The sequence below is a fragment of the Delphinus delphis genome, chromosome 10 (genome assembly GCF_949987515.2).
Source record: "Delphinus delphis chromosome 10, mDelDel1.2, whole genome shotgun sequence".
NCBI lineage: Eukaryota > Metazoa > Chordata > Mammalia > Artiodactyla > Delphinidae > Delphinus > Delphinus delphis.
The window spans coordinates 89,398,397-89,686,754 of NC_082692.2; the positions used below are offsets into that span (position 1 = coordinate 89,398,397).

The 288,358-nt window shown below is 36.5% G+C and overlaps 1 protein-coding gene and 1 non-coding gene across 2 annotated transcripts; one reads left to right on the forward strand and one right to left on the reverse strand.

The window, feature by feature from the left end:
- Window positions 1-3,535: 3,535 nt before the first annotated feature.
- Window positions 3,536-236,467, forward strand: CNTN6 (contactin 6). Its single transcript, XM_060021501.1, has 22 exons — window positions 3,536-3,615; window positions 86,401-86,527; window positions 92,436-92,611; window positions 127,009-127,104; window positions 142,024-142,227; window positions 144,493-144,595; window positions 162,544-162,728; window positions 165,724-165,860; window positions 167,378-167,507; window positions 169,429-169,579; window positions 193,042-193,169; window positions 209,938-210,113; window positions 210,485-210,602; window positions 211,243-211,401; window positions 211,523-211,672; window positions 214,460-214,530; window positions 222,093-222,327; window positions 222,439-222,554; window positions 224,146-224,332; window positions 233,606-233,718; window positions 234,482-234,650; window positions 235,509-236,467. Exons 1-22 carry the CDS (start codon window positions 3,561-3,563, stop codon window positions 235,607-235,609), a joined length of 3,087 nt encoding a protein of 1,028 aa, XP_059877484.1. The 5' UTR covers window positions 3,536-3,560; the 3' UTR covers window positions 235,610-236,467.
- LOC132432981 (U6 spliceosomal RNA) lies at window positions 54,601-54,705 on the reverse strand. The gene has a single exon (XR_009521035.1). It is a non-coding gene; the product is annotated as a U6 spliceosomal RNA (small nuclear RNA).
- Window positions 236,468-288,358: the final 51,891 nt, after the last annotated feature.

A 288,358-nucleotide genomic window follows, 5' to 3' on the forward strand; every position in this document is an offset into this window, starting at 1 on the left:
TTATACAGCACTGCAAAATAAAATATCTCTTGGACTTGGCCCTCATTAGAGGATGTTGATAAGCAATCAGATGATAAAGGAAAAAATGTGCTATGAAGTTAGATACCTGGTTGAATCAAACAATCTTCGATTATCAGAGCTGGAAGAAATCTAAGGGTGATCTCTAGGTCAAACCCTTCCTTTTTCATAGGAGGAAGCTGACAATCATTGTGATTATAAATGAAACACCCAATATTAATAAGCTGGTTAAGAGAAAGACAGTAGTAGAAGCAAAGTCTCTAGATTCCCAGTTTAGTCTTTTTCTTGATAATACTAGATTGGTTGGTTGTCAAATACAAACCAGACACTTACTTACTGAATACCTATGAGCTCTACATTACATGCCATACCATGTATTAGGAGCAAGCATTACATACAGCTTTATCTTCAAGATAATGTACAACAATGCTGGCAATATAATGGAGTCTTTGATAAATACGAGGCTCAAGGGGTATATATCATGTCAGTTTGCACTGGAGTCTTTAAGAAAAACTTTATATAAATTCAGGCTGAAAAATGAATACACTAGTCAGATGATTTTGTTTGCAAGAGACAAAAAAAATTACAACCCAAACTGGATCGGGCAAAGAGTTTGTCTTATTCACTCACATCTGGGAATTCCAGATCTTAAGCATGGCATTTCATAATGTCATGATATCAGCTATGACTACAGGTTCTTTAGATGGAGGAACACAACATAATAACACTCAGATATGTGAAACTGGGATATAGGAAGCAAAACTCTTGTTTCCTACAGATCCAAATGAGAGAAGGGGTATTCACAGAAGTATACCCAGGGACAGGATAATAGCAAGCTGGGACTTATGTATGACAAGTATGTATGGACAGGATAAGAGCAGCTAATGTATGGCAAGTGAGGTAGTGTTAGCTAAGTTTCGAGGGCATCCTTGAGATTGAGTATTTTGAATAATTCTGTCAGCCCTAGGAAGAAGGGCCATTCCTGGTTGTTAGGTAACTGGAGGCCTCTGGAAATTGCTTTGTGTGCATTATAACCCAGAAGTGTCAGGGCCTGATAAGGGAAGAAGTTGGGGTGGGGACTCAGCAAACTATCTGCTAAGGGGAGTTGAGAGTTTTTAGCCATGCTTTCAAAATTGGGTCAAGACAGGACTTGCAAAATTTTGTATTACATTGGATCAACAGATTATATCTTAACAACTTTACTGTCTTAGTATTATTGACAAATGTCTTGGCTTTGTTGTCACTGGTTTGGCTTAGGCTACATGCCCATCCTTTTACAAAACATTGTAGCCAGGGGAATGAATTCCTGATTGACATAGCCCTGGTCACATCCTCATCCCTGGAGCTAGGAGGTGAAAGAAATCTCACTCTCATTATATGGACTGAGGGTGTTTAGGGAGATGGTTCCTAAAAAAACAAAAACAAAGACAAAAACAAAAAAAAAACACAGAGCTTTTATCAGAAGAAGGGGGAAGAATTGTTTGGTCGGAAAAAATAATGAATGCCCATCAGATAAATGGGTAATTATAAGTTTTTACTTTTTACTCTACCCCTTCCATTCTCCACATCAGCTAGTGATGTCTGTACAATGTATATTAAATTCAGTCTGTCCTGCTTAAAAATCCTCATTATAATGTGGAAGTACAACATCCATACTCGTCAACATGGCCCACAGTTTAACCTATTTGTCCTTCTCCAACCTTGTCCTTCTGAATAGCAAACTGGATCTTTGTCAGGTCTTTGAAAATGCAAACTCAGGCCTGCTTCAGGACCTTGTCACGCTCTCTCCCTTTTGCTTAGACAGCTAGTAGTCTCCTTCTACATCTTACCTATCTTAATCCCTGCTCTCCTATGCTCCCTACCTCATGTACATGTACTCTTTGCCTGGCTAAAGCATACTCATTTTTCAAGCCTCCGTTCAAAAATACTACTTGAACCCCACCTCATAGATCTCATTTGCACTTGTTTTCTTCAAAGTATTACCATATTTACCACACCTAACTATTTATCAGTGTGTGTGTGTGTGTGTGTGTGTGTGTGTGTGTGTTTGATTTTGCTGTTTTTCTTAAAAGTCTGTGTCTCTTAAAAGATGGCAAGACCTCAAGGGTAGAAATGAAGGGTTTTAGATTCACTACTAACACCAAAGTACCTAATGTCTGGCAGAGAATAAGTATAAATAAATAAATATTTCTTGAAAAAATATAAATTAATGAATGGATATAGTGTATAATTTCACTTAAATATAAGGGGTTAAGAGCTTAGAACCTGTGGTGTCAAAGAGAATGCAAAGATGATGTAAGATATGACAGAATTTCTGGTAGGACACTGTCAAATCAGCATAGCATATTGACCTGAATATTGTTTATTTTCTTTTTGATTTTTATTCCTAGATTAAATTTGAAAGCATTTAACTTGGATTTTATAAAGACTTAAATTTGAATATGGTCCCTGGGGTTTAAGTTGAAGTAACTAGTAACAGAAAGAAATTAAAGATTTTTACAATTTAAAAATATATCAGGAAATGATCAAAAAAAAATTTTTTTTACTAGACTTACACTTAAAATCCACATGCTTCCAAGAGATATTTGAAGTTGCAAGACAATATATTTACACTAAGTTAAAAGTTTCCAAAGGGTCCTATCATTTGATATAAAATAATTTTATCAAATGTGACCTACGTGAGTTTATTCTATACTTTTTTGAGATTATGAGCTTTATGAGCTGCTTACTAGATTTCACTTTTGGAGTAAAGGCTGAACAAACACTTTATCTTGATTTCATTTATCACTGGAAAGCTTAAATGTCAAAATAAATTAGAGAAAATTGTGATGTGATCACAAAGGAAATGTATGTCTCATACTTGAAAGATAATACTTCCAGAAATTGAGTTCCAGCAGAAATTTTATACCACAATATTAATTTTAGTTCTAGTAACAATAGGAAAATAATGTTTCCCAATGAATATATTCTCAAGATATTGAGAATAATACTGATTAAAAAAAAACACTTAAAAATCCATGAAATGTATAAAATCACTGTTAATATATATAAGAGTAATATTTTACCTTTTTCCTAATGGTGTAAAATCAAAAATAAAAGTCACCAACAGAATTGTGGGAGTTGATTTAACATGTTTTTAAACCTCTCTAACATTTCAAAAAGAACTGAATTTAAAATTATACTCATGAAAGTTTTAATCCACATAGAATACATTCAATTGAATTGTACTCCAGCCCATAAACTACTACAGCAAATGACATGTATTTCTGAGGTATGAATTGAAATTATGGAAATATGAGCTGAAATTATGGAAATTTACAAACTACACATATATATATATAAAGTAGACCTTTAGGTTGCTTTATTTAGGTTAATATTTTAATATCAACTTGAATGAATATGCAACAATTCATACATACTTTACAATATGCATGTTTGTATATCTGTCATTTCATGACATTTTTTTTTTCTTTCAGACTGGAAGATAGACATTTTCTTTCCGGCTGATTGTATGGGAGAAATTTTGACCTCAGAAAGTGGAAATGAGGTTGCTTTGGAAATTGGTAATTCTGCTGACACTCATAAATACTTATGCAGGTAAAGTGTTCTATTATTATGAGTTTTGTTCGATAATCTATTGGCATTTTATTTTTTTCTGCAGGGGAAGCAATTTTCAAATACAAAATACTTATGTTATTTAAATGACTAAAATGATAAAACTTTGAAGGTAATCTCTATGGCTAATATAGAGAGTTTAATCCTTAAAAAATAAATCAAGTGCCACTTTTAACAGAACTAAGATTATTTCAATTATAAATTGTCACATGAAATTTTTATAGTAAAAAATGTGATTAAGTAATTTTCTTATCAATAAACAATGAAGAATATTTCTTTTTTATTTCCTTTAGAGTGGTCTTTAAAAATTAAAATAGAAATGTATATTTCCCCTCAAATTTAGAATTCGGTATGGATAAAAAAAAGCTATATTGGTATAGAAGAAAAAGTAATATAGAATTTCACATCAGAAGTAGAATAACTTTAGAAATATTTTTCTTTGCATTTCAATGATATATCCTTTCACTCAACTAAAATATATTAAGTCTGTGTATCAGTTAGCTTTTGCCATGTAATAAACCATCCCACATCTGAATGGATTAAAATAACAAATTACCATGTATTTAGTTAAGTCTGTAGGTTGGCAATTTTAAATGCGATCAACTAAGCTATTCTTTTGATTTTGCCTGAGTACTTTACATCTGTGGTTAGCTACTGGGTCACATCTGGGATCTGGCTAGTCTAGGATATTCTCAGCTGAGACCACTGGGCTGTCTCTGCTCTGGGCCAAAGGTTCTTTCATCCTTTGTGAGTCTGGCCTCCTTCACATAGTGCCTGCTCAGAGTTCCAAGAGAAATCAGAAGTATGCAAGTTTTTTTAATGTCAAGGCTTGTTAACTAACACAATGTCATTTCTGCTGCATTCTTTTAACAATTCCAAGTCACATAATCAGTCCAGATTCAAGAGATATGAAAATATCCTGCATCTCTTGATAGAAAAGCCACAAAGTTACACTGTAAAGGGGCATGGAAACAGTAAAGGGGATACTAGTAGCTGTATTTGTACATAATCAACCATAGTCTATTAAGAACACAGAATTCTGTTCTGAATTTTCAAGCTTACCTATGTGAGTTGCCACAGAGCATGGATATTGTCCGGGTCATTTGATTGCCAGAGCAGCTCTTCTATTACAACACACTGCTTCCCATCAACTGTGGTAGTGGATACTATTGAAGTTTCCAATGTTCATGACAAAGCCCTAATATATTGGGAGAAACACAGGAACAAACATAGTAACTTACAAGCCAGAAACACAGTAATTGTAAGAGACAAATATTTAATGACAATTCTAAGAAGTGGAAAGATTTCTAATCTTAAAAGCTATGAGAAGGCTAAAATATGCAGAAAACAACTATTAGAATCAGAAAACCATTTAAATAAAAGTATTTTTACTACTAGAGAATCTAGTGGCTAGAAGTGCTACAGCCATATCATGTTTATTCAAAGTTATAACATTATTTTGATTCATGTCACTTCTAACTCTCTGTAACAAAGAATTAGAGTTAAATAACAATATTTTTTTTGTAATAGATGAAAAAAAAAGGCTGCATCAAGGTGCCCCCAAATTATACATATGTGAATAAAAATTATATTTCTACCCTCAAGTTTCAGCTTCCCGTCAAAATTTAATATTAACAGTTTGCCCTTTAAATATCTATATTGAATCAACACAGTATCTCTAGAAGAACTTTTATGGTAAAAAAAATAAATTATCATTTTCAGAGCACATATCAGATCTGAAAAATCCTCCAGTTCTTCTGTTAACTTTTATTTATTGAAACCGTATGTGATTCAACATGTCTTTTTGCTTTATCCTAAAGGGAAAAATAATCATATATCCTTGGTGTACAATTTTCTTGTGAAAGAACAGATTGGATCTTTTTTTGTAAGCCATAGCTATTTAAATAAGATAATCTGAGCTAAACATTGCCCCAGAGGTAAGGATGCTGATAATGATATACACAAGAGAGTATTACTTTAAATCTGCTTGGTTTTTTTAGAGATTTCATGGTATGTCTCCCTACTTGCAGATACTATGCTAGTTTAGAAAATTAGATTCTCTAATGATATACTACTCTTTCTATGTGTATATGTAATATCTTCTTTGTTTTTCTAAAACTTGCCTTTGATTCATTCTGAAAGGCCAGCAAATCTTTCACAATTATGTGCTTTTTCCTTCCTATTTTTACGGTTACAGTCTTTTCAAAATGTTAACATTTTAAATCTCTCCACGCTCTAAATTAAAATTTAAAATTTTGCCCCCAATCTCTTCTGTTTTTCTTCTTCTTCTTTTTTTTTTTTAAATTAACTTTACTTCATCTAACTCCTTTACTATGAACATTGGCCTTTAGGCTTTTACCATGAACCATAATCTACCCAGGCACACTTTATGGTTCTGGAACATTTTTGAAGTTATGGGTATTTAAAAGTTCTATTGTTCTATTTTAATATTTTTAAAATATTATGAGAAAACCATTTAATTAAGAAACATGATTGCTAATTATATACCTTTTTTTTTTTTTTTTTTTTCTTTTGTGGTACGCGGGCCTCTAACTGCTGTGGCCTCTCCTGTTGCGGAGCACAGGCTCCGGACACGCAGGCCCAGCAGCCATGGCTCACGGGCCCAGCCGCTCCGCGGCATGTGGGATCCTCCCGGACCGGGGCACGAACCCGTGTCCTCTGCATCAGCAGGCGGACTCTCAACCACTGAGCCACCAGGGAAGCCCACTAATTAAATACTTTTTAATTATTTCATTAATGTGTGTGGTAGGCTAAATAACTGCCCCCAAGGATCTAGGACCTAATGTCTGGATCTTGTGACTTTTACATTAAGTAGCAAAATGGATTTTGCAGATGTGACTAAGTTAAAGATATTGAGATGGATAGTTTATCCTGGAATAACTGAGTGGGAAATCACAAACGCCCTTGTAAGAAGGTGGCAAAGGGGGATTTGTCACAGAGCAGAAGGCAATGTGATAAAAGAGGAGAGAGAGATTTGAAGATACTATGCTGCTGGCCTTAAGTATATAGGAAGGGACCATAAGCCAAGAAATGAGAGAAATGAAGCTCTAGAAGCTGGAAAAGACAAGGAAACAGATGTTTTCTCTTTTGGAGGGAGTATGGCCCTGTGGATACATTGGTTTCCACCCTGTGAAACTCATTTTGGACTTGGGACTGCCAGAACTGTGAGAAAATAAATGCGTGTTGTTCTAAGCCACCAAGTTGTAATTTTTAGAGAAGCCATAGGAAACTAACGCAACGTGTTTTTTCCTCACTAACCTTTAAGTTCCAGGAGAGCTGGGCCTCTATCTTCCCGGCACTTGGTAGGGATTCCGTAAATACTTGTGGAATGAACGAATGAATGAATTAGTTCCAATGCATTGGTCCTATTTGGATTATCATCAAGTAGAAAAGGTTTAGTCATATAATTTCCTCTGAGGAATAATTGTTCCGGTGTATCCCTGTACGACTGCCCCTATGTTATGTTATTATCATAGAATTTTAGAGATGAAACTCTAGTAACATTTGAAAGTTTCGAACTATGTCCTATTTGAAAGTAAATTTCAGGAGAGCAGAGATTTCCATCTGTTTTATTCTCTGCTGTTTCTCCATTGCCTAGTATATGGTTTGTAGATATTTATCAAATTAATTAAATAAAGCAATTCCATTCAATTCAACAGATAGTTTTAGTACCTTAGATGTGCCGGGCACTGAGCTAGATATTGACCTTCACCAATAAGAGGGCTATGGTCCCTGTCCTCTTCAGCCTAAAAATGGAAACAAACAAGTAAGTCAACAATTGCAATAGAGAAAGTACAACTTGCTATTTGAAAAACATAGTAGGGAGCATATAACATGGAAATGTTCTAAGAGGACATCTGCTGTTTTTGTCAACCCTCAATCCATTTCTGCTTCCTCTGATAAAGAATATTTGACTTTTATTGGGAAACCAATCTTTCCTATCAGTCTCTGTAGTTTGAATGAGATTGGTATAACCTCATGATCAGCCAATTGGCATATTCCATCCTCCCTCACCATACTATTTGGTTCAGGATATATTATATCCAAACAAATCCCTGGGCTTTTGCTAAATTAAAATGACAGAAAGACATTGCATCTGTGCTGTTCTAGTTAGTATAAAGATGTACCAAGGACTGCTATGAAGGAAGAGTTGGCCTGGAAATGAAATTCACACAGAGGCAGAACAATCCAAGGGAAGAAAGGCACAATTTCTTAACTTTATCTTTTGAACTTTAAGCAATATAAACCAATAAGGTGCCCTTTTCCTATTTTAGGCCAATTTCCATTGAAATTCTGTCCCTTGTGATGGAAAGAATCTTGTCTAATACAGGTTTAAAAATTGTTTTTAACGTATGTTAGTGAACATTAGTGAAGGAGTTAGATTAGAAATAGAATTCCACTTGAGATAGATATCTACTCCCTGCTGGGAATGAGGAATAGAGAAAATAAAGGAATGGAGAAAAGGCACAATATTGCCTGGAAGGATAAAAAGCATCAAGAGGCTTAATATAGACTCAGAAGGTTGATTTTCAGCCCCCAAATTACTGAACCATCTATGTCTCAGGGTTGGAAAAAACATAACATTAATGGGGTAATTGGAGACCACATTGATCAATGGAGGAAAACCGACAACTCTGTTTTCTTTTCTTGTAGCCAAGAAAGTTTTCATGAAGTACGGTAAGTTTTCATGAAAAAATATTTTATGCTTAAGTAAATAGTAAATGAAGTGGCTGGAACAAATCTGTAGGGTATAGCAGAAGCTAAAAAAATCATGTAGGATCAGATTTTGTTGATGTTAGAATGTCACATGCGTAGGAAACCCAAGGTTTACCGATGTGGTTAAGTGTTAAATTTTCCAATGGTGAAAAAAAGGCTCAGAATGTACTATATGTTATTATTCATTTAAGTCTTTCATCTCACTATGATTTTCATATAATATTTGATAAATTATAGACAGATTTCACAATTTAAGTCCAAATCTTTAAAAATTTGATATTTTTTTTAAATACTAAATACTTGATTAGCAAGGTAAAAGTAATAATCAGCTAAATCTTGTGCTATATATGTTATGAGTTATCCAGGCTTAGAGATGGCACAAGTTTAAACCCAGAACCTCATAAAAACTCTGCTGTCCTTAAGAGTAGTGTTAATGAAGGTCAAATGGCTGGTATTTTAGACTCAAACCTAATAGGAAATAGCAAACATCACTAGTTATAAGGGATTTAATAATATCATCTTAAGAATTTCCGCCTAATAAATTCTCTTTTAACTTTGTTCCTTTAAGAAAATATTAAAGCTTAAATGGTAGTTTTTTAAACAACACATTTGGTTCATAAATATATGTGGCTCATTTGTGTGCCATTTGTATTTCTTTTCCTATGGCCAAACACTTTTGTCCATATCTTGTAAAACTATGACTGAACATCTCTTTGGTTAGTCCTGAAGAAGTACTGCTTATGCAGTATGAGACTCAGTTTTTCCAGAGAGAAACTGAATAATTCAAGGACGTGAACAGGAAGCTAGTCACATTTATTGGCAAAGCAGGATTAAAGGCCTCCTGTAGGCATGTAACTATTGTATTATGTCATCAGGCCCTAATGAGCCACTTTCTCTCACTGTATTAATTACTCTTGAGGAACAAACTGAGACTAAAATTATAAGATGTTGTTCCTGCCACTATTTTTATGTAATATCTACTGATAAATGTAGTTATATTATTTTCAAAACTACTCCAGAGTAAATGATTCTTAAAACTTGAATCAATTTGTTTCTAGGGATTATAACAATGAAGAAAAAAAAAAAAAAAAAACTGTTTTGTTAGTGTTTTTGCACAGCATCCCATTTTACAAATGGAGTAGCCTTAACGTGAATCTGGAGAAAATGTACCTTCTTCTAAATACTCACAATCAGCGGTCTGTGATAAGGGGACATTGAAAAGTATGTATGACTGCTTGAATTTTACTCTATTTCAAACATAGTTTCTATTGAACTGAGAACCAGAGTAATTGAACTAGCTGACAAAGAAAGCCACAAGAATGGAAACATGCACTGTGACCAAGATTTCTTCAAAGAAGACGATGTTTCACACAGCAAATCCATGAAAATTGGCAGGTGTAATAAACCTGCTTTACTTAAGGATCCCAGAAGCACATAATGGATATTCCTTTGGGTCAGAGTGTGATAAATATTGAGTACATCACAACCCACACTCTGCCTACAGTCTTGTTCAGATTTATTGTTAGCATAATAGCGCCTTTAGGAATGGAACACCAGGCTATATTCTTAAGTCAAGTCACGTCTTTGCAATTTCTACTGGAGACGGTCCAATTAACAAATGCTGAAAATCCATTTTTATGCAATGCCTACTAATAAAGGTAGCTATATGATAATCAAATCTTTTTCAAAAGTAATTGATTCTTTAAAAAAATATTTTTAAACATCTTTATTGCAGTATAATTGCTTTGCAATGGTGTGTTAGTTTCTGCTTTATAACAAAGTGAAACAGTTATACATATACAGATGTCCCCATATCTCTTCCCTCTTGCATCTCCCTCCCTCCCACCCTCCCTATCCCACCCCTCTAGGTGGTCTCAAAGCACCGAGCTGATCTCCCTGTGCTGTGCGGCTGCTTCTCACTAGCTGTCTATTTTATGTTTGGTAGTGTATATATGTCCACGCCACTCTCTCACTTTGTCCCAGTATATCCTTCCCCCTCCCCGTATCCTCAAGTCCATTCTCTAGTAGGTCTGCGTCTTTATTCCCGTCTTGCCGCTAGGTTCTTCACAACTTTTTACTTTATTTTTTTTTGGTTCCATATATATGTGTTAGCGTACAGTATTTGTTTTTCTATTTCTGACTTACTTCACTCTGTATGACAGACTTTAGGTCCATCCACCTCACTACAAATAACTCAATTTTGTTTCTTTTTATGGCTGAGTAATATTCCATTGTATATATGTGCCACAGCTTCTTTATCCATTCATCTGTTGATGGACACTTAGGTTGCTTCCATGTGCTGGCTATTGTAAATAGAGCTGCAATGAACATTTTGGTACATGACTCTTTTAGAATTATGGTTTTCTCAGGGTACATGCCCAGTAGTGGGATTGCTGGGTCGTATGGTAGAGCTATTTTTAGTTTTTTAAGGAACCTCCATACTGTTCTCTATAGTGGCTATACCATTTCCGCTAACAGTGCAAGAGGGTTCCCTTTTCCCCACACCCTCTCCAGCACTTATTGTTGTAGATTTTTTGATGACGGCCATTGTGACCAGTGTGAGAGGATATCTCATTGTAGTTTTGATTTGCATTTCTCTAATGATTAATGATGTTGACATTATTTCATATGTTTGTTGGCAATCTGTATATCTTCTTTGGAGAAATGTCTATTTAGCACTTCTGCCCATTTTTGGATTGGGTTGTTTGCTTTTTGATATTGATCTGCATGAGCTGCTTCTATATTTTGGAGATTAATCCTTTGTTGGTTGCTTCATTTGCAAATATTTTCTCCCACTCTGAGGGTTGTCTTTTTGTCTTGTTTATGGTTTCCATTGCTGTGCAAAAGCTTTTAAGATTCATTAGGTCCCATTTGTTTATTTTTGTTTTTATTTCCATTTCTCTAGGAGGTGGGTCAAAAAGGATCTTGCTGTGATTTATGTCATAGAGTGTTCTGCCTATGTTTTCCTCTAAGAGTTTGATAGTGTCTGGCCTTACATTTAAGTCTTTAATCCATTTTGAGTTTATTTTTGTGTATGGTGTTAGGGAGTGTTCTAATTTCATTCTTTTACATGTAGCTGTCCAGTTTTCCCAGCACCACTTATTGAAGAGGCTGTCTTTTCTCCACTATAGATTCTTGCCTCCTTTATCAAAGATAAGCTGGCCATATGTGCATGAGTTTATCTAGGGGCTTTCTGTCCTGTTCCATTGACCTATATTGCTGTTTTTCTGCCAGTACCATACTGTCTTGATTACTGTAGCTTTGGAGTATACTCTGAAGTCAGGGAACCTGATTCCTCCAGGTCCGTTTTTCTTTCTCAAGAATGCTTTGGGGCTTCCCTGGTGGCACAGTGGTTGAGAATCTGCCTGCTAATGAAGGGGACAAGGGTTCAAGCCCTGGTCTGGGAAGATCCCACGTGCCGCGGAGCAACTAGGCCTTGAGCCAAACTACTGAGCCTGCGTGTCTGGAGCCTGTGCTCTGCAACAACAGAGGCCATGATAGTGAGAGGCCCCCACTTGCCACAACTAGAGAAAGCCCTTGTACAGAAATGAAGACCCAACATAGCCATAAATAAATAAATAAATAAACAAATAAATAAGCCAAGCATTTGAAGCCCTTTAAAAAAAAAAAAAAAAAGAATGCTTTGGCTATTCGGGGTCTTTTCTGTTTCCATACAAATTATGAAATTTTTTGTTCTAGTTCTGTGAAAAATGTTAGTGGTAGCTTGATAGGGATTGCATTGAATCTGTAGATTGCCTGGGGTGGTAGAGTCATTTTCACTATGTTGAGTCTTCCAATCCAAGAACATGGTATATCTCTCCATTTATTTGTATCATCTTTAATTTCTTTCATCAGTGTCTTATAATTTTCTGCATACAGGTCTTTTGTCTCCTTAGGTGCGTTTATTCCTAGATATTTTATTCTTTTCGTTGCAATGGTAAATGGGAGTGTTTTCTTAATTTCACTTTCAGATTTTTCATCATTAGTGTACAGGAATGCAAGAGGCTTCTGTGCATTACTTTTGTATCCTGCAACTTTACCAAATTCATTGATTAGCTCTAGTAGTTTTCTGGTTGCATCTTTAGGATTCTCTATGTATAGTATCATGTCATCTGCAAACAGTGACAGCTTTACTTCTTCTTTTCCGATTTGGATTCCTTATATTTCTTTTTCTTCTCTGACTGCTGTGGCTAAACATTCTAAGACTATGTTGAATAATAGTGGTGAGAGTGGATAACCTTATCTTGTTCCTGATCTTAGTGGAAATGGTTTCAGTATTTCACCATTAAGGACGATGTTGGCTGTCGGTTTGTCATATATGGCCTTTATTAGGTTGAGGAAAGTTCCCTCTATGTGTACTTTCTGGTGGGTTTTTATCATAAATGGGTGTTGAATATTGTGAAAACCTTTCTCTGCATCTATTGAGATGATCATATGGTTTTTATCCTTCAGTTTGTTAATATGGTGTATCACATTGATTGATTTGCATATATTGAAGAATCCTTGCATTCCTGGGATGAACCCCACTTGATCATGCTGTATGATCCTTTTAATGTGCTGTTGGATTCTGTTTGCTAGTATATTGTTGAGGATTTTTGCATCTATGTTCATCAGTATATTGGCCTGTAGTTTTCTTTCTTTGTTACATCTTTGTCTGGTTTTGCTATAAGGATGATGGTGGCCTCGTAGAATGAGTTTGGGAGTGTTCCTCCCTCTGCTATATTTTGGAAGAGTTTGAGAAGGGTGTTAGCCCTCCTCTAAATGTTAGTTTGCCTGTGAAGCCATCTGGTCCTGGGCTTTTCTTTGTTGGAAGATTTTAAATCACAGTTTCAATTTCAGTGCTTCTGATTTGTCTGTTCATATTTTCTATTTCTTCGTGGTTCAGTCTCAGAAGGCTGTGCATTTCTAAGAATTTGTCCATTTCTTCCAGGTTGTCCATTTTATTGGCATATAGTTGCTTGTAGTAATCTCTCATGATCCTTTGTATCTCTGCACTGTCAGTTGTTACTTCTCCTTTTTCATTTCTAATTCTATTGATTTGAGTCTCCTCCCTTTTATTCTTGATGAGTCTGGCTAATGGCTTATCAATTTTGTTTATCTTCTCAAAGAACCAGCTTTTAGTTTTATTGATCTTTGCTATCATTTCCTTCATTGCTTTTTCATTTATTTCTGCTTTGATCTTTATGATTTCTTTCCTTATGCTAACTTTGGGGGTTTTTTGTTCTTCTTTCTCTAATTGCTTCAGGTGCAAGGTTAGGTTGTTTATTTGAGATGTTTCTTGTTTCTTAAGGTAGGATTGCATTGCTAAAGCCTTCCCTCTTAGAACTGCTTTTGGTGCATCCCGTAGGTTTTGGGTCATGTTTTTATTGTCATTTGTTTCTAGGTATTTTTTGATTTCCTCTTTGATTTCTTCAGTGATCTCTTGGTTATTAAGTAGTGTATTATTTAGCCTCCATGTGTTTGTATTTTTTACAGATTTTTTTCCTGTAATTTATATCTAGTCTCATAGCCTTGTGGTCGCAAAAGATACTTTATATGATTTCAGTTTTCTTAAATTCCCAAAACTTGATTTGTGACCCAAGATATGGTCTATCCTGGAGAATGTTCCATGAGCACTTTAGAAGAAAGTGTATTCTGTTGTTTTTGGATGGAATGTCCTATAAATATCAATTAAATCCATCTTGTTTAATGTATCATTTAAAGCTTGTGCTTCCTTATTTATTTTCATGTTGGCTGATCTGTCCATTGATGAAAGTGGGGTGTTAAAGTCCCCTACTATGACTGTGTTACTGTCGATTTCCCCTTTTATGGCTGTTAGTATTTGTCTTATGTATTGAGTAGCTCCTATGTTGGGTGCATAAATATTTACAATTGTTATATCTTCTTCTTGGATTGATCCCTTCATCATTATGTAGTGTCCTTCTTTGTCTCTTGTAATAGTCTTTGTTTTAAAGTCTATTTTGTCTGATATGAGAATTGCTACTCCAGCTTTCTTTTGATTTCCATTTGCATGGAATATCTTTTTCAATCCCCTCACTTTCAGTCTGTATGTGTACCTAGGTCTGAAGTGGGTCTCTTGTGGACAGCATATATACAGGTCTTGTTGCTGTATCCATTCAGCTAATCTGTGTCTTTTGGTGGGAGCATTTAGTCCATTTACATTTAAGGTAATTATCGATATGTATGTTCCTATTCCCATTTTCTTAATTGTTTTGGGTTTGTTATTGTAGGTCTTTTCCTTCTCTTGTGTTTCCTGCCTAGAGAAGTTCCTTTAGCATTTGTTGTAAAGCTGGTTTGGTGGTGCTGAATTCTCTTAGCTTTTGGTTTTCTTAAAGATTTTAATTTTCCTGTCTAATCTGAATGAGATCCTTGCTGGGTAATGTAATCTTGGTTGTAGGTTTTTCTCCTTTATCACTTTAAATATGTCCTGCCACTCCCTTCTGGCTTGCAGAGTTTCTGCTAAGAGATCAGCTATTAACCTTATGGGGATTCCCTTGTGTGTTATTTGTTGTTTTTCCCTTGTTGCTTTTAATATTTTTTCTTTGTATTCAATTTTTGATAGTTTGATTAATATGTGTCTTGGCATGTTTCTCCTTGGATTTATCCTGTATGGGACTCTTTGTGCTTCCTGGAGTTGAGTAACTATTTCCTTTCCCGTATTAGGGAAATTTTCAACTATAATCTCTTCATATTTTCTCAGTCCCTTTCTTTTTCTGTTCTTCTTCTGGGACCCCGATAATTCAAATGTTGGTGCATTTAATGTTGTCCCAGAGGTCTCTCAGACTGTCCTCAATTCTTTTCATTCTTCTTTCTTTATTCTGCTCTGCAGTAGTTATTTCCACTATTTTATCTTCCGGGTCACTTGCCTGTTCTTCTGACTCAGTTATTCTGCTATTGATTCCTTCTAGAGAATTTTAAATTTCATTTAGTTTGTTGTTCATCACTGTTTGTTTGCTCTTTAGTTCTTCTAGGTCCTTGTTAAACGTTTCTTGTATTTTCTCCATTCTATTTCCAAGATTTTGGATCATCTTTAGTATCACTATTCTGAATTCTTTTTCAGGTAGACTGCCTATTTCCTCTTCATTTGTTAGGTCTGGCGGGTTTTTCCTTGCTTCTTCATCTGCTGTTTCTCTGTCTTCTCATTTTGCGTAACTTACTGTGTTTGGGGTCTCCTTTTCGCAGGCTGCAGGTTCGTAGTTTCCGTTGGTTTTGGTGTCTGTTCCCAGTGGCTAAAGTTGGTTCAGTGGGTTGTGTAGGCTTCCTGGTGGAGGGGACTAGTTCCTGTGTTCTGGTGGATGAGGCTGGATCTTGTCTTTCTGGTGGGCAGGTCCACGTCTGGTGGTGTGTTTTGGGGTGTCTGTGGCCTTATTATGATTTTAGGCAGCCTCTCTGCTAATGGATGGGCTTGTGTTCCTGTCTTGCTAGTTGTTTTGCATAGGGTGTCCAAGAGTGTAGCTTGCTGGTCATTGAGTGGAGCTGGGTCTTGGCCTTGAGATGGAGATCTCTGGGAGATTTTTGCCATTTAATATTTCTGGAGCTGGGAGGTCTCTTGTGGACCAGTTTCCTGAACTTGGCTCTCCCAACTGAGAGGCACAGCCCTGATGCCTGGCTGGAGCATCAAGAGCCTGTCATCCACATGGCTTAGAATGAAAGGGAGGGAATAAAAAAAGAAAAAATAAAAGAAGATAAAATAAAATAAAATAACATAAAATAAAGTAAAATAAAATAAAGTTATTAAAATAAAAAGTAATTTAAAAAAATTAATAAAAAGAAAAGAAGAAGAGAGCAACCATACCAAAAAACAAATCCACCAATGATAACAAGTGCTAAAAAATACAAAAAAAACAAAAAACAAAAAACAAAACCAGACAGAGAGAACCCTAGGACAAATGGTAAAAGCAAAGCTATACCTACAAAATCACACACAGAAGCATACACATACACACTCATAAAAAGCAAAAAAACGAAAAAAAAAAATATATTGTTGCTCCCAAAGTCCACGTCCTCAATTTGGGATGATTTGGTGTCTATTCAGGTATCCCACAGATGCAGGGTACATCAAGTTGATTGTGGAGATTTAACCCGCTGCTCCTGAGGCTGCTGGCAGAGATTTCCCTTTTATACTTTGTTCACACAGCTCCTGGGGTTCAGCTTTGGATTTGGCCCCACCTCTGCGTGTAGGTTGCCTGAGGGCGTCTGTTCTTCGCTCAAACAGGACGGGGTTAAAGGAGCAGCTGATTCGAGGGCTCTCGCTCACTCAGGCCAGGGGGAGGGAGGGGTACAGAGTGTGGGGCAAGCCTGCGGTGGCAGAGGCCGGCGTGACGTTGCACCAACCTGAGGCGCGCGGTGCGTTCTCCCAGGGAAGTTGTCCCTGGATCACGGGACCCTGGCCTTCGCGGGCTGCACAGGCTCCCGGGAGGGGAGGTGTGGATAGTGACCTGTGTTTGCACACAGGCTTCTTGGTGGTGGCAGCAGCAGCCTTAGCATCTAATGCCCGTCTCTGGTGTCTGCGCTGATAGCCGTGGCTCGCGCCCGTCTCTGGAGCTCCTTTAAGCAGCACTCTGAATCACCTCTCCTCGCGCACCAGGAAACAAAGAGGCAAGAAAAAGTGTCCGGTCCAGACTTTTTCCCGGACTCCCTCCCAGCCAGCTGTGGCGCACCAGCCTCCTTCAGGCTGTGTTCACGCAGCCAACCCCAGTCCTCTCCCTGGGATCCGACCTCCAAAGCCAGAGCCTCAGCTCCCAGCCCCTGCCCGTCCCAGCGGGTGAGCAGACAAGCCACTCGGGCTGGTGAGTGCTGGTTGGCCCCAATCCTCCGTGCAGGAATCTCTCCGCTTTGCCCTCTGCACCCCTGTTGCTGCGCTCTCCTCCGTGGCTCTGAAGCTCCCCCACTCCGCCACCCGCAGTCTCCGCCCGTGAAGGGACTTCCTAGTGTGTGGAAACCTTTCCTCCTTCACAGCTCCCTCCCACTGGTGCAGGTCCCGTCCCTATTCTTTGTCTCTCTCTGTTTTTCCTTTTTTCTTTTGCCCTACCGAGGTGCATGGGGAGTTTCTTGCCTTTTGGGAGGTCTGAGGTCTTCTGCCAGCATTCAGTAGGTGTTCTGTATGAGCTGTTCCACATGTAGATGTATTTCTGATGTACTTGTGGGGAGGAATGTGATCTGTGCCTCTTAGTCTTCAGCCATCTTGAAGCTCCTGCAAAAATAATTGATTCTTAAACCCTAAATGAAATTGCTTTTTAAGAATGATAACAAAATGTAGAAAAAAAATTGTTTTGTCAGCATTGGAAGGAAATGACTGTTATGTAGACAAGATATTGTATAGGGAATGTAGACCCCTTAGTAGAAAGGAATGTGAGGAATTGCATTTTTACCCTGAAGTCTTTGAAGAAAAGGGTCAAGGATTCTATGGAGGTGATAACATCAGGTAATTTTTTTAATTTTAGGGGTACCATAAATAGTTATTCCACAAATTGAAAATAACATGGGGGATTGATAGTTTTTTTTTTTCCACTTAAATCTCTCCTGAGATTTAAAATCAAACTTCTTACCATGACACTAGACAATCTGACTTTCATCAACCCCTTCCATCTCAACTTATACTAAACTCCCCTTTTTCCATTATATTAGAGCCATTATTCTTTCTTAGGCTCCCAGAAGTTTCAAAATTGTTCCTTAGGGTCCTGCAGTTGCTGTTCAGTTGCCCAAAACAGTGTTCTCCAAATCTTTCTCCAAATCTTCTCTTTCCATTACACCCACCTCAGATCAATCACCTCCATAGAATAACCTTCCCTTAGAACACTGTGGAGGAAGTCAGCACCTAGTCCCATCACTGGCCCTACTCTCATCAATCTTATTTTACTGTCTTCAGTGCACTTTTTACTGTCTGAAATTAGCTTATTTATTACTTGTCCATTTTCTTTCTACATCTTGTGGAATATAAGCTCTGCATAGATAAAACTATTTCCAGTCGTATATATGACTGCATCTTTCATGCCTAGAACACTGCCTGATGCATAGTAAGCAATCAATAAATATTTTGAAATAAGTGAATAAATGACTGACGTCTCAAAGTAAGCCCCTATGACTACTTAGGTGTAATCCAATATTCCCAAACAGTTATAGAATTTTATTGGATATTATTAGAATCCACTCTTAGGCATAAGTGTTTTAATCACAACACATAATTTGGTCTCAGATAGGTACTTTTTTGCTTTTAAAACAAATCATGATATACAATGAACACATAAAGCTACCCCTAATTTGTAAAGCTAATACAGTTTGCTCAGACACACTTGACCTACTCAGGCATAATGTTAGTGTTGTTTGTTCAGGAAGTAGCATATTGAACACACAGCCAGTGCTATTTTAATATTATTGTGTAGCAGATGCCCATTGATATTGTGTCATAAATAATATAAACGTTTAAAACCTTTGTGCTGTATTTTACCTCAGGATACATTTGTTCATTCCTTTTCCAGTTTGAGGGTCATCAGTCAAGCCAACCCCCCATTACTCTGCCCAAGACTTTTATAGTGGTCTCCTAAGACTTCTCCCTATTTCAAGACATCCTCTACATCCTTTCCAAGACATAGCTTATTGACACAGACTCCTGTGCAGACAAATCATAAAGCACAGCTGATTTTGTCATTACTCTGTGTCAAGACCTTCACAGATCCCACTTCCTATGAAGTTCAAACTGTCTAATCAAGCATTTAAATGCAATTTCCTTCAACAAATATTGAAAGTTCTCCAGTTAATTCAATTCCACCTGTGTCATGAGCCATGTCTTCCCTTACTCTCCTTCATGTATCCTTCATTTAAGTCAGACTGTACTACTAGTACGAGCTCTGCAGTTTTTTTTTTATTCCCAAGTCTCTCCTCATATGATTGTCTCCACTTGCATTGTCTTTCTTCAGATCGATTTCCCCCCAACTGAAGGCAAATCCAATCTTTCTCAGCCAAGTTCAAATGTGACCTCCACTCTGAATAATCCTCCAAGGAACCAATAATTTCCCTTTCTCCTTAACTCTTAAGAGGAATTTTATCATTTCCACACACTTTGCTTAAAAGATGTCATTTTTCTCAAATATATACTCATTCTGAGATATATATATATATATATATATATATATATATACACATATATAATTTTGCTCTTGTTGAAAATAAGTTAATAATCATGGAATGTCCAGTTCTAAAGGGAAAAGAAAGACTAACCTTTGATATTTGATTAGTTATATCTTTTACCTAGTGTTTTATAGTTTATAAAGTGTTTTACATGCAGTGTTTCATCTGTGCTTAAAAGTAGGCAGAGGAAGTATTATTCTTTCTTCTATAGCTGGAGAAACTGAAATTCAGAGGTACAAGACTCATCAAGGACCATAGGACTAGAAAATAGCCGAGTTTATGAAAATAATCCAATACTCAGATGAAAATTTTGTTCAGTATTTATTCAAGACTTTGCTTCTCAACATAAATTCAAATTTATGTAACAGTTGGCTTTTTCAGGTTGGTGTTCATTGTGTAAAGAAGCTAGCTTCTGTTCAAACTGTAATATGATTTAAAGAGATAGGCACCAAAATTCTATGACCAGAAAATAAAATAGTAGTTATAAACATATAAACCCAACAAATCTAAATTTATATTATAAAACACACAAAAATCAAAGTTAAGGAAAGTATTAGATAAAATAGACAGGTATAGAATGCCTAACATTTTCTTCCCTCACCATCAATGGTTCATTTTGTACACTCTATAGGTGCAAACCACCTCACTTTGGAGACTATGTATTTTAAATATATGAAAGGATGTGTCCTAAGTGGAGAGGTTGACAGGGAAAGAGAAAACTATCTGTATTTACAGAAATTCTCCTCAACTCACCAGAATAAAAGAGGAATTGGAGGTAGAAATGCAGTCACATTTTTAAAACCATTGTTAATGCAAAAGCAGGTAAAATTGGGAAAAAAATAGATTTAATGTACCTCCTTTCATTAAAATATATGCAAACCTTAAGAACACCTTTGCAATCCTACAGATATTGTTTAAAACTGTAGGTATATGTATCAGTTGCCTATAGCTGTCTATATACCTACCCCAAAATTAGTGCTTTAAAACAACAATTCACTATTTTTTTTTGTTGTGATTCTGCAGGTTGTCTGGATATTTTCTCTGATGGTTTCACTTTGTTTGGCTTATGTGGCTTCACTAAATTCGAATCAGAGAAAACTAGAAGGCTGGACAGAGAGAGAGAGAGAGAGAGAGAGAGAGGCTAAACTGCCCAGGGCCTCCTAAGTCATGATAGGGAGCTACATTTTGTTCAAAATACCTCCTAATTATATGATTTTTTTGCAACTCTATTATCTTTAATATAATCTTTTTCTTTTTTTTAAGTGAACACATTAGTATATTTTAAACTACTGTGAGTTGACAGATCACTTAAACTATGTGGAAAAATTCTGGTTCTCAAACTTCACACTGGAATCACGTGAGGACCTTTCAGAATACTATGCCAAAGTCCCACCCTTAGCAATTCAGATTTAATCATGCTCAGTTTGGTTATTGAGATTGAGTATGAATATCAGCTCAATGAATTTTCACAAATTGAACCCACCTAATGTAACCAGTACTCAAGTCAGGATGCAGACCTAGGCTGTCATCCTAGAAGACCCACCAATCACAGCTGAGAAAAGGATAACCACTATCTGACTTCTAATCACATAGATTAGGTTTACATTTTATATATAAATTATATGTAATACAAAACATCTATATCATATATGTATATTAATAATTTATTTAGCCAGGGATGTGCAGGAAGTGACTTGTGGCAGCTCTTGAGAGCTGAGTGCTACTTTCAGGAATTTTGTAAGCAAGTTTTTAAACACAGCCATTATTCAAAGTTAAATTATGTCATCTTAAAAGTAAAATAATTATATTAAAAAGTAATAAATATTCAAAACTCACTACTTCCTAATTGCTTTACTACATTTTATTATTATTTATGGTCTTGAAGTGGTTTATATGTATAGTACCTGTATGGTGGAAATACTGTATAATGAAGAACTACTGTATCTCTCTTCCCAAATCCTCATTCATGGTGATGTCATGTTAGCTTGAAATCAGCCACAGGAGTATTTATAACATAGAAAGTGGCAAATGCTACAAATCAGGGCTTGATTGAGTGCTGATGCTGAAAGAGTTTTCAGTAATTAAATAATTTGTAAAAGGGTGAGAAATTGTTTAAGATTATATAACATATCAGATTTAATGACAATAACCTGGAATAGACTTAGTGGATTGGAATGCAACTCCAACTGTCAAATCATTGTTGAACTGAAACAAGTGATTAGCTAGGAGTATATACATTCAGTAAAACTTAACAGAAGCCTTCTGTGAGAATAAATTGACTTTATGGAATTTATAACAAAGAGTATTGTACATTTTATTATTATATTTAAATTGCTAACATTCATTGTATTAATATTATTGATAATAAACATATATATACATACATGCGCACACATATATAGGTATACAAACACATATATATGTGTACACAAATTTTTTTTCAGAGAGGTGGTTGTTAAACATCTGCTAGTGTGCTGCTTCATTTAACCATTATAAAAATTTTTAGCCTTTTTATTAGTGGAAGTATATCATGTTTATAGATTTATTAGAGACCCAGATCATGGTGACCTTAGGAATATATATAATATATCCAGAATATATATATATATATATATATATTAATATATTAAATATCAACTTTCTACAGAGAGGGAGAGAGTTGATATTATAATTGTTTTTGTTTCTTTTAGCATTAATTTAGATTTTGATATTTTGTTTACTCTACAGAATTAGTGCTAATTTCAGGAACAAAAATAGATTTTGACTCTGTTAAAAAAAAACTCAATCTGAAAATATACCTATTAGGTTACCAGAAAAACAGATGAAGAGAGTTTCTTTCCCTCCCTGTAATTAAAAAAAAAAAAATCAAACTTGCATTTCCTAAAACTTGCAGCTAACAATAGGTGTTGTCTGCTCACTTTGCCAGAAACTCACAACGAAGAAATCTGGTATATACAGAATTCAATCAACATTTGAATGAAGAACAAACTCTCCCTGAATGCTCTGACCACCTTTATAATCAGTTTTCAACCCTGAGCCCGGAAACAATGTCAATTTATTTCAAAAAAGAGCAGGAAGCTTTGTTTATTTTAGTTTGTGTGGTTTACCTGTATTTGTATGCATGGAAATTAATAGAAAGCACTTATATCAAAGAACACAGAAGTGCTACATTTGTGATAAGAGCTTTACAGAGCCACAATAGTACAGCTGGAAAGGGGAGAGGTGCAACCGCTCATCCTCTACACAGAAGTCTTATTCAAAATCACCAATAATTGAAGGAAGAGTGTTTTCTGGGAGCAAATTATCAAAATCTACTGGGTGGTCACAGCATCTCTTAATAACTGTCAATTGTCCTTTTACTTTGCACTCTTTATGTAGCAATGCTAAACTGAATCGAAGGCCACGGGTATAATTTAGTATACCTAAATTCATGGCGATACACTTATCTTGCTTACCCAGACTCAGAGTCTCTCTTAAGTAGAAGTTGACAATTTGCCAAATGATTTGTTGTTGTGTGATAAAATATTTGTGGAAGCTGGATCATGCTTTGTGTTTGAGAACACATTTCCAGAGTCCAAAGCATGTGAGGATTGATGATGCTGATGGGCTGTTCAGAGAACTGGTTCCAGAAAAATCATCTTCTATTCAACTGCCAGGTTTTTCTGTTTACTTCCTGGCTGGACATTCTGCCCCTTTGCACCTGCCCATTGCCTATATTTTTACTACATCAAAATCACTCCAAATGAGGGTGTAGGAATAGAAAAGAAATGAGATGCTGAAGAAAAATGAGACCAGGGACAATAATCTATGCCTGGGGACTAGCCTCTCAGCTTATTTCTGATTTGGCCCTTGAAAATATTAGAGTTTATAATCTCTGTACCAGCAGACCTTTCCAGCCCTGATATTCAATGATTTTAAGATGAAAAGTATTACACAATTTTACTATTTTTTGACATATCAAACAACGACAGCATCACTTCTTTCAGCTAAAAGGCACTTGGGAACACATCTCTGAATTGTATTTATCCATTTTATGCTATAGAGTGAATTGCTCTGTGCTGTTCTTTCATCAGACATTTTCTGATTGTTATTTTGAAATTATTTTCAAGAGCATCACTGATGGAATTTAGTCACAGATGGGTAATGGTTTTTAAACTCTACTGTTGTTGTCAAGTTGTTGAATGCTACAATTCCATGGCTAAGGTTGTGCTATACCCAAGTTCCAGCTTTGAAAGCTCATGGATTAGCCTGCCTGTCTGTCAGTGTGGTCAAATTGGTTAATTCAGTGAGACACTCAGACACTCCAGACAAACTATGAATGTAAAGAGATAGCGTGAAACACATGTTTAGCAGCTGATGTGTTAAGAAGGTAAACATTTTGCCAATATATAGTCGTTGAATTCTTGCTTATTTTCATTAGAAAACTGAGTGATGATCAGGGGAAATCTGAATCCAGAGATAAGAAGGACCAACAAACTTGGCTTAGCTAAAACTAAATTTCCCAAATTTCCTTTCCCTGTATGGTTCTGGGTTGGAGTTGATTAAAAAGGAAATTGAGTGAAATTCGGAAAGTGGAAATGACAAGTTTCTCTGAAAGCCACATGTAAGTAACTGTGGTGAGAGAGAGATGTTGATAAGCTGAAGAGTGTGTCCCTGTCTCCTTCCTCATAACCAGCTTTTGTCTCAACTGCTGGCACTGATGACCAACAGCGACCCCAGACCCACTCCCAGTTTCAGAGATGACAGTCTATACCAAGGTCTCCTCATGTCCACTCTGGCAGCTGGACTTGCAACCCTTCCAGATCCACTTGTAAGATCTGACTTATCCACCTGCTCCAGTGCCCAAGAGGGCTTGTTTATAACATTACTGCGATCCTTCAGCTTCCACTTTTGGACCCTTAGTACTCCAGTTTCTCTTATAATTGTACAAGATCTTCATCCTGAAATAAATCTGCTATACTCTATTATTCATAGTGAGTTTGCTTTCCTGACTGAACCCCGGACTAATACAGTTCAAATTTGTCATGCTTGATGGGGGAAAAATATCCAAATCACTATAATGTGGTTTCCCCTGTGATGTCTGATGAGTGTTGAGGTTCTCAGGGAACTTAAATTTTCCATGTACAGTGTGACTGGTACAGTGAATAAATCCTTTGCAAATAGTATGAAAGCATAATACTCAGAGTATTGATATTTTTATCTCAGCTTCTTTGTATAGAAGCTCCCATACCATTTAGTTCTCAGGTAGCAGTCCCTACTTAACTGCCCTAACCTCTTTTAAACCTTTCTCTATCGCAGAAGCCAGCCTTGGCCCTATTTCCCCAAGTTCCATGCTTTAGAATGAGAGAGCATGCTGTTTCACACTCAGGAACAAAGGGCTGAGAGTATTTTAAATCACTGTGCCTCTGGGTTGCCTTACTGTTGATTTGACCATGATTTTTAGTGCTTTCACCCAAAGAAAGAAAAATGCAAAATAGTGTGGGAGGGTATCAAGCTGTAATTGGGTTACAGGGATGTCACTTTTTAATGGCAACATGAACAGTGCTATGCAGAATATAGGATATTTTCACACATCATCTTCTTTACTGCTCATGATTCCTCCTAAGGTTATTGGAAGGGCAGAGGTACATGCTCGCCCATGATTATCTGTGGCATGAAGGAACTGAACACAAACAGGTACTCATACTCTAGTGTTGCACTGAAACATGCTGCTACTCTAATGAGATGAGGTCATTGGTTCCCCCATTTCCACTCTTATTACTCTGTTTTCCATTCTCTTTACCTCTCACCTTGGCTGCTGCAGGGGTCTCTGCAATCACCCTGTCTTCACTGTCAACCACACCCTGCTCCTCGTATGCCAATAAGAGATGTTTCACAATAGTTTCATGTTTTCCATTTTGAAATAGAGTTCCAATAGTCCATCTGCTCTGATCAGACCTCACGTGCTGTCCCTTTGCTGCAGAACCAAGTAGGTTCTTCTTAACTTCATATTGAAGCCTCTTCAAGACCCCAGTAAACCTCTTAGAACTTTTTTCCCTACGTTTCTTCTTTAAGGATGCTTTGTGTTGGTCAAATTGAGCTCAAGTCTCACAAACACTCACGTCTGCAAGGACACACTAATAATAATATTTGTAAACGGTATTTGTATTGAGCATTTGTAAGATGCCAAATATCCTACTAGTTCTTTACCTATTACCCATACAATAAGGTATGTATTATTATTCCCATTCTGGAGATGAGGAAATCAAAATTGTAGAAGCTAAATGACTTGCTCAAGGAAACATGGCAGATAAATAAAAGAAGTTATATTTTAGCATAGATTGAATTTAGAAATCACACTCTCAACTCACTGTATTCTGTCCACGTCCAGCATTAATCCTCAGTGCTTATGTGATGATCCAGATTTTGACTGGATATTTAGCTCTTCAGGGATGCTGCAGATAATGATGAGAATTATTCATATTTCTTTAGCATACACCATATTTAACAAGAGGCTAAAAATAATATAAAGAAACTGTATGGTCAAGTTTCAGAGCTGAATTGGAAAAGTAACTCTGAGTAGTAGGATTTCAGTGAATTTTATTTCCTCTTTGTAATTTTCTAAATTTTTAAGTGGGTTTACATTATTTTTGAAATAAAATATTAATAGATTTAAGAAGTTTTGCTAGTTAAATAGATGACTTGAGAAGCTGAGGCATTTTCCCCACTGAACTAATCAGACAATTGACCCAACCTTTCCACTTTATTTGATAAACCTTGACCATTCTAAATTTCCAAACACCACCAAGGATTTTGACTTTGATAAATAATCAAATACTTAACTCTTTGGTGTATTTTCTTAGAACTCTTGGGTTACATATATGACATAGGTTATAGTCATTGTAAGTTTTAGTAGAAAAAGTACTTGTAATATTCACATATACTGTTCGAAGTTCTTTAATTTTACTATCACAATTAATCATTAAAAAATTATGAGGTAGAAAGGAATGGATATTCTCTCCATTATATAGACAAAAAAAGGGTAAAGCCGTCTTAACACCAGAAATACCAAAAGTAGCAAAACTGCCTCTAAAACCCAGAATGTCTATTTAAATCGCAAACTTCTTTGGGAGTGGAAGCACTTGATCTCTAGAGCCCTTTGATTTCAAGAATTTGATACCCCAGGAAGATACAAATTGAGATCTTAGCACAGATCATAATAACCAAAGTGAAACTTAAAACATTTTTATAAAACTCAAAATGTTTCCTTTCTGTATTACTTGTGTTATCCAAGTCTTAGCTCAAGGAACACAGAGAATCAAACAGTGTCAAAACTTACATACCCTAGGACTTTTCCAATGCTTTTCTCCTTACCTTAGTCCTTCCTCAGGTACACTGCCGTGTTCTTAACATCTAACAACATGGGCTTTGGAGAAGGACATACCTGTGTACCAACCCTATCTCTGCCCTTTAAGTGGATGAGTTACTCCTGGCAAGTTTCATACTTTTCTCAGCGCTCTCTTCACTTTACAGTGAGTTTTACATTTCACTATTCATTTGTATAGATATGCAGAAATGCAAAGTGACTAGCACAGTGTTCAACAAATGATAGCTAGTGGGATCATGCTAAGAACAGTGCTAAGATTTGGGTTAATACTAACAGCTGAAGTAGCATCAATAGCCAACACCACTCGCTGCTAGATTGTATTTGTAACTCTAAGGATCAGATTTTAAAACTCAGTCACCTGGGAAATGTACTTTGTCTTTCTTTGATCCCTGGGCTTTGGATGGCTACTTCCTAATGCTCTGAATCGAATATTCAAAGTGAAAATGAACAGGGGGTCATGCTCCATCTCAATTACCCTAAGTGAATAACTGGGTTATTATGGCCACAGATTAAACCCTAAATTTAAATGAAGGAACAATTACAGGTGCCAGAAAGACATGGGAGGAACTGTGAAAATACAGATAAAATAACCTAAAATTTTTCTTCAAAATTCTGCCTACAAAATCACTTAATTTCCTATTTGGGAACTTTGCAAACCAGTGTTTCTCATCTTCAACCTACTGACCTACAAAATCACTTAATTTCCTATTTGGGAACTTTGCAACCAGTGTTTCTCATCTTCAACCTACTGACCTTCAACCTACAGATTTGGGGCCAGATAATTCTTTGCTGTACAGAACTGTCCTGTGCAATGTAGAATGTTTACTGGCATCCCTGTCCTCTACCCGCTAGATGTCAGCAACAACACCCACCCAAGTCATGACAATCGAGAAATGTCTCCAGACTCAAAAAGTCCACTGGGGAGGAAAAGTGCCCCCAATTGGGAATGACTTCTGTATACTCTTAAGAATGCTCCTAAAGTTAAGCAACAATTAGTTATACTCTGCCTTCCAACAAAGCGTCAACCTCTGATTTCACACCAAACCTACTACAGCTGTTGAGTCTGCTGACATGGAGACTCTTACCATCGCCTACTGGACCATCTCTCCATGGAGGTTGACAGCTGCTTCAGGATTCCTCTCATGAAACCCACTCCCCTCATGTGCTCTGTGAAGAGTAACTACACAAACTTCATACTTCTCTCTCTTCCAACTATGTACCTACTTTCTCAGAGGTGCCTAAAAAGATAGTATTTTTCACTATTCTGAACCCACATTAACTCTTCCATCAGTTTCTGAGGGTCTCCAAAAACAGCAGGAGTATATTGGCTTCTGCAGATATTACTGGTTATAAAAAATTAAAAACCAAAAGAGGCTTTTAACATAAAAGCAATGTGTTAGGAAGGAAGAAGATAAGAAAGAAGGGAACTAACAATGATTAAGCCACCATGTGTCAGCTTCTAGATTACTTAGTATCTCATTTAATGCTTACAGTAAAAGTTTTAGATGAAGAAACTGAGACTTAGGTAGGTTGTTTCCAACATTGTACTGTAAGTAAATGGCCATTCCAGATTGTTCTGCCTTACTCAGTACCCTGTGCCCACTTTAGTGTACCATTTCTAACAGTGTCCAGGAATTCTTGTGAAAAGCGGGGACAGCCTGTGATGCTCATATTTATGTGTGTATATGTGTGTGTGTGCTATGTGTATCTCACAACTTAACCCATACTTTTGAAATATTAAGCATCTCACTAAAACCCGGAATCAACTATGTCCCAGAGGATCGAAGAGAACAGTCAGATTTCTCGAAAAGCAACCTTTACACGTTGGAGAGAAGGCAAGTTTCTATCTACAGATCTCTCATGAGGCAAGCTGTCTCTTTTTTAAAATGATTTAGAGGCATCTGGCCTCCAGTCTGCTAGTCCCTTAGTGTCTTACTTGGCTGTTCACCATCAGAGGCAGGAATCTCTGCCCATTTCACATAAGGTACATGTCTTCCTACTGGAAGATCTTTCTCCAGAAGCGGATGGGTTCAGGCCAAGGTCTCTGCTTACAAAACTGAGACAGAACTCAGCACTATTTATATCACACTTGAGCTGACTCAGTGCCATTGCTCATTTAACCTACTTGTCTTCCTATCTGGAGATGTTGTTTTCCTTCTGGCCTTCCTGCCAGCTGTGACATCTCCCAGGCAAACCTTAAAGAGAGGACATTTTTAAGGATTACTCTCTTTCATTCTGGAAACAGAGGATGTTTAACATCCTAACTATACTTACAGACTGTGGTTATATATATTATCATCTTACTTCTTTTCAGTAGGAGTTAATCAGTCCAGTTCTGTTTATTACTGTCTCATTTCTGGCTTCTTCTTTTGGAAATCCATCCCTTATGCTAAATGCTCTTAAATCATCTGGCAGTTTGCATAGACTTTAGTGTGAATGCTCCAGTAAAAATAACTCCCTTTATTAAGCTTGCCAACATGTGCCCAATATTGTGCTAAGAGCTTTACATGAATGATTTCATTTAATTCTCAGAAAACTCTAAAGGGAAATAGGTATTATTATCCCCATTTTAGATAAAGGAAACTAATGAAGAGAAGGTAAATAACTGTCCAATTTCACATAGCTAGTATATGACAGAGTTGGGATTTGAACACAGATCTATCCAATCCCCAAACCCAAGGTTGTTCATTTTATCACACTGTCTTCATGTGAGTTTCTGTTGAGATTATCTTTTATTGCTTGACCTATAATGTTATTTTCACCTTCATTTTACTTTGTAGTTGACAAAAATAATGCATTTGTAGAATCTGAAAAGACATGGAAATTGGATTACGAGCAAAAAACTCTCCAGAAGTGCCAATTTCCTAGTATTTTTCTTGTAGAAGGAACCTAGAATAACAGATTCGATCAGTATTCTAATCTCAGATATGCCACTAATGGCCAACACCAGAAGAATCATGTTACTATTATAGACTTCAGTTTCTTTATTTATAAATTGATGGAATTGGACTGATGAATTATTAATTCCTTTCTATCTATGATATTCTATGATTTTCTGATGCATAGGATATTTCTGCCTCACAAAGGGCTTACAAAGTTCACTGGAGAAAACACCAGTAATAGGAAATTCTACATTCACTGCTACTTAACTTTGTGCTCATTCAAATATCGCCATAGTGCCTCTCCCTAGAGATACCAAATACTTATTTAATTTAATATAGCCCTGTATAAAATGGGTCTTCTCTGCAAATCTCAGCTTGAGGCATTTCTCTGTTACCCACACAATACATCCATTTTTGCAAAGGCTTTATTTTTTCCTCTAAGAATTTCCTGTTCATTTAGCTACAGCCAGAGGTAAAACTAACAAATCTGTACATCTCTTCAGAAGCACCCAATTTACTAAATGTCTCTTAATTGGCATGGGAGCCTGCAGAATACCCTCTGAGAGGCAATGAGAAGAATTATTTCTTTATTTTTTTTCCTATTTATTTGTTATTCAGCTGGTTCTTATTAGTTATCCATTTTATACATATTAGTGTATATATGTCATTCCCAATCTCCCAATTCATCCCACTACCACCACCACCACCCCTGTCACTTTCCTCCCTTGGTGTCCGTACTTTTGTTCTCTACATTTGGGTCTCTATTTCTGCCTTGCAAACCGGTTCATCTCTAACGTTTTTCTAGATTCCACATATATGCGTTAATATACAATATTTGTTTTTCTCTGTCTTACTTACTTCACTCTGTATGACAGTCTCTAGGTCCATCCACGTCTCTACAAATGACCCAATTTTGCTCCTTTTTATGGCTGAGTAATATTCCATTGTATATATGTACCACTTCTTCTTTATCCATTCCTCTGTCGATGGGCATTTAGGTTGCTTCCATGACCTGGCTATTGTAAATAGTGCTGCAATGAACATTGGGGTGCACGTGTCTTTTTGAATTATGGTTTTCTCAGGGTATATGCCCAGTAGTGGGATTGCTGGGTCGTATGGTAGTGCTATTTTTAGTTTTTTAAGGAATGTCCATACTGTTTCCCATAGTGGCTGTATCAATTTACATTCCCACCAACAGTGCAAGAGGGTTCCCATTTCTCCATACCCTCTCCAGCATTTGTTGTTTATAGATTTTCTGATGATGCCCATTCTAACTCGTGTGAGGTGACACCTCATTGTAGTTTTGATTTGCATTTCTCCAATGATTAGTGATGCTGAGCAGCTTTTCATATGCTTCTGTATGTCCTCTTTGGAGAAATGTCTATTTAGGTCTTCTGCCCATCTTTGGATTGGGTTGTTTGTTTTTTTATATTAAGCTGCATGAGCTGTTTATATATTTTGGATATTAATCCTTTGTCCGTTGATTCATTTGCAATTTTTTCTCCCGTTCTGAGGGTTATCTTTTTGTCTCCTTTATAGTTTCCTTTGCTGTGAAAAAGCTTTTAAGTTTCATTAGGTCCCATTTGTTTATTTTTGTTTTTATTTCCATTACTCTAGGAGGTGGGTCAAGAAAGATCTTGCTGTTATTATGTCAAAGAGTGTTCTATGTTTTCCTCTAAGAGTTTTATAGTGTCTGGTCTTACATTTAGGTCTTTAATCCATTTTGAATTTATTTTTATATATGGTGTTATGGAGTGTTCTAATTTCATTCTTTTACAAGTAGCTGTCCAGTTTTCCCAGCACCATTTATTGAAGAGACTGTCTTTGTCATACATTAGCTGACCATAGGTGTGTGGGTTTATCTGTGGCTTTCTATCCTGTTCCACTCATCTATATTTCTGTTTTTGGGCCAGTACCATATTGTCTTGATTACTGTAGCTTGTAGTATAGTATGAAGTCGGGGAGCCTGATTCCTCCAGCTCCATTTTTCTTTCTCAAGATTTCCTTTGCTATTCGGGGTCTTTTGTGTTTCCATATAAATTGTGCAATTTTTTGTTTTAATTCTGTGAAAAATGCCATTGGTGGTTTGATAGGGATTGTATTGAATCTGTAGGTTGCTTTGGGTAGTAGAGTCATTTTCACAATGTTGATTCTTCCAATCCAAGAACATGGTATATCTCTCCATCTGTTTGTATCATCTTTAATTTCTTTCATCCATGTCTTATAGTTTTCTGCATACAGGTCTTTTGTCTCCTTAGGTAGGTTTATTCCTAGGTATTTTACTCTTTTTGTTGCAGTGGTAAATGGGAGTGTTTCCTTAATTTCTCTTTCAGATTTTTCATCATAAGTATATAGGTATGCAAGAGATTTCTGTGCATTAATTTTGTATCCTGGTACTTTACCAAATTCATTGATTAGCTCTAGTAGTTTTCTGGTTGCATCTTTAGGATTCTCTATGTATAGTATCATGTCTTCTGCAAACAGTGACAGTTTTACTTGTTCTTTTCTGATTTGGATTCCTTTTATTTCTTTTTCTTCTCTGATTGCTGTGGCTAAACATTCTAAGACTATGTTGAATAATAGTGGTGAGAGTGGACAACCTTGTCTTGTTCCTGATCTTAGAGGAAATGGTTTCAGTTTTTCACCATTGGGAATGATGTTGGCTGTGGTTTTGTCATATATGGCCTTTATTATGTTGAGGTAAGGTCCCTCTATGCCTACTTTCTGGAGGATTTTTATCATAACTAGGTGTTGAATTTTGTCAAAATCTTTGTCTGCATCTACTGAGATGATCATATGGTTTTTCTCCTTTAGTTTAATAAGGTTTGTCACACTGATTGATTTGCGTATATTGAAGAGTCCTTGCATTCCTGGGGTAAACCTCACTTTGTCTTATAGTTTTCTGAGTACAGGTGTTTTACCTCTTTAGGTAGGTTTATTCCTAGGTATTTTATTCTTTTTGTTGCAATGTTGAATGGGATTGTTTCCTTAATTTCTCTTTCTGTTCTTTCATCCTTAGTGTATAGGAATGCAAGAGATTTCTGTGCATTAATTTTGTACCCTGCAACTTTTTATTTCTTTAAATACAAAGATATAGAGGACACATTTTTCAGACTGAATCTTTTCATATGCAGTAGAATGGACTCTACCCCAAACTAAATTATTTAGCTGTATCCCGTGAACTTTCCAGATTTCCCATCACAAACGTTTTTCTGTCAGGTTTTCTGTCATAAATGTGACCTGTGGTTTGAGCAATGGTAATGACAGCCACTAAATCCTTCTCTCTTTTTTCTTTCCAGATTGTAATTGTGGTAGGAAGTATAATTAGAAACTATCTGTGTTGATTTTGGAGTCCACAGTAATCTCATAAAATCACAGTCAACCATTTAACAACTATTAGTAACATGTCTTCTACTCTTCACTTCTATATCCCCAAAGCCTCAATCAGTGAGAAACATATAGGAGGAACACAATGAATAAAACTGAGTTAAGATACCAAGCTCCGTGCTGTAGGTAAAGTACTGAGCAAAACTGACATGGACCAATCCTTATAAAGCTTGTAGTCCAATGATTGTTTATTCTTACACACACACACACACAAACACATCTGTGATTAGTGCCCTAAAAGACAAATGACTTTAAGAGCCTGTAACAGGAAATCTCACTTGGTTTGGGGAATTCAAAAAAGACTACCTTCAGGGGCCCCCACAGGACCTCATGGTGTAATGGTAGCACATCTGACTCCAAAGAAGACTACCTTGAGGAACTGACTGTCTAAAATATGAATAGTAATTGACCATTAGTTATATACAGTGGAGAAGAGGCATTTGTTGTGACATAAGCAAAAATAAACTCCAAGGAAAACTAGGTGGGAGGAAACACAAGTAGTTCAAGGCCAATAGAAGGGTAGAGCAGATAGTAAAAACGGGAAGAGCAGATGAAGCAACAGGGAGAGGCAGGACCAAACCAAATAGGAATTTGTAGGTCTTTTTATAAATTATTAAGGGTTTTCTCTTTGTCCCAAAAGAATGTAGTCATTTAAGATTTTCTAGCTGGAAGGAAGACGTAGGATAGGGAAGAGGAACAAGAAAGAAATGATCAAATTTGTAAACTGAAAAGATTACATTGGCTCCTCAATGGTGAATATATTGAAAGAATAAAAAGAGTGAGAGTTAAAAGGCAGTTAAAAGGCAATCACCGTAATCAAGGCTAAAAAACACAATGGTTTGGTGTAAGGATCTGGGTGTAGCAGTAGAACTATTTAAGTAGAATTAGGACTGAATTGAAGGGCTAACAATTGGACTTGGCATTGTGTTATGTAGAGAGGTGAGAGGAAGATGTTAAGGAGGACTCCCAGGTGTCTAATGAACAATCATGATGCCATTTCTGAAGGAAAGAGGGAAGATAACCAGATCTGGGTTTTGACCAGATGATGTTAAGGAGGACTCCCAGGTGTCTAATGAACAATCATGATGCCATTTCTGAAGGAAAGAGGGAAGATAACCAGATCTGGGTTTTGACCATGAGTTCCTTCTTCTTTGTAAGTTTATTATTCCTGTAGAAGTGTTCAGTACAAAAATAAATATCCATGGAACAAAAAGAATAAGGATAAGTTACAGCCAGGGTGAATTTGGCAATCATCATGCCATAAGTATGAATAAAATATGGTAAGCATAGATGAGAGCAGAGACACTATGACCAAACTAGAGACAACTTTATTCAAGCTGGTTATCAAAAGAGTGGCTGATAGAGAATATTTACCATGCAAAGGTGAAGAAGTAGTAACCACAAAGATATGAAGCAAACTAGAGAGTGTTTTATCACAAAAAGCAAAGAAAAAGAGTGTTTTCAGGGGAGACAACCACATATGACCATTGAGTGGTCAAGTAAATGGATAATTAAAAAATATATAAATCTATAGATGTGATGACAAGTATGTCATGTGATACATTAATTGAGCTAACCTGTTTATTTATGAGATAAAGAGTAAAACTGAATTCAGTGAACAAGGAGTGTGGAAATAGAAGCAATGAGTATAGAAGCAAATTTATAGATGTTTAGCTTTGATGGGAGTTAGAATGTTTATAATTTATTAGAGAATAAAATGTACTATGCATGATCTCAAATTATCAGTACACAGATTACTTCTTCATTACAGAGAAAGAGACTTCCACAGTGGCAAGATGTGCACAATCCACTCTAGCCAAGTGATCAAACAGCGTCACTAATAAAGAGACTAACTGATATAACAGGCTCCCTCATACAATAGGAAGTAGAGAACATCACACATGTGATAGTCTTGTCAACAATATTTTACCTGAATCTAATCTTGTGGAAACCACCATACAGTTTAGATTGGGCAACTGTCTCCACAGCCCAGGATCTTCAAAAACATCAATGTGATAAAAGTAAACTTTGGAGAACTGTTCCAGATTAAAAAACTAAAGAGATTATATTGAAAACGCAGTCTTGCTTTGATCCTGGGAAACAAAAGCAGATACAAAGGATATATGTTTTTGGCCAGTTGGATAAATTTTAATATAGGCTATAATGAAATGTTGTATCTATATTAAATTTCTCAATTGTGCTAATATTATCATGATTATTGAAGGATAATATCCTTTTCTTTGGAAATAAATGCTGAGGTATTTAGAGATGAAATGTGATATTTTGCAACTTACTGTCAAAGCAATTTTAAAAAACTGAATTGTACATTTACCTTTGTTTATTCTATTTTTAGCACACAATTTTCCTGTCTAGATTCTGTCTAGCATCACATTCCTTCTGCCTGAAGAGCTTTCTTTAATATATCTTTTACTGCAGGTCTGCTGACAATATACTCTGTATTTTGTTTGTCTAAAGAAAATCTTAACATCTCCTTCATTTGTGAAAGATATTTTCACTGGGTATACAATTATGGGCAGACAGATTTTTTTTTTCAGTGCTTTAAAGATATCACTCCATTTTCTTCTCACCTGCATGACTTCTGAAGGGACGTTTCTGTAATTTTTGTATTTGTTTTCCTGTGTCCTTTCTCTTTGTTTGTCTTTCAGATTTTCTGTTTGTCTTGATTTTCTGTTTGATTATAACTTACCTGCATATTTTTAATCTTGATTGATGTTCCTTCTTCCCTGGTCTCATGTTCTTCTTCCGGAATTCCAATTACACATGTGTTAGACAGTTTGATATTGTATGACAGCTCCTGGAGCCTCTGTTCTGCTTTGTTCACTCATTTTTCTCTTTGTATTTTAGTTTAAATATTCCTATTGACTTATCTTCAATTCCACTGGACTTTGAATGCCATGGACAGTGTCTCTAAACATATATCACATCTACTTAGCTCACACCCCTGTTCCTGCCACAATTGGAGCCTTTCTAATGGGTTTATTAACTTCAGTTTCTCTGAGGCTGCATGTTTTCCTCAGTGTGACTGAGGAGACCCCAGTCCAAACACATATAGATGAAAACAATTATAAGGTCTATTCAGCCACCTCTTATTTTAGTCTATGCTTCTCTTGCTTTCCAGCTAACATTTTACTCACTTGGGTCTGTGGACTCTCTGGTTTACTAAAACTTTTTAAATCCAAAAAAAAAGAAAAATAAGCTCTTCAGTGGAATTCAGATACACCTACTTTGGGTGCGTGATCCGCAAGATTTCTCTGCAGAGTCAACCAATAAATGTTATGGACTTGTCCACAGGGGTACACTTTGGTATTGGAATATGAGTGGACTGGTACATATGGACTGGTACATACTTTGCCAGTTTTGAATCTTTGTTCTTAAGAAGTTTTTACACTCTTGTTCCACATTGTAATTTATAATACGAGATACTTCTTCCTGCCAAATCTTCAGACCGTAAATGGTGACATAGTCCTGAATGTATTCAAAAGAACGATGCAACCCATCCATGGTAGTTCCCAGCTCTTTCAGCTTTCTTTCTTCAGGTGTGTCGAGTCTGCCAGAGACTGTTGAAGGCTTTCTTCATCACTGCTGCTGTATTTTCCATGGCTAACATATCCAATTGATTTTCTCCATCCATCTGTAGAAAGCACCCTGCTGATGTTGCATATAATGTTTTCCATTAGAGCTTTAATATATTAATCATAGTTATTTTAAGTTCTCTTTGTGATAGTTTCAATATCTGTATCATATCTGATCCTGGTTCTGTTGACTGCCTTGTCCCTTGGTTGTACAGGTAACCCCCACTTCTAGGAAGTTCACTTTATGCCGCTTGAATTTTACAAAAAACCTACATTAGTGCCTGTTTTCACTAACTGAAAGAAATCAGAACCGGATTTTTGCTTTTATCAAAAAAAAAAAAAAAAGTGAAAAGCAAAAACAGAGTTCGGCTTTATAGAGGCAGGGTGCACCCCAAGCAGTGAGAGTGGCACCATCAACCTCATCTCCTGGGGACTACACTCAGAATCTCAGCATCAAGCCACCACAGAGTTGAACTGTGTTGGTGAACATCTGTGCTCTATATCAATTTATTTCATGCATGTGTTAGCAAGATGTGTTCTAAGGTAATTGCTTCTTCACTTTATACCATTTTAGCTTATGAAAGGTTTCATAAGAACACTCTTCTTCTGCATCGAGGGGGAAGCCTATGTTTTTTTGTGTGTTTTCTCACACACTTTATAATTTTTTTTGTTGAAAGCTGGACATCTCAGGTAGAAAAACAGAAACTATATAGTATCTATATCTGGAAGCGGCATGCTTTTACTTCTGGTAGGCCATTAGTGTGGGAATTTGAGTCAATCTAGTTAGGAGTAGTGCTGGTTTAGATTTGCTGTGATGACCATCAGTGTACCACTGGCTTCAAATCCTTTTGGGGATAACTGTGTTTAGGGTGAGGATTGGTTTGTCACTGGGTTTTTCTCAATGTCTGTTCCATCCTCATCTTTGGGGTCTTCTCTTTGCACTGTACCTCAGAGAGTCTCTACCCACATGTTTTTTGAAACTCCCAAAGTTGAATCCCACTGTTAGACTTCACTGAACTCCTTGCAGCTTTGGGATACAGTGGTTGGAGGGTCATTCCTGTTCTGATTAAGTCTCTGTTTTAGGCAAACACTATGTCCCTGGATTTCAGGGGTGTGGCTGTCTCAGTCTTCCTGCCCTCCTCCAAGCTATAACTCTGGGAAAGGTATAGAGGTTTGGTTTTGTTTGTTTCCTATCCCCAGCTGCAATGGGTTTTCATCCCTTCCTGAAGGCACTTCTCCCTACAGTTTAAAGCTTTGCTTCTATAGGAGAGATAGGGGAAGGGAATGTGAGTGTGTGAGTGAGATTTCTTGCCTTTGCTATGGTGGCTGCTGTTCCCTTGTATCTCTGGCCTCAAGTTTCTACAACAAGGGCCTGAAAGTGAGAGAATTTCTATTCTATCTGCAGCCGCCAGGCCCACGTGCTTCCTTACCAATCTGTTACCAAGCAAACAAATGCTAGCTTATCCTATCTCCTTATAGGCACATCTTTCTTTAGATTTTAGGCTAGGTGGTATTCCTGCAATCTCAGCTTCCTGGTTCAAGAAAAGTTGTGAATTTGTAATTTGTCTAGTTATTTTTCATTGAGTTGGCATACTTTCCAGCTTTGTACATGCTGGGCACAAACTGGAGGTCCCAAACATGATTTCAAATGGTTTAGCAAAAAAAAAAAAAAAAAAAGGAAAGAAAGACACAGAGAGAACATGCAAAAAAGAGAGCAAGAAAGCACAAATGTGACAAAACATTAATAGTTGGTACAACTAGGAGAAGTGACTATGGATATGTATAATACTTATCTTTCCATTTCTCTGTGTTAACTCATAAGAAGTGCTCAAATCTTTTACATGTAATTAAGACATAATCTGTTGAGTGATAGTATTATGGTATTCTTATTAGTCCCAGTCAAAATAGGTGAATCCGCAATAAGAAGCCTGTGCACCGCAACGAAGAGTAGCCCCCGCTCGCCACAACTAGAGAAAGCCCGCGCGCAGCAACAAAGACCCAACACAGCCAAAACAAGAAGAAAAACAAACCAAAAAAAATAAGTGAATCGATTTTTTTCCATCCTGGTTTGACACTGTCATCCTAAGATACTACTCCTGTTTATTCTATTTTAAAAACAGACTCCTCATAAATATTTCATTTACTTCTCTCTCAGTAATGTTTCAAATAAAATAGAAATGGTTTTGCATAAATTCATCACTTATTAAGGAAGTCAGCTGACTGGAAAGAACATTAGATTTGGAATTAGGAAAAACAGGCTTAAATGCAAGCTTATTCATTTAACAAATATTTATGGAGATTTTACAGTGTTCTATTGGTCGTTTTTAGAGACATGGAAGAAAACAGTAGCCTGCTGCCTACTAGTTCTTTGAACTTGCACAAATTTATAACTATCTTCAACTTCATCTCCATCTCAGTGAAGTATTGGTAACAATTCTTTCCTCACTTGTGAGGGTTAAATTCCCTGGTATATGCTAAAGCATTTTGTGAATCATACATAAATTACCAAAAAGCATATTATTATAATTCTCGTCTAGTTGTTTATTTTTTCCACTTGTTAGAAGTATTTTTTTGATGCTTTCCTCCATGTTTCTGTAATGTCCTTGGCCTTTGTTTCCTACTTTATTTTATTACAACTGCTTACAATGTTATAGCCATATACAACTTCATGTTAATCAAAATCATGAATTTCAGCAAAGGCAGCAATCCCTGACTAGTCTGTGACATTTTTCCCTTTGATCCTGGCATCTGAAAGCTTTTTATACATTTTAATTCTCTTCCATTTTAATAGCTCTGTGAAGCAGTCCTATTTTCTTTGACTGATAAGATCATTGAAGGTGACCTGATTTTCTCCAGAGATGCACAATGAATAAAACACACGCACTCACTTACCCATATCCTACAAAAGGGGAGAAAAACTTGGAGTTGCTATTTCTATATGGAGGTCATATTAAGAGGAACTGACTTCTCAAATACCGTGATTATATGTGCATCATCAAATCATGCAAGGTGCTTTATTAATCATTCCAAATCTTTGTTTTCTTGAGATTTCATCTTGTTTTACAAAAAAAAAAAAATCAATGTAAACAAAAAAGTTTTACGACAAGCAATATAGAGTTTATTTTTGTTTTGTGTTTTTTTTTAAGTTCTCTGTTAATACAAACATCTAAACTTTTGGGCTACATCTTTTTGAGACACAAAGTTATACATGCAGTTTTAAGCATTTGTGTATATGTGTGTCTCCAGGTATTATGTTTATGCAGTTTTGAGTTTACAAGATGACATTTCTTGCTAGGTGTGTGCCTTGCACATAGGGTGCTCTATCCTTGTGATTTGTTTGTGTCAATGTTAATGCCTCATGACTTAAACAGCTAGGCTATTCATGGGTGTGGAAAATTGATATTTGAGAGCATTTTATTCTGCTCAGTCAGGCTTATACTGTATAAAGAATCCAAACAGTAATAACATTTACAAAAGACTACTGAATAGAATATTTGATGTGTATGTATTCCACATATTTGTGCCCTTCCAAACACTCCAGAGCAAAACACCCCTTCTGCTCACCATCAGCCGTCACCCTGACAATCCTACCAATATCACTCCTATCACCATGGCTGTCTCTCCAGAAGATCTTTTCCTTCTGCTTTTCAAAGCTTTAAACTTTTGACACACTCAGTATACAGTGTATTATTTCAAGACATTTTAATATTCATCCTTTCTACTAATATCTCATCAACCATTTCCAGCTACTCTTCTAAGACCTTTGTTCAGGAATGGTAGAAGAATTAACTCATTGTTTTATCCCAATATCCCAGAGAGACAAAACTAACTTAGCATTCCTATGTATGAAATTTTAGTAATTATATTTCACCTATCAGGGTTAGAGTCTGACAATGACCATCTTCCTTCTCCAGTTTTCAAAGAGGTACTTCAGTTAATGGACTTTCCCTATAGTTTGTTTCCACAGTCCTAGATCAGTCAGTCATGGAAGACAGGGTGTTCTGTTTTCTGAAGTCACTATAGAACCACAGTTACTTGGTAGTTCATTTTGAGCAAGTCTTGATAATGTTTTTCGAATTCAAAATAGTATCATCAGCCTGAGCAAGGATGGCAAATATGTAGTTATAGTGAATATTCTCTTAGTTTAAAACACAGCATTAAGATAAAGGCAAGCATCTTCTATTGACATTTTCTCTGGCTTTTTTTGTTTTTAGCCTTCAAAAATGTAACTCCTATACAAAGTGTGTGTATATTTATATCATATATCACACATTTCATATGGGTAAAAGAACATAAAATTGATAAAATGTGCTTGAATGCTTGTGACATAAAATTATATTTCAGTTCTAGCTATAAAAGTGTAATCCAATTAAAATGTTTATCATGCATCTATGAATATTTTTTCTTATATACATAATGGTGTTGCATGGAAAATTTAATTTCTTCCTTTAAAAGTAATCCTGGAGGAATTCATTCTATAGCTTTTCACAAGATACACCTAAAGATCAGCTCTGTAGAAGTCCAAGTTTAATGCATAAAATGTATTGTCTCAAATAATTATTTTATTTTATTTTATTTTAATTCTATTGTTGACTTATTGTGCTGAAAAGCATTGGTATAATTTTCATGGGCATGGTCTCTCTTTTTCCTTCATGTGTGAGCTAAAGTAGTGATTTTTTAAAAGGCCAAGATGAAATCCTCTATATACATAGGCATAGAATTTAAAAGGCAACATATAATGCTGCTAACTTCACACTGAAACTTATAGTTCTCAGAAAAATATAACCATTCTAACATCAAGATTATCATCAGAAAAAAAGCAACAGTGAAATAAAAATCAGCATAGACAAAGTAAAGGTAGCTGTGAATCTGAAGATAAAATGTGACAAATTCTTCTATTAAGACAATTTCACTTATTCAAAGAGGAACCATGGATTAATATTTTTTATTGGTCAATTGGAAACTTTAAATGTATGAAAAATATATAAGTGAAGATTTAAATTAAAAAAGAAATGGGTTCATAAGAGGCTGATATAACCAGGCTCTTGGTCATGATCATAAATATTTTTTCCACATTAGTTAAGTATGAAACTGTTTTGCAAGGGCCAGTATTCTACTCATTGTACAGTATACAACTGGATTTCATATTTTTGTAATCCTCAGTGCCACTTATTTTCTCGGCATTCTAGGTTCATTCCTATATTTTCATATAATTTAGTTATTTTTTTTACTTTTAAGAAGAGGAGCATCTCTAGGAATCAAAGCCCTAATTCTGTTTCTGGCTTCAAAGAGAACAGGTGCCTGAGTTACTATATTAATTTTCTGATGCTGCATTATAACACTGGTATAATAATATTATGGTACAATAATACCATTAAATTAGAGGCTTAAAACAGCACCCATCTATTATGTCACAGTTTCTGTGGGTCAGTAGTCTGGCTACAGCTCATTTGGGTTCTTTGCTTTGAGGTCTCATCTGAAAGTGGCAAACAAGGTGCTGGCCATGACTGGGTTTTTATCTGAAAACACAACTGGGAAAGGATCTGCTTTCATAGTCATATGCTTGTTGACAGAATTCAGTTTATTGAATATTGTTAGATTGAGAGCTTCAGCCACTTGCTGGCTATTGGCCAAAGGATGCCCTCGATTCATTATCACATGGGTATCTACACACAGCTGCTTACTTTGTTAAACTGTGCAAATTGACTATGCAAGTGAGACAATTTTCTAGCAAAAGGGAAGTTATAATCTTATGTACCTAATCATGGAAATGACATTTCATCCCCTCTGCTGTGTTCTACTGGTTAGAAGCAAGTCACAGGTCAAACCTACACTCAAGGGCAGGGGATTACACAAAGATGCCCAATACCAGGAGGCAGGGTCACTGGGGGTCATTTTTAGAGTCTTCCCACCACACTTTTTCTATTCTGTAATTGGCAGATAATTTTGCCTAAGGAATATTATAGAAGTGTAATAGAAGAGACAGTATATGTCAATGAATCTAGGTCTAACCCAGAAATTTCAAGGAAGGTGATGCTTATACAGTAGATTAAAAAGTTTTATTATTAATTATTTGCTTTGTTATCAAAAATTCTAATTATGTTTAATTGAGAAGAATATGCTTTGAGATTAGTATATATCATAAAGATGCCACCCTTTAACTTAATGGTGGATAGATGTCTACAAAGTCTGATGTTTATGTGTAGGATAGTTACATATAGTACATGTAATAGTAATACCATATCTGAAGGACACAAACTTATTCATGTTAAAAATAAAAAACCAGAGCCCAAATTTGGAACTAGTTATAAGATAACTAATATACTGATTGCAATGGACTATAATGATGCCTCTCTGTATGAATATCTTAAAATAAGTAATGACTTTTATACTGGTCCTAGGAAACGATTAAACAGCTAACTGCAGACTGAAAAAAACTTACATAGCCTAGGAATTAAGCATTTGTGTGAACGGCAAAGCTTATGGAATTATGTATTTTTTATTAGAACATTTTCATTCCTGGTATTTCTCACTAGAAGTTCAATTAGGGAATCACATGGGGATGTAAAATTAATATATAAGAATTTGTTGGTTGTCTTTATAGAATTAGGAATAACTAGTGCTTATTTTAGCATTACCTTAACATAACTTTGGTATGGATTAGAGGAAAGAGCAGCTTTACTGGAAATGGTAAAATGTACATACACTAAAGTATTGGCATCCCATTAACAGAAGTTAGAGAGTAAAGAATCATTCTTAAAATTTGTGGAATAATCATCACTTGTTACATCTTTAATAAGGAACTTAAGATGGTTCAGTAGTTAATAGATCCAGTTCGGTGGGATATGGGTGACCTCAAAACCCCTTCTCCTTAAAATTAATGGATTTAAGGAGCAGATGCATGATTTATTTTCTTAATTAGCTATCTAGTTTACATATTAGTAAAATAGATACATATACATGTTAGTGTATAGATGTCAATCCCAATCTCCCAATTCATCCCACCACTCCCCACCCACCGCTTTCCCCCTTTGGTATCCATATGTTTGTTCTCTACATCTGTGTCTCTATTTCTGCCTTGCAAACCACTTTATCTGTACCATTTTTCTAGACTCCACATATATGTGTTAGTATACGATATTTCTTTTTCTCTTTCTGACTTACTTCACTCTGTATGACAGTTCCTAAGTCCATCCATATCTCTACAAATGACCCAATTTTGTTCCTTTTTATGGCTGAGTAATATTCCATTGTGTATATGTACCACTTCTTCTTTATCCATTCCTCTATCAATGGGCATTTAGGTTGCCTCCATAACCTGGCTATTGTAAATAGTCCTGCAATGAATATAGAGGTGCATGTGTCTTTTTGAATTATGGTTTTCTCTGGGTATATGTCCAGTAGTGGGATTGCTGGATCATATGATAATCCTATTTTTAGTTTTTTAAGGAACCTCCATACTGTTCTCCATAGTGGCTGTATCAAATTACATTCCCACCAACAGTGCAAGAGGGTTCCCTTTTCTCCACATCCTCTCCGGCATTTGTTGTTTGTAGATTTTCTGATGATGCCCATTCTAACTGGTGCGAGGTGATAACTCAATGTAGTTTTGACTTGCATTTCTCTAATAATTAGTGATGTTGAGCAGCTTTTCATGTGCCTCTTGGCCGTCTGCATGTCTTCTTTGGAGAAATGTCTATTTAGGTCTCCTGCCCATTTTTGGATTGGGTTGACTGGTTTTTTTAATATTGACCTGCATGAGCTGTTTAGACATTTTGGAGATTAATCCTTTGTCAGTTGCTTCATTTGCAAATATTTTCTCCCATTCTGAGGGTTGTCTTTTCATCTTGTTTACAGTTTCCTTTGCTGTGCAAAAGCTTTTTCGTTTCATTAGGCTCCATTTCTTTATTTTTGTTTTTATTTCCATTATTCTAGGAGGTGGATCAAAAGGATCTTACTGTGATTTATTTCAAAGAATGTTCTTCCTATGTTTTCCTCTAAGAGTTTTATAGTGGCTGTTCTTACATTTAGGTCTTTAATCCATTTTGAGTTTATTTTTCTGTATGGTGTTAGGGAGTGTTCTAATTTTATTCTTTAACATGTAGCTGTTCAGTTTGCCCAGCACCACTTAATGCAGAGATGTCTTTTCTCCATTCCATATCGTGCCTCCTTTGTCATAGATTACTTGACCATAGGTGCATGGGTTTATCTCTGGGCTTTCTAACCTGTTCCATTGATCTATATTTCTGTTTTTGTACCAGTACCATATTGTCTTGATTACTGTAGCTTTGTAGTATAGTCTAAAGTCAGGGAGTCGGATTCCTCCAGCTCCATTCTTTTCCCTCAAGATTGCTTTGGCTATGCGGGATCTCTTGTGTCTCCATACAAATTTTAAGATTTTTTGTTCTAGTTCTGTAAAAAAAATGCCATTGGTAATTTGATAGGGATTTCATTGAATCTGTAGATTGCTTTGGGTAGTAGAGTCATTTTCACAATATTGATTCCTCCCATCCAAGAACTTGTATATCTCTCCATCGGTTTGTGTCATCATTGATGTGTTTCATCAGTATCTTTTAGTTTTCTGAGTACAGGTCTTTTATCTCCTTAGGCAGGTTTATTCCTAGGTATTTTATTCTTTTTGTTACAATGGTGATTGGGACTCTTGCCTTAATTTCTCTTTCTGATCTTTCATTGTTAGTGTATAGGAATGCAAGAGATTTCTATGCATTAATTTTGTATCCTGCTACTTTACCAAATTCATTGATTAGCTCTAGTAGTTTTCTGGTGGCATCTTTAAGATTCTCTATGTATAGAATCAAGTCATCTGCAAACAGTGGCAGTTTTACGTCTTCTTTTATTTCTTTTTATTCTCTGATCGCTGTGGCGAGAGGGCACATCCTTGTCTTGTTCATCTTAGAGGAAATGCTTTCAGTTTTTCACCATTGAGAATGATGTTTGCTGTGGGTATGTTGTATATGGCCTTTTTTATGTTGAGGGGGCTTCCCTCTATGTCCATTTCCTGGAGAGTTTTTTTAATCATAAATGGGTGTTGAATTTTGTCAAACGCTTTTTCTGCATCTACTGAGATGATCATATTTGTTCATATAGTGTATCACACTGATTGATTTGTGTATATTGAAGAATCCTTACATCCCTGGGATAAATCCCACTTGATCATAGTGTATGATCCTTCTAATGTGTTGTTGGATTCTGTTTGCTAGTATTTTGTTGAGGATTTTTGCATCTATATTAATCAGTGATATTGGTATGTAATTTTCTTTTTTCTAGTATCTATGTCTGGTTTTGAAATCAGGGTGATGGGGGTCTCGTAGAATGAGTTTGGGAGCGTGACTTCCTCTGCAATTTTTTGGAAGAGTTAGAGAAGGCTGGTTGTTACCTCTTCTCTAAATGTTGATAACATTCACCTGTGAAGCCATGTGGGCCTAGAGTTTTGTTTGTTGGAAGATTTTTAATCACAGTTTGAATTTCATTACTTGTGATTGGTTTGTTCATATTTTCTATTTCTTCCTGGTTCAGTCTTGGAAGCTTATACCATTCTAAGAATTTGTCTTTTCTTCCAGGTTGTCTATTTTATTGGCATAGAGTTTCTTGTAGTAGTTTCTTATCATGCTTTCTATTTCTGCAGTGTCTGTTGTAACTTCTCGTTTTTCATTTCTAATTTTATTGATTTGAGTGTTCGCTCTCTTTTTCTTGATGTGTCTGGCTGAAGGTTTATCAATTTTGTTATATTCTCAAAGAACCAGCTTCTAGTTTTATTGATCTTTGCTATTGTCTTCTTTGTTTCTATTTCATTTGTTTCTGCTCTGATCTTTACGATTTCTTTCCTTCTACTAACTTTGGGTTTTGCTTGTTCTTCTTTCTCTAGTTCCTTTAGGTTTAAGGTTAGAGTGTTTATTTGAGATTTTTCCTGTTTCTTGAGGTAGGCTTGTATAGCTATAAACTTCCCTCTTAGAACTGCTTTTGCTGCATCCCATAGGTTTTGGATCATCATGTTTTCATTGTCATTTGTCTCTAGGTATTTTTTTATTTCCTCTTCGATTTCTTCAGTGATCTCTTTGTTAGCCTCCATGTGTTTGTGTTTTTTTATATTTTCTTCCCTGTAATTGATTTCTAATGTTATAGCGTTGTGGTCAGAAGATGCTTGATATTTCAATTTTCTTCAATTTACCGAGGCTTGATTTGTGACTCAAGATGTGATCTATCCTGGAGAATGTTCTGTTTGCATTTGAGAAGAAAGTGTAATCTGCTGTTTTTGGATGGAATGTCCTATAAATATCAATTAAATCTATCTGGTCTATTGTGTCATTTAAAGCTTGTGTTTCCTTATTAATTTGCTGTCTGCATGATCTGTCCATTGGTGTAAGTGAGGTGTCAGTCCCCCTCTATTATTGTGTTACTGTCGATTTCCTCTTTTATAGGTGTTAACATTTGCCTTATATATTGAGGTGTTCCTACGTTGGGTACATATATATTTATAATTGTTATATCTTTTTCTTGGACTGATCCCTTGATCATTATGTAGTATCCTTCCTTGTCTCTTATAACATTCTTTATTTTAAAGTCTATTTTATCTGATTTGAGTATTGCTACTCCAGCTTTCTTTTGATTTCCACTTGCATGGTACATCATTTTCCATCCCCTCACTTTCAGTCTGTATGTTACCCTAGGTCTGAAGTGGGTCTCTTGTAGACAGCATATATATGGGTCTTGTTTTTGTATCCATTCTGTGAACTTGTGTCTTTTGGTTGGAGCATTTAATCCATTCACATTTAAGGTAATTATCAATATGTATGCTTCTATTACCATTTCTTAATTGTTTTGGGTTTGTTTTTGTATGTCTTTTTCTTCTCTTGTGTTTCCCACTTAGAGAAGTTCCTTTAGCATTTGTTGTAAAGCTGGTTTGGTGGTACTGAATTCTCTTAACTTTTGCTTGTCTGTAAAGCTTTTGATTTCTCCATCGAATCTGAATGAGTTCCTTGCTGGCAGAGTAATCTTGGTTGTAGTTTCTTCCCTCTCATCACTTTATGATAATCGTTCCACTCCCTTCTGGCTTGTAGAGTTTCTGCTGAGAAATGAGCTGTTAACCTTATGGGAGTTCCCTTGTATGTTATTTGTTCTTCTCTTGTTGCTTTTAATAATTTTTCTTTATCTTTAATTTTTCTCAATTTGATTACTATGTATCTTGGCGTGTTTCTCCTTGGGTTTACCCTGCCTGGGACTCTCTGTGCTTCCTGGACTTGGGTGGCCATTTCCTTTCCCATATTAGAGAAGTTTTCAAATATAATCTCTTGAAATATTTTCTCAGGTCCTTTCTCTCTCTCTTCTCTTTCTGGGACCCCTATAATGCGGATGTTGGTGCGTTTAATGTTGTCCCAGAGGTCTTTAAGGCTGTCTTCATTTCTTTTCTTGCTTTATTCTGTTCTGTGGCAGTGAATTCCACCATTCTGTCTTCCAGGTCACTTATCCGTTCTTCTGCCTCAGTTATTCTATTGATTCCTTCTAGTGTATTTTTCACTTCAGTTATTGTATTGTTCACCCTGTTTGTTTGTTCTTTAATTCTTCTAGGTGCTTCTTCTTTAATTCTTCTAGGTCTTTGTTAAACATTTCTTGCATCTTCTCGACCTTTGCATGCATTCTTTTTCTGAGGTCCTGGATCGTCTTCACTATCATTATTCTGAATTCTGTTCCTGGCATGTTGCCTATCTCCACTTCATTTAGTTGTGTTTCTGGGGTTTTATCTTCTTTCCCTCATCTGGTACATAGTCCTCTGACTTTGCATTTTGTCTATCTTTCTGTGAATGTGGTTTTCATTCCACAGGCTGCAGAACTGTAGTTCTTTTTTCTTCTGCTGTCTGCCCTCTTGTGGATGAGGCTATCTCAGAGCCTTGTGCAAACTTCCTGATGGGAGGGATTGGTGGTGGGTAGAGCTGGGTGTTGCTCTGGTGGGCAGAGCTCAGTAAAACTTTAATCTGCTTGTCTGCTGATGGGTGGGGCAGAGTTCCCTCCCTGTTGGTTGTTTGGCCTGAGGCGACCCACAACTGGAGACTACTGGCTCTTTGGTGGGGCTTACGGTGGACTCTGGGAGGTTCAGGCCAAGGAGTACTTCCCAGAACTTCTGCTGCCACTGTCCTTGTCCCTGCAGTGAGCCACAGGCATGCCCCACCTCTGCAGGAGACCCTCCAAGACTAGCAGGCAAGTCTGGTTCAGCCTCCTATGGGGTCACTGCTTCCTCCTGGTTCCTGCTGCACACACTACTTTGTGTGTGCCCTCCGAGAGTGGAGTCTCTGTTTCCCCCAATCCTGTAGACATCCTGCAATCAAATTCCACTAGGCTTCAAAGTCTGATTCTTTGGGAATTCCTCCTCCCATTGCTGGGCCCCCAGTTTGGGAAACCTGACGTGTGGCTCAGAACCTTTACTCCAGTGGGTGTACTTCTGTGTTATAATTGTTCTCTAGCTTGTGAGTCGCCCACCCAGCCATTATCGGATTTGAGTTTATTGTGATTGGCCCCTCTACCGTCTAATTGTGGCTTCTCCTTTGTCTTTGGATGTGGGGTAATTTTTTGGTGAGTTCCAGTGTCTTCCTGTCAATGACAGTTAGTTGTGATTCCGGTGCTCTCACAAGAGGGAGTGAGCACACGTCCTTCTACCCTGCCAATGTGAACCAATCCCAAGTCCATGATTTCTTTTAAAATTTTCCATTTATTTGCTGTAGTTTTTACACTCAGGGTTTCTTATCTCTTCCACAATGAATACCGCATGTTTTAAAAAATTTTATAAAATATGTGAAGAGAAAAAGAACAAAAAAATTACGAAACACTTTCTTTGGTATCTAGAAGAGCTTTGACTATGCAAATGGATGAGCTAAAAGGATACTGGGGACCCCTGGTTTTCCAATCCACATTTTTATAACCACTGCATTAGAATAAAACAACAGAAGTATGAAATCCTCAGCCTATGTTTGGTATTGTTAAAGGCCAATGAAAGTGCTAATATAACCCATCATGGCTTACAGCCAGCTTCTGTAAATAGAATTCATGGTACAAATGAATTAGTGCATGTAAAGCACTTGCAACAGACATAATAAATATAGTCTGTCAGGAAAGCTATATATAGCATAGTAATTAAGAGCACAGCCTGAAGGCTGCATTGGTTCAAATCCTTGCTCTGCCACTGTCAACTTGAATACATTACATCTCTGCATCTCACTGTTCTTATCTGTGACACTGAGATATTAATAATGACATCTCATGAAGTTTTATGAGGATTATATAAATTAATAAAACAGAGTCTTGTACAGATTATGAACTATGAAATGTTTATTCTTAATTATTGCTATTTTTTAGTTCCTAGAGACAGATGTAATCTTATCAATAAATTTTAGGGCTTTGTTACTTTCATTCATTTAATAAATATTCATTGATTCATGTACCAACATCAAGGCACTGCCCAAATAATAAGATCACTAAAAAAGGAAACAGGGGCTTCCCTGGTGGCGCAGTGGTTGAGAGTCTGCCTGCCGGCGCGAAGGACACAGGTTCGTGCCCCGGTCCGAGAGGATCCCGCGTGCCACGGAGCGGCTGGGCCCGTGGGCCGTGGCCACTGGGCCTGCGCGTCCGGAGCCTGTGCCCCGCAACGCGAGAGGCCACAACAGTGAAAGGTCCACGTGCCGCAAAAAAAAAAAAAGGAAACAGGATGTGACTTTTGTGATGGAAATGTTAATTGTGTAATGTAAAAGATAAGATTTTGCATGTATGTTAGTAGTATATTGAAGAAAATGAAAGCTAGTACAAGATAGTAAAATCTCAAAATAAAAGAGTTATTTCCATGAATTTTTGAAAGACGTCATTTTGAGCCGTACCCAGAAGGGTGTCAGCATTGAACCACAGAGATGGCTGATGTTACTAAAGGGTTACCTATCCTTTGAAAAGAGATTTGTAGATCTATGTTTATATATGAGAACATCACATACCTGCAGATATTCATGCGAATGTAAACGCGATTTTCACACATGGGTTAACAAATTCCAACCAGTCTCCCAAAATTACCTAAGAGAGAAAAAGACCTGTTTCATTTTAACCATTTTGGGAAATTTTCACAAAAATATGTTTAATTTAGAATGAATTTAAAATGAACGAAATATTGAGTCCTGTGACCTGACCAGCAAAATAAAACCCAAATGCAAGTCATTTAGCTACTCTGCTTTCCGCCTAGGTGTTTTTCTTTCTTTAATATTTCCTGTAAGTTAGGGCTCTTTCATCTTTTATTTGCAGCATAAAAGCCTACGTGGGCATCTCTTAACTCCTAATTTAGCTGTCTGTTTGGAAAAGACAACCTGAACGTGGCTGTGGTGAGAAGTGCTGCTCCATCTAGTTGGCTGGAGACCCTTTACAGCTGGAGCCCCTTTTACAGTGCTGAAGTGGCTGCCACACTCAGCAGAAGTCCCTCAGTTGTACTCTTATTTTTTTTAATAAACAGGGGGAAAAAAGAGGTATGATAAGTTGCCCTTTTCAGTATGACTTCTCCCCATTCTCCCTGTCCAGATAGAAATATAAAAGAAATCTTGTAATGTATAAAGGTCTATTTCACATTGCCTAAGAGGAAAAGAGAAGAAGTTGAGGAGTGAAGCCAATTAGGGGAAATGGGAGGTAAAGAGGTAAGGCCAGTGGGTCCTCATAAATGCCCCCAATGTGAGGATTTTTACCTATTTTATCCACATAGAATGACTTGCAAAAGCCTTTGTTGTTTTTTTTTTTTTTACAATTCATAGGCTTCCCACTGATCATTTCCTATGGTCAATTGCCCCCTACAGTGAAAACCTTCCATCAGGAACTAAGCAAGCTCAAAAAACTGCCTGATGTGTAATAAAGCACTTTTTGGCTAACATCAGTTCCATCTATACATACCACTTTTTTTCTTTCCTACACCTTCACCCCCTTCCTTACATTCCTTTGAGCTGTATAGAAGCCAATGAGGATGAAATAATTAGAATGTGTGTCTGCTGCACAAAAGTCCTTCTCCATGGGCACAGTTTTCACCTGATCTTTTATAGAAAGCATAATGTGTTTACATACACATCCATAGGCCGGTACTAGATATACAGAATTTGCCATCCCATTGTACACTTAGTTTTTCTATAGTCTCTAAGGACTTGATTTTGGTTAAAAAAACAAACTATTAGAAGTTTTTAAAATGCTTTTTATTTCAAAAAAAACAAAAATACAAAATGAGAAATGACTATACACTATAACCTCAAAAATGAATATTGTCAAGGACCAAGATAAATAATAGCCCAAAAATATAGTGAAAAAATTCTCAATTGAAATATAGAAAATGGGAACATTCAATTACCTCCTGGAGAACAGTGGGTTTCCTCCCAAGCCTCCACTGAAAAATATGATGTGAAACTGTTTCCACTGTTTTTCTATTAAAAATCTTCCAATGGACTTCTGTGGTGGCACAGTGGTTAAGAATCCTCCTGCCAATGCAGGGGACACGAGTTCGAGCCCTAGTGTGGGAAGATCCCACATGCCGCGGAGCAACTAAGCCCGTGCGCCACAACTACTGAGCCTGTGCTCTAGAGACCGCGAGCCACAACTACTGAGCTCATGTGCCACAACTACTGAAGCCCACATGCCTAGAGCCCGTGCCTCACAACAAAAGAAGCCACTGCAATGAGAAGCCGGTACAATGCAACGAAGAGTAACCCCCGCTCACGGCAACTATAGAAAGCCTGCGTGAAGCAACGAAGATCCAACACAGCCAAAAATAAATAAATAAATAAATTTATATTAAAAAAAAAAAAAATCTTCCAGTTCAGTTTTCCTGTACTGACCCAGTTCCCTGGTACTTAGGGCGAGGCTGTTTTTTGGTTTGGGCTTTTTCTTTTTTTTTTCTTCTATACATGTGTGATTGCTTATCTGTCTAGAATAGTCTTAGTTGCGTCCCAAATAACTCTTCAATCTACAACCTCCTTTTGATACGTTCAGATTAGGCCCCCATTACCCTTTTTTTTAATCTCATATTTTCATAATGGACAAACTCATCTAAAAGATCCTTATAGGATAATATCCAAAATCCGTGCATGGCCAAAAAGCCTTCCGTGATTCATTCCCCTAGGGTACTAGAAATTCCCACTTTTACCAAACTATTTATGCTTTAAGAAGACACCGTGTTTTTTGATTTCTCTATACCTGTTTTAGTTGCTAGTGCCTCTTCCGAAAATATTTATACTTATCTTGTCTTCTTGGAAAACTACTACTATCTTTCAAAACCTAAAATAAATATTTTTTGCCCAGGAAGCTTTTCTCTGTCCAGCATTCTGGTTGTAGGAAACTGTTGCCTATATGGATCATAATACATGTCATTTGCAACATTGGAGGCAAATGTCCCTTGTTTGCTGCATATTAGTTTCAGAATAGGTTTTACTCTTCTGGAGGTAGAAAGATTTGGCTTAAGTCCAAAAGGATTCCTTTTTGTCACAGATCCACACATGCTGTTGAGTTTTATGTGTGCATCAGTAACAACAATGACATCGATTTTATATATATATATATATATATAGATAGATAGATAGATATATATACACACACACATACACACACACACACACAAACAAATATTCACACACACAACCAGTGTAAAGGAAGCTTCAAAACTTCCCTCAAATAATTTTTTTTTTTTTTCCTCTCTCTCTACCCTCACTTAGACAGCTTGGAACCTTCTCTTTTCAATGTGTTCATTGGAATCTTCTCTTTTCAATGTGTTCATTATTGCTTCCTCTGCTTAGCTCACCTATAATGCAATTAAATTAGCACAGGTATGCAAACTACTCACAAATTATGTATACCCGACAAGCCAAGTGCATAAAAATCTAGGGTCAAGATCACAAGAATGACTCAGTAAACTCAATCAGCTCCTCCCGTCTTTTTTGCAGCTCTGTATTTTATATGTACATTAATTTGCCTGAAGTTGCTGTATTGACTTAATGGAATGCTGCTGACCATATTGAGACATTAAAATTCTGCCATTTAACCGAATTAAAGAGATTAAAATAATCAGGTTTGGCTGTGCTATTGTTATAGCACATATTTATACTTTTACATATTTAAAAGTAGAGTGGCCAATGTGATTCAAGTTGCCATTTAATGGCTCATCATGCATAATTAAACTAGCCTAAGCTAACCTTCAATGACTGAATGGAAGTAATATGCCTTGGTTGTCAAGAGTACAGACTTTGACATCAGAAATAGAGCCTCAAGATTTAGCTTTACCATTTTTAGCTTTGTAACCTTGGGTAGGTCACTTAACCTGTCATTGTTCAAAAGGTAAAAATGGATTTTTAGCAGTGACTTCTTCATAGGGTTGGTATAAACAATCAATGAAATAAGGAATTTGAAATGTCAGTACAGTACCTAGCATGCGGTAAGCAATCTGGGCATGTTCTTGGATACTTTTCCCTCTAGTGCTGCTCTTCTTCCAGCTGCAATATTTGTAAAGTCAGTTTTATCTGTGGGCCTCCATTTTCTCATGAACTCTTCAATTTATAAATATGTGATTTTCCAATGCAGTTTCATCTGTTATATAAAGTACAATAAGCTTATGCTTAGTGCTCTATTTGTTCAACCTTAGTTATATATAAGGCAGTCAACCCTGCAAACTCCAGAGTTAAATCATTGTTTCAGTCTTCTCACAGCACTCATTTTAAAAATTAAAGCATGTTTAATATTCAATAAAATACAATGATCTTGTGTTCAGTTTAATAAGTTTTTATAGTTGTAGCCACTCAAAACAAGATATAAAACATTTCCATTATCCCAGGTAGTTTCTCATATCTTTTTTTCAATAAAAAAAGAAGAAAAAATGGAATGTCTCAAAAACATTTGTGTCATCCTTATGCAAGTCCTATGCTAATCTTCTTTGTATCAGGCCAATTTTACTTCATTTTGCCAAAGTGGGCACTACCCATTGCATTTCTGATTACCTCCCTTATTCTCTCAGATGCAGCAGAAATTATAAAAAAGAGAAAGAACAATTAACCCAGAAATACTCGAGCCAATCTAAGATCAGCAAACTCTTGGTGAGTATAGAGCTGCTCCTCCACCCCCAGACACTTAAAAGCACAAATCTCTGTTTTACAAGATGTCTTTATAACATTAATGATATTTTAGAGGGAGAAGATAGGAAATCTTTTAGAGAAATGGTGGTGCCCAAGCAGAGAATAGTGGAGTTTCACTCCACTCATCACCCTTCAGAGTCTGATTCTCAGTTCTGTGGTGTTGGAGACTAGGTTTTCTTGGCACAGAGTTGATCAGGTCTTATGGACAAACACTTGCTGAGCAAATTTATATGATTTTATATATAAATCAGAAAAAAATTATATTAATTAATATTAGTACATTAATAATATATTATTATAATGGATTGTTTTTCACTTAACAGAATATTTACATTCATTATCTAGGATACTTTATTCCAGTTTTTCTCAAGTTTTATTTTATTTTCACTCTCCTTTTGCCAGAAAGGGGTGCACTCAGTCCCCCACCCATGAAGCTTTAATACCATATATATTCTGTATATTTATTCACATACGTAGTCCTGTGCTTTATACATAAAAAGTAACATTTTTTTCACCATCCTCTCCACTCCTTGGAACTAATTTTCACTTCCTTGGGGGTGATATTGACTCATTGTGGGTGTATACCCTATTTCTTGTTTCCTGCTACCTGGCAGTATGGATTATTGAATAATCATGTCATCTCATTTTCTGTATTTCTGTTACTTTGCCATCTGGGGCCTTGCTGACCCTGGAGGGTCTGCCCCTCCCAGGGCTAGCCAGTTTCTAGAGACACCATTGAGCTGTCTTTCATATGCACACCAACCTATTGGAGTCCATACCCAAACCACCTCCTTTATTGGGATCTTACACTCTGGGCCACTATTCCCCAGCCCTAATCACCTCAGGGGCAGTTATCAGACAACTAGAGACAGACCCTAGACCCCAGAGGCTGCTGAAAGTATTCAAACTAGTCAATCCTAAACCTTCTTAGCCTGCCTTCCCTGTTTCTTCCTATGGAAATCACAATACAAGCTCTCGCCTCCACTTCCTCTGCCTCTTGACTGACACTGGTGCTTCCCTGCGTAGCCTTGCATGGCATGGAATCTCCCCTGCTTTTGGGAACTGTAACAAACTTTTTTTTTTTTTTAACATCTTTATTGGAGTATAATTGCTTTACAATGGTGTGTTAGTTGCTGCTGTATAACAAAGTGAATCAGTTATACATATACATATGTCCCCCTATCTCTTCCCTCTTGCATCTCCCTCCCTCCCACCCTCCCTATCCCACCCCTCTAGGTGGTCACAAAGCACCGAGCTGATCTCCCTGTGCTATGTGGCTGCTTCCCACTACCTATTGTACATTTGGTAGTGTATATATGTCCATGCCACTCTCTCACTTCGTCCCAGCTTACCCTTCCCACTCCCCGTGTCCTCAAGTCCATTCTCTACATCTGTGTCTTTATTCCCATCCTGCCCCTAGGTTCTTCAGAACCATTTTTGTTTTTAGAGTCCATATATATGTGTTAGCATACGGTATTGCGGTAGATGGACGTAGAGTCTGTCATACAGGGTGAAGTAATTCAGAAGGAGAAAAACAAATACTGAACTATCTTTTTAATGGCAGTCATCTCCTAAATCTGTTGTCCTTACTATACCTGAATAATAATAAAACCTACATTTTAAAACAATTAGATATCAAGAAGTTGGTTGGCCAGCATAAAAAATGGATAGTCTTGAGACTATGTGTTAGAGTTATGGTGAAGTCTTATAAATCCTCCCTGTCCCTTACAGAGTACCATCCTTATTGATTTCTACACTACTGTGAGAACTGAAAAGTGATTAATGTATGACTTTAGCAGTCAGGCTTTTGGGTTTCAAGCCTTAAATTGGCCACTTCTTAGCTATGTAATCTTTTTCTCTTTTTCTTTTTAAATTGAAGTGTAGTTGATTTACAATGTTGTGTTAACTTCAGGTATACAGCAAAGTGTTTCACATATATACACATATATATGTATATACATTCTTTTTCAGATTATTTTCCATTATAGCTTATTATAAGATATTGAATATAGTTCCTTATGCTATACAGTAAATCCTTATTGTTTATCTATTTTATATATAGTAGTATATACCTGCAAGTCCCATACTGCTGATTTATCCCTCCCCCCACCTTTCCCCTTTGATAACCATAATATTGTTTTCTAAGTCTGTAAGTCTGGTTCTATTTTGTATATAGCTTTGTTTGTATTATTTTTTAGATTCCACATATAAGTGTTACATAATATTTGTCTTTGTCTGATGTACTTCACTTAGTATGATAATCTCTAGGTCCATCCATATTGCTGCAAATGGCAATATTTCATTCTTTTTTATGCCTGAGTTATATTCCATTTTATATAAATATAGCACATCTTCTTTATCCATTCATCTGTGCATGGACACTTAGGTTGCTTCCATGTCTTGGCTATTGTAAACAGTGCTGCAACGAACATTAGGGTGCATGTATCCTTTTGGTTTTTTTAATATAAATTTATTTATTTATTTTATTTTTGGCTGAGTTGGGTCTTCGTTGACACACATGAGCTTTCTCCAGTTGTGGTGAGCAGGGGCTACTCTTCATTGCAGTGTGTGGGCTTCTCATTGCAGTGGCTTCTCCTGTTGCAGAGCATGGGCCCTAGGCATGTGGGCTTCAGTAGTTGTGGCACATGGGCTCAGTAGCTGTGGCTTGTGGGGTCTAGAGCACAGGCTTAGTAGTTGTGGCACATGGGCTTTGTTGCTCCACGGCACGTGGGATCTTCCCGGACCAGGGATCGAACCAGTTACCCCTGCATTGGCAGGCAGATTCTTAACCACTGCTCCACCAGGAAAGCCCAAGGGTGCACTTATACTTTCGAGTTAGAGTTTTTATTTTTTCCGGATATACGCTCAGGAGTGGGATTCCTGGGTCATATGGTAACAATATTTTTACTTTTTTAAAAGAATCCCCATACTGTTTTTCATAGTGGCTGCACCAGTTTACATTCACACCAACAGCTTAGGAGGGTTCCTTTTTCTCCATACCCTCTCCAGCATTTATTATTTGTAGACTTTTTGATGATAGCCATTCTGACTGGTGTGAGGAGGTACCTCATTGTAGTTTCGATTTGCATTTCTCTAATAATTAGTGACATTGAGCATCTTTCATGTGCCTGATAACCATCTGGATGTCTTCTTTGGAGAAATGTCTATTTAGGTCTTCTGCCCATTTTTTGATTGTTTTTTTGATATTGAGTTGTATGAGCTGTTTGTATATTTTGGAAATTAAGCACTTCTCGGTCACATCATTTGCTAATATATTCTCCCAGTCCATAGGTCATCTTTTGATTTTGTTACAGTTTTCTTTGCTGTGCAAAAGCTCGTAAGTTTGATTGAGTCTCATTTGTTTATTTTCGCTGGTATGTCTTTTGCCTTTGGAAACTGATCTAAGAAAATACTGTTAAGATTTATGTCAGAAAATATTTTGTTTATGTTCTCTTCTCAGCCATGTGATCTTAAACCTCATTAGTTTGCTGTGAGGATTAAATAATATGTCTGCAAAGTTCTGGAGTTGCCAAGATCACCCTCACTTCTGGTACTAACTGCAAATTCAGGAGGTCCCAAGATCACCTCATGGGAATTCCCTGGCAGTCCAGTGGTTAGGAATCCTGACCCCATGCTTCCACTGCAGGGGGCCCAGTTTCGATCCCTGGGTGGGGAACTAGCATCCCACAAGTTGCATGGTGCAGCCAAAAAGAAAAGTAAAAGCTCAATCCAAGATCACTCTTAAGCTTGATAATTCCCTTAAAGGACTCACAGAAATCTGCAAAGCCACTATACTGACTGGTACAGTTTATTACAATGAAAACATACTGATTCAAATTAGCCCAGGGAAGAGACACATAGGGCAGAGTCCAGAAGAGTTCCATGTGCACAGCCTTCAGGTGTGCTCTCCTAGTGGAACCGTGCAGAGTGCTTATTTCTAGGAAAGATGCATTACCATATGCAGGGAAGCACTCAGTCTTGATGTGGAGTCTTTACTGGGGCTCAGTCATGTAGACTAGTTGACTGCCCGTGTGCCTTACCTTAGGCTAAAGCCCTTCCAGAGGTCAAGCTGATACTGCAGGGCCCAGTCTTGCTTTACCTCCCACCCTCTGCACCACTAATCACATTGTTAGCCTAGACTATCCAGCATGGCCTAGGCCCTAAGTAAACAGACATTCTTACCAGGTCTGACAGCCCAAGGGCTTAGAGATTACCTCTAGGGCAAAGAGCTGAACATCCCTTTGGGCAAGTCTAATCTTTACTGAATGTACACAAGTTGATACACTCATTAAATGCACATAACCATTAATATTTTATTGTTTTAGTGGCCATGCTAGAGTCTCTCCTGCCGAAAGAGTACTATAAAAACACTTCCAGGGGCTTCCAGTGGTTGAGAGTCCACCTGCCGATGCAGGGGACACGGGTTCGTGCCCTGGTCCGGGAAGATCCCACATGCTGCGGAGGGGCTGAGCCCGTGAGCCATGGCCGCTGAGCTTGCGCGTCTGGAGCCTGTGCTCCGCAACGGAAGAGGCCGCAGCAGTGAGAGGCCTGTGTACCGCAAAAAAAAAACCACAAAAAACAAAAAAAACACTTCCAAATACTTACTCCTTTTGTTCTTCTTTTCTGGGTCTAAGCAGACACTTCTGTGTTGTTAAGAGGCTTTTTAGTTATTCATAGTTACATGTACCAGATTAAAACTCATAGCTTTGGTTAGACCCACCCTAGTTTTGTCTTGTTACTTTACCCCTTGAATGACCTGGGTGTTACCAGACCTTTTCAGGTATATATTTATAGACAACCCATGGGGCTATTTTGATGATTGATCTCATTCATTATATATTGGCTCTTACTAATCTCACCTTTAGTGTAATCTTATTTCCATGTTGCTTAGGGATTTATCACTTTAACTTCCTATATTCCACACAAGAACCTATACCCACTATTTCAGCAGCCAAAGATTTTTTTCATGAGCAGCACTAAAAGCTCACACAAAACTCAGCAGCAAGTAATATCTTTTTAGGCAGCTTGAAAAGGTGCTCTCTTTGTCATAAAGCAAAAAGAAACAATGAAAGGTTAGGTTCTTACTGCCCCATCTCATTATTGTTAATGAAAAACTCCAAATTAATTTGCTTCTGCTTATGGAAATATCTCCCTTAACCTTGGTGATTCAATGAGAAAGAATTTGTTTTAGAGATAGGCATTGCTTAACAGCATTTGGCATCTGCTCAGGCTGAACAATCATCCAGAGAGCATGTATCTTCTTTCTTTCTTTAGTGTAGTGATCACCACAAAAATAGTACATGGAGTATGGCACAGAAAACCTTTAGCATGGTGGTTGGTGTAGAGGCTTTTATTAGCGGTAGGGGCTCTTTAGTTAAGTACCTAGGTTTACCCTGGAACAAGTCTACTTCTGACTTCAGACAAATAGTAATATCACTTTCTTCTTTTCAGATCCAAAAGAAAAAAGGGTTTCTTTATCTGTTTTGTTTTCTGCTGTTTGCTGTACCTCTAAAAGTGACTGGCCCAGAGGAAGCACAAAATAAATATGTGTTGTTGAATGAACAAAGGGTTGTGATAAGGGTAAACTGCTATCATGTATGCAAAGCCCTTAGACCAGGGCCTGGCACATAGTAAGCTCTCAGTAGATATTCATTTAAAAAACATACAGTTAAGACAAATACAGATTAAATCCTTTATACTTAATAAAGAGTTCAGTGATGGGTTTATAGGAAATCAATTAATTATAATATTAGATTCCTATTTTTATTGTCCATTTATTTATTTATTCACCAAGTAAGTATCCAGCAATGATCATATGCACTATAACAGGTCCTGAGGATTCAGAGGTAAACAAAAATAGCCAAAAATAAAGCACGTCCATGAAACATTCTGCCCAGCCCAGGGCAGTTCCTATATGTCTATCAATAACCAATCCCTGAGGAAGAAGAAACCTATAGGACAGTGATGAAAACAGAGTATTCAAATTATTAACTTTATTATTAATCTTTTGGCATTTCTGTATCCATCAGATTCTCTAAAACTCTTGAGATACAAAAGCACTGTCTCTGAGACAAGAGATTATTCAGAGACTCTCCTCTTTACTGCCAACGTTTGCCCTAGAGAATTTCTCAACTAGTTCTTTCAGGTTATAGACATAATTGGCTATTAGTTATTTTAGTGCCATTGTTCTTGATATACATCTAAGCATCATCTCTGGGCCCTCTGAAAAGCAAGGTGTCTGTTTCTGATTAATCTGTGGCTGGTCACTGAGGATACTGAAGCAGCTCCTGGTTAATTAGACCATTTTATCTCTAACCTCATCTATTTTCTGAATGTAATAGTGATAGAGGTGCCAGCAGTTCCAAGCACAGCCCTGAAACCTTGCTAATCAGCATCTGTGATTTGCTAGTGGTACCACTGTTTGAATTGTTAAAGCCAAATTGTTATGAGAGGTTATGCATAAGTGGACATTTTTATCTCCAAGTCAATTATGCATTTAATGAAACTTAAGGAGCTTATAAAGTTAAATAAGTAAATAAATAGAAAGCAGCACCTACAGCACTTAGTGATGCAAGTCAGGTGCACCCTCCCCACCCCCACTCCCAGGACACACGCACAACATGATAAAATAGAGAAATGTGTACTTACATGGAAAGGAAGCACACATAGTGACAAAGAGTGTAGGCTCCTTATATTATCAGCTGTGTGAACATGGGCAAGTCACAGTCCTCTGAATGTCATCCTTCTTATCTGTCAAATGGACATAATATTAATAACTACAGGGTTGTTATAGGGTTGTATAAGGATTAAAATGCATTAAATACTATTTTATAAAATATTTCATATAGTGTCTGCTCTGTAATGTGTGCCGATTATAAGTTAGTTTTTATTATTCTAGGAAATGATTCCATCCTCCCAGAATAGGCCAGAATACAAAGAGAAACTGAAAGGCAGAGGAAGAAATGAGTTTTATATGAAGTATATGAAGCTCGTCTTCCCCAACATTTCCAAAAAACTGTCCATAAAAAACAAAGAAACAAAGAAACAAACTTATATCATAAGCTGCTATTTAAAAAGAAAAAATCTGCCTTCAATAAGTTTGGGAAACATTGAATATAGATTGCCTCTTTTTTTTAATAAATTTATTTATTTATTTTTGGCTGCATTGGGTCTCTGTTGCTGTGTGCGGGCTTTCTCTAGTTGCAGTGAGCAGGGGCTACTCTTTGTTATGGTGTGCTGGCTTCTCATTACGGTGGCTTCTCTTGCTGCGGAGAACGGCTCTAGGCCCGCGGGCTTCAGTAGTTCTGCCATGCGGGCTCAGTAGTTGTGGCTCACGGGCTCTAGAGTGCAGCCTCAGTAGTTGTGGTGCACAGGCTTAGCTGCTCCACGGCATGTGGGATCTTCCCAGACCAGGGCTCGAACCTATGTCCCCTGCATTAGCAGGAGGATTCTTTGTTTAAAAAAATAAATTTATTTATTTATTTATATTTTTAATTTTTGGCTGCGTTAGGTCTTCATTGCTGCGCGCAGGCTTTTCTAGTTGCAGCGAGTGGGGGCTACTCTTTGTTGTGGTGCGTGGGCTTCTCATTGCGGTGGCTTCTCTTGTTGAGGAGCGTGGGCTCTACATGCACGGGCTTCAGCAGTTGTGGCTCGTGAGCTGTAGAGTGCAAGCTCAGTAGTTGTGGCACACAGCTTTAGTTGTTCTGCGGCACGTGGAATCTTCCCGGGCCAGGGCTCGAACCCATGTCCCCTGCATTGGCAGGCGGATTCTTAACCACTACGCCACCAGGGAAGTCCTAGATTGCCTCTTGCACCTTAAAGAATAACAATTCTTATTTTAGTGTTGAAAGTGTCTGAGAAATCTGGAACAGCTCTAATAAAAGAAAGAATTCAAAAAAATGCTGAGCTAAGTGTTGTGGGTTCAACAGTGTCCTCCACAACATTTATGTCCACCTACAAACTAAGAATGAGATTATATCTGGCAATAGGGTCTTCGAAAATGTAATTAATTAAGATAAAATCTTAACAGATTTTGATTGGGACCTAAATCCAATGACTGGAGTACTTTTAGAAGAAAACACACAGAGAAACAGAAGGTGGTGATGTGAAGATGGATGCAGAGATTGAAGTGATGTGTCTATGAGCCAAGTAAAACCAAGGATGGCCAACAACCACTAGACCCTAGGATGGAGGCATTGGAAGATTTCTGGAAGCCTCAGACCCTCCAGAAAGAATCAACCCTGACGACAGTTTCATTTTAGACTTTAAGCCTTTTGGAACTGTGAGAGAACACATTTGTTGGTTTGAGCCTCTCAGTTATCGGTAATTTGTTATGGCGGCCCTTGGAAACATGTACATGGTATTACAAAATGGCCATTTGAAATGTGGAAAATGCCAATAATATAGCTCAATAAAAGCTTTTTCTCTCTGTTTCCCATTTGTTTTTGTTCCAATTTTTGGTGATGGGGGGGATGACAAATTGTACAGAGTGGGTGGAGAAAACACTGCAAAACATTGTGATTGAGTTAAATTATGACTCAAAAGTGAGCTCTCCATTATTTTTTCTGTTATCACTTGTGCTCTTGTCAACAAAAGTCCTTGGCATTTGTGAATTATTGGTGTTTGTGAAAAGTTTACAAAACAGTCAGCTTCTTCTATGCTACCTCTAGAAGAAACAAATAAAAGAAAGGATAAAATAGGTAATAGCCAATATACCATAGCAATGTTTGCTAAATGTCAGTTAGTCTCTCTGCTAGAATTCTGTTTTTATTTGTCTAGAAAATAAAGCACATATTTTGTTTGTTTGTTTGTTTGTTTGCGGTACGCGGGCCTCTCCCGTTGCGGAGCACAGGCTCTGGACGCGCAGGCCCAGTGGCCATGGCTCACGGGCCTAGCCGCTCCGCAGCATGTGGGATCTTCCCGGACTGGGGCACGAACCCGTGTCCCCTGCATCGGCAGGCGGACTCTCAACCACTGCACCACCAGGGAAGCCCTAAAGCCCATATTTTTAATCCAGTCCTTTCTGGAGCAGCATCCAGTGATTACTATGTGAACTGAGTCTAACAGTATATGTGACACTTGCTCGGTCACTGGACAGCAAAGATACCTCCAAAGAAGCAAAAGAGACAGCCAAGATCATGGCATCAGAAGAAGCCAGAGACATTTGGACCCTTTGTGGACAGATAGGCAAATAAAGAAAAACAGTAGATTTGCCCTAAGTCTAGTTCCTTCTTATAATGAAAAATGTTGCCTACCATATCAGTAAACAAAGGATGTTGCAGCAGCCATCAAGCCACTACAGCCACCCTGACGGTGAGCCCTGAAGAAACTCAGGATGGAGACAAATGGGCTGCCCACCAAGCCCTCAGCCACTGCAGCCACCCACAGCAGTGCACCCTGAGGGGACTCTGGATACTGGCCCTAGGTAAGCTAAGGTGCATATCAAAGGAATGGTTTCAATGCGTCCAAACTTTTGCATGTTCCCATACAGAGAAAAGTGCTTAATTCATTAACGGTAATCTTTTGATGTTCTGACTACCTGGTCTTTGTTGCAAACACCCCTATGTATCCTGGCTCTTCCCTTACTTCTTTGGAGCAGTCCCTCAGAGCGATCTGAGAATCTGTCTCCTGTACTTGAAGTCCTCAGAAAATCTGATGAATAAAACATAACTCTCAACTTTTAGGTTGTGCATTTTTTTTCAGTAGACCTTCTTATCTGGAGAGCACTTCATATCTGGGCTCTCTGTTAAGCTCCTTAAATACAAGCATGGCAGCTACTGCTTCCTGGCAAATTTGCATGAGAATTTGGACATGTTTTTCCAACTGAAAAATGTAATCACAAACTTAAATCATGTTTATGGCTCCCCAAAGACCTCCGGATTAATTTCTTATTCTTTAAGGTGGCTAAAATTTCCTTCTTGATGTTACTTTGGATATCTATCTGTCTAGCCTCATCTCTTGTCAACTCTTTCCTTAGCAAGGATTATGTGAGTTCTCCAAATTCTCCTTAATTTCTCTCAACTCAGGGCATTTGCATTTACTTACTCTTTCTTCTTTCTAAATAATCTCTCTATTCCTAATTCCTGTATCTTCATGAGTTGTTAAGATCATGGCTTCTGATGTGAGACATACTAGCGTCAAAATTCTACCCTGTGTAAAATGGGGGAGAGTTAGGGGAAAAAAATCAATAGGAAAGAGAAGAAGAAAAAGCCTGACGCATATTCATCTTTGTAAAATGTTTACAAAAGTCAATGTAGCATCACAGGATAAACTGTTTATGTTCAAACACTGAAGTGAAAAAAAGAAAAAGGCAAAATTCAGAACTAGCTGAACCTTGAAAGAATAAACAGAAAATGTCAAGTGCTTCTCTCACATAGGGAATCAGCCAGTTTCCCTACTCATAAAAGAAAAGAAAAAATCTTTTGTTGATTATGAGTCCGAAAAAATTGAACTCGTTCTTCTCATTTCTGTAAACTATCCCTGTCATTTAATCTTTATATTGGGAAGAAGACAATACAGCATAATGAATCAGGGGACGCTATTTCATTTTCTTATTTCACATTCAAGTCCGGTCTAGTGTAATTATGGTGTTTATGAAGTTTAAACCGATGTAGCAAGAGAGAAATAAAGAGAATAAGTGTTCATCCACTCTAAGGAGCATTTCTTGATAAGAAAGATCACATTGACAAGTACAGGAAATGCATGAGAGGTTTTTATCAACCAATAATTTTACATTTATAAGAAATTTTCATTGTGATAAATTGGAAACAATATAAATCTATTTCTAAATAAATAATTTTTTAACTAAAATGAGGAAATCTTAACAAAAATGTTTCAAAGTTACAGGGAGATAGAGGCAAAATGAAATAACAAATACCTCACCCCAGCCTGTGAGAAAAGAGCTGAAAAAGAACCAGAAAATTATAAATGAGCAGATCTGCCCTTGGCTGTAGGCAAGATCTCTAAGACGGTAATAAGGAGTGAGGTTACCAAACATCCAGAGAGAGATGAGCTGATAAAAATTAATCAGGCTTGCTGCACAAAGGGCAAACCTATTCTGACAAATTTGGTGGCATTTTTGCTTGGCACAGAGGGCAGGAAAAGTACATGACTAGAATGAGTGATAGAATTGTACATGAGAAAGTGGAAAGGCATAGATGAAATATATGGGAGTGAGGTACTGTTTTAACTTTCCACAGGAAGCCACTTGGCTGACATTTAACCCCCAAAACACTGATTTCGTTAAGATATTCATGCTGGCAATAAGTACAAGCAGGACTGACAGATCAGCATGCTTTGCTGTGACACTGTGTAACCAAAATTAAGTGTGTCATCATCAAATAATATACATTGGGGTACTATGTCTGGCATTCACAGATTTTTAGAGTGCTTTTCTCAGTTATTTATTTTTCTTTATTCCAAATTTTCTTTCTTCGGTTTGTTATTGGTATATATATGGAATCAATGCCATTTCAGGCAGACACAATCTTATCTCAGAGAGCAACCAAAGAGGACCCTGTAATATCTCAATGATAATAATAGGTTTCCAATGGTTTTCTAACATCTTCACTCTGGGACATTTTAGCAAAGTGCTTTTTGGTGCTTTGTGTTCCTGACATCATGCTGTTATTTTTCAAAGGTTAATGCTGAAATGCTCTAAATTGGGCAAGTTACAGGGTCAAAGACCCAGAAGTTCAAAAGACAGAATCTAAGTTTGCCTCTCAGTCAGCCCCTCAGCCTACAAATAAGCTTGTCCCTTTTTTCCTAAAAATATAAATAATCAGAACTGAAACTCACATATACCAACAGCTCTAGGCCCTGCTGTTATTTCTGTTCACCTCTCTCTTTCTCTCTGCCATCTGATTTCTTTGTAGAGTACTTTATATACAACGCCATAGTTTTCTCTGTCTTGAATTTAGTTAAAATTTGGCCTTTATGTCTCAATCCATCTTGACTTTGAAAATGAAATTTCTCCTAAAGAAGAAACAAGAGACTTTCTGATGACCAACACTAGTGCTTTGCTGGTGTTTCTGTTTTTCATTATTACTAACATGTGACAATGTTAACTATGCCCTTTATTAAAAGCTCTCCTTTCTTGGTCTCCCATGTGATGGGTGTGATGGGCAGAATAATGGCTCCAAAGATGTCCATTCCCTAATCCCTGGATGGTGTGAATATGTTAGATTACATGGTGAAGGGGAAGTAAAGTAGCAGATAAAATTAAGGTTGCTAATCAGCTGATCTTAATAGGGAGATTATCTTGGATGATCTGGATGAGCCCAGTGTAATCATAAGGGTCCTTAAAACTAGAAGAGAGACAAGTGAATCAGGAAAAATGTGACTATGGAAGAATAGCCAGAGTAATTTGATATGAGAAGGATTCAATGTGCTTGCTGTTGCTGTCTTTGAAGTTGGAGAAAGGGTGTCCACAAACCAAGGAATGCAGGCAGCTTCTAGAAGCTGGAAAAGGCAAAGAAAAGGACTCTACTCTGGAGCCTTGAGAAGGGGATAGATACAGTTCTACCAATCTTGATTTTAGCTCAGTGAGACCCATTTTGGAATACCGACCTAGAGAATTATAAGATCATAAATATGTGTAGGTTTCTGCCACTAAATTTCAGGTAATATGTTATGGTAGCCATAAAAAACTCATACAATGATCCTGGTAAAATAGTCTCAACTTCTCACATAGATCTTCCTCAGAATTTTTTGGCTGTTTTCTCTCTTTTGTCAATTCTATAGATGTTGATGATCATTGGTCTTCCATCTTCAGTTTTCCCTTTTATTTAAATTCCATGTTGTTACTACCTTTTACAAAGCAATGCCATCCAACTCTGCCTCTGTCCTCAGCCCCCTCCAACCTTGAGTCCCTCTGGCATGAGTCCCTCTGGCATGTTCAAATTTAACATGTCTTAATGATATTCTTTAAATGACAAAAATCATGAATCTCAAACAAATATAAGTAAGCCCATGGGAAAATTTTTGCTTCAACAAATCAATTAATGTGGAAACCAGTAAAATGTTGCAACTTGTTCAAAATAGAATGCAAAGAACCATACAGGTGATAAGAAATGGTAATATTAATTCATAAATAGATGCAATATGGGTTTATCATGGCTAAATCATATGGCATGTGAATTATATTTCAAGAAAGCTGTTACAAAACAAAACAAAAGGCTGGTTTCTCCATAAGGGAAAAAGGGAAAAAAAAACAATGGCATTCCACTGGACACAATTCATTTGCATTTTAATGGTTAGAATCATTTGCCTTCTTAATAGTTTTCCACCTCCTTTCACTGCTGTAAAATAGATAAAAGACACTGAAAGGCAAAATTAACCCCAAAAAGTGCACTGAACAGGACACTCAGTAATCTTTTCATGTCCCTTTTGAAATCTTTCACAAATATTACTGGTTTGTCCTGTCACAACACATATCTCTTGTCTATTCACTTTTTCATTCTCCTGATGATCATTTTACACATTATCGTCTCTTCTCAAACTTCCCATACTTCCTCTCCCATCATCTGTGTCAGCTAATGATATTCCTTTCTCCTTCCTAAGAAAGTAAGGAAAAAAAAATCTGAATATTATTTTAACAGGTTTTCAATCCCACTTGTATCAGTACGTTTTCTATCTGTCTCTACTCTGCCTTCCTTCCTGTTATTGTGAAAGAACCTTTCTAAGGCCAGTTACTACACAATGAACTAGATCCCTCCTCTGTCACCCCAAGGGCATCACTCAATTGTCAAGGAGGAACAGCTTAAGGTGTAAGATTCTAAAACGTGAACCTAAATACTTGCAGAATTTCTTGAATAGTTTTATTCTCTAAACCCAGTTTGCCTTGTAAAATGATTCTCTGCAGTGAATCGATGTTTCATTTATTTAATCATTCAAACTTCCATTCACATCTGCGTGATTACAGAAAACATGGGGTGTGTAGGCTAGTAACTCATAAGGAAATTGTTTGTGTCTGAATGAATGTTTGTTTAAAAAATGAATGAAAAATGAATTAAACATATCTACTTTCTCATCTCCTTTCGTCCTCACTGCCCTTAGTCTTTCTTCTTCTCCTTTTCCCTTTAACAGTTAAGGACTTCAACATACATGTATTCTTGCATTCATCCACAATAGCTATCTCAGAGTAATCTTAAATGTTCTCGTTCCTTCATCTTTCACATCAAATCAGTTATACCAGTCTGTTGGTATTGCCTCTAAACACTTCAAAATGGCTCACTTCATCCTCATTCTTTTCATTCTTACTGACAATGCCCCGGTTATCTCAGTGTTTTCAAATGTTTGATAAATAATCTTCCTGATCTGTGGCTTTTCTTCCCCTATCCTCCCCCAGTTAGTCATAGATCTAAGTTTGTCATATGTCTGCTTAAAATTGAAAACACTCCCATGTTTTCTAACTTTTACACATCAGGTTCAAACCTGTGTCATATCACTGAAAGTCCTTCAAAACTCTTCTAAACCTATAATTCCATCCTTATATTTCATTACTCTCCTTCGTTCCAGACCAGTTGTATTTTTTGAATGACAGGTATTTTCATATCGCTATTCTTAAAGTTTCCTTACTATTCCCTTTTCTTTCAAAGGCATTCTCACTCTCATTCTTTTACACTTAGTTCAAATATTGCCTCTTTTGTCATTCGTCCATAACCTCTAAGTAGAATTAATTACTTCCTTCTCTGGACTTCCTTAAAATCATATTTGTGCTTTTGGTAGAACACTTATCCTGTAATAATGCAATTAGTTAATTGTTTTTGCCAGCCTCCCTTTCTGGAGTATACATCATAGTGATGTAGAGCATGTAGAGCATGATGGAGAGTGATGTAGAGCATTCTGGAGTCAGCCTGCCTACACTCAAAACTGGATTCCAACACTCTCTAGCTGTTTGTTATTGACTAAGTTACTTAAGTTCCTCAAACATCAATTTCTTCACTCTTATGATGGGAATATTGGAATCTATGTGACAGAGTTTATGTAAGGATAAAATAATTCCTATAAAAGTTCAACTTTGTCCCTGGCTCTAACTATATGCCAAAATTGCTCTTATTTGACTATAAGCATCTTGAGTGCAATTCATTTATTTATTTTTGCATTGTCAGTGCATAAAGAAGGTTTAACACATAATCAGAGCTAATTAAATGTGGTTGAATTTACTTATGTTGGCCTTTATCACTGTGTGCTGGCAATATCAAAATAAGCAACGATGGAGAATTTTATTTTGGTTTGGCTTTAGACTGAAGAGATCAACAGATGTGAAATATATGGTAAGGCACACTTACTATGATTTACTTTATTATCTGTGTGCCACTTCCAATATGTCATATACTTTCCAGGCAGGTTTAAGGCTTAACTTCCAAATCAGTAGGTCACCATAGTTGTCTGAGTATACTGAAATACTGCAGGTCTCCAATGTTATACCATGTGTATATCATTAGTTCATTCTGCTAGAGTAACTTATAAAAAAATAACCAAAATGATTCCATCATGTTCAGAGTAGATTCTCAGTTAAGAATTGTCTTCTCAAATGTCTGTTGCATGAAAGAAATATCAAGCATGGCCACTCTCAGGTAACTATTAACCTCCTCCTCTACAGACTTTTGATGTTTACTTGAATAAGAAGTCATTGATTATCCAGGTGTAAAAAAAATGCCAACGTCAAAATATACCTTGAATCTAATTAATGCTTAAAGTTAACGCTAATTTGACCCTATATTTTTTCCCCAACTTTACTGAGATATAATTGACATTGTGTAAGTCAATTGAGATAGAACAGCATTGTGTATGTTTAAGGTGTACAATCTAATGATGCACTATATGTATTTATTGTGAAATGATTACCCCATAAGGTTAGTTAATACATTCATCACCTCATGTAGTAACAATTTTTTGTGTGTTTCTTTTAAGAGCTTACCTCTTAGCAAATTACAGATATACAATACACTCTTGTTAACTATAGTCACCATGCTGTACATCTTTATATACCCCAAACTTACGCATCTTATACTAGATGTTTGTACCTTTGACAACCTTCACCTATTCCCACCTCCCCCACTCTTCCTCACCCCTACTCCTGGCAACCACCAATCTGTTCTGTTTCTATGAGTTCCAGTTCTCTAGATTCCACTTATGAGGGAGAATGAGTTATTTCACTCAACATAATGTCCTCAAAGTTCATCCATGTTGTTACAAACACCAGTACTTCCTTCTTCTTTATGACTAATAGTCCATATATGTGTGTGTGTGTGTGTACACACACACACACACACATATATACATACACATATATGTATATACCACATTTTCTTTATCTATTCATCCACTGATGGATATTTAGGTTGTTTCCTGTCTTGGCTATTGTAAAAAATGCTGCCATAAACATGGGGACCTACTTTTTTTTGGGGGGGGGACCTACTTTTTTGAAACAATTTCAAATATATCTGTAGAATGTATTGCCATCAAACCATCAGTAGAATAAAATTCTCTTTTCACTAAAATTTAAAGACCAATGAGTCCAAAAAATCAGTCTCTCCATCCCAGCCCTCATTACCAAGCCATATCAGTATATACAACTATTCCTTGGACAGCTAAACCTATGAGCCCCAAGGAGCCATGAAAGTCAACATCTGCAAATCTGAACTAATTTCTTTTATTTTTTTCCCCTATTTTGAAAAACAGTAAATCTCTGAGCAATTTTTAATGTTTTCTTTCCACTTAAGCATCCTCCAAATTCAATTAGTTGACAAATCACCTTTTCAGTTTTCCTTTCCATTCTTACTCTCGCTGCATTACTTTAGAATGTATCTCTCCACTTGGACTATTACAATAATCTCATAGCTATGTTTTAAACTCTATCTATCTTCTTTATTCTCTGATATAGCTGATGATTTTTCTCTCTCGTTTCTCCACTAAAAAATAATCCTAACACGTCTTCCCTGTATAAAACCTACCCAAGCTAAGCATCACGATATACTGGGAATTCCAGTGCAGAGCTCTATAGTCAGATTTAAGACTCATGTCTGCCTCTAATTCTTAAATAACGCACTTGACCTCCCTGGAGTTACTTCTCCTCCCCTGTAAATTAGGTGGAATTTCTCTGATACACCTTTTTTTCTTTTCTATTTTACAATTCTGTGACTTGCTTAGAATAACAAGGGAAATTGGTGAGAGAGAGAGAGAATGAGAGAAAGAGAGAGAGAGATTTTCTCTTTATAGAACCTAAATTTCAGGGAAGACACAACTGACCTTAGTCTAGGGTAGGTTTGACAGGCTAAAGAAATTGGTTTGGAAACTAAGGCAGAGGCTTAGTAAGAGAAAATAAATAAAGCAGACAGAATAGAGCTCTTTTAGTCCTGGAAATAAACAGAACTCTGGTGGATATACTGTAGGGTGTACAACCTTGGACTTGGAGTCAAACCTCTGTTTGAGTACCCCTTCTGGAATATCACTAGCAGTGTGACCTTGATCAAATCATTTAAATTCTGTAAACTTTAGTCATGCTACCTCTCTTGATCTGGTATGATGTTTTTTATTTGTTATTTAAAGTCACTTTCCCTTGGGCACAGGGATATTTGTTGAGTGAAGTAGACCCTTAGAGGCCCTGAGGGCCTCTCGCCACTACTTTGTGCAAACATGGCCCAGATGCTGCTGCTGGCCACTGGATTCTGCCCCTCACCAGTTGCCTGACCAACATGTTGTGCCCTGGACCATTCCGCCAACTCACAGCAAATGGACAACCCTCAAGGCATTGCAGTCTCTGTGCCAGGATACCCCAGGTACCTAGAGCAGGAATGGACAAGAGCCTCACCCTTAACAAGCAGCCCAACACTATGCACTATGTACTAATGTACTATGGTGCTGCCAGGTGGGGGCAGGAATGACCACCTCCATGCCCTATTCTGAGACACAACAGCACACTCACAGCAGACCCTGCCGCTGTGTGAGATCTACCTGGGCCCCATCCTGGAGCTGGGGCTGGAGGTGTTGCTAGGCAGAGGGGATGAGGGGAAGGCAGGAGAGGCCTGAGGCATCAGGAGATGAGGAGCAAAAGGAGAAGAACCTGTCCAAGGGGGCAGGCCTGGAGGTGGCTGGAGGAGGCACCTCCCATTAGCCAAGGCTCCAAGCACTCAGGACTTATCAGACTCACTGGACTTCACTTAAGCACAAAATTACAGGTAATAGTATCAAGAATGTTAACATGGTGACTTCAGAGCATTAAACTAGAATTGCTAGGCCCTTCTAAGCGCCTAGCCCTGTGTGGTCGCATTGGTTACACACCCTGGTTTTAGTTTCTTCTTTGGTAAAAACAAGCACAGATATCTTCTTTTCTTTTACTTTTTTTGCTTGTTTTGTTTTGCCCTGTTTTTAATGAATTGGAAAATAATTTTAAAATTGAACTTCTGTAACAGAAGATGTTTTTGGGGGGCAAGGTGCCTGGGTGGGGAAATTTATTGGGAGGGATAGGACTGTAGCACAAAGAGAGATGCCAGCAATTTTCGCTCTGGGTGTGACCTTGGAGAGTTCAAGTCTTAACCCTCTGTGAAACCTGAAATTGCCTAAGCCCAAACAATGAAATTCAAGTAAAACCACGGATAATATGCCTTTCAGTTCTGTTCTCTTTTAGATGCAGGTCTTCTCACGTGCTTAACTTTGACCCTAATAACTTCTGAAAACAAATTGTTGTCTGCCGAGGTTATCTGCACTTTGGTATTTCTGGAGAGGAGAAAAGCAGCAGAACACTGGTCATTCTATACTGTTTATTTGAATCAGTCTTTCCCAACATTCTGTCCACTGCGAAAAAAAGAAACTGTATAGTCAATGGCTCATGGAACCCAGAGGCAGGTCTCACTAGAAACTGGAACCAAGGATTAACAAGCTTAGGGAATAAAGTCCCGCTTTACTATTTAGTCTTTCTCTCCATTATTCTACTGTCTGCCTGTCTGTCTCAATCTTTGTCTCTATATAGACTAGCATTCTCTCTTTTTCATTTTTATAGTTACCCAATTTTATTTTATTTACATCATGTACAGAATTTTTTTTCATGGTTTATATACTGTATTTGTGTGTACCCAACACTGTTCTTTTTTTCTTTTTTAAACATCTTTATTGGAGTATAATTGCTTTACAACGTTGTGTTAGTTGCTGCTGTATAACAAAGTGAATCTCCTATATGTATACATATATCACCATATCCCCTCCCTCTTGCACCTCCCTCCCTCCCTCCCTATCCCACCCCTCTAGGTGGTCACAAAGCACCGAGCTGATCTCCCTGTGCTATGTGGCTGCTTCGGTAGGTTGCTTTGGGTAGTATAGTCATTTTCACAATGTTGATTCTTCCAATCCAAGAACATGGTATATCTCTCCATCTGTTTGTATCATTCTTAATTTCTTTCATCAGTGTCTTATAGTTTTCTACATACAGGTCTTTTGTCTCCTTATGTAGGTTTATTCCTAGGTATTTTATTCTTTTTGTTGCAAGGGTAAATGTGAGTGTTTCCTTAATTTCTCTTTCAGATTTTTTATCATTAGTGTATAGGAATGCAAGAGATTTCTGTGCATTAATTCTGTATCCTGCAACTTTACCAGATTCGTTGATTAGCTCTAGTAGTTTTCTGGTAGCATCTTTAGGATTCTCTAAGTCCTCTGTATCATATCATCTGCAAACAGTGACAGTTTTACTTCTTTTCCGATTTGGATTCCTTTTATTTCTTATTCTTCTCTGATTGCTATGGCTAAAACTTCCAAAACTATGTTGAATAATAGTTGTGAGAGTGGGCAACCTTGTCTTTTTCCTGATCTTAGTGGAAATGGTTTCAGTTTTTCACCACTGAGAACAATGTTGGCTGTGGATTTGTCATATATGGACTTTATTATGTTGAGGTAAGTTCCCTCTATGCCTCCTTTCAGGAGAGTTTTTATCATAAATGGGTGTTGAATTTTGTTGAAAGCTTTTTCCTGCATCTATTGAGATGATCATACGGTTCTTCTCCTTCAGTCTGTTAAAAAGGTTTATCACATTGATTCATTTGTGTATATTGAAGAATCCTTGCATTCCTGGGGTAAACCCCACTTGATCATGGTGTATGATCCTTTTAAGGTGCTGTTAGATTCTGTTTGCTAGAATTTTGTTGAGGATTTTTGCATCTATGTTCATCAGTGATATTGGCCTGTAGTTTTCTTTTTTTGTGGCATCTTTGCCTGGTTTTGGTATCATGGTGATAGTGGCCTCACAGAATGAGTTTGGGAGTGTTCCTCCCTCTGCTATATTTTGGAAGAGTCTGAGAAGGATAGGTGTTAGCTCTTTTCTAAATGTTTGATAGAATTTGCCTGTGAAGCGATCTGGTCCTGTTCTTTTGTTTGTTGGGAGATTTTTAATCACAGTTTCCATTCCAGTGCTTGTGATTAGGTCTGATTATATTTTCTATTTCTTCCTGGTTCAGTCTCAGATGGCTGTGCTTTTCTAAGAATTTGTCCATTTCTTCCTGGTTGTTCATTTGATAGGCATATAGTTGCTTGAAGTAATCTCTCATGATCCTTTGTATTTCTGCAGTGTCAGCTATTACTTCTTTTTCATTTATAATTCTGTTGATTTGAGTCTTCTCCCTTTTTTCTTGATGAGTCTGGCTAATGGTTTACCAATTTTGTTTATCTTCTCAAAGAACCAGCTTTTACTTTTATTGATCTTTGCTATTGTTTCCTTCATTTCTTTTTCATTTATTTCTGATCTGAACTTTATGATTTCTTTCCTTCTGCTAACTTTTGGGTTATTTTTTTGTTCCTTTTCTACTTGCTTTAGGTGTAAGGTTAGGTTGTTTATTTGAGATTTTTCTTGTTTCTTGAGGTAGGATTGTATTGCTATAAACTTCTCTCTTAGAACTGCTTTTGCTGCATCCCATAGGTTTTGGGTCATCATGTTTTCATTGTCATTTGTTTCTAGGTATTTTTTGATTTCCTCTTTGATTTCTTCAGTGACCTCTTGGTTATTTAGTAGCATACTGTTTAGCCTCCATGTGTTTGTATTTTTTATAGTGTTCTTCCTGTAATTGATATCTAGTCTCATAGTGTTATGGTCAGAAAAGACACTTGATACGATTTCAGTTTTCTTAAATTTACCTAGGCTTGATTTGTGACCCAAGATATGATCTATCCTGGAGGATGTTCCATGAGCACTTGAGAAGAAAGTGTATTCTGGGTTTTTTTGAATGGAATGTCCTATAAATATCAATTACCTCCATCTTTCTCCATTGCTACTCCAGCTTTCTTCTGATTTCCATTTGCATGGAATATCTTTTTCCATCCCCTCATTTTCAGTCTGTATGTGTCCCTAGGTCTGAAATGGGTCTCTTGTAGACAGCATATGTACAGGTCTTGTTTTTGTATCCACTCGGCCAGTGTATGTCTTTTGGTTGGAGCACTTAATCCATTCACGTTTAAGGTAATTATCGATATGTATGTTCCTATTACCATTTTCTTAATTCTTTGGGTTTGTTATTGTAGGTCTTTTCCTTCTCTTGTATTTCCTGTCTAGAGAAGTTCCTTTAGCATTTGTTGTAAACCTGGTTTCATGGTGCTGAATTCTCTTAGCTTTTGCTTGACTGTAAAGGCTTTAATTTCCCCATCGAATCTGAATGAGATCCTTGCTGGGTAGAGTAATCTTGGTCATAGGCTTTTTCCCTTTTATCACTTTAAATATGTCCTGCCACTCCCTTCTGGCTTGCAGAGTTTCTGCTGAAACATCAGCTGTTAATCTTATGGGGATTCCGTTGTATGTTACTTGTTGCTTTTCCCTTGTTGCTTTCAATATTTTTTCTTTGTATTTAATTTTTGATAGTTTGATAATATGTGTCTTGATGTGTTTATCCTTGAATTTATTCTGTATGGGACTCTCTGCACTTCCTGGACTTCAATGACTTATTTCCTTTCCCATATTAGGGAAGTTTTCAACTATAATCTCTTCAAATATTTTCTCAGTCCCTTTCTTTTTCTGTTCTTCTTCTGGAACCCTTATAATTCAAATGTTGGTGCATTTAATGTTGTCACAGAGGTCTCTGAGACGGTCCTCAGTTCTTTTCATTCTTTTTTTCTTTATTCTGCTCTGCGGTAGTTTTTTCCACTATTTTATCTTCCAGGTCACTTATCCATTCTTCTGCCTCAGTTATTCTGCTATTGATTCCTTCTAGAAAAATTTTCATTTCATTTATTGTGTTGTTCATCATTGTTTGTTTGCTCTTTAGTTCTTCTCGGTCCTTCTTAAACGTTTCTTGTATTTTCTCTATTCTATTTCCAAGATTTTGGATCATCTTTACTATCATTACTCTGAATTCTCTTCAGATAGACTGCCTATTTCCTCTTCATTTGTTTGGTCTGGTGGGCTTTTACCTTGCTCCTTCATCTACTGCATATTACTTTGTCTTCTCATTTTGCTTAACTACTGTGTTTGGGGGTGTCTCCTTTTCACAGGCTGTAGGTTCGTAGTTCCCGTTGTTTTTGATGTCTGCCCCCAGTGGCTAAGATTGGTTCAGTGGGCTGTGTAGGCTTCCTGGTGGAGGGGACTGGTGCCTGTGTTCTGGTGGATGAGGCTGGATCTTGGTTTTCTGGTGGGCAAGACTGCGTCCAGTGGTGTTTTGGGGTTCTTGTGAATGTAGTGTGATTTTAGGCAGCTTCTGCTGACGGGTGGGGTTGTGTTCCTTTCTTGCTAGTTGTTTGGTGTGGGGTGCCGTGCAGTGGAGCTTGCTGGTTGTTGAGTGGAGCTGGGTCATAGCATTGAGATGGAGATCTCAGAGAGAGCTCTTGCCAATTGATATTAAGTGGGGCCAGGAGTTCTCTAGTAGTCCAATGTCCTGAACTTGGCTGTCCCTCCTAAGAGGCTCAGGCCTGACACCAGGCCAGAGCACCAATGCCCTGACAGCCATACAGCTCAGAATAAAAGGGAGAAAAAAAAGAAAGAAAAAAATAAATAAATAAAAGTTATTAAAATTAAAAAAAAAATTAAATATCATTAAAATAAAAATAAATAAATAAATAATAATAAAAAGAAGAGAGCAGCAAAACCAATAAAGAAATCCACCAATGATTACAAGCACTAAAAATTAAGCTAAGATAGCTATATAAATCAGAAAGTCGTCAGTCGCGTACAGGAAACCCCAAGTGTACAGTTTCTCCCAAAGTCCACCACCTCAATTTTGGGATGATTTGTTGTCTATTCAGGTATTCCACAGATGCAGGGTACATCAAGTTGATTGTGGAAATTTAATCCGCTGCTTCTGAGGCTGCATGGAGCAACTTCCCTTTTTCTTCTTTGTTCGCACAGCTCCTGGGGTTCAGCTTTGGATTTGGCCCCGCCTCTGCAGGTAGGTCGCTCTCTGGCATCTGATCTTCGCCCACACAGGAGGGGGTTAAAGGAGCGGCTGATTAGGGGGCTCTGGCTCACTCAGGCCGGGGGAGAGGGAGGGGCACGGAATGCGGGACGAGCCTGCAGCGGCAGAGGCCAGCATGATGTTGCAACAGCCTGAGCCGTGCCCTGTGTCCTCCCAGGGAAGTTGTCCCTGGATCACGGGACCCTGGCAGTGGTGGGGGGCACAGGCTCCCAGAAGGGGAGGTGTGGATAATGACCTGTGCTTGCACTCAGGCTTCTTGGTGGCTGCAGCAGCAGCCTTAGCATCTCATGCCTGTCTCTTGTGTCTGTGCTGAATGCCATGGCTCGAGCCCGTCTCTGAAGCTCAATTAGATGGTGCTCTGAATCCCCTCTCCTCGCGCAACCTGAAACAATCATCTCTTGCCTCTTAGGCAGCTCCAGACTTTTTCCCGGACTCCCTCCCAGCTAGCTGTGGTGCACTAGCCCCCTTCAGTCTGTATTCACGCAGCCAACCCCAGTCCTCTTCCTGGGATCTGACCTCCGAAGCCAGAGCCTCAGCTCCCAGCACCCACCCACACCGGCGGGTGAGCAGACAAGCCTCTCAGGCTGGTGAGTGCTGGTCGGCACCGATCCTCTGTGTGGGAATCTCTCCGCTTTGCCCTCTGCACCCCTGTTACTGCACTCTCCTCCATGGCTTCCCCCCACCACCCATCCCCCTTCTCTGCAAGCGAAGGGGCTTCCTAGTGTGTGGAAACTTTTCCTCCTTCACACCTCCCTCCCCTAGGTGCAGGTCCCGTCCCTATTCTTTTGTCTCTCTTTTTTCTTTTGCCCTACCCAGTTACACGGAGAGTTTCTTGCCTTTTGGGAAGTCTGAGGTCTTCTGCCAGCATTCAGGAGGTGTTCTGTAGGAGTTGTTTCACATGTAGATGTATTTTTTAAGCAGCTGTGGGGAGGAAAGTGATCTCCACGTCTTATTTCTCTGGCATCTTGAGGGTCCATCTAGACTAGCATTCTCTTAACTCTTAACAAGTTTTATGGAAGATGGAGGCTCTAATAATCCTGAAGAACCTCCTCTCTATTCAAGTAACAATCAGAAACTAAGAACCTCTTCATTTTATTTCCTAATTCCCAGGAGAGAGAAGTACAGCAGCCGAGCAGGACATATTCACCTTTTGTCCAGTCATTCATGGCCATAAGAATGGGGTGAATTAAAAAAATACGAATTTAAGGGCCTATTCCTATCAGTTAAGAGATGATTCTCCATAAAGCTGTTCATGAACTGTTCAGAAATGACAAAATGTGACTGCCGTCGATATAATCAAAAGTTTTTGGCATTCAGGGGGATGACAATGAACTTTAGATTCTGGTAGTTTGATCCAGTATTGGAGTCAGATGACAGGACTAATTTTTTTTGAACTCCATGGAAGATAAAGAGAAAGAAAAATGGGGCAGAACCCTACATGAATTTTCAATAACATTGTATAATTTGCTTTTAATTGTCATTTAGAATTATTTACTTTTCAATGTTCCTCTATTGCAAAGTTCTTCCTTTATTGCCAAGTAAAACATTTCTTATTGTGTAGCATTATATTGTAGGTGATTTTATAGCAGTAGGTGTTGTCAATACAACTATTTAATCACTATTGATCAAAATACCGACACTTTTCCTAAGGTCTAGTGCATTTTTAAAGAAAAGGTACTTAAAAAGCATTTTTGGTTTCTTGCTTTTGATATTATATTGTCACATGGTTTCAGCTCTTCTTGTACAGAAAGCTCATGTTGTCCTTGCTTTCTGACACTGTAGGCAAAGCAACAAAATCTGCTATTATTTAATCATTTCATTGCAATATGAAAAAAATCTAAAGATTTACCACAAGAGACTAAGCAATTAGTTGACAAAAGCTAGACATTTTACTGGTATGAATTCAAGCTCTTAAAAATTTGATAACAACAAATATAAATGACTAAATAAGATATGGACTGATGATAATTCACCAAAACCAAGCTTTTCTGTCTTTCAAAATGAACCAAAGTTTGTTAGAAAATGCCTGATTCCATTCGTCTCAAGTTCTTCATCTGTCAAATGGGAATGGAAATGTATGTCTCAAAAAACGTGTCACAGGAATTTAATTTGTTACTTGGTGCACGTAAAATTCCTTGGAAAACTACAAATTACTCTCCCAAATATAAAATATTATTAAGTCAAGTTATACCCTTAATTTAGATTATATGAAGATTGAACAGAGCTTTTCTCTGAGTGAAGGTAAAGGAAGATAAATTAACATTTGTTGTCTGCCTATTTTGTGCATAGCACGGTGCTTAATATTTCAGCCAGGTTTTCTTTTTAGGGGGAGAGGAAGGTGGTTGAAAATGTTTAAATTATAAAGATCTGTGAAAAAACAAACAAAAACCCCTGCTCATATTCCTCTTGAATTTTTGCTATGAAAGAAGATATTAGCACTCACACATTTCAAACTGTACTCTTTTACCCATCCCTCATTTTTCTGTTTATACTGTTATATTATCCAAGTTTATGGCATTCATATTCTGTTCTATAACTAAAACCAACATGGTTCTTAAGTGGTAGTTTTATATTTAAATGTATTCATTGTGCATCCTATTCCTCCTTCATTTTTTTTTTTTTTTTTTTTTTTTACGGTACGCGGGCCTCTCACTGTTGTGGCCTCTCCCGTTGCGGAGCACAGGCTCCAGACACGAGGCTCAGTGGCCATGGCTCACGGGCCCAGCTCCGCGGCATGTGGGATCTTCCCGGACAGGGGCATGAACCCACATCCACTGCATCGGCAGGCAGACTCTCAACCACTGCGCCACCAGGGAAGCCCCCTCCTTCATTCTTGAGATCTGTATATTGGTTCATTTTTACCTGGATAGACTTCATTGTTAAGTCGTTTCTTTAAGAGTGTTCATTTATGTTATATTCCCTGAGAGTTTTCTGTTTGTTTTTTGATGTTAAAGAATGTTGAATGTCATTAGATTCGAAAGCTCTATCAGTGGGTACTAACAGTCATGTCACCCTCTTATTCAGAATACTGTAGACTTTCCCTCACTGTCTTCTGGTATAGAATGCTAATGCTACTATTATAAAATCTGAAATTAATCTGATTTTATCTTTCACTCTTTTAAGTAATTTTCTGTTTCAACCTGGTCTTCTTGCAAAGTTTTTCTTTAAGTTTGAACATCAGTCACTTAACTAACACGTGCTTTGGTGTTAAGTCCTCTCTCTAAAATGACTCTGGAATGTGGTGTATTCGTTCAATTCACAGGAAGTTTTCTTGCTAATATCTTTCAATACATTTGTTTGTCTATCTCAGTGACATCAAGGATCTTTATGTTGGATCATCTTTTATCTATCTTTCTTATCCATTACCTTCTCTTCCCTCTTATCTGTGTTTTTTTTATTGTATTCATCACAATTATCTCTAATCTTCTCTTTATGTCAGTAATCTGACTTTTAGTAGGTATCTGTTTTGTTTCTTGCCTATTTTAGTTGATTTATTAATTCTTTAATGATGCTCTTTTGGTTGCAATTTTTATGTTTAAGTTACATCCTAATTTATCTGATGCTATAGTTTGTCTTTTTCATCTTGCCATTGAGTTACATTTTTTGAATTCAGGTTCTTACTCTACTGTGTGAAAAATTTTGAGAAATTTCCTAGGATTCCTTGAGTTATATTTTCTTCTAGATTGGATATTTTGTCTATCTTTGGCAGGCTATGTTTTTCACTTTTATTGTTGCAATATATGTCCATACTTACTATTCCACTTCTTTTCATTTGCTCATACTTGAGGCACTGTGTGCAGACAACTCAGTCATTCCTTTATAGAAAGGGATATTTTTAAATGCTCTTCTCATCATATCAAGGAACTGTTTGTTTTCTTCCTTTTAGCTCCATTTTGGAGGCTGAATACCCACATATCATGAGTACCCCCATTTTGTAGCCTGAGGGAATACTGGGATTGTGGGAAGCTCAGCCTTTAGCAGAATATCTGGGTGTTTCTATTTTAAGGTTTTTTTTTTCTTTTTTCTTTTTTTAGTGGTTTGTAGCAAGATTATTGGTGGAAGAGTCATAGGTATACTTTATTGGGGAAATGTGTCATTTTTTGGTTGGGCTTTAGAGATTTTACCAAGTGAATATATAGGTGTGAAACTATTAGTTTGTGAAACAGAGTCAGCTTTACTATTCATGCTTCTCTGCTTCACTCTTTTTTCTCCAGGAGCCCTGTCTACTCCTCTCTTCAGCCAGAAGAGAAAACAGATTAAAACACACTATGCATGTATATACAAATCTGCTTAACTCCAGAATTGGAGGTTGTTATGAGAATTCTCAGAATTTTGTCATTTCACCAGTAAATCTCACAGAGGTTAGGGATGAGATTAAGACGTCAAGAACTCTTTTGCCCCTCTGAGCCTGGACAAACTCTTCTTATGCACAAATTTTTTTTTCTGTTGTTTCTTTGCTTATTTTGATTATTTTTAAGCCAATGGCATTGGAATTTGTCCCTTTTCTTATTCAGACACTGTTAATTTGTTTGTTGCTTATTTATATTTATAATTCCTTGTGCATTTCATTAGGTACTAGAGTAAGGAAAGTCTGTATTACATGTTTAACTCACTCTTTCTCAATCAGCCTTTACAAAAAAACAAAAATGTAAGATGTATTGCTACTTTATAGTTAAGAGTTATAACTTGTCCAGCATTATACAGCTAATAACTGTCTGCACTTCTAGGTAAATAATGGAGTATACTAAAATTACAATTTAAGATAAAGTTACTAAATTAATATTTTACCTGGGTGCAAATATCCTGTAAGAAAGAAATAGATCTGAGTGGATGGTGAAAACAGTGAGACAATCAAGATGCCTAAGTTTAACTTCCTCCTATTTCTCAACGCAGATGGTGAATTTGGAAAAGATGATTCAACTTCCTGGGTTTTAGTTTCCCTTTCCCTGTGTGTAATAATAATAAGGATGATGATGATGATGACAATAATGATGGTAATTTTCACAATTTGATGATTATACATTTACATGTACCAGGCACAATGTGATATACTTTATAAGTAATATGCCATTAAATCTCAAAATAACCATCTGATATACAGAGTCTATTTTGTCAATGAAGACTGCAAATTTCACAAATCCACTGAAGCCCATTTGATTCAAGGGCACATGCTATTGACCACTAGCTCTATTGTCTTTCCAAACCAAGAAGTCTGGCCTGAATGGTCTACAAAAGACCTACCAACTTTGAGATTCTCTAGAGCTGTGGTTGGTATCAGAGGAAATGACCATGCTCATACATAACCCTCAGGTACAACTACTAGAGTTCTGGACTGGGTGTCCTAAAATTAAATCCTAACATGATGAGGCTTTTGCTTTATGTATTCATTTGCACATTTTAAAAACACAGAATTTAACCTAAAACATAAGTACCGAACTGTTCCTCCTCCTTTCCTCCAAATCTTACTTTCTTAACTATTCAGTGCAAATGCCATGAAGTGGGGCTCTGTAAGGTAGGCATACACATGAATGTGGACGATGAGCACCACAGTAGCCCAGCATGAGTTGTTGGAGCCTAAGAGTGGTGAGAAGGTCAGGCATGCAGGACAAGGGGTAAGGCAGCGGTGGCCCAGTGGAGTGGCAGAGCCCGAGGAAGGTGAGAAGGGCATGCCCTTACTGAGGTGGCCTGGCACAGGCTATCAGAGTCTGAGAAGCCTGAGGAGGGTTCCATTGCCAGGAGAGGGTGGTGAAGGTAGAAACCTGGAAGCTAACCGAGTGAGGACAGAGTCTCCACAGGGAAAGGGCATTCCAGGGTGACGTGTTAGATCCTCAAGGATGTGAGAAAGTTACCCACTTTGGAATATAACCATGCACAGATTGTCAGAGGTCAAGAGGAAAGACAGCATCCTCATAGGAGGGAGACTCTGCACAGGGTCAGAACATGAGTGAGGTGAGGAGGTAGGAGACAGCTTACAAGTGGTGTCAAAGAAGGTATGGGAGTAAAACTTGCAGCAGGTATCAGAATCTGTACAGGGTGAAGAGGAGCTTCACATTGGGGAGAAGGTGGTGACAGTAACTGGAGGTTAGTTACATACAAGGAGATTGAACAAATTCATAAATACACTGAGAATAGTGGAAACCAGGGTTCTCACAGCTGGAACAGGGAGTTAAAAATATAGACAGAGGACTTCCCTTGTGGCTCAGTGGATAAGAATCCACCTGTCAATGCAGGGGACACAGGTTCGATCCCTGGTCCAGGAAGATCCCACATGTCGTGGAGCAACTAAGTCCGTGAGCCACAACTACTGAGCCTGTGCTCTACAGCCCACAAGCCACAACTACTGAGCCTGCATGCTGCAACTACTGAAGCCAGCGTGCCTACAGCCTGTGCTCTGCAACAAGGGAAGCCACCACAAGGAGAAGCCCGTGCACTGCAACGAAGAGTAGCCCCCGCTTGCCACAACTAGAGAAAGCCGGAATGCAGCAACGAAGACGCAACACAGCCAAAAATAAATAAAATTAAAAATATAGACAGAAAAAAACCTATAATAAACCCACTATAAATCACCATAGATAGATAGAAGTATGGAATAAGAATATATATACACACACACACATATATACATATTTACATAAATATATGTCTGTATATAAAATTATACATATGCATACTTATATATATTCATATGTGTTTATAAATTCATATAAGTATCTATATGTATTCACACATATAATCTATAAAACCTACACACACACACACACACACACACACACACACACACGCACACACTGAAAATCCTCAGAGCAAGAACACCTCAATAACAATAAGTACACTTAGTTCCAGATCATGGTTTCTACATACCATTCTCTAATAAAAGGAACAAGGTTTGCTTAGGGAAAAAAAAGACTACTTTGATGGCTGGAACAGGAGAAATGCAAGGTGATTCTGCAAAACTTTCTTGTACCAGAAAGTAAAGAATAGTATAAAGAATGACAGGCACATGTCAAAAAGATGAAGAAACTAGCTTGACTGGCTCCTGCTGGCCAAATCAGTGATGATTTGGGCAACAAAGTAAATAGTAATGCATTATAACTTTAATAAAATAAGAAACGATGGATTCACAGTGATAGAGTAGATCATACTGATAGAAATATATAAATAAAAAATTTAAATGTTCAGTAAGGAACAGTATATTTTTACATTGTCTCAAAGTCCCTAACCACAAAATGTTTACCAATTATAAAGGGGGGGGGGAAGCAATTTTATAGTGGAGAAGTCTAGCAGGCAGCAGCACGTTAACCAAGTGATCAAAGTTAACTTCAGCAGAAATGGGACAAATAGAAGTCCTGCACTATCTGGTAGGATACAATCTGAAGCATACAGCATTCCTGAATCTAACTGTAATGAAACAGCAGACAAAGTGGTGCACCCAGTGGGTGAGGGGAATGGAGGGACAAGATGGGAAGACAATGTGATCAATATACTCTGGCTGGTGGGGACCAGTCTTTTTCATGGTGATAATTTTTAAAAATAAGAGCCAGTTTTCTCATTGGTTTTATTACTGTTTTTTAAAATCTTTATAGACCCTTTTTATTACCCATACCCTCAGCACACAGCTCCTACCAGGACCCCTACCCTGTCGACACTCAGATAAGCCCAAATTGAGTGAAACTTTACCAGATCAGTGCCTTGTAATTTTCAAAGGTACCAAGGTGAGGAAAACCAAGGAAAGACTGGGAAATTGTTCTGCATTGAAGGAGACTAAGAGGAGAAAACAACTAAATGAAATCTGTGATTCTCTACTGGATCTTTTTGCTATAAAGGATTTTATTAGGGAAAATGGAGAAATGGGATCTGAAGATTAGATGCTAGTATTGAATCAATGTTAATTCCTTGATTTTGATCATTTTATCGTACGCTTTGTAGGAAATATAAACTAATTTATTTGGGATGATGTGGCATAAATTTGCAAAATTACTCTAAATGGCATGGAAAGAAATTTTTTGTACCATTTCTGAAACATTTTCCATATGTTTGCGATTATTTCAAGATAAAATGTTTTTAAAACTATGTATTGACTTGATGTCTAATTCAGACTTGCATTCAAAACAGGGTCAGGTTTTTTCATGTGGTGTAATTCTTTTCTTTTTCCAGGTGATGGTCGTTTGAGCCGTCCTATTTTTACCCAGGAACCACAAGATGTTATTTTTCCTTTGGATGTGTCAAAATCTGAAATCATCCTGAATTGTGCTGCTAATGGTTACCCTTCACCCCATTATAGGTAAAGTTCTACTTCTGAGTACCACACTGCTTGTTTTTTTCTTTGTCTTCGGGGTAAAATATACACACAATAAAGTGACTTAATTTGAAGTATACAGCTCAAAGAATTTTTACATAGGTATACAGCTGCGTGCCCACCACTCAAATGAAGATATGGACATTTCTGGTACGGCAAACTGTTCCCTCATGCCACTTGCCAAGTGATGACTACCCCACCCCCACCCGCAGCAACCACTATTATGACTTATTGATTAGGTCTGCTTAGAACAGTTATTCTTGAGATTGGTGCCGTGCAATGCCATGTTATGGAGAGAATTGACAGAGGAAAAGAAAGAAAGAAAACGGAAGGAAAGAAGAAAGGAAGGAAGGAAGGGAGGAGGGAAGGAATACAGGAAAAAAGAAGAAAAAATAAAGGGAAAGGACAGGAAAAGATTTGTTTCCCCAATATGAAAGACTATAAAGCACAAGTTCATTTTGTACTCCCTTCCCCACAATTTGGAGCCACTGCCTCAGTTGCCCCATATACAACACCTGTGAAAATGTTCCCCTAAAAGGAATTAATCCAGATGGAAACTTTATTTTATCCGACTAATTTTTGTGGCTCCACTGACATGTTCCATCACCCAAAAAGCACTGGTTTTAGAAAAACATGTTGAAGACAGCTATGTACCATCTAATGCAGAAAAGGAATTTTCATTCTGGGCAAGTAGAAAAATATATATTTGCTCCTCACATATTACCTCTGAAATAATAAGGCAGAAAGTTCTGTAGTGTTTCAGTTCTTAGAATATTGCAGTAAAGGCAGAATCTGATCCACCTTGTGGGTGGACTTCACAAATTAAAAAATATATGCATGTATATATTATGCTTATATAAATCATAAAGATATTTTGTTGGTAAGAACTGCATATGCAGTGTGAATATAGGAAAAGTAGAATAAATATTAAAATCACTATTGATTTTAAAATCACTATTGGCTTTGGGATTTTAAAAGCATTTTTTTAAAGTCTTAATTTTTAGTAGTTAAGTTAAATCATCACACACAAAAAGCAACAATTTCAGTCCATTTTGGCAAAATAAGCGGGCTTGGCGTGATTTTTATGTTCCATTAAAAATACCAAATTTCTATGTATAATTACTTTGATCTTAAGATTGTCTAGATTAACTAGCTAAATGACTTAAACGCACAAAGTTAAAGAGAACTCTCCTTTACATTGTATTTTGTCAAAAGAACTTCAGAATTTGTTTTTTTACAACAAAAGAGCTGAAAAACTGTGTCTTACTACACTTTATTAAAGCTTTCCTATCCTTAGGGCACCCAAACCAATAAAGTCCATCTGGTTGATGAAGATTACTTAGCTTATAAATTGGTTCACCCAGTTCATGGTTGGTGGTTTGTTTTCCTTAAATACAGAGTTATCTTACTTAATTTAAAATTTGGTTAAATATATAAAAATGTGATTAACACATTTTTCAGGATCACCTTACAGTTTAAGTTGGAATTTTATTTTTGAAAGCCAATTTGATTGATCCTAAAGATTGACAGAATTTGTTAGAGAAAGGAAAAAAAAAGTATGAATCCCTATAAAATAAGAAACATTTGCTTAGTATAAGTAAGATAAATCATCAGTCAATCATGTACTTATATAAAAATGTCTATTGGCTTATTAACAGGCCAAAAGATATAAAACAGTGGTTCTCACAACAATTTGCTAATATTATCTATGAAGAAATACACTGAATGAAGAGATTGCAAATTCCAGTGTTGTGAAATGGCTTCTGTTTCTAACATACGTAAAAATTAGGAGGCTAAAGACAGGTAATTTAGCTTCTTATTTCCAATCCCCATGAACAGGTTTAGCTCGGCTCTAATATCATGGTATAAAATACTCATAGGCAAGAGGCTTTGAAAAAAGAGTGAGAACAAAACCAAGTTTTTAATGCTTAAATGCCAGACTAAGACCCAATTTTCTTGATAATAAAGCAAAGGGCAGAGGTATTTCAGACAATGCACATTAGCAACAAAATACAAAATTTAGTTTTAATATAATCCTTTCTAACTTAAAATTTTTAAAAAACATCGTAACTGTATTCATCTTAGATTGTGTGTGTGTATATGAAATAGAGGGACAATCTTTATGATTCAGAGTCTAACATTATTTGAGGTTATTTGGATATAGTGTGAAGCCATATTAAAGAGCCTTTGACTTAGATCCATTCCATATGTGACCTTGGAATAATCATTTCTTTCTCCTGGCATTGGATTCCTTATCCACAAAGTGAGGGTGTGGTTGACTTTAAGGTGTGTTTTATTCCTTTTAGTAAATTCCTTTAGCAAGTGAAATCTCATAGGAGAAAATAAGCAATATTTAAAGCAGAACTTTGGAAACAGTTTAAAAGTAACTTGCCTAAAGTCACTTACAGTTGGAGTCAACGCCTTCACAAACAGGATTTCAGTAGAAAACAAGAAGATACAGATGTCAGGCAAGTCGGCACAGAAGTTTTCCCATGGAAAGGATCATTCTTTATTCTTTAAAAGACCAGGCAACACATGGCAATTAACATCTAACCAGGAAGCTTTGTTAAGGGAAGGAAAATGGGTTATGCAAAAATGTACTTGGGTAGGATTGCTTATACTTTAAAAAGTTTAGGAAAATCAGATAGTAACGAGCTTAGTTCCAGCTCAGAATATATCTTTTATTTGGGAAAATGAAGGAACACACACACATAAATCATTTTTACGTTGGATACACTCTACCAGATACACTATCTTTGAATGTCATAGAGGATTTCTAACACATGTTCTCTGGACCTGGTCACAAGAGGAGGTTCCTTTCTGTAATTTAATCTACTCCAGTCACAAAGACATTCTTAAGTCTGGAGAAGCTCTAGGTCTCTGAGTAAAAATCATAAAAGTAGTTACTCTGCCCTTCTATTCTTTTTATTCATTTCTTCACTTGATCTTCTTAACAACCTCATGTGATAAAGCAGGATATTTTTATTGTGCAAATTTTATAATTGATGGATATGATTTTTGGAGAAGTCATTACTTGCACAAGCATACACAGCAAAGGAATGTCAAAGCTAGGCCTAGGACTCTTTCCACAGGATCAATGGAGCCAAGTTTAGTGCACATTACGATCACCCAAAGAGACTACTAAAAAATTGACATTTTTGAAGTTCTTCAAAGGTCTAGGGATGGGCCCAGAAATAGTGCTGCGTGTAATTCTAAAGGAAGGCTCAGTTGTGAAAAACACTCACGTGCACACACACACACACACACACACACACACACACACTCTCATGCATTATCACAGGCCAGCAAACAAATATAGCCCCCAGCCATTATATTCTTAACTACTCAATAGGGAAGGATGTTCACCAGAAAAAGTTCAAGATTTTAGTTCAAATCCATATGTTTCATGGAATTAATATGATATTAAGGCAGATGCTTAAAATAATCATCTATAGCATACTTCCTAGTTTGCATCATGGGATAATTCTCCTGGGCATGCAATTCTATCCGTAACGTTTGTATGACAATCACTTGAATTCATTAATACTATTTCTCCATTGATTTAAACATATTAATTAGGACAAAGCCCACACCACGACTTGAACCCTTGATCTATATGCACAGTTTAATAATCATTGTACCATAGTGATTAGAATGATTATGGGGATACTGTGAAAAATTCATTTGCTGCAGCTAAGCCAACAACTTTGAATTTGTGTTGAAAAACAATTACTGAGCTTAATTAGGAGCATATAATGATGACAGCAGTTATTTCAGTGATTGATTCCAAAATTAAAGAGAGCTGGCCAACTAAGTGCTGTATAGCCTTTGCATTGAAAATGAAAGGGAACACAAAGGTTAAAAGACCATGTAAGACAGTATTACAGTGCTGGCAAGGAGAATATTCGAGGCTTCAGATAGGCCTAAAAAATAATAGTTTTCTCCATTTTCTTCTTCTGAAATTAGAACAAGAGGCCGAACAAATTTCTCTAGAAAAAAATTTGGCAGATAGCTCAGGCAAATGAAATATACTATTTTTGACTGCTGTCTTTCAACTTCCTTTATTAAAATGAAGTTGAGGTGCACAAGAATTGGCTAAATAATTTAAAAGTGACAGAGTTTGTTCAAAACCTCTGGATGATTTGATATCTGGTCAATCACTTCTCATCTTTAATAGGGTAGATTACCTAAGTCCGTATTTCTTTTCTACTGTTGTAGATATTTGCCAGACTTTTTCCACGGGATGTTTCAGAATACTCCTAAAAAAGCCAATGACATCTGGAATAATGCTATAAAATGTCATTCCTTTCTTACAGTTAGCTACCTCTACCAAAATAAGGGAAGAAATTGCAAAGCTGGCATAGACCCTACAAAAATATGATTTGGAAATCGGCTATATTACATAGGAAGAGGCCACTCACTTGTTTTTCTGACTGATTATCTTAATTGAATAGTTTAAAACGGGCTTCCCTGGTGGCACAGTGGTTGAGAGTCCGCCTGTCGATGCAGGGGACATGGGTTCGTGCCCCGGTCTGGGAGGATCACACATGCCGCGGAGCGGCTGGGCCCGTGAGCCATAGCCGCTGAGCCTGCACGTCTAGAGCCTGTGCTCCGCAATGGGAGAGGCCACAACAGTGAGAGGCCCACGTACCACAAAAAAAAAAAAAAAAGAGGTTAAAATATCTCTTTTCTTAAATGCTTTATATGACTACACACAGCTTGTGCCCTAGAAATGTATCTGTTTAAGTATGTAGTATTCTTATTTCAAAATGTCTGAATATTTTGATGGAAGTTAGGGGTTGCAAGGTGGGGGAAGTGAGTCCAGTTAAAGATAATTACTGGCTATTCATTCATCTTAAAATGACCAAATGCAATTTCTAAACCATCTTACATTTCTTTGAAAATAAATGTAACTGTTAGGCCTTTCTGATACTTAATTCATGTACAAAAAGATTGTTGACTAATAGGTAAGCCAAGAAACTTTTTGCAGCCTAAAATAGAAACGTCTCAAACTGCATTTGTTTTTGTTAAGGTATAATTTTAGTTTGGCATTTCTAGATACTGTTGAAATATTTCTAAATACTGTAGAAATACTGAAAAATATTCAGTATTTCTAAATACTGTTGAAATTAATTTTCCTAGTAAGAGACTAACAGAGACAATCATGTTCTAAAGTACTCCGGTTATTTTTGTTTTGTTATCGGCCTCAAATTGGCATTGTAAAATCTTTGCTGGCTTTCTTTGTGCCATTTCTAATATATTTTTCTTGGATTTCTATGTCTAAATCATTTTTTTTTTTCTTTTTGCGGTACACGGGCCTCTCACTGTTGTGGCCTCTCCCGTTGCGGAGCACAGGCTCCGGACACGCAGCCTCAGTGGCCATGGCTCACGGGCCCAGCTGCTCCGCAGCATGTGGGATCCCCCCGGACCGGGGCACGAACCCGCGTCCCCTGCATCGGCAGGCAGACTCTCAACCACTGCGCCACCAGGGAAGCCCTGTCTAAATCATTTTTGACATTCAATTTTGCAGTATCAGTTGTGCGTGTTCAGGTATGGTACGTGTTATTTGAAAAGTTGCTACAGGAATAGGGCAGCCCGGTTTATTGACTGAATGTCTACTTTTTATTTCTCAAGAGTTCTATTGCCTCTTTGTACACATTTGGGTGAATGTTCATAATCTGTAAAGAGTAGAAGATCTTCAAAATAACATAGTTATTGATATCACAGAGCTCATGAAGACAATTATCTTTGAAGAAACTGGTGGGATATATCCACATAAAACCATGTTTTGTTTCATTTTAACAGTCTCAGGAATTACAGGTGCATGTTGTTTAACACAGGAGTGGTCAACCCTGTATATCAGAAACATGATTTGATTTTTTTTTCCTTGAAGGTGGAAGCAAAATGGCACAGATATTGATTTTACCATGAGCTATCACTACAGGTTGGATGGAGGCAGTTTGGCAATCAGTAGCCCCCGCACAGATCAAGATACTGGCACGTACCAGTGCCTGGCCACCAACCTTCTGGGAACAATTCTGAGCCAGAAGGCGAAGCTCCAATTTGCATGTGAGTTTGTGGGAAAAATCTATAATCTTTATGTTTCTAAAAATATATTTTTATTATAATCATAGTAGGAAAAAATCCAGCTTTGCCAATCACATGCTCTTTGAGAGCAAATATGAATTTATAGAGGCAAAAAGTTTTAACAGTGTGCATTTTGTGAATTCAGACTCCTGGGGATAGCTGAAATCTATTTCAAAAAAGGAAGGAAATATCAGTGTTATTGTATTTTGTGAATTATATTTAGAAATATCTCTGAAAGTTCCAGATATACATATTAAGATAAAGATTATATATATTACTCTTTTTTCCTTTTTCTTTTGCATTGGGTATTAGTATGCAGAGCACACGAAGCAAAAGCTGAGGGCAGAGATGTCTTTTGGGGGAGGCAGGTATTCTCCCAGGAAAAGTGATCATGCATCCACAGTTTGATGTAGGTGGAAATAAAGTAGTTGCCAAAGGCAGACTTTATATTAACTGTAACAATGTCCAGCTGCATCACAAAAATGTCATCCAAATAATTACCTTGGAGACATTTGGGGACATTAGCAGATGAACAACAGACATACTGTTCCTTATATAGTTTTTTTGTAGTGTTTCCAGGGGCTGAAATGTTTCATATTGGATCCAGGGAAAGCCTTGTTTGAAAGTAATTACATCTGTTGATATGGATGAAGTAGAAGCCTTAAATGTCTCCTTTGTACCCCCTCCCTGACCCAATCCCTACCCATGTCCACCTCAGAGGATATATCAGGGGCCAAAGCGTGAGAAGCTACTCTTTGCAGCCCTCATGAAAAGGTCTATGCTTCTGTTACTTTGAAAAAGTAATTATTTTGAAATTTAAAAAAATAAAATATATGTCCAAAGCCCACCTTGTAGAACTACTTTAGTCATCACTAGATATATAAATTAACAATTGGGTCTGTTTCCCATTGCAAATCTTGTGTTCCAAATATGTGTTCTTGTATTCCAAATATGCCTTGTTCTACACATAGTTCCCCTATGTTGACCATTCTGGGGTGGCATTGTTTCTGAATATGTATATAAGCATATTCAGAAATAAGTACACACACACATACGTATATATATGCATGCGGTCATAAATATACACACATTATACATATGTACATATATGTATGTGGTCCTATATATACACATGTATACATACACACAAACATTACTAAGTGTATCTGAATGTATTTATATCTGCAGAAATCAAAGGATAATGCAAAAGTTTATAGAGCTAAATGGAATCTGAACAAAGGCTGATGGCTGCTTGAACCTTACGGTAAAGATAAACACAATACTTGATGTCTGCATTTCAGCTAAGACCAGCACTTGGAAAAATAATAGCAAGCAAAATACTAATAAGAAACTTATTTTACAGAAGTAAACAATTGCTCCATAGACTGTCAATGATCCTGCCAAAAGAATTATATCTCCTACCTGGATAGGCGATAACCCTAGAAGATACACATGATTTGGATCAGATTGCATAAGAATAAGTTTGACTTTCTGGCAAAGGAAAACACATACAGCACATTTATTTGCTATACCCTGGAGTTTCTCTAAAGCTATGGATTCTATCCATTCTTGAAAATAACTGAATACTTAAGATGAAAATTAATGCACTATGCTTTACATGGCCATCTATTTCCTCCTCTTTGTTCCCCTTCTTAAACAAAAAATATATATTTTTATTCCCCTACATTATTTTTTCTCACCTTTTTTCTGCTTTTAAAAATATGTGTAACTAGAAGTTTTTCAAAGTTAAATCATATTTTCTCTTTGCTAAAAAAAGAGGAAAGGTTTCAATTAAGAAGAAATTGTATGCTTTCATTTGGATGAACGGGAAAATCAATTCTGTCCTTGCTGACTTTCTTGTCTCTTCACAAAATTTTCCTTTTTTTGAGTTGAAGGTGTGTGACTGTTGATCCCTAAAATCGTTTCTATTACTATTCATGCAGAAAGAAGAATGGCCTACATCCATTAGCTGATCTTTCTCCTGCAGACTTAAAGGATCTTATGTTCCAAGTCTTAAACTTGAAAACAAGAACAAAAACAAAAAAAGAACCACATCACTCTGCCTTTCGTGTCCAGTATCTGTAGTGGTCCCACGCCTGAAACATTTCCTGCTAAGTCCATGGAGAGATTTGGTTGAGTGTAATTATCTCTTGAATCAACCCTAAACATAACCAACATATTTTAATCACCTATAAAGTATCTCCCTTCATTTCCTGTATTTCATAAGTACTCTCGCCACCTTACTTAAGTCAGTTGTTCATTCCAAGTAGTAAATAACTTCTTTTCAAAAGGTGAAAATACCAGGTCTAGCTTTGCCACTGCTATTATACAACTCTGAGTGGTTTACTTTTTGTACAAATGAGCACAAAGATCTTAAAGATGAATCGAAAAGTGTTGATGGGGACTTCCCTGGTGGCACAGTGGTTAAGAATCCGCCTGCCAATGCAGGGAACATGGGTTTGAGCCCTGATCCAGGAAGATCCCACATGCCGTGAAGCAACTAAGCCCACAAGCCACAACTACTGAGCCCACGTGTCACAACTACTGAAGCCCACATACCTAGAGCCCACGCTCCGCAACAAGAGAAGCCACTGCAATGAGAAACCCATGCACCACAATGAAGAGTAGTCCCAGCTCACTGCAACTAGAGAAAGCCCACAGGCAGCAAGGAAGTCCCAGTGCAGCCAAAAATAAATAAATAAATAAAAACATCCTTTAAAAAAGAAAAAAAAAACACCTTAAGTCAAGACATAGACCATGGAAAAAAGCAGAAAGCTTTCTATTTAAAAAAAAAAAAAATGTGTTGATGACTTACAGCCCAGAAGACTCCACTTACAAATTCTTTCTTCTAATCTCATTTAAGAGATACAGGATATTAATTTTGCAAAATACGTTTTCTGAAATTTCGTTCAAAGAAATTACATTTGTATACACATGCAAATCTATGCATATGCATAATCTCATTAATAAGGTTACTCTTCCAAAAAGAGAGGAAGGGAAAGAGAGAGGCAGAGAAATAGAGAGACAGAGAGAAGAGAGGCAGAAAGAAAAAGAGAGAACATAATAGAAGAGAAATATCCAATTGGGAATTTGTTTCTCTATGAAAACATCCTGAACATCACTAATCAGTACAGAAATACAAATTAGAGCCAGAAAATGCTGCTTCACACTCATGAGGATGGCTATTATTTTAAACACACACACACACACACACGCACACACACACACGCAGAAAATAACAAGAATTGGCAAGGATGTGAAAACATTGGAATCCTTGTGCATTACTGGTGCGAATGTAAAATGGTACAGCTACTGTGGAAGACAGCACGGCAGTTCCTTAAAAACTTGAACATAGAATTACCATGACACAACAATTCCACCTCTAGGTAAATGCCCCAAAGGATGGAAGGGACTCAGGCAGATGTTTGTATACCCATGTTAATAGTGGCATTATATATAACAGGTAAAAGGTAGAAAGGACCCAAATGCCCATCAACAGATAAATGCATTAACAAAATGTGGGATAAACATACAACAGAATATTATTCCACTTTAAAAAGGAAATTTTATAATTCTATTACATGCTACACCATGTATGAACCTTGAAAACATTTTGCTGAGTGAAATAAGACACACACAAAAGGATACTTATCGTAGGATTCCATTTATATGAGGTAAGTAACTAGGCAAATTCCTAGACAGAAAGTAGAATGGTGGCTTCCATGGACTAGGTGAAGGAAAATGGGGAGTTATTGTTTAATGAGTACAGAGATTTAGTTTGGATTGGTTACAAAATTCTGGAGATGGATGGGGATTATACAACAATGCAAATGTACTTAATACTAAAGAATTGTATACTTAAAATGGTTTAAATGGTAAAGTTTATGTTATACATATTTTACCACAAGTTTTTAAAAAGTGATATCATCAGAATTCAGGGGAATAAAAGTAATCATTTCAGTTGGCTTTTTTTCCCCCCATAATTATCAAAAAAAAAAAGAGTAAGTTTTCCTTATTAAGTATCTGTTCTGTTTCTTTGCACAGAAAAAGTAGAATCCAAATGCAAGTCTCCAACCAAATGGAAAGTTTCTAAAGCCAAGAGCTGCACCCTCAACTTAATTTGAGTTCTCACCACTACTTTCATAAATTTTCAACATTGTTTATTTTGCTAGAAAGGCTTTTGTACCTTTCTGAACATCGCAACAATGGTGGTCAAATGCTAATATTTTCAATACAAACAGATCTGAGTTCAAATTCTATCTTTGTAAAACAACCAGTAGTATGATATTAGGTCACCTCTTAACAATATTAAGCCTCTTTTATGAAATGTATACAATGAGAATTACAGCAGCATCCACAGGACAGTGAAATGGATTAACTGAGGTAATGAATGTGAAACCCCTGGTCCCTTATAGGCACTCAGGAAACGGTAACTCTAATTCTTCTTTTTATATTTTCATTTACTCTCTCAAGTTGGCCAAACATCTACATATTTCAAACTGCTACAGTTACTCATAAAAAAATCTAGTTTACATTTTAAAACTTTCTCCAGACCAGCTGTTCCCTTGTTTTCAAGACTTTTAGGTATTTGACATATATTACCTTTCTTGAACTGTGGAACAACCATAAGAGGAAGATGCTATTGTTGTCCCCATTTTACAGATTAGAAGTCTGAGGCTCACTGAGATTGGAATTTTTTCAAAAGTATATTGTTAGAAAACCAGTTGTAACTTGAGTATAAAAGTTCAGATTCTAAAACTTATGGCTTTTGTGTTAAGGTATTCAGTCCTTTTCAAACACTGCCCACACAAATTATGTGGACCTTTTTTCTTTATTTCATTTGCTATTGGTATAATCATTGTTGAAATAATAAGCCATATCTGTAGGACAGTAACCTTCACAATAAGCCTGGTGGTAGATGCTGTTGGTGCCGGGTCCAGATCCCTTTTAACGGGCAGTGGGCTCAGCTGTTAATGCCCACAGCTGCCCCTGTTCTTCAATGCATGCCCTAGAGCTCCCCATGGGGTCAGGATGGAGCTAGACAACAGCTGAGACACCTTCTTGCTTAGCCCCTTCCCTTGCTCTATCCAGTTTCCATCCCTCCATTTCTCCTGGGAGTGCTTCCTCAATAAATCAACACCCTGAATCTCTGCATCAGACTCTGCTTCTAAGGAGCCCAAAGTAAGACAGACACTAAACATTTAATATAAGATATTTGATCTTCTTCTTGACAGAGAAATTGGGTCCAGAAGCCCTAATACAAATTTCCATAGGTAAGAACAAAGCTATACATCAAAATAAAATTGTGTCAACAACTCTGCTTCCTACCAGTTGGCAGTCAACTGTATAGTGCCACTTTGACCTTCAGAACAAATGAATTATGAACAGCCTTTCAGTAACTAACTTGTCCATGGGAGAGACTCTGTAGGTAAATACATTTAGATAGTTGATGACTTTTGTTTGCAACTTCTGTCCTGATGTTCAGAAATTCAAAAGCACCCTTGGAGTTTATATTAGACTCAGCCTGTTAGAGTCTGCCTCACCTTGAATCATCCCACCATGAAACCATCTTGAAATGCAGCCCAAATATAAAAAAACTCTGTTATGAAAAATCCTCCTAAATCAAATCTGTCTTTAACCAGCTATGTTACTCAGACAAGTCAGTCATCTCTGTGGACTTATCAAAAGTATGTTTTGAACTATTTAATTGCAAAAGTCTCCTTCAGTTCTTCCACGCAAGATTTTGTCATTCCAAATTCTCAGATAGATTCTAATTTAAGCTCTTCTCTTCTTCCTCTACCCAACCTCAACCCTAAATCAAATTCAGCAAGTGTCTAGTCATCAAAAGCTCCTGTTATCACCCTGGTATTCTTGAATGATAACACCGGTTTGACTTTTTACAAGCTACACTTGTAGCTGCTTTGAATTTCTTTTATTTCTCAAGGACTTTGGTGGTAAAGGTTGAATGTAGACTCCTTCCTTTCATATGTATGTTAATGAATTACTCCGTACTTCTGTGAGAGAACATTGCATCTGTCATTGCTGTTTAAAATGTCATCCTTGAGTAAAAAAGATAGGCATTTTGAAAGAAATCCATGATTTCACTGAGCTGTATTTTTTTTAGACACTCATAATATACAACTCTACCAATGAATAGATCAACATTGGGATAAACGTTACTTATGAATAGGGTTTTTTTGGTCCTGCACTATTTAAAATTTAATCACAGATACCATTTCACATAAGTTTGTTCCATTATTGCTGGAGCCTCCTAGCCTAGCTAGACCGAAGCTGGACTAGTTGAATAAATGAATGGTCATTTATTTATTCATCCACCAAGCAACCAGAAAACACCTTATTTATATGCATCAAGCACTGTGCTAGGGAGTAAAGATTAAATGATAGGTAAGAAATAGCTGCTCCCTGTCTTCACAGAGCAGGCAGGTGAAATCTTGAGTGCAAGAAAAAAAGGAAAGAAATTGCTAGCATTTGCATAGTACATATTATATAGCAGGCACCGTTCCGAGCTTTTTATGTAAATTAACTTCAGTGAGCCTTACACAACAACCCTATGAAGTTACTATAATCCCATTTTCAGATGAGCAGATTGAGGCCACAGAAGAATTAACTAACTTGCCCAAAATCACACACATAAGTAGCACAGTCAGTATTCAAACCCAGGCAATCAGAACCTGGAGTCCAAGTTCTTACTGCCCACTGTACCTCCTCAAAAAAAGCATCAGATGATGTGAGATGTAACCTATAAGGGAGACCAGAGAAGGAAGTAGTAAAGTTTGTCTGGATTGGACAAAGGGCAAAGGAAGCCTTCCAAAGGCAATTGGGCTTGAACTGAGCCTTGGAATATTAGTTTGTGTTCCAAACACAGAAAGTAGGTGGAGGAGAACATTCAGGTTGACAGGAGAGTGAGAGGAAATGCAAATGCAAACAAGTCTCAAGCATTAGAGAAAATGAGAGGGCAATGGCAAAACCCAGGCCAGGGTGCCTGGAATGTGAAAGGCCATGATTTAGAAATAACTGGTTTTCTAGGACAAGGCTGAAACATAATTTGGAGCCAGGTATATCCAAATTTTGGAGACCCTTTATTTCCAAGCTTAATCTACAAATAATGGAATGATTGGGTGATATTAGGAGATGACAGAGAAACCTGCAGAACTTCCTCATATCATGAAGCTTTTAGGCAGAGGTACCAGGCATGAACTGCCTATGTTTGAAAAATATTCCCCACTCTATGTGACATTGTGCACAGGTGTGAATTTAAGTGTAAAATGGAGGTGTCAGTAGTACCCACCTTATGTAGGTTTACTGTAAGGCCCAAATACTTATGATTACATGTAGAGCAGTGGGTAAGGGCACCTGATATATTGTTGTTGAGTTGTTGATGGAGAGCTTGGCAGAGGTCTGCCCATGCAACTATTAATAGCCCAAGTTTGGGACTTCAGTACTTATCCTATGAACAATGGAAATACTTTGATGTTAAGAATTTTGAAGTTATTTATAGAACGTTGCTTGAAAACGCCACATACTTTTCCCCTTAAAAATATCAGTCTGATAAATTAATGATATTACTAATATTATTAAAACCACGGTACACATATTTAGGGATGTTCCAAACCTCATTTCTAACACTTGTAGGATGGGGTTAAGGGATTCTTGCTCTGTGTCACAGGGTTGATTTTAGGTGGCTCAAGGTTAAAATGCAATAATATTTCATTTTAAAGGGCTATAAACATGCAGGCATTTACAATCACCATAATTTTTTTTTCCAGAGAAATGCCAAGGGTTTTATATCTGCAATGCTGTTCATCTTTATTCTATACCTGTAAGCTCTCCTAAATCATGTTTTACAGATGAAGAAATTAAAGAAATTCGAAGTGGGGCAATTATGTTACTCATCCAAGGTCACCAACCTACCACAGACTTAGAATTTCTCACATCTCCATCTGAAAATAATTTTTAAATATACATTTATTTGTAGATAGAGGAAGTAAAACAGAATCCACGTGAATCCAAAACCCATAGTCAGAGAACAACAGAAAAGGTCTCCAAGTAAAAGTAATGATATCAAAGCCTTTGGCTCTTTCGAGAAGGATTTCTAAGATATCTGTATATTTGTAGGTGATGTGTATTTTTATTTCTGTGTCTTGCCCAGGGTCTGTACAAGCATGAAAAACAACAACAAAAACCCTCTCACATCTTAGAAATAAATTTTAAAATCTTCATTGGGTACTGATGAATTCAGAATGTCTTTAATATTTTTTCATATATAAGAAATATAAAAACAGTTATACATGATCCTGAAGATATACTGACAAAGTGCATTTATATCTGAAAAGCAAATTAAAACTCAAGAGAAGGGGTTTTAAAAATAACACAAAAACGCATTTGGAAACTGTAAAGGCTCTGATAATTGTGAAGTGTGTGTTAAGTGGGTAATGCATATCTAATTATAAATGTAAATGCTAGATGGTTTTTAACCTTTTTTTTTTTTGTACATCAGAAAAGTATCTAAACAAAGTGGGTAAAGAAATATTTTCCTTTAATTTATTAAATAAAAGAAATCTGATAAATTAGTATTGATTTTTAATGATCATTTTGGAAACAGCATTAAACAATGTAGCAATGGATTTAATATTCTGAATTTATCTTAATGTAATAACTGTCAGTGGGTATCATAAAAAGGAGAAGAGTTTGTCTTCGCTTTTAAAACTAATCTAAGCCTTAAACAAATGGACTCAGAGCAGCTGCATGGTTGAATTATAGCAAGCCACTGTTATTTTTATTTTTTTCAATCAACAGGAGAGTGGATTATCCAATGTTTTAGCCTCATTTTCTCTTCATCATCACTGCTGGACATCTATTTATGTACCTTATCAGAAATGATACTTTTTAAAAATGCAGGCCTTCTCTTATCCCTCACCTCTACTCATATTCAGCAGGACCTAGTCTTTTTGGTCCATTTGAATAAAGTTGTACATTCGAGGTGCACAGGCAAAGAGTTGGGGTGGGAGAAGACAACGTTAGAAAGTAAGGTATTCATCCGATCAAAACTGAGATTTTCTGATGTGTAAAACTGAGAAAGAAACCCAAAGCTGAAGTGCTTATTTATTACTCTTATGCTATCTGACAAATGATTTTGAGGAAGTTTTGAACATAGCCTGTAGAGATTTTGCTTTTGAGATTTATAAATTTGGTCAGGAATCACAGCAAAATTTTTATTTGTACTAAAGAATCAGATGAATTATTTTCTGGGGTTTATTATTAATGTGTTACCAAAATAGCAGACTAGAATTAAATGTTTAAAAAGTAAATTCAAATGATAAAGAGGATTTGGTGGCAACCTCTGGAAATGCTCATCATGTTTTAACGTATTAATTTATATACAATCTTTTCCAAGAAGCAAAACACATACAAGAAAATTGCAAAACATACATAGATCAGTGAAGCAGTACTAAACCAGATTCAGAAACAGAAAACTGGGAACACTCCAGAAGGCCCTCCCCTGGTCTACCCTTCCTGTTACTACTCTCTCTCTCTCTTCTCCACTATCTTGACTTGTAAATATATAATTAAATATTGTCTTTTTGAATTTTATATGAATAAAACCATACAATATATATTCCTTTGAGTCTGGTTTTGTAGCCGACAGTATTTGTGAGATTCATCCATGTTGTTGTGGGTAGCTGTAGATCATTAATTTCCATTGATATATAATATTTTATTGTACGAACATACTACAATTTATGAATGACTTCTACTCTTAATGGAAATGTGGATTGTTTCTAGAGGCAAAGATGAATAATTCTTTACGAATAATCATGTATCTATCTTCAGTACATTTGTGTATACATTTCTCTGTTGTATATACCATAGTGTAGAATTAATTATAGGGCATTTGGGTATGTATATTTACAACTTTAAAAGATAATGCCAACTATTGTCTACAGTGGTTTTATTAATTTATCTTTTTACCAGCAATGTTTTATTGACAACACTTGGTATTGTCAGTCTTTTTAAAATTTTAGCTTTTGGGGAGGATATGTAAGGGTATCTCATTTGGGTTTAATTTGCATTTCCTGATAACTAATGAACTTGAGCACCTTTTACATGTGTATTGGCTACATGCAAAGCCTCCCCCGCTTTAAAAAAAATTTAAATCATTTTTCTATTGAGCTATCTTTCTTTTTCTTAGTGACTGATTCTAAATATCAGCACAGTGTTGGTTTTATGTAGGGAAATAGCTTTTTCTACCTTGTGGCTTGCCTTTTTATACTCTCTTAATCATGTCTCTGATAAACAGAAATTTTCAAATTTAATACAGTCCAATTTATCGATTGTTTCCTATATGTAATGATGCTTTTTATAAAAAGTTCTAGAAACGTTATCCTGCCCTGGTTAAATGAAGATACTCTCCTATATTATCTTCTACAGTTTATTGTCTTGTCTTTCATATTTAAAACTGCAATGCACCTGGAAGTTATTTATTTATTTATTGGCATGGTGCAAGGTAGGTTCAATATATATATCTTCATAGGGATCCAATCGAGCCAACCAAGATATTAAAAATGCAGCCCTTGCCTCACAGTTCTATAGTGCCATCTCTGAAGGTAATCAAGCATGCACACCCACTGCTTGGGACTGCATTTAGGCTCTCTCTTTTCTCTTCCATTGTTATATTTGTCTATCTTTGTGCAAATGCCACACTCAATTACAGCAGTTTTATAATTAGTCTTGATATCTGAGAGTTATTAAAATAGATGATATGGATTAAAACTGAGGCTCAATTTGTCAGCTAAAATCAAGGGGAAAAATATCTCAAGTAAAATAAAAAGGGAATAAAAATTCATATCATAAAGTCATATCCAATTACTAAACTTGAGCTTTTCAGTGGCCAAGGCAAAAAAGGGTTCATATCTTCCAGGGGATAAAAACATGCCAATTGTTCCTATAAGCATAATCGCTCTGACTCTAGAACTTGAGAGAAGCTTCTCTTGTGAATCCTCAAGAGCAAAGTGGGTGATTCAGTGGATCACATTCCCCTCACAAACCTGCTCAAATGCTTACAACATTGGGTTTCTTACGGTGACTTCTTATATCATATCTTAAAAATAACAGCTCACATTCATTAGATACTCCTTAAGCCTCTTCCATAGCGTTAGTTAAGAGGCTTCCCGAACTATGTGCCTAGTTTACTATCACTGTAGCCAATGTCACTATCTCTATTTGCAAATCTCACCAACCTCTGGCTATAGCTGTAACACCACCACAGTAGGTCCTCTGCACAGGCAATAGAAATGAGTTGCTAAATTTTTCAAACTTCAGGTGAATCCAATGCTTGCTTTATTCACATATTATGTGGCTCTTCTTGGTGGAAGGCTCACAAAGCATAACTCAGTCCAGAGGTCCTGCCTACCTATTTCAGAAAACTAGGTTAGAATATTTTTCCTGGACATTTCTTGGTGTGCTTCCATGAGCCTGTGCCTTTTCCTATACTTCCGAGATTGATGGTTTGGGAAGAAAGTTGTTCTGCTTCCTGAGCTGGTAGTGTTACATTTATGTTACCCCCTTCTCCATTCTTGTACGAGCCAGGGAATGATGGGAATTTATAAAAATAAGGCACATAAGCATGTCAAGTTTTAAGATACGGAGTATATCCTCTATGATGGATGCTTACATATATGTTCCTAAAAGGAGGTCACAACCTTCTCAACAGTTCTTTCTAGCTAAAGAGGATAATTTACTTTAATCCTTCAAACTACCATGTAACACAGAAGCTACCATTATAAACCCAGTTTTATAGACAAGGAAAATTAACTTCAGAGAAGTGGAGTAACATGCCTAGGGTCATTAGAAAATAGTGTAGGTGAGATGTAATGCCTGAGATTCTTGATGTTATAACCCACTTCCCTAATCATTCAACTAGTGCTTGTGAAATGTTAATTTAATATGCATACAAATCACTTGGGGACCTTATTAAACGTAAGTTCTGTTTCAAGAGGCCAAAGCGGGGTGCCAATAGTTTAAGTTTCTAGCAAGCTTCCAGGTGACACATACGTTGCTGGCCTCAATACCATATTGAGCAGGAAATACAGTCTCAAAATAAGACTTATGTTAGTGCCTAAAGACAATCTAATAGCAGCATATAGAGGTTAACCCAAGGTGATATAAAAAGGCAGCTATGATATGGTCTACATAAATCCAGGGGAAAAGCAAATGTTAATCTATATTTCCAAACTCTAAGACGGCCATTAACATATTTATTTCCACATTCAAATAATGCATATTTATTGAGCATCTACTATGTGACAAACACAGGTGGAAGCAGTGAGCAAAGTAAACTCTATTTTCGGTGTTTGTGCACCTGCTCAAATATAACTATAGGCTTACTTAAAAAAATATATCAATGCTTTTGGAATATAGAACAAGAAAAAAATGTGTTTGAGCATCAACCAAAACAATAGGTTTTCAAACTATAATCCTGTCAGAAATTTCTACTCATGACATCAGAAAATGCAAACGAGAAAGTCTAGATCTGCAGGCATGACTTAAGGAGTCAACTGCAGGGTGTTTCCCCACCTATTTGAGAATACTTAAGTTGACAGATCTACTTTCACATGCATATTAATGAGTTTGTTTGCATAAGTTAATTCTATTTTATGAATGGGGATTATATAACCCTCATTTAATTCTTCCAGAAATCCCATCCATAAGAGCTACTAGAGTTTATCTTACTAGGGTTCTATCCCTTGAGCACAAAGGATTTATTTTAATTATTTCATCAGTTTTAAGCAAAAGTAATCAAATGTAAACAACTGTGCTACGGGGCTGTTCCCCCCACCAGTTGCCTCTCAGCTTTCTGTTTTTGTCTTTGTACTGTTCTCAGGATTCATTTAGAAAGTAATCCTAGTGTTTTCATTTAAAAAGGAACAAAATCTGGCTGAGTCAAACATCAAAGTTTATGACATTTCTTTTTGGCACGTCTAGAAGGTTTAGGGCCTTGACTATGGTTATTAACATAAATATGAATATTTATAAAAGTTAATACGTATCCAGTAAGCCAAGTCCTGGGAAAAGCAGTTCCCGGGCTTGCTTAAATTCCCACAGCAAGTGTGCGGCAGAGCCAGGATTTTAAACGTGGCTCTGACTGACAGCAGAAGTCAGGCTTTCAACACAAGCATCCCCAGTGGCAGTTGTCCTAAAGAAGCATCTTACGGCCTGTGGTCCCGGTTATCTCATCTCTGCCCTCCACCTCTCTTTCTGCAGTTAACAAAAGGAAACGTCAGTCCGTGATGCTCCGAATAAGGTCCCTTCCCCTCAACTCCACGCTCTCCCAACAGAAATGGAGAGGGTGTTTCGACAAGACCCTCCACCACGCATCCCCAAGCATGTATCCTTGCCTCCGTATTTGCCTTGACATTACCATCTCTGATATGCTGGGGATCCACTGCGCTGTACATAGGGCACTGTAATAAGTCTAGAGTTCCAAGGTCACCCCTTACTGCCCAAACCCTCATCTACACGTAACTCTGCTTGTTCCCACTTCTGACCCCATTTGCCAACCCTCCCCCAGCTGCTAAAGTTCTTCCCTGGACTTCATGAAACGAAGTCAGTCACCAGCCGAATCCTTATACCCTTAAACTTTGCTGACTTCCTCCTCACTGGGTTGCATCACCTGAAATTTGGCTTTCATCTGAGGATGCTGCTTCTCTTGTATTCCGCCAAACTTGTGACTATTTTCTCCCAGGTCCTCTTTTTCTTAATATTTTTATTTTATATTGGAGTATACTTGATTAACAACGTTGTGTTAGTTTCACATGTACAGCAAAGTGATTCAGTGATACATATACATGTAACTATTCTTTTTCAAATTCTTTTCCCATTTAGGTTATTACAGAGTATTGAGCAGAGTTCCACGTGCTATATAGTAGGTCCTTGTTGGTTATCTATATTAAATATAGCAGTGTGTACCATGTCCTCTTACTACCCAGTCTGTGAATGAGGATAGAGTGCCCCTTTTTCCTCAATGCCACTTCTAGATGACCTTCCTCTCATATGTAATGCCCCAGTCACTAGGATCATGGCCATTAGACTATGCTACCCATGTTGTCTTCATGTTCTCATTCCAGATCATCCCATCATTCCTTGGAGACTTTACCTCCTAGCTTATTGTTAATTTCACCAAAACACTCTTGTCATATTCTTGGCCATTTCATCTTACACTATATTCAGCATTCAGTATTCAATAACCTGATTTCTCAGTTCCTTGATTTTTTTATCTTACATTGACCTTGTTCATCTCTCTACCTTAGCCAAACGCCACCCAGTCAAGTTGACTCCAAAATCTTGTCACTATCTAAAATGCCAAGCTTCACTCATATCTAATTTTTCAACCTTCCCAACTCTGGAACACCACTTCTTAACTATCCAGCTCACTGCCCCTATTATAGTCCATGGACTCCAACCACACTGCGACTCATTGGATCCCATAATATATTAATCCTAACAACTACCCTCTGTCCCTCTCCCACCCCTTGTCATCATTCTGTTTTTAACCAGACTATATTCCCTGATTTACCTTTGAAACCATTGTTTTCCAGTTACCCCTGACTCAACTGCTCATTTCTTCCTTCATTTTATTCATCTGGTGAAAACCTAACCATGGTGAAATCCAAAACAGAATTTTCACCCAGAGAAAAGTCCAACCATGACAACTGGTCTCATTTTTAATTCATAAACACTGACATCAAGTGGGACCTTATTGTCACTTAACATTAAGATTAGGAAGGGAAGTAATCATGAAATTCAAAGATGTTACTGTGTTGGGTTTCTCTTCCCCCACAAAGTCTTCAAAGTCTTGGCCTTTTTTTTTTTTTTTTTAATCTCACAACCTATTCCCACTTTTTAGACATCACCCAGCTTGCCTTTCTCTTTAAATACATGTCATCACCCTCTTTCTGTACTGAAATTCACTTTTCCTGAGTCTGACTGTGTGCTGTCCTCCAAGGATAAGCATACAGGTGTGTGATTTTCTTTTTGTGTGCCTTTTCCCTCATCAGTAGTAATCAGTAATAGAATGGCCCAACTACTTTCTTTCTCTAAAGTGTCTGGATTTCAGAATTCTCAAAGTTTGATAGTAATGATCTTTCTTTTAAAATTCAAGTTTCCTGACTAAGATGCTCATTTTACTTCTGGGGAATAAGATTTTGGAAACGCCAAACTACATGTAAAACTGTATGCAAAGAGGGCTCCTTCTTGTCAAGATGACTTGAGGAGACTCACAGAGACTGGTGAAATGCATCTGTGAGAACCTCCAAGTTGGGCCATTCTAAATCCTATTGGTGTTTGGCTCAGTCCAGGGCTTAAATAATCTTCCCAGGGCATCTCCTTAACAAAGATTCTCTGTTGGAAGAAGGCATTGTTTGGATAAATCAGGGAAGTCAGATGCTTAATTTCTGCATTTTCTCCACTGGACTGCTAAATTTTATTTAGAGACAGGTATAGGAATAGATACAATGTGGATGGTCTAATCTAATTAATCTATTTCAAGCATTCTCTTTTGTCAGCTGACAAAACCCCTTCAGCATCAGTTCTCACACCACCTCACCTAACCCAGCCCAGCATCGTAATGCCATACCCTTTACTCTTATATTTTTGAAAGCAAGAAAAGTAATGTTTATATTTTTATTTATTCTCTTAACTCAGTAGTGTTGGTCTGCACAAAATTGAGATCTTAATAAATACTGAAGTAGGTTTTCACTCTTTTTCTTTATATAAATAGAATTATTGATGTTCATGTTCTCCTCATAATTATTATATTTTGAAGTGTGGCTTTGTGTTTTATTCCTTTTGTTTTAAATCTTGGTATAAATGATATCAGAGTGCAATTCCTTTTGCAACATTTTTTTCCCCCTCTACACTAAGTTTTAAAATTTAGTCATATTTCTACATGCTGGTTTCCTTCTTTCCTTTTAACTGTTGTATAGTATTTCATCACATGAATAAAATAAAGTTTATTCTATTTCTATGCAAGGATGGAAATAAAAATTTAATCTTATTTTTCAGGAACAATATATTACAAAGATATATTCATATATTTATGAATTCATTTAACTTGTTTTTACTGAGCTATTATCATGTGTCAGGCACTCTGATATTTTGAAGGTACAGTGCTTGACAAAACACACATGTCCTTGGCCATGATGAGTCTGTGTATGTAGTGGGAAAGGGATCATCTAAATATATACATAGCATAAAAACCTTAATAAATAGTTGAAGAAATTCTGAGAAACTAAAATGTAGGGGTTATTTATTGGTGGTGCAGGAAAGTAGGACTCAAGATGGATGAAATCTCTGATGGATGAAAACTAGAGTTTATCCAATATCAGTGATACATTGTGTTTTTTATACCTAATGCTATAATAATGCTGTTAAACAAACAAGGAGAAAACCCCTGTGGTATATAGCAGTAAATCTTTATTTTTGGTCACAAGTCTTTGGGTTACTAGGTGGTTTTTCTGGTCTCATCTGTGCTCACTTATATATTGGGGATGGAATAAGCAGCTCTACTGATTTTGCTGGGTCCTTTCAGTACAGGCTGGGGCAACTGGACTGACTCAGTTCTTCTGCACAGAGTCTCTTATGCTCCAGCAGGTTAGTCTCAGCTTTTATCATAGTGGCTGGGTGGGGTTCCAAGAGAAAGAGAGTGAGCAAAAGATTACAAAGCTATTTTGAAGCAGAGGCTCAGAATTGGCAGATTGTCACTTCTGCTGCATTTTGGTTGTAAGGCCAGGCCAGATTAAGCAGCGGTAAAGTAGACTATGCTTGTGATGAAAGGTCCTCCAAAGTCATATTGCAAAAAATGTGGGTATAGTGAGAGGTGAGGAATTGGGGCTAATTTGCAAAAACTCTCCTATAAATGATACAAGGGATGGCACTGAAGAAAATTCCATGTAGGGGGAACAACATATTTAAAGACTTAGAGGCTGAAAGGAACTAAGACATTCCAAACCTAGGAAAAAAAAGGACATTGTGGAGTTTTTTGAAGAAAATGAATGGTATGAGAGAAAGCTAAAGTGGTTGGCAGGAATCAGGTCATGCTGGCCTCACTGCCCATGTTTTGGATTTTGAATTGTGTTCCAAGAACAATAGGACCCCACACAATTTTAAGAAATCGATTGCATGATCTCATTTTAATTGATTTTATTATCTAATTTAATCTTTTCATGATTTAATAGATTATATAATCTAATTTTTAATTAAATTTCTTTGGCCAATATGTGTGATAACATATAAAAGACTGTAATTATGCAAGTGATGGAACAGTTTGGGAAGCTATACAGTTGTTCAGATGTTATTGAATAGATGAGGAAACCATGGGTGAGAGGGTAGCAAAGGAGAAGGAAAAGTGGAGATACTGTGGAGGAATTTGTGATGTTAATAATGTTTGCTGCCGGAGGGATATCAATTTTGAGGGAGAAGATGATATCAAAGATGGTCAAATGGATAGTTGTGTTTTGTATGAGTAAGACTGAAGAACTACTTTGAGGAAGGAATTAAGAGTTCCATTTTAGGGATGTCATATAGTTAGATGTGAAGGTCTATATTGCATATAAATATTACCTGAAGCCATAAGAGTGGCTGAAGTCACCAAGAGTGAAATTTTCTAAAGAAAGAAGAGGTCCCCAAAATAAATCCAAAATAATTCCAATTATTAGGCATCAAGGAATATAGATAGATATACACACACTTTTAAATGGCTACGTAGTATCTGATTATATGAACTTTACCATATTATTTTAAGTAACTCACTGTTAACGGGCTTAGTTAGACTTCATTAAACAGTGATATAATGACCATGTATTATATATTCCTTTACTCATTCGACCAATTATATCCTTAGAGTAGATACTAGAAAGTTGAATTGCTGGGGAATGTAAGTTTTACATTTCACATGTGAATATATCTTGATTAAAAACCCTTAAGAAACAGTTATACCAAATTATACTTGCAGCATCGCTGAGTATGTGGTTTCCTCAGTCCCTCTCAAGTGTATATATTGCTTTTCATTTACCATCTGATAAGTTACAAATTTTTGTGGCTTTAATTTGGATGTCCTGGTTTATTAATAAAATTGAACTTTTCATGTGCATATTAGAAATTCAAAATTCTTTTGCAAATTTCCTACACATGGTCTTTGCCTAGTTTTGTATGGAGGGGTTCAGATTTTTCTTATTAATTTCCAGAAATTATTTATTCTAAGTGCATTAATATTTCTCTATTCCCAGTTATTTAACATATTTCAACTTTTATTTTAATTTTGCTTGTGGTATTTTTATCTTATAGAAATTTTAGCATGTAAAATTGATACTTTTGTAATTCAAAGTATCTCTGATTTCCTTTAAATTTTTTTGTTTTGTGACACATGCAAAAACATTTCTAAAGCCCAGGATTATAAAATTATTCCCCTTTAGTATCCTTGTAATTTCACTTATTACATCTAGATCTGTGATTCATCTAGAATTTATTTTTGTAAGGAGCTTGAGGTAAACACCTAGCTTTGCTTTCTCATTTCTGTCCTGTGACATTTTCTCATTTTCATTTATTAAATAGTCCAGTGTTGACAGAGCCCATTTTCCACTTAAAATCCAAGTAGTTATTTGCTGTGGAGGCAGTAAAATGTAGTAATTAAGAGTAAAGACTCCAATTACCCTGAATAATTCCCTTCTGCCCTCATCCTGCCCCTCCTGGTAGAGAATGTAACACTGGCAGGTGACACAGTAAACTGTTCTACAAAGCTCAAGACTGTACCACAGGGCGTTATTTCTCCTCTGGAGAAAGCCTGTTTATCAACTAAAGACAAACTTTTAAAAAGGCAGCACTGCCTAGATCTTAGTAGTTTTCGGTGCTTTATTCTTCCTATGAATAGGTCAGATACAAAGGTTTCAAAGGCAGCCATTAAGACCAAACGCAGCATCGAAACTGGAGAAAGTGAGTGAAGAGTTGCCTTTGAGTCCATTCCATCAATTTCATTTTAACCTGATTTATTTGGCTATATGTTTGTCCCCCTCTGCATTACCTATATCAGCTTTATCACAAATCAGTCCCCTGAAAGTTGTATTGGAAAAGCAATAAGTGTGATTGAGATATTGTTAACAACAAAGCATGTTTTGGTCCCAGAGCTGTTAGATTCTGATTGATAAAATTTAATATTTTGGAGAGAGAGAGAGAAAAAAAAAGACTATTATTCCAATTCCTTTGTTTGTTGTATGGGTAAAGTTCTTTTTATCTCCTCTACTTTCATTGTAGCAGTACAACTGAGATTCCAATAAATTATTGAATGCAATATCCAGATGTCCAGATTATTTTTTGGTGCTGCTGCTACTTCTTAGTGGGTGAGAGAAAAGATAGTTGAGGTTCTGGAAAAAGTGTCAAAGCTCAGCAATAAAATAAGGATTTCATTGAACAGAGAGTAATGAAATCACCAAATTTATTTCCCTTTCACTGTTGTAATGCAGGTAAATCTTGCTTCATATGCGTCACAAAGCTTGAACGTGCAGTGGCCTGGCTCAGGTGGTGCATGGTTTATATGTGTGGGACTGGAAGAGTACTCATAAATACCTTTAATAAAAAACTGTGGGTTGAAGCAGCTTAGTTTTTCAAATAAAAGAAGTTTCATTTGTGCCTGGGATCATACCTGTTAAAAGTCAACTTTCTCAACTTTTCCCCCTAGTACCACTCTTCTAATATCGCTGGATGCCTGAGGATTTATATCTCCAGTTCATATTGACACTCTTAGGTTTGGCTTTTATCTGCTCCATGGTGCAGTTACCTTTGTCTGGGGTACTTTCAATTTCCTTTCTCAGATCCTCTTCTTGGCTGTGTCACATAAAGATCAGCCAGGCTTAATAGAGATATTAGTCTGAAGGAGTGTTGGTGAAGGGGTAGACCAGGGGTATAAAAAGCCACACAGTAAATACCTTTGACTTGCAGGCCAAGCTCTCTGCTGTTACAGCGTGAAAGCAACCATATATAAACAAATGTGTGTTGCTGTGTGCCAATAAAACTTTATTTACAAAAACAAGCAGTAGACTGGATTTAGCTTGTGGGCCATCATAGTTTCCTGAGTCCTTGAAGAGACAGAATATTTTTTTTAGATGCATTCTGCCAATGGGGATAGCTAACATTTATTGAGCATCTACTCAAAATCTCGTATCATTTAGCAAAACTAAGAGGCAGGAACTATTATAAACCCATTTTACAGATAAATAAGCAGAAGCTGACAAAGATCAAGTAATTTTCTAGGACATGGTACAGGGATGTTTGAGGTCAGGCTCATCCTGGGACCCAAGCTTTCTAACCATTTATTCCATAATGCTTTTCTAATTAATCAATAGGAATGAAGATCCCACAAAAATCCATTTCGGTGAGATGTTTCCGTGTGTGAATAAGTTTTTTTTCCTTTAATTAAAAAAAAAAATGAAGTATGACATAGTGCTCTAGCTTATTATCCACAGGATCCTAGTTTGCTATTATTGTTTAAATTTAAGTGTTTACATTTTTATCGGCAGAAAATTAATTATGAATTTACTGGTAGGGGAAAAGTACAGAAGACTAAATACAAGATACGTAAAGTCAGCATGAAATGTTGTAAAGTGTCAGGAATTTGGAGTTAAATGAACTGGCTCTATCACTTACAAGATGTGTGAGTTTGGGCAAGTTGCATTTTGAGTCCTAATTGTCTCATTTTTAAAATTAGAGCAGCACTGGCTCTATAGCTACATTATTTTCAGAATCTACTGAATTACTAAATAGAGACATGCTTGTACAGATATATTAATATACAAAATCATGAACAGCATAATATACAAAATACATTGCATATAATTAAATATATATATGCAAACATACACACACATGAAAGTATATGATGTATGTGAAAGTGTATGTTAAAAAGTTATATCTTCTTTAGATGAGTAAAGAGAGTCTAAGTTTCAATGATCTAAACCAAAAATGCTTTGAATGTGAACCAAAATTTTAGAAGAAATTTTCACAGATTCTGAGGCATAAAGAGCTGTTAGCGGGTCATCTAGGCCATTCCTCTGTCTTTAGGCAGAGATATCCTTAAGCCAATGCATATGAGATCCTGACTACTTCTTTTAGAGAAGCAATTTAGTGAAAGTGCCTATAAACCCTTTGCTGATAGAAAGAGAACCTCTTGAATACAAAACTGACTCCCTGATTGTAAGTGACTCTGTGATGACAAGCAAGAGAACTTTTCAAAAACAGAATATCAAGAACATTTTTTGTTTTGGCGAGCCAACTGCCTTGCCTGCCTGTGGCTTCCAGACAGGGGTTCAGACTCAAAGCATCCAGAGGCTCCATCTGTACTTACTATGCAGCACAGCACCTCTTACGGTCCAGAGGTGAGTCTGAATATTTTATACCATTAACTATGTAGTACCAAAGATGGATTCAGGGCAGATGTTTGATGCTGCAGCATGTTTGGGCTGTTGAATACCATCATGAGTTTCTCTACCTCTCGTCAACATTTTAATAGTGGTAACAACAGCAATACAGTCCCATTATTTGGTGTTTTAGGTAATAATTCACTGAAAGAAAAACAAAAATTGATTTTGTTTCTATAAGGCATCATATTCTCTGCTTTATGAAGAAATATGGAAACTGGCTGTTCAAATTTAATGTGAAGCTTCAGAAAACTCCATGTGTGCCATGAAAAAGAAAAAAAAAGAGAGAAACATGGAATTCCCACAGGAGACGAATCTCTTTGGCTATTCAGTTCATTGCTGCATTTTCAGCTTCTGGAGCAGTGCTTGGCAAAGAGTCGCTGCTTAATAAATTGGCAGATAAGACTTGTTTTAAATGTCTGTGGTATACTCTTTCTGTTTGCTTGACTTTCTTCAAAACCAGACTTCATGACAAGGATTCGGATGAAGTAGTATATTTGGAAGGTAATTTCAGGAAGCATGGTGAAGGACAAGGAAAGTATAAAGGAAGGACAGAAAACCCACAAAAAGGAAGCTCAGGAGTAGGTTATCACAGTGGGCAACTATGGCTAAGTACAGTGGGCCCCTCTGAGAAGCTGTACAGAACACACCACACGATTGCTCCACCACAGGGCAAGGAAGCTAGGGTTCTTACCTACCAACTCCCTTACCTCCTGGGTTGAGGGTCACTCCTGAGGACATTAAATCCCCAGCAGGCATACAGGGGATGTAAGTCATACTATGCTCATGGAATAAAGAAGTCCACGGAGCAGTTTCAGGCAGAGAGACCCAAGTGCTGAAGGTAGCAAATTCTCAACTGTAACTGTCCCCCAAAGTGTCAGGTGACTTCCTAGATGGGCTGAGGTACAATGGCTGCTACAATCATACCTTGAAAGAATCACACTACTTTTGGTTTTCTAAGTGACAGTCATAATGTGAGAAAATTCAAGAAATCTGTTGGTATTTACATCTATTACACAGTTTTAATTAAAAAGGTCACAGAGACTTATCTAATAAGGTAAGAGGGTATGTAAAAGTTCAAAGATAGCAGTTCAGGAATTTTATGTTTTCCATATACTTGACCCTAGTATTTCTATGAGCAAATTTGTTATTTTTCAGTTGTTTCTGATTACTGAGTAAGTGATTGGACTGTACTTATTCTACCCTTAAAATAAATGAAATACCTAATTGAGGCAATTGGACAGTGATCTACTTGATTAATCATTATGCTGAAGATGATAATTACAGTTTCTGCTTGTCTTGTAAAAGAGCAAACCTAGGTTGCTGGATGGATAACCTCTTTTCTATAGTCACAGTTGTCTGGCATTAAACATCTCAAAAATCTCAAATACGAGACACAAGCAAACTTCATGGTAGGTTCAAGAGCTGAGAAGTGTATAGAGCGGTTAGGATAAGCCAAAACAATATGCAGTCTGAGATTTTAAGGGTGCATGAACTGTAAGTAAATACAAGGAGACTGATCTGCCGAGAAGAGAATGGAGCAGATGCTCAAAGAAAAGCAGAGATGACGAAGACCATGACGACTGGAAAAATAAAAACGAGATGGAGGGAGGGAACAGCTGTCCTTTGGCCTTCCTGTTCTCAGTCACGTTTCTGTACTTTGTTGGCATGATTTCTCTTGAAAACTTTATGCCTGCCCCCTCCTTTAGTTTAGAATGCTTTAAGTAAATTTCTGTCCCTGCCATGCAAAGAGACCCAGATCAAACAATGAACATGATTATGACTGTAGCAGAAATTAGAATGTGTTAGATCAACTGGGTCATCATTTAGGCATTATTGCATTGTGGCAAAAACTGTAGCTCCTTAGAATTTGAAGCTTAGCTCCAACAATTAATTACTAGTTCAGTGACCTTTTGGCAAGTTTTCTTAAGCTTTTGGAGTTTAGCATTTCATGTGCAAAATATGCATAATAATGGTACATACTTATTAGGTAACCATATAACTTATTGAGGACTATTTGACATAGTATTTAAACAGGTTACTTATAGCATTTCATTTGATTCTCACAATAATCCAATAACATAACTATTATAACATATGTTTATAGATTAGATTCACCCATCCATTCTTCTTTTCAGCCAACGTTTGTTGAATATCCTTTAGGTATCAGATAATAAGTATATTAAGTAACACTTAAAAGAGCTGAGAAGTAAACTTTTCAGTGTCTCACAGTTTATAAAACAAAGAGCTGAATTCAAACACACGCTTATTTAAATCCAAAGCCCAAACATTATCTTTCAACTATGTGAACACTCTTTCCTTTTATATAAAAGAAATAAACATCCCCTCTGCTCATGGGTTTGTCTCTCTCTCCTTGGCCATGATCTTTTATGACCAAACTTCAGAAGTGATGTGCCATAATTTCTGCCATACTGTTGGTCACACAGACCGATTCTAGTAAAATGTGGTGGGAAGGGACTAGAGGAGGAAGTGGATACCATGAGCAGGTTCACTGCGGGCCATTTTGGAGTCTGGCTACAACATCATTTTTCAGAATACATCCTAGCCTCTGCTCTCTGCAATCTTCTATGATCCAAGAAAAATTGTTCTTATCCTCTCAATTCCTGAAGAATATATGCTGGACTCCATATGTAGTATTTTGCATTCACACATTTGCTTTAGTTATAATTATTTGTTAATTCATTAAACATGTTTAATACCTGCTTTTTGTGAGCACTGACCTAGTTACTGAGGGAGGACAAGGTCCCTCTTCTCTTGAAGCTTATAGTCTATTTCGCAAAAATTGAAATAAATTAAACCAATCATCATTTCTGACAGTGATTAGACCTTTGGGGGAAAAATAGAGAGTGATGGGGAGCTGCTACTTTAGACTGTTTGGCCAAGAGAGGCTACCCTAAGAAGGTAGCATGTAGGTGGAAATCTGAATGTTAGAAAGAATCCAGCGATGCAGGGATCTGGGAGGAATTTTTCAAGCAGAAGAAAGGAAAAGGCCGAGGACCATAAAGGGAAGGAAACCTATTGTGTTCTGAGAAACATGAAAATAAAATGTTCATTGTGTATGGAGTTTCCTGAACAACAGACAAAAAGAAGTGGTAAGAAGGACCATATCATACGGAGGCTTAAATAATTTAATAAGTGATTTAAAGTCGTTTTTTATTTCTCTGAGTTCATTAATCATTAATCAAACATTTATTGAGTACCTACTGTGTGCCAGCATTGTGTTATGTACTGGGAATACAAAAACAAGCCCATATACTCATTTTGTACAAGGAAGTCATACATGCAATTGCAGTTGAGTAGGGTTAATAAATAATTTCACGAATACATGAACTAATGAACAAACTCTACATTTAAGAGATTCTTATAATAAATTATAATGAAATGCAAGCAAATCACTTATCATTTTAGTGTATTAAATCAACCAATACTTCTCGAGCACCTGTCTATGAGATGCAGCTATTTAAAGGGATCCTGAGAGATTCGGCAGAATGAGGCTGAGACTGAAAGAACCAATTTCAATTTTGTCAGAAACAAGTACTATGACTCAGACCAATTTCATTTATACAAAACTCCTGTCAGCTGGCACTTTCTGCCTCTTAAAGTCTAAATAAAATCTACTCACTGTTCTGTAGGAAAATCAGTGTCCAGATTCCTGCATATCCCAGTAGACAGATATTCATTCTGACCATTGCTTCCAGCTCCAGCTTTGTCTCTGCACTACCTCTTACAGTTTTCCCTCTTTTCTTCACCCTGGTTTTGACCCAAGAGTGGATGGTACTTTTAGTTCTGTCCCCCACATAAAGCACTGCTAAATATATTCACATTGTTTTTCGTTTGTATCAAAACATTTGTGGAGGTTTGGGGGAGGAAAGGTATATTGACACAAGAACACAAACCATTTTAAGTTGAATTGTCTTTTTCTGAAAGTCCTTCAGCATTCTGTAAGTTGATTTTCCTTTTGTTTCTATTTCTTCCCCCACCCCTACCACCCAACCACATCCCTGCTCATTCCTAACACAGACCACTCTGGTTCTCTCAAAAGTGTCCTGTCTCCTGATCCACCATATCCTTTGGAGTTCAAACAGTCCATTTTCTTAAATCATCCCCAAACTTCAGGCATCTACACATTATTTTTGTGGGGTCTGAAATATCCACGTACCACATACACTATTATTTATTTTTCCCAATCAAATTGCTTTGACTTTTTAGTAAGTACATTTGTTTAAAAGGACATACTTATCACCACTGTATCTAGAAAATTGGTGTCATTCATCATAAATAGAAGGAAAATTTAAAATGCAATGCACAGCAATTAAAATTTAAAAATATTTATTTGTATAACACTTAAGTGCACTGCCCATAGAACCAAGTATACCTATCCTGTACATTGGTAGTATCTTTCTTGTTCACCTGTCAAGGTTACTATAAGTAGTTACAAAGATGATAGAAGTGAAAGTGCTTGGGAAAAGAATGGGGTTTTATTTAAAATAGATGCACATTCTTGCTCTGGCTTCTGCTCTCTCTCTCTCTCTCTCTCTCTCTCTGTTTCTCCCTCTCTGTCTCTAAATGACAATGCATGCAAAAGTCCTTATCACTGACCCTCAATTTCCCTGAGGTCTGAGTTGGTGAAAGCTGCAAAGAAAATGCAGACTGTAGCTGTGACTCCAAAGACCTTGCTCAGAGTAAAACAATTTGATAGAAACAAACAAATAACAACAACAACAACAAAAAAACACCAGTATTTAGCAACAATCATGAAGTCAACTCCTTAATTCCAGTTGTGCAAGTTCTTGCAAATTGAAGTCGGTAGGATAAAACCTCTGGTAAACTCAGAGCGTAAGTGTGTGCGAGGTGTTTGAAAAAGTGCTCTCATTTCACACTCTTTGTATAAACAGGAGTAGTAACACATTTAGCCAGGGGCTCAGCTCCATTACCTTGAAAACTCCACCTTTTATATTCCACATAGGTTGCAAATTTTGAAATCAAACATTCTGATTAAACCATCACAATGAATAAAAGGGCTTATTATGTGCTCTGTCAGAAAGGACTCTGGTTGCTGTAAATGTTCACATTAATCCCTCTCATCAAGGATCCTGGAGACTTACTTCAAGGAAATCATTCCCTTTTACTCTAATGAGCATCACAAAAGTGGGTCAAAAGGGAGTTAAGAGTGGGATTGTTCCTGAAAGGGCACAGGTTCACCATATTTCCACCAAAACTAATACTCCAGCCCCCTTTGCTGATGATCTGGGACAGGAGGTAATTACAGCTGAGGCTCTGGACAAACTCCCTCAGACCTCAGGGTGGGCCAGCGGTCAGTTTGGCTTTTTTGCTACAACGTGCAGACTTTTGTACCAGGCTAGGACTTTCTTCCCCAAAAGGCAGGAAGACTGTTGGATAAAAAAGAAATTCTGCTTTGCCTTCTTCTTTTCCCCTTCTCCCTTTCCTCTGCTTTTTCCCTCTCCCTCTATGGAATGACCAGAGTGGTATCCTGAAGAGCTGAAAATGCTTCCAGAGTCAGAGCTAGGTAGGAGTCCCTTTCTGGCCGTCTTCTAGCTGTGTAGCCTTGGGCAAGTTACTTAACCTTTCTGAACTTTGGTATGTTTATTTATTATAAAATAGTGTCATAGTAGCTACATCTCAGGGTCACTGTGGAGATTAAATGTTATGATGTTTATAAAGTTCCAGTAACTGGGAAGTATGTCAGTAAATAAGAATTCCCTTCCCCTGTACTAGAAACCCCTTTCACTGCAACCCTCCAAGCTCTTAACTGATGCATTCGAATGTTTAACTGAAATTTATTTAAACCCCAGTGTCCTTTGGATTAGCTACTTTGGTGTTCACGATGGAATGTATTTTCTCTGTCACTCATGGCTCCTCAGCAAAATCCTCAAATGTTTATTCTGGAGAAAAGACTACCTTGCTCTCCACCCCACCCCACCCCCACACACAGCTGAGTCCACATCTTCCCACATGCTGCAGTGCATCCTTTATTCACCTGAGGACTTGACCTACTCCAGATACTCCTCTTTTTGCACTTGAGCACTATTTGTATCATTCATTAATCTCAAGGAGCACAAATAGCCCTAAGAAATCTCTTTAGAGATAATTGACTAAAAAGGTACTGGCACTATCCTCCCTGTAGAACAAGAGATGGGAAAATGAGTAGGTGCCAAAAGGCACACTCCAAGACCAAGAAGAAGCAGGGCAGCCTAGGATTTTTCTGGCTACTCACACACCAGGCCAAGAGGTTACGTCTGCCTCCAGCTGGGCTGTGTAGCTTTCTGGGCAGAGAGGTTCAATGACCCTCCATGTAATAACTCCTGTCAAGTTGGCGAAACATTCTCTGTAGTAAAATGAAATGTGATGTGGCAGTGCTTGGAATAAAATTTGACTTTAGGCCTTTTTTTTTTTCATTTATTCACTGAGCATTTGGGCTGGCCACTGGGTGAGCAGAAAAGGGAGTTCCATAAACAGACTTCAAGAAAATATGTTTTGTTACATCATCAGACTGAGATGAAAATAGAAAATGAAACCTATTTAAAAATTCTAAACAACCTCCTTTTGGTGATATGTAGGTAGATCGTTAATAATACAAAGTCCCCAACATTATTATTTAGTACTTAACATCTTCTAAACATTTAAAAGACATTATATGATTATTCCTCTAAGACAGGTGCTCTTGGTAGCTTCATTTTAATTAATTAGGCCGCGAGGCTTGCGGGATCTTAGTTCCCCGACCAGGGATTGAACCCAGCCTATGGTAGTGAAAGCGTGGAGTCCTAACCACTGGACCACCAGGGAATTCCCTGTAGCTTCATTTTAAAGAGCCAAAAACTGAGATAGAGAATATTTAATCTGCCCTGTATCAACAGCTAGCACGGTGAGGCTAACATTTGAACCTACACAGTCTGATCCTAAACCTGTGTTCTTAATCGTTCTGATCATTGGTCAGAGTCTGATCATTCTATCACTAATAACCTCGTCGGGAATTCATTAGTGGGTTGTTTAATCTTTACATGCCTACTTAAACTGCTTCTTTTCTTTCTAGAAACACTGAAGATCTGAACTCTTCAGTCCTCTCACATCCAGTCTATCCTATGCTATCAAAGTTGCATCACTCCATCCTTCACTTCTGCTTCTCTCATTTAGTTTTAACTATAGGGAATATGCAAACTTAATAAGCAAGACAGAGGACAGGTCATGCCTAAAACTTGTATCTTTTTTTTAAGTCATAGCTGACACTGTTCTTAATCAGACAAATGAGTCCATTTATAGAATTTCAAATCCAGTCTTACATGTATATTATAATAGACCAATTATTTCATATTTGTTTACTTGTGTTTATTAAATGCTTTTCACTCTGAAAACCTTGATGCTGGGCTGATAGAAAAAACCTATCCCCCCCCCTCCCGACTATTATCCTATATATATTTTCTTAAACACCATAAGAAAATGGTTTTCAGTGGATTCATTATTCTCAGGAAACCAAGAAACGACTCACTTCTCTCCATTTATTTATGAATTTTTATAAAAATACTTTTATACCACAAAAGGAGGAATTTTAACTTGGATTGTAAATGGATTTGACACCAGAATCTCTTAAAATATCTCTTTACTTCCTGCTTGCATATTACCATTCCAAATTTATGTCCAGTATCAAGACTTAGCTATTGCCTCTTTTACAGAATTTGACAATATCACTGTGCTTTATTAGGTTATGTCATGTTATGTTACTGAGTTGTGCTAGGAAACACAGTAATATCACAAACTCTGTAACTGAGTATATCGCATCTTGAAAATGATGCTGGAAAATGAAACTGGTCTAAGTAGAGATATTTTTGTATGCCACTTAATAAAGATCTGGGAAAATTAATTACAGTACCAAGAACTTCAGCTTATTCAAAACCACCAGGAAACAGGAAATAGTAACATGAACAATTTTGGTATTCTCCATGAGTGGTCCTCTTCCAAGGGGAAAATTAATGGAGATATGAAATCAGAATTACCTTACCTTGTCTTAAGATTCAAAAAGAGTACTTTGATTGCAAAAGTTGCATATACTATATCTGGGAATTCTGCAAGACTAATGCAGAACTAGAGAATTATTCTTGGTATCTTTCACCATTTCCCTTTCACTAGGCAAGAGTATCAGCTTCTCCTCCTCCAACAAGATATTTTTGCCATAGGTGAAAACAAAACACGTACCTCCAACGTGAGAACTGCATCACAAAGGTGAACACACACACATGCTCCTCGGTCTTGTTTACTCCAGCACCACATCTCAATGCTGAGACTTCTTCAGAAGGATTTGCAAAGGGGGGAAACAAAACTTGATTGGTGGAAAGCCAGGAGCAGGGTAAAAGAAATCTTAGAGCTGAAAATCAGATTTAATGTCCTCAAAGTAACACATAATTGAAGTTGCTTTTGAGGTGTGGAAAGAGAGAAAACGAGCACTGTCTCTGGTCTGAGGGCAGATCATATGGCCTGTGTCTAGGGTCAGACTCTAGTTAGAGAGGCAGTTAAGCCTTGGGTGAAGCTCTAGCTAGAGAGGCAGTTAAGCCTGGTGGTTAAGCAAATGCCCTCTAGAGACATGATATATGGAATTGAATTTTATTTCCTTTTCCTATAAGCAGTGTGAACTAGGGCAGATGCATCAATTTCTGAGTTGGTAGTAGGAGCTGGAGGGAGGTGAACTTTTTTGCAGAGGAAAATGGGAAGATTTTGATTTCCCTTGCTCTTCAAAGAGAGGGCTGTAGTGGGAAAATTGGAGAAGAGAGAGAGAGAACAGATGTAAGCAAAAGAACTTTTAAGAATCAAATACCTAATATTTGATTTTAAGGTGTTTGGGTCACATCTTACTAAATCAATAAGCTTGACAACAGCAGCACAAAGTATGATAATGGTGGTGCTTCAAGTGTGAGTGTGTGTGTGTTGAGGGGGTATATCTATGTATGAAGGTCAAGATAAGGGGCTAAGTTCCTTGTTTGCAGGGACACAAGAGTGGAGGTAAATCAAGAACCACATCTGAAGGGAAAAAAAAAAAACAAGGATTCAGAGGAGCAAGGATATTAGAAAGGGAGCTATTTGTAACACCTAGCAATATAGCACTCCCCACCCCACCCCAGCAATCTGCAGAACCCTGTGGAAAGGCATTGAGCTTTTGTGTTTGTTTGAAAATGGAATGGCAGTTTATGCCATTTTATATGCTGTAAGTGGCAGGGAGACCTCAGTCAACATCTGGAAAGCAGAATAACCTGGTGTTTGAGAATGTGAGCCCTGGAACCAGACTATCTCCTTTTCAGTTCTGTCTTGATGAATAGAAACCGTACGGTCTTCAGTAAGTTGCTAATCCTATTTGAACCTCAGTATCCTCCTCTGTGAAATGAATGTGACGTTGGTACCTATATTCCAGGATCATCATGAAGATTCAATGAAACTGCTTCACTGAGTGTCTGGCACTTAGTAGTTATTCTTGATATATGAAAGAAAGAAAGAAAAATAAAGAAGATTTAGAACACTAAAACAAAATAATTCATGCACAGCAAAAGGAGAAAGATCCAATTAATAGTATAATTTTTACTTTGGCCAACTCAACTACACTATGTCCTGCTTGAAGCATGGACCTTTTCCTGGTGAATATTTTTTCCTATCCCTATCTTTTCGGGTGCTGTTCTCTTGGTCGGGATCAATAAACTCTGGGTACCCACAGCCTTCCTCCGAGTTTATGAGAGTTGGCAAACCACTAGCCTCCTTCTGTGACAGGGGCTGGCACCGCCAAGCACATCCTCTGATTGTGATCCTCAGGCCTTGGCAGCAAATACACAGTTTTCTCGCTTTAATTGGGCTGAGATTCATTCCTACAAGTGGTGGCTGCAAAGATGTATTCTCTTTACAATTAGGCGTTGCAATACTTAGCATTGCTTGGACTTAATTTTAAATACATTTTGGTGACCCTTTTCCCTCCACTGCACCTTGGTTGCTCCAGGAGAGAGCAAATGGCCCAGTAATTCTTTAAAGCTCATTTTATGAGCCATTCTCAGGCACTTCCTGCTGGCCTTTGGAACAGAGCCTTGTTTGTGAATGCATTTTTGCTTATGCTCCTGCCAAATGCTTCCTCCAAAACCAGCAATAAAACCACAGGATCCAATAAGCCCTGGTCATCAGAATGGCTTAATGAGAGCAACCTCGACGACTGGGGTCTTTAATAGCAACCAGCACGGCAGGACTTGTACCTTGGGCACAAGGACATCCTGGGCAGGTCACCTTTCTGGTTTATGGGAATTTCTCCAAATATTATAGAATTTGACACTCAGGGAACGACTCATACTAAGCTATTTTTCTCTTAAGCAAAAAATGGATAGGACAAAAATAGGAAAAGGTGGTTGTCTCTGGCCTCTCCTTAAAGAAGAATAAATCTGGAGTTTTTAAAGGTCTTACAGAGCAAAGAAAATTTCACTGAATGCATGTATGGCTACCTTCAGTGAACCTTGCTTCAAAATAATCTGAATTATGTTTCTGGTTAGCAGAAAGGTACTTGAAATACAGGTTGGATACTTAAAACAGATCTTGTTCAAAGTACATTCACATGAAATGGTACTTAAATTCACTTAATTTAAATAAAGCAAAACTAGATCATGTCTATGATCTGTGTGCTATTAAACAGTTTTAAAATCTGAATTATTAATTAAAACCTGTGAACTAGTATTATTTTCAAATGACTGTGTTTTGATTGCTAACAGAGCTTGGGTGACTTTTGAAAGAGGCTGATTTCCTTTCATGTCAGCTAATAGAAACCCCATTGTAATCATAAGGCATAGAGAAATTATGTTACAAGTGGATACTATTTAAGTGGAAGTGAACACAGAATATATTAAAGTACCCATAGTCTTAACAACAGTGTGTTATAATGACTTCTGATTAACACTGAAAACACGATTGATGTTACTGTGAGCGTGGAACACTGACAATGTGACACACGGAATTTATTTGAAAGCTTGTTAATTTCATACACTCATTCAATTTCTCACTACTCCTTTGTGACAGTTTTTGTTTTCGTGACCATTAAAATGTCATGACAATTTAATGGGAACTTTCAATGATAATAGTAAGGAAAAAACCCCCTTAAAATCCTCACCTGTTATTACTGCTCGAAATAGAAACAATCAATATATTGATTTTTGGTTTTAAATTCAGTTTGTTAGCCTGATTCTTAATGAGTCACGTGTAAAATGATGCAAACCCAAGTCAGGGCAATAATTCACATCAATGGTACCAACATATGTAGGCTGATTTAGTCTTTCTATGGCCAAAGAAGAAAGAGGGAATATTCGTTTAAAAATCCTCTAGAGGAAATGTAATGTACAAGGCACTCTAGATCCTAATCAGATGTAAGGCTAATGAGGCACATTAGCTGAAGAGGAAGGGGAAGAGATTTAGGTGGGAAGAAGCCAAGTCCATCTTGGGCAAATATTTTCATTATTAAAAGTAGAGCATATATAAGAGTTATTAAACTTATAATACTCCTGCCCCCCAAAATACCTGAAACAAGATAGAAATTTACCAATATCTAATATAATAATGCAAAGTAGGTGGTCAAGATCAGCTGTGCTTCTGCTCCATGCAGTCACTCAAGCACCCAGGCTAGTGGTCTTTTACCTTCAATATTTTCATGTCATTGGCCATCTAGATGGTAGTGATATTGGGTGGGTAGGTGGAGAACATTAAATTTTTTGGATATTTCCTCTCAAACGTAATAGGTGTAAGTTTCACAATATGTGAGAAGTTTCTGCTTACTCTATTTGCTGCAAAGATGTTTGGGAAATGTATCTTTTGGTTAGAAAAGTGTAGTATTTGTTCTATAAATCTATTACTATGGAAGAAGGGAGAGTAGATTTTGGTAGACAACTAGCAGTCTGTACCTCATGACACTTATCGCGATGTGTATATTTTATACACACACACACACACACACACACGTTTTTTAATTGGCCTTCTACTTTTCCTTTTAGTAAGCACAATAAGGGCAAGGTACAAGTCTGCTTTATTTACCAATATATCTTCTGCCCTTAAATACCCTTCCTGTCTTTTAGTAGGGGTTTAATACAAAATTTTTAAATCACTGAATGACTGATTGAATGAATGAATGAATAAAAGGGATTTTACAGGTGAAGAAACTAAGGTTCAGACATTAGCCTTTCCTGGAGGCTGGGTGACCATTTCTAGGAATGTTGAATGATTTCCAGCTCAGATGGATAGGTTATCAAGATAGCTAGTAAGCTGTCTTCCAGCACTGAATATCTATGATTCTTTGGTGTTGTAGGAAATTACAACACTTCATAAAAGACCGTGAAGCTGCTTTGTGAAGGAGTAAATCAACAGAAATTAGAAAATACACCTTTCTTCTCATTGGTTCAATCACATAAAACTCTGTGCCTCACAACATTCCATGCTAATTTCTCACAGACTTCATCCCCACATCAAAACGGTTACCATTCAGCTTAGATGCTAGAAGACTGCAGCACATTTGCCACATACCTTTTTTAAATCACACCTTCCTTGGCAAGGAAAAGTAAATACGTGCTGGGTTTAAAAGATTTCCTATCGGGCTACAGGCTGCCTGGGAGAATAAAAGTAAACAAAAAGTGAGTTTTGTTAACAAATGTCTTTATCATATACTCTGTTTAACTGCATTAAAATAAAAGAAGGAAAGACGAAATTCTGAGAAATATAACCAGGGTACAGCAATTGACCATCAACTAAAACTTCTGGTCAGAGAAGTGTGAGTGTTCATTACTGTTAACAATAAGTTTTTCTTCTAAAAATTTTTCTCGGTAAAATAACGAGTTCTAAACTTGCTTTTCTTTGTTTTTCAAGATATTGAAGACTTTGAAACCAAAACAAGAAGCACAGTGTCCGTCCGAGAAGGTCAAGGTGTGGTGCTTCTCTGTGGTCCACCGCCACACTTTGGAGGTATGGTGGGGCTATTTTGAGGCACACAATTCAGGCGGCCACTCAGGGAACAAAATAGGCACTTCAGTTCTTAGAGCCAATGGTAGACCTTCATCAAATTTAAGGGACCAGGAAGGTTCAGACTTATCTTGCTGCATCCCAACAGTCCTAATCCAAATCTTTTCTTTTAAAGATATTTATTCAATCAGCCACTCAACAGGTATGCCCTTAAGGAGACGCAGGATGGCTCTGTACACACGTGTGAGAAATGGGGCTTTGCAGTGAAACCACCACAGCTGTTAATCTGCTGCCTGTCATCCTGCATGACAAAGGGCAATTTGTTTAACCTTTTTAGGCTTAGTTTCCTCACCTGTAAAGTGGAGACACTAATACCTATATTATAGTACTGTTGTGAATGTTAAATGAATGTAAATCAATTAGTTTAATGGCTAGTGTTTTATTTAAAAAAGAAAGCTAAGATTGTAATTTTATTTTTATTATCGGGCTCTATGGAGAAGCGAATGCCAACACTCATTCTGGTGACCTCACCTTAATTATTGGAAGAGGAAAGTTACCCCCTAATTGGAAGCAAATGTTGGATGGCTCTGAATCAGAATATCTCATAGCAATGGTGAAAATCAAGCAATAAATGCCACTCTTTACTTTGGAAGAATCTGGATTAGCCAGTGAATTAACCTGTTGCCAGGGATCTAAACCACCCACTGATCTGCAAGCCCTTGGGGCTGCATTTTCTCAAATTCTGTACGGTTTGGTACAATTTGGTAGATTCTCAACCAACTGTGATCCTGCGAGGATTCAGTGTAAAAATATCCATAAAGTCATTTCATTTAGTATAATCCGATACCATACTGACTATATTGTAGTTAGCTTAATAACAATAGCAAGTGCTTACATAGTACACACCTAAATACTTTACATGTATTAACTTTTAACTCTGTACAACAACTACTACTCGAGGGAGATACTATAATGATTATTATTTTACAGATGAGAACACTAAGGTACAGAGAGGTTAAGTACTTGGTCCAATGTCATGCAGCTGGTAGGCAGTGAAGCCAAGCTCCAAATCCAGGCAAACTGGGTCCCAGACCCTGGGCAGCTCTTTACCACCACTGCCTCTGTTATAGTTGATCTTCACTTTGGAATGGGAGGAGTTTTGGAAACACACAGACAAATATTTAAAAATAAAATGAAAGCAACTTTTCTTCTAATATTAAACCAAATCTTTTTTATGATCCTTTAAAAAGTTGAAAATATTTTTACCATTACTTTCATTTTTATACAACCTTGTGAAATGCTGACACAAAAAGAAAGAAAAAAAAAACGAACTGGAAGTTAACAATACTTTTATTCAATATTATTACAGACTGGTATGTCACTATGCTCACCTGAAATATTAGGGAAGAGTTACAAAACTTTCAATGCTGAGATAAAATAAGAGCACACAAAAATGTGATTTTTTTTTGATGTTTGTTTTTTAATAATAGGAAAATTATTTTCCAGTACCATAATATAAGATGACAAGACATGCAAATCATGTTCGTTTGTGCTGTCAGTCTGTGTCATTTTATACTCTGAGATTGGTCAAAGAGACTTGACAGAATCGAAGACTATTTTTACATTTGTTTACTCTAAATAAGAATAACAGACATGCAGAATACTTCTAAATGAGTGTCATATATTTTAAAAAGGCCATCAACTAGGAGAAGCTTTCCCTTGTCACCTTGCCACCTACCAATGAAGAAGTATATGTTGATCTTTTAAAGCATATAAGTCCTTCATTATAACAGTGTCTTTCTGCTTAATGCCATAAGACAAAATAACAGATATACAAAACCTGCCTTAAATTAAGATTGTCATAACTGAATAATGCATCCCTGTTGCATGCAAATTATGACAAACTTGCCTGATAACAAATTCGATTATGTAATATGAAATATTTTAGCAGGATTCCAAAGGTATTTGTCAATATTGACTTCATCTAGGTATTACAAGAATTTCCTTCCTGAGAGTCATGGCTTCCTCCACTCTACAAAGGAAGGAATGCTGGAATACTGTTCTTTTGTCGTTTATTGCTCTCTCAGATCAAAACTGAGGGGAATATTAACAGATACCTTTTGCTCCAATTATACAAATAGTCATTCATTCATTAAAGTATTAATAAAGTAATTAATTCATTAAATTAATGCAATAAAGTATTAATAACAGTATTAAGAGCTACCAGTTGTTGAGTTGTTACCATCGGCAAGCACTATAAGACCTTCCATTTATTTTCTCATTCCCACTATTCCAATATTTTTTTAATTTTTATTTTATTTATTTATTTATCTATTTAACATCTTTATTGGAGTATAATTGCTTTACAATGGTGTGTTAGTTTCTGCTTTATACCAAAGTGAATCAGCTATACATATACGTTAATAATAATAATTTTAAAATGAGGAAATTGAGACTCAGACTAAGTAAATCGGTTTTCAATTAGTAAATAAAGGCAAGATTCCAACCCAGGACTTTCTGACTTCAAAAAATGCCTACAGATAGAAGACTCTATAGTTAATTCTTAAACCTCAAGTTGTTTATTAGTTTCAAGAATCTTACACCTTCAGGTCTGCTAAGAGCCCTGAGAGTGTCTTTAACTGGTTCATTAAAACAATTCTTTATTCTTCTTTTTCCTGCCTCACCTTCTTGTGAAGGTGAATTGTACCAGGAAAGACCTCAAGAAAGAAGAGAAATATATTCATCAGATAACCTTTAAATTGGATTAATGGACAGCTGGTTTAAAGTGGGCTGACTCTAGAGACAGACATGGTCTATCTTTGTCTGTCTTTGTAATTTGTCCTTAGATTTCGTGTGTATCTATGATCAGTGTCATAACCAGATGACTTCTTTTCTGGAGAGTCTGAGGAAGAACCCACTTCTAAGCTCATTCAGGCAATTGCCTGAATTCAGCTCCGTACGTTGTAGGTCTGAGATCCCCATTTCCTTTTTGGCCAGCTGTCAAGAGCACTCTCATCTTCTAGAAGCTGCCCACACTGCTTGCCACATGCCTCTCCGTTTTCAGAACCTCCTTTGCATCAGTTCCCTCTAATACTTCAAATCTCTCTAGCCAAGAAGCATCCCATCCCAGTAAGGGCTCACCTGAACAGGTCAGCTCCACTAAAGATAAAGTCACTTTTTCCAAGTCAACTGTGCCATCTAATCTAACGTAATCATGAAAGTGACATCTCACCATATTCATTAATCCCATCATACCCCAGATGGTGGGCAGGGGTCAATGGCAGTTATTTTAGAATTTTGTCAACCATAATACACTTTCCAAAAATTTTGCCTTCACTTATTTCCATCTCTCTAAAGGCTCCATATTTACTTGCACACTTGGCAGTCACAAAAACATGCCTTCGAAATATACCAATTTGGGCAGATGAGGTTAGCAGGGCAGGATAGAGCAAATGTTGGCATGGCCAAATTGCTTTTACATCCGGTGTGTGAAAAGCAAAGATACACTGTAGATATCAATAAAGCTTCTCATAAAGAAAAGTGCTACAGATTCCATAGCGATAGAAGACCATTAGGGCTGAAATTTTTACATCATTTTTTGGACAATTTGGTTATGTTGCCTTTCTCTATGTACCTGGTCAGCAGCAGTGAATCCCTCAAGTTGCTCAGTAACAAGGGAGACATCATATTAAACGTTATATTATCAGAACATCCTGAATTCTTTGTGCTTTCTCTCTAGTGTATTCACAAAAAACTTGCAAATTCTTTTCTTAACAAGGCCTATCAAATACATTTCAGTGTGTTTTATAATATTAAAAAAAAAAAAAAACACCTACAGGAGAGTAGGAAAAATTATCAACTAGGCTGAATCCTATAAATTTACCCAGCAAAGAATAGCTCCAGGAACAAAACAAAAGAAAAAATGTGTGTAAACAGATTTCCCACAGAAATGATTGGTCACAACTCAATGACATAGAGTAACTGGCATAAACCAAACTGAACAGGTGCTGTTATATGGACATCCTTTCTTTCAAAAAACCAAAGGAGATCTGAGTCCAGAGTAGGCATTCTTGTGGATGCTTCCTACACAATTTTTAGGGCAACCACAACTGCAGACGTGCTACTCATCTAGGAAGGGGCGATTTATAGATAAAGGTTATTCTAGGAGAAACGTACCCACAGTGGAAAAGAAAAGCAACCTAGGCAACAATGCCAGAACACAAAACTGGCACATTCTGCTGTACCCCTTAGAAATGTGAGATTTGGAAACAAAACAGTAACCATTCCCTATACTCTGAGGAGAGAAGTGTATTTTCTTCCTTAATTCTACTTCCTCACTAGAGGTAAGCTCCATGAATGTGACTGAATCCATGCTGGCAGAAGCAGACTCATCCCTTCCTTCCATCCTCCTAAAAAATATATAACTCCAAAGTATTTCAGAGAAATGTAAGTTGTACTGAAGATTTGGTGGAAAGAACACATCGGACTGAAACATTTCATTTCCCATTAGACCTCACTTCTTCTCCTAACCTCTATTGGTCGTCCATGACTTCCCTTATCTTGACACAATATCTAACAGTTCCTTCCATTATCTATTATAGTTCTTATCCTTAATTTGTATAACTGTCTCAGAAAAATACAATTCTCCTACTTAGCTTCTTGGTGCTCGGCAGAACTAAAATTTGGAGCGTCAGCTAAATAAAACCCTTTTCTTTCCTCCACTATGTCTCTGGAGGGTTCTAAGGTCATTCCTCTAAACACAGGTTCATGTGAGGGAAAGAACCAATAGAATATTTATTTTACTAATTCATGTGGGGGAGGGGTCACAGCCTTGAGGTGGACTTTGAACTGTTATTCAGAGAGGTCCTTGCACCTTGAGTTCTCACTCACCTCAAGAGTGAGCTTTTGTTAAGAGCCTCAGTCACTTGTAACAATGATTTTGCATAAGTCATCTGCAAAAGGACTAAAAGCACAGTTTCCTCTAAATTTTTGAAATGAACGTAAAACGCTTGAAGCCAAAGCTATTGGATGAATATGAAAATAAGCAGTCAATAGATCTTCATGAGTACAGTGAATGAGCCTGGCCTCATGTGAAATTTTGTTTAAAAATGACAGTGTAGAAATGATACATGTTGTCTAAAACAATTAAAATCACCTTCACTGTGAAATAATAGTTCCACCATATTGAAAGTAAAGCACATTCTTTCCCTTTATTGTCTGAATATAAAACTCAATCCTGGGCTCATAAATATCGTAGGTTTAAAATTTGTTTTAGAGGAAATGTTCCATTCTCTCCTCAGATACAACTTTTAGGTTTGTAGAACAATTGAATTTATGCCAGTACTTTGGAGAATCTATGTCTGTAGTAGAAAGATAGCACTGTTGTTTGAGCCCAGCATTTGTATTTAAGTCAATAAAAATGTTGACAATTCAACTTAAATTGACAATCGTTCCCAGCAAGGCTCAAAATTGTGTTAGAGAATAAAGAGGATAACTATTGAGAAAACGTGCTAAACTTTCATATCTCCTTCTTCCCAATTAGTTTGTTGTTTTTTTTTCCTGTTTCTGGAGTAAATTACACTGGTGTTGTCTTAATGGGTAGGCCAAATTGGCAGTGACAATATTACTTTTGAATGTTGCTTGAATGTGTAAAATATTTAGGCAGATAGGCCCAACAGCTGCTCGTTAGCATAATAATAATAATAGTGATGATAACCATCATTATTGACCTTCTATTATATATTCGCTCAGCAAATATTTATTGTGTACTTACTAAGTGCCACTCATTTTACTGAGTTTTAGGGATATGGTGGAGAACAAAGCAACAAAGTCCTTCACTCCATGAATCTTAACCGTAAACAAATATAATAAAAAATATAAGTATGGCAGATGGTGATAAAAGCTAGGGAGAAAAATAAAGGGGGTATGGAATGATGGGTGTGGCTGTTGTCTACTCAGAGGTCAAAGAAGCCTTCATTGACATTTGCGAAGAGAACTAAAGGAGTGAGTGAGACACTGAGAAAAGGCAGTTTGGGGAGTAGGAGCAGCATGTGCAACGGACCTGTGGTAGGACTGTGTCTGGCATGTTGGAAGAACAGTAGTGAGGCCCGTGTGGATGATGAAGGGTGAGCAAACAGGAGAGTGGATGAGGGTGGAAGCACTACTTTCAAGATATTTTACAGCCTTTGGAGTTTCCTGTGAGTGAGATTAGAACGCAAAGCATGATAGTGAGCAGAAGAAAGACATGCTTTCTCTTTCAGTTTTAATAGTTTTTTCTGGAGAACAGACCATCAAGGGGCAACAATATAAGCAGTTAAAAGGTGATTACAGTGATTCAGGTTACAGTTAATGGTGGCTTAAGCCAGGATGATAGCAGTGGACAGGTGGATAAGTTGCCATATTCAGGATATATTTAGAGGGTATAGCTGAAATAACTTCCTGAAAGATTAAATGTAGATTGTAAGAAAAAGAGGGGAGTAAAAGATAACTCCAAGGTCTTTAGGCAGAGCAGCTGGAAGAATGCAGTTCCACGTACACGGATGAGGCCAATAAAGGGGGAGCAGGTTTTGGGATGGGGGGAAATCAGGAATTTATTATAAAACACATTAATTTTCAAATATCTAACTTCAGAGAGAAAATTTCAAGTACACAGCTGAATTGATGTATCTAGGAAGAAAGGTTTGAAGAACCAAATTTGGAAGTTATCATATGTAAATAGTATTTAACACCATATGATTGGAAAGATAATGAGTGCCGACTATACACTGGGCGTTCAGCTCAGCATCTGGCATACCTCGACTCAGGTAACACTTTCAAGAAAAATTTCTCCAATTTACAAATTGAGTAACTGTGTTAAAGAGGTTACTGTTAACTTGGCCAAGATCATGTCTCTGGAGTTCAAGGGATCCTATCTAAATACCACTGCATCTATTCTACTGCCTAATTTTGTCAGGCATAACCTGGCCACAGCAGACACTTAATAATTACTGCATAAAGTATAAAGAGATAGCAAGTGTTCTGAACTCTGTTGGAGAATATGTAAACACCATCCAGAGAGGTGGATTGATTTTCCTAAAATTAGTGTAGAGTATGAGAACCAGAAAGATTATGGCTCTCCCACTGCATGTAGGACCAAAAATCCAATTTATTCTTCTAGGTCGCTTGCTGCACACCCGCTCTCTCCACATTCAGAATCTCATTTATTCCCAGGAAGAATGTTTTCCTTACTTTTCAGCATATTGAACGGAACTCATGTTACAGCCTGTTACCATCTGAATAGCCCAGGGTTTTTCAGTATCAGTACTACTGACAATTTAGGATGAGATAATTCTGTGTTACAGCGTTTGTCCTGTGCATTGTTAACATGTTTAGCAGCACCTTTGGCCTGTACCCACTTAATGCCAGTAGCACCCCCTCTCCCAATTTTGAGTATGAAAATGGCTCTAGACATTGACAAATATCCCCAGGTGGGCAAAATCACACTTGGTTGAGAAGCACTCGTTTAGCCCATCTCTTACATTCACTCTATTAAGCTCACCCTTGAGGATGGAAATTGAAGAGGAAAGAGGAAGTCTAATCCTTATGTATTATTCCCCATGACTTGCCCAGGCTTCCCTAGAATTGGAGGATTCCCTGAAGTTTATTCAGAAGCTGGCTAGGTTTTAATTCCTTCTTCAGAAAGGATTTGCCAGTACAGATGCTGTCCTAGAATTCACTGGAACCTAGCAATCATAGGAACTCTGAGGGCCTTTACTTAGTGATTGTCTGTCTGTAGGCCACAAAGGCAGCGATCTCCATGATTCCAAACAGGACGTGCTGTAGATCAAAAGGTATTGAATAAAATCTAGGTGGTCAAGAAGTAATTATGGAACAAATGCGAGCTCAAATAGGAGTGGTTATAAAGGTGTTGGGGCAGTTTTCTGGCTTCCATCATAAACTTGCTCAGCACCAATATCAGTGACCTCAACCCAGAATAGGAATTATTCTTCTTGGATTAGGTCTTTACCACTGAGCTGGCATAACCACCTAAGAGCCAGTCACATTTTACCCTGTAGCACTACACAATGTTTGCAGTAAATTGTACGCATACTGGAATATTCCAAAAAAGGATTTAGCCACTAAATCTGAGCACTCTGCTTCAAATTCTGTTTTCTACTCATTTATTTTCTGCCTCAAGAAACATGCTACCAACTTTGAGATCCTTTCTACAAGGCCAACAGAAGTTCTCAGTGTCAGTGTTTATTTTTACTGGTCTCTTTCACATGAGATGCTTCCCCTCTAATAAAAATTACATCCCATATAATGGGTATACTTGCATATAACTTTTGTGTTTGTATTTTACATATCACAGTACAAGATATAGGGCTGTAAAAGATGTTATAACATATTCATGCTCTGGGGAAAACAGGATTTGTTGTATGCTTGACAGAGCAGCAGATAGTCTTTAATTGCTTACTGCAGATCTTCCATTTCTAATAATAATTGTAGAGGATGGTGTCAATGTGAAACTACAGACAATGGTTCAGGGAGGACCTATTATCATTCAGTTCTAGTGTTCCTGCTGAATCATCATAGGGAGAATATATCACAATCATCAATAACAGATAAATGCCATAGATGGTGGAGAAAATATTTAAAAATTCAATGGTTTCAACTTAAGTGGCTCATGAATTATACATTTAATTAAGAAAAGCCAAATGGAAAGAATTTTAAGCTTCTAATTTGCAAGGTATTTTTCTTCTTTCCTCATTAAAAAAATATACAAATTCAGCATGGCAGTGGCTGATAATGGAACAAAATAGATAAAAGCCCCCACTGCAGGCTGGCTGCTTGGATGAACTGGAAGAGTCAGCCTAAGGGGAGAAGGGAGCAGGGCAGGATGAAAAATAACAGTGACAGGAAGGGCTTGCAGCTTTACATCTTCAACAGTTCACAGAGGGGCACAAAAGACACCCGGATTCTAGTCTCAGAGCTACTGCAATCTTCCTTTCTGCTCATTCGCCTGTAAAATGAGGAGGTTGGGCTGGAAGAAATCTCAGGTCCCTCCCATCCCAGACATTCCATGAATCTATGAACTGATGTACATCCTTTTCTCAAGCCTCCCACACACCACCCAAAGGCAAATATACAAGGTGACCACTGTTCTATCAAATCCTTCCTAGTGTGATCACGCAGAGGACACTGAGATTTACCATTAATAGCAGTTATTTTCAAAGCAGACTTTGCCCAGTGTCAGCACCCCGTGGGAATTTGTTAGCAATGCAAATTCTCTGGCTCCACACCAGACATACTGAATGAGAAACTCAGAGTGGAGCCCAGCAGCTGGCATTTTACCAAGTCCTCCAGGTGATTCTGATGCTCACAGAAGTTTTAAAATCTCTTCTCTAGAGAGGACTTTTTGGAGAGAAGGATTACTTATTACAGGTTTTGCAAATGTGTTCTATTCCCTGCTAATAGTAGCTATAAGTACACTGGAGTAATTTAGAATAGCGGGTTAATCATTTATTCTACAACATTCTGAGGAAACTGAATCCAGGACAGGCAGTACTGATATGGGAGGGAATGCGTGGTGAGGAACAATTGTCCTAGATGTGAGTAGGTTCAGGTATGCAGGGAGCTGGGGTTTTGGAAGTCTGAAGGCAAGGAAGAATAGCCAGGAAGAGCATACTGACATAGAAAAAGAGGATCAGTTGTAGATACACAGAAAAGAAGAAAGGTGGTATTAGGGAACGAACAAAGGGTTTGACATTAGAAGGATGTAGGTTCAAGTTCTGCCCCTTTCTACATGTTAACAGTATGATTTTGGGAAATTACTTTTATACCCCTAGCTCCAGTACCCTCCCCTATATATATGACAGGCATATTAGCAACAGCCAATTAGCCTCACAAAACAAACTGTGGGAATGATGAAACAGGTATGAAATAAAAGTGCTTCTTAGCTTTTTAAAAAAATTATTCCTTAGGTAATCCTCCTTATTTCTGAACCACATTCTTTGAGCAGCTTCTCAATATTCCACAATTGAAGAAGGATACACCACATGTAGGAACAGATCGAAAAGTTTTAGCAGCTAAGGTAAAAATGAATTCAGCAAGGGAGAGATGAAAATTACAGTCTCTGGCCCCAAGATTACAGGGTAAAGAATACAAAGATTTCTTGGACACTAGCGGCAATCTGTAATTCCTGCAAAGTGAAAGGGGTTACCTTGGATTTCGGAGAGCTAGAGCTTATTTTTCTCCCCACAGAGGTATTGATGAAAGATCCCTAAGCTGAACACAGCCCTGGGAATTTGCTCAAGATTTGTCTTTATTCCATAGAAGGTTCGAAAGATGAGGAGTCACTGACAACAGGGAAATCTGAATTACATTTTTTCCTCCTCTTTATACCGAAGAAAATTTTGCTATCTAGATGGCTCTCCAGTTTCAAACAAAACCCTTTGAGCATCTCTTTGGTAAAGACAAAGCAACAGGCTCAGAAGTGAGACAGCAAAGGACATCAGTAAAGAAACTCAGAAGCAAGAGACCATATGAAATGACAGACGACTCCAGTAGGGACTTGAAAAAGAAAACAAAGATTCAATACCCGGAAACAGGACAAGAATGTCAAAGTATATTTTAAAAAATAAAAAGCGACTTGTATTTATGCATAGTTTTTCTAAAAGTATAGAGTATTAGAAAAGTCGAAGCAATGTTGAGGGTGGAGAAGACCATTCACAGAAACACAGATTTAACCTCCCACCCACTGCAAAAATTAATCTTTTTTGCAATACCTCAAGCAATGCTCATCCATTCTCTGCTTGGTCACCTCTCATGATAGAAAACTTGTTATCTCATATATCTTCTGCTGGTATAGCTCTAAAGTTTGCACTGGTCTTCACTGTATCTTAATACAGTCAAACAGCATTCTGTAACCTTCAACAGCCACAAGTTCTACTTTTGCCTTCTGGATATCAATGGAGAAGGCTTCATTTCGCCCTTTATGAACACAACAGCAATTCGACCTATGAAGGCAGTTCAATTATTCTTCCCATTTTCCCCCTCAAGGGTCAATTATCACTTTCTTTGGTGTCCTAACTTCTGGCCTTTGCTATGTTTTGCTTCTCTCTCTCTTGATATACTTGAGATTTTTAATTTCCTCTCAATAGCGGGTGCTCTGAACATAATATTACAGTTCAACCACGAGACATTTGTAGGGTGTTGAAAACAGATTCCATGGTATTTTACTCAGATATTAATAAATCAAATCGCTAGGAGGAGGATTAGCTATCTGTACGTTAACAAGCTTCCTAATGTGCTCTGAATAAAACATAATACTCCAGTCTTAACGGTTCAGAGTAAGAATAAAAAATATTATCCATCATATTTTTTATAAGTCATAAAAACTTAGAAGTTGTAAAAACACTGCTTCATTCTAGTGTTTAGCTTTCCTGATACTATTTTCATCCCGTTGCTTCTTTTTCCCATTTACACAAATATTACATAGTAATTAAAAACTCTAATATGGCAAAACACATTATGCAGAGAGTGAAAACCTATGGTATTCCTTCTCCTTACCCTGAGAAAACCACTATATACATTCTTAGGTTTCTTAATGTAATAATTTATGTGAACACACACATACATACATATACACACAAGTTCTCACACACAGATACATAACTCTTAATGGGATCATACTAAACATCTTGATTTACAACATGCTTTTCATATAATGATGCGTCTTGAATTTTTTTCTTCCTGAACACCACTTTTATAGGTTTAATGCCACTTTGTGCATTTGCACATTTCATACTTTAGTGACATTTTTGTTGCTGTTCTTCCCCTGTGTCATATATTTCCCTTGTATCTTCTTCACTCCTGAGAATGATATCAGAGTTCTGGCTGTATAGATGAATTTATTTTTGTTGAAATCATTTATGAATTGTTGTCAGAATTTAATATACTATTATATAGAATATATATAATTTAACATATAATAGATGATTTGATTTGATTTAGTTCCTCCTCACTATTAGTCTGTTTTCTTGTTACACCCACTCTTTTCTTCTTTCTCCTTCCTATCCTCCTTTCTTATATTCTTTTAATAATCTGGTTCCCTAAGTGTATTGTTAATGCTTTATGTCTTTTTTTCTTGGTGAAAGGGATGATAAAGATGGCAAAATTCCCATATTCCCAATTTCTCAAAAGTTTTTCTATATGGATCACGTTTAAGGTCAGAATAGCTGTCAATCTGTATTGTTTCCTCATCCTTTAGACAATTTTAAATCAGTACGACTAGTGAAGAATGTTTCAGGTGGTCTGCTTCTATCTGGAAAAGACTGCTAGATCACACCAGAAATAATTAGCCTTGTTTTTTGGTCTCTACCATGTCTTGCTTCTGCACCAGTTTTAATATAAGTGCAGATAACAGATATGACCTGCAACTTCTGTCTGGACAAGAGGCCCCTAGTTGCTTCAGGTGCTCTCCTATGAGCTGTGATTTCTAAGCGTGTGATGTCCAAATTCATCTAGAGGTGAAGATACTTTAACCATAACTAGTATATCCCCCTTTTCACCCCCAGCACCTATACCTTCCACTTATTAGGGGGGAGGGGTCATTTTTGAACCATTTATATTCTTCCACTTTCCTAGACATAAGTTCAGTTCTACCTAGTTTCCACAATACGTATACTTTTTAACCTTCATATAGTACCACACTTATAAAACCTTAATCCATGAGAATATTTTCCTTTGCTCAAAGATATCTGGCTAAAATAAAAAATGACAACATGTATTTTTTACAAAAATTTAGAACAACTCTAACTTTCATATATTGCTGATGGAGATATCAACCGATACAACTTTGGAAAGTTCTTCTGTAGTTTTTTATAAAGTAAAACATGCATCTATCCTATGGCTCACTCCTAAGAACTTAATGAAGAAAAATAAAAAGTCCACAGATAGTTTTAGAAAAGAACGTTTATTTCAACCTAATATACAATGGTCCCGAGATGGAAATAATTCATATGTTTTTCAAGAAGAAAGCAGCCAAACACATTTTGGTATATTCATAGAATGGAATCCCACTCAGCAATAAAAAGGAAAGAAGTACTGGTAGTCACAACTACATAGGGGAACATTAAAATATGTTCAAGAAACCAGACACAAAACAGTATATTGGGAGTTTGGGATTGACATGTACACACTGCTATATTTAAAATTGATAACCAACAAGGACCTACTGTATAGCACAGGGAGCTCTGCTCAATACTCTGTAATAACCTAAATGAGAAAAGAATTTGAAAAGAATAGCTACATGTATATGCATAACTGAATCACTTTGCTGCACACCTGAAACTAACATGACATTGTTAATCAACTATACTCCAATATAAAATAAAAATTGAAAAAAAAAAAGTACATTCTCCTTGATTACATTTTTATGAAATTCCAATACTGGCAGAAATAATCTATGATGATAGAAATCAGGTAGTTGTTACAATGGTAGAGATTGACCAGAAGGGACATAAGAAAATTTCTGAAGAGATGGAAATGTTCCATATTTTATTTGGGGTTGGTGGTTTCCTAGGATTTAGATTGTTAAAACTAATTGGACTGAACACTTAGGATCTGTGGATTTCATAGTATGTTCATTATATCAATTATATATGTCTCTATATATTTATATTCATATTTATATATAAGATTTCCAGAGATAGATTGATTGATGTTCAGCAAAAGTGATATGTTCTTTTTCATCTTCAAGCTTTTATTCTCTGAGCAATGTCTGGCTGCTCATCTGCTGCTTGGATAGCTCCCAATCATCCTTCTGGTTTGAACATGGAAATTTTTTTTTTAAAGATATTTTTAACGTGCACCATTTTTTTTAACATCTTTATTGGAGTATAATTGCTGTACAATGGTGTGTTAGTTTCTGCTGTATAACAAAGTGAATCAGCTATACATATACATTTATCCCCATATCCCCTCCCTCTTGCGTCTCCCTCCCGCCCTCCCTATCCCACCCCTCTAGGTGGACACTGAGCTGATCTCCTTGTGCCATTCATCGACAGATGAATGGACCATTTTTAAAGTCTATATTGAACCTGTTACAACATTGCTTCTGCTTTTATGTTTTGGTCCTTTGACCGCAAGGCATGTGGGATCTTAGCTTCCTCACCAGGGATCGAACCCGCACCCTCTGCATTGGAAGGCAATGTCCTAACCACTGGACCGCCAGGGAAGTCCCTAACATGGAATTCTTTTCAGAAGAATTTTCTGACCACAGATCATTCTAGCTTCCTTCTATGGGCTCCCTACAATGCTTCTGTCAAAGCACATATCATCCCACATTGACATTATCCACACTAGTTGTAACTAGTTTAACTGGTTAAGCTTTATACGGCATAGGCTTTACTTTGCTGTATTCTAAGTCCGAAAATGGTCACAAAATAGGTGTTCAGAAATTATGTGATGATTGAATGATGGAATGAATGAATTCCAAGATCAGTGGTAGAGTCCTTGAACTTACACCTTGAAGTTAAATTTTTAGCAAGTACACCTAAACATGATTAATGCGGGCATCCTTCTGACTACAAATTGAGAAACACTGCTTCAACACAAGCATTGCTGGAGAAAATCAGTGTGTATTTTAAGTCCTTAGTATTTTATATCTTATAGCTTTTCTTAATAAGTTCATTCACTTATTCCCTTGACATCCTATCACCACATCCTTAATTACAGAAAGCTAGTGATAGATAGGGAGACTATATCATCCAAATTGGGATATATTTAACTATAAGGGAATATGACAATTACAGCAGGACAACAGGCATAAACTGGACAAACAGGGGTAAAATCGTATTCTACTTATGGAGAAGTAGGGCACAGAACTTTCAGGTAAGAATGAATACAGTAAGGATAATACTTATTTTTTCTGTTTTCTAGGTTTATCTTATGCGTGGACTTTCAATGATAACCCCTTATATGTCCAAGAGGACAACAGGCGGTTTGTCTCACAAGAGACAGGAAACTTGTACATTGCCAAAGTGGAGCCATCAGATGTTGGCAACTACACTTGCTACATAACAAACAAAGAAGCCCAGCGAAGTGTTCAAGGACCACCCACTCCATTAGTGCAGCGTACTGATGGTAAGATGATGAGTTATCTTAGGGATATACTTTATCTGTGGATCTTGAAGCCTGGGGAGATCTGTAGAGCTTTCTGCTTCCCTCTGGTTCAGTGGAACCATATCATGTATGAGGTGAGGTTTAATTCACAATATGATGAAAATCACAAAAAATAATAGAAAACTATATAATTTATCCACATAGCACAGTATAGATGATTCTGGGTATACTGTGCCATTTCTTCTCTGGCATTGGAACGGATCATCTTTTCTTTGCTTAAGAAGTATTTTGTTTAAAAAAACAATGTTTGTTTGGGAGAGTAGGCAGGTGTATAGACATGTGTGGGTGCTGCCAAACTTATTGACTGAATTAATATATTTTCAATGGACATATGACACAGCTTCTCTTTAATGTCTCCTTCTTTTCTGTATTTGTATCTTTTGTTCACCCTTTATTTTCCTGGTTGGCAAGGCAGGTAAACGATTCAGATCCAAGGAAAGTAAATCAAGTCAACATTAATTATGAGCATTCCAAAGAAAAATGCAACACAAGATTCGTACTAATTATATTCCTCCAAGGAACATAATTCAGATTGGTCTTTGATGAGTTTTGTAGTTTAGTCAAGCTGGTACAAGATTTAGAGAGTTAGAAAACCTAAGGAAGTCACTGAAGTAGAAAAATCCTCTAGTTGATTCTTTAATTACATATTCACAGTGGGAAATGTAAAGATGGAAAATCTGTTGATGCATTTTGTGATCAGATTCTGGACTTGAAGTGTAACACTGCATAGAGTTTTTCTCCTCTCTAAGGAGCTTAAGAAAAGTAGGAATACAATGTTAATGATGGCTAAAGAATCATGGAACTAGCTCCTTAGAGGGAGTACTTATGACAGAGCTTTTATAATCACTAACCATTCAAATATATTTTCACGGTCTTAATTCAGAATTCAGCAACCACTAGATTTATTCATAAGTCCAATTTCTCCCCTTCAGTGAGTACTCTCTTCATGATTGCAAGAGCTCATGAGCCACTAATATGCATAGAAACACTACCATATTTTCCTTTCTTCCCCCATCTACTCTTAGTTTCCTCTTTATCTCTTCTTAATTCCTTCATTCTTCCATCTCCTCTATTCTTTTAAACACATTTATGGTAAAAAATGACCAGAAGCATCATACATAATAAAAAAAAAAAAAACTCTTCTAAAAGTAGTCACTCAAGAAATATCAGATGTCAAAGAAATAGAAAACATAAAGTTTACCAGTTTAGTTGAATGAAGTAATACTCTTGACCTCCTCAACCAGAGCCTCTTTGAATGTTTGGAATGATTAAGGTCTTAAAAATGAGGTATTTTCATTTTATATGTATTTTGTAAATTTCACTTTTTTGTGCACTTGTACTGGCAACCAATACATCATTTATGTTAGGAATGTATTATTCTGGTGTTTGGTATATAAGTAAAAATAAAAGAAATTCAACATTTTTAAAGATGTTTTAAAGAAATTTAAACATTTTAAACAACAGTTTGTTGTTGATTAAATTAATCAAGTTAACGAGGATAGCCTGGAGATACATTTCTACTTTTTCCAACTTTTCTGGTAGCTAGCATATTTACAATACCTTAGACTACTGTCTTAGTCTTATCTTAGCCCGTATCCATAATTCCTTTTGAAAATTTTTAAATTATTAAAATAAATTTTTATACGGGTACAGTAAACTCATTTAGTGGTAAAACCTTAATAAACTGACATAAGAATATTTATGTCTTTATTTATCCCAACTACTTACTTCAAAGGTTTTGCTGCAAAAGTACCGATATTTTGGATTGAGGTGCTGTATCAGATCTATAACACAGTGTTAGCTAAAAACTTCTTTATTCCTAAGCAGATCTGACCCATGAGTTCTGTGAATGGGTGAAAGATCCAAGAAATCTCTAGAGAAGAAACTTGCTCGATAACTCAGAAGCATTTTAAAGCTGGGTATATTCAGTTATTAATTGGAAATACTAATTCTTTTTAAGATGCTGTTGTGGAATATAGGGAAATTTGGAATGCCTCTATTCTGATACTTTGATATACCTTAAATATTTATTTTTTAGGGGAGAGAGGAACAAACTAATTCCTTAAATAGCATCATGAGGTTTCCTTGCCCTCTGTCACTCATTATAGTATAGAAAAATATTGTTAATTGAACAACAGAATAATCAGATTTTGGTAAATAAAGCATTTGCTTCATAGGAAACTTCTATTCTCTAGAAATGCTGCTAGCTCTTTTGGTATTTAACAGGTGTGATGGGGGAATATGAACCAAAGATTGAAGTGCATTTTCCTGAAACTATTCAAGCTGCAAAGGATTCATCTATAAAACTGGAATGCTTTGCCCTTGGAAAGTAAGGTTTTGTTTTGTTTTGTTTTGTTTCCTGGTTGTTTTAATTAAAACAAATGAGTATTTTGGTATTCAAATGCTGCTCTAAGGTAAATTAGCAAATAGACTTTAAATGCTGGGCAGAAGTGGAACTTTCTGATTGGACTTTAAATAAGCATGCCTAATACTCTGAAAGTGATTGGGGCGGCAATTTCCCCAAATAAGCCGATATTTACTTGAGTTTGAGCACAATGAAACCCGTTTAGGCAGCACACTGCAAAGGAATAAGTGAGCTTGTATAAGACGGTGAGCAGGTCACTAAACTTTCGACGTAGCCTTCACTCCATCTCATCCTACATCCAGAAATATATTGCCTGGAGTGTCTCCTTGCTTAATTAATCAGCGACTCTTGTAAATGAAAAACCTGCACTGCTAGTGTCCAAAATAAGACTAATTAAAAGCCATTGTTCATAGTGGATAATTAGAATTGAGCCAAACCTGTCCTGGCAGTGGAGGCATTTTATTTTACTCAGATAAGTGTTTATCAGCAGTAGGTTTGGAAAGCTTTGAAGCCAGCCAAATATCTGCTTTTGTGCATGGAATATTGAGAACATTTCTTTGCTTTTTGGCAATATTCAAATTTTATTTTTATGCCCATAAACACCAGAATGAAGTAACAAAGTGATAGATAGATCAGATTTGCCATTTTAAAACACTGATGTACATATGAATTATCTGGGGGCACAGTTAAGTTGAAATTCTGTAGATCTGGGGTGATGTCTGATTGCTCCATATCTAACAGGCTCCGAGGTAATAGTGATTCTTCTTGTCTACAGAACATACTTTGAAGAGTAAAGGACTTGACTCTCACTACCACATTTCAGGGCTTACTTATAAATCCAGAGTCTATTTGTAATGTGGGCCTCACATTCAGAAATAGTGACTTACATTCCAAACTATGGAAAACATCCTTAAAAGTCTTCATCTTGTTATTAAGTAAATATACTGAGTAATCCAAATAATGCTGGTTACTACATCTTTTAGGTTCCTTTCTATATATGAAATCTTGTAGCTCTTTAAATTTCTCAGGTTATCCATTTTTCATATATTTAAGAGACCATATTTAATTTTTATACAATACTGGTCCCACAGTATTGTCCAATAAATAATTGACTGATTAAATGATTCTTTAAAAAGTGACAAATAGAGGCTTTGTCCATTTTTGTTTGCCTGCCTTTTAAGACATGATGAACTTTCACCATTTTCAAGCTTTCTCAGAAAATAAAGTATACAAAAAACACAAAATGTCAGCAAAATACTTTGACAATTAGTTGATTAATTTAAAAAGAAAACCAATGAAAGACAGTATCTGAAAATAATATTAATAGTTTATTCTATCATGTTTGGCATCAGGAAATATGGATTCCTGTAACTTAAAAAATACTCATATAATAAATAACTGAAAAGGATTGAGGCTGGTTCTCAAGAATCTCATGTAAATAAATTTCATTTGTTAATCATTTATAACTAAGAATTTATATGACATACATAATCCTCATAATTATGCAGGGTACATAATATTTTTATTATATATGAGTAAAATGAGGCTCAGATTGTACAAGTAACCTGTTCAATTTTATGCTTCTGATAAGAAAGAGAGGGCGATTCAGATTTAGTCCCACCTGATTTGAAGTTCTGAACTTAGAAACTTTGGAGTAAATGGTTAAGATAACTGCTCTCCAAGTCAGAGGAGGCAGATTGAATTCCCAATTTTCTCAAGAGTTGTCTGACCATCAGCAAACATGCTGCTTAAGCTTTATGAATTCCCAGATTCTCACCCAAAAAATGTTATAATGATACCTGTCTCCTGTGTTTGTTTTGAAGATGAGAGTGGATAATACATGTAAAAACATGGCAAGTCCGATGTGTATGTACAAAAAAAACCCCTGAATGGTAAAGTATACATTCATTGTTAAGTTTATACCTAAAGGAACTACTGCACATGAAATAAAATTAAGGAAGAATGGGAAAATGATGAGAATTACTTAATTGCACCTCATAGAAAATTGTCAAGGAAATAATTGATTTAATGGAGTATGCTTAAAAACACTTTACCTGCCAAAATTAATGTTGAAATTATATTTATTAAATTATTAATATGGAATTGAAATGCCTAGGGGTTAAAATGGAAAGTCCAAAGCATCCACAGGGTCAAAGAGATAGTGTTAAAATGTCATGTATAAGAAACATATATTCTGTGTAACTGAAGTGCAGATCTAGTTCTCATTTCTTCAAATGAACAGAATGTGTATGAAAATGCTTTGTATACTATGGAAAATATTATACAAATTTTAGCTACTAACAAAAAGACTTTTTATATATGCTCGCCAATAGTTTTCAGAAAACAAGTTGCACTATAGTTGAAACATTGCAAACATACTGAAGAAGCTTGCTAGTCCATTAAAAAATTTGACATTTACCAAATACTTTACTGACTTTTTAAAATTTGCAACATTAACAAACATAAAAACAATGCACTCCCTAGACAATTAATTACATAACAATTAATTAATAACAATCTGAAAAGAACAAAATCAAACCACTTTTTAAATTATAAATCTCTATTTGCAGATTTATTGCCAAGCATTTTACAAACTATTGAATGATAATTATAATCATGTTCTCTGACAGCTCTTTATAAAAATATTGCTGTTCAGCACTTGATTTTGTTTTTGTTTTTTTCCAAATGTTGGGACTGCTTTGTATAAATCCTTTTAAATCTACTTGTTCACTTTCTGAGGTACTGCACTTCTCTGTAATAAGTTCGATAAACCCCAAACTGAAACAAGCTAATTGGTTCAGTGAAGAATAGAATCAAAGTTCTTTTTCTTATTAACAATGTTTCTAAACACTTTTGCTAACTACTGACTACTATTTATGCTATAAACTACACATTCATGAAACTAAGGTTTAAATATTTTAGTTAATAAGAGAAAGGAGGGAAAGTAGGAAGGGAGGGAGTAAGGAAATCAGTAGGTGGATAGGTGAATAGGAAAGAGGAACAAAAAAAGAAAAAATAACACAGGTCAATGCCACATCTTATTTAGTTTTTTATTTTTAGGACCTACGACAGTTCCTGAAATACTGACTAGTTTTCATTAAATATTTGTGGAAATACATTCTAAGTAATTAGGAAATAATTCCCTTTATCCCTGGGAACATTCTTTCTCTTGAATGGGTAGATTATTTTGGAATTTATCTTGCTTGTTGTTCTCTGAGCTTCCTGGGTCTACCGTTTGGTGGCTGTCATTAACTTTGGAAGATTTCCAGTCATTGTTATTTCAAATATTTATTCTGTTCATTTCCCTCTTTGTTCTCCTTCTGGTATTCCCATTAGACATCTGTTGCACCGTTTGTAATTGCCCCCAGTTCTTGGATATTCCATTCTTTTGCTGCTGTTGTTTGTTTGTTTGTTTGTTTTTTTCTCTTCATATTTTAGTTTGGGAAGTTTCTATTGATATTTCTTCTAGTTTACTTACTCTTTCCTTCATCACATTCAGCCCACTGGTGAGCCTATCAAAGACATTCTCATTTGCATTAGTGTTTTTATGTCTATAATTATTTTTTTGAATTTTAGAATTTCATTTATTTTTTATACAGCAGGTTCTTATTAGTTATCCATTTTATACATATTAGTGTATATATGTCAATCCCAATCTCCCAATTAATCACACCACCATCCCCCAGACCCTTTCTTAGAATCTCCTTTTTTTCTGCTACATTAATCATCTGTTCTTGCATGTTGTCTGCTTTTTCCATTAGAGCCCTTAACATATTAATCTTAGAAATTTTAAATTCCCAGTTTGATACTTTAAAAATATTTGCCATATTTGAGTCTGGTTCCAATGCTTGCTTTGTCTCTGCATTTGTACTTGTCAATGGGCCTTTTATATATTTTTTGTTGTTGCTGAAACCTAGATATGATGTAACAGGTAAAAAGAAGTGATTTTACGCTAGATTTTGGTGTAAATTTTTATGTTTATTTGGCACAGAGTTAGGCTGTGTTTACTGTTTGCTGTAGTTGTGGTGTCAGAGGCTAAAATTTCCTCCATTGTTTTTGTTTTTCCTCTTGTCTTTGGGTTTCCCTAGAGACTCTTTCTTAATTAAAGATTGAGGTTTGCAGTTTCTTTACTTGTAACCCCCAGCTATCATTCAGGAGCCCTATTGATGGTATGAATGTCCTTGTTAGCTAATTCTATAATCTCTGTAATTTACGAATCTGTTTCTGTTGACTGTTTTTTCTTCTTATCATGATTCCTATTTTTTATGCTTTTTAGTTTATCTAGTAATTTAGATTGAATTAGAGACATGATAAATGTTGGGTTATTGAATGCTGCATTGTGGTATATTTATTTCAAGTATTGGATTTTATTGATAGAAGTTAAGTTATGATGAATCTCATCTTTCTATAGCTTATTATTAAGCTTCCTTGGGTAGATATAGAGTAGATGTTAGTCTAAGGCCTGTTTACTTCTAAGATGCATCTCCCAATTGAATGCTCTAAATGTTTGCTAAGTCTCTCTTCTCGGGCTTGGTGGAACTCTAACATCTTCTAGCCCTGTTTGAGCTCTAAAATTTGTTCTTTGCCCAGCCTCATGTGACACTCTTACGTAGATTTTTGGAGCACTTTCTTTTTCTAGTCTCATCCTCTCTGATAGTTTGCTTTGCAATCCCAGCCACTTCAGTCACCTGTGTCTACTCAACTCGGGGATGCAGTCTTGTCCTATTTATTTTTGCTTTCTGATTCCGTGTTCTGGAAAGTGCCTACAGGTCGAAAATCAGGGATTCCAATGGTTTACTTCATACATTTCCCCTCCTTTAGGGATCACAGTTTTGTGCTACCCATTGTTACATCTCTGGAATGTTTGCTTCCCATTATATTTGTCCAGTTTTCTAATTGTTCCCAGCAGGGTAAATACAGTTCCAGTTAATCCCACATCTCTAAAACCCAGGTATTTTTTAAGGCTAATTGTGAAGGTAAATAAGGTGAAGTTTAGAGAAATGAAATGACTTGATAAACATAAGTTGTAAATCTGAGATTCAAATCTAAATATCACTGATTCTGACTTCAAAACTCATGCTCATAGCCGTTTGATATTTACATCAAATTATCCTTTTAATATACGAATTAATTCCCCATGTGCAGATGTAGTTAGCTCTCAGTTCTGTAAGTGTTTTCCTTAAAAAAGGCTTGAAACATTTCAGCAAAATGGTAAAAAGATGTTATTTGGGGAATTAAATTATGGATGTATTTCCCATTTAGATTCTCTGTAATTACTAATAATTCAGCAAAAAAGTAAGTTCAATTTTATACATTAATTTTTTTTTAATGATTCAAAGATAACCTTTTCAAAATTCAAGTTGCTTTTGAATGAGAAGAAAAAAGTGTTTCTAAAAGTCAATCAGGGCCATTGTGGAGCATACAACCCACTGGTTTGTATGCGATGATGGTAATATCTACCATTTATAAAAATCTGGGGTAGATGATTAGGGAGAGCACAGAAAACATGCCAATCAACCTAGGAGTCTGCTGCAATCATGCAGGCAAGGAGTATAGAGAGTGAGGTCTATAGAAGGCTGGCTAGAGTGTTTACTCATAGACCTTAACCATCTCAAACCACCACAGGCTAATGTGAGTATAGAATAATTAAGACAAAACTTCAGATACCTGCTTGAACTTTAATTACTATGACTTTGGGGACATGCAACTCACTTTCTATGTTGGAGTTTCAGAGCTGACATGATCACAGCTTTCAACTCTCACTTTTGTCTCATTTGTTTAACATGGCAGACTCTTAATTATCTAAGCTGCAAATTAATTGTATTGTGAAACACCTGAGAAACTCCTTGGATAGGTGCTATGCAAATGTAATATGATTGACTTATAAATCTGTGTGTCTCCTCTCAAGAAAACATAGGCCTTTGCTCTTAGTAAAGAAGTTAAACTGATATCCCTCATAACTCTCCTACCACTCTGGTAAACAACCAAACATATTTACTTTTCTTTTCTTTTTTGTGTGTGAATCTTAATTTAGTGACTTTGCTGTCAATGCTCTGGAATGTAAATGAAATTAGTCGCTGCACTAAATGTTCCTATGTGTTCTGGAGCCTTCACACAGAGGACTATATTTATGTATACATGTATATCTTTTTTTTTTTTTTTTTTTTTTTTGCGATACGCGGGCCTCTCACTGTTGTGGCCTCTCCCGTTGCGGAGCACAGGCTCCAGACGCGCAGGCTCCGGACGCGCAGGCTCAGCGACCACGGCTCAAGGGCCTAGCCGCTCCGCGGCATGTGGGATCTTCCCGGACCGGGGCACGAACCCGTGTCCCCTGCATCGGCAGGCGGACTCTCAACCACTGCACCACCAGGGAAGCCCTTTATATATGTATATCTTATTTATTTTTTTCTAATTTGTGAAGAAAAAGATACTCAGCTTGACTATTAATGTCAAGCAATAAATTTGAAGTCTCACCAAGATGTTTTGATCTATTCCAGAACTTTCAGATGACAGAGCAGCTACTTGATTTTGCTTCTCTTTTTACGCATATGGACATCATTGCAGATCATACCACAGAAAGGTTGCTCAAGACACTCAAGATGACAGTAGTATTTTAAAATCAAACTAGGTACATTCAAATTTTTCAGACTTTTAACACTTGGTTTAAAAAAAAAAGTCAGAGAGATATCTTAAAATTGTCCCATTTGAATGTCTAATAAGCAGTTTAGCTTTTTTATTTTCCTCATTGAGTTGAATGGATAGAGGGCAGACTATTTTCCTAACATAGCTTGTCCCGTTTGCCCCACAATGTATACTGAAGCCTACTCATTAGGTTCTCACTAACTGCTTTGCTTTTTTATCATGATTTTATATTGCTTGGTATAAAATAGTACGGCAAAGTCCATGCCAATCTGAGAACTGACAAATGTTCAAGCCAATCTTTGAAAAACTGAAAGATAGTAACCCCTCAACAAAAACACAGTCACACACACACTCACCCTGGGGCTGAAAGATTTATCAGCAGATTTACTAACATTTCAAGGCAACATTGTGTTCTGGAAAGAGTATAGACTTTGAATTCAAAGAGATCAGGGTTTAAATTCTCAGATTCCCTGTCAATAGCTGGGCCGCTATGATCAGTTTTCTTATCTGTAAAACAAAGGTAAAAACTAGATAGATAGATGGATAGATAGATAGACGACAGAGAGAATAGGATTGATATAAGGACTGGAAATACTATTAAACTTTCCTACCAGAGTCCTGGCTTATGATAGGCAATCAATAAATTATAACAATTTTATTAATTGTGGTCATTGTCAGTGCTGCTTTGGCTGAGGAGGTAAAAAGGAATACACAGGAGGGACAGAAGGGGTTTCTGCATTCTATTTCTGTGCTAACACAATCCTCAAGGACTTGCTCAGAACAATGGATTTACCATTTCTAAATAATGCGTTTAATCTTTATAAGGATTATTGACATTCCCTCATTTATTCATTTGGCAAATTAAGCTCCAGTATCTATTAACTTAGCAAATATGCATTAAATACCTCATTCAATAATTAATTCCTTTATTCCTTCATTTAGTCAAAAGGAATTCTCCTGGCAGCAGATGCTAGGCTAGGCCCTGGGGAAATAAAGATGATATAAAGGCCCCAGGGAGTTTGCAGGCTACTGAAAATAGGATTGGTGTAACAATATGTGATCACACATTTTTCCTGGGATCTGCTCTTTCCTTACAAACTTTCAATGAAGGAAGATTCAAGGATAGTCACTCTGGGAGCTTTCCGGATTATCTTTTCCCCAGGTTACTCCTTGTTAAATTGAGACTGGAGACAGTCACTCTCAATTCACATGGTAGAACTAATGTTAGACTGTTATTGAAGGGGTCCTTCGTATCTCTTAGAAATAGAAAATTCTTGCTTCCTTTTCTCCCATCTCATCAATACTTCTTTTTTTTTTCAAAATTAATACTTTTGAAATAACAGTTTTAGAACAGAAAAATTGAGCAGATGGTATAGTGAGATCCCATATAATGCCACACACAGTTTCCCCATTATTAACATCTTACACTAAGATGGTACCTTTGTTACAATTAATGAACCAACACGAATACGTTTTAATTAACTGAAGTCCATAATTTACTCAAATTTCCTTGTTGTTTTTTTTTTTACCTGATGTCCTTTTTTTATTCCAAGATTCCATCCAACATACCACATTGAGTTTTCTTGTCTCCCTAAGCTCTTCTTGGCTGTAACAGTGACTCAGACTTTTCTTGTTTTTGATGACCCTGACAGTTTTGAGGAGTGGTGGTCAGTTTTATTGTAGGATGACCCTCTATTAGAATTTGTCTACTATTTTTCTTATAATTAGTCTGAGATTATGGGTCTTGGGTAAGAAGACTACAAAGGTAAGGTGCCATTTTCGCACATCATATTAAGGTTACTCTCTATCACAATGATCTATGGCTACTGATGCTGCCCTTAATCACCTGGCGGAAGCAGTTTTGTCAGGATTCTCCACCATAAACGTACTCATTTTTCTCTCTTTACATTTGAGTCTTTGGAAGGAGGTTAATATGTGCTGTCCACACCTAATGAGTAGGGAGTCATGCTACACCTCCTCTAATCTATGTAATTTATTTGGAATTCTTCCTCATTGGAGATTTTTCACTTCTCCTTCATTTATTAATTTATGCAATCCTTTATTTATATCAGTACTGATTAGTAGATATTTATTTCATACTTTCAGTCATAATCCAATATTGCTTTATTTTGCTGCTCAAATTGTTTCAGCATATTCTTCTGTAAAATGCTTTAATTTTTTTATTAAATGTACATATGAATGCATCTCTGGGTCATTAAACAGTTTTCTGTACCCTCAATTGTAATGACAGTAGGGTATTCAGATGTATGTTTTCAACCAGTCTCCTACTGGTGGACATTTAGTTTCCTTTCGTTTTGTTATCATTTTTTATTGTCATGAATAATGATGTAATGCATATTCTTATGGCTATATTTTGCCCATCTCCATGTGGACTTCCTCAGTATATGTTTTAAAAATTAGAATTTTTGGATAACAGGAATATAAAAGCTAAGGTTTCTGATACATGTTGCCAAATTCTCCTGAAGAACCACTGCAGAGGATCCACTTTCAAAGACCAGGACCCTAGGTTACAAGTTGGGCCTCTTTTGATCTTACACACATGCTGAATTCAATGGCAAACATTCCTTTCATTCTTTTTCTATTTCAAAAAACAAAATTGGATTTTTACACTGCTGTTTCCAAAACTAAATTAATTTAAAGGTTCTAAAAATCATCCAAGAAGAATATATATACTTCTGCAAGTGACTGTTCATCCTTTCCATTCCAGTCTATCACCACTTTTCTCAGGAGACCTACAGTTCTTACTTTTTAAGTAACTGGCAATTGCAGGAGAGAAAGATTTCAAATCCAAGTTGGAACTGAGATTAAGGAAAAGAAGTTACTTCCTTTTCTCCAGCTGACCTTGGAACCCATCTCTAGAACCTTTATTGGAATTTGGAGGCATCTCAATACGTTAAAAAAAAAAAACAACTCTATGATTTCATCTTCTGGCCCTTGGACAAAAGGAACTCTACCCACTGATTATAAAACATATTAACTCATTAGGTGAAGAATATATTTCTAAGCACACATTATACAGACTAAAAAGGTGATTCTCATGTTGTAGCTGGTTAGCTCATGCGGGAGCAGAAAAACATGGTGGTTTAGAGCTCATTATGGAAAGACAGACTTTAGCTCAAAACTTTTCTTTGAAAACTTACTGTGTGATATTGGGCATGTTACTCAACCTATTCTAGTCCCAATCTCCTCATCTACAAAATGTTAATAGCAATAGTACTGTGTCTCATGGTGTTATTATATGCTTTCAATGAAGCACTTAGCACAGTGCCTGGCATATAATGTGTTCAATAAACGTTAGATCTATTAATAATAGAATGATTAAATATAATAAACCATATACAATGTCTCCTTTATACGAAAGTTTATGATTATGAGCAGAGCTAAGGTCAAGCCCTATAATTCTTAAGGAGTTATAATTCTGAACATAATTCTGAAGGAACATGTGCCTCGAGAACCTACCTCAACCAAATTATCATTTTCTCTGCTGTAGTGCCACATAGCACTCATATGATTGGTGAAGTATTTATTTAGGGTTAATATTATGTATTAATAAAACATTATGGAGAAGCTGTCAATTAACTGCTAAGTGCAGTATCATTTTCGGCTCTACCACACCTTGAATTATGGGCTCCAGTTTTATGTTTCATGTGCAAATTATTACTCACATTGTGGAGTAGAAAATAGCAATAAAGTCTTAGGGACTCTTTGGATGATAGAACCTTCCTGTCCCTATGTGATGATCATGGTAATAAGGCGACTTAGTAAGCTTTATTATTGGTTCAAACTTTATATTTCAGAATGTATTCTCATAGTCTATCCTCATTTTATCCTTTCAAGAAGACTTTTACGTACCCATTGTTACCTCTAGTTATAAAGAGAAAGCTGAGGCTCAGAGATGTTAGGTAATTCGCACTCATAGATGTTAGGTAATTTGCACTCATTTACACAAAACTCACCTGTGTCTTTTCACTCTACATGTAAGTACTATTCTGCTACCACTGCTCTTACATCCAAACCTTCTGTGGCTTTTCAATTGGCTGCAACAACTGTAGTGTCAAGTGTCAAATACCAGATAAATACATGCACATGATAACATTTTTCCCCCAAGGGAAACCTGGTATACACACTGACCAGTAGAACAGGATCATGACTATGTTTAGATCACTCAGAAAAAAAAAAGAAAAAAAAAAAAGATTGTCCTTTTTCCATAACAGTAAGATTGCTTTTCTACAGAACTCATGAATTTATCCATATTGTATCCCCATAGGACAATCTTATATTCCAAGCTCTTTGTATGAATATTTCAAGTTGAGGAAATGAAAGCAGCTAGCTGAAGTCTGAAAATTTAACAAAGGCACTCCTTGCTGGTTTTGTTATTCTGCTTCCCTCTCTTCGATTAAAAATGGCCACTGAAGTGATTTTCTGAAATGAGGTTCAAGTTAAGAATAATCCCAAATATAAGCATCTTAGGAAACAGGTTCTCTGTACCAGTTTCTAGTTAAAAACTTGGTATGGCCTGGATTTAAGCTGTGGATAATGAGATTTAAGAAATCCAGGGAAGAAATATAAGCTTTCTCAAATAGCACTAGTAATGAAAATTCTATTTATGGCTAAAAGTATAGAACTGAAGCAGAGTTCGTACAAGAGTGTGAATAGCTTTAATTTAACTTCCAGTTCAGGCTGAACTAGGCCAGAGGGTTAACAAATGTATTCTCGTCTCCAGATAAAATTAATGGGATGCTCACTCTGTAAAAGCATAATGACAAGAGAGTAAGGAATGAAAGTCCTTATTTATGGCAATGCTTATTTAAGAAGCACAATACCAGAGGGAGGGGCAAGAAAGAAAGAAAGAGAGAGAGAGAGAAAAAGGAAGGAAGGAAGGAAGGAGGAGGGAGGGAGGGAGGGAGGGAGGGAAGGAGGAAAGAAGGAAGGAAGGAAGGGAGGAAGGAAGGGAGGGAGGAAGGAAGGAAGGGAGAAAGAATGGAGAGAAAGAAAGAGACAAAAAGAGGGAAAGAGAAAGCAGGAGGGAGGGAAGGAGGAAGAAAGAAACTTTGCTTTTATGATCTAGTAGTATTTTAAAACTGTGAGGACTCACATTTCAGGAAAATATAGAAACAAAATAAGAAAAGGCTTTTGCAAAGTTTTTTGAAATACACGGTTCATGAATGCCTCATCTATGGTCTGAGGAAACTCTGGATGAGAGAGTTGCTTCAAATTGATTTTCTTTATTGAGATTTGTATCCAAGCTGGATTTTGACACCATATTTGTGAAGATTAAAAAAAAAAGAAGTGGGGAGGAACTGGGACTGAAAGGGAAATGTTGCCAGAAATGGCTGATACCTGTAGTTAGGATGATGATGGCACCATGTATTTTAACTTAACCTTTAAACGACAGAGTTTCAAGGGATTTAATAATAATCTCCATTCTGAAGACCCTTCAAAGATCTCCCTTGCTGCATGGCATTCTTCATATATTAATATATTAACTTTGCACTTTAAATAGATCACTTATTTTAAATTAAAATGAACTGCCAGAGAATATTACATCACTAATATCATCATCGTGGACAAACTAGGTAGATCCTAAATAGAATGCTAAAGCCACAGAAGGAGAAGGAGTCTACTAGTGCTAATAACTGAATGGGTGGCAACTCAGAGAACTGGAAGGTGGATCACAGTAAATTAGCCTGTACTGGAACTCTAAGTGGTAGAGAATTGGCAGGTCATAATTTAGCAGAAATTACCTGTCTAAACATGAGTACCATTCCAAAAAGGTAATTAGGATTGTTAACAACTTCCAGCTGAGTATTTAACTCGACATATGGACACCATCTGTCACAATCCTGGTATACAGTAAGCACTCAATTAATGGTTATTAATATTCATAAATAAACGTTCAGCTTTCTTACAACGCATTTCTTTTCTCTTTGGAGAATGTTGTCTAATTCCTTTCCTCTCTACCGTAATGGCCCTAGATGATAAGCCAGGCTGAAAAAAAAAGAAGTATTTTACAGCAAAGCATGTTATATCTCACCTGAGAGATCCCTGCTCTCATGAGGAGGAAATGAACATTACCGCTATGATCAGAGGCATTATCTCCTTACCAGCCAGTGTATTAAACAGGAAGAAGCAGGAAATTTACTTCTAGAGACATATGTGCATGCTTGTGTACCCATTTCGTTCACAGTATGGAGATTTGATTTTAGTTTATGTATGATTCATAAATCAATTTATGTCAAATGCCTAGTCATATGGAGTTCTTAAAGGAGAATAGAAAACAGGTAAATATAAGCTAGGAATCTGGCTTTTGAAATGATAACAGTAACATAATCTTAAATTATTTTTAACTTGTCATTAACACAAAAAATATAGTTTAAAGTGTTCTAGACCGTGTGTTAAACACATGAAATGTATTATATCATTTAATATTCACTCTAATCCTGTGACTTACATACTAGTGTTAAGCCCTATCCTATAAATGAGAATATTTATGTTATAAATGTGCAATAACATATAGCTGGTAAGTGTAAAAACTGCACTCTGCTCTGTACTGTATAAATAGTATTCTATTATAATAGCTTTGTTATTAATATTAGCACTAGTATTAGTATTATCATTTATACAGAATGTTATCTCTTGGAAAAATTAACTTGCATTTAAAACTAAAGCTCATTACTAAAATAATTTCATCTTTTGTTGATTTTAGTTCTTTCTACCCACTGTCCATTTGGCATGTCTTCAGAAAAGAGAGATGGTGTGAAATCTAAAGCAATTCATTTAGTGTCTTCATAAAAAGTGCCCAGACTAAATGGGAACTTTTCATTAAAATGCACATGTTTTACATGTATTCTCCATGATCCTATATCTCACATTACCAGTGGTAATCAAGAGGCTCATGACATTCATATTTTGTACTGACATAATAAATCTGAAAACAAAATCTCAACGTTTAATTAGTAACTGTGAAATCACATAAAACTGCTTGATTTTTCTCCCATCAGAAATTTTGTTAACATGAAATATAGCCATGAAATGCACTTGATAAGACTTTTGATTAAAAAGTTTAAATGTCTGAGTGACTATTTTTTGATAGTTTAGTTGCTCTGAGAATTCTAAAATATCTAGAGTATAAAATATGATATCCTGAAGGAATCTACCATATCATACAATTTGATCACACAGATAGAAAATAACATAGCTAGGATTTGAACCCAGGCATTCAGACACTATTTGTAAAGTCTTTTTTTGGACGAAAGCAGCAGGAAAATTACTCAAAAAGGCATTACAAAAAGAGACTGTATTGACTAATGGAAATGTTCAAGGAGATTTTTTTTTAAATTTGTGCATCAAGCATGACTTAATCTAGACATGTAAAGAATTCCAAGTTTCCTTCTTTTGTGTCAACTTTGACTTTCAAAGACACTTTCTCCATGTGGTGGAAAAGTGCTGCCTAGAAGCTCCAAGCTATATCCCACTATCTGAGGAAACCCTAGGAACAAAAGATCCTCTCTTTAATAACTCCTCCAAAAGCAGTCCCAGAACTGAGTCTAGTTGTCTCTGATTGGGTTGTCTTAGTTTCCAGAGTTGACCAACTATGGTGGCCACGGTACACTAGCTTCTAATGGCAAGACCTGAATCTTGTGCTCAGTCCTGCAGCCAGAGGTATAGTCCTCCCAATTCAAATCAGATGGACTAAAGACAGTAAGCACTGGGTTTTCTAAGGAAAATCAAAATGCACACTCAAAAACCAACACATGTCCACTGCAGACTGAGAATACAGAGGTCTAATTCTTATACCTTTCTTCAAAATTGAAAGTTACGTTAGAAGCCAGTTCACTTAATTTTATAAGCTTCTCAATAGTTGAGTGGTTTATGAGAGAAGATATATCACTCCAAACATAATTGAGGTAAGAAAAATAAGATCTAGAGGATGTTCTTTAAGTGAGAAACTTATGTCTCTCTTCAGCCTCATGTCTCTTTCACATTTCTTGCCTTCTAGTGTAATTTTGACCCTATAGAGCATTGTTCTGAAAATATAAACCACACTCATGGTTTTTCACAAGGATTCTACTGCTCAGTTTTTGGTCTTATAGGCCATTAATGTTCACTTCCACAGAATATCATTTTTATGTGTCTAGTGGCTATATAGAAGTACCATATTGAGAAGTACTTACAGTTGGTATTATAATCAAAGTGGAACATGATTAGAGCATATTGGGGGTTCCAATAAACCGGTTTTCCAAGAAGTAGATCTTGAAAGGATATTTTTTTTAAAGTGACTTTTTAGAAGAGTTTTTATGAAGAACGCATCAGGGAATGGACAAGCCCACTTGGGAGAAAAGAGTAGCCAGGCAGAGTATAATATCATGCAAAGTTCCACAGAAGATATAGTTGCCTCAGTCTTGTACAGGGGTTCTAGAAAGAGTGCAGGTCACACCTAGAGGTATTCCACCATCAGGGGCAGGGGAGCTGGAGTATTTACGCCTCATTTAGTCAGTTATTGGTTGAGAGTTGCCCCAGGGAGTATGTAAATTCCTAACTGTTTTCAGCTCTTTTTTTGTGAAGGAAAAGTTAGCTACAGCAGCTTAAGGGTAGTTGACAGCAAAATGATGCATGTACTAACTGTTGAGGGTGAAAGCACATCAGGATTTGGGGTGCTAAGGGATAAGAAAGAAAACGGGTGAAGCACTGACATTATCTGCTGCACTACTTCTGTTGGAAAGGTATGTCTATATAGGATACATCATTTTATCCTTCAAGGGAAAAATGCTTGTCCAGAGACTCCAGTGTCCTCACTGAGTTCTTTTGCAGGGAAAGGTCAGAATAATTGGGATTGGTGGGACTTGTTCTTTTTACCCCCACTTAATTGGGCCACTTAAGATGGTGATTCACTTTTACAAAACCACAAAAATTGAAAGCTATCAGAGGATGATTTTACAGTAGCTGTGATGTCTGTTTTGTCTTGTAAGCACATAGATTCTGAGACAAAGAAATCTGGAAATAAATCTCAGCTGTGCCACTTTCACTTATAGAAAGAGAAAATGAAATTATATTTACACATTATACACATAGTGCTTGGCACACAGTCTGTGGTTAATAAACCGTAGCTCTTCATTGTGATATTATTATAGTTATTATTATTAAATGTCAAACCATTAAATTTCTGGTTCAGAGATTTAGATATTTAGTTAGGTTAAAAATGGACTTCTGTCTTCATAGTTAAAATAAAGAACAATGATATAACAATGGGAAAATAGTCTTTACTGAATTTTTTTTTTGTCTGAATGTTTTAGGTTAAAATGTTTTTTAGTTGAATATTTTGCATGTATTTGTCATAAACCTCAGAGATACACTATCATAAAAAGACAACAAAGGATCATGAATTCAGATAAATATCAGAGCCTCCAATTATAATATTTTTCTCTTTGTAAATTAATTTTCTTAGAATTTTTCTATTACACGGGTAATGCATGCTCATTGTAGGAAAATAATGGAAAAACTGAGATAAGCAGAAAAAAGGAGAATAAAAGGCATTCATATTCTCACCACCTATAGCTACTAACTTTTCATGTTCACGTACACGTTACATGTATTTTTAAAAATTGGATAATACTGCCCCAGACTTGGTGAAGCTCTTTCTCTGTGAGTAAACTTTCTTCTAGAACTTTATTTTTATTCTTAGTTTGGTATTTCATAAAATGAATGAATAAGAAAACCAGTTATCTGGGTTAATTGTTGGCAAGAATATGCCATTTTACTAAAATATCAACCTAAAGTTGTGGCAAGCGGCAAAGCTTTTTAAAAGGACAAAAACAAAACTTATCATAATACATAATGATGTTGTGTTTAACAAAATTCAAGTTGTATCTGTCACTATATGCTAATTCTGAGAAAAACAGATGAATCAAACATTGATTGGGGAGTATGTTTCCTGTGAAATATGTGTGAGCACATGTATGACTTTCTGCATGATGTATATCTTTGGTTTGCACAGCAGGATCATCATTGTTTGCAATAAAAAATTCCTGAGGCTTCATCAGTTTCCCTGCTTTAATTGAAGTCTCTACTCAGTCATCACCACCAATTTTCTGCAGTTGTTACTGCTCAGACTCAGTAGATCTTCATTTGTCAACCACTTTGTATGTGACTGAATAGTTCTCCTACACCAGTTTCATGGACTTGAAAAAAATTCTGCATCGTCTACAAAGTTTTCTAATTTGGCTTTGCAAAATGATTTACTATTATTATTTGAAATACGTTTAGAACAGAAATATTTAAAGCACCTGAAAATCCATAAGGGAATGAAGAATTACTTGAAAGTAAGAAAGGAAAGATGATAGTGTGAATAGATTGGGGATTGATTTTACAAATGATTGGTTTAGGGAAGATTTTCTGGTTATAACTTTATAAGCTACATTTCTTTATATTCTATCTGTACAAGTGAGGCCTTCCTCACCATGGTATTTTTGCTGTTTTAAAAGATAATCTTATTAGACTAAACGTATTAGATTTAAGACTTTAAGCTAAATTCCTATAAATACAGGAATTCTTTACAAATTCTTTCTGAAAAGAGACAGAGTACAATGTAAAGTTATCTTTTATGTCATTTTAAGTTTGAGTGTAAATAAGTACATTCTTTTGAGGATCATAGATTCTGTGCTCCCAATTCATCTGGGTCTGTTATATAATACTGATCCCCTTTGATAATTTAGCTCACCCATCACATATGTCTTCAGTTACATATTAGTACCAATTTAGCTATAGAGGAATCTGTATTTTTGTCTTAGAATCTGTAAATAGAGAGAGCTTGCCTCCTCTTAGAAGTCACATCCTCACAAAGAATTTCCTGACCACCGTATTTAAAGTGATATAATCTTGCTATTATCTCTGCACCTTATTTCCTTTGTTTCAGTTATTGCAATTTACAAATATATTTGTTTTTCATAATTTGTTTATTGCCTGTTTCCCCACTAGTCTGTGAGCAACATGAGGGCAGAAAACATGTTTAGTTCAGTCATCAGTTTATTCCCTGATCCTAATACTGTGACTTGCACATGACAGGCTCTTAATAAAGTGTTATAAATCGCTGGATGAGTGAATGGCAAATGACTGCATGATGTGAAAACTAGTCACAATATAATATATTGATTTATTTTTTTCCTTGAAAGTTATCCTTAAGGAATTCTTATTTTATCCTGCTGTCATAAAGACTGAACCATCTGCTATTCTAATGAGGTATAACTGTTTAGTCCAGTCCCTGATATTAGTTGGAGGAGGTTGGATGGAAACCCGTTGCCTGGGAAAGTCAAGTACAGCAAATCCCAAGCTATCCTTGAAATCCCAAACTTTCAACAGGAAGATGAAGGCGTCTATGAGTGCATTGCAAGTAACCTTCGAGGAAGAAATCTTGCAAAAGGTCAACTCATTTTCTATGGTGAGCTAATGAATTTCAAAAAGTATATGAAATAATTGGTCATATCCTTCATAGTAAATAGTGAAGGTCTTTAGCATGTTGTGGAAAAGTGTCATAGGAGAAATAGAGAAGACACATTTCCAGGAAAGGATGCTTATTAATACAATGATTAGCAGATGGGAATGACCATTTTTAAAATATGGCTTTAATTTCAGCATAGTATGCTAATAAATAATAGCATGCTATTGTTTATTATAATTGCCTTGGAAATATCAGCAATGTTATGTAAAAGCCATAGACGTTTATAACACAAGGTAGAATGGAATTCAATATATTTCCCTTAAAACATTCAGCAACAGCCTATGAAAACCTTAATTATAATCCCAAGTAGAACTTAACAAAAGAAGGAGAAAATGACAGGAGAAACATAATACTTAATGGTAGTTTTCAGTATTTGTTTATATTTCCAATAATTGTCTACTCATATGTAGGTAATAGAAAAAAAACTCATTACTTCATTTAAAAAATATATTTGCCTCAATTATCAGAATCTCTCATGGACTTAAGAGAGATGGTGAAAGCATATATTTTCTGAAAGTTGCCTTTAAGTCTTCTTTCATCCAGGCCAAAATACACACTTGCATGAAATTCACTTTTTCTTTTTTTTGATGTGAAAAAAACATAAAATATACCTCATAATTATCAAAATGTTTGTTGCTTTTAAAATATTATTAACTTCTTCGCTAAATTTAATACATCTGTACTAGGGGACTTTTAAAAACTGTATTTATACATGGGCAAAAGTCATTTTCTATGTGACATGTTTCTATGTGACACATTTATAATCAATAATAAAGTAATCAGAGGAAAAATATCCATCTATATTGTGTCCTTATAACCTCCAAAATAAGTTTATAAAATATTTTCATTATAAAAAACGGAACACATTTAGAGGAGTTAAGTGAGTTACGTAACCATTGATGGCGGAAAAAATAAATCTAAAACCCAAGCCCATATGGTAGACTTGAAATCCTAAGCTTTTTTTTTTTATGTAGTTCCTACTTAGTTGAAGATTTAAAACTTTGTTCTTCAGAATCCTAAGCAACCAAAGAATGTACACATTAAATAAATAAATATGGTTTAAAGTTACAGTTATTGCACTAAGCAACAAACCATATATATCTCAAACTCCTGTAAGCTATGTGGATTTTATATGACCATGCATTTCTTCTTCCAGGTCAAACATATGTTAGGGCAATTTCTGAACAATTACCTACAAATTATACATTTTAAAAATAATAAATAGAAACATGAATCAATTTCACCCATACACTCAGTTCTTCTAAGGGTTGCCTTCATTTATCCCTCAAGGTTGTGAAAAACATGTTCTGTAACTGGAAGTTGCCCTGATTTCCACAGGAGGTAATCTAGGCTTACTTTTCACCACAGTGGGACATCATGATATCTTCCTCTCCTCCCTGAAGGATGTTCTATCTTTGTGGAAGCGGAAGTTACACTGGAAACACCCTGAAAGTCAGATATACTTGTGCATCATTTCAAAGACTCTCAGTTCCACTTTCTCCAACTACTGCTGCAGTGACCAGCTCAGCACCATGGTTTGCAGGTGTAGCCTGACAGAGTCTTACCGCAGGTGCCACAGAAGGCCATCTTGTTCCCTGCTCCAGTTTTCTTTGGGCCCTTCAAGAACCTACTCAGCACTTAAGCACACACAACCTGGATGTCCTAATAGTTAACACCTGCATTGCCCTTGAATAACTGTGAAAAAGAGCCAATGAATAAATGCTTCCTCCTCCTTTCCTGGGTATGCAGTTATAGACATTCCTTATACATTCACAGAGGATGGAGTAACAATCATCCGTGCTGGTGGTCAACTCAATAACCCATCCTTGCATTAACTCTTTCCTTCCCTGTTGACTCTTCCTTTTCCTGACACCTTACCCTTGGCCAGCACTCCTAAATAAACAAACTGAACACAAGCCCTTGACTTTGGCTCTGCTCTCAGAGTAAAAAGATAGGTTTCTCTTTTCTAACTATGTCTTCTTGAGCAGGTTACCTAACACCCATACAACAAAATCCTCTATAAAAGTTTGGAGGAAGAATTGAGTACAACACATGTAAAACACCTAGCTGGTAATAGATGGAGATTCCGAAGGAAGGCTCCTCCACTCCAACATATCTAGAATAGATCTAAACAAAGGAGAGGGATTAAATTGCAAATCCAGAAATTTTCCTATCATCATTATAGAAGAAATATTAATTTTAAAGCATTTAACTTATACACCCCTGTTTCCATGAATGTTAGAAAGGATAATACTACCTTACACTTAAATAACATTTCAATATCAATTATACCAGTTGCTTTTTGCTTCAGAACTATGTAGATTAGTTCTCAGATTAGAAAATAAGGTTTGGAAAATTCATGCCTAGGATCAAAGTTAGATGCTTAACCTATATACAACTCCAAAAGTTCTCATTCCCTGTCAAGAATTTTATGTAGGGAAAAAAAAAACTGGATTATAACCGTACTAAAATGTGATGAGGCTGATATTTGATTTACACTTCAAACTACTGAATTGTAATTATATCGGGTATAGATACAATTATTTTACTTAGCTTAATCCAAATGTAATCAATGGCCTTTTGCCCACAGAGGGTTCAGATTTGATATACATTTTCTAACTTGACCTATATACTAATAGTTAACATAGAATTATTCTCTAGCCTTCTTCCCACAACTCTCAAGTTGTTATACAGGTGCAGCAAAATGACAAAAGGCAAACATCAATCTTACGCAAAACGTCCACTGATATTTACAACAGGGTTTCTCTTATCCCACTTTGGGGGTCCTGCATTTCTCTTCCCTCAAATCATATGTGTACAGTACTACCAGAACCAGTTAGCCTTGTTCTTCTGATTTCTACAGTCCTTGGAATGTAAAATAATGTCTTGGATAACTGACTTGCTAAATAGCTGCTGTTGTTTCTTTTCAAAACAGCCCCACCAGAATGGGAACAAAAAATCCAAAATACATACCTGTCCATCTATGACAGCTTGTTTTGGGAATGCAAAGCTAGTGGAAAGCCAAACCCTTGGTACACGTGGTTAAAGAATGGTGAACGCCTCAATCCAGAGGTAAGCAACTGTGCTGATATTAAACATTCACCTACTCTGCTAGGGAAATTTTGTTACTAACAGAAACTATGTTTCTGGAATGTTTAGTAGGTGCCAGGAAATACAGTATAATCTTTATATACCCTAATTTATTTAATCCTTAAATTTATTTAATCCTCACATAGCTATTAATATTATCATCATTTTTCAAATGAGAAAACTAAGGGTAGAGAACACAACTTGTACAAGGTCACACATTACTCAGTGATGGATCCGTATTCAGATGATATCATCATCCTCATCCTCATCATCCTCATCCTCATCATCATCATCATCAACAACATCCACTGAACTCTCATATGAGCCAGGCCCTGTGTTAAATATTTTCCATGCATTATATTATTGTAACCTCATGACAATTTTATGAGAGAGATATGATTATTATTTCTATAAATGAAAAAAAATTGGTGTCAGAGGGCTTAAGTCCATTTGTCCAAGGTCACACTGCAGCTAGTAAATGTTAGAATTAGTATTCTAAGCATAATCTGATTCCAGAACCCAAGCTCTTAATCATTACCCAGTATCTTGGTTTTATGAAAGCTAATGGCTGTCTCTAAACTTAGGGAAGTAGAGAACTGAGGCAGTTATCCACAATTTTCAATCTAAAGCACACCTTATCCTACAATATACAGAAAATGAGACAAGGTTATTTTTCCCATCAAATTATCCAAATAATTGTGTTAATTCTCCACTCTACTTTGCACTTATAGGCACAGTTAGAGATAAAAGGAACATCTGTTGTTTAGAATCTGAATGGAACACTGTTCTTTGTTTCGGCTTTACTGAAATTTAATTCCTGAATCCCTATTGCATGTAACATTCCCTGTTTCCTCCAGCCTACTTTTGTTATCTTTAGAGGATGGTAATAGGTACCCTGAAATATTTAAAGTTATATTTGCACTATTAAACTATTTCATTCTATACACTCAAAATTATATTTCTATACTCCAAATGGGACTGTGTAACAGATTTTGGCTATTTAAACATACTTTACAGTCAACTGCAGAAAAGAAGAATTTAGCTCCTTCAACTTATGTACTGAATTAGAAAATTATCAAGTCATCATATTTTAAGTCTTTTTGAGACATTATGATGGAAATCCAAGGAAATTTGCTAATCACTCTATCCGTGTCTAACATTATTGTCAAACCATGTTTTCTGGAAAACTGGAATGGTAGAGTATTCCAAATTATTTTATATACCGTATAACAGAAAGGTAACATACCTTCAATGCAAAGAATGCCAATATTCAAAAAAATAAGGTCACATAAAATATACTAACCACTAAAATTATACTAAGAACACTTCCATTTTCTTAAACTCCAGAAAGCTTCTCAGGACCTTGAAGTATACTAACCTCATTTTCATAAGCAACAGTTCTCATACACCAAAGTATCATAGCTCATAGATATGCATAAATGATAAGAGAATACCTACGTTAACACACTAGCATCTTTATGTGACTTTTCTTTTATTAGGAAAGAATTCAAATAGAAAATGGGACACTTATCATAACTATGCTGAATGTGTCAGATTCTGGTATCTACCAATGTGCTGCAGAAAACAAATACCAGATAATTTATGCAAATGCAGAATTGAGAGTATTAGGTAAGTCATTCATTTATAGCCAAAAAATTCAAACTGACATTTTAGCAAGCTATGATTATATGTAATATGAATCCAATTTTTCTGTAAATTAGAAATTGCTTTTCCTTGAAATAATGAAAAATGTCTAAATTAGCTTCTAAAAAAATGTGAAGTGAGAATTATTATTCTGCTAGGGCAACATATTAGGGCTTGGAGGAGCCCACTACTGGGTTCATCCAAACCAGAAGTGGCTCCTCCAAAGCTGATCCCAGCATGAGGTTTTGAATACAACCCCAAAAGCATCTATTAGGAATGTTTCCAGCTGCAAATAAGAAAATAAGAAATGGAAACCTCAATTTATAGAGACTTAAACAACAATTTATTTTATCTCAGTAATAACTTCAGGGGTGGTAGCTGAGCAATGGCAGTGTGACTTGATGACGTTATTCTTTAAACTCTTTCCTCATGCTTGTAGCCTCCTGGTTCCAGGATGACTGCTGTAGCTACAGAAATCAAGTCCACACTCAAAGCAGAAGAAGACAGGTGGACAGTCTTTTTCATTAGTAAAGCAAAAATTTCTGAGCCCTTACAGCAGACTCCTTTTATGTCATTAGCTAGAACCCTGTCATGTGACCACTGAGACCTCAAGAGAAGCTGGGAAAATAAGACTTTATAGTGGAAAATGTTGAGATAGAAGTGGTTTGCAGATGATATTCTGGGACAGTCAACCAGTGGTGTCTGTCAGGATAAATGACTCATTGATATCTTTCATCCTAAGGCTTTCTTAGTGGTATAAAGACAGGAGATGAAAGAGAGGAGGAATTAAGCAAAAAGACAGTTTCAGGAGCATATGGGTGATGGACATTGATTCATTTGCTTATTCATTCAGTCAGCATTTATTGAATATTTGTTGTGTACTAAGCACCTAAAACATAATTATCAAAATTAAAGTGATCTTTACCTTCATAGAACCTGTAGTTTCACAGAGAAAAAAGGCTAAATTTTAAAATATCATGATTATTACAGTGAAGAATTGAATAGGTGTTATCAGTTGGACATAACCTAAATTGAGAACATTCTCTTTAAGCTGAGATCAGAAGAAAAAGCATGCACAAGTCAGTGGAAGGACAGAGAAGCCATACTCAAAACGCCCAGAAGCAAGAGAACATGGCATATCTGAAAGAACTTCAGTTCACGTAGACTTTAGGCTAAGAATGGGGATTGGACACATAGGTTCCCACAAGAATGGAGCTGGGAAGACTTGGATGCACCCAGACAGTCTAATTATTTATCACCCTCATGAACTGGTATTTGTTGAAACTGACAAAGATTAGTTTTTGGTTTTTTTTAAGTTTCTACTCAGCCTGCCTGCTTCAACAGAAGGCAGACTATTTATTTCCATTTTGCTAGTTAAAGGCATGCCTGAAGAAATCTAAAATAATGATGATGTACTTCTGATTTACTTCAAAGGTATTTCATTGTCATATATGTATATTCACATTTAGGATTATTATCTTGGCTAGAACAGATTTAGTAATTTCCCTAATCAGGGTTAAAATTCCATCTTCTGTTCTTATGGAACCATCTTCACCCTCTTCATTATAAATATTTAAGAATGTGACTTTTTGTAACTTGCTTCCTCCCTCACTCCAGCTTGCTTTTGTTATCACAATGACCAGCATCAAAACAAAAATAAATTACATTTACTGAACCCATACTTTGTTCCAGGCACTATTTATCCTTCTTTATTGAATGTTATCTCATTCAAGACCTAGACTAACTTTCTGAGGTAATATCTACTGTCATCTTCATTTTACAAATGGAAACTGACTCCAAAATGCCAAATCCATAACTAGCCCAAAAAAACCTTGAGCAAAGTAGCTTGAAAAAAGTTTTGTTTATAGATATTAGTAATTTAACAATTTTGTAATTTTGTTTTTAGCCTCAGCTCCTGATTTCTCCAAAAATCCCATTAAAAAAAATTCAGTTGTTCAAGTTGGTGGGGATATTGTGATCGAATGCAAACCGAATGCTTTCCCTAGGGCCGCCATCTCCTGGAAAAGAGGAATGGAGATCCTGAGACAAAGCAAAAGGTAAACAAATCTCTTTTGTTTTAATATTTTAAATATTTTGTAATATAATATCTTCCAGATTTTTAGGGTTTACTAGATCTTCCAAAATTCCCTCCCGTATTACTCCCTCCCAACTTACAACTACATATGCGGAGATACTAAACATTTTCACATGATCGTAAAAAAAAAAGGATCTTTCAAGGCTACGAGCTGTTTGTATAATTTGACTGCAATATTTTCAGTGCATGCACTTGTAACAGATATATTTTAAAAAATCCTTTAACACCTTTTTCTATATTCAGTTTGAAGGCTTTTTCCTGACCCAGCCTGCTAAGAAATCATTGAGAAGAGCATTATACAAAGGAGGCACTCATACTCACACACCTGGCATTGCGGTTTTTAAATAGTCACACAGGTGTTCAACCCAGGACAAAATGAATTCACCACATGAAAAAAATGTAGAGAGGTTCCTGTAGAGAAAGAAGAGAGGTTTCCTTCTACTATGGATGTGGTTGAGAAATCCCTGATTGGCACTGGCATGTTTTCTGGGAGAGTTTTGACAGCCCCAAAACAGGTGTTTTTCTCTACTCATAATACATTTCAGTCCACTGTGCTGTAGAACCTTGTATACCCAGAGTTGACTTGACTACAGTTGTAGCTCTAATTTAGTGACCCATGTGTGTTTCTATGTGATCAAATACACAATGGGCTACTACTATGAATTAGCTGTTGTGCTGAAGATATGAAAATGGTTCAATGGGCACTTCTTCAGCATCATACGTGTCACAAACTCATATACATACCAGGCAGGTAACATAAATAATGAAACAGGCCAAGTGAAAGAAAAGACAACTATAGTGTGATGAAAAAATGGCTATCTGTCAATCTTGGAAGACTGTGAAGGACTGGAGAGCGAGTTCTACACCTAAAACAGGCAGTCATAAACTCCGAATTCAGTCAAACGTCGTTTTACGGGAAGAACCTCTAACGTTTCAGGAAAAGCTAGAAATCTGATTTTTGGCACTGAAAATTCTAAGCCAGAAAAAATGTCCATAGGCGGGTTGCAGGGACACCATTTTGTCATTTCTGATCTCAGATTGCATATGTGGTCAGGAAGAGAGAAAAGGAAGTTAAAACAAGCAAATAAACAGTGTTAATTGTGTAGAGTGTTCTCACCGTTATATCTGCTGCCTTGCAGACCCTCTCCTGACATGGCGAGATATATAAGAGAAAGCCCCTTCAAAGGCACTCTTTCTTTTCTTACTGTTTTCTGTCTCCAGGGGCCTCTACAGCCCCAGACTGAAGCTTTTCCAAGGAGAGGGATTCTGTCAAATGTATCCTTGTACGTCCTGTGCCTTGGCACAGAACCCAAACTCAATAAATGTCTGCAGAATGAATGAACATGTCCAAAAGGATGAATATGTAAGGCATTACCAGCTTTAGAGAAAGACTATTCTGGGAGGAAATGCCTCAAGACATAAGAACAGATAATTCAAAACTAAGGTGAAAAGAAAGGTGAAAGGAAAACTGGTGCCCTGCCCCAGCTGGGCTCCTTCCTCAGGTAGACTACCTGGGAAACTGCTGCAAGCACTCCCAACAGATCTGGATGTGGATCTTCTTTAAATGTTTTCTCTTTCATTCCTAAATCCTAATCAAGGTTTAAATATACTGCTGTAGAACAGGAAAACTCCAGAGATCCCATAGGCTCAAACACAGGCTCTGTACTGAGGGTTCGGAAAGATCGATTAGCTCTGCTTCATTTACTAAAGTGACTGTAAGTTTTCACCTAAAGAGCCAGAATGACTACTGTTTACCTTCTATAACCTTTAAAGACCCAAATGCAAGGCATGTTGGGAAGAGAAAGAAAAGGAAAAAGATTTAGATGGAGGTAAGAAAATGGGAGAGAGAGAGAGAGAGAGCGAGAGAGAGAGAGAGAGAAAAGAAAAGCTTTGTAGGGTACAAGGGAAACTGCTTTTTAAAACAGCTTTTCAGATTTTTGTTTTATTTGTTTTGCTCCATATAGGATGAATTTGGGATCTTTTTAGCCTCCAAACAGTCACTAATAGTTATATCAGATTCAGCATCGTCTCACTGGGGTTAAAGGAATGGCCCACATGATTTTTATTTACAGATTCTTCTTTCATAATTCCATTCACTCATTGCTTTAGAATTCCATTACAGGTTTCAGCAAAAGAAAACAAATAAAATTATCTCCTGAATATGCATCCTAAAAAGTTGGCAAAAAAAGTCGAGCCCCAGCAGAGTACAGTAATTACAGATGTATATCTCTGCCAGGTATAGCTGACCTTAAGCAGTAATTTGCAAAGGTCACACACAGCCAGCTCTGTGACTTTGTGTTTCTGCATGTTTCCTATCCTGCCCCCTCTTCTATTGTTTTCTGAGACGACTGGTTTCATTAAGAGTTGACTCCATGCAGCTTATTGGGAAATGCAGCACCCATGCTTCTATTTGTGTTGACTTGATGGCTTTTTTGTAGTCTTATCATGGTGATTTCCAAACAGGCTGAAGGTAAAAATTAGAGCAGTGATTAAAAAAAAAGGAAAGAAGGAAGGAAGGAAAGAAGAAAAGAAGGAAGGAATGGAGGAAGGGAGGAAGGGAAGGAGGAGGGAAGGAGGGAAAGGGCATAACGGTTTACTGTGGAGGTTGTATGTACAATGAAGACACAGCCCAGCATCTATTCTATCCTAATTACACCATAACTTAGAGTAAGGCCCATGTCTTTGATAGGCTTCTATATCAAAGATGGATTAGAAGCATTTCATCTTCCTAAAAGAGAACATAGAGCCAAGTAGTCTCTCCAAGCCCATTCAAGCCTAAGGTTGATTATTTCTTCTATAGCTTTGATATGAGCCATTAGAAGGGAACTGACTCTTTTCTCCATGATCTTTTCTCCTTCTCAAGTCAGTGTTGCCAGGACAGGTCCCAAATTCTAGCAAAGTAACTGCATTCAGCTTGCAAATAGCTACCACACTGGAAGAACACTTTGGGGAGGAGATTATTAAGAGTACGTAATGCCACAAAATAGTTCTTCTAACATCTGCAATATATGAATAGAAGTTATTTGACTTAGAGTTTGTGTATACATTTTTACACTGTATGTGCACACACACGTGTGTGTGTGTGTGTGTGTGTGTGTGTGTGTGTGTGTACCATAGGGGAAGCCATAATTTCCGAAACTAATGAAATTAATTACCCTAGGAGACAGAGACCTAGTCCATTGTCCAAATTCTATAGAGCCAGATCCTAACCTCAAACACAGAACACTGAGTCTTAGTACACAGATTTTAATGCCACATCAGCCTGAATATTTTATCTAAATAGCAAAATAAATGTAATTCCTATCCTTTCATACTCTGTTAAACCACGATACAACTGTATACATAGGAAGATTAAAAGAATCAGGTACAGAAAACAGTTTAAATGATTCCAAGTAGGAACAGTTTTTAGTTCTTGACCTTGGAAATATCTACATGGGGAAATGTACGTTTTTAGTCTGTTATAAAACTTCTATACCATCCTGTCTACTTTGAAATTTCATTGTTGCTACACTTGCTTTCAATAAAGTGTAACTATCTAGAGATGGTTGAAAGGACTCTGAAGAAGCCTATTCAAAGTAATCTTACTGTATGCCCTACTTATAAAAATGGTGGCAATATATATTTTTTGACAATTCCTTCCAGTCTTACAAGAATCAGACAGCGTATATCACATAGCTAATGCAAAGCTTAGAATTGATGCCAAATCTGCCATCTCTGTTTCCAGATCGTTTCCTCTCTGCAAATAATGGAGAACATACTCAAACTCTTTATTTTCTGAAAGCTATTGTCACGTGGTTTTACCAAATTTCATGTGTTGATAATTCAGATCAAGCAACATTTCTGAATATGGTGTTTCTTACTGGCCTGTGTGTCACAAAGTTTTGACTATTTTAAGAGTTACATCTTTACAAGTGTCTATATTTGTGGCTGGCTGTCAGAAGAGAAAAAGTTTTACTCCAACTAAAAATAGGCAGATGGCATTACAGAGCCCTAAGGCTGCCTGGTTTCCTGCCAGGAATCTATAGTCATACTCCATCTACCTCTTTCTTTTTGGAGCTACCAGTCATTTAGAAACAGCACCTAAACTGAAGAGAAGCAATGGTGGTATGTTCCTGTGGAAGAAACTGGGATGTATTATAGAGTCCCTTGCTGGGAATCAGAAAACCAGGATTCTAGTCTCAGTTCTGTCATTGACGAGTGGCCTGAGTTTGGGTAAAATCACTAGCCTACTGTTTTTTTCATTGAGGTCACTGTTTCCTGGACTTATTTAAGATGAAATAATATGAAAACAACTTTCAGAAATACTAAGCATGCTACCCATGCAATGACTGCCAGAACAGAGATTATATGTTAGAAATCAATGCAAAACGTTAGCCTGGCAGGTTGAAATTGCAGATTCTATCATACTCATACTCATAGTTTTATACATGTTTTAGCGATTTGTTCAGGTGACCAAGTGATTAAGCCAAACATGGTGATTGCTGTGAATTGTCAAAACAGCTAAAATGATCTGTTTACATGGATTCAGAGGTTACAGAGGGCCCTGGAATCTAGATTTAAGCATCCCGAGAGTACTAGGCACCACTCATTAACTCACCATTATGGGCCCAGCACCCAGAACAAACCTGGAACATAACAGATGTCCAATGAATATTTTCTACTTTGCTAAATCAATGAAAGTTAAAATTTACTTTGTTTTGTGTCTACCTGAATTAAGAGATTTTGCAGTTAAACCAAAAACATATTTAATAATTAACAGACCAATGATGTGTTCATTCATTCATTCTGTAAAGATCTGATGAGCAAAAATTATACCCCCAATACTATACTAGGTTCTGTAGGTAATTTTTAAGTAGCCAACTACATGATACATAATATGCCTTCGTAAGAAAGTGTTTTGTTTTTAAGTTATTTGGAGTCAAAGATCTGAGTTCTGGTATGAACTCTACTTCTCACTAAGTTGATAACTTCTGGCAAGTCCTTTAACTTCAATGGTTCTCAGTTGATTTGTTTGAAAAATAGATAAAATAATACTTGTCTCACCCTTGGAGTTGTATGAGACTCAAATGACATAGCATGTGTGAAAAGGATGGGTGATCTGTATACACTCTGTTACCACTGGGTGCATTTACTGCTGTTATCCTAACCTTTATGCAAATCCAAGTTACACATTCTTACCTCCACCAGCCAAGGGAAAAACCACAGACTTCACCACAGGAAGTCAAGATGAATACAGATTAAGCTTATCTGTGCAAGGCATTCTGAGGCAACTGAAGGAATCAATTCCACATCTGCTAAATTTGATTAATCGCTTCTTTTTTGCCTTGTGGATCCACTTAGCAAGTGAACTGACAGAAATCAAAGGCCTAGATTTATCTCCTTATACCCAGTGACTGCTGGCTACCTGTTCAGGGGTCACCTCATGAATTTAATAGAAAACGCAGGAAATGTGAACCTGCTGGGAAGACAGCTCAAAACGTCCTCTGAAGGGCAGCATTCAGTAAGACGCCTAAATCACCTGAGATCTTGTCCGAGTGGGAACACAATCTCTGAACAACAAAAACAAAGAGATGGACAGACTTTTTTTCCTATTATTGAAAGAATAATAATTGAATTAATAGGTAACCCATCACATTGCTTCTTCACTTTCCTAAAAATATCCACCACATTTCTCCGTCATTTCATAAAATGAAGTAAAATAAAATCCAGCTATATGTTAGACTAATTGTCATTAATAATTAAAATAACCATTTTAAGCACCTCCATATGACAGGCAGTATACCAGGCTTTTCATATATCTCAAAAAACTAAAGCACACTTTTTTCATATTCAGATACATTTCTGAAGGACATAGTTGCCACAGAGCATACGGTTATGTTTGTACCACTTTTACCCTGGTAATCTCAAAGAGCTGAATACAAATGACACTTTGAAATTCACAGAGAATCAAACTCATTCAGTCATAGAGATTCTACCCCTACCCCTGAGCAGTTGGTTTCAGGATGTGATCATATTCCACAGACTTGAAATAAGAGGACTGTTGGATTTTTTGGAACCAATTTCATTACATCTTTCCACCCTGATACATATATATATATATATATATATATATATATATATATATATATACACACACTTCTAAACAGATCTTATCAAATCCTGGATTTTGTGCCTTATCCTACAATAATGACACCATTAAAACCTGCGTGGCCCTGGGCACTTCATAAAATGGTGTACCCTGTGGGAACATAATGAACCCATTAGGTGGCATGGAATCTAGTAGTGATGCTTATTCAATAGTTTTGCCTTCAATCCCCCAATTTAGTGGGCCCACTCCATTTCCATCTGCATGGCACTTCAAATTCCAAGACCTCCCTCTTAAGACACAATAGTACCTTGTGGGAAAGGGCCAGGGGAAGAAGAGTAGAGACAGGAAGCAGAAATGAGAGAGAAGGAGATGAGGAGAAACAAGGATGAGATGTCATTCTCTGTGCCAAGAGATAATTGATCGTTATTGAGCAAGTCACTTGATCTTTCTTTTCTTCATGGGTAAAAAACACTTGGGAGAACCTATTTGAAAGCCCTTAGCACAGTGACACAGAAAAGGAACAGAATAAGAAAAAAAGAGCCTGTCTTCATTCTTCTCCTTGCTAAGCTACCTGGACAAAGTAGTTCCTTGAGTTACAGAGCCTGTTGCCCAACACTTAGCTATCATTCCACTTTCTCCTTGGAGCCTTTTCACAGCCATCTTACCCTGTGGGGCATCAGCTAATGGGAGTCTGGCTGCCTGGTTGTAAGGAAGCTGATTATATGATGCTCCCTCCCTATTTGACCCTTCTCTATGCATTTTTCAATAACTGCTTTCTAAATCACCACTATTCCTTCTTTTTTTAAATGTTTACCCCCAAGCGCTCAATCTTAATAAAATATCCCCTCCACACGTTTTTTTTTTTAATGCAACTTTAGCCAGAATGTAGCAATTGGTAAGCAGGATTTCCTAGCCCTTCCTCCTTGCAGAGCTTCCTAATGGAACAAGCAAATAAACCTAATTTTATTTTGTATCACCAACTACTTAATATAATAGTGCTTAGTACATTAGGTGGCATGAGTATCAAATAGGCAAATGAACCATATGTTCCCATGTTTAAGGAAGAATGACAGTCTGCATAATGCCAGGCTTATTACAATCTCCCTTCTGTGCTGCTTCTTTGTAATAAAATTTTAAATCGTTCATACTCAACTCCTGAAAGCCTTGTTAAGGTGAGCCTTTCCAAGGGAACACATGCTGAAGATGTCAAGAGCCATCTGATAACTCTTGCCTGTGTCAAGCAAAGACGTAACAAGCTAAAATCCTAAGTGTGCCCCTGTCAGTCTTGCCCTATTTTTTTCCTCTTGCCATCCAATCTTCCTTTCTTTATCCCCATTGGCCTCCACTGGCCTGAAGCACTGACCCTTTAGCACATGCCTGCAGAGCCACCTACCTGACATGGTCTGAAAAAGCTCCAGTTCATTAAAGATGTAAAGCCTGTCTTTAAACCCAGCCTGCCCAGCTGGGTGTGTGCTGTTTTACACTGCTGCCTTAGTTAGACTATCATTGCTTTAGTTCTCTATTTAAAATGTTTTAATGATGGGTAATAGCATCCTGTGGTTTTAAGCCAAGGGCAAATACGGCAAAGCAAAGAAGTTCCACAAATAAATAGCATCTTATAAATTCTTGTACTATAAGCTATCACTGAAAATGCATAAGCTTCATCATAGAGTTGCTATGAATTCACTGGCTACATCGGTAGATTTCATTATCATGCATAAGATTTTCGTGCACAAGATTTCAAGATCATGCATGATTATGCATAAGAACCTTGTGAAAAATGCAGATCCCAGAGCTGCATTCAAGATTTTGAGTTAGTGGGTAAGAAGGGCTGAGAAATCTGCACTTTCACAAATTCACTCTCTCTGCTCCCAAGTAAAGCTGAGACTGTTCAATACCACTTAGAGTAACACTGATTTGGTGCAAATGTATCATTTTAAAAATAGAAACTTTGCTTCATCCTCTTTCCCCTAAGAACTCTGCTTCCTGTACTAACATGCTCAGCTCCTCATCTTATCTCATTGCTGAGGAGATGTAAGTCCACAGTTCAGTTACTTTTTGAAAGTATGAATATAATTGGCCTTCGAATGGTGTCAACTTACTTAAGTGCTTGTTTCTAATTTCTGAGTGACATTTATATCTTCCAAAGTTTACGTAAGTATTCAACAGCAATAATTTTATAGACAGAAAAGGTCAGTTATCAGTGCAATTTATACAAATGACCTTTCATTCTTGGTTTGACTTTGGCAGAAAAAAGTGATCACTTGATATGCTTAAAGTATAATGTTCCTCATTTGGAAAGAAAATGGTTGCTTGACAAGTGTTTGTTACGCCCACCCTTTTTTAGAGATACTGGTGGGCATACAGAAAGTAAATAAATAGAAATAGATAGAAATAGAATTTTTGTCTTGGTAGAAATTATGATCCAGCTGAAGAAATAAAAGCCAGACCAATTATGTGACAGTGAGTCTTGTTAACATTTTCAAAATGAAGAGTGAGGCTGTCAGAGCATTTTTTTTAAGTCACTGGCTATTATTTCCCTGTATCTTTTTTTTTTTCTTTTTTTCAACAGTAGAATTGAAAAGCATTTCCAAATGAAATTTATGCAAGAGCTCATTTAATAAAACAAGTAAAACTGAACTAATCTGGCTAATGTCCTGGAGGGAGAATCAGAGCCCCTCTCTAAACCCTCATCACTTTTCAGCCACAAGCAGCCCGTGGAGTGCCCTAAGAATCCCCTGGATCTCCTGAGAGCATAGCTGGAGAATTACTGAGTTAGAGTGACAAATCTGATACTCAAGTGTAACTTGTCAAACCATTCACTTATTTATAAGCACAACTGCAAACCAATTGACAGTCTGTGTAGAAGATTCTAGGTTTATAAATTTGAATGAGCCCAGAATCTTGCGGGGGAAGCAGGCAGGTCAACAGCTCCAGTGCAGTGGGGCATGTGTCACCACAGACAGAAGATGGTGTAGAGACTCACGAAGACAGCTTACAGGAGGAGAGAAAGGCCTCAGCAGGTTGGAGGTAACTGACCTGGTGCTTGAAGGGTAGGTAGGAAAATTTCCTACATGAGGAATGTAGGAGGAGCAGGTTTACTGTGTGGCAGCTTTAACCCATAGTTAGCTTCATACTTGATGCCACTTCGAAGATTTAGATTTAGACTTCCCTTCCTCAGTACAGGATATATTTCATCCATGATTTCTCTAAGTAGAGAATCAAATTATTTTATGAGCAATCCAAAAGTTGACTCCTTGAGTACTCAAGGGATGCTTAGATATACTTAATTACATACAGTTTTCATTCTATCTCAGATCAAATTAACCACTATAGCCAGAAATCTACCCTTCTCATAGTTGACCCTGACCCTCATCATATATAATAACAATAATAATATCCACTAATATCCTACCTACAATGGGCAGTATATTAAAATGTTAGATACAACAATTCACTTAATTTTTACAAGATACCTATGGAGGTTATCATTTATTTATACTTTTTAGATGGGTTAAAACTAAGGCTTAGAGAAGTCAGGCATCATGTCCACAGTCACACAGATAGTAAATGATAGAAAAGCATTCAATTCCAGGAAGCTCTGATTTCAAAGCCATGTGTAATATTAAACACTACACTGTAGGTTTTTAATTAGCTTTTGAAGTAGTATAGTGTCCATCTGTGGATCTAAATGCAGACTGTCATACTGTACACATTATTTGTTCCTCATTTTTTCCAGTTAGACAAAAATTCTTCTGAAAACTGTGATATATACACTCAAATTCTATTTTTATATTAATAAAAGGTACAGGATAAGTCCGTAAGTTGTCAATGTACTGAAAGATGGAGTCAATTCACATCAATAAAATAAAATAATTCAGTCCTCTTAGTGGCTTAGCATCCTGCATCTACAACGTTCAAATGACTGGATTTTCAATGTAACATACAATATAATTTTTGGTGACATATAAGACACAGATATGCAAATTCAACAAACAGGGATAAACTCCCTAAGCTCCATAAAGGACTTGATCTGATATGAAATTATGTGTTATAATTAAGAAGAAAGAATTAGCAGACTAGGGGGCACATCCAAGTTGACCTCCCATTCTCAGCCAGTTTGTTAGTTTTGTAAAGATTCTGAGGAGTACAATAATTCAGTAGCCAAAGGGGATCTAGAATTGGAAATCCCACTAGCATCCATCACTTTCAAAACTACCCACATTCAAGATAGCAAGGGGAGGCATTTCTGAGATACACATATTCTGAAATCACTGAATTACAAAGCTGGAGTGAAAGGGGTAATAATCATGAATGTTCCAGCCCAATTCCCTCACTTTTTATATCTGAGGGAAAACAAAGACCTCGGGGATAAAGTTACTAGTTTAAGTTCACCTGGCTGTGTTTGAATCTCATTCACCTGTCTCAAAGTAAGCTGCAGATACAGCTTTACATCTGCAAAATTTCAAAGCCTTGAGGAAAATCACACAATAGGCTCATCATCATAAACATAATGAAAGTGTAGCCAAAATGTCGTTCAAACTTCTCCATTCTGTTTTGCACAACTCTTTCTCCCATTGTGTTTTCAATCGGTTTGCCTCCAGTTATTTTGGGAGCATACTTTTCAAGATATTTCTTTTAAGTCCTATTTTCACATCTTTTTTGTCATTTGCTAACTTTATAATTTCCTATCTTTTCTTTTGATTTGCTTGGGCTGTAAGGCATGTTAGCATATGAATCTGTTTTAATTCCCTTTTGTGTTTTCTCAGGCATCCTAAAATACTGCAGCAAATGCAGACACTTTTCTTTATCTTTCCCTTCTTCTACTGAACAGCTAAATATTCCTCTTAGGGCTCTTTCACTGGATTAATTTAGCTAAGCCCTCCATCTGATGCAGTTTTGTTAATGTTAAATCACACTTCCTTCACATTTTATGGGAATCAGCCTAGCAGCACACTCTTTGGCATGCCATCGAAATAAAGAAACATCATGACACCAAATAATTATGTTATTTAGCAAAGGTTCTTATCTGGCATCTCCTAATTTATGTCACAATTCAGTTGCCCTGAAACTGTTTTTGCATTGTATGTCAGCCACTACAAAGCCGTTGCTTAAATTATTTGTGTATATTAAAGGAGGAGTCACATTTTGATGAATTCTAAGGTCTGAATATCTGATGCTTGATTTCTGCTTTGGAGTTTAGAACAGCTGAACCAAAGGCTTAACTCTGAAACATTTGGCTGTTCACACCAGTAATTATGCATTAGGCATAAAATGCAACCATAGAAACCAGGAATTTTTTAAAAATTAGACACTGGCAGCAGTGATGTTTTTATTTCTATGCAAACTAAAATGTGTTTGAGTCCATTTTTAATCTCCAGGTAATACTTCTAAACAATCCTTTGCTAGTTAAACCCTCTCACTTAACTGTATAATGACCCTCAAATCATTTTTGATTAATCAGTTCATGACAAACATATCTTTAGCTATTTAATCTGATTAATATTCCTTTAGTCCATTACAAGTAGTAAGAAAAAAGGGCATGCAGCCATGCATGCTGTGTTTTTCCCCTAGGCACCTGAGAAAAACGTATTTTCTGACAAAACATAGCAAAATTGAATTTATTTGTGCTACCGATTGGTGATGCCACACCATGTAGGTTTTTAGTTTCTTTACTTTTCCTACTCCACTCACATCCCATTATACATATAAATTTAAACACACTGTGCCTGATGTTACTCAATACAAGAGACCAAAGGAACACTGTTACTTCTTTGGAGCTAGGGAAGAGGCTAAGGAAATACAAAGGATTTAATAACTGTATTTTCTGTAAATTAACTAAATAATCAGGAACCCCCCAACAGGGTCCATATTACCATAATAATTTAAAAAATTTATTAAGTACTTTATTAAAACTTTAATTTCATGATTGGAACTATATAAAAGAATGATTAAAATCTGCTCTATATCCTTTTAGCAAGGATAAGCAAGCCTTGTCCTTGCTAAGACTGATTTGAATGTATTTCTTTACCTCAATTCTTGTCCTACTTTATATGGCATCAGCAAACGAACTGAAAGTCACTTAGCTAAATAAGCATCATGTTTATATTTTTAACTAGCTTTTACTTTTTTAAAAAATAAATTTATTTATTTTATTTTTGGCTGCATTGGGTCTTCGTTGCTGTGCACGGGGTTTCTCTAGTTGCGGCGAGCAGGGGCTACTCTGCGGTGCACGGGCTTCTCATGGCGGTGGCTTCTCTTGTTGCGGAGCATGGGCTCTAGGCACACGGGCTTCAGTAGGTGTGGCACACAGGCTCAGTAGTTGTAGCTCATGGGCTCTAGAGCGCAGGCTCAGTAGTTGTGGCACATGGGTTTAGTTGCTCTGTGGCATGTGGGATCTTCCCGGACCAGGGGTACAACCCGTTTCCCCTGCACTGGCAGGAGGATTCTTAACCACTGCACCACCAAGGAAGCCCTAGCTTTTACTTTTAAACAAAGAAATTATTTGCCTGAGTGATTTTCGGTAAGTTTACTGAATTTATTGGTAATGGTAATAAATATACATCTGCACCTAGAAAGAGAAGACTAAAGGTTTTGTGGCATATACAAACAGAAAACACGTATTTATTTAGTACCTACGAATTATAGGTATTGGTGAAAAATACAAAACACATAAAGAAGAACAGCTACCATTTGCGATTACTCATTATCCTCTAGGCTTATCTCAGCATTTTTAATACATTTAAAAAAATTGATTCTCAAAACAAACTGATGTTATTACTACTGTTATTCCCATTTACATGGAAATTTTTATAGAAAGCAAGCGCTTCCAAAGGAACAGAGCCAACAAGAGAGAGCCAGAACACAAAGCAAAAGCAAGCTGACTTCAGAGTTCATGGTCTTAAAACCCTTATATCACTTGACACCTATATCACTTAAGCAAAAAAACCTTAGCTTTTACAGTCTATTTAGAGAGTGAAAACTTGTCTAAAAAGAAAATTATGACAAAGGAGCAAAGGCAATACGACGAAGCAAAGACAGTCTTTTCAACAAATGGTGCTGAAGCAACTGGACAGCCACATGCAAAAAAAAAAGAAAAAAAAGAATTTAGACACAGACCTTACATCCTTCACCAAAACAAAACAAAACAAAACAACACAAAACTCAGAATGGATCACAGACCTAAATGTAGAACAAAAAACTGTAAAACTCCTAGAAGATAACATAAGATAACTCCTAGATGACCTTGGGTAAGGCCATGACTTTATAGATACAATATCAAAGTCCGATCCATGAAGGAAAGACATAATAACCTGGACTTCCTTAAAATAAAAAAAAAACAAAAAACTTCTGCTCTGTGAAAGACAATGTCAACAGAACGAGAAGTCAAGCCACAGACTGGGAAAGAATATTTGCAAAATACACATCTGATAAAAGATTGTTATCTAAAATATGCCAAGAAGTCTTTAAACTCAAGAATAAGAAAACCAACAACTCCATTAAAAAATGGGCAAAAGACCTTAACATACACCTCGCCAAGTAAGATATACAGATGGCAAATACACATTTGAAAAGATGTTCCACAGCATATGTCATCAGGAAAATGTAAATTAAAACGAGATACCACTACACACCTATTAGAATGGCCAAAATCTGGAAGACTAACACCAAATGCTGGCAAGGATATGGAGCAACGAGAACTCTCATTCATTGCTGATGGGAATGCAAAATGGTACAGCCACTTTGGAAGACAGTTTGGCAGTTTCTTACAAAACTAAATATATGGGCTTCCCTGGTGGCGCAGTGGTTGACAGTCCGCCTGCCCATGCAGGGGACACGGGTTCATGCCCCGGTCTGGGAAGATCCCACATGCCGCGGAGCGGCTGGGCCTGTGAGCCATGGCCGCTGAGCCTGCGCATCTGGAGCCTGTGCTCCACAATGGGAGAGGCCACAACAGTGAGAGGAACACGTACCGAAACAAAACAAAACAAAACAAAAAAAAACTAAACATACTCTTATCATACAATACAGATATTGTACTCTTTTTTTTTTTTTTTTTTTTTTTTTTTTTGCGATATGCGGGCCTCTCACCATTGTGGCCTCTCCCATTGCGGAGCACAGGCTCCGGACGCGTAGGCTCAGCGGCCATGGCTTACGGTCACAGCCGCTCGGTGGCATGTGGGATCTTCCCAGACCGGGGCACGAAGCCGTGTCCCCTGCATCGGCAGGCGGACTCTCAACCACTGCGCCACCAGGGAAGCCCCAGATATTGTACTCTTTAATGTTCACCCAAAGGACTTGAAAACTTATGTCCACACAAAAACCTGCACACTATATAGTTTATAGCATCTTTATTCATAATTGCCCCAAATTGGAAGCAACCAAGAGATTCCTCAGTAGGCAAGTGGATAAACTGGTATATCCAAGCAATGGAATATTATTCGGTGCTAAAAAGAAATGAGCTAACAGGCCATGAAAAGACATGGAAGAATCTTAAATACATATTACTAACTAAAAGAAGCCAATCTGAAAGGTGCTTGCAACTATATGACATTCTGGAAAAGGCAAAACTTTGGAGAGTAAAAAGATCAGTAGTTGCCAAGGGCTGGAGGAGATAAGAATAAACAGGTGGAACACAGAGAATTTCTAGTTCAGTGGAAATATTTTGTATGATATTATAATAATAGATACATGTTATTATATATGTTCCCAAACCCAAAGAATGCACAACACCAAGGGTGAACTGTAAGGTAAACTATGGTCTTTGACTATGACTCGTCAGTGTATGTTCATCAGTTGTAACAAATGTACCATTCAGGTGGGGAATGTTGGCAACAAGGGAGGCTATGCATATGTGCGGGTACATAGGAAATCTACCTTTCTCTCAATTTTTCTGTGAACCTAAAACTGCTGTAAAAAAAAAGTCTTAAAGGAAAGTTCAAACTACAAGGCAACATAATGATTCAGATAATGATTCAGTAGAAATCAGGATCAGAAGACCTGCATCCTTGCTGTAGCTAAGTAAGTTATTAAACCTCCCTGCATATGAGTTTATTTATTTTTTTAAAATAAAATATCTTAATTCCCTGACCAGGGATCGAACCTATGGACCCCTTCAGTGGAAGTGCAGAATCCTAACCACTGGATCACCAAGGAATTCCCCATATACGTTTACTGATGTGGGACAAAACTGTTAATTTTTAATATTTGGGGAGACAGAGGGAGTACTGTGAACTGCAGTGTTTGAGAGGATGGGTGTGATAGAGAAAGCTACATATCTTACTCCAGTTTCCCTAGGACACAAAACTAAGAGTGAAGCAGGTTAATACAGGCAGCAATGCAGGATCATATCTTATTACACTAGCCACTGACTCACTTTAAGCCAAGGGACACACAACAGGTAGGCTGGCATCAGTTAGTCATATAGACTGTCTCCAGACAGAAACTACTTGGGAATAAAAAGACTTTGGAAGGAAAGAAAATGGGATTTATCTGCTGGCTGCTCCTTTGCCAGCGGGGTTGTATTATCTGGACCTTTGGCAGCCAATGGAACAAAGAGAAGCTGAGGAGACACATAAGGTGTGTCTGAAACGGTGAAAATCAAAGTAGGCTTGGGAGGATGGATGGAATTCAGACAAGTGGATTGGAGTGTAAATCTTCTGCTAGATACTTGGGGAAGAGACTCTAGGCTTTCATCTGGCAAGTCTCTGAAGGATGTGCTCTAACAAATATTTGCAAATTATGAACATTTGTTTTCTCTTTGGGAGTTACACAACTCTTTACTGAAAAGAATATTTGTGCTCTTTCCTAACAGGCAGACAAAATAAAAGATAACATATTTAAGAATTCCTTCCAAAAATTTTGTTGAATTTTCTGGTATGTGTTTCCCCTTGTTTAGAACTGATTAAAGATAAAAAGTGTATTGTTCTTTGCAGAAGATGATCTACACCATTTTGTAGAGAGACTAGATTTTATTTTCTGTGCCCATTCAGTCATCTCTGTCTTGAGATAGCACTTCATTTTTATTGTCTCTATGTTTTTATCTTTTTTGTTATCTCTTTTTTTGGGTTATCTGTTGCGTTTTTTACTACTCTGATGATTTTATAAGGAATAATAAAATACATTTTAATAATCCAGTGATTAAACCTTTAAATGTTCCCTGTACAGAGGTGTGAGATATTTTCTGTATATAACTGCTATAGAGCTGTTTACAATTATTGATATAAAAAGATAGAAAAAGAACCTTTACTTTGATTTAAATGAGGAAGCTTACGTATTTACTTGTTTGTAGATCACTTTTTGTAGCTTGTTAAAATAAGGAATTTTTAAAAGATAGCTTATTAAATTACAGTGAGATAAGCATAGATATTATACCTTCACTATGCCAATCAGGTGCTAAAATTATTAAAATGTAATGTCAATATTTGATCTAAAATGGATTCCAGGAAGGTAAAGTGATACAGCCACTATGGAGAACAGTATGGAGGTTCCTTAAAAAACTAAAAATAGAACTACCATATGACCCAGCAATCCCACTACTGGGCATATACCCTGAGAAAACCATAATTCAAAAAGAGTCATGTACCAAAATGTTCATTGCAGCTCTGTTTACAATTGCTACCACATGGAAGCAACCTAAGTGTCCATCAAAAGATGAATGGATAAACAAGATGTGGCACATATATACAATGGAATATTACTCAGCCATAAAAAGAAACGAAATTGAGTTATTTGTGGTGAGGTGGATGGACCCAGAGTCTGTCATACAGAGTGAAGTAAGTCAGAAAGAGAAAGACAAATACCGTATGCTAACACATATATATGGAATTTAAGAAAAAAAAAAGGTCATGAAGAACCGAGGGGTAAGACAGGAATAAAGACACAGACCTACTAGAGAACGGACTTGAGGATATGGGGAGGGGGAAGGGTGAGCTGTGACAAAGCGAGAGAGAGGCATGGACATATATACACTACCAAACGTGAGGTAGATAGCTAGTGGGAAGCAGCCGCATAGCACAGGGAGATCAGCTCAGTGCTTTGTGACCGCCTGTAGGGGTGGGATAGGGAGGGTGGGAGGGAGGGAGACACAAGAGGGAAGAGATATGGGAACATATGTATATGTATAACTGATTCACTTTGTTATAAAGCAGAAACTAACACACCATTGTAAGGCAATTATACTCCAATAAAGTTGTTAAAAAAAAATAAAAAATAAAATAATAAAAAATAAAATGGATTCCAGTGGGACATTTTACCTAAAACCTAAATTGTGCAGAGCCAAAATTTATACATAGTTTCCTACTTCTTATCTAACTCATTTTAATCCAATCTATTTTACATTTTCTAGATATCAGTAAAATTAAACTGTCAATTAAAATTTCATGGTCTACAGTATTATCTTTAGACAGAAGTGGAAGCAATACTCCAGTTAATAATCTAACTATAAAAATAGAAGTATTGCTCTAGTTTCAGCAATATGAAATTGCAGTTGTCCAATGTCCTAATTTCTCTGAGTTTAAGAAATTTAGCTATTCCTAATCTTCTATGTCCTCAAATTTTGTGTTAGGCTATGGTTAATAACTAAACAAAAAAAAATCAGAGTCTTCCTCACTTGCTATTCATATGGGGTCCACGTAATATAGATCTGTTTTTTCTCTATGTAGGTAAATCAAAATTTGGACATACGTTAGATTAGTTGTAGTGATAAACTAGATGTGAATGCTAATATCTATTGTATTTATGAAGCTTGTAATGAATTGGTATCATGTCCAACTTAGGAAAGCAAGGGTAAAAATATTCGACATAGTCTTGAGACTAATTCCTTAGAATGACACAAAATTTGACACACATGTTCCAGGTAAAAGACTCCTATGAGTTCACTTGATGTCGTAGTCTATCTTCCTGATGTTTTATTCACAATAGCTCATCAAGTAGAAGGCAAAGGGTATGAAAGTAGAAGGCAACTAGTTAAGGCATCCATTACTTTTGTTTCTGCTTTATGCTACTAATGTTCCCTGACAGTGGGAAGATTGAAATGTTGGATGTTCAATCACACTACATAGTCTGCCTTCAACTTATCAGTTAACCTTGAAATGTTTACATATGTTGGTGGCTCAGTTTTCTACATTTTCTGTTTTCTAATGTGACTATAAAATCTCCCAATGTCACTTGACTGTCAGACACAGCTTGTAGTTCTGAATTTCCACCATTTTAATGCCCAAATGCAATTAGAAGAATAGCGTGATACGTTACAAATGCTAACTACTAATTTTTCTATTGTTGAATGGTCATAATATATCTATACATGTAAATGTCTTTAAATTCTAATTATTATGTAACATTTTAAATGAAATGCCTTAATTTGTGATTTAATCATCTGAATAGAATACTAAGCTTTGGTAATTTGGGGGAAATTTTTCTATTTGATTGTGTGAACGGGTGAAATATTCTAATTAAGTGGATATTTGAGAATAGACACCAGAGAGGAACAGTGTTATCACTGAACTGTGAAATGATTATAGAGGAAGAGTTAAAGTGCAAACATACATACACCGTAAGTCAAGTGTTAGAACTTGGTGACACCAAGGACTGATAACCATATTGTAGTTAAAGCCACAAAACATACTGCTGAGTCCAGTCAGATGAAAGTGTTTTTTAAGACATCAGGCAGGAGTAAGAATCAAAGTGAGAATTGAAAATGCTGGTCCAAGTCATGGAGAAGAGCAAAGACCAAAAACCAGACTCAGCAAAGAATAAGAATAAGATTAATAGCTAGCATTTAATTAATTCAATTCTTATGACAACCCTATTTCCATTTCTAAAATAAAAATGAGAGCAAGGCGGATCGGAAAGATTGACTCCACAAGTACAGACACGAAGTGGCATGAATTCAACGAAGGGTCTTAGGCAGTGAAACGTAACGCTGGGAAAAATCTTCTGGCATTCGGCTCCTTTCAAAAAGCCTGGCATATACCTCTCAGGTCCCTTTGTTCAAACTGAATTGTGACAAAACACTTCCTTCTTTCCCTGTTGTTACTGCTCATGGAGTTACAGAAGTGCTTACATTCTTTGGCAGAATGAGAAAATGTTTCATTAAAAACCTACTTATTGATGGCTAACCAGGAGTAGGGCACAGACAGGGCTGAGCATTTTAAAGAGTTTATATCATTTACTCCTCATGACTCAGTGACAAAGGTAATATTAATATCCCCATGTTACAGATGAGAAAGCTGAAGACTCTTGCACAGTTGAGTAACTTGGACCCAGTAATACAAATATTAAATATTAAGGCTCAGATTCAGTCACAAGCAGTTGACCCCAAACTCCACTTTTGCTAATAACTGTACTACATTATTGCATAGGACAGTATAAAAGAAGAAGAAAAATAATCCTTAGTATTAATATTGCCATCATTATTACCTCATGTTTATGGTTAAAACTCTCTCTCCTATAGTAGGGTAGATCAAACTCGCCTTTAAGATTTCACAAACGTTTAGAACTCTGAGGAAATGTGCATATATGCACACACACAAATGTTCCATAACATTTTGGGGAGTTACTGGATTCCCTGAAGGTCAGATTATAAACCTCCATATTAAAGATCATTCTATGCAAATACAATTATATATATATGTTATATGTGCCCAAATTTGTGCTCTAAGTAACTATATTATTAGTAAATTATACTTTGTAAACTTGAAGTGAAAGAGCCCTTCTTAAAATAAGTGCTTCCTGGTGTAAAGAGAAAGCCATGGTTGGAATCTTGGTGCTACACTACCGAGTGTGTACCTTAAGGTACCCACTTCTTTCCATGCCTCCCTTTCCTAACTTGTAAAATGGGAATGATAACAACAGTACGCCCAGAGGTTTACTTAATAAGTCAATGAATTGACATTTATTATACACTTAGTAGAGGACTTGTGCAGAGTCAGTTTACAATAATAGTTCACAACCTGCTTGTGTTTTGACCAATGAGTTTAATCGTGAAAAAGAATATCCTCGATACTAACATTCTCTATTTCTTACATACCTATTGTAATATCTAACATAGTCCCTGGAACACAGTAGGTATTTAATAAATATTTGCTGAATAAATTTAGAAGGAAAAAAAGTTTGGCATTGTTCTATTTGTAATCAGACTTAAAATTGCTATTAAATTTTTAGAAGCCTTACCATATTCCATGGTACCAGATATTTTCATATATGCTTTTATGATCTATTGTCTATTAGCAGTGTAATCTCAGCATTAAGTGCTAATTTAAATGTATATCTGTATTATATGTAATCAATCACTTCACTGTCTTTTGCTTTCTTCTCTGTAACTTATATTCTGTTTGCTAATTATTTATGCAAATTTCCATTTTTATCACCAGAGTGTTTTCTCAGTTTTTCAGTTAGCCGAGCATATCTATACTTGTGGCTGTGATTTGTTTTTAAATACCAGAGAGTCTTGTATGAATAAAGACAACATTTTAATGTACTTTATTAATATATCCTTTCGAACCCTCCAGGTACTCTTTTAAAATATCTTTTAGAATATTTCAAAAGAAGGATAGAAAAAGTCAGTTTTTATCTTTCCCTATGAATGTTACCAAAACTATCAATTAAAATGTTCCAGTAAATTTTTACATGTGCATCCTTCCCTATCTGAAAATGTCAATTGCTCAGTTTTCTTAATACAGTTTGATGTTAATTGGGTGTTATTTCTTTTTTTTCTTTTAATAAATTTTACTAAGCTGCGTTTTGATATGTGAGAGAACTGGAAATTCTCACTTTTCTTTAATAGTTTTTAATTATTCTGCATAAATTTAGTGTTATGATTAGATAGTCTGAGACCATCTACACTGTTAAAGATTAAGTTTTCTTTTTATATTTTAACATCTCTTATTAATGAAAAAATAGTAAGTTGAAATATTCATACCATTTATTATGTTATAAAATCTCTAATTATAGTTAAATGTCTGGCTTTCTATATCCTAGGGCACTAGGGAGAATTACTTTTTTAATCATCTAGTTTTAATAAATGATCCATTGGCTTGGTTACTAGTTTGGTTATTTTCATAAAACATTTAAATCTAAGATATTTTATTCTTTTGCACATTTTTGCATATTGATCTATGAAAACAAAATGGAGTCTTGCTTACACATAATCTCTATAGACTAAAGTTTGATTTATAATGAACTGAGCAATGTTCTCCAACTTTATTGTGCATTCTAATTACTGAAAATCATGTTAAAATGCAAAGTTTGATTCAGTAGGTCTGGGATGAGACCACATTTTGAGAAGCAAACACCTAAGACCATCTTATGGGCCTCTAATGATGACTCAGCAGATATTTCTTGAACGTCAGAGTCAACATGCAGAATTATTTACTACAAGTGACACAAAGTGATGGCTCTGGAAAGAGCATGAGCACTAGAGATAGTTATAATTTTCAATCCATTCTTTGATGCTTATTAGCTGCTTAATCTTGAGCAGATTTTAACTTTTCCTAGTCTTAGTCTGTCTTCTTATTATCTGAAGCTTGAGAAATGTCAATTGATTGACTAAGATTTCAAAAGAAATAATCAGTTTCAATGATGACGATTTCAGTTCAATTTAACAAACATTACTGAACATACACAATGAGCCTGAAAAGGGTGGTGGACTTAGGGTAATATTAAACCACAGTTTACATGAATTGTCCTTTTCGGAAAGCTAAGTGAAAAATTATGACATATAAACATTGGCATTACTAGCTGGGAAGTTTGTCTGATGGCCTTTAGCTATCAGCAGATACATATTTCTTTAACATTTAAAATGTTTTTTCGCCAAAATTTAATGTTTCTCTGTTGCTTAAAATTCTTAGTTATTCCTAAATTCTAGAGGTAAGTGATGTACCCAAATGTTTCTCATATCGACCTCTTCTAACTGAATCAGGTGAAGAATTGTTTTTGGCCAGAAGTTTGCTGCATACTGGAACAGCTTTGTTACTGTGTCAATAGCGGTATGATTCGATTGTTAGTATAAACAGGGATCAAGAAATCTAGACATTTCAGAAATTAAATAAGATGTCAAATGTTCACTGTTCGGGAATACTCGAAGAAAATGACTTAAAAGAAATCTGATTATGTGCCATGGAACATTCTAAACCCAGATGTGGCCCCTTCCCCTCACTTGACAACAGAATATGGAACTTGTCACTGATAATAAACCCAACATCATAAGCTGGTTTCACACAAATTGTACTTGGCTGATGTTCTCTGTGTTTCAAATTGGGTAATTAATTATATTAGCTACATTTCCTGTAATACACATATTAGAAACAATGATATGTTTGCAATGAAAGAAATACTGTTTTGTTATTGTTAATGGATGTGACATGCATGCCAACTCTCTTTCCTTTCATTCCTTTAAAACCATTGTCATTACAAATGAGTTTTCACTGCTTATTTTTCTGCAACTCTGACTACCCACTAGTGTTTTTAGAGCTGTGTTTTTAAAAAGTCGTTAATTAAATTTATAGGACGTAAAATCGGGCACATTGTTTTGTTTTGTTTTGTTTTTCATTTTTTGTCTCCTTACTAAAACATTTGATGATGATTTTGTCAAGAAACCAATCTTAGGGGTTCCCTTGTTTACGACAGTGCTCTGATGTTTGCTTTTGACTATTTCTGAGTTTCAGAGAAAATTTCATACGAATCAGTTTTTGAAAGATTGGAACTTCTTAAATTCAGTCTGATTCTTGAAGCCTTCATTCTTTTTACTTCTCTCTTCCTCTTTTTAACGGGACAGGCCACATAACGAGATGGCCTGAGCCCTCTGGCTATGGAACCCCATGGATGGTTCCTTCAACTCACTAGCACAAGCAAATATTGTCATGGTTGAAAACCCTGTTGTTTGGTAGCTGAAAGTCCTGAGTAAAAACTGGTCTATAAAGCTGCAGAGTAAACAATGTGAAAATTGGCTTGCGTTTCTCTAACGCCAAGTTTGGTTTTCACCAGAGTTCATTTTTCAAAATGCATAGTAACTAGTTGTGTTTGTTATTAATCAAGCAAATGGGCATTGTAGCACCAAGCACTCATTTGATTTTTAATGTGCATTGAAATCAGCAATGATAATTCAAGTTACGGCAAAATAATTATCAGTACTGTGTCAGAATAAAAGCAAATGTCATTTATTCTAATATGTGGATTTGCAGATTGCTCACAATTAAAAGCAGGATAATAGGAAAGGAATACATTCATATTAACAAATGCACCCATGGTTTCAGTAATGCTTTAAAATGAAAATAGGTGGTTAAGACTTACCAGTTTTAACGAGCCTTACTTATGTTAATTATACATTTTCTTTTTAGAGTGTTTATCCTGAAGGATGGCAGCCTCAAGATACATAACGTTACCAGGTTGGATGCCGGATCATACACTTGCATAGCTACAAATCAGTTTGGTGTTGCCAAGAACACTGGCAGCCTAGTTGTAAAAGGTATTTTACTGTCTTCATTTGTGCTTGATGAACATTGGAGATATGTATGCATATCATGACCTCTATCACAGTGTCAACCCTGTATTATCATATTGTATATGTGAAATGTTTGATTTCACATTTTATTTAAGAGTTGTGTTCCCATATTCATTAATAGCATGCTCACTTCGCCGGTGGAATAACATGGTAGATGTGAATACCTTGGCAGTTGAAAAGCTGTCCAGCGGGTAATTAGACAAAACTAAAACTTGAACTAAAAATTTTGGATTTCCACAGATGCCTCAGTGTGGGGAAGCCATGGACATTTTGTTGACGTCAGTGGGTAATATTTTTTTTGTGAAGTTTCCTTCAGAAACTCATTTTGTGTAAAATTTTTACCTGGATGTAAGGCTGCCCAGTGCATAATGAGTTCATTTCTTTCTATAACTCTAAGAACATAATTAGTGAAATGCAGACTCTCTTAGATTCACCTTAATAAGCAGTTCTTTGCAAAGAAAAAATATTAAAACATTAGTGTCCATTTGAGTTATTATTAGATTCCCATCACAGTAAACACATACGCTCACACAACTTCAGATGGTAAAAGTGCATACCTTAGTCTTGAGACTTTTAAACTAGTATCAATCCGAATGTAACTACATATATCACCAAGGGATATAATTAGCATTAGATGCATCTACTCCCCATCTTTGCTACTTTATTGAACCTCAGCTCATAAAACTAGTCTGTTTAGGGGGAGCCAGGTCACTTTTATCATTTTATTGCCTCCTGGATGACAAAAATGACTGTCTTGAAAGACAAGTTTGAGCAGCTACTTAAGCCCAAATGATTAAATTCAGCAATTGATACTTTATCATCATTTCTATTAAAAATGAATAAATACAATAAAAAGTAGTTAGCTGCTATACTTCACCTATCCTTTAAAATGTCTCAAGGAAAATAAACACTCATCTTTATCCCTGGAAGATATTTCTTCCAACTTTATCTCAAGCCTATTATATTATGCCAACAATTGTCTGAAACACTCAGGTGAAATGTAAATGATAGAACTTGTATCAAAATTCAACCAGTGTAGCATAATTTGAAAAACTTCACTTCTTTAAGATTGTATTGTCATCAGGTTTTTAAGACAGGTATGGACTTAATGTTTCAAGGAATGTACTGTAGCTATATTTAATAATAGGGAATTTCTCCAGCAAAGTTTTGGCAATACTCATGTACTGAGGAGTGTGAATGCTTTATGTCTGAAGAACTAACATGTCCATTAAGGAAGAAAAACAGAGGAGATTACCTTATTTCAAATTAAGAAACTACAGGTGGTATGCACTCATTTTTACTACAGCAGAAGATTAAAATATGGTAGAGGATAAAAAGGCATTGCAGTTAATTCTTACAGGTATGGAGAAATCCAGGAGGAGTTAAAATATGAAATTTTAAGGATGAAGACATTAGTAGTGGAAACGTAGTTTCTCAAAGAAAGTTTTGGTAGAATACTGGTGATGGGTGAGTAGGACCAATAATTTTCCTGCTAAAATACACTGATGGGGATGCTTTCACCCCAGAGACTAAGAGAAAAAGTTAATAGATTGAGCTAAATGGATAGTTTCTTTTCCTCAAATGTTTCTTTAGCCTTTAGCTAAATGCTGTCTTAATGCTGTCAATTACTAATTAATGGAAGAAAAGTAAAAGGAGAAGACTCACATAAATGTGAGAAACTCAGGAGCAGCTACTAACTTAGCTCTAATTATGGAATTTGGATATTGTAGAGGTGAAACATAGCCATGTTTCTTACTAAATAGGTTCCTAATTCTTAAGATAGAATTAAGTTGATATGTATTTTGGGATATTCCATAAAACACACCATAATCCTCAGGCACTCCACTCTGTCTATGAGTAAGAAAATAACTAAGAATGCTCAGTTAAAAAACTGATATATTTTTGCTTATTTCTAGTGTTTTTTTGCTGGAGCTATTGAAACAAAATTATCTCCATCTACATTCCTGGTCAACTTTATCTTTCCTACTCTTTCTTCTTCTGTGGTACATTTCATCTTCTTACAAAGGATATAATTCACTTATTTACATGTATTTTTTTCCCCTATATTTCCCTTCCTCTAGAAAAGAAGCATAAAGAAGGCAGGAACATCACAAATTCTAGTACAGTCCTGGGAACTGTATGTGTTCAATAAATATTTATTGATTGAGTGAAAGGATCTCACCTCATTCCCCTTAGTTCTCAGAGATAATTTCCATCCTGACTTCCTTGCTCTAAAATCTGAAAGTTTTCAATTTTTCAGGGTTTACGCTTGTTAGAATACTTCACAATAAAGAACATCAAAGGCAAATAACAAACTTGTAAATGCTTTCACTTTCCCAATTTTACGGTTTGTAGTTACATAATTCTAATACATAGAGAAACCCACACTCTGAAAGGGGGGACAAATATGAAAATACATGAAAATCTGAAAGACTTCATGCAGAGAACTCACTGTTCTGGTATTTTCAGCATAATACCAGAGGATGATTTACATATGCAAAAAGGGCTTATGTCAATATGCATGAATATCAAGTTATTTTCACTCATTTATATCTAATAATGGGAAGGAAATTGTGTTTGCTATTTTTAACCTTCATGAAATATCCACGTGCCATTTTAAAGGGATTTGGGGATTTCTTGCTTCTTTGCCATTGACAGTAACCATCATATGCAATATAAATAAACATATACATAATAACACATACATTTAAAAAAACTATATAAACACAGAATGTGTACAGTATGGATAAAAGCATCTTTAGAAACTTTGCTTTATTACTGATCTGTAATGTATAATCTTTATCAAACTGTGGGATTTTTACACAAATACAGTTCTAAGATAAGTCTATCATTAGCATAGCTTCTTAACTAGACTGCTATCTCTAATTCCCTTTCATGTGGGAATGTTGAAGATATCACTGCCAAAACTATTATTTTACAACCTACAAATTTGAAGCTTTAATGTGAGAAGGAATCATAATACTATGCATTGATTCAAATATTTTCTTGACTATTAGGAGTGTAGCCATTTGGCTGTTTGTTAAGACGATTTAATACTTCTCTGTGTATGTATGTATATGTGTGTGTGCACCTGTGTGTGTGTGTTTGCATTTTCTTGTCTATAATGTTCATCTGATTGTCATTATACAGTCAAATATAATTTTATTTCTCAAATCAAAATCTTACAGTGACCTTTCTGGTAATAGGGTGGTAAGGAGCAAATGAGAAATTTCAGTAAAGCTGATAAAACAATCATCTTTCTTTGAATTTACTTATCTGCCTCAGTCATGCAAAAAATGTTGTTGTTAGATAACATGTAAAAAGATAATAGTTACAGAACTAAGATATTTTCCAGCTTAGTTTTTAGCTGATATGGCTTATCTGTGTCAAGAGGATTCTGAAGTTATCTGCACTGTATGTTGGAAATTTCTGTTCCACCATGCGACAGGATAAAGCAATTTGTTATTCAACACAGGGAGTGCAATTAGCACCAGCCTTACCAGAGCCCCAGCAGATGCCCAGTGTAATTTGAGGACATGTTCCATAGGCACAGACAGAGAATGGAAAGGAAAGAGAGTTTAAATGTTTTCATTTGTGGGGACTTAGTAAAATTACAATGTGTACATACGCTAAGAGGTGTATGAAAATCACATAAAAGGGGAAATTATTTGATCTGGCATTTGGAAAATTATTAAAAAGCAGAGTAACAGCAGGCTATAAAAATGATCTTGTTTGCAGGCAACATTTGTTTTTGTTTCCCCACTGGAGAAGTTTTGGATGTCCAATTATAGGCCTCATTGCTTCAGCATTATTTTCAACTGAAATGTCGGAACTTGGAAAAGCATATCTAATGTGCAAATTAAGTTTATTGCTGCTCATTTAGTTGTTTATTCTTTGTGATAGAAGTCTTTATTTTATCAGCATGGAGAGTGGCCTATCCATTTCCTCCAGCAGAATGAGGGTGTTCACTAATATGGTTCTACATTTACTAAGAAAAATATCCAGATAGGTAGATAATTGGAGGCTTTGTGGCTTTACACTGCAGTTTAAAAGATTTGAGGTGTTGAGCCCAGCTGTATCCAGAAGCCCAGCTTCACTGAGTAAACCAAAAATACAATTTCACAGAAATGACAAGACACAATGGAATACATCCATCTTTTTGTAGTGGTTGAAGTCTCCCAGTACTGCTAATACCTTTCCTCAAATATTTAATTCTACATTCCAATTTTCTACAAGAATGAATTAAAACATTTAATAGAAAGAAGGCATTGATTTAAAAATTATTAATGGAAGTATTCTTAAGGTGAAAAAATATATAGTGAATTTTTATACTGTCTAGAAATGAAATTTTCTTCCCCCCTCCAGTATTGAAAATAACGCTGAGTTCTTGAGACCAGAATTCCATAATCTCTTCAAGTATAAAGGAGAAAACAAACAAAAAGCTTTGATGTAAGCAAACACAATAATATCAATATTATTTTATCTTCATAACAATTTAATTCATAGTCTTTTAAAAATGTAGCACATATCACTCAGATGAAATTTCCAGGCATGTTAATAAGCAGCCTTTTTTCTTTTAAATATATATTATACAATATATAATGTAAAGCATGTTATATATTAATTATAATTAATGAATTATAAGTCTGCACTTTTTTATTATGCAAGAAAATTATCACTGAACCTATTACTGGTTAAAATTTTGCTTTGTTTTATTTATTCTTAACAAAAATAGGGGGTGTATAGCTTGTGCTTTATACCAAATAAAGAGGCCAGACAGATGAGTACATACCACTTCTTAAAGAGATGAAAAGCAGAAACTTTGAAATTAGATTAACTAGTTCAATTACTAACTAGCATGAAATCCTAAAGAGTTTGTTTTTGCTGTTTGATGTTGTATTCTTTATTATTATCATTAATTACACTCTATTAAATATACATACTCTGCTCCAGGCACTGTTATAGCTGCTTTATGTATATCATCTCACTGAACCCTCCGAACAACACTTTGAAGCAGATGATCATTAGAAATTAAGGCATAGACGTCTGAAAGTACTTGCCAAGTTCCCTTGTTATTAAGTGGCAGAACTCTTTTTTCCCTTCTTTTTTCCCTTCTAGTAAATTTATGTAATAATACTTACATGAGACACTTTTACATGACATTGTTTAAAGTTCAAAGAAAATAAAACTATAGTAACTTGCAGATATTAGTACTTCCCCCTAAATACTTCAGTTTTCCTTTGTTAAATAGAGTTCAATATTTGTTTACATCTTTATCATCTGAGGTAAACTTTACATATATAATGAAATACATGTCTTAAGTGTACATTTGCTGAAAATTGGCAAAGGCGTACACCTGCGTAACCCCTAACTCTACCAAGATACATTATCATCATCCTATAGAATTTCCCTCATGCCCCTTCTTAATCAATCCCTACCCCCACCCCAGTCCCAGAAGCAAGTACTGTTATGATTTTTTTCTGCCGTAGATTTCATACAAATGCAATCATACAGAATATACTCTTTGGCATCTGGTTTCTCTCACTCAGCTTAAATCACTAGCTGTCAACCTTCTGTTTTTATTAAAAATGAACAAAACTAAACAAAATTTGACAAACAGTAGGTTTAATCTGTGTAGTAAAAAAAAAAAAAAAATCTTGAATTATAAATATCTTTGTCTCCAGTTTCCTTCCCAAACTTGTACACACTTGTACCCTGAGTATTGGGTTAGGAATTGGAAGTTCTGTAATTTTTTTCTTGATTCCAGTCTGAAGCTAAAAGAAGTGATTAGACTCCTCTGTTACTTAGGCATTCTATTTCTAAACCAGCACAGTGGTCACTCAAGCTCTAGTGACATTTTTTTAGGAAAAATGTGTGTCATTACAACATTAAGAAAAAAAACCCCTCAGATGCAAGCTCTGTTTTAGGTCTGTGGATCCTGAACACTCAAGGAAACAGTTATAACTGCCTGGAGGGGTGGGATAGGGAGGGTGGGAGGGAGGGAGACGCAAGCGGGAAGAGATATGGGAATATATGTATATATATAACTGATTCATTTTGTTGTGAAGCTGAAACTAACATACCATTGTAAAGCAATTATACTCCAATAAAGATGTTAAAAAAAAAAAAAAATTCTTTCAAGCCAAAAAAAGGAATGGGGTAGGAGGGGGGCAAGGGGGTGTAGAGGGGAAAAATAATCAAATGAATTGATTGACTCTGATTCTCCTCTTCTGGATTTGATTCTCTCGTTTCATCTACCCTTATCCCAACATAAATGTTCAGAAGAAAACATCTTCTATTAGGTCCTGTAGGCAAGCAAAGTAAAATTTCCTCATTCCATCCCTTTTAAAACTACAGAACACTTCAACCTGTTGTTTTACTACAACCCAGCATAAAGTTACAGTTGGAGGAATGCTATCTATTTATAGGAAATATAAATATGATCCCATAAATAGTCATTGCCTATTATGTATTACTGCTTTGAAAGTGAGTAGTTGGCATATTTAATTCATTAAGCAGAATCTACAGTGCATGCGCTTTTTAAATAGATGTCAGGCTCTGTTTTGATTACTTGTTAATATAGAAGATCTGTGTTTACATTTTACATTATTACTTGCTAGGGAATTTTTCAGTGTTACCTTGCCTGATACTTAGACTTGTTTTCTCATTTAGACAACTCAAATTTTAGACAATTACTTTCTCCAGACAATTCTTCATTTGTTTCTTTTACTCTGGGGCTCAGGGTAGTCTTTTAATATTTGTTCTAAATCATTTAAATATTGAAGTGGAAGATAAATGGGTTATGGTAACTGCAGAGAAACTGTAATATACTGACCACGGTTACTTTGTAAATTGGAATTAAATCATGCTCTGCCTATGGTGGAATATAATATAAATACCAAGTACTGCATGTAGATTTTAGTGGATATACAACAACCTAGCCTACTGCAAGTATATGTACAAAGAGGAAAAATGTATTAATAAAGATTAAAAACTCCTCCATTTCTTGCTTGCCAGAGGTGGGGAATTAAAGACTCTATCACACTGATTTCCTTGTTTGTTTGTTTTCTCTACAGGGTTTATTTCAGAGTACTAGCTTTGATTTTCCTGTGCTTGCTTTTCCTAGAGTTAGTAATTTTCTTGTTTGTTTGCTTAGTTTTTTACGGACTTGGCAACAATTCATCCCTCAGTTCTATCTCAACTTTCTTCCTTTAATATCAATCTACCTTTGTGATGGGAAGCCTGGTTTCCTAAGCACCATACCTTTCTCTTGACATACTTCCTCATTTGGGTAAACTGCATCTTCCTATGGATTTCTGAGAACCAATTTAAGAAAAATGCAATGTTTTTGAGATCTTTCTTGTTTGAAAATGTCTTTACACTATGATTACATTTGATTGATGGTTTAGTTGGAAACAGAATTCTGGACTGGAAATCAGGATTCTTCATAAATTTGGAGATGTTACTCTGCTCTAAAAGCTGAAGCCATTTTGATTTCTGACCTGTTGTTTGTGACATCTTTTCTCTCTCTCTCTCTCTCTAGAAGTCTGTTTTTCCCAGTGTCCCACAATTACATGATGATGTGCCATGGTGTAAATTTATTTTCAACCTTTTTACAGGGCATTTGGTGTACTTTGTCATCCTGGAAACTCGTAGTTCTTGGTCCTGGAATATCTTCCCAAATAATTTAATAATTTACTCCATTTCTTTTTCTGAAATCCCTATTATTTAAAAGATTTCCTAAACTGGTATTCAAGTTTATGCGTGTGTGTATGTATGTATGTATGTAACTATTTACCTATCTACGTATATAATATTGTATTTTATATAATTATATATATATTTAGATATATATAATTTATATACATGCTTATGATTTATACACACACACACACACACACACACACACACACACATATATATATATTTTTGTTTGTTTCTCTCTCCTCATATCCATTTTATAGCTTTGTTGCTCTATCTTCTAGGAGATTTTCTCAACTTTATCTTCCAAACTTTCTATTGTATTTTTGTTTTTGCTATTTTGAAAGAATTTCTAAGTGTCCTTTTATTTTCTGGCCTCGCTCTTTTTCTCCCCCTTCCTCTGAAAATATTGCTTGTAGTTTTTCTAGTTTATTTTTTATGCATGGTCTCTGTTGTCCCAAACTACTTTCTTCTCTTTCTTTGTTTTAATCCCTATCCTTTATTAAGAGGTGTACAAAGATACTTTGTGCATCTGTTGCCTGCTCATATTTAAGAGTGGGTCACTAAAAGTCTTACAGAAAGCTCTGATCTAGTGTGGGGATTTTTGAATGACTGGACTTCACATTTAGATGATCTGGCCAAGATATTTCCTTGGAAAACTCTAAGGTCACTATATTTGGATCTTTTCTTGCAGGCTCATCAGATCCCTAGGAAAATGTCCCTCACCTCCCACCCAGGTTTCCTGCCTGGAGAGCAAAAGCCCAGCAGACAGCACCCTCAGAAGGTTACAACACATGGATCTCAGCCCTCACCCTGTACATGTTTCCTTGATTCCACTATTTTCAGTAGAAGCCCCTCACCCTTAACTGCTTGGTGACCAGAAGTTCAGAGACCCTCTGATGCATATCCTCTCAGGAAAGTAATTTGCTGGTCTTCTTCTGAGATGGGAAAACACTCTTGAGACCAAATAGCATCCTATTCATAAATTCCAAAATGAATTAATTCATAAAGACATGCTAAATAAGTTTTCTCCTCAGCCTTCCCACTGCCAGCCTATGACTGACCTTTACAGTAAGTCAGTTAGAAGTCATTCAACTTCATTCCAGTTCCTCAAATTTTGTCTCCCCTTTTCATCTCTGTTTTGGTGGATCAATGTCTTAGAAAAAAAAAATTCTTTTGGCATCATTTTTTAGATGTTTATAAAGAACTTGAAGTAAATACTATGTAATCAATTATCATCGCCAGGATGTTGTACATCCTATTTTTTATTGTGATTCTATTTTTCTCTGCTAATATTTAGAAGAAGTCAAGCTTTAGCTATTTTTTGCTTAACAAAATTTGTCAAGTAATCTAGAAAGCACAGTTTGGGAGATTATGGATCATGGACTCAAATCTTCCACTTGTACACTAGATATGATTCCCTCTCACATTCAGGGACATTCTCTCTCTCTCTCTCTCTCTCTCTCTCTCTCTCTCTCTCTCCTTACCCCCTCCCTCTCCCTCACTTGTCTTTTTCATCTCTATTATCCCCTCTAATGCATCACTCCCACCATTGTACTTGCATACTGTTACTCCCATCATTAAAAAGCTGTCATTTTCTGACCTTACTTCCCCTCCGGCTACTGCCATATTTGACTTTTCTCCTTTATATCAAACCTCTTTTAAAACGTTGTCTATACGAGCTTGCTTTTTTCAATCTTTCTGGTCAATTCTGTTTTGAATCCATGCAACCAGGCTATTTTCCTACCATTTCATCAATACTGTTCTTAACAAGGTGACTAGTAGCCTCCACACTGTTTTATCCAGCGGTCAGTTCTCAGTCATCTTACTTAAAGTATCAGACTACTGATCACACAGTTCTTGATATACATTTCTCACTTGGCTACCAGGACATAGTATTTTTCAGGTTTTCCTTTAACATCTTGAGTCATTCCTTTTCAATTTCCTTTTCTAGTTCCTCTGAATCTTACCAATTTCCTAAATTTGGAATATCACAGGGAACTGTCCTCGAATTAAAATCTACAAGCTAATTCCCAAAATGATAACCCAGCTTAATTATCTATCTTAATCCCAAATCCAACTGCCAATTTATCTTCACTTACCAATTTACTATATCATAACACTAACCTCCTAACTCTCGCTCCCAGAACCTGCTCCTGCCACAGTAAATCCCCACTATATTAATGACAGCCTACACCGACACTTGCTCAAGCCAAATCCTTGTAGTCATTTTCACTCTTTTCCTTCTTTCAAACCCCATATCCCATTGTCCAACAAATGGACTCAGCATCAAGATATGTAAAGAATCTAACCAGGTCCCATAACTTCAATGACCAAACATTAGTTTAAACCATTACTGTCACTTTCCCAAAGTGTGTCTCTAGCACAGAGATACCCAACTAAGTTTATTTTGCCTCCTAGGGGACATAGGGCAATGTGTAGGGATATTTCTCGCTGTCACAACTGAAGGATCTACTAACATCTAGTAGGTAGAGGCCAAAGATGCTGCTAAATATCCTATAATGCACAGAACAGCCTCCCCACCTCACTCTGAATCCACTTACACATACATGCGACAAAATATAATCTGGCCCAAAATGATAACAATATTGAAATTAAGAGACTCACCCATAGCCTCAAAAGTATGGGCCTCAATTCCATCTTTGTCTCCCTTCTAGAAGCTTGAGTGTTCCTATTAAATTGTCGATGAGTTTTTTGCCTCTGTTATGCAAATCCTCTAAAGGCTCCTCAGTTTGGTGGTGTTTTATTTGCTCAGTATTCACACTGATGTACACCTGGAAGAAAGTAAGGGTTCAATACTAATTAAATGGTTTTGAATAAAATACTGAATAAACAATTAGTATATTTTTATGTTAAGGGTTTCTACATCTGTCCAAAGTAGTGCTCACTTCTTTTTCCAAATGACATTAAGTATCATACTGTTCAAGCTATTATCTAAAAAGCTACTGATAAATGGCCTAAATATTTCCAATCCTACACATAATCTATTAAAAAAGTTAATAATATTGGCGAAACTTCTGTCCTGACTAGTTGAAGTAGATTTATCACACAAACATCGTACCAATATCAATCACAAATAATGTAAAAATATTTTAAAAATAAAAATCTCGAGCAGAAATTTTGGTGTTCTCACAGTGCCAGAAAGAAAAAAGTGGGGCTGATAATCAACCAAATAGAATGAGGCCAGCTAAACAATTCAATCTGGAATCAAGACACCTCAGGGTATGCCCTTAGTAATAAAAGCAGAGCAAAATTGACCAGGACTTAAAATCAATGACTTCAGACTCAATTTGTATCAATTCCTGACTAGATTCTGCTCTTTTTCAATTGCCTGCTTAAAAACTAAGTCTTCTTGGGAAAAATACAACAAAATGAAAATATTTACATTTTGAGCCACAGTGCCTGACATTTCATAAAATGTTACCAAGAATAGCTGGAGCGAGGACCAAATGACCAAAACCCAGGGAAATATCAGATAACAGCAACAAGTCACGGCTGATAGAAATATAGAAGCTATCACACAAGGGTTTTAAAATAATTGTGATTAGTATTTTTCTTAAAAGATGAAAAGATGGAGAATTTCAGAAGAGAAATGGCACGTATTAAACATCAGTTGGAAGTTCTAGAAGTGAAAAATACAAAGGCTAAAATTAAGAACAAAATAGACTGACTTAACAGCAGATTAGATATGGTAGAGAAGAAGATTAGTAAAGAGGAAGATATGTGAATACAAGATATCCAATATGGAGAGGAAATGCAATAGGAAAGACAAAAAAGAACACAAAGAATATATTGTCGATGGTGAATAGGTCTAACATACATGAAATTGTGGTTCCCAAAGGGGCAGAGAAGGGATGTGGGATGACCAGTTTGAAGAAAGATTTTCCAGAGAGCTCAGAAAAACTGAAAATGACATCAGCCATCTATTCAGGAAATCATATGAGCCTTAATTAGGATAAACACAAAGGAAAGTTTAAATAAGCACATAGTAGTGAAAACAAAGGAAAGAAAAATCATCCAAATTAAAAAAAAAACACACATTATCTTCAAAAGAATAACAATGACAATGACAGCTGACATAACAACAGAATTAAGGGAATCAAGAAGACAGTGGAATGACATTTTTAATGGTCTGAAAGACAATACCAATAAAATTCTACTCCCAGCAAAATATCCTCTCAAATGAGGACAAAACAGAGATGCTTTCACCAAACAAAACCTCGGAGAAGCTATCACTCAAATCTGCACTAAAAGAAATACTAATGAAACTCCTATAAACAGAAGGAATGTGGTCACAGATTGAAGAAGAAATTAAAAGCAATGGGAAGAGTTAATATGTTGATACGAGGCTAATTTGAGATTCTGAGGAATTAGGAAGAGGACCAGATTTTAGAAGTTTTTATTTCTAGTCTTCACAAGTTAACTAATGAGAGAAAATATCAGAGACTTTCATCACCTGTTTTAAGTGCTATTTATACACTAGTTTCCTTTATATCAGTATCTTAATAACATTTCCAATAATGTCATAGACAAATGAAGGCAGAATCACATGTTGTACAGAGGGAGAAAGATTTGATGATTTTTCTTAACATTCATCAATCCTCTGATAATTCAGAACCACCTGAGCAGTTATTATTCTGAACAATGACCGTGAAAGATTATCACTCACAGATGGAGATTTCAACTGAGTTAAAAGTACAAAAGAAACAAACAAAAAGTGACCAAAAGTAATATTTTCTGGATGCTCAGGAAAGACTAATTACATGATGGATTGCCATCCCTGGCTTGTAAAAATGTAGCTGGGGATCATGATATGTAATAGAGTGTTTGGCCATTGATACAGGGAACAAGCCACACTTATGTTTAAAGAAATCATGCTTAACAGTTCTGAGAGAAACTTTGTAACTAGTTTTCACGTCTCCTGAGGTGCTCTTAACTAAAGATGGGTTCTGGAAATACCATTGTCTATTCTGACAAGGTGAATCTGAGTCAGGCTATTCATCAAAAGCATTTTATATTTTATTAAGCTTTTCCTTGTACTTCTTAAGGATAGGATTGTTAGATTAAGCTGTTTTCATATGATCTGAATCTCACTGAAACAGACTGAAAAGAGTAAATATTAAAATTCTGTAATTTTATGAACTCTCCATTAACGCATGTCATTCAAACTTAGAATAACCTTCAAAAAGTGGTCGGTCCTCTTCACACTAGAAGCTGAATGGAAAAGATGTCTCCCTATTCTGTATATAAATATTCACTACCCCCATCATTTCCTTTATGTCTTTCTTTTATTATTATTGAAAATTAGAAACACACAGAAAAGTAGAGAAAACAGTACCAGGAACACCTATGTACTCATCAATCAGGGTTGATAATCATCAACTCATATCCAACTTTGTTTCACCTATACCCTCACCTACTTCCCCAACATCCACCTCAAATATCTAGAGGCAAATCATAAACATCATAATTTCTTCTATAAATATTTCAGAATGTATTTTTAAATGACAAGGGGATCTTTTCAACATAACAATAAACCAGTTTTCCTATCTTAAAAAAAATTAACAGGGGCTTCCCTGGTGGCGCAGTGGTTGAGAGTCCGCCTGCCGATTCAGGGGACACGGGTTCGTGCCCCAGTCCGGAAAGATCCCACATGCCGCGGAGCGGCTGGGCCCGTGAGCCATGGCCGCTGAGCCTGCGCGACTGGAGCCTGTGCTCCGCAATGGGAGAGGCCACAACAGGGAGAGGCCAGCGTACCGCAAAAAAAAAAAAAAAAAAAAGATACAGCAGTAGAATGCATAAACAGGCGTTTTGGATTACACACAAACCATTAAGCCACTTTTAGTTTCTCGTGAAACCTCCACAAGTTACAGGATATGTCCGAAGAATGTAACAGTTCCATTGTTTAAATTTACATCTCAATTCAGACTTAAACAGAATGGATTTGTATGAAGAGATAAATCTTTCTAGAAAAGACTGTTCCTTGAGAATCATCAGCTCTAGATGATCTAAGATTCACATTTCAAAATAATTTATCAGAAATTTATTCCAATGTTGTCACAGCCTATAAAATACTCTCAATGGTTCCATAACAATTGCATCAACAGAAAGATCTTTGCAAAAATAAAATATCAAAAAGCATCTGCGATTTTACATTTGCCACGTGCAACCGATGTCAATCACTTAAAAATAAAATTGCTAAAACATAAATTCTGATGACCTAATAAATTTATAGAAAAGTGAGAAAAATCTTATGATCAATCAAGATATAACTTTAATAAAGTATTATTTAATGTATATATAAAATTGAATCAAAAATATATTTTTGCAATTTGTATGTTTATGTTGTTACTCATGTATCATTATTACCCTGTTACATTTTGTAGGTAATATATTTTTATTATTATTATTATTATTTTTTTTTTTTTGGTCCCCTGCATCGGCAGACAGACTCTCAACCACTGTGCCACCAGGGAAGCCCCGGTAATATATTATTTTTAAAGCAAAGTAATTTCAAAGAAAAACACCCCGCATTTTTGTTTCATACTGTGACCCAAAAACTATGTAGCTGGTCCTAAAAACATCTAAAGCTTACATTCTGACTACCACCAACACCAAGCTTCATATTCTCCATGTTCCACTCCTGTTTTACTCTCCAACACTTCTTTCCAGCTAAATGGCTGCCTTGCCTCAACAAACCATTCTTCTTCTTTGCACAGATTCTTTGTAAATGCTCTTGCCTGCATAGTGAATAAAGTTACTTCTCCCTGCCTATTATGTTTACTTAGCTAACTCCTATTTGCCTTTTACTGTCAGCTAAAGCAACCCTTTCCCAATAACCTGATCCCTCAGGATTCACTATTTTAATAGAATCATTTATTTCTAATACATGGCATTTATCACATTTGTAACTATGTATTTCTGAGTATGATTTGATTAACGTCAGCCTCTCATTTTATTCTTAAATCTCTGTGAAGGCAAGCACCACATCATTTTTATTTGGTGCTTTTTTTTTTTCCTTCTCCTTCCATTGTATTTCCGATACTTAGCAGACAGCTGGAATTTGGTAGTTGCTCAATAAATATTAGTTAATGAATGAATGAACTAGTGAGAACATGTAAACATTATAATGAATTATAAATGCTTCTTATTCATGAAGTTTTAGTCATAATTACTATACTACTGACAAACTGTATATAGGGGATGATTTGTCTAATGTTGCCACTTTGTAGTGCCATAAATGGAAGGAGAGGCTTTCATTTTTAATGTTTGAAAATTATTTTAACTGCATGATCCAAAACTTTAAATCACAGCAATTTTGCTCTACCAGCACAACCAGTTAGCCAACTCATCCTCCCATAAGTGTAAATAAGATATTAGCGATATATTTTTTTCAAGGATACTACAAGAAGGAAAGTATTCTCTAGTCTTAAAATGTGTTATTGAAACCCTGGTTAGTATTTATTCTTTCTTTGTGGGAGACGTCTGAAGGCAGCTTGGAATTAAGAATGGACTTAGTCCACAAAATCATTCTTTAAACTTTTCCCCAGAAATAATTAGAATAAAAAGTACACGTGTCTAATATAATAAGGTAAAGAGTATCTTTAAAATATGAAAATATGAAGACACAGATACAATCTGATGTAGATTTAGATTTTCTTCATTATATTCAGAAATAAAATATGTGCTTTTATTTTTCCATGACTCTTTTATCAATATGTACCTTAAGGCCCAAGATTACTTCCTATTTGTTTATTAAGGAAACAATCACAAATTTTAAAATGTTGGAATAATACTTAAACATTCTATTGATAAAATACAGTGGCACACTCATCCATATGAACATATAAATTCAACCTCAATGCTACTTTGATTTCTTGAGCAGCACAAAGAAGCAAGAAGGAAAGTAAAGCTTTTAGCCTATATCCTAGAGGGTAAAACTTTATCTTATGAGTGATCTTTAGAGAAAGAGATTTTCCAGGGTCCTCATTTCATTTTGTTTTGAAACTTCTTTATGGATGATACTTGCTTTCACTATAATTTGCCAAAATCCCTAATTCTTAAATGTAAATCCCTTAAAACATACTTTATTTTGCTAAGATAGTGCATATCTAAATCCAAATGTATGTCCAGGGTTTTTTTTGTGTGTGTGCTTACTGAGTTGCCATCTTGGTCAATTCTTAGTCCTCTAAAATCAAAACTATGTATTTTGTTATAAAAAATGTAGTCAAAAATGATATCACTATGAGTCTCTTTTAACCACAGAAATATAGGACTCACAAGTCCAGCTGGAACACTGTTTGGAATTATCCTTTGAAATGGGTCAATGACATGATATGACTTGTAGAGCAAGGGCTGATATTGTGACTCATATTTCTAGAGAGAAATTTTTTTATGATGGATGTGTAATTCTAAAATTGTAAAATCTCGATGAAAAAAGTTACCTCTTTCCTATTCGTGCTGCACTTTTATCTAAAATAGAAAGTTTTTATCACTGCTATGTCAGAAATAGAATAAATATGTTGTATTCACATTTTCAAATATAAGCTTATGATTATAAATCTTGATATAATATAAAGTAGTTATGATCTTAGGGATGCAATTTGTCTCATAGTACATGAAATTAACATAGAATATTTACAGCTGTAACCATTGTGTGGATTGTAATATTGTGGCTGGAATTTCAGAATAAAATAATAATAAAAATGGTGTGGTGCATTCTCTACGTAGGGACTGCTGCCTTTTGAGGTCCACAGTTTTCTATGAGCTACTTATTTTTATATTAAGTATAAATGAAAGTATGTCTTGAATTTTCTTACAAGTAATAGGCTATGTTGATTAATGCAGAAATATTTGAAAAGTGGGAATATAATTTTTCATATTGTATAGTAGAGCTTCATGTTGTATTTATATAATTTCAAACAATGGCAAAACCATTCAAAATATATATTTTATAGCCATATGCTAGCATTTGATAAGCTTTTATAATAATAATATTTTTTCTCAACAGAGAGGACTGTTATTACCGTGCCACCTTCCAAAATGGATGTTACAGTTGGCGAGAGTATAGTCCTACCCTGCCAGGTGTCCCATGACTCCTCCATTGAAGTTGTATTTCTATGGTCTTTCAATGGAGATGTCATAGACTTAAAAAAAGGAGTGGCTCATTTTGAGAGGATTGGAGGAGTAAGTTGCTGAAATTTTTAAGTGCTTAATAAAATGAATCAAGTCTTTTACATGAATCAACATCTTTCATAATTATTCTCCCCATATTGATTTGCATGGATAGTCACTGTCTGTTTATGAAGTTGCATTTGTTTTTGTTTTGTGTTATTTTGTTTTATGTCTTTCACAGAAATGCTTGTGTTCTGGATGCAATTATAATAAAGTGGATAATAAAAAGGATCAAATATGAGAAACTATAATGATACTAGTATATCTCCTAATTTCAGAGCTGCCTTATATTTAGTATTTATCCAGCTGTAAAAAAAAAAAAAAAAAAAGGGACCTGCTGGGTATGATTATGTTTTTATACCTTTTTCCGTATCTATCTGCAGGAATCTGTTGGGGATTTGATGATAAGGAATATTCAGTTAAATCATTCAGGAAAATATCTATGCACAGTAAAAACAACTCTCGAAAGTTTATCTGCTGAAGCTGATATTATTGTGAGGGGTAAGCATAAATGGTGAAAATGAATGAGTACACAGTTTATTCACAATCAAAAATGTTAATATGTATTGATACTTGGTAGATCTTTGAGTAACCACATTATGATAAAAAAGTGAGATAAATAGTACAGATTTTTTTATTTTTTAAACTCTAAGACTCCAGGGTACAGGTATAGATATGGATATTGAAATGAGTGGGTTTTGTCTCTCTATAAGGAATGGTCAGACTTAGCAAGCAGTGTCGGTCCCTAAAATTTAGACATGCTTTCTATTCATAATAAACCATTCTTGTCAGAGCAGGGTCAAAGTCACATGTTCCTGAAGGTCTCCATATCAGATGCATTTATTTGAGTTAGCTTTCAAGAGAGAATGGACAAGAACGGTTCTCAATTTTTGAGGTTAACTCCCTATTGGATGATATTCAACCACCCCATGACTGGCATTTTCTAATCTTCAAGGGAAGAATTTCTAAATTAATCTCTCACCATGTAAGTTGAATTAATAGGGACTTATCTCAAATAATGTGCTAAAATACATTATGTTCAATATTTTATTTTCTAAGCATAACAGATTAGACTATCCCTGTCCCAAATCCATGAATTTAATAATTTCTAATATATTCATCATAAAACATATTTTTCAAGGTCCCCCAGGTCCCCCAGAAGATGTAAGAGTGGAACACATTTCCAGTACTACTTCTCAACTAAGCTGGAGACCAGGCTCAGATAATAACAGTCCCATTCAAATATTTAGTATTCAGGCTCGGACACCATTTTCTGTGGGTTGGCAGGCTGTTTCTACAGGTAAGTGACACAAGTAGTTTTGAATAATTTTCTAAAACAGATGGTGTGTTTGTTTAATTGAATAACTGATTGTTTTTAACTAGTGCCAATTTAGGGGCCTGAAGCATCCTCTTCTTTTCAGTTCCAGAAATTCTCAATGGTAAGACATACAATGCAACAGTGGTTGGTTTGAGTCCTTGGGTGGAATATGAGTTTCGTGTTGTTGCCGGGAATAGCATTGGGATTGGAGAACCAAGTAAACCATCAGAAGTGTTAAGAACCAAAGCATCAGGTAAGAAATCAATGTCTTCTAAAGATGTGGAAGACCTTTTAAAGTATAGTTCCTAAAGAAAATAAGTGAGAAGGGTAGTATTTTTGGTCCAAAATCAGAGGCAGTAAATCAGTGGCTCTTATTTTCCATTTGTATGTGCACAGAGCAAGGTGTATTTTCTCCCAAAAAGTGAATTCAAAAAGAGATGATTATAGTTAAGCAGGCATGTCAAAAATTAGAATTTTTCAAAAGCTGTCCTCTCATCTCATCTATTTTCTAGCCAAAATCCATTCAAGAATCTGTAGATTTGTAAATGCAAATGAGTTACTGCTTGTTTCATTAAATGTTGTAGCCAAGAATTAACTGAGACTCTGATGGTGCAGCCAGCCACACATTTCCATCTATTTCTCAACTCTGACTTAGCTGCAGCTTCATTGAGCGATAGTATAAATTTTTCCACAGGCAAATGAGGTAAATTTTAAACTCATTTAACAGAAGTGATAATTGAGCATCAACTGGTTCACTGAACAGCAGAATACAAGTGGAACCTGTCTCAGAAATCACACCTTCTTAAGCTCTTTTCAATGGATCCTTTGTTCCACTCTTAAACTTTCACATCCAAGGTGACATTTGATCTGCGCAATGCATGTAGCCAACAAAGTTCACATTCTTATCCAGTCACCTATGGAGGATCACTGATGCTGCTGGCTTAGTTTAACAAGAACTATTTCAACGGTGTGTGCAACTGTCAGATGTCAATAAATCATTTTTTTTAAACTAAAGGTAATGCTAATCATTTTATTATAGGATTATGGCTGGAAAACAGCATATTTGGTAGTGATATCTTAAATCATTCTAAAAGTTTAGAGCTGAGAGGAGGGTCCTCACTTTGATAAGAGGAAGAAAAGGAAGACCAGGATGTTAGCTGATTGTTTTGGACAAAGTCAGGATTTGAACCCAGACATCCAGACTTAGGCACCAGCATTCACCATTAACAGTGGGCCTTAACCTAAATGGGATAAAGACTGACATAAGGAAATGTCTAAATATAGAAATTCCCAGGCCCTACCACAGACCAACTGGATAAGAATCTAGAAGCGTGGTCCATGACTCTGGATATTAGCTTCAATTTCAGATTGTTTGTTTACAGCTGATTTATATTATGATAGTTTTGGGCAGGGTTGATGTTAACTAAAGTTTTTACAGTAAAGTTTTTATGTCACCTTCTGTTAACCATGGACGCTCTCGTTTCAGTAGCATAATGAGACTTGGTATTCATAATGATTTCCCTGAGGCTCCAAATCATACTGAAGTGAGAGGTTGTGAGGTTTTGTTTGTTTGCTGCTATCATCAAAGACAGTTCTTCTCAATATGGCTTTAGGATGCATATGGCTCATTTGAAAACTGAAGAAAAGATGGAGCTTTATTACCCAGAATATTGGAAATTTTTGCAAAGAGTTAAAGTATAATTTAAAATAATTTCCTTATGTATCTAAACTATTCAATTGTCCTGAAATATGTTACTGTAAACTGTCAAGTATGAGAAACCCTGCAACTGTAGAAGCTATTCCAATTCATGCTGCTTTTGGCCAAAGGCATTGGAAGGCTTAGAAGACAGGGTATAGGTTCAAGGCAATCCTTTAAATAAATTATGAAGATCAAAGCAGACAAAGTTAAGGTCAATCTGAATATGGAAGTAGATAATGTCTGGTGTTATTATTTAAAAGAACAATGAGATTATTATATCACTGAATCATTTATAGAGTTAAATATGTATGAAATGGGAATAAATAAAATAAGTAGTCTAGATTTATCTGAATGGTATAAATGGTGGGAGAAAATCTTGGAATGAGTAATTAAACATTACATATTTTAATTCAAAAATGATCGATATAGATAATTTTATCTATATATAAAGTATACCCTGCAGATTTACCCATTATCACAGATTTAGCATACTTTTGCTATTATTGCAGGGAAAAGAATACTTTTTAACACTTCAACATGTATAAAGTTTCATTCTGATTATATACTATGATACTCTACTCATGCTCACAATTGCCATCGATTTTACAATTTGCCTTGAACTATTTACGTTTCATTACACTAGTCCTCACAAGGGTATAGTTGAAGGACATATTTTTGCCTAATTTGTAAAAATGATCAGTGTCTGGAATGTTCTACCACTGAGACTTAGGGTCCTAGAGTTAAACCCAGGGAATCCTCTCAATCACATCCTTGATCAGAGAACATTTTACTTTGATTGTGAAAAATTAGAGGAAAAGTCCTGTTCTGTACTGAGAGATGTGAGATTCAAACAAAGAGATATAAAACAAGAATTTTAAAAATTTATATATCTTTAAAGATTCATTTTTAAATGTTAAAATATCCTGATGGCTAGCAAAAAGAAAAATTATTTTAGTTTATTTATTGAAAAAAAATTAATTGACTGCCTAAGTAACTTGTTTACAGCACAACTGTATAATTAGGCACTAAATCAGCAATGTCGCAGTTACCATGGAACATCATTTTGCCAATTAGCAGACGATGCATAATAATGTCAAATATACGATGTTAGTCGATTTTTAATTAATTTTGGAGCCAGGGTGCTCTTGTATCAAACACAACTGTGTCCTCTCTCCTAGAAATTTGGATATGTGTAAACATAATTTATGTTCATTAAAAATGCAAGACTCTCTCATAATGTGTCTGCGTGAGATCTTGAAAGGTGAAATCCAAAAACAAAATTCTTCCCAATGAAGAGGTACTTTAGTAATTGCCATCCTATGTTTCTCTTGGTTGCTTTAGTCCCTGTCATGGCACCAACAAACATCAATGGAGGTGGAGGAAGTCGGTCTGAACTCGTTATTACATGGGAGGTAATTTTCTATCCAACTGAGTTACTTTGAAGGAAAAAGATTTAGCTGGCAAAGAGGAATATTGAAAAACAAAAAAGAAGATTTATTTGATCACTATTGAGTATATAAAAATACGTGGTATGAGAGACTCCTGATGATGCATTATTTAAAAGAGGTATTGGAAACTTTTTGTATTTCTACTAAAGTTAAGAGAGTGTGACTAACTCAACACTATTTGCTTCCAAATATAAGAAACAGAAGTTCAATGTCTATTGAAGGAGGGTCAGTAGCATTTTTGTTATTAGTTAATGAACTAGAAATTATTTATTTATTACCTCTAGAACTATTCATGAGTAAGACTCAGCAGAGCACAGGTAGAAAATAATTTCCCTATCATTGTTCCTTAAATCCTTCCTTTGTTCTACCCTGCATCTAGGTGAAAGCTTAGGCAGATGGGATAGCTTTTGTAGTCATTATTATTAAGTATCAACAGGTAGGTTCATTTTTATACTTAAAATTGTTTTCAACCTGGTTTATTATCATAAACTTTAGACTTTCAACCAATCTAAAGTTTTTCGTTTCTAGACACTCAGGCCTGCCTCAGCGGAGAAATGCTATAGTGTGAAAGGGAATGCATAGGCAGTTCTCCACCTTTTCTCCACTCTGCTATTCGATTTCTCCTTTCCCAAACTAGTTCCTCCAGAGTTGTAGTAAACTGGGATTGGGAGGAGAGGAAAAGGACAGAAAAAGTCCTGACTGCTGGTACATTTGTAATTTGACTTTGGTATACTCTAGGAATGGTAAATGACCAGACGTTGACATTTCATAGAGCAGTTTTTTTGTTTTGCTTTGTTTTTTGGTGGTTTTTGGTGGTGCGGCGAAGGGGGCAGCGTCCAAAGAAGTGCCCAAACTTTTGGTTGTCGTTCCTTGGTGCAAGCTGCCAGAAGGTCTCCTCAGTTCCTGGAATCTGGTGGCCCATGGCCAGACTGTTCTGATAGAGGTTATCTCTCTCCTCTAGATGCTCTTTGTGGATACAGCATCATAAGGTTGCAACCCTATGATGACAGAGCAACCGTAACGTTGCTCATGGATAGCTCCCTACATGGTTTTCACATTTGCCCTCAGCAAACATGCACCTTTGCTCTATGTTCCATGGAAGTGCAGTGTGTCCCCACTTAGCCTCTCTTCACTCTGCCACAATACACTGTCCAGGTCTCTCTCCCCTTTGGAAGTTTCTCAGGCATTTGTCAGTTAAAAGAACCTGCATCCCCTAAATTACAGAGAATACATATCATGTGTTTCTTTCTGAAGCCTCTTCACTTGGTTAGGCAAGTGGTAAGAAGTAGCCCCTTTGCTTTCCCCTGGGTGGAGGGATAGGAATGCACAGCTTTTTCTACAACCGTCTCAAAAGAAATATCTTCCTACTAATCTCTCCCTAAACAAACCAACATTCCCTTTCTGTACATTTCTCTTGGGTTATAGGCTAAGTTTCGCCAGGTAGACTTATATATAAATGGTTTGATGTCTCTCTTTAGAATGCATGGCACTTCATACCTTTGTTATCAGCTTTGAGCACCAGCTATAACTGATAAAAGAGCCTTGCCCTATTTCATTGGCCTGTGTACATGTTTCTGACACTGTGGCGATAATTTTCATAGCCAAAATATCCACTTCCATGGACATTTTAATATCACACTTAAGAACATGATGGCTATGGATGTTTTAGTTAAAAATCATGATGTCTGATATGTTAGAGGGGCTCTCATTGGGAGGCAGGGGTGGTTTCATTCCTCAGGAGATATTTACAATGTCTGAGGGCATGTCTGGTTGGTTACAACTAAGGCGAGAGGTTCATCTGGATAGAGGCTAGGATGCAGCTAAACATCCTACAATGCCCAGGACAGCGCCCCCACCCCCCATGAGAAGAAATTATCTGCCCCCAGATGTAAAGAGTGCTGAGGTTTAGAAACCCTGTTGCAGAATAATAGGAATTCATTGCATCTGTAAATGATTTTACAGTAGTATAAGACCTTCTAATATGGTCCATTTTATTCCTCACAAAATCTACAAACAATAAATGTTGGAGAGGGTGTGGAAAAAAGATAACCCTCTTGCACTGTTGGTGGGAATGTAAATTGATACAGCCACTATGGAGAACAGTATGGAGGTTCCTTAATAAAACTAAAAATAGAACTACCATGTGACCCAGCAATCCCACTACTGGGCATATACCCAAAGAAAACCATAATTCAAAAGACACATGCACCCCAATGTTCACTGCAGCACTATTTACAATAGCCAGGACATGGAAGCAACCTAAATGTCCATCAACTGAGGAATGGATAAAGAAGATGTGGTACATACATACAATGGAATATTACTCAGCCATAAAAAGGAACGAAATTGGGTCATTTGTAGAGACACGGATGGACCTGGAGACTATCATACAGAGTGAAGTAAGTCATAAAGAGAAAAATGAATATCGTATGTTAACGCATATATGTGGAATCTGAAAAAATTGCTATAGACGATCTTATTTACAAAGCAGAAATAGAGACACAGATGTAGACAACAAACGTATGGATACCAAGAGGGAAGGGGGGGCGGGATGAATTGGGAGATTGGGATTGACATATATACACTACTGATGCTGTGTATGAAATAGATAACTAATGAGAACCTACCGTATAGCACAGGAAACTCTACTCAATGCTCTGTGGTAACCTAAATGGGAAGGAAATCCCAAAAAGAGGGGATGTATGTATACATACAGCTGATTCACTTTGCTGTACAGCAGAAACTAACACAACATTGTAAAGCAACTATACTCCAATAAAAAATTTTTAAAAAGAAACAAACAAAATTCTATTACAGATAGAGAAAAAGTAGTATTATTAAACCCTCTTCACATGAGAGAACACTGAGACACAGAGATGTTTTCTAAAGGTTGTAAACAACAGAGCCAGGAACCAGGTGCAGCTACTATAAAAGTTGTCCTTTCTTCTGGACGTCTAGTTTCACATATGCATTATGGGCCTAGCACAGTGCCTGGTATGTGGTGCGACCTCCTGAAGTACCTGTTGGATGAATGGATGTGCACAGAGAGAGATGTGGCTCACTTGTGGAGCACTTACAGGATTTTCAGTGCTGTGCTGGACATTTCGTGTCACTTACTCCTCATGACAATGCTAGCTGGTGGCAATGCCACGTTCAGAAAAGAAAATAGGCTTAGAAATGCAATATAGGTGGGCAGATAAGCATCTGACTACAGGACTCTCCATGCTTTTTTACTTTGTCCTAAATTAGAATTCCAATGGTCCGTATGCAAAGTCATGGTTTAGAGAGGCCAAGAGTTTTCCTGTATGTGCCTTGAGTAGTAAGTTAATCAAGTTATTCTTGTTTACCAAACACGTTTGCCACAGAAACACTGACTCTCAAGTAGTCTAAAACAGGATTGGTTTTGTGGGATGGTGAGTAGGTTTTTTAGGTTTCAATATTCTTTGAAGGCCATATAAGCATTTCATCACCTGCCTAACTTCACCCCTTGTTTATTCTCCTCCATGGTCAGAAATTACTAAAGGTTGGTAAATCACAGCTTTTACTCAGTCTATACGTGAGGAGAATGGGAAATCCTATGTATACTATTCTTAAATAGAGATGATGTGAATTACCAAAAAAAAAAAATCTTTCCACGATTTATAATGTTCTTTTTAAAGCCAGGTTCCAGAGACCATCACCTACAGGCCAAATCTGGCCTGCTCCCCGTTTTCCTAAACAAATTCACCCACGACCATACCCATTCTCTTATGTGTTATGTATCACTGCTTTCATGATGTTGCAAGAGACCCTAGATCCCCAAATGCTCAAAATATTTAAGCATCTGACCCTCTACAGAAAACTTTTTCTGACCTATATTTTTAAAAAATTAAGTTAAAAGCATTCCCGCTGTGTATTTCTCCTTGGGATATCAGATATAAGGATACTAACAGAAACTATTACATAAATGGATGCAAGTTCCCATTTATCATTCACATTTGGCATAATGTACATGCAGTTACTGAGCCAAATTCTTCTGGTGCCCAAACTTCTTTAAGGAATCAGTTATGTGTACTTAGAAGGAAATGCATACATTAATTTGAGCCACCAGAAGGCACATAGTAACACTTTCAATTCAGTGAACACTAACGAGTAGTGCAGTGGGGGTACAAAAATGAATTTCTTAAAAAAAAAAGTCTTTATGTTCAGAAACTGACAGGACAGTCTTAACTCAGCCTGAAATGAGGTCAGGAAAGGTACCATCAGAGCATATCTGAACTATGCTGTGAAAAAGAACTTGGGCAAAAAGAGACTATTGCAGGCCAAAGTCACCGCACTGTGGATGAAGAAGTACCCATTGAGCTTTCAACACTAATCCAGGTCCAACCACTGTTCTAAACTCAGTCTAACTCCACCATTATGGTTTATAAGTACACTGTGGTATAATCGACCCGTGTTTTCTCCTGTGCCAAAGTAATGTGTATTTTGTGTATGGTTATTTGTTTTGGTTTGTTATCTTTCCACTAACCTAGACATGCTATCTAACTTTAGGGATGTAATAACTGCTAACCTTTTTTAAAGGTATCTTTACTCATATGTTATTTTAGTTTATACCCAAAATACCTGCAAGTTTGAGGTGCTTATGATAAATGTCTCATAAAAAATATGACTATAAAATTAGGCATATAGGATAAAAAACTGTAGAGTAAGAAATAAACACCCAAACTGCTCATTGATACACTTTTTACCTAGAGGGTCAGCCAGTAAAACTATTCAGCCTTGCAAGCTACATGGTCTCTTTCACAACTTCTCATCCCTGCCATTGTCATTCAAAAGCCACATATCATTATACAAATTAACATGTGTGACTGTGTTTCCAAAAACCTTTATTTTCAAAACCAGACTACAGGCCAGATTTGGTTCAAAGGCCGTAGTTTGCTGACTCTTGGTCTATACAAAAAATGTAGTTCTTACAGACACGGTGACGGAGAATTATACTGTTAATCTTTATCAGCTTTAAGAGATTTCATTACCAGAGGAATTTTTGAATTTCTGTATTCTGCTGAATACTTTCTCTGCTTAAAGGAGAAAACTCTCTTTCTGGCCACGTTAAATAGCTATATATATTTCTCCATCATTTGGCTCTCAGCCCATATGAAAGAATGAAAGGAAGGTCCTAAATAAGCCTTTTTTTCTCCTCTAAACTGAGCATGTTGGACTCAGATCTTTCTTGAGGGAACACCATGTGAAACATTCATTGCACTTCACTATCAAAAACAAAAGTCCTCCACTTTCTCTGATGAACTAATAAACATCTTGATTAAATCTAAGATCAGAGAAGCACCCAAAAGAAATCAAATTCTCTAGGAAGCAGCTTAAATTCTCATAAATCTCTTCCATACCACTCAAAGTTAACCATTTTAATTCTGATCTACCTGTGAAAGGAGTGTCAACACAAGGAAGCATTTTCTTTCCTAAGATTTCAGGACATGTATTTTTCTTCTGCTTTTCACAGTCCGTATTCCTTAGGTTGTTCCACATGGCAAGAATGTATGGCAAGAGAGCAGCTCAGGTCATCCTGGTTAATGGGGATGTATTTTAAAGCTACATGGGAAGTAATGAGGATGGGAAAAAGTCTCAGTAACCAAGCAGACAGGGCAAAAGACGAACCGGAACATCATTCATCACTGTTCTGAGAACCGTAGCCCTACCCTGCTGTCATGTGTTCTGGTAACCCAGCCGCAGTTCTAATAGTCCCTCCTGCTCCTCCTTCAGTTTTTCCTATTTACTTTACTTATAGTTTACTTATAGTTTATAGTTTTCTACTTGACTAACGGCTAAATTCTATCCCTTCTCTGTATAATTTACAGCTTAGATTTTCTCCTAGCTTCCACTGCCTCAGTGTCCCTGCTACTGTATGTTTTCTACTTATTGCTTGCTCTAAGTTTATGTATTATTACCCCAACACACCTATGTTTCATATTCAAATTCCATAAGGGAGAGGAATTAATTGGGTTTGCTGGTCACTATAGAATTCAGAGATTCTGATGGATAAAGAAGCTGTGATACAAATATACAATGGAATACTACCCAAACATAAAAAAGAATAAAATAATGCCATTTGCAGCAACATGGATGAGATTATCATACTAAGTGAAGTAAGTCAGAAAGAAAAAGACAAATACCACATGATATCACTTATATGTGGAATCTAAAATATGGCACAAATGAACCTATCTACAAAACAGAAACAGACACACAGAGATCAGGCTTGTTGTTGTCTGGGGGAAGGCGGTAGGGAGGAGGATGGATTGGGAATTTGGGGTTGGCAGATGCAAACTATTATATTTAAAATGGATAAACAACAAGGTCCTAGTGTATGGGGAACTGTATCCAATCTCCTGGCATAAACCACAATGGAAAAGATTATTTTAAAAAGAATGAAATGTATATATGTGTAAAAAAAAAAAGAATTCAGAGATTCTGTACCAGAACACCTCAAAGATTCTGACCAAGAGGGTGCCTTTTATTCTGGTGCCCACTGCTGGATAACCAGATGTGTGGTCTAAGTCACAGGATAATGTGATACAATAAATGGATACCTTTGGTAAGGAAAACCTCAGGAATAAAGCTGTGTGCATGAGAGACTCAAGCATTATGCCCTACCAGGTATGCCTTTATTAGTCTACATGAAAATGTTGAGAAATAAAAAGAATCTTCCTTTACAAAAACTAAATAACTTCTATCATTTTTAATATAACTTGCTTATAAACAGCTGGAATATTTGTCTAAATTCAAGGACTAATTCATTTTCACTTCTTTATGTGATTATAATGTTATAATTATTTATAATGGAGAACTTGTATCTATTTTTGTTTTGTAATTTTAATAAATTTAAGTTTTAAATGACTCAAAGAATTTTGTCTCTGGGACTTAGCAAACTTTTTGTTGTTTGTTTTTTAATATTAAGAAAAGTGCACACTGATACTACGACTAATGAAGATGTATGTTTCAAAAAAAAATATATATATATATATATTAGACGGTCCCTTATATGTTTGTGTTTGAGTAACAGTCTATATGTTTTAAAGCAAATATTATTACACATTGATTATATCACCTGTATTTTATAAAAATTTGTTGAAAATGTGAAAGGAAAACATGGCTAGCCTTGAAATAGTTAATAAGTTAATTTTGTGCTGAGTTTAAAATTTTATATCAAAATTATGTTTTAGCTTATAAAATCTTACAATCTTATAAACCATTTTATTATTACAATTTAGGAATAATCAGGAAGGATATATAAACATGTAAAACCTGTTTTACATTTCCATTTAAATTTTTCATTTATTTATCTGAGTATCTTAAGTTGGGATCATTTTTCTAATTGGCATTCCAAATAGAAGTATTTTTTTTTCAATACTTCATTAAACAGGGTAAATATCCATGCTATCTCTACAAAAGATATGCCAAACAATCAATAAACATAACAATAGCAGTACAATACATTTTTCTAAATACTCAGTGATTGATCACTTCTGCCCAAGTCAATTCCAGAAGAACTACAGAATGGAGAGGAATTTGGATACATCATCATGCTGCGGCCAGTTGGCTCAACAACATGGACCAAGGAAAGAGTACCATTTGTAGAATCGTCAAGGTTTGTTTACAGAAATGAAAGCATCACCCCCCTCTCTCCCTTTGAAGTCAAAGTGGGTGTATATAATAAGAAAGGAGAAGGAGCTCTGAGTACCACGTCCATTGTCTACTCTGGGGAAGATGGTAAGTTGTGGTCAGCACTGGAATGCTCCTCCTTGAGACTGTATGTATATTTTGCATTTGTTTTCATGAACAACTCTGCTGAAGATGGTTGTGTCTTTCTCTGGATGGTAGAACCTCAATTGGCCCCAAGGGGAACTTCTGTTCAAAGTTTTTCTGCTTCGGAAATGGAGGTTTCATGGAATGCTATTGCCTGGAATAGAAACACTGGAAGAGTTCTGGGCTATGAGGTAATTCACATTAATTTCACTTTCTACTATGAATATGCCAGCTAGCAATAGCTCTGTTCAACAGTCCTGTACTACTAACCTAGTTCTTAGTATATGATAGTATATGTCTAAAGCTATAGAGAGGAACTAATGGAGGGGACCTTTCCGGGTGATCTTAAGCAAGCAAAGTAACAAATGGTAGCATTTAAAGAGTAATCAGGTGATTATCTTATTTAATTATCCAAACTGCACTCATGTTTTTTTTGTTTTTTGTGGTACGCGGGCCTCTCACTGTTGTGGCCTCTCCCGTTGCGGAGCACAGGCTCCGGATGCGCAGGCTCAGCGGCCATGGCTCATGGGCCCAGCCGCTCCGCGGCATGTGGGATCATCCCGGACCGGGGCACAAACCCCTGTTCCCTGCATCGGCAGGCGGACTCTCAACCACTGCACCACCAGGGAAGCCCAGTCATGTTTGTTTTTTGGGGAGAAGTAAACATTTAATCTTCAGTGATCTTAAACCATAGAAGAGTCTCACTGGGAAACCTGCTCTAAGAACTGGAGCATAACTTGCAAAAAGTTAGTCATCTCGGAAAAGGCAGTTAAGCGATAAGAAAAAGCCTAAATTCTCCTAATCTGTCATTTATAGTCTATCTAGAATGAGGCCAATCACTTTGAATTTATGGGCCTTCATTCTCACAAAGTTAAGGGATGAGACTTATTAATCACTTATTGTTCCTTTGACTTGTAAATCTAATGATTCACAAAATGAGTTACAAGGTTTACTTTATTTTGGAGTTAGAATAAAACTATGATTTTGCCTTGTACTGTTCTTTTTATTTTTTCCTTTTTATCTGAACCCTCTTGTCCAAACAGAAAGTTCTACTCATATGGTAACAGATAGATGCCTCTGCCACTCCAATCCTAGAATGCCTTACCTCTTATCTGAACTCTATTTATTTCTCAAAGTTCATCTCTAGTCTCCCCTGCTCTTTGAACCCTTCTCTGATCACTCCCTGATACTACGTTTCTTCAAATTCTTTTAGCATTTATTTCCATATCACTTTTTTGGGATGCATGCTCTGCTTTCTTTTTACATATGTACTCTAATATCTTAACTAGATTATAAGAGGTTCAAAGGTAGACACTATGCTTTAATCTCTCTTGTCTTTTCCAATATGCCTAAAACACTGCTAATGCACAGGAAGGCCTCAGGATAAGCTGAATTATTAATTCATCTATGATTTAAAAAACTCTCCAGGAAATGTCAATAGTAAAACATAATGTAAGTCTTTGATTGATAGTATGAATCTTGTTTTTTTCTGACTTATTGTATACCCTTTGTTAAAGCTGTCAACCTTTAGATATTTCATGAAATATTTTATTGTGGTAATCTAAAAAAACCTAGGTTCTCTAATTTCCATTGTGAATTTGTATTCTTTTTTTTTATTCTTCCCTATAAATTTTGGACTTTGATTATTTTGTTATTATTGTATAACCATTTTAATTGGAAAATATTCTCTCATTTATGCGCCTGACTTCTTCCCATATGCCACTGTGGTTGACAGTTGTTAGGGAACAATAAAATTTTTTGTTCTTTGTTTTTAATGATCAGGTCTTATACTGGACAGATGACTCCAAAGAATCCGTGATTGGTAAAATTAGGGTCAGTGGAAATGTCACAACCAAAAACATCACAGGGCTGAAAGCTAACACCGTCTACTTTGCTTCCGTGAGAGCTTACAACACTGCTGGGACAGGGCCCTCAAGCCCCCCAGCCAATGGGACCACCAAGAAGTCTCGTAAGTATATATCATATTGCAGGGACCAAGATTCACCTACAGTTAGAAACATTCCTTTGCTCAATTTCCATTTCATTCTTACCACCTCATCATTTTACTGATCACTTTATTTAGTCAAGTGGGTTTGTCCCTTAAATCTGGATAACTGTTGAAACTTTCTAGTAACAAAATCAAAATGAACTGTTCTGATCTTTTTGGAATTGCAAAAGAGAAAATATTTTCAGTATAAATGAAAGACAGAGAATATAATGGCTCCAATGCCCTCTTCCAACTTGAGTTCATAACCTGACCTCCCATCCTTGGACTGTTAAGTGGTTACTTAATCTTTCAGTCTCAAGATCCTCATCTGTAAAATGAAGGGAAAATAGTACCTATTTTCTCACTGGGTTTTGTTCAAGATTAAAAGAGATAATTAATAGAAAGTGTCCAGTACATACTTTAGTAAGTGCTTAGTCAATGATTTTTTTTGTTTGTTTTTGTTGGTTTGGTTTACCATTTGAGCCTTGATGTGATCCTCGCACTGTCAGATATCTAGATCTTTCCTTCTATGATATTTTATCACTGCAAATTACTTGGTAGCCCCTGAAATCCAAGAATTAACTCTTGTGCTTCTTTTTATCTCCCTTAACAATAAGCTAAATATCTTTTACACAGATAGGACCTACTAAATAAAGGATGAAGAGTTGATTGTTGCTGCATTTGTCCTGTGAGTGAGTCTGGTATTGCATAAATATTCCATAATATGAAGCAAAGTAGTAAATAGGAAACTGATCAGATGTGACTTAGGAAGAGCTGCAATTTGTAATTTTTTATAATTGCATAATATTTACATATTTCTTGTATATTGTAGATGAACATAAATTGTGTTAACAGGCTTTTTAAAACACATTCTTTGGTCTCTAAATCCCAATGAAAAAGAGTAACAAATATAGTTGCTGAATTCTGAGAATGACTAAGACATGAATTCACTGCTACTAACCGACAGGAAAAAATAGAGCTTGCCTTTAAATACTGCATTCGTTTTTCCCTGTGTATTGGGAAAGAATAGGTGGTTTAAAAAAGTTTGAAAATCAAGTGATACAAAGTTTTTTTTTCCATATACATATTTTTCATGTCCAAAAAGAACTTGGGAATCATCTCAGTTAATAGGTCATTGATTACAGACCGCATTATCCACTTGTGTTCATATCACCAGCCAGTAGCCAGAGATTTGTGTTCTAATTCTGGGTACGTCAGTGACTCATGACCTGACACAGGATAAGACATTCCATTTTTCTGCTTTAATTTTCTTAACTATCAAATGGAAATTTTCTCTGCCCTCACTATTTTCTCAAATTATCAATGAGGCACAAACGAGGTTCTGATTATAGGAGCACATTGGAAAATACAAAGTACTGTGGAACTGCTAAGCAGGAAACAAACAGATGAACAAAAACTCTCTAGTACCAGTCCATTTTAAGGGAAGAGTACGTGTGGATCAACAACTCTTAAACCAGCTCTCCTTCAATGCCCTAGTTTGATAAAGACGTTATGAGTGATCTTCTAGAACTGACTAGCTAGAGATGTGGTTCTATTCCTCTTCCTGTTTTACTCCATTTTGACCAAGTTGATGAAGTCATTGCCATATACCTGTATGAACGATTTGCTTTCATGGTCCTTCTGGAGTCTAGCCTCTTTCAGTTAATCTGAAAATCTGATTGAAATCTCCAATCAATCAGTGGTTTTAAATTTGCCCAGACATTTCCTTCTAGCTGATTGAGAGATGCCAAACTCACAGAAACTCTTGTGTGTAATTTAGTTTCTATCTCAGGCAAAATCAAGGGTGATTAGAAATGCGTAAAGATAGTATCAAAGAAACCTCACAGATCTGACAGATCTGTGACAAACTGACAGACATTTTAGTGTAGTTGTTGACGTAACACTCAAGCCGACTCATATTACATGCGATTCCATTAACCAGTTTAAGGTGGGCTGAGACCTGAACAATAAACTTAATTATCAAGAAGATATAGAGCTATAGATATATACATGATATACATAGGAGACCATGTACATACATCTATATATACACACACACATATACAGTTGTTCTTCAGTAGCCTAGGGGGATTGGTTCCAGGAGCATCCACAGATGCCCAAGTCCCTTATGTAAAATGGCACAGGGTTTGCATATAACCTACATACATCCTCCGTATAATTTAAATCATCTCTAAATTACTTATTATACCTAAAACAATAAATGTTATGTAACTAGTTGCAAATACAATGTAAATAGTATGTAAATAGTTGTTAGCAAATTCAAGTTTTGCTTTTTGGAACTTTCTGGAATTTCTTTCAAATATTTTCAATCCTAACTTGGTCGAATCTGCCAATGTGGAACCCAGAGATACGCAGATACAGAGGGCCACCTGTAAAAACATACATACATACATATATACATATAACCTTAAAAATAATTTCTTTCCTTTAACTTGAATTTGTTTGATTGTAAATGCAACCTAAATTAAATTAACCTAAATTGTCCATGTGATAGTTTGTGCTAACCTACTCTATGTGTTTAGGCAGAAAACTTGTTTTAGACACAGGTTTGCTCAGTTGACCCACTTGGTCCTACAAATGGGCTTGACTGAAATTTGGATTAAATGCCAAGAACATTGTTAGTGGTTTGTCTGAGTGTTCACGTGAGATCAGCCTTATCAAAAAGTAGGAGACATATCCTTTGAAAACACTTTAATTAACAGGGAGTAATTTTATCAAGATACAGTGCTAGAATATATCTGCTGAGAGAAGAGCGACATGAGAGTCAAAGTATAAAGTGAAGTTTAGTGTTTCTTTAGCATCTGCCTTCTTTTTTGATTCAATCAAACACACAAAAACCCTTGTAAATCCTAATCTCTTTCATGAAAACCTTGTTTCAATATTTCTTAAATTTGGCTTTCACCAGCCTGTGTGCATCAGCATTTTTATAAAAATATCCAACAAGGACTTGAGAATAAGGTTCTACAAGACTCTATCTCGTATTTGGATACCAATAAAACCTCTAATTTTATTCTTTCAACATTTTTTATCACTAACATTATGAAAATAGAATAGAAACTACTTTAGTCTCCTATTGTTGCTATTCAAATTAGCACAACTTAGTGGTTGAAAACAATATAAATTTGTTTTCATACACTTCTAGAGGTCAAAAGTCAGAAATGAGTTCCACTGGCTGGAAAGCAAGATATGGGTAAGGGCTGTGTTCCTTTTGGAAACTCTAGAAGAGCATTTGTTTCCGTGCATTTTCTGTCCTTTAGAGAGCCTTCTCTCCTTGGCTTGTGGCCCCTGCCTCTATCTTCAATGCCAGCCTCATGGTATCCTCAAGTCTTCCTCTGACTCTGACTTCCTCTTCTATCTTCACATATCCTCTGACTCTGGCTCTCTTGCCTCCTTTTTTCCTTCATCAGCATCCTTGTAATTACATTGAACCCACCCGGAGAATCCAGGATTATTTATCCACGTCAAGATCCTTAACATAATCACATGTGCAACAAGTAACATATCCACAGGTTTTGGGGATTAGAATCTGGACATGTTTGGGAGGCCCTTATTCTGCCTATGACAGTTACAAAATACTGAGCACTCATGTCCCAAGCCCAGCGTTAATATTCTACATACTTATCTCAATTATTACAACACATCAAGGAGTATGTTATTTTAATTCCTAGATACAAGAAAACAGATGCTTAAAAAGGTTCTGCTGTGGCATCTTTTGGACTGGCATACTATGAACATGGACTTTCTGAATCTCTGGATCCCATGGACACTGTACTAGTTTGCAATCTTCATCTCTAACCATCTAAATAGTCTCTCTCCCTCCCTCAAATCTTCAGTCCAGACCTCAAACTGGCTTGAGATTTTTATCCCTAAAATGGAATCATACTCTCTTCTAATTCCAAAATTTCACTGTCTCCTCTATTCCAGAGAACAAAGAGTAGAGAAAGGTGTACAAGATCTTTCACAGTCTGTCCCCAAATTTCTTTTCATCCCATTCCTCATCTAGCCCTCGCAGCACCAGACTTACTGATCTTCTAAAGTTTAACATTCACTTACCTAATTTCACGCATTCTCCCAGTTTGTAGTGGTCCCACCGTGCTTATAAACAGACAAATATCTTTGCTACTGATCTATAAATTTCCCCTTTAATATATTTGCATTTTACTGGGTGATTCTATAACTTTGGACCATTGTGAAATATTATTGGAAATAGCTAGAAAAGAATTTCAGAGTGAAATAAATTTGGGTATGAATCCCAGCCCAGCCATGAACTGTGTGGTAAGTCTAATTACTTAATAACTCAGAACCCATTTTCTCAACTGAAAAACAGAGATGACTGTACTTTCCTCTAGAGTTTGCTCTGAGAACTAAAGGATATAATATATACCAAGGTGACCCAGAGGCAGCCATATAGTGAGAGCTCAATGTGTAGTAGCATATATTATTATATTTCTTCTCTAAAGGTGATTTCACTTTCTTTGCATTTCTTAAAGTAGGAAAGCCCATCTACTTTCTACTTTCTTTCTTTTCATAAATTTGTTGCAGAAATTTTCTTCAAGGGTGATGGAAGGACAGGCAAAGCAAAGATGAGAAATGGCTTTAATGAAACATTGAAGATAGCTCTGATTCTAAGTGCTATCCCTGGATCTAACTTTGATTTTCCATGTCCTTGAGATGACACCAACATTACCTCTGAATAGTGGTGACAGCAAAAAATTCTGCATCCATCACACGTTCATACTGTCACTGTCTAGATTTTCCATTTGATATTTGATCATCCATTGTAAATTCTGAGAAAGCAGAGCTCACATTTACCAAAATCTCTGCCTATTCTGATTGGGTACGCTAAATAGAAGACAGAGCCTTTTTTTTTTTGAAACATGATGAATTAGTTAATCACTCAAGAAAACAGTGCCTGCCATGAGCCATGCACAGGGTTAGGTGCCTAATGGAGATTAAAACAGGAACAATACCTGCCTTCGGGCTATTGCTATTTTAGTGGGGAGGCAACTTAAAACAAGAAAAAAAATGAAATGAAATAATCAAAAATTATGAAAAGTAATATGAAGAAAATAAGAGGCTGAGATATACATAAGGAGCACCTATATGGGGAAGGCTATATATTTTGATATGACATAAAAGATAAAAAGGAGCTAGTGGACAAAGAGACCTCCAAACAGAAGGAACAGCATATGCAAAGCTTCTGAAGTCTTTGTTATTATTGTTGCTGGTGATGTTGATAGCCTTACAGGTTTTTTTAAAGTAAATATCAGTGGTTTAACATTAAGTATTGTAGCTTACTAAAAATTATATCTTTCCAAAAGAAAACTGAGGAGCACTGCAAGTACAAGTATATTGTGATCCACACAGACTTCGCTTAAATGGAATTTAGATTTACAACCAAAGGGAGAAAAATATTTACATCAACTACAAGAGGAAAAAGCACTGCTTATGTAGACAGAAGTATTCAGAGCCAGTAACAGAAAGTGTTTGCAAATTTTGGTTCAATTTGGCCCCTGATGTCGACTGACTAGCACTCTGTACTGGATTTTTCTTGCTGTAAATAATGCAATCAATCCATATTTAGACATAAAGGAAGCATTAAGCTTTTATTTCATCTTGCACTTATGTTCTTTCTCTCTTTCCCAAATGTCAACCCCATGCTGTTACTTAGAAGTGTAACATAAGAAGTTGTTTTTGAATTGAATTCACAGTGTGAACTACAGTGGAATATAAATGCCATCTACAGAAAAATTGATCACAGGGAAGCCATTAGAGCTGCAGAGGGCTAGTTTAATGTTGCTCTGTCATTTGATTAATAGAAAATTATTTAGTCTTTGGAAATTGCCTGCAAAATTCTTTCAGTAAACTAGAAAAGTGCTTGTTTGTTGAGTAGGTACTTGGTACTTGTACCAAGTAGGTACAAACATCCATGGCATGTTGTTTTACATTATCCACATGACAGTTCCTAGGTAATACAATTTTCAATTTCATCATAGATATTTGCAATCCAGTTTAAGCAAATACATCAAATTCATGAGACCAGGGCTGTTAAAGGTGTTCATAATAAGATGATGGCCTTTTGAAGCACATTTTAGAAACTTAAAAAAAAAAATACTGGACACAAGGCATTGGCATTGGAGTCACACTCATGGACAAAAATAAGAAAAGCTATAGACTATGAGAACTTCCCAGATAATTAGCTGAGACTTCACCACTTTATCTGCCTTTCAAAAAGCACATAAAGAACCCAAGTAAGAGCAAAATTATTAAGGGAAAATCTTGAGTATACTCTAATTATATTTAAGAAGTGAATCTTTTGCAAACTTCAGAATTCTGTTATTAGTAGCAAACTGCATTGAACACAACGGAAAAACTGATTATGTCATAATGCCACAGTGAAGAACTGCTACTCCCACGAAGAGAATTAACAGTTACTGAGCTATTTAGTTTGCACCACTAACCAAGATAGGAATATTTCCTATTTTATTTCATGGGAGCTAAAACTCTTATAACTAAAATATTTTAGTCTCATTCCAAAGATTGGAAAACCAGGCCTCTTGGAAGAGACTGGATACAGATTCAGGTCTCTCTGACTTCAAAGCCCAACACCTCCCAGATAGCATGAGAGGTAGAGCATTCCAAATAATCCACACAATTGGCCATTCACACCGTGAGTTCATTCTTGACAGAATGTTTCTCATTTTATGTCCATGCCTTACTTCTGTTTTGGTAGATGCGGAAATAAATGCAAATGTTCCAGTATCAGAGACACAATCACTACCATATAGTTAGTAGAAGTCAGTTCTTCTCTCTCTCAGTCTGGCACTTCATCAATGGATTCATAGTGTTAAAAGTAGTACTTTTTATCTAAACATGCAAACAAACAGAAAGGGCACAGCAATAGATGAAACCTTCAGAATTCATCACTGCCAGTGACATCAAAGGACTGAATTTATATTTTTGCTGTATTGATTGTATGATGTTGTTAATTTTAGCACTTTGTTTTAAAGAACAAAGTAAAAGAAATGAGTCACAGGAGTATATTAGATATTAAAACTGGTATCTTGTGAGAATTTTTATATTATCTCTTTTATAGCTGAGAAAAAGATTAGAAAAGGCACTTTGGGATAAGTTGAGGGAAAACAGTTACAAAACTATAATCATTGCCATCAGTCCTTCAGAAATAAACGTACTGACAATCGTTTACTGAGTTCTTACCAAGCGCAAAACTCTCAGTCTTTTTATTATGATTGGGTTTATATTGCCAAGAAATGTACTAGGACATGGTTGATCCAATTGGCATGTTCGTCTTATAAATTCACGTGGATTGTTATAGGTTTGGCCATGTCAATTGGCCTTGATTATAGGACAGCATAATGAATGGACTGGCCACACTGTGTCACCTATGGATCTTCCCACAGCCCAGTACATAATTAATATGACCCAAGAAAATCACACAGGACCCCAAGTAGTTTTTCTTTAGCCATCTATTACACAGTCATTTATTCAACATATATGAAATATATGTCTCCTCCTACATGCCAAGCACCATGCTAGATGATGGAATACAGAGTTGAACAAGGCATATGTCCTCAGTAAATTTAAATAAACACAGAGCATGAAGAGCTATAATTCAATGTGATAAGTTCATAATAAAATATGAACTGAGTCCCATGAGAGCATAGGGGAAACATTTATCTCTCCACTACATCCCAAATGAGGTGTAAGTGACTGGGTGAATGATATCCCAGGGGATTGGAGAAGGCAAGTAGATGTATCATAATGCAATGTTGGACACCCTGTGATTCTTCCAGTAGCACATAAGACATTAAATAGCAATTGAGTCAAAATTCCAAAAGAAATAATTTCTATTTCCATCAGTGTTATAATGAGTTAAATATTATGCTCATTCAACCTCACAAATTCAAATAAGATGCCAAAAACATCTTGCTGGGTAGTTTATCTTTGCCTCTGCTATCCAGCTGAATTATTTTTAATGTCTCCAGTTTCTTAAATCTCAAAAATAATCATGTGGACTCAAATCTTTGAGAAGCAGTGTGCTGTCATGGAGAAAAACTAGATTAAAAATCAAGAGACCAGGATTCTGACTGGGATCAGCCACTCATTAGCTGCATGCTTTTAAAGATGTAGATTTCCAACCTGGACTCTAGTTTGCCGGCATGCAAAATTTTTCAGTTGAACAAGATCCATTCATTTAGAAGGCTGATTCTAAATACGTCTTCCCTTACTTCCCACTACGTTTCTCCCAGAAAACATTAATTTCAGGGAACTAAAAGCACAGTTTGGATTTAGAGTAGACACCTTTTGGGATGATCATCCAGTTTGTAATTTTTCCTCTTCAGGGTTCCTACCAGATCTATCTATATTAAGTGACATGTATCTTTCTCACTGTCTAGCCACAATTGATTGGGCTAAGATAGAATATGGCCAAATTAAGCCAATCATCAGCTTTTACTTGGAAATTCTAGCTTGGACTATCTCTGAACAGAGGAAATTTCAAACCTCACGTGTAGGTGAGCAGTCATGATTTCTGCCACACTCACTGAGAAGAACAAAGAGATGGTCTATGGCAAGATGAGCATGCAGCAAAAACTACTGTGAGAGGTACAGAGAGGAACTTCTTGGCTTTTGGACATTTTTTGTCCCTTCTGAGGCTCTGCTGCATTCTGCCAGGAATTCTAAGAGAGTCCCCTATATCCTTTACAGTATATTCCTAATATTTTGTTTTAAAACACCTTGAGTTGGTTGTATTACTTACAGTGAAAGTCCTAACTAGTACATGATTATTAAGTAAATGACTACTAGGAATTAATACCTTTGTGTTGATATATGTAAAAAGTTTGCCACCTGAGTTTGTCTGAGATGCTTATTGATTGACGGACAAATTAAACACTAGATAAAGGAGCCCTCCCTCTATTCATATATAGTAAAGTAAACAAATTCAACAGCAGTGATTAATAAATTAATACTGGACATCCAGCATGCCATTATTAATTCATAAGTTTGTCACAGAGATATTTCCAAATGACCGGAATTTGAATGAATTTGCTTACTCTGATTAGAATTAATATGATATTTCAAAAGACACTGAAAACATTTTAGCTCCTTCTATGCTAATTATCCACGATTTATTTTCCCTTTTCATGTCAATGGGTCATATAGTAACCATGACCTAATTTAAATTCATTTGGATCTTTGATTATCTTTTTAAAGCTCCAAGCCAACCACCAGCTAACATCGCCTGGAAGCTGACAAACTCTAAATTATGCCTAAACTGGGAGCATGTAAAAACCATGGAAAATGAGTCTGAAGTATTGGGCTACAAGGTGAGTATTCTGTTTTTCTTTTAAACATATCAATTAACTTACTAAGGGACCAGAAATGTCAGAACCAAATAAGAAACAAATTTTATGCCCATGGAAATATAGGAATCTTTTTTTTTCAATGTTCTGAAAATACTTGGCATTGCTGCTTTTAAATTCTTCATGGAAAATTTTATATTGTGAGGTCAGAATGTGTCATGGAGCATTAAGAAATAAAACTTTATAGTATGCAACATTCTTTTTTCAAGTGACTCCCCTTGCCATCAAAAAATGATGGTGTACGTAGATAGTAACTGTGAGATGAGTATGAGGTCAAAAAGTATATTCAAATAGAATTTCTAGAACTTAGGCTACAGTAGGATATCATCTTTTAACAACATAAAAGGACTCCAACAAGAGTATAGTCAAAAACCCAGAGCAAACCATTTCCATCAGTGGTAATGAACATCCTCTCCTGGCAAATGCATATAGTATTCAGACAACTGAAATGGGTCCAAACTAACCAGTAACTTTTCACGGCAAGCTCCAAAGATAATGGCCTCAAGCTATTTAATTAATAGAGATAAATCTATTCTCATTTCAGAAGCACTGGCCAAAAAGGAAATCTTTCTCTTAACAACTAAATTTAAAGAAAAGGCACAGACCAGATATATCCATCCAAGGATTACAGCATGTATAATGCTCGTAGTGTTATAGTGTTCCATAAGAGTTTCTGAACCTTAGATAAGCAACATGTTCATTTAACTTGATTCACCATTTTATTCAGATTCTGTACCGGCAAAACAGACAGAGTAAAACTCATATTTTGGAAACAAACAACACATCTGCTGAGCTTCTGGTTCCATTTGAAGAGGACTACTTGATTGAAATAAGAACAGTTAGTGATGGTGGGGATGGAAGCAGCAGTGAGGAAATTAGGATTCCAAAAATGTCAAGTAAGTTGAATTACCATTCCTGTTGTAGATTTTGAATCCAGACAGATGCCAGCATGAAATCTGGGCTCTGTGAATCTTTCCAATTCTTGTTTAAATGTTGGGTGAAAAAATAAAAGGTCTACGGTTTCACTTTTCAATTGTGAGCAAGAGGTGATGAGTCAACTTTCTTTAATCCCTCAGATTTACAACATGCTTATAAATCACAAACAGTTTTATATTTCCTCATTTTGAATCTAAAAAAAAAACAAACCCTCACAACTGTGTGTCATTGGTATATGCTTCATTCTACTGGAACAAAAACGAGAAAGTTTTTCCATGGCTACTTACTTGGAAGCTTCTGAGAGCAAGGACAGCAAATATGAAGCACATGTACATAACACCTCTCTTCCCATTTTCATGGCGGACATCACTAATCGATTACAACATTCATACTGAGCTGAGTCAGCACTTTCAAATCCTCTCAATATGATGTCCTAAGCAGGTATCACCAATCGGTCATATTTAGTATGTAATAATAATTTATTATTTCTTCTTTAAAAGAATCACTCACGTATCTACCTGAAGCTGTGACTGAGTATAAGTCATCAGCCGCCACGTTAGCCAATACTACTCTGCCCTGTAGTCAGACTTGGCCAATTTTAGGCATTTTTCTTTCTTATTTTTATATTTAAAACAGATATCCTAGGACAGAGGGTTAAATACACTTTCTAAAATTAAATCCAATATAAGTGAAACAAGTGTACTAAAATGTGTTATTAAAAGAGAAATAACAGTATGCATTTTAGTTCATGAAGAATTAACCTAACAAGTAATTTTACTTTTTCTCAAGACATTTTGTTTCACTTTTATATTTTGCAGGTTTGAGTTCCAGAGGAGTTTCAGTCATAGAACTTAGCATCCATTTCCTGTCAATTGTCATCATGATTTTTTACTGTTTTGCTATTCAGCCTCTTATATGATGAAGAAAACAATAAATCTTTGAGTTTTTTTGAATGCAAATCATTCTGTAAATAAGCTCTCCAGCCCCTGTTACAAGATACATTCTTAAAACTGACTTGTTTGGAAAGAAAAAATGTATATTATGAAAATCTTGTAAATATCTATGGTACATTAATAAAACAATTTTAAACACTTTGGAATTTTAAAGTCCACACATGATTAAACACATTCAGAAGGTGCCAAATTAACGCATGGAGTTGTCACTACTGTGGCTTTTAAGTAACTTAAACGGAGACTATAAATAACTCTCTTGATGACGATGGTCAATATGAAAGAAACTGTAGTTTCCATAGCTAAGATGTCCATTTACTATATGCTCCAGGCAATTTAATTCAGTAAATTAAAATTTCACCCTAGTTGGAAATAAAGTAAAATCATTTGTTTATCCTTGGGGTTCTTTAAAAATGTAAGCTATTGTAAAGCATGCTGTGTTTTATCTCTGAATCAAATTGGGACAAGAAATATTTGTACCCAGTAATATATTCATGTACTTGATGTTCTTCTCAACTCACTTTTCTATCAGTTCGGTAATAAAAATGGCAAAAAAAGAAAGAAGAAAAAGAAAAAGAAAAAAAGATTCCTATATTTCCATGGGCATAAAATTTCTGGCAAAGAAAAAGAAAAGAAGGGAAAAAGGAACCAGCAAAAACATCTAATGAATCTTGTATACAGTAAGCAATTTCTTACAGCAAAGTTTAATTTTAAAATCAATTCTGAATTCTCCCAAGGAAGAGGTTGCATGAACAATTCTCAGGTAATTATTACAAAGTGTTAGCAATGTGTGTGGTGTTTATTTTTGTATTATAAATAAATCTGGGAATGGAATTACTTTACAAAGTGTTTTTGACATTTTGGTCAAAAAATATATATATATTTTTGCCAATCTTCTCTGCAACTATTAAAAATAATTCTATACCATCCAAGGCTTAGAAAGATTTTTGTGGGTTGACTCTTCTCTATGATGTACCTGATAAAGTCAGCAGTCTCACTTCTTGGGATTGCACAGTCTGGACAAAGCAGCCTGGGAAGAGGAAAGGTTAATGAGGGAGCCCATACTCTTCTAAGTAATCATCTATCCTTCACAAACAGCCTTGAGGGGTTTGTCCTGCTGTCAGCCTGCTCTAGCTCCCAGCCAATCAGGTTTGATGTCCTGCGAAGCTGGGAGTGAGGAATGGTCACACTAGTATTGCCTTCTTAACATGGCACAACCTCTTAATTAAATTATGCTGAAAATATTTGAACTCTCCTCCCAACTCTCAAATCACACAATCCTCAAAACTGGATTCTGTCATTTTCACTTCTAAAATATTTTAGAGCTGTTTAAAATACTCGACGTAGTCAACAGCAGATGGACAATGACTTTCCATAGTTCAGAACTTGCTCCTTGCTGAAGAGTGTGTCAAGCACGCAGTACAAATCAATGACCCTTATTATCCCTGCACATTAAGATCTGACTGTACTTTGATGGAGCAAAATAAACAAACAACAGAAAATACTGTTTGGCACACTAACATTAACAGCTGCCTGAACAACACATATTTGTATTGATCAGATACACCAGTGTTGGCACATGGTCTTAATGGTTTCCTCAGATTGATAAGAGACAAGATGTGTGTCCTGGTTCCCAAAATGGAGATTGAGCATGAAATACAGTATGAGATTTTTGTTTTTGCGATTAAGAGAATTAGATACATAGTCATTTGAGTAAGAATCCAAAAGCAAAGTCAGTTCTTTTCAACAACACATTTATTTGCAGGTGTGTTTTAATTCATAATTACTGGAGTATTAAATGTCTGTATTATTCAATATCTAATATATTATTTATATTTTCACCCATCCATGCTACATTTTTCAGAATATAATTTGGCAATAATGTTAAAAAGTGTGAGATTTGACTCTCAATTGATTTGAATCTCTACTCTTAGTGAGGACTTGGGCACATCTTTTAACGTCCCCATGTCACTTTTATGAGGATTAAAGGACATAATGTACACAAGTATTGAGCACGTTGCAAGCAACACTGTAAGCTGTCAACAGAGCAGCTGTCATCTACTGCTACGAATTAAACACCTAATGAAATAAGTTACTTAAGTGTTCAATAGACTATGAAAACATATTCAACCTGTATTTATATCAAATTCCAAAACAGCTGCAAGAAAAATGAGTAGTCCCCCTACTCAACACTAAATGGCACTAAAAACTGGAACCAATCGTGGTTCCACCAATGCATTTCAGGAAAATATTCTTTGTGATGTATACACTCCTTTGACATTTAGGAAGGATTGCCAGTGAATCCCTTTATTGATTGAGTATACTGCTGTTATACACTGTTATGAACATGATAACTCATTTCCATACTTCTTACAGGAAAAGGAAAAAAAAAGTGATTGCACCTGGAAATTGCCAGAAAATGAAAGTGAATAAGAGTTAGGACACTTGACACAGGGGAAATATAACAGTATAAAGCTATGGGCTGCCCAGATAATGTTAACTTCAAATTCAACTCCATTTTCTCTCTTCTCTTACTATCCACATTATAATCCTTCCAGGTCAGTGTCCCTTTTCTGACTATACACCAGAAGGTGGCTTATAGAAGGGCACGCCTGCTCTCTATAACTAACAGCAAATGCAAGCAGTGAGAGATGACCTGGAATCAATTTAGATTCCAAATGCAATAATATAATCATGACCTCCCTTAAGTAAATCTACTATTTTTAAGCCTCTATATGTTATCAGTTTGTACTCCATCTCGGGATGTCACGTTTTATACACCCACTGTATGCCATAATTATTACCTTATTGTCTACAGAACTACATATTTAATTCAACAACATATTTAATTTGTTTCTGTTCCAGAATTCAAGAGTTTATTTCAACATCTCTACTGAACACAGTACTTGAATTAGTCAAGTTCTCCTGGGAAATAGAACCAATGGAGTGTGTGTGTGTGTGTGTGTGTGTGTGTATGCATGTATGTGTATATAGAGAGACAGAGAAAGACACAGACAGAGAGAAAGACAGAGACAGACACAGAGAGAAACAGAGAGAGAGAGACAGAGAGTGATATAAGGAATTAGCATGTAATTTTGGAGGCTAAGAATTCCACACCCAAGAGAGCCAATGGTATAGTTCCAGTTTGAGTCTGGAAACCAGGAGATCCAATGGTGTAATTTTCATTCTGAGTCTGAATGCAAAGGCAGGAGAAAACCAATATCACAGTTGGAAGATTTTCAGGCAAAGAGAAAGAATTCTTTCCTACTGAGCCTTTTATTTATTCAGGCTTTTAATGAATTGGATGAGACTCATCCAAATTGAAAAGGGTAACCTGCTTCACTCAGTCTACTGATTCAAATGCAGAAACACCCTCACAGACACACCCAGAACATTTGGGCACCTTCTGGCCCAGTCAAGTTGACTCATAAAATTAACCATCACAGCACTCTTTTTAATTATTTTAAATAATTCAGTTCTAATCCCAAAAACTTTTTAAATGAAGTTATGGAGACACTCTTCTCAGTTTATTCATCTGTAAAATGAGATGTTGGGATTACATGATCTCCAAGTTCCTTTAAAATCCTGTAATTCTATATCAAGCTGCACAGTGGCATTTATTTTTAGTGCAAAACAGGTTTTAATAACCTTTCACAACCCACACAACACTCTGCAAGGCTTTTCCAGCTTTTTTCCTATATTTTCATTAGCCTAATTGTGTTGAGCTTTCTTAATTGGACTTTACTAAAACAATAGATAAAACTGAGTATGTTTTCCAAATGGCAAAGAACCCTTAGAAGTTCTGGCCCATCTTGACCTAATCAAACTCACAAGCTTTTGCACAGCAAAGGACACCATAAACAAAATGAAAAGACAACCTAGAGGATGGGAAAAAAATATTTGCAAACTATGTGACTGACAAGGGCTTAATTTCCAAAATATACAAACAGCTCATACAACTCAACAACAAAAAAACAAACAACCCAATCGAAAAATGGGCAGAAGACCTCAAAAGATATTTCTCCAAAGAAGAAATACAGATGGCCAAGAGGCACATGAAAAGATCCTCAACACTTCTAATTATCAGAGAAATGCAAATCAAAACTACAATGAGGTACTACCTCACACTGGTCAGAATGGCCATCATTAAAAAGTCTACAGAAACAAATGCTGGAGAGGGTGTGGAGAAAAGGGAACCCTCCTACACTGTTGGTGGGAATGTAAGTTGGTGCACCCACTGTGAAAAACAGTATGAAGGTTCCTCAGAAAACTAAAAATAGAATTACCATATGATCCAGCAATCCTACTCCTGGGCATATATCCGACAAAACTATAATTCAAAATGATACATGCACCCCTATGCTCATAGCAGCACTATTCACAATGCCAAGACATGGAAACAACCTAAATGTGCATCGACAGATGAATGGATAAAGAAGATGTGGTACATATATACAATGGAATATTACTCAGCCATAAAAAAAGAATGAAATAATGCCATTTGCAACAACATGGATACAACTAGAGATTACCACATTGACTGAAATAAGACAGAGAAAGACCATATGATATCACTTATATGTGAAATCTAAAACATGACACAAATGAACCATCTATGAAACAGAAACAGAATCATAGACATAGAGAACACGTGGTTGTCAAGGAGGTGGGGGGTGGGGGAGGGATGGAGTGGAAGATTCAGGTTAGCAGATGTAAATTTTTATATATAGAATGGATACACAAGGTCCTACAGTATAGCACAGAAAACTATATTCAATACCCTATGATAAACCATAATGGAAAAGAATATTTTAAAACTGAATCACTTTGCTGTACAGCTGAAACTAACACAACATTGTAAGGCAACTATACATCAATAAAAAAAAAAAATGACAGGGCTTCCCTGGTGGCACAGTGGTTGAGAATCCACCTGCCAATGCAGGGGACACCGGTTCAAGCCCTGGTCCAGGAAGATCCCACATGCTGCAGAGCAACTAAGCCCATGTGCCACAACTACTGAGCCTGCACTCTAGAGCCCACGAGCCACAACTACTGAAGCCCATGCGCCTGGAGACTGTGCTCCACAACAAGAGAAACCACCGCAATGAGAAGCCCTCGCACCGTAACGAAAAGTAGCCCCAGAGTAGCCCCGCTTGCTGCAACTAGAGAAAAGGCCGCGCACAACAACGAAGACCCAACACAACCAAAAGTAAATAAATGTATTAAAAAAATAATAAAATAAACATAAAAAAAAAAGTTCTGGCCCATCTTCATACTCCACTGAGAACTGCTGGAGTATTTCAGTGGTTCCCAAGGGCAAGGCTGTGATAAAGTTTCATTGTTCAGTGAAAAAATGAGAAAAACTCACACAGTGTAGTGAGATTTTAATAATGAATAATTTATGAAATAATTGGGAGATTACGACTTTTTTTGGCTTTTTGTGGTGAAATGTTCACTCTTTGATGAAATGCAGTTGTATATGAATACTAGCTTGCTTTATGTGTTCCGTTTTAAAATATCTTACTTGGTAAAAGAGTAGGTTACTTTCTATAAATCAAATCAATTTTTATTATTATTTAAGACTTTTATCTTCTGAGAAAATCAAAAGTCTTAAAATCACTTGTGTTCATGATATCTTTTTAAAACACTTTTATTTCTTTTATCTCATTACCATCAAATTAGTAAGTTTGACTTGGTGCATCGACTAAAGTTTGTGTGCCAAGATCTTTATCTGTATCCCTTGAACACCAATGTTCTGAGTTCTATGTAATTAATTATTGTTTATGTACATAAACGCACTTACAGGTCTAGGAAATCTGGTCTAACTCTTAAAACAGCTATTAAAATAATTAACAACAAAAAGAATATAAGAATCCTGTATTGTTGTATTATCTTAAAATGTGAAGACTATTTGCTTTCTACTTTTCCACACTAAAATTTCTTTTCTTTTATGAAATTACAAATAGTAGCTATTAGGCCTTCTTTCATGTCTTGACAAAGAAACATAATTTTTATTAAAAGGCAAATTTGTCTCCCTCATTATTTTTTAAAGTTCTGTACTTCATAGTTCTTGGTACTGTCCTGGACAGAGAGAATGATGCTTGAAACACATATTTTGCTTTCTACACTGATTTATACAGCCAACTGTTGGGGCAATTTGTTTTTCCTTAGTTTCATCAGGAAAATAAGTATTTTTCTTTTATAAGCCTGGCTAAAATAACAAGCTAAACTGAATTCCAGGTTTTGATGGGTAAATAATATATTCTTGAAAGGAATAAAATGAAGTAAAACTCTTGGAATACAGTAGTTTTTGAGAACATATCAGAAATGCCAAATTATTTTCCTATTTTTGAAATTTCCTATTTTTGAAAACATATACTTTATAGTCTGTTAAGGCATATGTGAGGAGATAACTTTTCTTGTCCAAGGTAAACTCAGGAGAGAAACAAACATGGCGACTCTTTAAATAAAGGTAGTAAGCTGCAGCTCAATGAGAGAGAAAATATAAATCCTGATGTAATAAAATGTTTTGCTCCCATCCCCATCAAAGACTAGGAGTATGCTAGGCTGAAATCTTTGCAGGTTTCTCATGTCACTCCTGGAACTGAACGCTGTATTGGGTAGGTACCTGTTCTTGGACAGTGATTAATTAATGTTCATATATCACTTTGAAGATGGAACAGCACTTCATAAGTTCTAACGATTTTTTTTAGGATTTTTTTTCCCCAGAAGTATATTGACTTTTTGCAATGGCACTTTGAAAAAGCATGCATTAGTGATCGAGGTCAGGTCCATGCCTGGGGGAAAGCAGTTAACTGGGAAGTATGAAAGGTAAACATTTTGAGACACCAACATTTTAGGTGAATTCATAATATCCTGCATTGACTAAATAATTTTAATTCAAACATGAGGTAATCTACATCTATTCATGACTGAGTTACCAGTTTGTGAAGTAAATGTCATAACATGAAAATTTGTTCCTGATATTTACTCATAACAAACCTCAAGTTTTCTCAAGGGCTTCAGATAGTAACAATAATGGGATGCAGGCAACTTTTATTACCTTTAAGTGCAGTAGTTATTAAATCTCCCAAACCAACTTTGAGCAGATAAATTCCAGCCTATTTTTGTTGACAGCAAAAAGTAATTGAATATATTACTGTCTTTCTAAATCAGATTATTTTCCTTATCTATTTAAAAGTGAAAGTGTTGTCATCCTAAATTATTGTTATCTTTAGATTTGCAAACTCATACAGAGCTACTTTCATCCCTTTACATTCTTAGGGAGCAGAGCCTTTAGAAGTTTCTAAAAAAAGTCTCTTAAATAAAAGGACATGGCTCAAGTTATTTTCAGCAATATTTGGAATCATTTAATATTTCAAGCTAGACGTTTGCATAAGTATGAGTTTTAACTGAAGACACTTTGAAGAAGCTACAAGCAGTTGTCAACAGATAGGAGAGAAATTAATATTCACTTCGTAACAGTTGATAAGAATTAAGATACCGAATTTGTGTATCTGAAATTGATATTCTTCATCAGAAAACTTCTAATTCTTTATATCACATTACCTTATGTTGGGTTATGTTATGTTTTATGTTACATTACAGTACAGTCATCTTTCAGTATTAACGGGGGATTGATCGGTTCTAGGATGGCCCTCAGATGCCAAAATCCACAAATACTCAAGTTCCTTACAATTGGCCCTCCATATCTGAGGATGCAGAACCTGGAGACAGGAAGGGCCGACTGTAACATCATAATCATATAATATCATAATTATATAATATAATTATATATTATATCACATCATATCATATCATATCATTTTTTGCCTCACTCCTCTAGAAAATGAGTCGCGGAAGAGCTGGATGTTATCTTGTTATTCCTCCTTGCATCCATCACACCAAGAAAAATGTCTAAAACCCAGTAGTTACTAAAAAAACATATTCTGAATGAATAAACAACCAAAAAGAAGGATACATTTCTGTGCATAAATTGTGCACATAACTTGTGCAATAGACTCTCATAACCACTTCTCCAAAGTAGCAAAGTTTACCTTAAGAATGTTACCTTTCAGTAAGCCTTCTGTGTTAAAGTACTATGATTTGGAAAGATGTATAACTAATGTAGCTCTGTCTGCATATAAAATATTTTAATTTTTTAACAAATATTCTAAAATAAAATTTTAAGGGCAAAACTTTTCATAGAAAATACCGTGGGATTGTACAAAAGCTTCTTCTTCCACTGTAAGATTTTTTTTTTTTTTTTTTGCGATACGCGGGCCTCTCACTGTTGTGGCCTCTCCCGTCGCAGAGCACAGGCTCTGGACGCGCAGGCTCAGTGGCCATGGCTCACGGGCCTAGCCGCTCCGCGGCATGTGGTATCTTCCCGGACCGGGGCACGAACCTGTGTCCCCTGCATCGGCAGGCAGACTCTCAACGACTGCGCCACCAGGGAAGCCCCACTGTAAGATTTTCAATAGACAAAAGAATCAAAAGTTTGTATAAACACAACTCTCAGAATTGTAGAATCAAGCTCAGGAGTAACACTCATGTGTGAAAAAGCCTATGGACCATTCCAAGGTCTAAGTTGTAACATTTTCCCTGCAGTCAAATTAACTAAAGTCCATACACTTGATCAGACACTATAATGAAATGTAATCATCTTGTCATGCTGCAATTATTAAACCCATATATTCAGCCAGGAGAATATTTTTAGTTGGCAGATAATAACACAGTTATGACATCCTCTTCTAAGGTGCTACTTCCTTAGTCCACATTGTAAGATTCAGACAGTTTTGTTTCCAAAATCTCTGAATACCTGATGATTTACTGAAGTTTTCAGAAAAAAAAAATTCCCTTGACATTAAAGAGGTTGCAAACATTCAGCCCAAGGTCAGACCCAGCCATAAACAGTTTAGATGTCATGAGTGTCTGTTTGTTCAAAGATTGAAATAGTTATCAGTATTTAGAAGTCAGAAGATGTCATGTTAATTCAGCTTTCCATAGGTAATCCTGGACCTAACTTCCTGCATGATGCCAACTTAGTGAGACACTGAATAGGGTCGTCCCTTTGAGAAACACTGCTCTTCCCTTCACCATACTCCCCTCCCAGCTTCCATAATCCATATACTCACTGCTCCATCTTTAGGCATTTGAGTTTGACTCCTGTTATATGTGACAAAATGTACTTAGAAAATAATATTTTTTGATGAAAGACCTTTGGACTAGCTATCCCTAGTTGGATACCCTTAAGCAAGATTCTTATTTGTTCTGAACTTCAGTTTCTACATCTGTTAAATGAAAATATCTTCTCCATATACATAATGGGGTTGTTCTAAGGAATACACAAAATAAAGGCTGGAAAGGAGTCTATATATTTTGAAGAGTTAAACAATTTTAAGGGGCACTGATTGGCTAAGACTCTTTGAACTTACTGTTTTAGATGAAGTACAGGTAGTACCAGAAAACACCCATCATGGCTTTCAAATTAGGTTGTGAAAATAGTCTTTCTGTTTTATTTATGTTTATGTTATCTTAATTACATTAATTCCTAATTTTTACCCTATGTTTTTGAAAGCTTAGTAATAAATATCATTTTTATAGCATATTATCTTATTTAAATGAACACTTCATTTTAGGTCTCATGTGAACTATGAGCATTTAATGTAAGAAAAATGAACATTTATATAAAATGAAAAGAAAAAGTTACAATTATGTCATCAAGTTTTTAAAAAATATATCTTCCTGTTCACATTGATGTTAGAAACACTGCTGCTACTCATTGACTAGATCTACATTTATAATCCATCAAATCATTTGAAAAACATTCGTTGTTTATCATGTTCTATACATTGTGCTTGGCTCTGCAAAAAAATAGCGAAGAGGAGAAATGTGCTACCAAGGTCGGGAGCAGGTATAAACCAACCAATTTCCCTGTACCCCACCCCACCCCAGAAAATAATAATAATAATAATGATAATAATAATAATTACAAGTTGAGGTGGATGCTAAGAAGAAATAAGGAAGGGGCTGTGATAGAGAATAAAACAAGGTCCAAAAACTTATAAAAAGTTCCATTTACACTGAAACCTGAAAAAGAAATTTGCAAATGCCTTAAGGAAGGAAAGAGCTCAGTGTGTTATAGCGGCTCAAGGAAGGCCACTGAGGATGGAGCCAGAAGGGTGCAGTGCATGAACGTGCAGAGGTAAGATGGAATGCTGTTATCCTGGACTTTTCAGGCCATGAGAAAGAATTTGGTTTCAATGTGACAAAGCGAGAGAGAGGCATGGACATATATACACTACCAAACGTGACATAGATAGCTAGTGGGAAGAAGCCGCATAGCACAGGGAGATCAGCTCAGTGCTTTGTGACTGCCTGGAGGGGTGGGATAGGGAGGGTGGAGGGAGGGAGACGCAAGAGGGAAGAGATATGGGAACATATGTATATGTATAACTGATTCACTTTGTTATAAAGCAGAAACTAAGACACCACTGTAAAGCAATTATACTCCAATAAAGATGTAAAAAAAAAAGTTTTAAATAGTATGCATGTTTTAAGAAGTTTACTCTGGCTACTGTGTGGTAAATGGATCGTCAGGAGTCAAGAGTAGAACCAGAGGTTCTAACAGTAGCCTTGGTGATGGATAATAGTGGTGCAGACTGAGTTGGTAGTTGGGGATGGACTTGCCAAGAACTATCAGTTGGCAGGCTATAACCAGGTAAGAGATTTGGGTTTTGCTGCTGTTATTTTATCAGATGGAGAAGACTAGGGAAGGAGCACACCTAGGAATACAGAGGTTAGGGATAAATCAAGATTTCTTTCTTGGGCTTGGTAAGTTAGAGATACCTATGACACATCTGGGTGGAAATGTCAAAGGAACACATCACTGAAATTAGGGTCAAGGAGATCTTGGTTTCCCCAGGGTTCCAGCTCTTTCATTAACAGGCAGTAGTGAGCACTGACCTCTGAGGTTACTTTTGAAGTGGGCTACTTCACTTTTTGAGTTTCACATTTTCCTACTTTATAATGTACTGCTGTGTCTAGAGAAATGCTTAAATCATTTAGTAGTACTCAAGTAGTATAAATGATACATAATTGCTGTTTTGTAACAAGAACCCTAAACCCTGAAAGGTGCTGAGGCAACCATTCAAACAGGTATATTCAGATTACCACCTTGACTTTACAAGCTTAAATTTCTTTTTTTTTTTTTTTTTTTTGCGGTACATGGGCCTCTCACTGTTGTGGTCTCTCCCATTGCAGAGCACAGGCTATGGACACGCAGGCTCAGAGGCCATGGTTCACGGGCCCAGCCGCTTCGCGGCATGTGGGATCTTCCCGGACCGGGGCACGAACCCATGTCCAATGCATCGGCAGGCGGACTCTCAACAACTGCCCCACCAGGGAAGCCCTTAAATTTTTTACCCCTAAAATGCTGAGAAGAAATGTTAACTGTAATTCAAAATTAACCAGAGAACTACATTTGCAGAGTACTTTGAGATCGATTATGGATTGAAACCTAAAAGATTCTTTGGGTTTAACCAAATTCCAAAATGAGAAATCAACAGATCTTCTAGTTTTTTTTTTTTTTTTTTCTATGACTTCATTCCATAAAAGAGTTATCAAACTCTGAATAACAAAATGATTTGCTATTCTGTGGCATTTTTTTTTTCCTTTAGACCTTTAGTTATGCTCCATTCTCTGAATGGAATACCTTCCTCCCTTTGACTGCCTGGGGAAGAGCATCTTCAGTAACTAACCCTATTGACAGACACTCCCACCTTGGAGAGTTCCCAGCCTATTCCACCCTCCTCAGACTGTGCATACCCTTCTGCAGTCCCTTGAGCTCCTTGCGTACATCTCTATCACAACATTTGGCACTTGATTTTTCAACTGTTGGTTTACTTGAGGACTATGAATTCTCCTGTACTTAACTATTATGCTGAGCACAAGGAAGACAAGAGGCAGGGAAGAAATGAAGTATTTCTTTTTTAAAAAAAAGAACCAGTCTGAATGTATGTTGCCAGCTATATATTTTAGAACAAAAAGAATCTAAATGCAAGAATATGGAATGATAATATTAAATACTCTAGTTTGCCAGCAAAAGTTTTTTCTAATGTTTATAAAAGGAGTATCTTGAAATTGGAAGGAAAAAAAGCCTATTATCAACATGAAACTTTTATTAGTTCATCTCAGACATGCTGAAGAACAAACATTTTAAAGATATCATGACAAGTAACTCTACATGAATTATTTTCTGGAATTTGAATTTAAGACCATTCTGTTAGATTTATGACAATTAAACAAGCAGGCCTTTTCTGTAAACTTACATTTTAAGGAAAACAAAATCCCAGCACTATTGCCTCTTTTGTCCAGAAGACAGGTTAACACCCAAAGGTAAAATGATTTGGACATGTTCATTGCCAAGATCAATGTTTAATTTATTCTTTTAAATTGATTCCTTTTTACTCTTTAAACCCATCTACAGTCTTGGCAGTCAGCATCCCCAGAATCATAGAGTTAGATGAGTTCTTAGTGGAAGAAAATTCTAGCCATTCCCAAACTGTAGTCTCCCAATAGGATGAAGTATGACGCTTTCAAGGTACAGACATTCATTAGTTGATGAATAAATTGTATTGTTCTAGGAAATCTGTCATTTGGTTGTTTAGACATATGTTCACTTTTCTTCATAGAAATATTGCTGAAGATGGTCCCCTCTACAGCCCACAAAAGCCTATTACTGGGCTTCCCTGGTGGTGCAGTGGTTGGGAGTCGGCCTGCCGATGCAGGGGATGTGGGTTCATGCCCTGGTCCGGGAAGATCCCACATGCCGCTGAGCAGCTGGGCCCGTGAGCCATAGCCGCTGAGCCTGCGCGTCCAGAGCCTGTGCTCCGCAATGGGAGAGGCCACAACAGTGAGAGGCCCGCGTACCGAAAAAAAAAAAAAAAAAGCCTATTACTTCATGATGGGTTGACAGTCTAACATTTGGTGGGATTCAAAAACCCAATCTTAAAATGAAACCATGATTTTCTGAGAAAGCACATTTAGAATTCTGATGTGCCTTATGGGAAACATATCTTCCTCCTCCCGTATTTGCAACTTCATGGTGGGAAGAGGGGCTTCAGGACCACCACATGACAGGGTATCTCTCACGGTATGTAGGCAGAAGCTCCAGTGAAACATGAGGGGAAGAGTAGAAACAGAAGATCCTACTGCAGGAATTAAAATGACTGTAGGTAAACAGCTTTCTCTCAGTGAAATCCCCTTTATCAGATAAACACTTTTCTATCATATACGGTTTTTCCACTCTTGTCAGACATTTTCTTTCCTTATTTCCTTCTGCTATTTATCTCCACTTTTAATAACCTCTTTAAACTCATCTGTTACTATTCTAGCCTTTCATTTTTAGTGTTCTAGCAGAATAGACCTTCATTTCCCCTTCACCCATGAGCTGTACCTCCATCTCACCACAGGACCTTTGCATATGCTATTATCTCTTCCTGGAGTTTCCTTTTGCCCTTGCTGATCTACCCTTGCTCCTTTCATCTAGTTAATTTCTATTAACTCTGATTAGGTAAACCCACCCTCTTATATTCTTCCATTGTAGCAATGTCATTCATTCCTAACACTCATCATAGCTACAGTTTTGTGGGGTTTTTTTACATTTATTTGTGTTATTTTCAATAACTTCCTATATTTTCCAATAAACTGCAAGATCCATGAGGACAGGGACCTTGTTTTTGGTTGATCAACACATCGCCAGTACCTAACACGGTGCTGGCACTTGGGAAGCTCTCAATAAATGGGATTTATTTAGAAACAAATAAGCAACAAATAATAAATTTGAATAAATATCTAACAAAATAAGCACACATTATTTAATCACAAAAGATGGAATTAATCACTGAGTTAATGACCATTACTTATATCTTTCCTGAAAGACTGTTCTGTTCTTAGAACCCAACTTAGACCTTCTGCTAGGCTACTTATTCCTCAAAACAAGTAGACAGTTCTCAGATTTCATCATCTTTTTTATGGAACAGAAAATAACATGAAATTACAGAAGCTTTTATTAAATTATATTTGTAATGCCTATTTTATCTCACATCTACCTACATTTTAAAAAAATCAACCTAGTGGAAAAAAGGTGACAATATGTGACATGCATAACTCTACCATCCCATAACCAAGACAATTCTTCCTGCTGACCTTCAGAATTCTTTTAAATACAACGCCACTATGACTACGCATTGTCATAGTTGCCACTAAGGTTATGAATAATTTTTTTTTTTGGAATTATGAGATGAAATTGACTTGCAATTTCTCAAAACAGTAAAGAAAAAAGTCTCTTTCCGTGACCAGCAAGATAAAACTTTTTTTGGGAATAACAAAAAGAAGAACACATTTCCTAATTACCCACATTGCTTTGGCTCCAACCATATATTAAGAACAGCTTTACATTTTTTCTATAAATTTGTCATAAAGGGTTTTCACAAAATATATATTCAGTTTAATCTTTTTCTTCTCACAATGTATACCAGACATTTTCTCAGTTATCTCAGATCTCTTAAACATGAATCCTGAAATGTGGGCTCCATCATTTAGATGATAGGATATCTCAGAACGGTCAGTATGGTAGGGAGAATAATGCTTCCTCCCTCCGAGGATGTCCGAGTCCTAATCCCCAGAACCTGTGAAATGTACCCAATGTGGCAAAACGGGCTTTAAAGATGTGATTAAATTAAGGACCTTATGGCATGGGGAGATTAACTTGGATTATCTAGATGGGTTCAGTATAATTAAGAGGATCTTTATAGGTGGAAGCTAGAGGCAGAAGGAGAATCAGATTCGAAGTGATTTGATGTAAGAAAAACTAGATGGGCCATGTCTGGCTTTGACAATGGAAATGGCCACAATCTAACAGATGCAGGCAGCTTCCAGAAGCTGGGAAGGCAAGAAAACAGATTTTCCTCCAGACCCTCCAGAAGGAATGCAGCTCTGCCAAAACCTTGATTTTAGTCCACTGAGATCTATTTTGTGTTTTTGTAAGTCGCTAAGTTTGTGGTACAGCAGTAATAGGAAGCAAATACAGTGAGTTTAAGAAACTTGCCAAGGGCATCCCTGGTGGCGCAGTGGTTGAGAGTCCACCTGCCGATGCAGAGGACACGGGTTCGTGCCCCGGTCAAGGAGGGTCCCACATGCCGCAGAGCGGCTGGGCCCGTGAGCCATGGCCGCTGAGCCTGCATGTCCGGAGCCTGTGCTCCGCGACAGGAGAGGCCACAGTAGTGAGAGGCCCGCATACCACAGGAAAAAAAAAAAGAAACTTGCCAAGTTCATACAGTGAATGGGGAGTCAGAAATAAAACCCACACAGCCTGACAAAAAAAATCCACTTTAGGGACTTCCCTGGTGGCACAGTGGTTAAGACTCCACCCACCAATGCAGGGAACACGGGTTTGAAGATCTGATCTGGGAAGATCCCACATGCTTTGGAGTAACTAAGTCCGTGCACCACAACTACTGAGCCTGCATGCCATAACTACTAAAACCCACGTGCCTAGAGCCCGTGCTCCTCAACAAGAGAAGCCACTGCACACTGCAACAAAGAGTAGCCCCCGCTCGCTGCAACTAGGGAAAGTCCGCATGCGCAGCAATGAAGACCCAACGCAGCCAAAACTTAATTAATTTTTTAAAAAAGAAAGAAAACCCATTTTGTGTACCTGCTAATTTAAAAACAACTCAAAACTGCACACACAGATGAATATACAGACATGGCATGAATATAAATGATTAGATAACTATATATGTTTTAGACACAAACACACACAGACACAAACACACCAACGCAGTACTGCCTCATTCATTTTGATTACCTGAAAATAGCATATCTTTATGATAATGAAAGTGCAGAGAAAAACTTGGTTTCAAAGTGCTACTAAATACTATTTATTACAGCTTGTTTCATGGGATGCTGAAGATACACAGCACACAGTAATAATCAAAAGAAATTACAGTTCTACCAGCATTATCCTCAGGTTATAAACTGTGGATTACGGATTTTACTCTGTGTGTGTGTGTGTGCACGCACGCGCGCGCATGTGCACACATGTGTGTATCTACTTTCTTTTAAAGCTTTGGGAATGTTTATAACTGTAATTGTTACTAACGATTGCTCATCAATTCTTCATGATTTAGATATGAGGAATCCTGAAAGCAAAACTAACCACAATGGACAAGAAGTATAACCAGGTACTTAGGAATCTGTAGAGAAATAAGAGAAGGGTGCATCAGTACAAGAATGAGCTTCAGTAGCAAGCGTAATTGGAGAGATGCATAAGTTCTCCTGAAAATCAGGCTTTGAAATAATTTGCAAGAAACTTTAAAAATGTTTGGAGAGGATCAGAGTGGCTCTCCACTTCCTAGAGCCAGGAAGAAGAGAGATCGATTTGCAACTGAATCATTTTCCAGCTGGCTGATATTGAACCATACACTTAACCTCTCTGAACCTGATTCTCATCTCATAGAAAGACACACTAATATCTACTACACAAGCCTGTCATAATGATTAAATGAGCCAATGCATGTAAATCACTTAGGAGAGGGTAGTTGTTCAGCAGATATTATTTCCTTTCTTCCTCTCTGCAGTCTCATTGATACTTTCCTGCATTCTTTAGAGCAATAAATCTTAAAATCTGCTCTGTCAAATAAGCTGCTTTCAAATGATACACAACTTAGGGTTCTATGTCCATTTTAAAATACGCAGTGTTGGGACTTCCCTGGTGATGCAGTGGTTAAGAATCTGCCTGCCGAGGCAGGGGACACGGGTTCGAGTCCTGGTCCAGGAAGATCCCACATGCCGCGGAGCAACTAAGCCCGTGCGCCACAACTACTGACCCTGTGCTCTAGAGCCCACAAGCCACTACTGAGCTCCCGTGCCACAACTACTGGAGCTCGCGCACCTAGAGCTCGTGCTCTGCAACAAGAGAAGCCACTGCAATGAGAAGCCTGCACACCGCAACAAAGAGTAGCCCCCGCTCGCCGCAATTAGAGAAAGCCCGCACGCAGCAACGAAGACCCAACGCAGCCAAAAATAAATAAATAAATAAACTTATTTTAAAAAATTAATTAAAAAAATAAAAGCTAACCAGCAATAGACCTCATGCACACTCTGTCAACTTGGTAATCTCTGGATTTCCAGTCTATGAAAGGTTTTTTGAAGATATAATTTCTTCTCCCAGAGAATAAAAGATGAAGGTTACAATAGTGGAAGCATACTTCGACATCATCAAGTGAATGTAACTTATTTGGCCTTCAAGAGTCATTGTTATAGCTGGATAATGAGCCACGGCCTAGAGTTTATGCAGCTTCCCAGCAAATCTCCTTTAGAAATCCATCTTGTTGGACCCCCAGGGATAAAAACAGATGCATACAAATAGAGAGGGAAGTAATCTGTGGTTCTTGCTTGCTTTACTTTATATACTTAAAATTAGGTTCCTTTTAAGGGTCTCTTGAGATAGGAAATTTATGTTCACATAGGTCCCGGAGGGAATACACCATCTAAAATGACTCTAGCAGGCTCCTGAAGTACGACAGCAACAATGCCAACTAAAGGATTTGTGTTAAAGTAGGCGGCAGCCCACAGGAGATGAAATTATATTTTTGTGTTGGAGAATGGACCACATTGCTAAAGGCCAGTTGATAGAGGCTAGAATAATAAGAGCAGCTCAGTTTTAGGAAAACCAGCATGAATACAGCAGAGCACAAGAACATGTGGGCCCTGGGGTGACATCGGTTTAGGTTTGGGCATTAGTCATGTTGTCTTCTCATTGTGTGGAACTGGAAAAATTACTTAGAATCTCTAAATCTCACTTTAATTCACTATGAATAAAAAGGATAACAATGACACCTACCTCATACATGGTACATACTAATGGTTAAATAATACTGATTTTTAAAAGTCACTGGTGTGCCTATTCCAAGTGCTATACATGTATTATACCTTCATTACTCCCTCATCTCTCCAAGGTAAATATACTGTCCGTTTTTTTTTTTTTTGAAATTTTGAAAACTGAGGCTATTTACCTATCCAAGGCCTTGCTGCCAGTACATGTGAAAACTGGGACTTAATCTAACTCCTTCTGACTGTACAAAGTCGAAATTTTTTTCTGAATCATCATGCCTCTCCCAGAGGGAGGTGTGTGTATATGTGTGTGTGCGTGTGTTGTATGTATATGTGTAAGTGAGCGAGCATTTATGTGTGTGCTCAACCTCTTCCAAAGGAACAACAAAGCCAACATGCCACGCACTTGGGGGTGCTCTTTCAACAGTGGGGATGCATATGTCGTAACCTAGGAATGCTCTCTTAGCTTTAGTGACCCCCTGCACATTATAGTAAAGCAGCTGCTGAATGAATCTGGTTACATTCATAGTTGCAGAACAGAAGGGAGATAACTAGGCTACGGAGGGAGCAAGCCCATGACCTTGGCCTCATTAGCAACATGCTTTAATCATCAGAGCCAAGCAACCACAAGTGGCTGTGCCCCGTGCAAATGTTCTGCATCTCATTTCCTGAAAATGTCAGTGTTTGAGATTATAAATATACTTATAATCCTGGGATGATTGTACAGGTACTAATGGAACAGTTTTATGGTATTGATTTTCAATAGCTCATTTGCTGTAATCAGCTTAACTTCATCTGCTAGAAAACGAACTTCTAATTCCAGTCTGAAATATTACAAGAAAATGATTTTAGCCTAGCCTGCCACCACCTTGAATCCTTTATGGAAGTAGACTGGGTATAAATCTTAAATAAATAAATCAACTTTAGACTCTCCCAGATTTTCATGATCTCACAAGATTGATTTCCTTTCCTTTAATATGTTTCTAATAAAAGGGATATTTTCCTTTGAGACATGGTCCATAATCTTTTCCATATTTGTTATCATTCTCACAGACTTTCTCTTTTCAATTTCAAGAGAAGCAACGTTTCTCAGAGGAAGGCAGCTTTAATGAACCATTAAATCTGCACAGAATTGGAGGAATTCTAGGGAGAAGGAATGGTCTTTTGAGTGGACTGGGAAGAACAATACATGAAAGTATCAATAACACACCCCCTCCTCCTCGAAAAGTATGATACCATAGTTGTCTCTCTTACTCCAAGTTTTCTCTTATTTATATATCTAAAGAATTGAAAAGCCATTTGTCTATGAGAAGGAAAATGAACAAGAAATGTGGAAGGTTAACTGGGGTAGCAATAGATAGAACTAATAATAAAAGGCATTATTCAGAACGCAGTATACACTTTACTAAAAGTTTTACCTATATTATGGTGCTGAATCACTCTAATACCCCAAGATTAAGACTATTATGATAGTCCTATCTTACAGATGTTTAGAGAATCAGATAAACTTTCTGAAAGTCGTTCAGCTAATATAATAGTGTCAGGACTCAAACCAAGGTAGTCCCACTCCAGAGCTCACATGTCTAACCATTGGACTTCACTGCTTGTGAGGATGCAGGATGGAGCACAGGTTTGGAGGTTAGTTTTTGTTTCCAATTTTGTCTCTGGATCTTTGGGCAAAGCACATCACAACTGTGAGCCTCAGATCCTCTAGCTTTAAACTGTAGATAATGCCTGTCTCCTACCGTTGAGATAATACATGTAAAACACTAAGGCTGCTGCCCAGCTCATGGTAAAAACTCAATGAATGGTAACTAAATTTGCTATTATTCCGTTATTAGCTCTGTGACTCTAGACAACTTATTAAACCACTTAAGCCTGGGGACTTTATTATTTAAATAAACATAAGCTTATTGCCTTTTTCTCTTCATCTTGCTGGTGGCTGTGAGGCTCCAAAGAAATAAGCAAACACCTTACAGAGTTGGAAGGTATTTAAAACTAAAAATAAATATTTTACACAGAGTTGGAAGGCATTTAAGAGTAAAAATAAAGTGCATCTCTATTTGCAATAAATGAAACAACTGATCCCTGTTAATCAACCATCTCTACTCAGTAGGCCTAGACTCAATGGGTTGAGAATGGATTACTTTCAGTGGGGGACAGACATTGAGGGGGGGTGTACCATGCTGCCTTTGGAGGTACACTATACACTAGAGGATAAATACCTTAAGTGTAGTGATGTTATTCCTCTTTATATCATAGAACAGAAGGGGTGTGTGTGTGTGCATGTGTGTGTATATGCGTGCCTTTAAGAGAGACACACACAAAGAAAAATTGATCCAGTCAGCTGATTATTGGATGAGTCAGAATGAGTATTCAATTTCATATCTGTCAAATTCCAAAGCCCATAATAATCATTTCTGAAATGATTATTATGTGCTGAGCTCTCTGCAAAGGGTTCATTCACACACACGTGCACACGTACACACACACAGACTTTTTTGTTCAACATACTGTTGTTCTTATCCTCATTTTCTAGATGTGGAAACAGACACCCAAAGTGGTTTACTTGCTCAAGGATTAACAAAAGCATATGGCAGAGTCAAGATTCAAATCTAAGTCCATCTGACCACCAAAGCTGTGCCCTTCCTTACCTCTGGAGCCCACGTGAGCCTTGTTGGTGCCTAATCACTAAGAGCACTGGGTGAAGGACCTCTGAGAGGGCGGGGGGAAATGCTGGGAGATCACTAAGCAGGCCATAGGGCTTGGAGGTAAGGTGGGTGGGGCAGTGGATGAATTGCTGGCTTCTTAATTTTGATTGTGATAACATGGTTGTGGACTCATTTCAGGAGAGTATCAATTCCCTCTCCCAAAATCTCTACTGGAAGAGTGAGAGTGAGGTAAATAATTCAAATGCATGTTCCTGAAGATCAGTACAGTAATTAGAGCTCATAATGACTCCTTAGAAGCTCTCATAATATTAGCACTCCGTGGTTAATGTGTACTTGAAGGGAATGTGCTTTGATCCGTGTGATGAACTCAGTCCAGTAAAGGAAACAGATATTTAAACACATGACTTGGACTCCAGCAGGGTAACTGTTACACCAGAGATGAGATCACAGATAGAGGAAGTGACCACCTCAGTCTCAGAAACTTAAGGATTCTCAGAGGAGGAAACATTTGATTCAGGACTTGAAAATTGTGTAAGAGTTTTACAGAAAAAGAAGGTGTTGAACAAAGGAAAGTGAAGAAGAAAAGGGGTATAGTGCTGATCAATCAATTAAATTTGCATGTTTAAAAACTATAGAGAACCTTGTAAATAAAAGGCACAGTAAGAAAGTGCTTTATATTTATTAAAACTATATATGGTGGGTATAATGCCTTAATTTTCAAAGTTATTTCATTTATAATATATCATCTGATTCACACAACCCTATGAATAGAAGGAAATGGTGTTCTCTAAGTGTTCTAGTCCATTTGGGCTGCTATAAAAAATATCTTAGTTTGGGTAGCTTATAAACAACAGAAATTTATTTCTCCCAGTTTTGGAGGCTGGGAAGTTCAAAGTCCAGGCACCAGTAGATGTGATGTCTGTTGAGGACCCTCTTCCTCATATCTTCTCACTGTGTCCTCACATGGAGGGGCGGGGAAGGGAGCTCTCTGGGTTTTCTTTTATAAAGACATGAATCTCATTCATGAGGCCCCATCCTCATGATTTAAGCACCTCCCAAAGGCCCCACCTCCTAAAACTGTCACACTGGGTGTTAGGTTTCAACATACGAATTTGGGGGACACAAACACTCATTCCATAGCACCAAGGGAATTGAAAAACTATTTAAATGACTGCATCATAAAACCACCAAGTAGTAAAGCTGAACTAGAATCCAGAACCCTTAAACTTTGATCCACTGCTCTGAGTAGATTTAATATAAACAACCTAATTATATTTTAATACTAGGAAAGAAAGCATTATCATACTTTTGGAAAAAAACTGAGAAATAAATAACGCATTTTCAGTTCTTTAACGACAAAGGAAAGAATTTCTTATGTCATTGAGTACTTTTAAAAGCAAGGGGCTTAAAAGTGAGAACTCTATTTCAGAAGCATCATATAATGATGTTCATAGTCAAGAGATGAATAAATTATTCACTCTTCTCTTTGAGAGAAAATCAAAGAACTGATTTTGAAATATTAGACATTTCATAGCAGTAGACTTTTTTATCTAGTGCCCACTATAATAATTTATCTAATTTGTCTGCAGCTCTACACTCAGACTCTTGATTACTCATAACATCAAGATTTCTTTAGTTACTGCAAAGTCCTGTGTTGCATTGTTGACTTTTAGATTTGTAAGTCAGTCTGAAGTTTTTTCTAACATGAAATGCATTGTATTTTTTTTTGTAAAAAGTTTTTGTGAAGTTATTGAACTTACATTAGATGTAATCACTTTCTATTGCTTTTAATGATCTCAACTCAACTGTTTTACTCCTCTGTTGTGTATTTGTCACTGATAATAATGAGCTAGCATTAATTGAGCACTTACTACATAACATGTCCTGTGTTAAGAATTGGTTGTAACATTATCTAATAAAATCATCATAACACTTGGTTACTTTGTTGTATTTTACATCTTGCTATCAAAAAAGAATGCCAAGAAAGAGGTAGCTGTTTAGAATCAGGAAAATTTCTGCCCTTAATTGTGGAGATATGAATTTGAATACCAACTCCGCTGCTAACCAGCTATACAGCATTAGGAAGAACATATACTATAAACACAATAAAATCATTTTTTCTAACTATAAAATGCATATAATAGTCTCTGATGAGTATGTGAAAGTGTATGAAAACACCTAAAATAATATGGCAAAGCAGATAGCTCTGTGTCTAGTATTCATCTGGGGCCCAATATTTTCAGTTGGGTTCATTTACCAGTACTTTAATCCACATGAACACTTAGTGTACATAATCCTGAAAATATAAATGAGGGTTTCATTCTCTGCCTAATTAACAGAGTTGACGTTGTAGATCTAATGAAATGATGCACATGAAATGGTTTGTATATTGCAAAGTACTGTGCAGTACTGTACAAATGTAGCTGTTATTACTTTCCCTTGAGCCTAACAGAAAACAGGTAGAAGCTACTTCCTACTTCAAAAATGCATTGTTAGGGAAAAAGTAATGCCAAAGGACCCAGGAATGTGTCCTATGCGTTCAAAACAGGAGAGGACAGTTGTAAGTTAGCCCAGAGAAGATACTATTAAGATGCAACAACTTGGGTATATGAGCAATGTTCCCGAGAAGGGCACAGAACATTTTCTGTTTTTTGTTCACTGAAAACCCACCTAGAGAAAACAGGCTACAAAAGAGATTTCTGTGGGATATAAAAACGAACTTCTAGACACTGTCAAGTTGATAAAATCCTGGCAAGGATTATTAAATTAAGTTGTTGAGGCTCCGTCCCTGGAGAACTCCGAGAAGAGAACAGCCATCTACCTGTTCTAGAAGGCTGAGACATTTAGCTGCTAGGGAGCAAATTAAAGACTTCCAGCTGGACCAGACGATTTTTCAAGGTCCCTTCCATCTCAGTCATTTTCTTACTCATCAATTATATTACCTCTGACATCTTTTCACTTTTTACAAGGGACTCACTATATTTCTTAAAGAATAGCTCATTTCTAAACTTTAAAATTATTGTCCCGATTATATTTTTCATTTACTTTAAACACAAAATAGATATAATGCTCTATAGCCAAATTTAACCTAGAACTCACATTTAGCATTCACTGCTATTTAATGAGTAGAGATAGTCAAACAGGGGACTCCACCTGATAACTCAGTATATGTAAGAATTCCACAATATAACACCTGAAATGACAGAATTATTGCAGTCCTATGATAATAGTTTATTTGGGATACATCTAGTGGTTCAATTTCCAAGTCATATATGATTATGCTTTAGCAAGGATTTATGTTTCCTTGGGATATTTTGTTTGTTGTTTTTTCTTACTTGAAGAACTTGAGTGTGATTTGCTCTGAATTTTACTCTACAATGAATCTTGGGAGATCCATCTTTGTCTCTGACAGCATTTCCTCTAAAAGACACTTCAATGTCCGAATCAATGAACCAAAATGCCACAACCCTGAGAAGAAATTAACTCAGAGTTGTTCATCTTCATAATCCATGTCTTTGGTGGTTTCCATGGTGATTCCCTGGCCAGCAGCATCTTTGCTTACTGATGTCTCACTGTTCAAATGCTCATCTGTCTTAGGAGTTTAAAGTTTGAAAACTAAAGTCCAAGTATAAGATTTTTTTTCTAAATATCACAGGGAAAGAAAAAAAGACAGTAAAATTCATGTACTACTATAAAATGGGAGTGAGATGGAACAGAGAAATTGTCCTGTCACAGTCCAAATCACTGCATGAGAAATGACTCAGATTTGCATTGTGTTCTGATATGTTATAGTAATGAAAGGAGGTTTAATTACACTGGAAACAGAACTCTTACCTACTTGACAAACTTACCTCCCTGTTGGCTCTATGATGTATAATATGATAAGTTCACATGGTAAGCCACTTATTCTTACCAAGTGCTGATTGTCACAAGTTCACCTGAAAGCTGATATTTGAAAGAAGCTTCAATTCAGGAGCCTTTTTGATGAAATGAGAGTACATGGCTGCCAAAGAGATACTACTACTTAAATATTGGCTTCCATGTGTAAAGTTCAGTCGATATCCTGCAACAAAATCACTTACCCTGTAAAATTTCAACTCAGTACCAGTTACCACTGACCTTGCCTCAACTTTGTGCTGCAGAATGAGAAAACAAAGAGCAGCGATACTAGCCAGTGAGGTTGGAAGCAGTGTAGGATCAGGTGTGAAGATGTGGAAAAAGGTTTAAAAACGTAGCAGGATACCTGGACTCCCATTCAGTGCAGTGCCTAGTGGTTTGTGGAGGCAGGGAGTACAGGAGGAGCTATGCTAGGCTGGACTCACTTGTTCACATTTCTCATCTAACAGCAGAGGAAACTTAGTGACATAAGTAAATTCTTCAAGGTGAGAAAAAAGTAGTGGTAGGACTAAAACTAGACTTAAGAATCTATTCTTTTCCAGCCCATGTAGGAGGAAATAGGTAATAGGGATTAAGAGTTTTGTACAACATAACCCAGATCTCTAGCATTTGTTTTTTAAAATCATGCCATTACACTATACTTTTATTTTGGTAATTATCACTGATTATCACCAGGAAGCCTCTCCTCACCACATCCCACCTCAAGTTCCTAAGTTGTCTCTTCCTTGTCCTTGGACTGAATGCTGGGGAATAAGGGAAAGCTGACTTGGAAAATCCATTGCTCTCACGCTAAACCAAATATGAAATATGTGAAAGGTCTTAACTTCATTGACTTTCTGATCAATGCTAACTTCTAAATCAACTGTACAAGAGCTATTTGCCAATCATACCCAGGAAGAGCACTGCACCAAAGTGTCAGGAAGCTGACACTCTGGGTGGTGGAAAAAGGAATTCTCCCATAAAAGGACAGAATAGCATGCTATTCTCATATGACATCCACAGACAGACAACACAATTTGTTAGGAGTCAGCCATAGGAGGTTAGAAAAAAGAGAGATACATTTCAGCTGGAATGAGGAGAGACTCTGTGGGGGATATGAGGCCTGAGAGAGGAATTGCATTGGGGAGGGAGTGGAGCATGCAGAATATTCATATATGTAAACTTGGGATTCCCACCTCCCAGAGTTATTAGGAAGATAAATTTAGGGATTCATATAAACCATTTCAGCACATTGCCTGTCATGTTAAAAACATTCAGTAGGGACTTCCCTGGTGGTCCAGTGGTTAAGACTCCTTGCTCCCAATGCAGGAGGCCCAGGTTCGATCCCTGGTCCAGGAACTAGATCCCACATGCGGCAACGGAGTTCCCGTGTGCCACAACTATGACTCGGCACAGCCAAATAAATAAATAAATATTTTAAAAAGTTATAAAAACGTTCAATAAATGTTATTTTTATTAATTAATGACCCATACAGAGGTAGAGTAGAAAGAATATTATATAGAGAATCTAAAGCTCTTGGTTCTCAACCCAGTAACTAACTGGGTAAAATGGAAAAATCATTTAATATTTTACTAACTGTTTTCTCATTGATGATATGAGAGGTTTAACCTAGAATGATCACTAGGATCCACTTTCACCCATAAATTCTATGATTCTGGGACACTGAACCAATGCTTTATTCATCAGTGTTTGCCCACAGCAAGCATTTTATCTCAGCTAGAGAGAATTTCCTCTGAATCCTGGACTGAGGACTAGTTCAGTCTATGACTTCCGTAACATCTGAACTTTAAACAATTACATTCAAACATCAGAACACTATTTGCTGACATCACCAGCTGCCTTTCTCATTACCATTAAGGTTTTTTTATTCATCATACAACGGCCATTAATTTGTATTTCATATAAAGCTGAACAACCCAAACTGTTTAAGAAAATAAAAATCTCTATTCTATTTCTTGATGGAAAAGTTAAGTTACAATTCCAGAGAGAAATAATTAAGAAAGAGAGTTAAAAATTCCATTTAGTGTGTAAGAGTTTTTTAAAGATTAGCCATCAGTGTATGTTGTGAAAATTAAGTATCTTAAATAATGTGGGAGGTTCTCCTTAACCTCCCACAGGAGAGGTTGTCAGGAGATTTTTTTTCCTTTTCTGTTTGTTTCTATTGAGTAACTATCTTTATGCTTTCCTTGTACCTCATACTGTGAAACAGAAGATTAGTATTAGGTGTCATTGCATTAATGAAGATTATTATTTACAACAATGGCCAGAAAGTGATTGGAGGATTAACTCCAGTAACTTGAGCAATTAAAATGCTTGTAGGTTCCTTTGAGATTAAAAAATAATAATAATACAGGTTGATAAGAGGAATTTATCTATTCAAGATGTATAGGTATTGCCAGTGTGCCTTGTTCAGGGACCCAAAACTGACTCTCATCAAAAACTGCTTTTGGGGGCTTCCCTGGTGGTGCAGTGGTTGAGAGTCCGCCTGCCGATGCAGAGGACACGGGTTCGTGACCCGGTCCAGGAAAATCCCACATGCCGCGAAGCGGCTGGGCCCATGAGCCGTGGCCGCTGAGCCTGTGCGTCCGGAGCCTGTGCTCCGCAACGGGAGAGGCAACAACAGTGAGAGGTCTGCGTACCAAAACAAAACAAACAAACAAAAAAACTGCTTTTGGAAAAGACCATGATATTATTATAATTAACACCTTAGATTTAAGAAAATGAATCCCATCTCCAAACAACAACTGGACTTCCACCCTCTTTTCAGATTCTATAATCATAAAATCTAAACATCTTAATAAGAGAATTCCAGGGCAATGTGACATAGAATTTTTAAAAATGAATGGAAATTTATTTTGAGATTTGAGATCGCCCATGACTTTCTGCAACTAAGACATTAATTCTGACCTCCTGAACTTCTTTGGTTACCATCTTTCCTGGGGCTTTGGTTGCTTATCTTTCTCTTCTTTTTTTCTGTGAGTCCAGATGACTCCATGGGTGAATTCATCAAATACTTACGGAAGACATACCAATTGTAACTACATTCAGACAACAGAGAAAAAGTGAAAATCTCGCACTCATTTTATAAGGGCATTATACCTAATAATAAAGGATTAAAGGAGATATATATAAAATAATTTATATTTATTATATAATTGATATAATAATATATATAATATCTAATGTTTATAAATATATGTAAATATTTTGCATACTATAATAAGATATAGATATTAAAAGAAAAATCTACAAACCAATACAACTCATAGGCACAAAACATAGGCACAAAAATCCTTTAAAATATAAGCATATCAAGTCTAGTGTTATACACATTGGATAATACACTATAACCAACTGAGGAATGCAAAATTGAATTAATATTTTAAAAAATCATTCAACAGAAATCACCCCATTAACAGAGTAAAGGAGAAAAAACCATCTTAACAGTGAGTGGATGCAGAAAGGCAACTGACAAAATTCCACACCTATTCATACTGAATAAAAGCGTTCAGCAAACAAAAAATAGAACATCTTTGAGATGTAGTGCATTTGCAACTATTCTAAAGCTAACATCATACGCAACTGATAAAGCAAATGCTGTTCTCAAAAAGATCAGGAAAAAACAAACATGTTTTCCCAGACTACTTCTATTCAACCTTGTGCTGGAGGGCCTGGTTAATATAATAAAAAGGATAAAGAAATAAAAAACATAAAATAATGGAAAGAAGATAACATGATTGTGTACATTAAAAAATCCAAAGCAGGGCTTCCCTGGTGGCACAGTGGTTGAGAGTCCGCCTGCCGATGCAGGGGACACGGGTTCGTGCCCCAATCCGGGAAGATCCCACAGGCCGTGGAGCGGCTAGGCCCATGAGCCATGGTCGCTGAGCCTGCGCGTCTGGAGCCTGTGCTCCACAACGGGAGAGGCCACAACAGTGAGAGGCCCACGTACTGAAAAAAAAAAAAAAAAAATCCAAAGGAATTTACAGAGAAGCTAACTGAACTAATAAGTGATTTTGGCCTAGGCATAGAATACAAAGTCAATGAAGTACACACACACACACACACACACACACACACACACACACACACACAGAGTCAACAAACAATTGGAAAGTAAAATTTTTGAAATACCGTTTACAGCAGCATCAAAAAATAAACGAAAATACTGGGACTAAATGTAATGAAATGTGTGCAAGAAGACAATTATACTGAAAATGTTATATGAAAATACATAAAATATCACTGAAAAACAAAACAAATACAGATTTTTAGAACTGACCGAGACATGATTTAGAAGATTCAATATTAAGATACTGATTCTTTTCAAGTTGATTTACAGTATCAATATAGCCCAATAAAAATCCCAAAAGGCTTTAGAAATGAATGAGCTTATTATAATAATTATATGAAAATCCAAAGAACCTAGAATGTTTGAGGCAATCTTGAAGAAATATTACAAGCTTGAATGACTTATAACTGATTTCATGACTCACTTTGAATCTACAATAATTAGGAGTGTGGTGTTCATATCAGGGTACACAAATAAATCAAGGATACATCACTCAGAGTACTGAAATAGACACATATGAATGGTAAATTGATTTTAACGTCACTGCAATTCTGCAGATAAATAAGAAGTTTTTCAACAGTTGATGCCAAAGCCGAATCTTGCTTTACACCATGCAGAAAAATTAATTTTAGATTTATCATAGACCTGAACATAAAAGCTAAATCTATAAATCTTCTAGAAGAAAATATGGAAGGATATCTTTATAACTGTAGTGCAGGCAAAGATTATTTAGAGAATTCTTTAAACATTAACTATGCAAAGAGTTGATAAATCAGACTATCTTAAAATGAAAATCTTTGCTCATGTCACAGATAAGAAAACAAGAGAGTAAACTCTAAACTGTGGGAAATGTTTGTAATAGATATCTGACAAAGGACTATTATCCAGGATACAAACCAATTATAATAAGAAAATAATCCAATTTAAAACGTGGGCAAAACACTTGTGAATAAATATTTTACAGAACATTATGAGCAGTCAATGAGCACTTCATATGGTGCTTGGCATTACTAGTTGTAATGCAGAAACAAATTAAAACCAAGAGGAAGTGTTGCTTCACATCCACTACAATGATTAATAGTAAAAAGTTTGACAAATACAAGAGCTGACGAGGATGTGGAAAACCAAACCTCTTCTATAAGGAAGGAAGGTGGAATGTAAAATGATACAACCAAATTAGAAAACCATTTGACAGTTTCTAATACAGTTAAAAACACAATACCTTATGATCCAATAATACTCAAGAAAATTGAAAGTATTGGGTTGGCCAAAAAGTTCATTCGAGTTTTTCTGTAACATCTTACAATAAACCCAAATGAACTTTTTGGCCAACCCAATATATGTATAAGAATGTTGATAGGAGATTATTTATAATAGCCCATGCTTGAAATATCCCAAATTTCCATGAACATAATAGATTAGTGTTGTTCTATATTCATATAATCGAATGCCACTCAGGAATAAAAGGAACAAATTCTTTAGTCACAGTCTTGCAATATGGATTAATTTTTTAAATATTATATTAAGAAAAAGTAGCCAGACACAAATTTGTACATACACTATAACTCCACATATATGAATTTTAAGAACAAGCTAGGGCTTCCCTGGTGGCACAGTGGTTAAGAATCCTCCTGCCAATGCAGGGTACACGGGTTCAAGTCCTGGTCCGGGAAGATCCCACATGCCACGGAGCAACTAAGCCTGTGCGCCACAACTACTGAGCCTGCTCTCTAGAGCCCGTGAGCCACAACTACTGAGCCTGCCACAACTGTGATGCAACTAAGCCCGTGCGCCACACTTACTGAAGCCCGCGCACCTAGAGCCTGTGCTCCACTACAAGAGAAGCCACTGCAATGAGAAGCCCACGCACCTCAACGAAGAGTAGCCCCCGCTCGCCACAACTAGAGAAAGCCCGTGCACAGCAACAAAGACCCAATGCAACCAAAAATAAAATAATAAATAAATAAATTTAAAAAAAAGAACAAGCTAAACTAATCTACAGTAGTAGAATTAAGGTTACAGGTTGACTCAACAGGTGGCTGGACTGACCAATAAGGATCATAAGAAAACTTTGTAGCATAAAGAAAATGTTCTATATCTTGATTTCAGTGATGATAAAGCCACATATATCCATTTATCAAAACTCAGTGAAATATACTCTTAACATCCGTGTGTCTTTCTGTATGGCAAATAACCATGCTAGACAAAAAACAGCAGATATACAAAGAGAGAGACATAAAAGTATATTTGTAGGTCATAAAATCATTTTCGTTAAAGCCATAAACAATGAAAATCTCTTGATAAATGTCTTTGTTAAAGAGATGAAGTAAAACAGAGGGTAGAAAGTTTTAGTTGGAAGAACCTTATTAGTAATAATAAACAGCTGGTATTTCTGTACATTGCTTTTGAAGAACCGACTTCTCTGGATTATGCCATGTTTATAAATGTTCTCAGAATAGATTTTCAAAAAAATAATATTTCTATTTTACAGAAACTAAGATTTAGTCCTCTGGGTAACTAAGATGCTATATTAGAATTAAAATGATCAGTTAATTTATAGAAGTGGATATCAGTTATTATTAATATCATTGTGTTATTAAAAGAATCATTCCTTGAAAATAATGATGCATATGCTATATAGAAAAATGCAATTTAATAAGTGGAAAACTTAAACACTTTATCAATGCAATATTAAGTGTACTCCCTAGAAAATCAAGATAGACCGAAGGTAAGGTTCCGACGAAAATGTTTTTCCCTCAATATCTGGAATGCTAATAAATAGCAGTAAGATCCAAGTTAATTTCTTCCCCATCTCAATATCCTGGTAACTCAAGCAAAGCAAATTGTGGATAATTTGTTTTTGAAATCCAAGTTTATACACTCTGGGTATAAAGATAGTAATCTCTCTTTTTTTATAAGATGAAATATATTTCTCCTTCAATTTGTCAGATAATTTCCCCCATTGTCCCCACTGCTTAGAATGAAAAGGCTGAGTACTTTACAATATGAAAAATAGTTGTACTCAGAACACACACAATCACATACACACAAATGCAACTGCTTATATACATATCCAGACTGCTTTGGGGGAGCACCAAAATCATAATAAAAATAGCATTTTGGAACTTAGATTCTTGAAACTCTTTTGTATTTATGATTCAGTTACTATTCTATTTACATATTCATGTAATGATTTTTTTTCTCTCTTTTAAAAGTCTGAAAAGGTTTCTTTGAAATCCAGGGCTCTGATATTACTTCATGTATCATTATACTATGTATGCCTAGAATTATTTTCTCAACTTTAGATAAGGAGAGCTCTCAAAGTTGGTGTATTTCTATGAATATTATAACAAAAGTGGAAATTCATACAAGTATAGAACTGTTGGTTTGCTATGTATCTGGTGGGCCTGTTTATCTGGTGACCCCAGGAGAAGTACCTTCTGAGAAAATTCAGAAAGTAGCATGGATCCTTGTACTAAAGTTGAGTTCCAAAGTCAGACCAAAGGAAATAAGAAACAGAACACTTCAGGAAATACATAAGAGCCCCTATTGGGTGAAATGTAAATATTTCATTTAGTGCTGAAAATGTGCTATGTCATCTGCACCCATAGTGAATGTTTTGTTAGATCACTGGTGAGGCTGCCTGTTTCTCTCTGACTTGATTTCACAGCTTTGGTCACTGCTGTCCACAATCAGACAAACATGAAAGGAAGCATTTAGCTGTTCTTCAGCATTGGAAATTTTTCTCCAGACTGAAAAAGGCAGCAGGGAGTGCCATTTGTCCTTCACTTTATTCTGAGCTATGGTAACTATGGTGGAGGGTTCCCTGGTTCCCACTGACCTGTGCAATACAGAATAGCAAAATTGGCTACTGACAGCCAGCTGGGGCAATCAGCACCAAGACGTTGAGAGGGCTTCATTTTTCTTCCATTTTTACTAGGTCCGAAAGCTACCTGTGTTGCAACGGCACAAGGGCAGAAGGCAGAACTGTTGTTCACCATTGTAATCCCCAACAAAAGCATCATATTAACGCACACAATACAACTTTGCAAATGATTGAGGAAATTTGTCCACTATATTATTTTATAGTTGTTAATCTTTACAATTATGACTCTGAGTTCAGAGTTGGTCAGTAAAGAGTTGAGAATATTAAAATGGCTTAAAATGAAATGTGTTTTGTATTCTTCCCATTGCCCTTACATAAAGCCACGCCTCCTTAGAATGACATACAAGACCCCATCCTAATTTATTTTCTAACCTAGTCAGCCAATATCCAAGGTCCAGACATAACGAACAATGTGTTTCATGAAGGTGCTATGTTCTCTCTGGAGTCTGAATCTTGTGCTGTCTTTTCCCTCTCCTGTAACAGTCCCACTCAATTCCACTGGGAAACTTAGACTCAGCCTCTGAATCTCAGATTCAACATCTCTGTTTCTGGTGAAACAAATACCCTGAGCCTGGGCTGGCTTTCCCTTCTAAGTGCTCCCACTGAGCTGTGTGTGCCCCTTATCATCTTTCTTAACACAGTGCCCTGTTATTGCATGTCTCAACCACTAGGTCCTGTGTGTGAAGATGCCAGCGCCTTTGCTGGACCTTGTTACTGCTGCTAACACTGTGCTCTCAGAACATCTCTGTTGAAAGGAATGAACAAGTGAGTAGATAGATAGAAGATGGCCCTTTTGAGGGTTAATGGAGGCAATTAAGCTCTGGAATTTGCTGGGGGAGTCACTCAGAGGTGGAGAATGGCCAAAAAAATTCTGTGCTTTGAGACTCCAAGTAGATGTTTATGAATGAAGAAATGACAAAATTGAGTCACAAAAAATAAACTGTATTTTAAAGGTCTGCCTTTGACATATTAACATACACTTAATTGACAAAATGTTGGGAGGAAATCTCAAAATCTAAAAAAAAAGATACTTGAAAATTTTCTGACCCAAGTCCCTTCTGGCCCCAGCCCCTTAATGGAAGTGATTTTCCAGAGATGCAGAAAAACACATCCCCTCCAGGCGACACTGAGCCCAAAGAGCCTCTGAGAGCACACAAGTACTCAGCAGCAGCTTAACCTTTCCCTTTCCATAGCCCAGGCCCAAACAGGCACTAAGGAATAGTTACCCTCTCTTCTAACTGCCCTCCTCTCCACACAGAGCCTTCCGGAGGCAGCAGGAGGCCTCCAGCAGTAATTCCACTTGGTAACAAGCTAGAGAATTTTGCTGCCCTACCTATGGCACCTCACCTGGGGTGAAGCTACCCAGGGCTTGTCCAGGAAGAGAGCGCCTTGGGGCAGGAGATGCTGGGGGACTAGAGGGAGCCTGGGAGCCCAAAGACTGAGGGAATTTTTCAGGCCTTCAGGGATCTTGGCATAACCTGTGGGGAGCTGAGGGCCTATGAGGGAGGCCAAAGGGGCCTGGAGTGTTTTGAATGTGTCTTAGGGAACTCGAGGGAATCTGTGGGGAAGATAATGGGGTCTGGAAGTCCTGAAAGTACTGCAGGAGCATTGGGTCATTGGAGGGAGAGTCCTGGGAGAGTCTGAAGGAAACTGATGGGGTCTGAGCATACTGAAACAATTAGGGGAGCATGGAGGGGCATGACTCCTCTCAGCAGACAGTACACTGTTCAACATTATTCATTTTCAAAACCTCTACTGATGTAACTTCGAGGTTGACATATTTGTGGTGCTGCACCCAGTAATAGCACAATCCAACTTGCAAAATTCCAATGTAAGCAGAGCATCACATAGATTAGTTCTAGGAAGGAAATACTTGTTTCTGTTTTTATTGTCTTTCCACCTCCAGGTGCCATCTGTTCCACCACTGTGTAAGGCCTAGCAGTGTGGAAACCTGAGTGAACTGGCATTTTTAAATTATTCTGGAGATAATTTAGTGCTCTTTTCATTCAGCTGTATACTTTGCGGAGCCCAGTGCAAACTGAAAATGTGAGGCCCCTTGTTCAAAAATAATAAGAATTTCAAGATGGCTACAGCAGGACATTAAACTAAGGGCAGGGCCCTTCTAAGTGAGGGTCCCATACAACTGTACATGTCACACATTCATGAAGCTGGCCTTGCAGATGTTCCTGGCAGGTCTCTGGCTAACTTGTGGTCTGGAACTGTGGGAAATGCAGTCGAGGTGGACCTACAGGTTCACTTGCATACTCCCAGAAACTCTGTTCCTCTTTTATCCTTAGGGAATTAGCCAGGCTTTCAGTTATTCATCCATCACTCAATTGTGGGATTCACCCATTACCTTTCTCTCCTCTCAACAGCCACTAGTCACTCCCAGAAAAAAGTTTGGGACACTCAGCAGAACCCTATGGCAGAAGGTGTATAATGTAGTGGTGGAGAATCCCTATTCTCAAGGTCAGAATATTTCAACAGGTAGCATAACTGAGGTTTTGTTTTAAGTAGCTGAAAAACAACTTTGATTCATGTCTCGGCCATGATTTCCCAGAATCGAGCCCCCCAGCCAAGGCTGAATGAAGCAAAGGACCAAATGTTAAGTGAATGCCTGCTAAGTAGGATGGCCTGAAATCCAGGTTGAAGATGAAAGTAGCTAACGGCAGGAAAGAAAAGCATTAGACTAAGCCAAATGTGAAAATTTGCTGGCACATTCCTAGTTACCATACCTTTCTTCCTCTCTACATCACCATGGAGCTGGTGTATAAATAGGTGCATAAATTAAAATCAGGCAATTAGCTGCCATGCTGACTACCACTGCTGCCCTAGAGCTGAGATAATGTTAACACTAGTTAAACAGCAGGGGAAACTATCACTGGCTAAATGTGTTCACTTCTGGAATCTCTCTCTCTTTTTTAAGTGTTTTAATAGATGGATGGCAGAGATTTGCTGTGGGTTTTATAACACAAGTCAGTTAATCACGTTGAAGACCAAATTGACTGGAAAAGGTGTACTTTAAAATGTACACAGAACACTGAAGGACACTAGGGTGGACAGCCAAAAGCTAAAATTGCTCAAGGTTTTGGAAGAGGCCATTTACATTGTAACACCCTAGCACAACAGTATGGTTTTTCTTTAATCACAGAAATTGCACAGAAACTGGAACTTTCAAAGTATTTCAAAACTGCTAACATTTCAGAATAAAGAATGAGATTCTTCTCTAGTGCTCTTTTAGGGTGAAAAATTAGCATTGGAGATGCACTTTTGTTGGTTCACATCAGTCCTCTAGAATTCCTCTCAATCTGTCATTAGGCTAAAAATATTACTTTGAGATGGAAACTCTAATTCGAAAAGATACATGCACCCCATGGTGCTCTGTGATGACCTAGATGGGTGGGAGGGAGGTCTAAGATGGAGGGGATATATGTATACATATAGCTGATTCACTTCGTTGTACAGCAGAAACTAACACAACATTGTGAAGCAATTATACTCCAGCAAAATTAATTTAATTTTAAATAAAGAAGAAAAGATACATGCACCCCAATGTTCATAGCAGCACTATTTACAATAGCCAAGACATGGAAACCCCCAAGTGCTCATCAACAGATGATTGGTTTAAGAAGATATATATATATATATATATATATATATATACACACACACACACACACACACACATACACAATGAATATTACTCAACCATAAAAATAATGAAATATTGCCATTTGCAGCAACATGGATGGACCTAGAGAATATCATACTAAGTGAAGTCAGACAGAGAAAGACAAATATTATATGATATCACTTATATGTGGAATCTAAATAATAACACAAATGAATCTATGTACAAAACAGAAACAGACTCACAGGCATAGAAAACAAACATATGGTTACCAAAAGAGAAAGGAAGGGGTAGGGGTAAATTAGGAGAATGTGATTAACAAACTACTGTACATAAAACAGATAAGCAATGAGGATTTACTGTATAGCACATGGAGAAATGTTCAATATCTTGTAATAAGCTAAATAAGCTATAATGGAAAATAATCTGAAAAATATACATATATGTAACTGAATTACTTTGCTGTACTCCTGAAACTAACACAATATGGTAAATCAACTACACTTCAATAAAAATTCCTTTGACATTGTGCAATGTTTATATTTTAAACCCTGTTTTTCAGCAAAGTCTAAAGAAAGTATTTAATGTATAGGGTTGGGGAGAAGGAAGACAATAAAATCATTAGTGATGTGAACTAACTGTAAAATGACACAAACTCAGTACCATTATATTATTGAAATGTCACTTGAGCAGACTTCATTTTTCATCCAGAATCTCTGGGTACTGACCAATTTTACAGTGATGCATGAAGGCTTTTCATAAGACACACTGAATTTCAGGAAAAATTGAGATCTCAGAAGAATTCATGATCTAAATGCGTGGCTATAATAGTTACAATGTGAAGACAGAGGTATCATGCTTATTTAGAGAAGCACCAAGGGAGATCAAGATGATTATCATAGTCATCCTCCAGTTTGTTGTTTGAAATTAATGGCCCCAATGGACTATGGAGAGATGGAATGTAGTATTGAGAGACAAAACCAGGGTTCTTACCCCAGGTCACACTAAATGTGTAGACTTAGATGGATTCTTTAACTTTTTCCAGCCTCTGTTTTGTAATCTCTTAAAATGGAGATAATAGTAAATATTTATCTTACAGGCTTCTTTTGAAGGATTAAACAATTCATGTAAAGTGCTTAGCACAGTGTCTAACACTGTCATTATGTAAAGTGCTTAGTACAGGTCTAACACTGTCATTATGTATGTGACCTAATAGTTGATACAATGTTACCTCCTTTACCAATGCCTCTCCTCTACTGCATATTGAAATCCTCTGGAGAGGTTTTAAAAGCACTGCTGCCTGGGGTCCACACTCAGAGATTCTGATTTCGTAAGTCTTGGGTGAGACCTGAGCATCATGTACTTTAAAATCTCCCCATGTGATTCAGCTCTTCAGGCAAGATTGAGAACCAATGCTTTAGACAATAAATTTTTCATGAATAATCACATTTATTTGTATTATGAAAGAAACTGAGCAGCCAGGCATATTCGAAGAATACTGAGTTGATCACTTCTCTCTAATGCTCATTTTTATCTTTTTTGCCCTTTTGGAGTTAAAAGAGCAAATGAAAAGTCAACAAGACCTAGTGATTTCAGCTTAGAACCTAAGGCTCCTTGTAGTGTTCTACTTAATAGTAAATAGCAGAGGAATTCTTTGAAAACTATCTTTAGTGTAGATGCTAAAACCATAAAATGCAGAATTGGGTACCCATCCTTTAATGAGATCAAATATATAATTATTCCCCACCTCACTCCTTTTTTTTTTAATCACATCTGAGTCTTTCTGAAAGAGTTTGGGCTAATCCTTGGATCTTTTGGTAATCTTGGGCAATCAGGAAGCAATACACACTCCTCAAGGAAAAGGACAAGCATATTTCCTCTCTCTCTCTCTCTCTCTCTCTCTCTCTCTCTTCTCTCTCTCCTCTCCTCTTTCTCTCTCTTTTATAAAAATTTTCTTTTCCTTTAAATTTTTTTTCACTCTTTTTTTAAGATGACTTCCCTTCCAGGTGAGAAGAAAAGAATTTCCAAGTGAGGCCAATTAAAGTTGCCCAGATGAATCAAAGTCCCCAGGGATCAATCAGAATGCCTACATAGATGAAAAAGTAGGAGCATGTCCTTTCTTTCTCCTTGTTAGAGTTTAGTTTCTGCCCTGAGGAATACTAGTTATTTATTTTCCATCAGAGAAAATAATAGGCACTCCACAGAGCTTAACTCTTTCCTAGCTGAGAAAGATAAAAATATCCATTTTAAAAATGAAAATATAAAATTCTCACTTTAACCTTGCGCACTTTCTCTCCTTAATTATACAGAACACCTCATTCACTCAGATTCTGCTTACAATTGCACTGTAAATGATGTTAAAGAGATTTACTAGCTGCCTGTTTAAACCAGGAGATTAGATTTATGGATATTCCCAGATTGTGTACTAGGGAACATTAGTGTTCACCAAGATATTAATAAAAAGTTTTGTGGTAAAATTAATTTGGGAAATGATGATTAATAGATAACCATTTCCTTCACACCCCTCTGAACCTTGCTGCTCAGAATTTACCTCCCACACATTGGAGGGGCATAACCTGGTTACCTGTTAGAAATGCAGGAAATGAAGAAGTATCAGGCCCCACCCCATGCTAGTGAATTAAAATGTCCCTTTAACAGAATCCTGACGTGATTCCTATGTACATTACAGTTTCATAAGCAGTGCCTTAGAGGATCCCAAATCATATTAGCATGTCAGAAAAAACAAATTAAGTTAATAATTTAAATATCCTTTTTAATTGTGTTTATCTCATAGTTTAATGAAATTATTTGACCACAGAAACATAGCTATTTTGTTTTTGAAACAGCTGGTAGTATCTCATAGCCCAAAACTTTTTCTCATAAGATAGTTAGGAAAAATCTAAGTCAAATTTCCAAAATTTCTTGTAATTCTCTTATCTTTTTACCTTAAGAAGATAGTAAAGGATATGCTTACTTCTTAGACTAGAAATAGTATTTAAGAGCATTGAACATCCTTTGTTGATGAATTGCCAATTAACATGGAAACTCTGGTCAGTGATAAAGAGGCTTTTTTCTAGTTTGGTCTGCTTTCATCTAAAATAGTAGACTCTGCAGATATTGTTATGTATGTATGTATGTATGTATGTATGTATGTATGTATGTGTGTGTGTGTGTGTTTTGGAAGGCAGTGTTCAGCTTTTCCTGGCTCCATCCACCATAGAGGATGTCCTGAAAGGAGGAGCTACATCTCCCTTCAGCCTCAATGACATTACTTTATCCCTGCCCTTCTGAGTTGGGGTGGAACTTGGCACAACTTCCACCAGGGTGGTACCTGGATCTTGCCCCTCATCTAACTTTGATGGAATCAATGGAGCCACTGAGGTATACTTCCATACCTTCCAAAGACCACCAAGATTTGGGAGTTGCTGGGTCTTACTCCCTTTCCATTCCCAGGCACACAGAGGCTTTTCATATTATGTTGGAAAGAATTACTCCGGAATTCTTCTTGCTTTCATGAATCTCTTGACCAAGAGCAGACACCAGTCTCTGTTCTCATGTGTTGTCTCCTGAATTCAGGGACCTATTTCGAGCAGCACTAGAACTCCTTCTCAACGATTTCCTCCAACAAATCAAGAGTGGGCCTATGGGTTCTCATCTAATGGGGGAACAAAATATCTTTGTCCCCTCTTGAAAGATAGGGAACAAGATGTCCTTGTTCTTTTTTGAAAGGATGATTTCTATGTCTATCTATTATCATAAAAAAACAAAGCCAAGTGTGCTTCTCAACAAGCCATAATTTGATAAGTCAATAGAAAACAACTTTATACTTTGTATGAATACATCCAACATATTTTGACTCTCATCTTATTCTTCTGCCTTACCAAGGAACAAAAAAACATATATTTCTGAAAGAAAAAGTGGATTTGAGATTTAGAGTGTTTTCTTCAATTTTCTTCCATGAAAATAATCTATTTTGGATTTCTTTTGAAGGCAAGTAGACGTTCAGCATTTACAGCTAAGTAGAATTTTAAAGTTATGTCTCTAGCAACAAAGTACAGTACTGTATTTCTGAATACATGAATGTATTCTTCCTTGAAATAAAATCACTTACAAAGAATCTGTAATAAGTTGATCTTAGTCTTTAGGTTCACTAAGTCATACTATCTCAATCATGTTTTTAAATACAGAGATCATTTCAAGGCAGCATTTTATAATATGTCTGATTCCTATCTGTACTCATCAGTTTTGAGAAAAATTACGTCAATTAGAGAAGACACAATAACTACTTGCTGGCTCCTTATCAAAATTTTCCAGTGTTCAGATCAAAAATATAACATTTTTCTCTGAAATTCTAATTTTTAAGAGGTGAAGGTTAGACATGTTTATTTATGGCATATTCATTCCAAAGAGTATTCTTAAGAATGCCCTTGCTGGAAAGATGTTAGGTCTGAGAAATGAAGAAGAACTTGAAATCTATTTTTTGAGCTAGCAGTGAAAGAGCTTTCTATGTTTCAAGGTCATTTCACTGTGGAAGGAAATTGATAGAGTCTAATTAGAGTAGAAATGCTATAAAGTCTGCTCAGTAGAGACTCACTTGGCTAGCAAAGATAGCAGGGAGGAGTCGGAGGAAGTACGTAAAAATTTCTCTTATTGATTTGCATTTTCTATGGCCCAATGTGTTAAATGCATGTTCATATCACTTACAATGTTTTACCCTTGTCAGTGATTAATCTATGAACTTAGGGAGTTTTCTTCTGCTTACTCATTATGAGTATTCAAACAAGCACTGAATTGTAGATTTAACTCCATATGAACTGGCTCCACTTAACAAAATCCCAAAACATTTACTCAGAAGTTGTTATACAAAAGCACAACTGGCCCCAAAGATGTATAGGACCTGCACCTCTGGCTTGAAGTGTCTATAATTATAATTATATATCCATATTACCTCTTTTCTTGGAAAGAAAAATTTTAATTTAGTGTACCTGTGTTCTAAGTGGGATCTGTGTTCTAAGTGGGATCGTGTATAATTCATGTTACTGTTTATATGTATAATATAAATAACTGATGGGAATAGGGAAAAATAATTATAATTTTAATGCCTCTGCACATTTTATTTATGTCACTAAATAGTGAGAACCTGAGAAGATACCTGTTGTTTAACTGTTGTTAAGGCATCTTAATATCTGTTTCTGAATGTCCAAAAGTATAGCATGCATAATGGATGACATATTTCCAAACCTATTCTTGTTAAGTAATTAATATTTTGATCTTGTGGATTTTGCTAATAAATAATACTTTGTTTTTAGAAGAATAGTATAGAGTTGAATTCCCTGCTCTAAACCTGTGATGTCTGGTACATATCTCTCATTCCATTTAATGATCCAGCTATCTTTAACTGAGGGAGAACAGAAGAAAATTTACACAGGTCTTTAAGATACTCTGTCTCTACCCCTAAAAGAACACCAGTGAAACTACTTCTTTGTAAAACCAGAGGATCACCATAGCCATAGACAATTTGGGGTCATTATGGAGCGAGCAATTCTTTCTATTCTTGTCATATAGTTTGCTTTCTCTTCCCCCTAAGAGAAAGAAAAATTTTCCTATAAAGTGTTCTGATTGTCCCTTTTACAGAGAGGAGGAGAATCAACTTCATTTAACATCAGTATAGTTTATCAGAGGGACTCTAGTACTATGCAGGCAAACTCTAAATTACATTAAATCCAAATTCTCCTCACTCAAGATCTGTCAGATTTACTGCCCATCCATTAATCCCACTAGACTTCACAGTGCTGTTTTATCTTCTAATAATGTTTTTATGAGATTGCCATTGCACACTAGCTTTTTCTGAGATAAGTGTGCATGGGAGGCAGATTTACTGTAGCTTACCCATTCCTGTTAATATTGGTTTAGACTCTGATTCCATGACCCTTTAAAGTGAGAGGCAACCTTCCAGGAAGAGGAAATAGGTTACTTTGTAAAATGATCTGAAATCTTGTCATGTCAGGAGCCTGCATGTGTTGGGATACTTCACAAGGCACTTGTTGCCTGCAGTAACATTTCACTTCAAAAGCATGTTCTTTTAATACCATTTCCCAGTTCAAATGGACTTCAGCTGATGCAGCATGTAAGTGGCAGCAAAAGATTTAAAAATATAGTGTAGTGGTTAAAAGTGAGCATTCTTGAGACAGATCGCCTGGCTTCAAAACGTGCACTTACAGGCTGTGTGATCTTGGGTAAGTTAATACTTGACCTATTTCCTATGTTTAAAACGGAGAGAATAATAATTCCAAGCTTATAAGTTGTTGGAGAATTATGCACGTTTATACATGCTTCACACTTTCAATAATATTGTATAAACTGAGCAGTCGATACTTGCTTACTTCTGTTGTAAATATGGAAGAGGTCATGTAAAAAAGCTTCACCATTGTACAAATGAGCAAACAGGCTCAAACGTAAAATAACTGACCTAAGTGTTCTGGCCATTAGAATCCAGCTTTAGGGGATGTAAACTGGTGCAGTCACTATGGAAAACAGCATGGAGGTTTCTTAAATAACTAAAAATAGAGTTGCCATGTAATCTAGCAATCCTACTCCTGGGCATATATCCGGAGAAAACTCTAATTTGAAAAGATACATGCACCCCAATATTCATAACAGCACTGTTTACAATAGCCAAGAAATGGAAGCAACCTAAATGTCCATCGACAGATGAAAACATAAAGAAGATGTTTATATATATATATAATATTATACATATAATTATATATATTATATTATAATCTGTATTATATATAATTATAATATATAATATATATTATAATTATATATAATACACAATTAAACATTACTTAGCCATGAAAAAGAATGAAATAATGCCATTTTCAGCAACATGGATGGATCCAGAGATTATCATACTTAGTGAAGTAAGTCAGACAGAGAAAGACAAATATCATATGATATCACTTATATGTGGAATCTAAAATATGATGCAAATGAACTTATTTACAGAACAGAAACAGACTCACAGACGTAGAAAACAAACTTATGGTTACCAAAGGGGAAAAGGGTGGGGGGAGGGATAAATTAGGAATTTGGTATTAGCAGATACACACTACTATATATAAAATAGATAAACAACAGGGTCTTACTGTACAGCACAGGAAACTATATTCAGTCCTGTAATAAACCATGATGAAAAAGAATTTAAAAAAATAATCCAGCTTTATTTTCTCCTTCTCTGAAGAAAGTGTGAGTATAGAGGCATTTTTGGCAGACCTGAGCTCAAGCTGCATCTCTACCTTGCATTTGTTGTATGACCTTGGGCAAGTCCCTAAATCTTTCTGTGGGACTCAAAAAGGCTGAGTAATCTATCCAAGCCCATAGAACTAGTAGGTAGAGGAATTTGAATTCAACTTTAGTAGGTTTTATTCCAAAATCTGTGTTTTGTTCTCCAACACCATCAAGAAGTCACTGTATGTGGCATGTCTGTACATATTACTTTTGAACAATGGAGAAACATGTTAAAAGTCTCATGCATGGTTATAGCAAATTTAGACAGAGCTCAGACTAGAAATGAAGTCACTGAGCGATCCGTTAAATGTTCTTCCCATTAGATCAGTCATTCTCAATCCTAGCTGCACATTAAGTTTACCAGGGGAGCCCACCTCAAGAATACACTTACCTGAGGCCCCACCTCAGACTGTTTCTTCAAAAGCTCACCTGAGACTATTTCTTCTTCATTTTAACGTGCCAATGGTAAGAACCACTGATCTTGACCCAAACAGTACAAACAGGATCATTTTCCCCAAACAGCCACACAACCAAGTTGCTCTGAAATTAATTAAACTCAGATCTATCTTAACACACAGGTGGCAGTGGTTCTAGCCCCACCTCTTCACTCTACACTCCTTAATATTTTTGGCATACTCTGTCTCACATACATGAGTAGCTGTGAAAAAAGTACTAAGAACAATCCTCTCAGTCCCTCAGGAACACTTTCCTGATTTCTTATTTCTTTTCTAATTTGTCTCCTTCTCTAACCTATTATACTCCACCTTTAGATTAGTCTTACTGACAGCTCTAATCATCCTATTCTATTGGAGTGCCTCAGTGATTCCTCCCTGCCTACAGACTAAGTTTAAGTTCCCCTTATCCAAAGCTACTAAGAGCTATATAATTTAGTCTTAAGTGACCTTTCCAAGCTTAACTGACTAACTCACCTTCATTTTACATGCTTTAGTGAGAGTTGTGATTTCATGGTTTTCTGAAAGTTCACTGTGCTGTCACCTTTTGTGCTTTTTTTTCCTGCTGTTCCCTCTGCCTGGAATGCCTTGCCTTACACTTCTGTATATGGTATTGCACTTACTCCATGATTAAGCCCAAGCTGTTTTCTGCTTTTCCCATCTTCGCTATTTATTCTTGAATGTAAAAATCCACCCAAGGCTATTAAAAGGCTATATACTCTTGAATCTTGATCCCATTGATCCATTTTCCTATAAACACCCCCTTTCCGAGTCTCCATAGCATATTTTCTTAATCTATTTGATGAAATTCACCTCTTTGTAATTTATGTAGTATTTAAAGGTAGAGATTCTTTTGAATTCATCTTTACAACTCACACTTCTCAAAACATAGTAAATAATGTTATGAAGGTTTCTAGGTTATCTTCTCCCATCTTTCCCCAATTTCAAATGCACATAGGTACACCAGGGCTTAAACCCTAAGGATGGAGCATGTGACTCTGGCGTAAGTCCCATCCTCTAAGCCATGTTGATTAGTTTCTTGGGATTTAAATCTGTAAGTGTATAGGTGTAGCAAGCTTCTGGTAATTATCTAGCAACAAAGAGGGAATAAATTATTTCAAGCAAGATTAAGAGATAATCTTAATTAAGAATGTTGTATACTAAGGACATATCTGGGATCTCTCTGTCCAGATGGACCTAAAGCTAGACCTACCTCTAGAACCTCCAGTTATATAACACAAGCCAATTCAAGTTAGGTCTTTTGTACCTGGAAACCAATGAAATAACTAATACGAGACATCTATTCAGTAACTGTTAAATAACCAATCATCAGAATGTATTATCCATTCAACACCATTTCAACAGGGTTGAAGGAGTACACTCAACCATCTCCTCCGGTCTAATGTGACTAAATGTTTATTTTTTCAATTTTTGCTTCTTATCTCAGCCTAAAAGCTATAGTCCACTAAAATTTCCCTGACATAACGCTACAGAACACACAAATGATAGAAAAGACACTTATGTCCCTCTGTTCTTCTATCAACCCCGTGCAGAAGGGGTCTGTGCTCATCATTTAGTTTGACTTTGCAATGTAGTATTTTCTACAATCTCCTCCAATCCACTTAATTGTAAATCAGGATATTCACTAAGGCTCAAAAAAAGATCAAAGATAAAAGAAGGAAAAAGAGAAAGCTTCATGTCCAGATCATGTTCCTTATCTTGAAAACAACTTGAATTCCTTTCAGGTATTTGAAAAGCAAGAGAAAAATCGATGAGAATGAAGGTCAGAGGAAATGACCAATCAGACTATTACAGGTTTATCATGTTTTGGGTACAAAGTGACTGTTGCTTACCCTGAGTCCATTATCTGTCTGGAGATGACAGCAAGTATTGTTTTTTTTACTTTCAAATGCAGGACTAAGGTGGAGATAATGCTGTTAACATCGTGAGGCAATGTGAAGGGCTTAATGGCACAAGGAGCACAGTATTGCTTATGGAATTGTGGAGGGCAGGAAAAATACATGGGTGGAAAGATGCTATAGGATCACAAGAGGGAGATGGAGGGGTTCTACAGAACCATCAGGGAGGTACAAAGCTCTAGATATATTTAACACACAGCAAAAAAAAAAAAAAAAAAAAAGGTTAGGGAAAAAAAGAAGATGAAGGTTGTAAGAGTGAGGAGGATGAAGAAATGTAGACTGCCTTAAACAGCATATTTTCTGATTTGAATAGATAGCCTCATTTCAATCAGTGATAGAATAAGCCTCAATGAACTGTCTGAAACTTCTCTTTATGAATTAACAATGGTCATGCTGAAGCTATTGTAACATTCACACATTTATCCACTCAACAAGCACCTTTTGATCCCATACTATCCATGTATTGGTGGTGGAGACAGAAATTTTTGGAACATGTTAAAAAGAAAGCTACTATCACATAGAACTTGAAATTCCACTTCAATTACTGTGCAAATTCTAATGACGCCAAGAAACTCACTCTCAGCTAAAGAGTCCTATGTGTGATCGATCTAAAATGTGGTCATATATACACTACCAAATGTAAAAGAGATAGCTAGTGGGAAGCAGCCGCATAGCACACGGAAGTCAGCTCAGTGTTTTGTGAACACCTAGAGGAGTGGGATAGGGAGGGTGGGAAGGAGATGCAAGAGGGAGGAGATATGGGGATGTATGTATATGCATAGCTGATTGAGTGCGTTATAAAGCAGAAACTAACACACCACTGTAAAGCAATTATACTACAATAAAGATGTTAAAAAAAAATGTGGTCTTTTGAAGTTGCCAGAGAAGGAACAAACAGGCTGTGAATGCCTAGGGTCTGGTGTACCACTTATCGGCAACTTCTAAGACAAAACATTTGCAGGCCCAGAGAAATGTCATAGAATTGCCAAAAGGACATGAAATCCATTACATAAATGGTGAAATATAGCTCATCATTGTACTTGTTTTTCGCCAGAGTTAGAAATTGTTAAATTTTCATCCATATAGAAAAGTGAAGAAAATCTGTGAGTGACAGCTTCTACAATGACAGTCCTCTAACATGTCCAAAAAAATGTGTTTCCTTTAAACAATTTAGATCATCATCCGTAGGAAAAAGAAAAAGTGTATACCTCTTATGGCACACAGGAAAGGAATGAAGAAGGAGGTAAACCCGAAAACATACTAGGCTTTTGACCTGGGAGAGTAATTATTTCAGGAAATTTAGTGTGGAATTGCCTGAGATTTATCTGGGTGTTTGATAACTATTATAGAAGCAGCACTCACACTTACTAATGCAACTGCTTTGTTACATACAAGCTCTTTGCTTCTTTCATTTTCTCCCTTAGTATTTAATTAAAAAAAACAACAACAACTCTATGTGTTTGTCTAGACAGCCAGATAAAATAGAAAAATAGACAGATATATAAATACATGTGCATAGATATAGGTATAGATACAAATATAGACAGATTAAAATGTCAGCCTATCTCAGAAAATAGGAAGGAACAGGGGTTGCTTAGGACTAGACCAGGATTTAAAAGGTTAAGTAGCATGTCCACTTGGAGTAAGTAGTGGCAGTAACCAGGAACTGAGTAACCAGGAGCTGAGAACCCTTAGGAGGAGATGCCTCCAAAAAGAAGTAGACTGATGGCTGTCTCTCACTCTTCAAAGTGATTGTGATTTGCCATCTAGTGTGCAGTTACAAGTTATTTTCCCTAGAGATAAATAACCGCTGCATTATTCTAACATGTCTGCAGGTAACCCTTATGCACCCACATGCCTGGAAGTCCCCCTTCCAGGGGTGGTCTCAAGGATCTGGGCTTGGTTTAACACAAAAGCCCCCCACATTTAATAACATGGATGTCCACGGTGCTGCCACAGTACTCTTCAGCCTGGACTAGGCCAGGCAATTTTGCCATTGACTTATCTAAGTTGCAAGGCTTAGCTTCTTCTTGAACTAGAATGAAACTTCCAATTCCAAATACATGTTGAAACACTTAAAAACTACAAGACACATGGGTTATAACTATACGATGTTCACTGTGAAATTCAACTTCACTAAAATTTGAAATTTATCATAATAAAACACTGGGAAAAAATAACAAGATTTTTTTTAAAAATTAATTCTTATGTCATTCTTTGCCTGGAATGGGGCAAGGAAAACGGCAAATTCTGAGCCACGTCATTAAGAAATGGATATTATAAAACCCCTGCCAAAATGAAATATTTAACATTTTTTATAAAAACTGTGTGCATGATTATGATAATTATTTACTTCCATCTATTAAGCTGTACTATGTGCCAGTCATCTGCATGCATTATCTAATTTATGTCTGCGATCACTCTATGAAGTAGGTATCGTAATTCTAATCTACTTACAAATGAGCTAGGGGAGGCTTAGGGAGGTTAAAAAACTTGCCCAGTGTGCTCAGACTAACCAGAGGAGCCAGGTTTCAAGCCCATGTCCTATGCCCAATTAGGTACAGCATTATTAAAAAAAAAATTACTTCCGTATGATGCAGCCAATAGACATTTTTCGTATATAATTGTGAATAAGAAACACTGCGGTAATACCACTGGGACTTGCCAAGTAATGAGAGAGGCGACTCTAGCAAGTATTTGAAACTATGATTGTATTTGAAACCTGCCAACCACTAAATAAACATCAAAGGCAGCTGCAGCAACCAGACATGTTCTTTGTTTCTTCACCTGCGAGCCTGTTCCCTGCCCAAGAAGAATGGAGCAATGTCTGGACTAAAAGGCTATCTTTGTGGCCCATTCACTCGTTGGCCTTTGTACAAACACTGCCAGCAGTACATCACTTAGAACGGAGTGCAGCCAAGATTTCTATAACGGAAACATCAATCAATCAAATCCGGGAGTGAGCCAGCAAACACATTTCACTGAGATCACCAGCCAGCAATCATCACATATATCATCAGATAATAATGGTTATTGACAAAAAGAAAAAGAAAACTAGACCAGCTGTGAGCTGCTGACTGAAGGGGCAAGGCCTTTATTTTTGTCCACCTGTTACCTACTGGTATACTAGAATCTTCTCTTGCTTTCGATTCCATTAGTCATATTATAACTGCAACACACAGAATGAATCTTTAAATTCGTTACTGAATGAATGGTGTGACTTTTATCCTTTTAGCTTCTTTTGCTTTAAGGCAGGAATTTTTCTTCCTTATTTTTAACTCAATAGACACCTTATTTCATCATTTGAACTGGAATTATTAGCCCTATACCTGTTATCTCCCAAAGTAGTCAAATAAAAATATCCATATGTTTCTAACTTGCATAGTGATAAAAACCTGTATGTAGTTGGCAAGCCCCTATAATATACCTAGTACTGTAAGAACTAGTATTTCTTGAGAATTTTCTATCTGTCAGGCACTATTCAAAACAATTTATTTAACATATATTCACAGAGAGGTTAAGTAACCTGCCCATGATCACACAGAAAGTGGTGGACCTGAAATGTGATCCAGGCAACAGTGCTCCTGATCCTACCCTCTGAACACATTAATGAGTGATAACATAGTGACAGTTGTACTTTTTAAATATCACCATATGTCAAACACGTATTCAGCCACTTAATAACCGTTAAAAATTGTTAACAATTTTGAAAGCATGAGTAGAACCCTTTTAATACTAAGACAATACCAATACTAATGTTTGAAAGAAATTATTTATTCAGGTCTAAGCTTCGTACTTGAAAAAGTCACCCTATGACCAAATGAGCCTTTTGAGAAATGGAAGAGAGGAAGGAATAAGAGATTTCACATTAGTCACTGTCCTCTTTAAAATGACAGAAAAACTTGAATTTCATTACAATGGAGAATTACCTGCTGCCAATTGCAAATGTCTCAATTACTGAGCAATTCTTGGTGAGACAGACATACTCAAAAATTTCTCCATGGGCATCTAATCCTGATCAACAATGACATCTCTAATTCCTCCCCAAATGTCCTACACCAAGTAGAAACAGGGAAAATATCAGGAAACACCTTTTTGTGTCCAAAGCATAATTTCTTGCACTGATGGCAGTAGGGGCAACAAAATAGTCACTGCTTCTGGTCCAGAACTCAGGATTATTTTATTTACAAGGGTCACAAACCCAACTCAGACTATCTAATCAAGAAACAAAACTACGGAGTCATATAACTAAAGATTCTACAAGCATCTGAGTTTAGGCAACACTAGATCTAGATACAAAAAAAACCCACATCATTAGATATCTCCCTCAGCCCTACTTCTATCTGTGTTAGCTTTATTTTCAGAACATTCTTGATGGAATCAAGAAAAAAACATCACCCCCAGTAAAACAATATTTTCACCAAAAGAAGGCAGAGATGCAGGTCAGTATGTAAAAGGAGATGAGAGTGTGCCATGATTTCTTAATTGATAACAGTCTTATTTTGAGGGATCAGTGGTTATCAGAGCTGGAGACTCTTCCCAACAAGCTGGGTGTTATAAATGACTTTTTCTCATCTTACAACTCTCACTTTGGTGTTCTTTATACCATTAGCACTAGTACACATGTGGTCACACAATCCAGAACCTTCGTGCCATTCCTCATTCTCACCAAGCCCTTTACTTCTTAAATATTGTTCAAATCAATCCATTTATCCCTATTACTGGTTCTCTCTTGGACAACAACAGTGGTGTTTAATTAGTCTCTCTGACTCATGACTTAGCCCATTAAACCCATTCTCTATGCGGGTGACAATGAAATCTGTTTAAAACATAAATTCTGCCATGCCACTTCCCTGTTTTAAAATCATCAAGGAAAAAAATAAAATAAAATAAAATAAAACAATCAAGGGCTTTCAAGTGTTCTCAGAATAATATCCAAGGGCCTTAGCCTACTGTACATGGATAGCATGCACTTCTATAATTTTGCTACACTAAATGATAGCCACTAGCTGCACGTAACAATGTAAATGGAAATTAATTAAAATCCAATAAAATTAATAATTCATTTCTTCAGCTCACTAAACATGTTTCAAGTGCTCAAAAGCCACATGTGGCTAGTGGTTATGTATCTATGTATCAGACAATACAAATATAGAACATTTCCATCATTATAGAAAGTTCTAATAAAACATAAAACATTGCTGTTTTGTGGCCTCATATCTGTTCACTATGCAATTGTTTTCTAAAAATAATGCTGAAACACTGGTAGGATCTGACCAATTCATACATATTCATGTCTCTGTAGCTTTGCTCATTCTACGTCTTCTTGGAATGCTTTTCATGTATCCCTACATAGTAATCAATATACATTCTTGAAGACCCAGCTAAGATGTCACCTTCTTTAGGATGGAAAACCTGAACTCTGGGGTTCAGCGCTAAGTGCTTTCAAGACACCCTGTGCCTACTTGTACCTTACCCATGCAGTGGTGAAATTATTGGTTTGTGCCTGACTTCCCATGTGACAGTAAACCTTGAAGTCAAGAGGTTTGGTTCTTTGTTGTTCTTCCAGCACCAAGCACAATGAGAGGCATGGAGGAAGAAATCTAATACAGTACACATTTGTTAAAATGTAATAAATGGAAATAGTAAAGGCAATCCTTTCGACTTGTTAAACAAAATATCCACTTCAATTTTTCAAATTAATGAAATTAATAGATATCCCTGACCGTTTCTGGCTGGTCTTCTCTGGTCCTGACATAACCTCAGCTCACCTCTAACATCATACTTTGTCCTCAGTTCACTTCCACTTTAGAACTGATTCCAGAATCTACCTACTCAAAATAGGGTACATCTACAGAAGGGGTAGAGGTTCAAGGATGATCTAAAATGAACATCTTTTCCAGGAATAACAATAAAGAAAGTTTAAGAATTGCTGAAGGATTTAAGGATTCCTTAAAGTGTCATAAATTCTACGGAATAATTTTACCTACGTTAGAGATAATGTCTTCGTTGTGTGAATCTCTGATGGATACAGTATTAATAAAAAGGAAAAAGAAAAAACAAAGACCCCACACCACCAGAGATATAGCCATTTTTCATTTAAAACATGATGAGAAAATAGAAAACCCAGAATTTAAACTTGGAATTTTTCTGTCCCTTTGGTGTTGAGATTTTGCACCTGCCTTAATGCAGATAGGTGCCCTTCCAGGTGGCTATTTCTCCTTCCTCTTCCCTTCTAGATGAACCTGGGAAGGAGGCAGTATTCCAAATTGACTTTGCAGAGCTGTTGGATAAGCTTAGGTCAGTTTTACATGATTTGGAACCTAATAACCCAGCAATACAGTTAAACATTTTGCATGTCAGCCTTTAAATTGCATTTAAATCTTTTGTTCTTTGACATTTAGCAACATTCTGTTTCAGTAAAGGTTGTTGCCTTTTTTTTGCAATGACTTTCTGACTTGTCTTTAAAGTTAGCAGTCCAATCAGTCTCCACTGACAGAGAAGAGTGACATATTGACTTTTACAAGAGATGAATCAAAAGGTGACAGAACATGAATAGATGGAACCTTAGCACTGAATTTTCCATGTAAATGCAAGTGTCAACTAAACAAAGAAAAAGACTCCTCTTTACATAGTCAATGCAGGTGCTCTATCCACATAATATATGAGTTATTACTGCATAGGCCTGGTGATCCCATGGAATTGTGGGTATTCACTTTTTTAATATAAAGTTGAATTTTACTCCCAACACTGGCTTACCTTAACTATCAACATACTTGGAAAAGTTGATTATTAAAATCCGTCTCCCCATTTCTAATTTTAGCTGTGAAATGAAAAATTATTGAGACCTCAGACATTTCTAATAAATTGCAAAATATAGACAATTTAAGTTACTTTGTCTTTGGAACTTTCTTTCTTCCTGCTTTTTCTTTGGTGTTCTAACATTCTCACTATATCTCTACTAATCCTTCAGTGCACATACCTCGAGAAAGCA

Coding starts and splice junctions, on each gene's coding strand:
- CNTN6 (XM_060021501.1), top strand. CDS start 3,561: ATGAGGTTGCTTTGGAAATTGGTAATTCTGCTGACACTCATAAATACT. Junction 127,105..142,023: donor TCCACCGCCACACTTTGGAG/GTATGGTGGGGC, acceptor TCTGTTTTCTAG/GTTTATCTTATGCGTGGACT. Junction 210,114..210,484: donor ATTTTGAGAGGATTGGAGGA/GTAAGTTGCTGA, acceptor ATCTATCTGCAG/GAATCTGTTGGGGATTTGAT.